The sequence below is a fragment of the Dasypus novemcinctus genome, chromosome 2 (genome assembly GCF_030445035.2).
Source record: "Dasypus novemcinctus isolate mDasNov1 chromosome 2, mDasNov1.1.hap2, whole genome shotgun sequence".
NCBI classification, from domain to species: Eukaryota; Metazoa; Chordata; class Mammalia; order Cingulata; family Dasypodidae; genus Dasypus; species Dasypus novemcinctus.
The window spans coordinates 148829350-149117707 of record NC_080674.1 but is presented as its reverse complement, the minus strand read 5'-3'; the positions used below and the strand labels follow the sequence as shown (position 1 = coordinate 149117707).

The 288358-nt window shown below is 41.1% G+C and overlaps 7 protein-coding genes and 1 non-coding gene across 19 annotated transcripts; 1 reads left to right on the top strand and 7 right to left on the bottom strand.

Moving 5' to 3' along the window:
* Positions 1-46118: 46118 nt before the first annotated feature.
* On the bottom strand, positions 46119-266541 carry LOC101426922 (protocadherin alpha-C2). Of its 12 annotated transcripts, XM_071210243.1 has the most exons (6): positions 236977-242182; positions 84605-84663; positions 73216-73304; positions 69908-69967; positions 48752-48853; positions 46119-48313 (listed from the first exon to the last, which is right to left on the bottom strand). In XM_071210243.1, the coding sequence occupies exons 1-6, from the start codon at positions 239551-239553 to the stop codon at positions 48243-48245; spliced, it is 2958 nt and encodes a 985-aa protein (XP_071066344.1). In that variant the 5' UTR covers positions 239554-242182; the 3' UTR covers positions 46119-48242. The 12 variants fall into 12 exon arrangements, with proteins under 12 accessions (XP_071066344.1, XP_058141732.1, XP_058141747.1 ...); XM_058285749.2 differs by lacking the exon at positions 236977-242182 and adding an exon at positions 264055-266541 and having other exon boundaries at positions 46119-48853; XM_058285764.2 differs by lacking the exon at positions 236977-242182 and adding an exon at positions 255291-257805 and having other exon boundaries at positions 46119-48853.
* On the top strand, positions 168929-169040 carry LOC111762115 (U6 spliceosomal RNA). Its single transcript, XR_002795314.1, has one exon. It is a non-coding gene; the product is annotated as a U6 spliceosomal RNA (small nuclear RNA).
* On the bottom strand, positions 207411-218053 carry LOC139439857 (protocadherin alpha-12-like). Its single transcript, XM_071218164.1, has 2 exons — positions 215567-218053; positions 207411-207641 (listed from the first exon to the last, which is right to left on the bottom strand). The coding sequence occupies exons 1-2, from the start codon at positions 217934-217936 to the stop codon at positions 207411-207413; spliced, it is 2601 nt and encodes an 866-aa protein (XP_071074265.1). The 5' UTR covers positions 217937-218053.
* LOC139436107 (protocadherin alpha-10-like) lies at positions 218463-225061 on the bottom strand. The gene is made up of 2 exons (XM_058285848.2): positions 222493-225061; positions 218463-220914 (listed from the first exon to the last, which is right to left on the bottom strand). The coding sequence occupies exons 1-2, from the start codon at positions 224887-224889 to the stop codon at positions 220891-220893; spliced, it is 2421 nt and encodes an 806-aa protein (XP_058141831.1). The 5' UTR covers positions 224890-225061; the 3' UTR covers positions 218463-220890.
* Positions 225670-233878, bottom strand: LOC101442929 (protocadherin alpha-10-like). Its single transcript, XM_058285860.1, has 2 exons — positions 230711-233878; positions 225670-228000 (listed from the first exon to the last, which is right to left on the bottom strand). The coding sequence occupies exons 1-2, from the start codon at positions 233099-233101 to the stop codon at positions 227941-227943; spliced, it is 2451 nt and encodes an 816-aa protein (XP_058141843.1). The 5' UTR covers positions 233102-233878; the 3' UTR covers positions 225670-227940.
* On the bottom strand, positions 242222-244836 carry LOC139439856 (protocadherin alpha-7-like). The gene has a single exon (XM_071218161.1). It carries the CDS (start codon positions 244616-244618, stop codon positions 242222-242224), a length of 2397 nt encoding a protein of 798 aa, XP_071074262.1. The 5' UTR covers positions 244619-244836.
* Positions 266542-266584: 43 nt separating the features above from the next.
* On the bottom strand, positions 266585-276382 carry LOC101440739 (protocadherin alpha-3). Its single transcript, XM_058285851.2, has one exon. It carries the CDS (start codon positions 272397-272399, stop codon positions 269925-269927), a length of 2475 nt encoding a protein of 824 aa, XP_058141834.1. The 5' UTR covers positions 272400-276382; the 3' UTR covers positions 266585-269924.
* On the bottom strand, positions 275668-279216 carry LOC101440307 (protocadherin alpha-2). The gene is made up of 2 exons (XM_058285865.1): positions 276704-279216; positions 275668-275709 (listed from the first exon to the last, which is right to left on the bottom strand). The coding sequence occupies exons 1-2, from the start codon at positions 279095-279097 to the stop codon at positions 275698-275700; spliced, it is 2406 nt and encodes an 801-aa protein (XP_058141848.1). The 5' UTR covers positions 279098-279216; the 3' UTR covers positions 275668-275697.
* Positions 279217-288358: the final 9142 nt, after the last annotated feature.

Genomic DNA, 288358 nt, shown 5'->3' with positions numbered 1-288358 from the left:
ATACAGAATTCTGTAAGTTATGGCGACCAATGCCTCATCTTGCACAAAGCTGCCTTTCTGAGGCGCTAAGAAACCAACCTGGGGAGGGACTGCTTTTTCTAAATTGTTTTCGAATCAGTCTCAAAAACACAAAGAGCAGCTGTCTTTTTGTTCGCATGAAATTCGTACCTGAGGTAAAGAGACTGATTTGACTGAAGCTCAAATGTGTTCTAGAAGCGACAGACAAAAAGAAAACAGGTTGGGGTTTTAATTAGCGTCGTAGGACGATTAAAAAACAAAAAAAGGCAAATGAAGATGGCCTCAGAACAGCATAGCATATTAACTGTGACTATAGTTTAGAATCAGAGTCTAATTAAATCTCAGTGCAAGAGAAGTAGATAGGGCTAAAGGAGAACAAGTAGCTACTTAAGATTGGCAAATAGGCTAAATTAGGTCAAGTTTTAGCTGTAATTTATCATTCTGTACGGATTGCTTTCTTTTTCCCACTTTGTTTTGGAGGCGCCAATTCAGATCTTTAACCAGCAGAGGGCGAGTCAACTACAGTTTTCGCCCCTCAGACCCCGCCCCACACACGGAAAATTAATTTACTAGGTTCTTCAAATATTGACCCAGCCCAGGAAGGCGTGGTGGAAAGAGAGCAGCGCGGGCAGGAATTGGCAAAGTGCCCGCCTTGTCAGCCTTGGGTCTGTAGCTGCACTGCACTCCTTACGACTTGTATCTCCTTGAGCTTAGAGTTGCAGAGGGGATTGCAGTGGTTGTTCCATGAACCCGCATTCCTGAACAGCAGCCCCACCCTCAGAAGGCGTCGATACTTGGAGTCACTAGTTTTAAGGAAGTGAGAGGGCCAGAAGTAGCCTTGTGAAAGGAGAATGTATTCTTTGATGGAAGGACTTTACCTCTCAGGGCCAGTAACTCAATGTGCTGAAACAACAACAAAAAACTCTGCTCTGGCTTTGTCACTCCAAGAAGAAAAACTGAGGGTGGGGGTAGGGGATAAAGGAAAGGCGACGATGAAACTGTAAGTGTTCAGGCTAAGGCATCTTTTAAAACGCGACAAACAAAGCAAATCAGTTCGGGGGAGAGGCAATGAGAGAAAGCCTGCCAGAATGCAGGGCAGAGCAGTAAAACATGCTGTAAAAGTTAGTTCATTGTGGAGCAGAGCCCTCGCTTTCTGAACTGGCATACCACTGCTCTGGAGGGTGGATTTACCTTGTACTGTAAGATTTGGCAGAATATTCTTGGGCAGACAACCAACAATCCCATTAATTAGATATACCCTTTCTCTTTCACATATTTTTATCTTAGAATTCTTCTATTTCCCAAGCAGTAAGATGATTTTTTTCATGGGAGCCATTAAACTAAATTCTATGTGGCACTACATTTTCTCTCCCTCAATCATTACATTTCTGTACAGCTTGTGTTTAAAAGACACCATTTCATTAATAAATTCAATTTATAAAAGAGTATTATGCTCTCTTAAAGTTGTATTGGCAGGACAAGAGTAAAGTGTATTACCAGTATATTTCAACACTTTTCAGAAAACATTATTTTAGTCAGTTTTGTGATCCCAATATGCAGATAATTGCACTGTGATGGTGTTATATGACAAACATGTATTTCTGTAGCATTCCCTCTGTAATGAGCACTTGTAAAATAAATTTTCTATGCATATACCAAACTTCGTTCATGTTGGGCCAATATCAAAACAAGTGCTTAAAATTGTCTAATATAATCTCCCCATGGAAACCAGAATTATCTTTTTAAAACCTAAGCAGTAAGTCAGTGAACAGGTGCTTAATGAAAGAGAATATTCAAATAGACAATAAGTACATGAATAGATTTTTAACATCATTAGTCATCAAATAAATGGATATTTAAGCCATAATGAAATACCATTACCCATCCAACAGAATGACTAAATTAATTGGTATAAAAGCTGACATTTCTAACTGTTGTCAAGGATGGTCAACTAGAACTAGCACACACTTTGGTGGAATATAAAATGGTACAATCACTTTGAAAACTGTCTGGAAAGAATTACTAAAGTTCAATATTTGTATATGCTACCACTCAGTGGTTTAACTCTTAGGTTACGCCCAATAGAAGCTTTTATACTTGTGTACAAAAGACAGACACAAGAATATTATCATAGCTCAAACCTGAAAGCAATCCAAATGTATATCAACAGTGGAATGGATAAATATATTGTTACTGGCATAATCAGGAATATATAAAACAATGGCAAGTTTTAAAAAATGACTACAGTATGCAATGATATGCATAGCATCATCAAATCTCTCTCCAACTCTGATACTCTTTTCCCCTTGTTTATCTCTGTTTTATCAGGTTGTAATATCAAACACCAAAGATTTTGTAAACACTTGGTGAATCAATCATTCATTCAGCAAATATTTACTGAGCATCTGTTAAGTTCCAGGTACTCTTCAAATCTCTGGGGACACAAAATGAAAATTTTTTTTAAATGAAAGAAAACTCCCTGCCTTTAGAGAGACTACAAATACACACAAAGTATTATGTGAGGGAGTAACAACATTATATATTTTCTTCTCTCTCTTTATTTTTTTTAAATGTTACATTAAAAAAATATAAGAGGTTCCCATAAACCTCCCACCCCCCTCACCCCACTACTCCCACATCAACAACCTCTTTCATCATCATGGGACATTCATTGCATTTGGTGAATACATTTTGGAGCACATGGATAGTGGTTTACAGTGTAGTTTACACTCTCCCCCAGTCCACCCAGTGGGCCATGGCAGGACATAAAATGTCCAGCATCTGTCCCTGCAGTACCACCCAGGACAACTCCAAGTCCTGAAAATGCCCCCACATCATATCTCTTCTTCCCTCTCCCTACCTGCAGCAGCTACCGTGGCCACTTTCTCCACATCAATGCTACAATTTCTAACCATTACTAATCACAAGAGTTCCATAGTAGAATATCAGTAAGTCCACTCTAATCCATACTCTATTTCTCCATCCTGTGGACCCTGGGATGGTTATGTCCACTCCCCCTCTATACTGAGAGGGGGCTTAGATTCCATATGGATGATGGATGCAATTCTCCTGCTTGCAGTTATAGGCACTCTTGACTCCCTGATGTGGTGGTTGACCTTCTTCACCTCCTTATTAGCTGGCCAGAGTAAGTCCAATAAACCAGAGGGTAGGAGTTGCAAGTCTGCTAAGGCTCAGGGCCTGGCTGTTACATGGACAGTTCAGAGATTCAGGTCTCCTGAGTGTACACCAACCCCAGAGCCAACTACAGGTCCAGTAAAAGTGACAGAAGAGGCATGTATAGAAAGGTCACATTTGAGTCCAACTCCATCACATTCAGGAACACAAACTCTAAAGTAGGGCCAACTGACATGGCACTGAACTCCAGAGCCATCTGCCATGACCATAGAACCTGTGGGTCTCTGTAGCCCTCAGGAGAACCAGGACCCGGGGTTGTATCTACTTTGGCTGTCTCTGGGACCCTACTGAGACATGTGTAAGAGTGACCCCTCTGATGACCTCCCAACTCTTTTTTTGGAGACTCATAGCCATATAAACTCATTTGTCCTTTCCATTTCCCCCTTTTATTCAAGGTCAAAAAGCAGTTTTTAACACCTGATATTACATGTAGGCTGAGATATTCTTCTGGTCTGAGTTGACTCTTTTATTCAAGGTCTTCTTATAGCTACATCTTCATCTGGTGCTTGGTAGTAATCTCTTGGTGCCAGGGAGGCTCATCCCCGGGAGTCATGTCCCACACTGGGGGGGAATATAATGCATTTACATGCTGAGTTTGGCTTAGAGAGTGGTCACATTTGAGTAACATGGAGGCTCTCAGGAGGTAACTCTTAGGCACCCTGCAGCTCTAGGCGTAGTTCACATTTCAGGTGCACAGGCTCATAAGCATCAAGGGCTTATCGTTGGACCATCCTTCTTTATTGGTCTTTGTCATTGCATTTGGGGAATTGTTGCTGTTCCATTGGGGAATGTGATAAAGCTCCCCTGGCTAGGAACTCAGCACTCCCTGGGTTGTCGTTTTTAACTGTAACTACTATGAAAATATCCAAACATTTTTACGTACCCTGTATACATGCCCTGGAGAACTCCCTCCCAACTATGTGCTCCCCATCAATAACACCCCACACCAGTGTTCCTCCCCTGCCATAGTTGAACCTTTCTGTGGTCCAAAACTTCTTAAAAAATGAAGCCTAATATATTGTCAAGTTCCATTAATAGTAAAATAGAATATAGTGATGGGTTTAAAGGTTACATATAGAATACATACTAATTTAGAAAAATTAAATAAAGAATACATAAATTGGGATATCAAAAAAATGAAAAAATGAAAAAGCTTTGTTTTGACATTTTACCTTTCATCACTGCAATAGGTGTTGCCCTGTATGTACAGCGGCAAGGCACTTTTGTTCATTTATTCCTCAGTGTCTATATCCTTTCTTTTTTCTTTTCTAATTATTAAGTTTGTCTTCACAAAAGTTTTAGATCATAGTAATTCACATATACAATATAGGGTACTCCCACATATACAACATCAAACACTTTGTCCCTTCCCCAGGAATGATCTTTTTACATGCTCATATTATATTTGCTGCTGCTAATGTACAGATATTGAAACATAGCTTTCAAACATGGTTCCATTTGGGTTTCTTTATGGTTTATAATTTAGGCTATACAATTTTCTAAATTTTTAGTTATGTTTTACATTATGGTTTACATTTTAGCCTATAGACTTTTATACATTTTTGGTGTAACTTAATGTGTCCTATATTCCTCTTTGCATGATTTTGTGGAACACTTCCATTGCCCCACAGTTACATTGATTCCATCTATTCAATACCTCTCTCCTCTGCCCCTCAGGGACCACAGTGACAATCAATCTTCATTACTTGAAGGACCATATTCACAGATACTTGCAACAACGTTGAGGACTTGACATACTTGACTGCCCTAACCTATTGGGAGCCACGAATTCTCTCGAGAGACACAATTTCCTCTGTTTGAAAACATCAGTCCTCCCCAGGATGTGGGTATACCTTCACTCTCATTGTACCGGTCTCCGCCCAATGATAGAATTATATTATAAACAAAGGAAATTATGAGAATCCAATGGAGGGTTTTGAATGAAGGTTTAACTTATGTTATAAAAAGATGTCTGGGTGAAATGAACTTGGCCCAATGGATAGGGCATCTGCCTACCACATGGGAGGTCCGTGGTTCAAACCCTGGGCCTCCTTGACCAGTGTGGAGCTGGCCGATGTGCAGTGCTGATGCACACAAGGAGCGCCCTGCCACGCAGAGGTGTCCCCCACATAGGGGAGCCCCATGCGCAAGGAGTGCACCCCATAAAGAGAGCCACCCAGCGCGAAAGAAAGTGCAGCCTGCCCAAGAATGGTGCCTCACACATGGAGAGCTGACACAAGAAGATGAAGCAACAAAAAGAAACACAGATTCCCGGTGCTGCTGATAAGAATAGAAGAGGTCACAGAAGAACATACAGGGAATTAAAACAGAAAGCAGACAACTGGGGGTGGGGGGGTGGGGAAGGGGAGAGAAATAAATAAAAATAAATCTTTAAAAAATAAATAAAAAATAAAAAGATGTCTGGCTGTTATTTGGGTGGAAGAAGGGAGACCAATTAGAAGGCTATTGCAGTAATATAGGTAAAAGATAGTGGTAGTCTGAACCAGGGTGGTAGTGCTGGAGGTAATAAAAGTTCTTGGATTTGGAGTATGTTTTAAAAGTAAAATTTGCATGATTTGAGATGGATTTGGATATGGAATGTTAAATTAAAAAAAGAAGGAATGATTCTCAGTTTGTTTTGAACTATCTGAGTGAATGATGGTGGTGCCAATTACTGATATGGGGAAAGTTGAAGTTAGTTTTAGAATGGAAAAAATCAAGAATTTACTTTGGGCATTGTCAAAAGAAACTGAATCACCAATAATAATCAATATAATGGGTTAATTGCAAGAGCAACTGCTTAGGCAGGAAGCAGGGAGAGCTCAAACCGAATCAAATATTGCTAATGGTTACTGAGTTATATTGGCTTATAAAGGCATTTAGGGTTTCCTAAAGGGAAAGTTACAATAATTTATTGACATTTAGGTTCCTTATGATGAAGGAGGGCTTACAAAATGGGAGATTGATCATGGGTAGGTTATTATAGCATTCTTTTCTCTTTATGATAGGTTATATCTACTGGACTGAAGCCAAATTATTTCCAATTGTTGCTTCAACTGCAACTTCTGCAGGATACATTCCTTTTTTATTGGAAAGCCTCCATTTTTATTTTTAACTCTTTAGAAAGTCCCTGACACTTCTTGGAAAAGAGGATCACTCCCAACAACACAAATGTAGGCACCCAATTTATTTTACTTAACAGCTTGTTAACTTTGAAATGCCTGTTAAACATTTAAGTCATGTCAAGTGGGCAACTGAATAGTTGGACCTCTGGGGACTTAGAGGAGAAATCATGTCTAAAAAACTGAATTTTAGAATAAGAATTATGAAAACTATGTTTAAAGCAATGAAACTGGATGTTATCAGCTGTTGGTGCTGATAGAGAAGATGACTGATCCTAGGGCACTTCAGCATGAGGAGAATCAGCAAAGGAAACTGAAAAGGAATAGTCAGCATGGTAGCAGAATATGCAGCTGAGGAAATGTCATGTGGAGGAAGGAGGATATATTCTGAGAGGTTCGGTAAAATGAGACTCGAGATGGGAAGTAGGAGGTTGCTTGTCACCTTCGCAAGAGCAGATTCAGTGAAGGGGTAAAGGCCCCTCTCTGGAAATGGTGTTTATGTGTGATGAATCGGGACTCAGATGGGATCTCCCTTCATAAGACTTTCATACTAATCTGCTGGAGGTGCAGTTAACGTTGGGGTTTAAGATATAGTTAGGGGATTTGAATCTCTGGACTGATAATGTGATAGCCAGGTCCTGAGCCTCAACAGACTCCAGCACCTACAATCTGATTTATTGGACTTACCACACTCAGCTAAGATGGAGTTGAAGAAGGACAATCACCACACCATGGAGCCTAGAGTGATTACAACTGAAAATGGGAGGATGGCAGCCAGCATCCATGTGGAATCTGAGCCTCCTCTTGACATAGAGGTGCAATGGACACAACCAATCCAATGTCCACATAGAAGAGGTGGCATTGGACTGGGAAAAGTGGACATGGTGGACGATGGGTATGGGGAAGGGCAGGAAGAGATGAGAGGTGGGGGCGTATTTGGGACGTGGAGCTGCCCTGGATGGCGCCTCGGGGGTGATCACCGGACATCGTGGATCCTCACAGGGCCCACTGGATGGAATGGAGGAGAGTATGGGCCATGATGTGGACCATTGTCTATGAGGTGCAGAGGTGCCCAAAGATGTACTTACCAAATCCAATGGATGTGTCATGATGATGGGAACGAGTGTTGTTGGGGGGGGAGAGGGGGGGTGGGGGGTGGGGTTGAATGGGACCTCACATATATATTTTTAATGTAATATTATTACAAAGTCAATAAAAATAAAATAAAATAAAACAGAAAAAAAAACTTGAACTTATGTAACAGTTCATTGTGAAAATATTACACAGCTTGGATTCCTTTTAAATAATGCTACTTGGGGTAGAGTTATATGAATTGCCAAGATTGATGGTGTACATACATATAACAAGTAGGTTAACTTCTAAATTCACAATTCCTTGATGTTATAGATCAATGCATATAGATTGTTTGCTATAATGGTGGCTGCCTAAGGGAAATACTGAGTCACAATGTCTTCATCACTCTGAAGATACTATCTTATTCCCTGTCTCTGGTTTACAATAGTGAAAATCATGATTTTTAAAAAAAATCCCACTTCCTATTTTATCTAAATCAACAACTTTCAAAGCATTTTCCGAGAACTCCTTGTGATACCTTGATGTTTGCAACTAATTCTTTGTATTACTTGTGTTTATATTCTGATGAGTCTGTTTTCAATGATTGCCTTTGTGATTAGTAAGCCTCCTAATCTTAGAAATTGTCTACTCTACAGATCTCTCAAATTCTTTCTTTGTACTCAGTAAAGGACCTTTAGAATACTATCACTAAATAAACAATGCCAACTCTTCCACAGAACTGTTAAATCAAGGGGCATTTAAATATCATTTCATTTCACCATCATTCAGTCACCACTATAGTCATTCAGTTCTTAAACATTATTTTAGTACCTTATATTTTTGGCCTATCATAGAATCAGAAAATATAATAATATAATATTAAATGAAATGGGAACCATCCCTGCCTCAGAAAACTCAGATCCTAAAGGGTAAGACAAACAATTAGTTGTTACAATAAAGATGATACAAGCCACCTTAAGAAGAATATAGGGTAATAGAAGAGCTCAAAATTGCAGGTAGGAAATGGAAGTTAAGAAAAGCTGGGCTCTGAAAGATGAGGAGTTATCCAGGCACAGAGGAAGGGCAACAGTGGTCTAGTAATAGGGAAACAGTTGTAAAAAGGTTCAAAGGCAGTGAAAGTATACTGCACTTGAAGAATTTTGTGGGAAAAGGAATAAACTTCATTATTATTTTCTCTCCTTTAGTTACTTCTACATAGTAACATTCTGTTTTAATTTCCTAGACTGCTCCTTCAATATCATGAAATGACTTAAAGTATGGTAATTTATTAACTTACAGTTTTGAGGCTGGGAAAATATCTAAATCAAGGAATCATCAAAGCTATGCTTTCTTCCCAAAGACCAGTCGCCAGTGATCATTGGCTCCTCTGCCACATAGCAAGGCACTTTTTGGCCTCTCCTGGCCTCTCAGTTCTCTTCCAGATTCTTTCAAATTTCAGCTTCTTGTTTCCTGTGGCGTTCTGTCTGTCTGAGTTTCATTCTGCTTATAAAGGACTCCAGTAAGAGGATTAAGGCCCATCCAGGGCCACACTTAACTGCCGTAGCCTCATCAAAAGGTCCTACTTATAATGAGTGCATACCCATAGGAACGGGTTAAGTTTAAGAACATGGCTTTTTTGGGGTACATACAGCTCCAAACCACCACACCTTCAAACCACCTTCAAAATTGATTATTCATTTTTATGGATAAATGTAAATTTTATTTATTAATTTTAAAGGGTATTCATTTTTATGCTGTAATCAATATTCATTAGCTACTAAACATTAGTTAATACAGTTAAGAAAAAGAAAGAAACCACCATTGAGAGATAATAAATTTTATTCACATTTTTAAAGTTCTTTTCAGATAATTTTAGGAGCATTTTTTTAAAAATTTATTTATTTTTAAATTTATTTCTCTCCCCTTCTCCCCGCCCCCCCCCCAGTTGTCTGCTCTTTGTGTGCATTCACTATGTGTTCTTCTGTATCCGCTTGCATTCTTGTCAGCAACACTGGGAATCTGTGTCTCTTTTTGTTGCGTTATTTTGCTGTGTCAGCTCTCCGTGTGTGCAGTGCCACCTTGGGCAGGCTGCACTTTTCTCACGCTGGGTGGCTCTCCTTATGGGGTGCACTCCTTGCGCCTGGGTCTCCCCTACGTGGGAGATACCCCTGCTTGGCTTGGCACTCCTTGCACATGTCAGCACTCCTCCTGGGCCAGCTCATCACATGGGTCAGGAAGCCCTGGGTTTGAACCTTGGACCTCCCATGTGGTAGGCAGATGCCCTATCCATTGAGCCAAATCTGCTTCCCTAGGAGCAAATTTTAAAGTATTATTCCCTATCTCTTCCCAGATTGCCTAATCACCCCAACTGTTGATTAATTCACTTTCATGAGGCTCTTGGGAATCTCTGTACAAATGAAACACTTCCCCTTACCCTAATCCCATGATAAGAATCATAATAAATACATTTATCAAGAAATATGTTACCTCATTCCTGACCTACTCTAAGACTCTGAAAGAAATATAATTTATTTCTGATATTTAATAAAACTCAAAATAGCTGATGACTGATCCTCTTTAATCCTGGAGAGCTGCATGAAGAAATACATGCAAATGCATTATTAGATGTTATGTGGAGAATTAAAATTATAATATTTTAGTCTGTGAGAAACTTAAGAGATACCTAGTATGGCTTTTATTTTACATATAAGGAAAAGCTGAGACCCAGAGAAATGGGATGTCTTATCCATTTATACCATCAATTAGCAAGAAAATTGTCCTGGAAATCAGATTCTACCTTGAAGTTTAGTACTTTTTCTCATTATGACAGACTACCTTTGCCCCTACTCAAAGTGTTTTTGGTCTCTAAAAGTTTGAGGGTCACTGCTTAGAAATCCATTTTTTTATTCAATTAAGAAATATTTAGCTTCTTGACACTGGATCTGAACACCTGAGCAAACCAAGAGTAAAAGATGACAGACTCAGAGGATCTTCCTAAAGGTGCTCCTCTCACCTTGCATTAGGCAGCACACCATATCAGGTATCCGCCAGCCAGTGATGCGAGTGATGTGACTTTTAATCACTCAGTCGAGGTGTTACCTGCCAAATCTTGGCATTGTAAAGGCAAGCACCAGAGGCATTGACAAAGGAAAACAAGTAGAAGATTTGAAGATCTTGTTCAATAAGAATCTGTACACAAACTCTGGTCTTCAGAAAGAAATGGCCTTTAAAATGGGTATATGTCCAACAGTACTGCAGGTGGTTGAAGAACCATACAGAAAACTCAAGAAAGCAGAATACAAGCATATTCAGCAAAAACAAGAAGCTCAACAACAGTAATTACCTGAGGAAGGAGTCAAGATCACTCCTTCCAAGAGAAATACGGACACACCCCACAAACCCCTTAAGGTACTTGTCCTGTCTCCTTAGAGTATACAAATAATTCAGTACCCTCATTCCAACTTAACATCTACACCAACTTTAGAGTCCCCACAGACCACCTATTGGTCATAAAATAGTCCATTTTGGCTGCTGTCAAGATCCTAACATATACTGCCTCTATCCCATTTTGGAATCCCATATTCTCCCCCCAAGCTTAGATTCTAATTCTTTCATCTCTTCATCTCTACCAAGAACTTAGACAGCATTTAAGTTCTCTCCATTGGAACTTTTCTGTAAATCTAAAATTATCCTTGAATAGAAAGTTCACCCTCGGGCTCTTACTTTTAGGATACTTAGGTTAAGACATATCCACTAAAAAATAATTTTTAAAAAGAGATCACATATCACATGGTATAAAGCCTATTGGGAATTGAACTAAGTCCTAACTCCTGGTCCTGTGGGTGTGAACTAATTTGTGAAGAGCATCTTTAAAGATTCTATAAGAGGAGGCCAAATTGAATCAGGGTAAGTCTTAATCCTCTATGTCTGGAGTCCTTATAAACAAAGGAAATTTGGACAGTAGGAGACTAAAGAAGACAGATCACCACGTGACAGAGACACACAAGCCACCATCAGAAAACTATAAGCTTCTGAGAAAGCATGGCCTGCCAATACCTTGATTTCAGACATCTGGCCTCCAGAACGGCGAGACCATAAACTCCTGTTGTTTAAGCCAATATATTTCTTGAGGGCCTGTGATAGGATTGTTCTAGGTGCTGGGGATACAGCAGTGAATAAATAGACAAAAGCACTGCCACTTTACCACTGAAACCAACTTCCCCTAGGGCAGGGGTTCTTAATAAGCGGTCTACAAGCTTGAATTGAAATTCAAAACATTCTTGTGGGAATGTGTTGGTGAAGGTGTGATAGATTTATTAAATAATACAAAGTATAGTGTGGACTTAGGAGTCCGTGGTTTTCATCTGACTGACAAAGTGGTCTGTGGAACCCCTGCCATAGGGACATTTACAGGACTGGATACATTTGAGCTTTGGGAGTGTGTGTGTGTGTGTGTGTGTGTGTGTGCGCGCGCGCGCGCGCAGATGTAATCTGTTTCATTTAAAGTTGGGCTTATTGTGATATAATTTCCATACAATGAAGTTCATTATTTTATGATATACAGTTTGATGAGTTTTGACAAATATACAAAGTCATAAACCTCTGCAATCAAGACATAGAATATTTCCATTACCCTAAAAAGTTCCCTTATGCCCCATTATACTCAATCCCAAAAACCCCCAGTTCCTGCTAACCACTGATTTGATTCTATCCCTGTATAAATCGTACACATCTAGTTTCTTTCATTTAGCAAAATGCTTTTAAGATTCATCCATATTCTTGTATGTATCAGTAGTTAGTTTCCCTCTATTTATTTCCAGTTTTTGGTAAATTGAGTCTTTAGAGCCACACCTAAAGCAAGGAGCAGGTGAAAAAGATTTAAAATAAACAAATGTGAGTAGTCTAACAGAACTTTCTCCCTCATTAAAGGAGAGACCCTGAAAGGGATACACTGACTGTTAAGTAAAGTAACTATAACTTCGACCCCAGGGACTGCAATAAAAATTGACTATCTCAAACATTGTTTCTGATCCTGGCAGTAGGGGCAGGAAGGTGGAGAGTAGGACTAACTACTAGGAATTTGGAACCACATGCTAGCCCTCATGTAATTTGTAGCTTGAATTTAATGGACATGGATATTTGGGGGGAAAAATCCTTGACTTGAGAATATGACTTTATATTGATCTCACATTGATAGTGGCCATGGAAACTGAAAGAAGTAAATACAAATTATATCCATAATAACCCACCTCTATCACAAGTTTCAAATAATTTCAAAATGTAGAATTCCAAGTATAATGAGCAACTCACAGTCAAAAACAAACATTCTTGGGAACAGGTACCGGAAGTAAGAACGAGCAGAAATAAAAACAGTTAAAGCTTCATGCAATAATTTCAGATAATAGAATTATAAGATACGTAATATAAAATTACTATGTTTAATATATTTAAATATATGAAAGTCAAGTTTGAAAATAACTGGAAAGAACAACAAAAATAGCACCAACAAAATTACCAAGCAGATGTGGGTAAAGAACAAATAGAACTACTAGAAAGATAAAATGTAATACCTGAAAGTTTAAAATTCAGTGGGTGGATTTAAGAACGTGTTAGACAGACACAGCCATAAAGAGAATGAATAGACTAGAAGACGGACAGAACGTAGCAAAGAAATAAAAGAGATGGAGACTATGAAAGAGAGATTATAACACATAGAGGATAGAATTAAATGGTATACGTAGGTCTAATTGGAGTCCTAGAAGGAAAAAAGAGAAGAGGTAGAAGCAATATTTAAAGACATAATTAATTAGAATTTTCCATGACACCAAGCCACAGATTCAAAAAGTCAAATGAAACTCATATAGGATAAGTAAAAACAAACACATATCATAGTAAAATTGAAAAACATTGAAGATTAAAATAGTATCTTAAAATAGATATAATTATAGATTACTTTTTAAATAGTGACAGATTGAAAGCTGACTTCTTAGCAGCAAAAATGAAAACCAGATAACAGTGGAATTATATTGCCAATGTTCTAATATAAAATTACAATTAACCTAGAATTCTAAGCCTCACATAAATACCTTCGAAGATTATGAAATAAAGATATTTCAGATCTCAAAAGATGAAAGTTTGCCATCAACAGACCATGTACTAAAGCATTTCTCAAGATTATACTTTAGGCAAAAGTAACCTGATCTTACATGGAAGATATGAGATGTAAGAAAGAAAGAAGGGAACAGAAAAGAGAAAATAAGTGAATAAGTCTAACAAAATAATGCTGATAATGATGATGATGATGGTGATGTTTGAAGGAGGGTTAAAGAAGAAAATAGATATAATTAAGACATTCAAACAATAGCCTAGAAGTAGCTATGGAAGTGAATGAATTTAGAGCATCTAAAACCTTGTTTAATCAGGAGGGAAAATTATTTATTGGTTTTTGACATTGATAATTTAGATATACATGTTGTCATTAGAAAGCACAAATTAGGATAGATATTTCAGCCCAAATAATTAAATCCAAATATGTAATTCCAATAATATAAATGAATTAATTCTTCAGAATAAACTAAAAATTGTAAGACAAAACAAGGACTGAGTTATTTAAAGAGAGTGTTTATATTATTGGATTAGCTTATCTACTAGAGGAGACTTGATTTCATTTTCTTTCCATCTACTCACCAGACTGGGGGACTCATGGAGATCAGATCAATGAGAGGAAATAAAGAACCTACTTTCTTAACACATAAATATAACATGTAAATCACAAACCCTGCTGTAACACTTACATAACTTTTTCTTAATATTATATTGTCATAATTTTCCAGTACATAATCAATGAGGCTGTGTATGACATTCATTCTTTTGCTTTCTTTTTGTTTTTCCAGAGAGTTTTTCTCAGGGGCATCTGTTAGTACTGCCCGGATAAGCCCATACAGCTGGATCCTAGTCTCCAGGGAGGTGCTAAAGCTCGCCTTAGGTCAGCTTCTGCAAGGAAGGCCTCCTGTATGCAGGCCAAAATATCTGCCTGTGCCGCATGGCAGCAGGGAATAATCCCCGGGCGCTTTGAGCTCTGCTAGAGCTCCCTTATAGTGCTCCGACCTGGTGTACTGGAGGCTGAAGGGTAGGCGAACAGCCGGAGGGAAGCTCAAGGCAGAGACCAACTGGTGCTCCCAGCTTGGGCAGCTTGGGCATTGAGAGCCAGGTTGTCTTTGTCTACATCCGAGTCGAGCTCCTGACAACCCAGGCAGTAGATTTTCCGTTCTCTGTCTCGAAGGAGGCTGGTCCCGCAATATGCAGACTTCTCACCCAAAGTGCCGTAACCTAGAAGCTGGTAGTCGCCCAAGAGCCCAAGGATGGGATCCTGCCGTTCCAGTCACGCCTGCAGCACCTGCGTCTCCGCCTTAGTCTGGGGTTCCCAGGAGAAATCCTTGACTTTGTGGAGGAAGAGAGGCACGGCGGACTGGGCTCTTGCTGGAGCAGGCTTCCTCCAGCACCCCCCAGATAGAGCCCCGCAGCCCAAGTCCTCACGTGACATTCAATCTTAATTATCTCATCATTGACCATATTCACTGCACAACTTCAGAAAATAATCATTATTTGCATATAGACGAACCCAATCTTACCTATTTTACCTTGCCTTCTGATCACATCAGAGAGATTCGTTTTGGTCAGAATAGTATTAATGGGATATTTTATTTTATTTTTGAAGAAGCTTTAGTCCATCAAAAATATGAGGGGGTTCCCATATAGCCCACCCCTTCCCCCTCCCACAATTTTCCTCATTAACAACATCTTTGATTAGTGTGGTACATTTGTTACAATTCCTGAACACTTACTGAAGCATTGCTAATAACCATGGCCAATAGTTTACATTATAGTTTACACTTTGCAGTGCACATTTTTATACGTTTTGACAAAAATGTATAATGGCCTGTATCCTTCATTGCAATGTCCCCCCCAAAATGCCCCATGTTACACCAATTATTTCCTCTCCTTCCCCTCAGAACCTCTGGTGACCACTGCCTTTATATGGATGTTACAAGTGAATAATAAGTCTACTTTAATCCATAGTTGCATTCCCACCATATGTTTGTTCATTTCTCGATCTTGAGGATTTGGGGTTAGTTGATGCTCTCACTGTTTCTAACTGAGAGGGGGCTTAGATCCCATGCAGTAAATGGATGGAACTGTTTTGCTTGCAATTGTAAATACTCTGTTTTTGGGGGGATTAGTGTTGTCCATCATCATCATTTGTTGTCCTGGGCAAGTCTGATGATCTGGAAATTGGTGTTGGTTGCAACTCTGCTGAGATTCAGGGCTCAACCAGCATATGAACAGCCAGAAGATTTAACTCTGTGGTACATATATTTAATGGATACAGTGCTAATTACAGGTTCAAATAAAAGGAACAGAAGAGCCATTTGTAGGGAAATTATAAATTATTCTAATTCTTTGATTATTGATAATCAGTGAAAGGTACATAGGTGTGGCTACTTGATCTTAATAATAGCTGATTAACAAAATTTCCATTTCTATGCATGCTGGATTTGATAAAATAGTAGATGAAAAAATCATTTACTTACTCTATTAATCATAAAAGTCTTCAGCAGAAATTTATTACCTTTGAAATTATTTCCATAGAAGTCCTCAAATGAAGATTTGGAAGCAACTTCTCAAAGGCTTGGAAACTAGAAATTTCTTTTTGTTTTGTTTTTTTTTTAAAGATTTATTTATTTATTTCCCCCCTCCCCCGGTTGTCTGTTCTCTGTGTCTATTTGCTGCGTCTTATTTCTTTGTCCGCTTCTGTTGTTGTCACAGGAAGTGTGGGCGGCGCCATTCCTGCGCAGGCTGCACTTTCTTTCACGCTGGGCGGCTCTCCTTACGGGGCGCACTCCTTGAGCGTGGGGCTCCCCTACGCGGGGGACACCCCTGCGTGGCAGGGCACTCCTTGCGCGCATCAGCACTGTGCATGGGCCAACTCCACACCGGTAAAGGAGGCCCAGGGTTTGAACCACGGACCTCCCATGTGGTAGACGGATGCCCTGACCACTGGGCCAAGTCCGTTTTCCCCTAGAAATTTCTTATTTTAGAATGCTCTTATGTGGGAGTGCGAGCCACCGTTGCTAAGCCGACCGGGCAACAGGCGTGTGCACAGCCTGAAGCCGCAGTTCAGGGTGGCTGGAACGGGCGACCATGCCCTCAGCCTGGTACGGGCGAAGCGCCCTCAGCCTACCCGGGCAAGATACATTAATAACAGTCACCTCCCACTATCTCCTGCCTAGCCTAACATCTGGTCGGCTCTCACTTCTCCTTTCCCCTTCCCCATTCCTAACCTCTCCGCCTGCCCTCTGCCTAGCAACTGCTTACAACCACCTATCAGGAAGCAGTACCCGCCTGCACCTATCAAATTTCTCCATGCAGTCCCCAACCAATCCCCATCCCTATAGATAGCAGAGCTAACCTGATATCTGCCCCCATCCCTAGTAACTGCTTATGGCAACCAACCACAAGTTGCCTTTAGCTTAAGCCAATCAGAACCCTCTACGCCACCCTAAGCCCTATAAAAAGTGTGTACCCTTCCGGAATAAACCAGACTTGTGCCATCAGCCTGTCTTTGCGACTTCTTCCTGGGTCGTGCGCCCTCCACGCCTTCAGAGCCCCCGAGGGAAGCCTCAGCGGCCGTATGAGGCTTTCTTCCCCACGCCAGGGACCCCTCTCGTCCCACAACGGGACCCCACTCGTCCCTTAACAGGGACCCTGCTCGTCCCACAACGGGACCCCACTCGTCCCACAACAGGGACCCCGTTTCGTCCCTCACTCTTAGGTAGAGCAGACTTGTGTATTATACTCCAGTAGTGAGGGCTATTGCCAATTACAAAGATAATATCTCTACCTTCTCAGAAAACAGTTCCTCTGGTTTAAAATATAATCAAAACCCAAGTAGCAACAAAAATCTTGCCCTCATAAAGCTTATATTCTTGGGAATGGGAAGGGAAAAAAACAAAGTGAATGATCTGTCAGATGGCTAAAAATTCTATGAAGAAAAATAAAATAGTGAAGTTGATTAAGGTAGTGCAGAAGTGGGGCAAGGCTGCACAGAAAAAGTGACATTTGAGTAAAAACCAGGACAAGGTGAAGGAGCTAAGCTTTTGGATGTCTGAGTAGAGCATTCCAGATAAAAGAGAACAGTAAATGCAATAACTCACTAACAGAAGCATGCCAGGCAGTTCAGAAAACATCAAAGAGATCAGAGTAATTAAATCAAAGTGAGTAAAGGGATAGAAAACCAGAGATAAGTTAGAAAAGAGTCATTTGTATAGGGACTTGTAGGTCATTATTATATATAACCTTGGCTTTTACTTGAGAGAGATGGGAAGACTAGAGGATTTTGATTGAAGAATTACCAAAATTAACTTACGTTTTAACTTCATAACTGGAGCGACTGTGCTGAGAATATACTGAATAGGGCAAGAAGAAAAGCATGGATACTACATAGTAAAACCTTAGGTGGGAGATTGTGGTATCTTGGACCAGGATGGCAACATTGGTGGTGATTAGAATTGGTTTGATTTGGGGTAAATTTTGAATATAAAGACAATGGGATTTGTTGATGGATTAGATGTTGGGGCGGGGAGAGATGTTAAAGACAAGTCTGTGAATTTGGCCTAAGCAACTGGAAGCATGGAGCTGCTATTACCTGTGATAAGGAAGAGTATGCAAAGAGGAGATTTGGGAGAGAAAATGAAGAATTCGCTTTGGGGAATGTTAAATTTGAGATGCCTATTAAACAATCACATGGACATACTGAGTAAGCAACTGAAGTTCAGGAAAGATGTTGAACTGAAGATAAAATGTGGAGGTGGTCAATGAATGAATAGTATATAAATCTATGGGACTGGATGAAATAACCAAGGAAGTGAAAGGATATAAAATAAGTACAAGGTATAAGAACCAATCCTTGTAGCGCTCTAATATTAAGAGGTTGGGATTATGAGGAAGAACTAACCAAGAAAACTGAAAGAACCAGTGATATGGGAGGGAAATCAGTAACATGTAAAAATCTGTGTGGCCACAGACCAGAGAAGCCATAAATTCCTAGATAAGATAAACACCCATTGCCCTCCGTAAGTGCGTCTTGTAGCACTTGGACGCATTCCTAAGCATGATAGCTATCTGTACTAGAACCATTCCTGCTAATATCAGTAACTTCAAAGAAACATGTTTATGATCTTACAAATCCCATTGGCTCTATGCCTTCTTGTTCTTGTCCAAATAACCCCCTGTAACTCCCAGGGCACTATGGAACACTGCTCTGAATATCCTGCAGCTGGCCAGGACCAGCTTCTTGGTCTGTAAATTCCCTAATAAACTGTTACTATTTTGCTGTATGTAGTGGCCTGCTTCATTTTTCAGTACTAAGTGTCTATCGAACTTTGGGGGAACATATTCTATAGGTTTACAGCTAGAAAAAAAACAAGTGAAGAAAGCATTTCAAAGAGGAAGATAGATTATATCAAATGCTAAAAGGCCCAATAAGATAAGAACTGAGATTTAAAGAGAGCAGCTTTGATGCAGGGTGAATGCATGACTGGGGTGGGCTCAAAAGGATGCAATATGGGAGAGTGTGGGCTATGATGTGGACCATTGACTATGGGGTGCAGCGATGCCCAGAGATGTACTTGCCAGGTGCAGTGGATGTGTCATGATGATGGGAGAGGGTGTTGCTGTTAGGGGGGTGGGGGGTGGGGGCGGGGGGGTTGAATGGGACCTCATATTTTTTTAATGTAACTTTAAAAAAATAAATAATTAAAAAATTTTAAAAAAAAAAGGATGCAATATTTCCTAAGTAGGTTTGTATGGTCAGTGGTATTTTTTAAATATATTTTTTATTTATTTTTAAAGATACATAGATCACACAAAATGAAATATAGGAGATTCCCATACGCCCCACTCCCCACACCCTCTACTTTTCCCACATCAACAACTTCTTTCATTAGTGTGGTATATTCATTGCATTTGATGAATACATTTTGGAGCACTGCCACACAGCCTGGATTATAGTTTACATTGTAGTTTACACTCTCACCCAGTCCATTCAGTGGGTTATGGTGGGATATATAATGTCCTGCATCTGTCCCTGCAATACTATTCAGGACAACTCCGAGTCCCAAAAATGCCCCACATTACACCTCTTTTACCCTCTCCCTTCCTTCATCAACTCCAGTGTCCACTGTCACATCAATGATATAATTTCTTCCATTACTAGAGTCACAATAATTCTACAGTAGAATACCAGTAAATCTAGTCCATAATTTATTCCCCAATCCTGCAGACTCTGGGATGGTCATGCCCCCTCCACCTCTTAATTTAGAGGGGGCTTCAGTACCACGTGGCTGATGGATTGGATTCTCCTGATAGCAGCTGTAGACTCTCTTGGTTCCTTGGTATGTTGGTTGACCATCTTCACCTCTTTGTTAGCTGACCTGAGTAAGTCCAACAAACTGGAGAATAGGTGTTGCAACTCCACTGAAGCTTAGGGCCCAGGTGGCACATGGAGGCCAGAGATTCAAGTCTTCTGTACATACAACAACCCCAGCACCAACCACAGGTTCAGTAAAAGGGACAGAATAGGCATGTGTAGAGAAATCACATCTGAGTCCAACTCCGTCACACTCAGGAACACAAATTCCAAAGTAGGGCCCACTGGCAAGGCACCAAACTCCAGAGCCATGTCTTCATAGACCTCAGGAGAACCACTACCTGGGGTAGTATCTACTTTGGCTATGCATGAGATCCTGCTGAAATATGCATAAGTGTGACTCCTATGATGACCCCCTGACTCATTTTGAAGTCTCTTAGCCCATATAAACTCATTTGTCTTTACCATTTCCCCCTTTTATTCAAGGTCTTTTTCCAGTTGCATCATCAGCTGGTGCTTAGTAGTAATCCCTTGGCACCAGGGAGGCTCATCTCTGGGAGTCATGTCCCATGCTGGGGGAAGGTAGTGCATTTATATGCTGAGCTTGGCTTAGAGAGTGGCCACATTTGAGCAACATGGAGGCTCTCAGGAGATAACTCTTAGGCACCCTGAAACACTAGGCCAAGTTGAAATTTCAAGTGCTAAAGGCTTGTAAACAAAGTTGTTAGTATCATGGGCCCATCATTGGACCATCCTTCTTTACTGGTCATTGCCTCCGCACTTGGGGGATTGTTGCTGTTCCATTGAGGAATGCAGCACAACTCCCTAAGATGGGAACCCACCATTCCCTCAGTTGTTATGTAAATCTCTACCCACTGTGTCAACCAATGAACATTTGAACATAGCTATATACCCTATATGCATGCCCAGGAGCACTCCCTCCCATGCATACCCCATCAATGACACCCCACACAATGTTCCTCCATGGCCATAGTTGAACCCCTCTGTGATCTAAAACTTCTTCAAAAACGAAGCCTGCTATATTGCCAAATTCAATTTATAGGAAAGTGAGATAGTAATGATAGGTTTAAACATAAGAAATAAAATACATAATAATTTAGAGAAACTAAAATAAAGTAAAAAAATTGGAATATTAAAAAAATTAAAAATATTATAAAAAAATTTTTTTCTTTATGTTTTGCTCTTCATCACTGTAACAGGTATTGCCCTGTATGTACAGTGGCTATTTCTTCCATTTCTTCCTCAATGTCTTATCTTCTTTTTATTCATTTTGTCTTCAAAGAAGTTTTATGTCACACACAGAATATAGGCAACTCCCATATACCCAACATCCTCCCCCTTTTCCCCCTTCCCTAATAATGATCTTGTTACGTGAGGATGTTACATTTGTTACAATTGAGGTACAAATATTGAAACATAGCTACTAACCATGGTCAGTAGTTTACATTATGGTTTACATTTTAGACCATACACTTTAATAAATTTTTGGTGAAATTTAACATGGCCTGTATCCATCATTGCATGATCATGCAGAACACTTCCATTGCCCCCTAATTACCCACTCTTCCATATATTCTATTCCTCCCTCCCCCTCTTCTTTGGGCCCACAGTAACAACCAGGCTTCACTGCTTGAAGGGCAAGAGTCATAGATACTTGCAACAACACTGAGGGCTTAACACATAGTCTGTCCTCTCCTATTAGGAGCCACCCATGTTCTCTCAAGAGAACATCAGGCCTCCCCAGGATGGGAATACAACACCTTCCTTCTCATTGTATGGGTCTCCACCCACTGACATGACACACTATGACAAGGTGAGCACTCACACACTCCCTAGAAGCCTGCCCCAGGTGTGCCCTGTGTCCAATACCTCCCATCCAATTTCTTCCTTATTGTATTGCCAAAAGAGTTTTCTCAGAATTACAGTTTCAACCACGTATCCACCAATCCCCTCCCCCAACACTCCCTCCAGTTCCATGAATCATCCAACCGATCCTCCCAACTCTAGCCCCTGTCAAGCTTGCACCACCCAACCCAATAATATCCCTATATCCTGTCATATCCCTTCACTGCACAACTACTCACTTCCACCTTATGAGAGATTTCACCCATGTTGGGCGTTTGGCCAGTGGTATTGATGGTATAATTCTGAAACTATTTTATGTGTATCATAAGACTGAAAAAAAAAGAGTAAATATATCAGTGTTGGGAAACAGGATTTTTACTGAGGAGAAGGGAAATACAAATCTTGAATGGGGAAATGTAAGGAAGAACTCTATGGGACTGGATTTTAATTGGAAGTATTAGAAAAAACTCACAAATGCATGTTCACTGAAAGAACTAGAAGAGGCTTAATAGCAATAAACACAAATATTACCCAGATTTTGGTTTCTAAATACCATTTCCCACTACAAAGAACTAAAGCCTTAGAGAAAGACCTAATTCCAGGTCTGGAGTAAGAAAGTACAAAATAAGCATGAAACATCTTGCTATGCCAGAAAGCAAGGAATATTCAAATAATGGTGAGGTTTTGTTAAAAGGACACAAGAGCTGGCCAAACTGAAAAGAAATTGAACACCAAAAATAATAATGATGGCAATGTATTTTAATACCGTGAGTAAAAATAAATCAAAAGAGAGAGAGAGAAGGGAAACTCTTTGTGATGGTTAGGCTATTGTGTCAACTCGGCCAAGTAATTGTGCACAGTTTTTTGGTCAAGCAAGCACAGGACTAAATGTAATATGAGGGCATTTATGGATTTTAGTCACCATTGACTGTATGCAGTAGTAAATCATAGATAGCTGGTTATAATTACACCAATCAGGGAGATTGCCATCAGCAATGAGTGATGCTTTATCCCAACGGTTGAATGCCTTAAAAGGGGAAGTGATTCCAGCATTGAGAGAGAATTTCCCAGCTCATCTTTGGACAGCCAGCATCTCCCAGAACTCATCAAGAACCTTCACTGGACTTTCATTACAGCCCTTGGTTGCACCCTGCCTGCAGAATCTGGACTTGAGCATCCCCACAGCTGCGTGAGAGACTCTTATAGAAATGCATACTGTTGACAGATATCTCTTGTTGATTCTGTTCCCCTAGAGAACCCTGACTAATACACTCTTCTTTCCAAAAACAAATGAACTGAAACCCAGCTAATCAATGAAGAAGGAATGATAGATCATTAATATTTTCTAATCCCTAACATAATGGATGTTATCAACAGACAATATCAATGGATGTTGAAACCATTGAGAAAAATCATTTGAGGGAGCATGATAATCATAAGTTCTCAAAGTATATGATACTACAAAGGATGTGGTGGTTATTGCCTTTAATATATGGTCAAACTTAACATCACCAATAGTGAGACAACCTGACATTAATATCTTATAATGAGATGCAATATATACATGAGATGCATATAATAACATGTATATACACACCCATATGTAATATTCTTGCCAAAAAAAATGTTAACCTCAGTTTAATCATAAAGGGAAAGAATTTTTAAAATCCAGAATGTGGAATATTCTATAAAATAATTAACCAGGGTTTTTCTTAAAAATTCAATGATATGAAAAACTATTTAAAAAGACAGGAAACAACATTACTTTGAAAGAGACTGAAGAGAAATAACAACCAATTGAAATGGGTGAAACATGATTGGATTCTGTAGTAGTTTGGTATTATTTATGATTCCAAAAATAGGTATTGGATTATGTTTATAAACTGGCCTGTTTGCACATTAGATTGTATTGGATTCAGAGGTTTCACTTTTACTTGATTAAATAATGATTAAAGCTTTAATTGCGCTACATCAGTAGGACATTGAGTGGTGGGTGAGGACTCACAGATAAAACTCCATGGCAGAGCCGAGGAGTTAGTTGGAGTTTCGATGCTGGAGTTTTGATGTGGAGCCTGGGAAGTACACACACATGAGAAGTACACAGAGGAATAGAGACAGCTCCACAGACAAGGCAGAGGCCCCAGGAAGAGAGACAGTCTACCACTGACCTTGTGGAGAGAAGCAAGCCTGAGCCAGAGAGAATCGAGCCCCAGAGAGACAAAGCCTAGAGAGCCTGATGGTCTACAGCTGATATTGGAAGAAGCTGGGACCACAGAGTCTTAAGAGGAAGGAAGAAGGCTGAACGCTGGCAGCCATCTTGCTCCAACATGTGACAACGGACTGGTGATGGAAGTAACTTATGATTTACGGCCTAGTAACTGTGGGCTTCTACCCCAAATAAGTATCCTTTATAAAAGCCAAAAGATTTCTGGTATTTTGCATCAGCACCCCTTTGGTTGACTAATACAGATCCTGAGTTGAAAGAAAACTACACATCTGAATATGGCCTATGTATAGGTAGTATCATTGAATTAAAGTAATTTCCTATGATGAGAAAATAACTTTCTGATTATATAGGAAAATGTCCTTATTCTTAGGACATGCATGCTACATTATTTAACAGCAAGTGTCATAATGTCTAAAATTGACTTGCAAATAGTATATCAGAAATTATGCAGCATATGGGGGCAGCATATGGGGGTATATAGAACCTTATAGAGAAGTTCTATAAACCCACAACTTCTCTAATAAAAATAAATAAAATTTAGAAAATTATGCAGAGAGGGAGGAGCATATATGGCCAAACATTAAGAAATGGTCTTGATGGAAGGAATATGGGGGAAGCAGATGTGGCTCAAGCAATTGGGCTTCCATCTACCATATGGTAGGTCCAGGGTTTGATTCCTGGGGTCTCCTAGTGAAGGCAAGTTGGCCCTTGAGGCAAGTGGCCTGAGCAGAGAGCTGGCTCAGGCGGAGAGCTGGCCCAAGCAGAGAGCTGGTGCAGCAAGATAATGCAACAAAAAGAGACATAGGAGAGACAATAAGAGACACAGCAGACCAGGGAGCCGAGGTGGCAAAGAGATTGAGCACCTCTCTCCCACTCCAGAAGGTCCCAGGATCGTTTTCTGGTGCAGCCTAAAGAGAAGACAAGCAGACACAGAAGAATGCACAGTGAATAGACGCAGAAAGCCGACAATGAGTGGGGTGGGGATGGGGGTATAATTAAATTAATAAATCTTTTTTTAAAAAGATTTATTTATTTCTCTACCCTTCCCACCACCCCCACCCCAGTTGTCTGTTCTCTGTGTCTATTTGCTACGTCTTCTTTGTCCTCTTCTGTTGTTGTCAGCAGCATGGGAATCTGTGTTTCTTTTGTTGTTGTTGTTGTTGCATCATTTTATTGTGTCAGCTCTCCGTGTGTGCGGCACCATTCCTGGGCAGGCTGCACTTTCTTTCGCGCTGGGTGGCTCTCCTTACAGGGAGCACTCCTTGCGCGTGGGGCTCTCCTATGCGGGGGACACCCCTGCGTGGCAGGGCACTCCTTGCGTGCATCAGCACTGCGCACGGGCCAGCTCCACACGGGTCAAGGAGGCCTGGGGTTTGAACTGCGGACCTCCCATGTGGTAGACGGACACCCTAACCACTGGGCCAAGTCCGCCACCTCCTAATAAATCTTTTTTTAAAAAGAAAGGAATAAGGAATATGGGTATTCATTTTACTATTCTGTCAATTTTTTATAGATTTGGAAATTTTTCAAATAAATTTGAATCATTGCAACTGTCTGTCAGACCATGTACCAATTTCTTAAATGAGTAACAGGGTTTCAAATGAAGTCATTTGAATTTACAGCCAAGTGGTTATGAGTACCAATTGTTTAAATATAATTATTTCAATACTTTTCAAAAAGAGAGATGAGGAGAAGAATTAGTGATGGTACATATAAGGAAATCTTTCAAGGAATTTATTTTTGTAAAGAGGAGATAAATGAGCAGTGGCTGGAAGGAAAAATGAGGTCAATAGATAGTAAGTTCGGGAAACGGACTTTGGCCCAGCGGTTAGGGCGTCCGTCTACCATATGGGAGGTCCGCGGTTCAAACCCCGGGCCTCCTTGACCCGTGTGGAGCTGGCCATGCGCAGTGCTGATGCGCGCAAGGAGTGCCGTGCCACGCAAGGGTGTCCCCCGCGTGGGGGAGCCCCACGCGCAAGGAGTGCGCCCGTGAGGAAAACCGCCCAGCGTGAAAAGAAAGAGCAGCCTGCCCAGGAATGGCGCCGCCCACATTTCCCGTGCCGCTGACGACAACAGAAGCGGACAAAGAAACAAAAAGCAGACAAAGAAACAAGACGCAACAAATAGACACCAAGAACAGACAACCAGGGGAGGGGGGGAAATTAAATAAATACGTAAATCTTTAAAAAAAAAAAAAAAATAGATAGTAAGTTTAAGGTGTGAGAAATAACATGTCCATGCTGATGGGAATGATCCAGTAGAAATGAGAAAATTGATAATGCAAGGATGGTGAAAAACAATGCCCTTGAGTACATGGCATGGGAGAGGATTTGAGCACAAAAGGAGGGGTGGTTTTGACTAGGAACATAGAGAGTTCATCAACAGTCACAGAACATAAGATAGAGTATAGGAGAACAAAGATAGACCAGTAGGCCAATGCGGTGACAGGATGTGGACATGGCTCCTTTGATTATTTCATTTATCAATCAATGAAAAAGCAAATGCTATGCTGACTGTAGGGATGGGAGTTTATGTACTGAAGACTGAGAAAAAGATCAGAAGTTACAAAGCAGTCATGGGAGAATGGATGAGGACAGAAAAGCATGATGGTTGGGAACGATATGTGCCCCAGAAAATCATGTTCTTAAATTTAATCCATGCCTATGGGTATAAACCTATTGTAAGTAGGATCTTTCGATGAGGCTACTTCCGTTAAGGTGTGGCCCAGGGTGGGTCTTAATCCTCTTTCTAGAGTCCTTTATAAATGGAATGAAATTCAGACAGAGAGAGAAAAGGAAAAAAACACCCATGGAAGCAAGAAGCTGAAGGCAATGGAACTTGGAAGAAAAGGGAGAGACAAGCAGACACTGCCATGTGCCTTGCCATGTAACAGAGGGGTCCAGGATTGCCGGCAGCCAGTCTTTGGGATGAAAGCATCTGTTGATGATGTCTTGATTTGGACATTTTCTCAGTCTCAAAACTGTAAGCTTGCAAACTAATTGTTAAAGCCAATACATTTCATGGTATCTGCTTTGAGCAGCTTAGCAAACTAAAACAGAGACTAAATGAACTCAGAAAATATTATATCTTTGCCAGGTAGCATTAAGGACCATTCGAAATTTGTAATCATTAATATAGAATGAGACCAGCCAGCAATATTGTGTTTTCTTTCACCACATAAAGCTGTATGGGTACAACCTGGTATAGACAAAGTTTTGGATTTATGAAGGAAGCATTTTTATAAGCAAGTATATTAAAGTGAGAGAGGGTCAGAGAGTTAAACGTCTTTGCAATGGAATGATTATAATGATTGACCATGGAATTTTTGATGGTAAAAATAAAAGTAAGAACATGAGAATAGTGGGGAATGATGAAAAGGTGGTAATATTAATGGATTTTATATAATGAAGTGATTGAAGTTATTTTTGAAGGTTGAAATTATTCCTAAAGGGAGTGAGCTATAAAAATTGGAATTGTTGTCAGTAAGGTTGATGCTGGAAATTGATGTTAGGAAAGTGTTGCAGTTTTTGGTAAGATAAAGTCTAGACTTGATCTTGGAAGGGAGTAGGCTGAGGAGGGCTGAGTGTTAGATAATTGGAGGAGAGAAGGTCAAGGAATGAAGACTAGCCTATTAGGAGAAACATATTTCAAGTAGATATTGAAATCAAGAATTTTGACTGGAAAAGCACTGGGAAGTGATAAAGAACCAGCAGTCAAAATCTTCAAGAAATGAGGGTGAGTTACATGGGGTTAGTTGATGACTGCCACAAGGAGAGGTAGTGGGTGGTAAAATCTGTCATGAGATTCTAAGCTGAATGGTCTAGATAGAAGGGAAGAAATGTCAACAAGGAGGAGGAAGAGAATTTCCTTTCTCCAGGCCCAGTGGTATGAAGGCTAAGGAGGAACCACAGTTGTATTCTGGGAAGAACAAATGTAAATAATGTCATCACAGAGAGCCAGATTTCAGTTGAAGCAAGAAGTGAATTTTCAGAAAAGAGAGGAAATTTTGCTAATGACTAACCTGGGGGTACAGTGGAAGGGTTTTAGGCAAAGGGTGGAAATAATATAAGGTAAAAAAATATTTATAGAACAATATGGGTGTTATTTTCTGAGGAAAGAGATAATGAGGGAATTTTTTTGAAACACACATAAACTGTGAAGTTAATTCTGAGGGTCACATGACAGTGGTGATAAGGCTGAGTTGAGGGTGAGGGTCTTGTCAGAAATATTTAGAATTCCAAGGTTCTTATTTGACTAAAACTGATAGCTTATTTTAAGCACAGAGTCATCTAAAGACCCATTTTGACCCCTGCCAATGCATGTATGGTGGCCAGAGACAAGGGAAGTTGCCGTCTGGTGAGAAAGTCTCTTTCTACTGCATTGGATATTAGCTATAGCAGGAGGAGTCAAGATACTGGTTTTCTATCCTATTTGAAGATGTAGCAGTTTGGTATTAATTGTGAATTCCAAAAATAGATATTAGATTATGTTTGTAAACTGGTCTATTCCTCTGGGTATATTAGATGGTATTAACTTCAGAGGTTTCACTTTTTTTTGATTAAATTATGATAAGGGCTTTGATGGGATGTTAGTAGGATATTAAGTCCCTGCTCACCAAGGGTGCAGGGACTCCCAGAGAAAACAACATGGCAGAGAAGAAAGTTGGAGTTTTGGATCCTGGAGCCCCAGGAAGTAGACACAAAGGAGAAGAACACAGAGGAATAGAGACGGATCCATAGACACAGCAGAGGCCCCAAGAAGAGAACGCCTGAGACTCTACAGCTGACCTTATGGAGAGAACAGAGCACCTGAGCCCAGAGAGAAATGAGCCCCAGGAGAGAGACAAGACTTATCCAAGCTTACAGCTGATATTGGAAGAAGCTGGGACCATGGAGCCTTAAGAAGAGGAAGCCTGAACCCTTGCAGATGGTGGCAGGCATCTTTCTCCAACACATGACAACAGACTTTAGTGAAGGAATTAACTTACACCATATGGCCTGGTAACTGTAAGCTTCTACCCCAAATAAATACCCTTCATAAAAGTTAACAGATTTCTCATATTTTGCATCAGCACCCCTTTGGCTGATTAATACAGAAGACGAATCTACTTCCAAAGCCCATGCTTCTCAACAGATTAAACATTGGGATGATAGATATGCTGACAATGCTGCCAGTTCTCACATGGATCAATGGCTGGTACTTCATGACCTAGGAGAACCAAAGCGCAACAAGAATGTCTAAAAATTAGCACTGAGCTGAAGAGTAATCATTTTTCTCTATGGCTAGATGGGTACTCCTGAAACATGGAAAGTTCAGTTACAGCCTTCCAGATTAGTTTTTTCAAGTTTAAAAGTTGGCGACTTTCTATCACTGAGATCAGATCATAATGGCCTAATCAGTAACTGCAGACATTTCGAAACATTGTAATATTTAAGAGGAAATTAAAAATAGGTCTTGCTTGTTATCAATGTTAAAAATCACAAATAGATACACACATACTGAGTCACTGTAATAATTCTCTAGTCTTAGTTCACTGGATCTCTGCAGATTCAATTTGGCATCAAATAACAGCCCATTCTTCTCTGCCATGGTGGTCATTTGGAGCTGATGAGACAGATAGCACTTTAGCAACAGAGAAGAAAGCAGTGCTCTCAGGTGACATTTTGTTTTGGAAAAAGTCAGGAAATTTAAGTTTCTTAATCTGTTTTTCTGAGCAATTGTGGAGACTTTTACTGTATGTCTTTTCTTAAAACAAATTAAGATTTAGGATACACGTATCAAATAACTAGCTTAATCTTACCTAGAGTTTCTCCACACATGCAAATGAAAAACAAAAATGCCCAGAAGTGTCAAAGGGGATTTCTGAAAGACTTGAAACCATGGTGTATCAACTTTAAACTTGAAGTTGGACAGAATTCGCATCTCCAGTTCCAGGTATTCGCTAATCGGCAAGAAATACATACTGCTCCTCTCTGAAGAAACCTCACTTTTGCAAAGAGGAGTGCCAAATGCAGATGCCAAATTCAAAGTGGGATCCTGTAAGTAATGTTTATAAAATGAATCAGGTTCTTCGAAGGGCATAATGTACCAAAAGGGATGGGCAATCTTTGTAAGAAGCATGCTAAGGTGATGATGGAATTTCATTCACCTGATTACCAATTCACCTAAAGTCATTTCTCCTGATGTCATTTACCTAATTAATTCATCTAAAACTAGCATTTTCTAGAGCAGTGGTTCTTTTTTTTCCCCCTCTCGCCCCCCAGTTGTCTGCTCTCAGTGTCCATTCACTGTGTGTTCTTCTGTGTCCACTTGTATTCTTGTCAGCAATACTGGCAATCTGTGTCTCTTTTTGTTGCGTCATTTCGCTGTGTCAGCTCTCTATGTGTGCGGCGCCATTCCTGGGCAGGCTGCACTTTTTTTGTGCTGGGTGGCTCTCCTTACAGGGCACACTTCTTGTGCATGGGGCTCCCCTACGCAGTGGACACACCTGTGTGGCACGGCACTCCTTGCGCGCATCAGCACTGCACGTGGGCCAGCTCATCACACGGGTCAGGAGGTCCTGGGTGTGAACCTTGACCTCCCATGTGGTAGGCGGATGCTTTATCCCTTGGGCCAAATCCACTTCCCAGCAGTGGTTCTTTTTTTTTTTTTTTTTTGGTCTTTATTTTTTTAATGTTACATTCAAAAAATATGAGGTTCCCATATATTCCCCACCCCCCTCACCCCACTCCTCCCCCCATAACAACAATCTCCTCCATCATCATGAGACATTCATTGCACTTATTGCAGTGATGGAAGGCAAAACATCAAAAACAAAGCTTTTGCATTTTTTAATTTTTTGATACCCCAATTTATTTTTACCGTAATTTTTCCAAATTAATATGTATTCTATATCTAACCTTTAAACATCACTATATTTCATTTTACTATTAATGGAACCTGACAATATATTGGGCTTCACTTTTCAGGAAGTTTTGGATCACAGAGAAGTTCAGCAATGGCAGCGGAGGAATACTGGTGTGGGATGCTATTGACAGGGGACACATGGTTGGCAGGGAGTTCTATAGGGCATATATCCAGGGTACATAAAAATGTTTGGGTATTTTCATAGTGGAAACAATTAAAAACAACAACTGAGGGAGTGCTGAGTTCCTATCCAGCAGTGGTTCTTAATCCTAGCCATGCATTAGGTGATTCTAACCTGGGGAATTTCTAAAAATACTAATGCCCAGGCCACAACCCCAGAGTTTCTGATTTATTTTGTCTGTGGTAGAACCCAGAAGAATTGTAAGACACCCAATTAAATTTCAATTTCAAATAAAATAAATAATATTTGTATGGAATATATTGTATGAGACATATTTATACTAAAATATTATTCATTATTAATCTGAAATTCAGATTTAACTGAAATCCTGTATTTTTATTTGCTAAATTTAATACCTCTACCTAGGTATCCAGCACTAAGAAACACTGCTCTAACGCATGTAGCTCATACAGATTGAACTGGGTTTATATGAAGTTTTCTGAATGATTTTGCATCTTTTTAAAAGTAGAATTTTCCCATTTCTAGGCAGTTCAAGAATTCATTTTTAACCTGTTAGTTTCTAAGGGACTGTCCAATATTTGAATTATTTTCATATTTCTAGTAAATTTTCAAATAATTATGTTTCATGTCAGTCATCTAATTTAACCCTTTTGAGTACCCCCAATTTTGCTGTTATTGTTCTGTATTCCTTTGTGCATTTAATAGAATTTTAAAACATATTGTGTTATGCCCAATTAGTGAAGCATTGCCGTCTTAAAAGTAACAGTTGGTTTTCACAGGTGAAATGATGAATATCTGAGATTTGCTTAAAAATACTCCAGGGGGAAAGTGGGGAGATAAGTGAAACTGAACTGGCAAAATGATCATAGCTATTGAAGACTGGATGATGGTCACATGGATATTTATTATCTATTCATTCTGTTTTTGTGTATTTGAAATTTTTGATACGAAGTTTTAAAATTTCAATATTGTTACATCAATAAATAGATGTAATAGACTTTTCAGACAGGTCCAGTGTTCAAAACAGCAACATAATACTGAATCATGGAATATTAACCAAAAAATGATAATTTTGATTGACACAAAAATTGAAAAAGTAATATATTTACATGGCACAATATTAAAAAGACATAAAATGGCATAAAATAAAAACAAGTCTCTTTCTCTCATATTTGCCTATAGCCACCAAGTTATCCCCAGAGACAACCCACTGATGTCAGATCCTTATCTTCCCAGAAATATTCTATACACACACCAGAAATATTCTATACACACAATTATTTACCACTTACATTTTGGGGAATTTAGTGTGTATTTTTTTTAACTTCCTGGCTCTAATACAATGTTGCAATGTTTACTCTTTTACAACCATCATTTCACACATGCTCATATATTAATATATATCTTTAAAATAAACTCTTAAAATGGAATTGCTAGGTCAAAAGTGTATACTTTTAATATTGTAACAGATACTGTCAAATTTCTCTCTGCAAGGATTATACCAATTTATATCCTACTAGCATTTCATCTGAGCCTAGATTACCCTCAAAAGCAATGGTTTATGTGCAGGTAATTAGTTTAGGACATGATCCAAGGGAGGAGGAGTGAGGAACCAGGAAGGGTGAAACGGAAAAACCGATGCAAGGGTGCATTATCTGAGATCACCACTGGACAACTGGGGTTCTGTCCCACCTGGACCTTCAGAGGCCTGTGTAGGATGCCTCTTATAAATTTTCACCCAAGGACCCATAGGGAGGAATCTTTGTCTGTTAGCCCTCATCCCTCATTGGTTGAAGGTTGACCCAGTGTGCTATTAACTCCCCATATTTCTTGAGTAAACATGCACTATCAACCACCAGTGTCCTATGATAGTACATCAGAAAAGCCCTGGGAAAGAAAGCAGAAGACTAGATGCATGCTTGAGGCAAGACACTGTCAGCCAGAAAAGGGCCTAGGCCCACAGATCTTCTTACTGCAGAAACAGCTAGAATCAGAGGAAAAGATTAGAGGATGTAAGGTGAGGCACAAGAAATATCTTGTATATGAGGGTTGCCATTGACTTATATCCTTATCAACACAATATGTTGTTAAACTTCTTCGCCATTTCCAATAAATGGCTGAAAAAAAATTGTATCTCACTGGAGTTTTTATTTTAATTTGTTTGAACCATATGTTCAAAGCATCTGTGTTTCCTTTCCTGTAAAATGTCCTTTGTCCATTTTTCTATTGATTTTAGACCATTTCTCATTAATTTGTAGGAAGTATTTTTATGTGTAGGAGTTAGTCTTTTTCTATAATATGAATAGCAAGATGTTTTATTTGTCTTTTGGTTTTGTTCATCGTGGGTTTTGTAATGCAATTTAAAATATATATATAGGGAAACGGACTTGGCCCAGTGGTTAGGGCGTCAGTCTACCACATGGGAGGTCCGCAGTTCGGCCCCGGCCCTCCTTGACCCGTGTGGAGCTGGCCCATGCGCAGTGCTGATGCGTGCCGGAAGTGCCGTGCCACGCAGGGGTGTCCCCCGCATAGGGGGGCCCCACGCGCAGGAAGTGTGCCCAGTGGGGAGAGCCACCCAGCGGGAAGGGGGATGCAGCCTGCCCAGGAATGGCGCCGCCCACACTTCCCCTGCCGCTGATGACAACAGAAGTGGGCCAAGAAATAAGACGCAGCAAATAGACACAGAGAACCGACAACCGGGGGAGAGGGGGAATTAAATAAAATAAATAAATCTTTAAATAAATAAATAAATAAAATAAAATATATATATACTAAAATGTCTTATGTATTCTTAGTATTCTGTCATACTTATAAAATCTTACTGTACTTTGAGATTATTTTTAATATTTTATCCATTTTGTGGCAGAAGCTATAGCTGCAATATTCTCTTCTCTCTAGAAAGAGAACCCTGATTTTTAATTAGTCACATTTCTCAAGTTTCCTTTTATTCTTAGGATATGGAACCCTTGTTTTTACTTGGGCATGTCTCCCAGATTCCCTTGCAGCTACCTGAGACCAGGTGATCTTACTTATCAAATGAGATGTAAACAGAGATGTTAGTTGAGACTTCTAGGAAGACTTCACAAAAGGTTTCCCTCCCTCCTTCTTGCTCCCGAAATGGCTGGAGATCTAGCAACCATGCTGGGCTATAAGAGACCTTGACGAAAGGAAGTCCATGCAGAAGATGTGACCCTAGGTTCCTGATGACATAGTAAAACTACCCCATCAACCTTGGACTCCCTACCACCAGACCTCTTTTTAATGAGAAGGATATAACATAAGTCATGTTTAAGTCACTTTGTGCTTAAAAATATATATTAACCTAAACAAATGTTAACCAACAGAACATATTTGCTTTTTCTTTTCTTCCCCTCCCTGTCCCCTTCCCAGCTGTTTTTGCTGTGTTCATTCACTGTGTGATCTTCTGTACCTATTTTTTTTTTGTCTTCTCGTCTTTCTCCTTTAGGATTCACCAAGATTTGATCCTGGCGGCCTCTGATGTGGAGAGAGGTTCCCTGTCAGTTGTGCCACCTCAGTTTCTGGTCTCTGCGGTGCTTCACCTTGACTCTCCCCTTCGTCTCTCTTTTGTTACATCATCATCTTGCTGCATGACTCCCTTGCGCAGGCACTGGCTCACCACGTGAACACTTGGCTTGCTGCACGGGCATTTGGGTCTCCATGTGAGCACTCGGCTCACCATGCGGGCACTTGCGTGGGCACTCAGCTTACAGAGTGGGCACTGGCTCATCACACTCGGCTCACCACATGGACACCCACATGGGCACTCGGCTCACCACGCAGGCATGCTTTCTCTTCTTCTTTTTCACCAGGAGACTTCAGGGATTGAACCTGGGTCCTCCCATATGGTAGAGGAAGGCCTTATCACTTGAACCACATCCACTTCCCCACATTTGCTTTAACAACTTCCTTCTTCTTCTCCTCCTCCTCCTCCTCCTCCTCCTCCTCCTCCTCCTCCTCCTCTTCCTCCTCCTCCTCCTCCTCCTTTGCCTTCTCCTTCTCCTCTCTCTCCTTTCTTATGTGTTTTACTTCATCTTTAATTTATTTTGATGAATACACTTTTTAAAAAGTAATATATGCTCACTAGAGAAGACACAAAGAAACATGATCAGAAAGAGAACATAAGGCTCTATCCTACTACTTCAGAATAAAAACTGTTAAAAAGTTCAGTATATTTCCTTCCAGTCTTTTTTTCTTGGTATTTTACTTTATACCCCAAAGTACTCAGCTCATAAAAGTTGCTAAAAAATATTGGCTGAATAATTGAAGGATGTATATCATTTTGCATCTTGAGTTTTGCTTCTTAATGGCAACTTTGCCTAGTGGATATAAAATAGATTTGTTAACCATCATTGCATCATTAATAATAAAAATGTAATGAAAGCCTCAGTGCATACAGTTTCATCTAAATATATTTTCCAAATGAAAACTTTAAATTGTATATAAGTTACCAGGAAATAAAACACATGGAACTGCATAACACAAAGAGTGAACCCTAATGTAAACTATGGGCTATAGTTTATAGTAGAATTATAACATTATTGTTTCATCAATTGTACCAAAGGTACCACACTAATGAATAATATTAACAATTGGTAAAACTGTGTGTCTGTGGGGGATATGTGGGAACTTTGAACTTTCTGCATGATTTTTCAGTAAACCTACAAGTGCTCTAATAAAATAGATGTAAGTAGAAGAAACCATATCATTGACAGGGAGAAAGTGGCCACAGTAGTTGCTGAGGGCAGGGAGTGGGAAGAAGAGATGTGATGAGGGCGCATTTTTGGGACTTTGGAGTTGTCTTAAATTATTGCAGGGTCAGATGCTGGACTTTATATATCCTGCCATAACCCACTGAATATACTGGGGGAGAGTGTGAACTGCAGAGTAAACTATTATCCACGTGGTGTGGCAGTGCTCCAAAATGTGTTTGCTGAGTGTGATGAGTATGCTGCAATGATGGGGGAGGTTGTTGGTGTGGGAGGAGTGGGGTGGGGGGTGGGGGGTATACGGGAACCTCCTATGCTTTTTATAATGTAACCTTTTTTGTGATGTAAGTATCTTAAAAAAATACAATTTACAAAAATGATGGAGGTGAAGGAGTGGGGTATGGGTAAAAAAATAAAATAAAATAGGTGTAAATATAATTTCCAGAAATGAATAAAAGGTTCTGAACATTTTTAAAGCTTTGGATCCACAGTAATAAAGTGTTAGATTTTGATAGTTCCCAGTAAATAGCATCTCTTTTTGCAGCCAATCTCTAAAGCAACAGAGATATAAAACAAAAAAGACGAATAAAGACAAAATATCACCGGTAAATCTGGTATCAGCGAATGTGCTTGCATATTCAGGAAAATGTTTCTTTTACTGATCTCCACAATTAAAAGCAGGGTAGGCCTCTGCCTCCCTGCAGCAGGAGGAAGGAGAGTATGTGCTCCAGGTGCAGAGCTTAAGCCCAGAGGTGAAATGGAGAGGTCTGTACAGTTATCCTTCCAAATGCTCCTATCAGGTAAGTCTTTTCCCCCGAGAAGGAGTGAGTGAAAGATGAGGTAGAGAAGGGTTGGAAGGAAAATTCACCTACAGTAGCTTAACCTAGTTAAATATTAGGTAGCTTCATTTTATGTAAATTCAGATTTTGCTGCTTGTTGATTTTTTAAGTTGCTATTGGGAATTTCAATCATAAGCTGACTCTCACTGGAAGTGGTAAGATGAGAAAAGGGTTTAATAAGGGTAGTATGGGAAGAAAGAGGGAAAAAAGAGGAAAGATAAGGAGGAGAGAAAAAATGGTGAGAAAGGTGTGGATAAGAATCAATGGGAAGAGAAAGACGATGGGAAAGAGAATGAATTGGAAAACTGGGAAGAGGGGAAGAGAAGGAACAGAAAGAAACAGAAATTGACTCCCAGCCACTCAAATGGGTCTGGGTGCTATACTGTCACCTTAAAAAATATCTCACTAGGAGCAGATGTGGCTCAAGCGGTTGAGTGCCTGCTTCCCACATGAGAGATCCAGGTTCAATCCCCAGGCCTGGTATTCCAAAAAAAATCTCACCTTTATCGAGTGTTTCTTCTATGCCTAACCCTGTTAGCTCTTTACATTAATACATTAATATTAATTCTTTTAACTCAGTAGTCTCTCCTGATGCAAAATTAATTTTGTTGGTATTGTATCATACATTACCAATTCTTTTCAATAAATCTGGAACAGTCTCAGGTCCACTATTTGGGGAGTTATATATAATTCTAGTAATGTACCAAGAAAATCAGGAGTAATGACTATAAGGCTCCTTTTCAGTAAAATAGAAGACAAAGTCTTGCACCCTCTGGTTTGTACTTGGGTCATTATGAGGACTGAAGGGTAGAGTCTAGAGCTAAGGCAATTGGCCTACTGCACTTGATGGTTTCTAAGCTCCCATCTCAGCAAGCCCTCAGGGACTCAGGCCTAATGCACTGTGTTTCTTCTACTGAAATGTCGTCTGCATTTATTGCAGTAATTATCCATTGCACAAATATACGGACTGAACATTGATTCTGAGATCACACACTGTAATCTATCTAATATATCCTTGGGCCAAATAACACCATCAATTTTTCACACTGCTTCAGAGCCAAATTATGCTGCTCAGATACTTAGATACATCTTGTATTCTGGTAAATAGTTGACAACCCTAAGTCAGATCAGTAAAATCATAATCTCCTAATGGAAGAGATAGGGGGCGGAATATGCAATTTTATTGTTAATAAAAGAAATGCAAAGTAAACCATAATGTTTTGCTTATCATATTTTCAAAGATGAGAAAGACTAATAATATTCTATGTTGAATAAGGTATAGAAATTCTCATAAGCTGTTGATAGAAGCATACTTCACTTCCAGGGGCCAATTTTTTAATATGAATACAAAGTTTAATGTGAATATCCCCTGACTTAGTAATTACACTTTTTAGAATTTATCCAGAGGGCCCAATATGCCAAATATAGGTAAAAAATGTTCATTGCAGTACTTTTCCTGAAAGTATAAATTCTGAAAACTTTTATATCTACAGAGGACTGAATAAATAAAAATTGTAGCACAATTATATCATGGTGTACTATATGAATAATTAAAAGGGTTTGTATTTATGTGAGAAAAAGCAGGTTACAGAAAATAAATAAGGGTATTATGATCCTTTTAAAATATATATACACATTTACAGAAAAATGCATCTTCTTGCTCCCTTTTATGCAGAGGGAACTCAAGAGTCACACTCTTAGCTTTTCCCTACTTTTTTTTTTCAGGTACCAGGGCCAGGGATTGAACCCGGGACCTCATATCTGGTATGCTGGCACTCAGCCACTTGGGCTCAGCTCTGCCATTTTCTTCTTGGAATTGAACTGCCTATAAAGAACCATTCTTTTCTGCTCCTCCATGCTATCATCTTTCCTGCCTGATACTGGGATGAGAATCTGCCTAATTCTGGGATTCATTTAGCAATCCCATTTAGTACACACACTAATTTATGTCCTCTAATTCATTTTTACTATTAATAAGAACCATATTTTTGCTTTCTTAAGCCATTCTTTTATTTATCAATTTTCTCAGAACCCTTGACAAGGGAGGAGATTGCTCTTTATTGGGTTCTTTCAAGCACCCAAATATTTACATATGCATTGGGAAAGGCAGAGAGTAGATTCCAAACTCTGAATGGTTGCTCTCTGTAGATACAGCCACTGCTACTTTCTAAATTCTGGGCTTCTCCATATTTTCATTTTTTAGAGCATGTGTTATGTTTAAATCAATAAAGACCAATCAATATTGATATTTCCATTTTGAATAGAAAGAGGAATAAAACATATATAACAATGAAATACTTTGTACATAAAATTAACACAGCCTCCCTAAATTATACTACTGTAAAGAAAGGCGTATTCTCGCTCACTCCTGGTGCTTTCTGGTCTTTCAGTAATAGGAGCATCACTGGGCTTTGTCATTGACCAGCCATATGACCTTGAACAAGTCATTTCCTCTCCTCTGGGCCTCAGTTTTGTCATTTGTTAGTTTCCTTTACACCTTGACTTTCTTTAGGTTCTACACTACTGGTATTTAGTATACAACTGGGAACTACCAGCTATCAACAAGCTATTAGTTATCTCTAAGTATCTGACCTCCCTTTCTCTGGGAATTCTCTTTTTGGATTGAGAGAGGAGGAGAGAAGAAAAATTTTAAAAAGAGTTCTGCTCACATTTTAGTCATTGGTTCTGGTTACTTCCAAAGGCCCAGCTGCATTCCTATCCTTGGTTTCCATGAGATAATTTGTATCCTTTAATAAATTGTTCTTTTTAGTTTAAGTTAGATGAAGTTGGTCTCTTTAATTTGTAGCCAAAAAAATCTATTCTACAATGTACATCTCTACCATTAGAAATGGTGCTGTCCACTAGGCCCTTGGCCCTACCATTCAAAATTTTTGCAAAGAAAAGTACCTGAGTGATCCTGAAATTCTACCTGACTCAAGCCCTGTCTATAGAAAACCTCCCAACCCCACAAACACTTCCTAGCTTAGGTCTTACCCCACCTCTCCCAGCTACTGCTCTCAAACACGTGTACACCCACACATGTTCCTGTAGCTGATTTACCAGATATCTGATTTAGACTCTAAGCTAGCTGTGCCATTGTGAAAGGTAGGAAGGAAGGATGGAGCTTTCAGGCTCCAAATTCCGTTAAACATTGGACTTAAGAAGGACAAAGAGGAAGATGACCCGGAAAGTTCCTGCAGTCCACTTCTTCTGGGTAACGAATGTGCACTTCATGCTGTTAGCCACAGAGAATGAAACAACATAAGGATACAGGAATGTAATTCTTGAAAGGCTGGCTTGGAGGATAATGTAGAATCAATAATTAAGTGAGAAAGATCTTCTAAATCTCATAATCCAGATGGTTCCGTACCTGAGATTTTTAAATACATGAATGACTGCTTTAATCCTTGGCTATCTTAGATTCATTATTTGAAAAACAATGGATTTTTCTTAAAATGAAATCAGCTCCACAGGTCCCAAGTTCTGGACAATGTTAAGTTGTGACCCAAATGAATGTGGTTGAATCTTAATCCTATTACTGGTAGCCTGATGGAGAGAAAGCCACGTGGAGAAGAAATTAGCCAGAAGTCAACACAGCCCAGAAGAAAAAGGAGAAGATGCTGCCCTGTGCACCACCATGAGATGGAAAAGCTGAGGACCCAAGGATCACCAGCAGCTAGCCCCACAATGTCACAATCTTCATGGAGAAAGCATTACCTTGCTGGGAGCTTGATTTTGGGATTCTCCTAGCCTCAAAGCCATGAGCCAGTAAGTTCCCACTGTTTAAGTCAACAGATTTCATGGTATTTGCAGGAACAGTTGGGAAACGAGTAGAAAGAGTAACAACTGGGATCTGATTGCCTGGCTTAGGTATAAAACTCCTAACCAATCTCCTTTTATCTAACAAACATACTCCAATCCACTCACCACACATTCAAGCTTAAAATCCTTCACTGACCTCTCATTTTCCAGAACGGAGGAATAGAGTATGGATTAGAGTGGACTTACTGATATTCTGTTCTGGAACTATTGTGATTAGCAATGGAAGTAAATGTAGCATTGATGTGGAGAAAATGGCCACGGAAGCTGCTGAGGGTAGGGAGTGGGAAGAAGAGATGTGATGTGGGGGCATTTTTGGGGGTTGGAGTTGTCCTGGGTGGTGCTGCAGGGACAGTTACTAGACATTGTATGTCCTCCCATGGCCCACTGGGTGGACTAGGGGAGAGTGTAAACTATAATGTGAACCACTGACCATGTGGTGCAGCAGTGCTCAGAGATGTATTCACCAAGTGCAATGATTGTCCCGTGATGATGGAGGAGGTTGTTGTTATGGGAGGAGTGAAGTGAGGAGGGTTGGGGGTATAAGGGGACCTCATATTTTTTTAATGTAACATTAAAAATAAATAAAGACAAAAATACTATCTTCCTGTAAAGAATATGCTCTAATAGTGATTTGAAGTGATGAATGCATAACTCTGTGATTATACCAAATGCCATTGATTGTACACTTTGGATGAATTATGTGGCTTATTAACAAAACATATAATAGGGTTGGTTGGGGGGAAATACACCAAATGTAAGATATGTACTATAGTTAGTAGTAACATTTGACAATGCTCTTATTACAAATATTTCACAACAATGCAATGTATTGGTGGCGGGGTAAGATATGGGAACCCTGTATGATGTTATGCATGTTTGTTTTGTAAGTTCACAACTATCACTATACCACTTATTGTTTATGTATGTTCATTTATGAATGACATACTTTGATAAATTTTTTAAATAAAAAAAAAATCCCTGAAAGATCTAAGTAAGTATTTGACTTGCCCTTGAGGCTTGCTCTTACATACATACATCTCAATTTTATGACTGGATGGAAAGAAATCTTTGGGTAAATTGGAACCTCCAAGAAATGATTTTGGATCAATAAACAGAGATAAACCTTTCTAAACTCTTTCGGTCTTTCTTGTGAATGTCTATCTCATTTTTCATCATTCATCTGTAAATAGAGTCATAATTCACTGCTGAGTACTAAAAATGAGCATGTGTTCAGATGAAGTGAGCTGGTTAATGTAGAGGGAGTCCTATAAAGTTTATAAAGGTCTTCCAAATTTCTTCTGTGGGATAAATCTAGACTAGGTTTTACAAAATTCAGGTACTGAATTTATCATTGCAAACAAGTTCTATTTTTGTTTCTAGTAGCAAAAATGTGGAAATAACCCAAATATCCATTGACAGAGAAGTTGAATACATTATAATCTGGTCATTATATGGAATTTATACAGGAATGAAAAAGAATGATTTAGAGCTGAACTGGAGAAATCCCCTTGTTTTATAAGTTTATAAGCTCTAGCAGCTGCTGGGTATTGATTATGATATTACCTTGCTTTTGTTTAAAATAGAAAGCAATTGCAACTTCATGTGTGTATATGTGGGTGTTGTTATAACTACCAAATTTTTGTGTGCTGCCTGGGCATCCATCTTACTTTGGCTAAGCCACATGCGTCAACACTGACTCTTGGCTTAGCTACTAAGCAGCTTTCTAGCCCTGGGGTATAAACTCACCCAGAGCCCAAAACTTCATCTGCAGCCACCACCCCCACACACCTCATCCGAAACCTACAGCTGGCCACAGAGGATAAGCTAACCATCCCCACTGCCCTAGGAACAGTTAGTCCCTTTCCCTACTTACATACGTTTGCTTTAAACTAACTAATGCTTGACCCCTGTGGGAAACTTGTTAACCTCCACCACTGGACCACAATATATGCACAAGCCCACAGGCCTCTCATACTCTACTGTGTGCTCCCCACCTGCTGGCTGAACCCCTGAGCTTCTAGCACTTCCTGTCAACCCCTCATGGTCCCTCTTTCTGGGAACTGGGAGTTCCGCTATCTTTTCTCATGGGCTTGGTTTCCCACTGTGTCCCACCTGACCTCCACCTGGACCCAAATTTAAAATTCAATTTAACTTAATTAGAAACACGTGTTATGAAAATTATGGAAAAACATACATAAAATTAACACTGGATATCTGTGTGAAGGAGAATTGAAAGAAGGTGGTGGGGAAATGAATAATTTTTTCTATAACTCGGTATTCCTTGATTTATTAAAAATTAAGTTAGGCTAGTGAAAGCAAAGATAAAAAATGGGAGCTACACAATCAATTCTCCCATGTATTCATCCATCGGTGGTCCAATTTTTTTAGGTCTGCTCTAAAATCAAGTACTTCAGGCTTGTCTGAATTGCTTGTTGTTTTTGTGGATTGGTGATCCCAGGTCACATGATAATTGTATATCCTAATAAATTACTGGGTTTTATATTTTCTACTATTTAGACTTCCTAATTTCTTAAGCATACTAAACACCATATTATGGAAATAAATCTACCAGTGTTCCTTTGGTGGGAAGTTAAGCTCAGAGACAAGCTCATAGCTTCTATATACCAGGGATCTCATATGTGGGAAGACGGCGCTCAGTCATTGAGTCATGTTGGCTCCCCTGAGTTGGTTTTTTCGTTTGCTTGTTTGTGTGTGTGTGTGTTTTGTTTGTTTTTTGTTTTTAGGAGGCACTGGGAACTGAATCCAAACTGGGACCTCCCATGTGGGTAGCAGGCGCTCAATCACTTGAGTCACATCTGCTCCTTCACAGCTTTTTTTTTAGAGCAAAAAGAAACTTTTGAAGTTTCTTGTTTCAGCAGGCATTTTCCCATGGATCAACCCAAGAGAAAAAGGAAACCAACGAACATTTAACCTAACTGGTAAAGGCAACATTGTTGCTATATACCATTTAGGCACAAATTCAAAAGGAGAAGACCACCATGCTCACCTACCAAGGTCCCCTTCCTCATCAAAACTCTGTGTGCATGCATGTGTGTGTGCATAATATCAGAAGGGTTTCTTGGTTTGCAAGTTATGTGTCCTGCTAGCCAACAGCCAAGCTAATTCTAGGAGAAATAATCTGGTCACCTTCTACAAGGAGAAGCACATGAAAAGATGAAGAGGGGGAGCAGATAGGGCTCAAGCTGTTGAACCCCTGCTTCCCATGGCCCCAGGTTTGGAATGTAGAGCCCCCTAAAAAAAAAAAAAAAAGCAAAACAAATGAAAAACGAACAAAACAAATCAGGGGAGCCCCTGTGGCTCAGCGGTTGAGTGCCAGTGCCAGTTTCCCACATATGAGGTCCCAGGTTCAATCCCCAGACGCAGTACCTTAAAAAAAAAAGAAGAAACAGGTTCAAGGGTTCAAGGAGTGGCCAACTTACCGTTTCTTATGGAAGCTTCTCGGGCTTTCAAGGCCTGAAGAAGTATATATGTAGTTTTTTTTGTTACTTCTCCCCTTCACCCTTTTTAAAAATGTATCTCAATGTGTTGGCAGTGTTAAAACCTAAATTTAGTCTAGAATTGCTTTAATATTTGGTCAATTATAATTGTACTTTAGGATTGGATTTTAAACTATTAAACATAAAATATACTAAATGAGATCCTGGGACTTCAGGATCTTACCTAGAAGCCTAAAAGCAACAGCTAATATTCTGGACACGCATTGGGGAATCTCAACCTTTATGTTCAGAACAATTGCAATTCTTCTAAAGAGTGAATCCTGCCCTTTGTATATGTGGCAGCCATAACAAGTAGCCTGACCCTTAAGAGAGATGCAACTTGGCTTGACACTGGTTATCTGTAGGACACTAGGCAAATTTGTGGATCTTTTAGTGTTTCTGTCTTTCCCATTTGCCAAAAGATGTCGTGGAGGTGCCTCTTCTCTTTCTTTCAAGCTGCTGGGATTTATTCATCTGAATCCTTTTTTCCCTGGCTTTCAGGTCACTGATTATTGAGATGGAACAGTTGCAAACAGACTGGTCATTTGACTGCTTACTTAGAGACCTAGATATTATTTGTGATAGAAAGAGGTAAGAAGTTATAAAACTGACTTCACTTCTTTTCCTAAGGGGGGAGCAAAAAGGGAAGTTAATAAAATATTTTTTATTGCAAAGTCTGCATTGGTTTATTTCACCACCCCTCATTCACTTTTTTAACAGTAGAAAAAGGGCCCTTGAGTCCAACAGCTACATTTCTGAAAAAACAGTTAGAGATGGAAAAGCATTTTAATAATAATGATAACTACTTATTGAGAACTTGTGGTGTGCTTAGATAATGTACTAAACATTTTTTGAGGTTATCTCACTAAATTCTTCTCACAATGCTACAAGATTTGTATATAATTATTTCCATTTTGTATATGCGGTAATGAGACTGAAAATCTGAGAGAGATGAGTGTCTTTCCCAAGGTTCCCTAGCTAGTAAGTTTATTTCTCTTGAAAACTAGAGTCACCATCATCCCGGGACAGTTTTCCTGGGACAGTCCCAGTTTACATCTTTACCCTGAAGTCATTATTAACAGTACCTCCTTTCCATCTCAAAAGTAGACTGGAGGGAAATGTGGCTCAAGCAGTTGGGCACCTGCCTCCTACATGGGAGGTCCCGGGTTCAGTTCCCAGTGCATCCTAAAGAAGATGAGCAGACAACGAGCTGATGTAACAAGCTGATGCAGCAAGCTGATGCAATGAGCAGACAATGAGCAGAAACAATGAGCAGACAGACGAGAGAGCCAGCTGGAGGAGGGGAATATTAAAAAAAAAAAAAGTAGACTGGACAGGAACAGATATAGCTCAAGTGGTTGAATGCCTGCTTCCCATATACTAGGTCCTGGGATCGATTCTCAGTTCCTCCTACAAACAAAAATCAAGCAAACAAATGAAAAAACCTACTTTCTCTGGGAAGTGAATGTAACTCAGTGGTTGAGTGCCTGATTCCCATGTCTGAGGTCCTGGGTTCAATCCCCAGTGCCTAAAAAAAAAAAAAAAAAAAAAAAAAAAAGTGGACTGGACAGCAAATTAAGTGGTCACCCTAGCTCAAGCTTTTACAATCTTGACATTATTGATATTGGGGGCTGGAAAATTATTTGTTGTGGGGGGCTGTCTTGCATGTTGTAGGATGTTTCACCATTTCTAGATTCTACCCATTAGATGCCAGAAGCACACCCCACCTCTCCAGTAATGACAAACAAAAACATCTCCAGATATTGTCAAGGGTTCCCTGAGGTGCAAAATTGCCCCCAGTTGAGAACCACTGTCTAAAACTCATGAACATTTAACTGTGTGAGGGAAATATAATCAATTTGTTATAGAACTGAACCTACCTAAAGCAGTGGTTAAATAAAAGTTTGTATCTTAGGGCATTATTTGGCTTTCCAATTGTAGAGAGGTACAGGGGCTAAGCAACTAATAGACCAGATGCCTGGAGGGGTTATAGTGATAAAAATTGGTTTGTTGTAATTCTTACAGAGAATATTCTTATCAGAGAAGCAACCTCCCAGCTTCCCATTCCAGTAATATTGTGGAATGTGATTTCAGATTCTATTGGATTTTTTTGCCTTAGTAATGAACATAAATGCCAGGGTGATAGCCAGAGAGTGGTACTTAAGTTTCATATTACAGCAGCCTTTTTCAAAAATAATAACTCATGAAAATCAAAGTTCTATTTTCTCCTACTCTTATACTTAGAAATGACCACCATTTCTTTCATACCACCAATTTCCATTTATTAGCAATAACAGAGGAAATACCAATAGCACCAATTAAAAATGAATCCACATGACGGGTTTTATCCTTACAGCTGTAATAACTAGTAACTAACATGAATTGGAAAGCACTTTGCAAATGTAAAAAGTGCTGTACAGATACATTATCATTATCATCATCAATAAATTAGCCCGATTCTCCTAGTATTCAAAAGGCACGTAAGGTCAGATACATGGGCTTCAGTGGGGCAAAATGATCACAACCTACAATGTAGCAATGGTTCACATGTGTTGGCAACAAGTTTTACCCCATGCAATCCTGCAGAGCTGAAGTTACACACCCTTCAAAATATGGGAGAATGAAGCTGAAAGTAGACAAAACAGGTTTTTTGAGATTTAATGTTTTTAAAAAATAACAGACTCCTACATCTTTTATGCTAACCTATAGATAATATAATCAAATTTCTAAATTGTACATTTTAACAAAATTAAAAATTCTTACTTAAGGTGACAGTAAATCTCATTATTCTCTATGAGCGGATATTCCAGATAGCATTAGAATTTCAAAGCATTCTGTGACTTCAAAGAGGTCAGACTGGTAAATTTTGTGCTTGCACACCCTCAGGGAATATCTTTGATATTCATTCCAGAATTGTTATCAGAAAAAAAAAAAAAAAAAAAAAAGCTTTATCCATTCCTTGCCGACAAGAGTCTTGGCAAGAGATGACTCTTGGCTGACCATAAATAAAATTCCTTGAATCACCAGGAACTTGATTTTAGAAAGAAATTTTACTGTGTCTTTCATACACAAAAGCTGATTAACAATGGTTAAGAAAAACACTATTCCACTTTTTCACAGGTGTACAAAAGGAAATATAATGGTATTACATTCAACAATAAAGCTTAAAGTTCACTCTAGGTAATAGTTGCATTAACATTCACATACACAAGCACAGAATAAGTATATTTCAGAGTCTTATAATAGCATACAGCATACATATGGGAGATTGATTTTAGGTAACATCGCAGGTGTTAGTAAGATTAGCAATTCAGAAGGTTATAGAAAAGGAAAACTAAACCAAAGACAAGGTGTAGGCTAGCACACCAAGACAAGTCACAGAATTAGAGGACTAAAAATTCTGCTCACTGTATGTATGAGAAAACAATATTTTTCTTCAATTTCTGGGTCAAAATAGTTGGTTGGAGAAAGTTGTATATTCAAAGTGCACATAATTATTTCTTAGAAAAGAGAGAGAGAAAGACCTTTCATTTAGTAATTAATACATGCAAGAGGCAGCCCCAGAGTGACCTGAAAGAGTAAAGCTGTGATTGGCAGATGGCCGGTATAATACAGATGTTTTAGGCAATTCTCTTAAAGCACTTCTGTAGCAGCAATGATTATTTAAATGGCTGTAGACTGAATTCTCTTTTGAGGAGAGTTTAGGGGAATTGTATTCATCATATTTCTCTTTAAAGATTTATAGCTATAGATTTTCTCTTTTTTAAATAAACCTATCAAACAACAAATAGCATAAAGTGAGGTTTTGGGGTTTTCTTTTTTCTTTTGCTTTTGCATATGTGTTGTTAGAAAAGGATCTGGCCTTTTCATAAACATTGTGTGCAAAAGAATTTGTAGTAAAGTGAGCACAAGGACATACACAAGAAACACATCAGATCTGCTTCTGTTCCCCTGGCTGGCCCCTGTTAAACACTGAAGTATTGGCTTATAGGTATAATGCAGGTTTTAGGATGATACCACAGCCAACAGACTTTAGGGACTCCTAAAGCTTTATCAGTTGGGGTAGTTTTGTCTGCTAGGGGTTAGCCGCTACCTCTTGAATTTTAAGATTTAGAAAAGTCTGGTCCCTTTTAGTTTCACAATTCCCCTCCAGACTGGTAACTCCCAGTGATATTTTTGCCTTTGTTACCCAGCCCATCGCCCACCAACTAACCTAATCTGGCCCGGCCCAGCTGATTTCTGGCACTCATATACCTCCAGTGGCCACACATACCCAGTGGCCACAAACACTCAAGCTGCTCAATCTCAAAACCTTTCAGCCTGCCCTGCAAGTGTCATCAAGACAGGATCCCCGGAGCACAGGACAGAGAGTCCAACCTCTCACTGGCGGGGCTGGGAAGCCTCTCCTTTGCGGCGGAGGAGAAAGGAAACTTGGGTCTGCTTTTTAGGTTCTGAAAACAAGCCAGAGTGGAGAGAAAGAGTTAACACCAGACTTAGTAAAGCTTTTAAGACAAAACCTGTTAAATGTGATCTAGACAGACATAGGGAACTTTCTGCAGATTTCTGAGGTCTATAAGAGAGGGCTCATGTGATAGGAGAAAGGAGAAGGGAGTTGCTACATGGGAGAGATTTGCCATTATTACAAAAACTGGCTAAGTGGCTTGTTTCCATTAGATGACCTCACTGGTCACTGGTGTCAGTCGTGCTGTTCCCTTTCTCTTTTTTCTCCTGGGTCTTGTTACCCTTCTTCTTTTTCTTCTTTTTCTTGGTCTCCTCCTTTTTGCCGAAGGTTATAAAGTCACTTTTGTCAATTTGGCTGTTAGTAGGCTCCTGCCGGATGGAGATGATTGCAGGAGATCCTGGGATAATGAATTTGTCTGGCAACTCACCAGGGCCAGATTGCTTGGGGTTGCCTGGTCCATATTTAAAGGTCCAGCTGTTGCTGTTGACGCCAGCACCCACTGGAGGGGACACCTCTCCTGCCTCTGGTTCTGAAAGACAAAACATCACAAATCAGTGAGAATGTCAACACACACCCTTCATGCCACCCTACTGGGTGGAATACAGGAGAAGCTACACAGAAGAGGCCTGGCCCCAAAGAAGTCATGGGTTACTTCTGCAAGCCTGAATGCAAGGCCCATGTTTGGAAGGAGGAGATTTTCTCAGAGGGTCACGGAATCTAATTTTCTAGTATTTTTTTGGCTCTTTGTGAAGAATTTCCTAAAGAATACTGCTGTGATTATCTTGCTTGGGGATGGGGCAGGAAATGCCACACTGGATTAAAGCAGAGCATACTTTTAACCTCTGAATTAGCATATGAATTAGAGAAAACTTTGGCCACAAATGTATTTTGACTCTGACCCTTTCCAAAACAGAAGATAAATTAGTTAAATCAGTTATTTGATCCTAATTCTATTGTATTAACCTTGAGGGTTGATGGGATGGAGCAGAGGGGAGCTGGTTTTGTTCCTGATGGGAAGAAGTGAAGGGATAGAGGGACACTGCCTAAACCATAAGAAGATGGACTCCTGCTGTAAGCTGGGCTTGGTTATGACATCTATTTCTCTGAATAAAGTACTGGGAACTGAGCTTACTTTCCAAATCAACTTCCTTCCTCAACGTGTTCGCAGTCTAGCTGGGACGTAGACTTAAACACTTATAAACCAATGTGATAAATGCAGTAACTAATACACATGAAAGTACTGTGAGTCTTCAGAGGAGAAAATTACCAATTATACCTGAAAAGTTAAAAGGGATTCCAGAAAGGAGGTGAAATTTGCACTGAGTCTCGAAAAATGATTATGCATCCACAGAGGTTTTCAATGCAAGTCTAATTGGAAGACACATCATAAAGTACATCAATGACCTCTAGAAGGATAGAAGTCGGAGTTAGAGAGGAAGAGTAATCATCTATCTGGACAGAATAATCCCAGTGGCCATGACACTAAAACCCTTTGACATCACAGCAGGGCTTAAGTATCTGACACTGCTCCTTTGTAGAGACAAAGAGTTCTGTCAAATCACCCATTAAAGTACAATTTCAGCTTGGGATTGTCTACCCCTGATACTTCCATCTCCTCATTTCCCATTCCTTCTCAGTCTCTCTAATTTGGCATCTCTGAGCACTACTTTTCTAACACTGCTCATGTTAAGCTCATGAATTATATTATTTCCAAAGTCAACATCACATTTTAGTCCTCATCTTAGTTAACCTCTCAGTACATTTGTCATTCCCTCAAAACACTTATTTTTGTGAGTTATTTGTCAAAACATTCTCTTGCTGTTTCTCTCTCGTAGTTTTATGTCTGTTTCCTTTACAGGTTCCTCCTCACCTACGTGTTCAAGCTTCTGGGATTTGTCCCTAGACCTTCTTATGCTCTTTCTTTTCACTCTCTCCTTTCAGGATTTCAAACATGTCCATGGGTTTAAATACCATCTAAATACACTGATGAGACAATTATATTTAAAGCCAATCTCATGTATCCAGCTCCTTTCTGGTATCTCCAACTTAAGGAGTCTGAAATCAAACTCTTGATTCCTGTCCTCTATTCCTTTCTCAGTCTTTTCAGTATCAATAAATGATAGTCCTAACCCCACTGTGCAGGCCAGAATTTTCAGAGCCTCAAGTTGTCTCTATTCTTCATGTCATTTCTGCCTCCTAAATATATCTTGACTCTGTTTTCTTCTATTTTCATTGTCACTACATTTTTTCAGGACACCATTAGCTCTCATAAGAATTATAGCAATAGCCTCTTCCTTGCTTCTTCTTTTGTTTTTTTCTTGGCAAGGATTTAATGAAAACATGTTTATTAAGAGATTCACATGGTGAACAGAGCAGATAGCAAGCACAAACAACAAGAGGGGAGAGAAATAAATAAATCTTTAAAAATATATATAAATATATGTATATCTAATTGGGAGCAGATGTTGCTCAAGTGGTTGAGTACCTGCTTCCTACATGGGAGGTCCAGGGTTCAGTTCCCAGTGCCTCCTAAAAACATCAAAAACAAACAGGGAGGCAGATGTGGCTCAAACCATTGGATGCCTCTCTCCCATGTGGGAGGTCCTAGGTTCGGTTCCTGGTGCCTCCTAAAAACAGACACAGAGAGCAGAGAGAGTGCAAAGAAATGTGGGGGAGGGGGTAGAAAATAAATCTTAAAAACAACAACAAAAAACAAACAAACAAAACAATTCAAGGTTGCTGACGTGGCTCAGTGGTTAAGTACCAGCTCCCCACATATGAGGTCCCAGGTTCAATCCCCAGCACCAGTATCTCTACATACATATGTACACACACATATATACATACATACATAAATAGAGATTTACATAAGCGTGGCAGGTTTTAGGGACCCAAAAAGGGATGTTGATGCACCCAGGGACCAGCATCAATGGGAAACCCTTAACACCCCCAGCAGTGTGGTGAGGATTAAGGGAGTCAATACATACAAAGCAAAGCACCCTGTGCCTGGGATATAACAAGTGCTCAATGAGTATTGACTATAATTATTTCTATTATTATAGATATTCCCAATGATACTATTACTACTACTACTACTCGCAAGATACAGAACAGTTACTGACATTTGTTGAATGCTACTGTTTGACAGCATGATCTAAATGAGCTCTCCGGAGTCCGGTTTCCATGCCATCTTTGGTCCCTCTTCTTTCCAAGCCTGGCTCCCTGGCTTTCCCATTAATCATTTATTTTTCTGCTTAAGGTAGCAGTGTCACGTTTCTGTGGCTTAGAACCTAGAATCCTGATGGTAACAGTCCCTTGAGCAGTGCCATCAGTGGACTGTGATTGTGCAGAATCTGAAAACAAATCTTGGTCCACGTGGAGGCAAACAGTAGTAATATTAGCCATGAGTACCCTCAGGACATTAGTTTGGCTTCACTGTTCTTACAGTTGCTGAACCTGCTTCTCTTTGCCCCTATAGAATCCTTATGAAGCCACAACAGACTTTATTCCTTAAGGTTCTTCACTCCTATTTTTAAATTGAAGTATAACATTCATACAGTAAAATCCTTTAAATACTAGAATCAGATTATATCACTCCTCTGCTTAAAATTATTCAAGGGCTTTCCACTGCCTTGAGGGGGGAAAAAACAAACAAGGCCCTTCAATGAACCGGTGTTTTCTCTTCTCCATTCTCACCTACCACTCTCCCCTTGCCACTACCTGAAGCCACACGGGCCTTCTTTTAGTCTCTCACACAACTGTTGAAGACTTTTTTTGCCTCAGGACCTTTACACATGCTGTTTCTTTGCCTAGAATGATCTATCCTCCATTTTTTGCATGATTCCTCATTCTTCAAGTGACCTCAGAAAGACATTCTATGCCCATTCTAGCCATCCTCCCACCCAACAGTCTCTATGACTGTAAGATTTACAGAGGCAAAAAATACATGTTTTATTTACCAAAATATACCCAGTGTCTAGCACAATTCCAGGATGACAAAAGATGTTTAAAAAATATCTGCTAGAGGAATGAATAAAAGAACAGATATGAGGCATGAAAAGTGGTGCCCACTCTTTAGCAGACCAAATGACTCCCTGTTGACAGCACTTTGGGTGCCCCTAAAGACAGTGAGTTAATGCATGTAAAGGGTTTAGCCTGAACCCCAGCAAAATGTCAGCGCTCAAAAATGGGTAGCTATATATGGTACAGCTCTTAGGGGTAGGAGGGCAGGGAAAGGATATTGCAGATTTAGTTCAAGTGCAAGCAGACAGTAGGGAGAGAGAGCAAGAAACACCCTTCTCTCCCCAAAACACACTTCGCCTGGGCAGAGTTGACACCATAGCACTTTGGAGATGGGACAACAGGTAATTTTTTTTCTCTCTTTCAGACTAGACTAGCTTCTCTTCTCTATGTAAGATAATCACATCTGTAATTGAGCTCAGCCAGTTTACCTTTCAAGTGTAGGCCTAATCCCTGAGAGACAGAAACAATCATGAGCAATGTATTTAAATGCCTCTGATTTGGTTCCCAGAACTGGGCTTCAGCATCACTTCGCAGCCCTTTAGTTGCTCTCACAGAGCCCACGATGGAAATGTTTTCCAGCCACAGCCAAGACTCTGGGTGAGGTCTAAGGACTGCCATCCACAGATGCAGGACTCAGAGATATCTTCATCTTGTGGAGCTAAAGGGCATTAATGGCTATGCCTATTGGCCAAGCCTCTCACAGCAGGACTGCCAAGAGTTAACCGGCTTCTTTCGTAAGTCACAGACGCTTCCCCTGCTGTAGCTGGGAGTCCTGGTTCTGTATGACTCAGCCTAAATGCCAAGAAGCATTCAGAGATCCATTCAGGTGCAGCCTCCACATATTCAGCTTCTGCCAAGCAGAGCCAGGTATGCCTTCTCCAGTCCCTCACAAGCCCTTGTGCCCAACCTACTCTGGTTATTGCAAAAACAAACATCTCTCAGGGCTCAAATGCATCTGAACTGTGATCCATTTGGGTGAAACAACAAATTAAGAAGCAGAAAACAACAACATTTAATAACCTCCAGATCTGAGTCCCTTTTGGCCGAAACACTGAGGGCTCTTAGACGGCTTTGCCTATTAAAATGCTATGACTCGCAGGGCAGAATTGTTAGTGGAACACTCTGGGCTCTGGGCTTCTGGGTTCTTGACTATGTTGCATAAAGGAATTTAAGGACACGCCATAGGGTAGGCAAGGGAGTAGAGTTTATTAGGAAACAAGAAGAGACAGTACACACCTGAGACATGGACACGGGCGTGCTAGCGGGTGAGAGGCGTGCGCGGGCCCGGGGTGGGTTTCTCCAAGGCCTCCCCCCCTCCCCGCTCCCCACGGTAAGGAGGGAGCTCAGCTATCTGCGGTCCTGATTGGTTGCCTTTCTACCTTCACCTGTCAGCTTTCAGGGAACCAATAGGGTGGCCTTTCGGTTTGGAGTTACCGGAGCTTCTTTTAAGCTCCAGAGTTCCAGATGGGACCTCGTGACCAGGGTCTCTGGCGGGCTTCTAGGCTGTACGGTCTTGGCTTTGTTCTCAGTTGGCTGCCTCCTCTTAGGGGGGGTCCAGGTAGGATCTCGTGGCTCTGCTCAGACCAGCCGCCATCCTGTGTCCTATGCTAACCTGCCTCACAAATGCCTGTGAAGGTTTTGACGGCTATGAAACCAATGCCAGACTTGTAAACCTATTCCCAACTCCTACTCTGATTTGCACTGGTTTCCTATTACAGAACAATACAAAAACATTTTGAACAAGAATACTAATTTCAGGAAAGCTTCTGGAGGGCCACAAGCCATAGGGTGTTGGTGGGTGTTTCTCTTTACCTCTCTTCATCTTGCTTTGTTCTCCCTCTGGTCTAGAGATGCTGCCCTCTCTCTAGTCCTTAATAGCGTGTTTGGCACTGGGTTAAGCAGATCTGCACACAGTGTAATTTTTGGTCCATAAAAGAACCATTTGAGATACCTGTTGCTAGTATGTCTTTCATAGATGGAGCGACTAAGCACCAGTGGTCGCACAGGTACTAACTGGTGAAGCCGGGGACTCAAACCTAGGCTGTGTGACCACAGCCAGGACACCCGCATCTTGAGCTGTCTATGAAAACCCCACAGCACCGTGAAATTGTGAAATGTACCGATTATTATGGTTATTGGTTTTGTCATCATTTGGGAGATGGCAATGCAGGCGGGAGCCTCTAAGCTAGTCAAGGGGGAGGAGGAGGAAGGGGGTGGGGTGTGGTACAATCACAGCCCAGGCTCCGGGTTCCGCCCCTCCTCCCTCCCCATTCATCCCTTTGTTACCTTCTCCGGGATTTCAGTGCTGAGGTTAATAAAGAGCTTCCAGAAAAGCCATCATTTTGATTAAAGCCGGTACTATCTTGCCAGCCAGCACTCTGGAGCCTGCCTACCGCCCACTCTGCTAGGTCATACAGCCGGCAGAGGCTATTAAGTGATTACAGCCGTTTCCGGCCCGGCGAGACAGCTCCCCTGCGCTGCTGCCTCTGGCTGCCCGGGGAAGTCAGGGCAAGGAAAGCTCTGCAGATTCTGGGTTTGCAAGTCAACATGAGGCTCTCTGGACAGAGACACCCCACTACTCCCCTCCCTTGTGCCTTGTCTCCACCTGAGCCAGCCACTGCAGTCTTTCGAGCAGCTCCGAGTGCGTTTGCGCCTTCTTGGCTTTGAGCAGCCATTTCACCATTTTATCTCTTTCTCTGTCTCTCTCGTTGCCAGAAGTTGGCAGGTTGTAAAATTATGCATGTTTAGTCTGACCAAAAAAAAAAAAAAAAAATCCGGCCTCAAACCCTCTGAAAGACCAAGTTGTAAAATATCTCAAACACCTTCCCCACCCCCCTTCCGGCCATCTGTGGGAACTGTGGACCGGTACGAGCCCCGCCTCCACCCCAAACCCCCAACGCAATCCTTTATGAATTGGGCAACATTAATCTGAATAATTACAGCCCACATAACACAGGAGAACTGTGATCTGAAAGCCAAAACTTGTCCAGTATCAGAGAGAGAAAGAGAGAAAAACACCCAGCTACACTAGCATTTCCCCAGCACTTCTTAGTCCTTCAATTGACAGTGGCAAGAAATTTCCATGGAAACAAGGGAATGTAAAAATACACTCCCTGTTCTCTGTAAAACCTCAGGTTCTGTAACTAGAATGCCTAGGTTTAAATGTGGCTACACCTCGTAATGATTATGTGAGGATAAGCAAATTATTTAGTATTTCTGGGTCTCAGTTTTCATCTGTAAAGTGTATAAAAATAGCACCCACTTCATAGGGTTGTTCTAGAATTAAATGTGACTATCCTTATAGGGCATTTAGCACATTGCCTGACACAAAGTAAAAAGCTCATTAAATTTTACTTAGTAAGATCAGAGCAGCAGAAGATTAATTTAAGAAATACTGACGGCTTATTATGGGTCAGGCAGTTTATAAAACATTTTGCATATATAATATTTTTTTCACTTAAAGGAATCCCATTTTACCACTAAGGCAATTGAAGACTTGAGTTACAGCAAGACGGCTTGCCCTAAATCACACAGGAGTTTGGTAATGAAGCTGAAATATTCTCACACTTGTTCCCTGACTCTAATAAAACTATTATTTTTTAAACTTCTGTTGAAACCCTGGGGATGGAGTTAAATGTGTTTCGGAGGCGGAGCACCCTTATCCCCTGAGGAGTTGGGGAGGAGTGGCGTGTGTGATTGGAAGGCAGGCTTGGTGATGGGGAGCCTGATCTGATACCAGCCCCAGAGGCTGTTGGAGGTGTTACTCTCAGGTGTTTCACCGCTTTGGGTGGGATGAGTCAGATCTGAAAAGTTTTGTGGCTGGCTGGTCCCTCAAGCCACAGCTGGGCTAATTTTCAGTAATCTCAGAGCGGAAGAGAGAAATGCACTTGGCATATATTTAAAGCCACAGCTCGTGCTTTGTGCCCAAAATAACTCTGCCATTTCTAGGTTAAAAGTATAAAGACATCATGTGCTATGAACCCAGATTCAAAAACTGGAATGGCTGGTCTCAAACCCTCCCAAGCTCTCCATAGTCAGCTAAAAAAAAAATGACATTTTTTCTTTCGGTGACTCCCCCACCCCCACCCCAGTAGAGCTGAAACGGCATGACTTTCTCTACCTATTTCCTGGGTGCTGAGGTCCTGCAGGATCTGGGGTGGGCGATATCCCTTAAAGGCCCCTCACAATGCGTCAGTCTTAGTCAGCAGTTATATCCTGGGGCTAGCACAGGGCTTACTCCGCAGGCTCTCAGGTCTCAAAGACCTGAGTTGGAATCTAAGATTTACAGCTTAATTTGTTGTATAACCTTAAGCATGTCACTTAAGCATGCTTAAGATATATGATATATTATGTATAAGAATGTGCACTGCATATTGAATTGTTTAAAATATATACCAATAGAAAACTGGATAAATTGTAATACTTAGCCTCTCAGCCCCATTCTTTCATATGTAAAACAAAGATAATCATATCCATCTAATGAGATTGTAAACATTAAAAAGAGACAATGCTCAAATCACATAGAACAATGTCTGGTATGCAGAACATCTGAAATAAAAAAATAGGTATTATTACTATCTGGTATTCCTCTAAGGAACCTGACTCCCCCTTTAACAATCTATTCCTGGATGTCATACTTCCAGGAACTCTTTCCCAGGGACTCTCCTCCCATTGGGCTCTCCCTCCCAGAAGACTGTAATTGTGAAGTCTTCCAGCTTAGAAACGGTTGCCAGGTAGGGAGCCATTCTCCAGAGCCCTTTGAAGGAGGCAGTGAAAGGAGGCAGTTTAGACCTTGTGGACAACACACTGAAGCCTCGGGTTCAAATCTCAAGTCACCATTCTGCTTTTCTACTATTTGGGTGACACTGTCTTGTACTGTCCTCAACTATAGAATGGACATAATTACCTTCAGGAGATATTGTTTTTCACCCAAATAAACTTATTTATTATAGATTATACATTGCACTAGGAATTAGGTTTATGGATATGAATATAGGTACAGGTACCCTGCCGTCAATAAGTAACACTGGAGTGGGAGAAAAAGAAAAGTAAATGAATAAATACAATAATCATTTTAAGCAATATAGAGTAGAGAAACTCTGGTCTCAAGGTATCTTTATACTTTCTTGAGACAGTTTACTCCAGCCCCACCACTTACTAGGTGTGTAACTTTATCCTCTAGGAACGTCAAATTCCTAAAAGAGTAAAAAGGGTATAATAGACTTATCTCTTGGGGTGGCTATACAGATTAAAGGAGTTAATACATGAAAAGTGCATAGAACAATACCTGGTATGTGGTTTAAGGGCTCTAAACAGGTTAGTATTCCTATTATAATTCACAGGTAAATTTTTTCTCTCTGCTCCCGTATTCTCATTAACTCTGGGGGTAAGTTCTTGAAGATGATGTCACAGAGTTAAGCGGAAATAGTACTAGATGGAGGAGGAGGCAGAGGGAAGTGTATAAAAGTGCAGTTCTTCCCCAGATACAAGAAGACAGACTTGATATTTTCATACCCTATGACCCAGCAATCCCTCCTCTGGAAATTTATCCTATGCAGATACTAGCAGGAATGCTTAAGATATATGATATATTATGTATAAGAATGTGCACTGCATATTGAATTGTTTAAAATATATACCAATAGAAAACTGGATAAATTGTAATATAATGAAATTGGAATGATAAATGATTTTACTAACCATCTTGATTTGCTTGAGCTTCCATTTTATCCAGGGAATTATAAAGAAGAAACTGAGTTAAGTGATGCAAGCTGACACAATGTTAAGATCTGCCGATCTTCACCAGATAACCACAACCCTTATGTCAACATCCTGCTTGCTAAGTAACGAACTGGGCCTCAAGGAGACTCTGCCCAAACAGACCTATAGCAGTTTGATATGGTTATGAATTCCAAAAATAGATATTGGATTATGTTTGTAATCTGGACTATTACTGGGCATGATTGAGTTATGATTAGGGCTTTAATTGGGCCACATCATTAGGATGTTGAGTCTCCACCCCTTGGTGGGTGGGGACTCACAGATAAAAGGCATGGCAAAGGACAGAGTTGGAGCTTTTGATGCAAGGGCTTTTAATGTTGGAGTTTTGATTTTGGAGTTTGATACTGAAGACTTAAACTGGAGCCCTAGGAAGTGAGCACGCAGAGGAAAGAGAAGCCAGCCCCAGGAAGAAAGGAACCTTGAAGCCAGAATAAAGCAAGCCCCTGGAACGTAGGAACCTAGGAAACCTGAAACCTTGCAGACATCAGCAGCCATCTTGCTCCAAATAGACTTTGGTGAGGAAAGTAACTTATGCTTTATGTCCTGGTATCTGTAAGCTCCTACCCCAAATAAATACCCTTTATAAAACCCAACCAATTTCTGGTATTTTGCATCAGCACCCCTTGGGCTGACTAATACAAGCCCCTAGCCCTGTCGTACATGGAATGCATGTACAATCATAAATCATGATTCCTTGTTCCCTCCCCTTTCCCCAGACAACTTCCGTTTGTCTCAAGCAGTCATAAAAGCTGCTCCCCAAACTCAAATTTTTGAGCAGAAACTTTTTTTGGTACTGTTCTTGCATTAACACAACTTTAGCTCAATAAACTTGTTCTGCACCCCTATTTTTTAAGTCTGTTTACTTTTATTTTCAGCACAACAGCATATAATATAGTACTGTCCCCTCATTAAAGAAGAATGAGGTGGGTCTTGGAAAGGTTTTACGACATATTAACTTTAAAAAACAAGCAGTTCACTAAAATGTGTAACATCCCATTTTGCTTTATGAAAACTTATTTTTTTTAATAAACAGAATATATTCATACATCAAGTATGTTACTAAAAATCAATTTGAGAATGATTGGGAGGATATACACAAAACCGATAATGGCAACTTCACTGAAAGGGAATGGGATTGAGGGAAATTTGGTAATTTTTATGCAAATACTGCTGAATTGTATACTATTTACATCAACACAATGTAACGGTATTACTTTATCTACACACTAAATTTATACTTAAAAAATCTGGAAGACAGACACTAAACTATTGGCAGTGGCTCCTTTTGAGGCATGTGACTGGAGGTTAGGAATGAGGCACTACTAATCTTTTAGTCCTGTACAAATTGAATTTGCTGTGATGATTTTTGTTCCTTTTATAATTAAATAAAAAAGAGAGGGCCTCAGTAGCTGCATAGTACAATGTAGCTCAAAAACCGAGACAAAATGTCACCATCCTTGGCAGCCTAGACCCAGGGCCAGCTACGTAACTTGCAGGGCCCAGCGCAAAATGAAAATGCATGGCTCCTTGTTCAAAAATTGTTAATAACTTTAAGGAGGCGACAGCATAACATTAAACCAAGCAGGGCCTTTCTAAACTGGCCTTGCTAGGATGCCAGGATCCCCTGCTGGGCTCCTTCTTCAGCACCACACCTTGGGAATCATCCTGGAGGTTTTGGACTACCTGGCACCTGGAACTGAGTGAGGCATAACCACTTCACCAAACAATAAAACTGCTTTTAGCTTTGGTTGGGTTTTCAAAATTCTCTTCTTTTCCCTCCCCTCACTTTGTCACAATCTGTGCTTCCTAATATTTGGCAGCAATCCCAGGTTCTGTGTTGCTGTGTCACTTCTCAGCCTTAAGCAACCATTTCTAGACAAGCAGTGATATGCCTGCATCCAGGACATAAAATGGAGGCGCTGTCAGAACACTGCAGTAGGAAGACAAGAGAATGAGTGTCTTCCAGGGAGAATCTCCTCCATCACTATTACCTCCACACCTTGTGCACTTCAATGCCATTCCATTTAATCCAACAAAAACTGCTTTGAATCCTATTTACCATATGCCAGGCACTGTGTAAAGTGTCAAGGGTATTAAGTTGAGTAACAACAGCCATGATGTTATTTTGAGTGCTTACTATAAGCTAAGCATTGCTAAGCATTTTGCTTGCATTATCTCATTTAATCTTTGCAACAGCTTACGGTCATTATTTTGCATATTAACACATTTGAGGCACAGTTGTACAATTATTAAGTAGTAGGACAGGAATGTGAGGCATAATGCCATGCTGCCTCTCTTAGGAAGCTCAAACAAGGCAAAATTTAACCAAGCCCTGCTTGGTTTAATGTTAGGCCCTCATTTTCTACATTCTCTGAGACATGATCATAGCAAGTCCACCGAAATCACTTAAGAATATTTCCAAAGTCAGTCCTTTAAACAAGTAATGCTGTATTCACCCTCCTTTTGATTCCACATTAATAGACACTCAAAGCTTCAAATCCCTGGTTTGGGAGAAGAAAAGCAGCATGCTGATTAGCTCATTAGCTCATCTTGACATCTTACAAGTTGATTTTTAAAGATTCAATAGAGTTAGGGGACTCAATACAGTCTTCTTTCTTAAAAACAAAAACAAACCTTCTGGTGTCTCTCCAATGCCAACAAAATAAATTTCAAGTTCTTTAGAAGAATATTTAAGGCCCTGCAAATCTGACTGTAGTCTACTTTTCGGATCTCATTTTCCAACAGCCCTCCATCCCACCCTATCCATCCAATTGACCCAGATTATGTACTTCTGAAAAAAAGATATTTTTTGCACATTGTTTCCTTTGCAAAAATCTCTTCCTCTCCACATCTACTTATTACCCTGCAATACCAGTAAAAATGTCACATAATCTGTGATTTGGTTCCCAAAATCCAATCCCATCTTCTGGGCTTCTATAGCATGAACTATTCAATGTTGCTAAAAGAAAGGTTTTGGGTCCTGAGAAAACAATTTGGGAGTCCCTCTCGGGAAAGGTGGGCCTGCTTAACCTACTTAAATGGGGTGTGTTCTGATTGCAGCACAGGTAGACCCTGGTCCCTCCGTAGACTGCCAGGCCCTAGGGGTTTGTCCCAGCTTCCTTCCCACTTGCTAGCCACCTATGGATGATATTGTAATACTGCCCTCTTATTTCTTTACATTTCTGTCTGCCCCACTAGATTATGAGGGCAGAACTGTGTTATATTTAATATTATATTCCCACCCGCTAGAACAGAACCAGGTCTTAAATGCTTAATAAATGTTTAATAACTATATAGAAGGTACCAACCAATTGGTACCAACCAACCAATTACAAATTGAAGTTAAGCCAAGGAAAACACCCCTGGACAGGATGCTCCAGTACTTCACTTTCTTATCTGTGTGTGTGTGTGTGAGAGAGAATGAATGAACGAAGATTTTAAAAGAGAATGCAGTGGTGGTAGTTAATGGTGAAGTTCCACGGATCAGCCTGGAAGGTGGTTTTTGTGGATATCTTCCTAGTGCCCTTCAAACCACAACCTTTTAGAAGTTTAGTACCCTGGAGGTTAGATTGTGACCCTGAGTGAGAAAAGACAGAGGGAGCTAGTTTGTATCTCTAAACCCCCACATTTACAAAGAGTGTATCAAATAGATCATCCCCCTAAAGAAATTTCCCGAAGGCGATTTATACTTAGCCCAACAGAGGGAAGCTTATGTGACACTGACCGCTGAGTATGCACAGCCCCGTTGCCTGTGGTCTGCAAGGACAGCAGCGGGTTGGCACCTCAGTGACACAAGGAACCCCCGGGTATGCTGGCCTCTGGGGAGGCTCCTTCAGGTGTCTCATGCCCTAATCACTGTCAGAGGCAGGAGGAGTGACTGCATCTCCAATCAGGGCAGCCAAGGGTGCAGGGAGGTCTTGGACGTTGGAGGTACCTAGCCTGTCAGGACCTCAAGGAAGTAAGCCTGTGAGGAATGGCTGTCAAGCAAAAATGCTGCTAAACAAACAAGTAAGCAAATCCTGAGATGCATGTGCATCCAAAGCCTCGGGCCATAGTCACATTGCCTCCTGTACCGCCCCGTCCTCCCTGCCAGAAGCATCATTGAGGAAAAGCGGTGGGATTTGGTAATATCTGCTGAAATATCCCACTTTACCCTCTCCCAACACATACATAAACACTGATCAGGCTTTGAACTTTTTATTTTTCTTCTTCAGGAAAATCCTGGATATACATTTTAATCTGCTTCCACTACCAGGGATTCTTAACAAGGGGTCTGTGAGCTTGAACTGAAATTCAAAATAACATTATTCTTGTGGGGACATGTTGGTGCGGGTGTGATATATTTATTAAATACACAGTATAGTGTGGATTTAGTAAGGGGTCTGTGGTCTTCACCTGACTGGCAAAGGGGTCCATGGAACAAAAAAGCTTAAGAAGCCCTGACCTAGACACAGATGCTAGAGGCAAATCGGGTAGGCAATATGTGCCTGACATCTTCCCATGGACAGTGACTTTTCCAGCACAGCCCAAGCTACCAAACCCCATGACTGTCTCCTTCCAGAACGGCCTTGTGGATGATCCAAAGAAGGCTGTCCAAGTGCTGCTCTCCAGCTGTTGGAACAATACTCTTAAGCCTGGGTAGAACAATAACTCTTAGTCCTAAAATAATAATGCAGTGATATAGTAGGATCCATTTTCCTCCCCTCTCCACATTTCCACCTCTGCCCACAGAGAAGGGAACACCCACCAAACCAGTACTTCCACCTTTCCAGGGATGTGTTAGGGAGGAAGATTTTTTCCTTACTCTTCTTGAGAAAGAAAAGTAGCTTAGCTGATTGGGGAGATTATTAAAAGCCTGGTCATGCTTCTCAATTGGGTAAAATCAGTGTTATGACACACCTCTCCTCTAATTCTTTTTCCGCTCTAGCTCAGCCCGTATTTGGTACGCAAAGGAGAGAGGCCTGCCAGTCTTTATATTCCTCCCTTGCATTTGGGTGACTGAAGGTCCTGCCATATACTCCAGACCATCTTTATCAACAATAAGCCTGATTATGAACTTTGATCCCTCAGCTGACTTCTTGCATGTTCTTAACTTGTTAAGATTTGGAGGGAATATGTGTGTGTGTGTGTTCGATTAATTAGCCTCCACCAAACTTCTGACAGTTAATAGACTTCAAAAGGTATTTAAGGCCCACTACACCCCCTTCATAGTCCTAATACCCACTTTAATTTACCTTCACCTCACACACACACACACACACACAGCCACCTTGGCCTGAGCATGAAAGAACCTGTCGTTGGCAGAATAATGCCTCTCCCCAAATATGCCCACATCCTAATCCCTGCCCCTGTGAATATGCTGTTACCTGGCAAAAGGGACTCTGCCAAAGTGATTAAATTAAGGATTTTGAGATGGGGTGATTATCCTGGACTAGCCAGGTAGGCCCAATGTAATCACCAGGATCTTTATAAGTGAAAGAGGGAGAGAGTCAGAGATTTAAAGATGCACGTTGCTGGCTTTGAAGACAGAGGAAGAGACCACGATCCAAGAAATGCAGGCAGGCTCTAGAAACTGCAAAGGCAGGCAAATGGATTCTCCAGAAGGAACACAGCCCTGCTGACACCTTAATTTTAGCCCAGTGAAACCCACTGTGGATTCTAACCTCCAGGACTCTAAGATAATAACTGCATATTGTTTTAAGCCACTAAGTTTATGGTAATTTGTTACAGCAGCAATAAGCAACTATTATTACTGATTAAGCAACTCCATGTGCTAGACACCTTGTTTGACACTGAGAATATAATGGTGACCAGAAAAACCTATTTACTAGTTGTGTGAATATAAAGAAGTCACTTAACCCTCAGCCTCAATTTCCCTATCTAAAAAAAAAAAAAAATGAGAATAACAATATACTTCTCTTTTAAAGTTGTTTAAGTATTCAATACATATAGAGTACTTATTACAGTTTTCAATAAATGGCAGCTATTAACTACAAATGGCAGCTTTCTCTGATTCTAAGAGGTTTTTTTCCTACCACCCAGGGGGTAACAGCACAAAATATAAAGACTTTAGAACTTGAACAACAAAGACACTCCCCCCCCCCAACACACACACACATACTTTAAAAAAAAAAACTTGCCAGGGCTTTTTTTTGAAAATAGGCTTTAGCTGAGAGAAGGGAACTGCTGCATTCTGTGGTTCATCAGCAAACACAGGGCCAAACTCAGACTCATAGTTATCTATCTTAGGACTGTTTATACCTGGTGATGCTCTTCTCCCTCAAAGGTGGCCCCAAACCTATGACATGCATTCTGCTGTGCATCTAAGGTAAATCCCTCACACAGGCTGAGGCTTCTAGCCTTGCCACTGACCTAGAGGGCGTTCACCTGACTCCAGGTTGTTATGGGAACAGAGACACAACAGGGGTGTTCTTTAGTAAAACAATCTATAACAGCCGTAAAAGTCAAGAGAGAAAACCTGGGAAGGGAGCTTGGCCCATGAGACCTCCTAGACTAACAACGTTGGAACAGGATTGGCCCATTACAGGAAATAAACCCAAAAGGGTAGGCTTTCTTGGATCATCAACAGACTTGTTTGTTCAGACTTTCTGTACAGGGCAGGTTTTACTTACTCACCCCCCCACCCCCAACCCAGTCCTTGTCTCCTCCACAAAAGGAGCTATGCATGAAGCAGGGCCTCGGGTTAACACCGGCAGCCAAGAGGCCTGCAGGACTTTGAATCCTGGGCCACCGGCATTGGAAGGCACGGAAGGAGGCTGGAAGGTCCAGTCAAAATGGGCAAGGTGCTGGTGAGCAGAGGTGGGCCTGTCCTTGCTCAGGGGCATCAACAAACTGAACTCCCAAGAAGCCCAAGTCCCAAAGCCAGGGAGGGCCAAGGACCGGGAGGTCGGAGCAAGTCAAAGGCTTTCTGAGTCAACCAGGGTCTTTTCGGCCCGTCGGCAAGAAAGCCCTCGACTCCACCCCATCTCTGCGACCACACGCACACTCGCACCCCCCCAACCCCTGCCCCGCAGCCACACACATTCACAACACACATAAACACACAGAGGACTGCCGCAGCCCTGGACCCGCACCCTGGACCCCCAGCTCTCTCTGGTTTGGTACCCAGCAGGTGGTGCGCACTGCAAAAGGGGCTGGTAAGTGGGTGGGTGCTCCACGCTGTTTCTGATTGGCTGCCTCGCAGGCGTCTATCCAATCGCTGTTCACGTCCTCTGGTTCTGATAATTTTGCACAGGTGTCTGGAATTCCTCCAGGCACAAGGTACAGGAGTTGACTCCATTGTTGTGCGCACAGTCCTTTTTCATGTCATAAGACTTCTTATGGGTGCCCGTCATCATACATTTGGAGGATGGCGTCCGTTTTGACTTTCCGCGCCTCAGGTCTCCAGAGGGTGAACCTTCCCTCCTCGAGATGGCTCTGTTCAGCCAGAAGGCAGCGACTTCTGGCTCCAGGCCAAAATGGAAATCCTGTCGTTTTACTGTTTTTTAAGTTTGGTTGTTATTTACATGCAACAGTAGCTGTAATCTAGAGGTTCAGGGTATACTGTCTGGGATCTAGTCGACAAGGGACACAACTCTAGTCTTCTCTTTGTTCTCTTGTGGATTCAAATTTGGTTCCTGGGGAAGCAGACTTGGCCCAATGGATAGGGCATCCACCTACCCATGGGAGGTCCGCGGTTCAAACCCCAGGCCTCCTTGACCCGTTTGGAGCTGGCCCATGCGCAGTGCTGATGCGCGCAAGGAGTGCCATGCCACGCAGGGATGTCCCCCGTGTAGGGGAGCCCCACGCGCAAGGAGTGCGCCCCATAAGGAGAACCGCCCAGCATGAAAGAAAGTGTAGCCTGCCCAGGAATGGTGGCGCACACGCAGAGAGCTGACACAGCAAGATGACACAACAAAAAATGAGACACAGATTCCCGGTGCTGCTGATAAGGATAGAAGCGGTCACAGAAGAACATACAGCTAATGGACACAGAGAGCAGACAACTGGGGGGGGGGGGGCGGGGAGAGAAAGGAAAAAAAAATCTTTAAAAAAAAATTTGGTTCCTGAAAGTTACTTTTTAATAAACTAATCTTTTATAGTTATGCCTCTAGAGTTTGACTTTTATTAAGCTCTCGATATCCTGTTAATACTAGTCCATACATGCCTTTTTCCATATTCCCTTTGGTACTGCGATTCTCAGGACTGCCTTCTCCCATCCTCTACCGAGCCCCCACCCCAGGAGACAGACCATTCCAGGTAGAGCTGTTGCCTAGGAAGCTTTTGGTCTTAGTGAGATTGGAAAATCATCTCTCTGTCCTCCCCCTTCCTTTTCTGACTGAAGGGTAATAAGAACCCAAGTGATCAGGCACAGCCAGGGCTCCTCTCCAATCCACACACTCATTTCTGGGCTTCCAGGCAACGAGCTCTCTCATGACCCTTCCCTAGAGACTTCTTGTCTACCCAGTGCTTGACCTGAATTTGTTGCTCCAGATTAGGGATGACCCTTTCAACTGCAAAGTTCATTGCCTCTGAGAAGATGAACTTTTCAGGCTTCTTTGGAATCTGGGTTGAGTTTCTCTGAAAATATTTGTCACTAAAGACCCTGTTGTCACTGGGACAGGCTTTCATTTCTAATGTACTAGTATGTATCAGTGAGGCTAAGGGCAAGGCTTAAAGGAACAAGCTATCACAACTCCCCTGCCCTCCTGGGTCATAAGCAGGACTTTCTTGTCCATGCACTTCCAGGAAGGAGTTACAAGCAATCTAAGTAATCTTCCCTGCAGAATGTGCAGACTCCACCCTCTACTTCACCTTCCCCACAAACCTCTCAAACACACAGGTGGCCTGTCATCTTTGAGCTGAGTCAGGTGGCAGTGTTGTAACCCCTTCCTTCACCCTTTGTGACACTGGGACTGCACAGCAGAAACTTAAATCTCCCTTTTGCTAAAGAGCTTAAGAATTGAGCTACACGAAAGCCTGACTTTATCCAGGCAGTTTGTAAATAGCATCTGCAGGACACTTGGAAGATTCTGCTTTTAGCAGCTCTCATTTCGCTTGTGTTGTTAATATCCCTGGAATTACCAGGATGTAGATTTACCAGGTCACATAAACCCATAATAAAGGTATCTGGATGGAAAAAAAAAAAAAAAAAAAAAAAAAAAAAAAAAAAAAAGAATTGAGCTACAAAGGATGGTGTGCAGAGAAAGCTCAAAGGGAGCATCATTTGCAAACTCTCTTGTTCCACGGAACAATCTCCAACAAAAGAAAGATAAAGTGTATTATTTTTCTAAGTATATTCAAAAATCATTTCTCATGATGTTTTCAGGTCAGGCTGTACTGCTCCACTGGAGGTGGCATGTTAAAGGGATCAATGATAAGAGAAAGAACTATAATGCCTCTCCAGTTCCTGACCCTGCAAGACGTACATCCTCTAAGACATATACCCAGGAGCTGAGCGTACACAGGATTAGCTCGTTTTCAGGAGACATGTGCTCTGTTTTTACATAATAAAAGAAATTCTTTCATTATATATTATGGCCCCACTCCTGACTGTATTCTGCCCTGAGCTATCAAGCCTAGAAGAACTGGTATCAGGGGTGGGGTGCATGGGAGAAGTGCAGGCAATACAGGGTGTGGGGAAAGAACTTTCTCAGAATCTGCTCATTAAACAGAATCAATTTATTAAACAGAAATGTTTAATTTCAGGAAATACAGGAAAGTTTCCATTCCTTTCTTTTATTTACATGACCTTTAAAAACAGAAGGTACAAAGCTTTCCTCCAAGAAGGAGATGAAGCAAGTCATGGAAGGATGGACCAGCAAAGACTTATTCTGCTCCATGGCTTCTTCTAGGTGGAGAATGCTAATTCCCCTTGTTCCTTCCCTCCAGAACCAATCCAAAGACACAAACTCTCTGTTCAACATAAGCTACCTTATGAGCTTTGTTCAATGAGCTCCACACCTCCAGAAAGTGCCTCTTATAAGGATTCATTTTCTTATGGTACAGATCTCTGAGCCAAGCTAGTACTCCTGGGCTGTGAGATGGAAGGTGAGCGTAGAGGATGCTGACAGGAGGGAGCTGACCTACTCACAGAGATCCCTGACCCCATTCTTTTTCCTAATAAGGATAAGCACGCACCTCCCAGGCCACCTCTCATTGCCATAACAGCAGAAGCTGAGGGTGAGCAGGTTAGTAGAACAGCGTGCTTTCTAAATTCTCCAACAGACCGAGGCTGCACTCACTCTAAGTGGAAAAATTCACTTTGGCATTGCTCCTAAATGGATTCCAAAAAACTTAAGGATTGTGGTTTCTTTATGGGGAAACATTAGAGATGAAGTGTTCCATGGAGAGCTGGTTTTGTCAGAGGGACAGGAATCCCTAAGATAAATAAAAGCATGAATCCCCCTGTAAAACTATGGTACATTTTCCATGGAATAGAGAGATGTGGCAAACTGGCAAAAGCAATTCCCCTGGGAAATAAAAATACAGACACTTTAAAAAGTTTCTTCTCTGTAACACAGTCTTTCCAAAGAGAACACTTGGAACAATTCAGGCCTATGTTCTGGAGTTGAAGAATAGAGCCATACCTTGAAATGTCATAAACATGGCTACAGTTACTAAACACTGTTCTCTAAGCACTGTGATGTGTGCATTAGCTCATTTAATTCTTGGAAGAGCATTATAAAGTAGATGGTACTATCATCTCCATTTTACAGAGAAAGAAACTAGGAATCAGAAATGTTAAGTAATGGTCCCAAGGACCTACAACTACTAAGTAGCAGAGCTAGAATTCGTAGGAGGATAACTGATATGAGGGAAAGATCCCTTACTTCTTGCAAGAATCATAAGCAGATGCCTTCTTTGCATGGTTTCTGAGCCTCCAAAGATATCAGACAACCTCAAGAATATTTAATCTAGACCAGTTCTCAAACTTTAGAGTGCATTATGATCACACAGAGCAGCTTGTTAAGACGCAGATTGCTGGGCCCACCCTGAGAATTTCTGATTCAGTAGATCTAGAGTGGAGGCTGAAAATTTGCATTTCTAACAAATTCCCAGGTATTGTTGGTACTGCTGGTCTGGGAATCATACCCTGAGAACTACTATTCTAGTCCCTCTAAGTTAATGTTCTCTAAGTCTCACTGCCATAATTGCCTCACCTACAGAATTCTTAATCTTTTACTGTTTAGCCCCAGATCCCCTGGGGTCTTGCTTGATAAGCCATAATGTGATCTTTGGCAGTAGGTATGTTTTGTGATTCCCTGAGTGCTTCTGAAAATAGTGAACATCTCTCACTCCAAAAATAATTCACTGTTGCCTTAGGTACCTCATGAAATGTAGAAAGAGGAGACTAGAAGAACCAGTAACAGGCAGCAAAGCAGCCTGCCCTCCTTCCCTACCCCAAGACCAGACCAGCTACCCCCCATGCAGCTCTCAGGATGCCCTCTAGGAAGTGAACACAGAGGGCACTCATTAAAACCTCTTAAGAGCATCCACCTTGAGAAATGTGAGAGCTGCAATGTGTGGGACTGGTCCTTTAAAGCCCTTCCCCAAAACACAGTCCTCCATCTGAAAATGAGGCTGTGACTATGTTCCATGAATGCCTTTATTTAGCTCATTTTCATTCTCATTGCTCAGTCTTCACAGGAAGATGCTAAGGAAATAAGAAAGCCCGAGGTGCAGGTCTCCTCACTCACAGGCCAAGCTGCAGAAAGGGGCCAGGAATCAGGATTAACCAAAGTAATGCCTGGTTTGTTTATCTGCAGAAAAACATCACCTGGTGGTGTCCCTATTGATCCCTTCAAGGTGTGGCATCTTTGTCCTAGGTTTCTGTGGACTATAAAAATAAACACTTTAGTGGCAAAGCAAAAGAATTACTCAAAGAGAGAAAACAATCGCAAGAACACATGAGAATGAGGATTAATGCAAAGCAGGCCCCTCTCCATTTACACCCATGACTGCAGCTGTTGCAGGTGTCCCTCTGAGAAAAGTAATCAACAACTGGTTCACAGGAGGGACTCAGCCACAAGTGCAAGGGGACTCCAGCACCAGGAGGAGGCCTTCTGAAGTATCCACACCTTTGTCATGAGTTACTAAGGGAAGCAATCAATGAAAGGCTGGCTCTATTTGGGACTGGAAACAACCAGGTTTTCTGGTACTTTGTCCTTTTCATGAAGCAGCAAATAGTAAAGTCCCATCACCACCATTCCCAGAAAGTCACCTGGAGGTAACTGGACCACACAGATGTCAGGATGATCCAGGCAACCTCAGGGGGCAGGTATCAGGGCCTAGAAATGAAAATTACTGAATTGTGGCCACTAGGTTTTCAACCAAGGCCAAATCATAGATGGTACAAAACAAAAACATCCCAGGATAAAAGAAGTTAGAAGATGAGGCATTTATTAATACTTCTGTTAAGCACTATGTTCAGCTCTTTTTGTCCTCCTTTAGTTCTCATGGCAACTCAATAATTTATGTATTATTATTATGTCCAATTAATGGACGAGGTAATTAAGAACATAAGAATTTAAACAGTTTGCCTATGCTCATCCTGTAAGTTTGAAATGAGAATTCAACACAGATCTGTCTTATTCCAAATTATATTATTAATATTAACCTCTACGCCATATTCCCACCAAAAACCACAGACTATATTTTAAGTTCTAAAACCTAAAAGCACGAGAAGGACAAAGCAGAAGGCAGGCAGAATTCCTTTAATCAATGCAGAGGTAGGTTGGAAACCATGGCTACGTCACCCTTGGAGTAACTGGAAGATGTTATTCCATCTCAGCCATGGCTGAGAGGACTGGGACTCATGAGTAAGAAGCACAGCCCTGGATGGAAGGGGTTATACAAGAAGGGGTTGGGAAGTAGAGCAACAGAGATGCCTTTCCACTCTTCCATTAAGAAATGGGTTGCTAATACTCTTTTGAATCTGAAGGAGAGACCTCCACCAAAGGCAGATGAAATCATCAACAGAGGGTTCCTATTCACATTTTCTCCGGAATATCAACCAATATCATCACTGAGAGGGAGCTAGAACTCAAAGTTAGTTCTTGATTCACCAGATGACTCTATAAGAACCAACAAAAAAACTTGAAATTAAACCCTGCAAAGCCTAGGTAGCAAGGCATGATTTCATGCGACTGCTTGAATTTAGTATTTCTCACCGTTCCAGATGCCCCCCACCCCCACCCTGCAGCAACACTTGGCAGTCTAAAGCCACTTCCTCCTCCAGCCCCCATCTTCATTCCATCATTGGCACTAGGATTGCAGACTTGTCAATGAACTATTTTATGTTCCTCCTCTTGCCATCTGGCAATATTAGTTCTCTAATGAATTGCTCTAACTTGTGCATTTTTTTTTTTTTTACAAATGTGACTTTTAGTTGCATTGTGCAACATTCATAAATAGCAAATGCTGGCTGATTAGAATCAACGACAGCCCTTAGAGTTGCCAGCAAAAATGGGCCTTTAGCTGCACATGTTACTTGGATAGCCTAATCATTTGAAATGCACCTGCTTGAAATAAGTTTTTATACACAAGCGCTTATGTCCTTCCTTCCTTCCTTCTTCCCTTCCCTTCCCTTCCCTTCCTTTCTTCCCTCCCTCCCTCCTTCCTTTCTTTCTTTCTTTCTATCTTCTATTGATCTATCTATCTGTATTTGGGTTGATTCTTACAAGCCAAACAGGTTATGAATATAAGTGCTAGATACACATGGATTTGGAGCTAGACACACTTGGGTTTCAATCCTCCCTCTGCTACTTATAAGTTAGGTGAACTAGGTTAAGTTTCTTAGGCTTTCTGTATCTCCATTTTTGTCATGAGGAATAAATGAGACCATGTATATAATGTACATGTATGTAATGGAACAGTGACTGGGCCTATTATGACTCAAAGATTAGTAACTATCATCATCATCGTAATTAGCATCATCATGTTCTGTTTACAGAGGATTATGGTAGATACCATTTGTGGTCTCTGCCCAACCCAATATCCTCCCTTTCTGGGACCCCCCGGGTATTTTATTATATCACATTTTCTCAGGGATTAGACAAGAATATGGAAACTAAGGAAATGTGAGCTTCAGCAATTTGCCCATGATCATCCAGACAATGAATTCCTGACTCAACACAGCAGATTGTCTTCCCTGAAATTTTGGATTAGGTATTGGTCGCCACTGGTCCTCTGAACTAAGAAACTGTGAACCAGTCATGTTTGACAGTAAAAACCAGTCTGAGATGTGCAGGGATAACCAGATCTGACTCAGCCTTGGCTCCAATGATTTTCCATTTCCATGAGAAACTCCATTCCCCTCTCCTCTTTCCACTCCCTATTTATCGACCTATATAACTATTTTTTAAAAAGATTTATTTATTTTTATTTATTTATCCTCCCTCCCAGATGGTTCTCTAGTCTGTCTGCTCATTGTTTGCTCGCCTTCTCCACGAGGAACCAAACCCAGGAACTCCCACATGAGAGGCAAGTGCTCAACAGCCTAAGCCACATCCATTCCCTGCAGGCTGTGGCATCTGCTGACTTGTGTCATCTGCTGCCGTGTAGCATCTGCTTGCAGCGAGGGTGGCGTCTAGCTTGTTGAGGTGTAGGGTGGTATCTGCTCATCTTCTTTTAGGAGGCACCGGAACCTGAATCCAGGACCTCCCATGTGGTAGGCAGGTGCCCAACTGGCCAAGCCACATCCACTTCTCCATCTATATAACTATTTAACCATCTCTTTCCCTTTCCCTTGCACTATTCCGAGTGAGTTTCTATTGTCTCCAACCAAAAGACCTTTGCTAACAGTGTCATCTCTGCATGAGTCCACCAGACCCTCTCTGTGTGGCTTGGCCAACCTAAGCATTTGAAAGGTACCTGATTATTTTTGGAAAGAATTTTAGACACACACACTTAGCTATGTTATCAACTCTTGAAGGACATCAAGTGGAAAATCAAAATAAGGAGACTGTGTAAGGAAAAAAGAAAGAACAGAGAGTCACCAACATGCCTGGTCTTAACAAAAACTTAACAAGTCATCCGATCAATTTCCAGAACCCAAGCAAGAATAGAAAAACACCATCTCCTTACCCGGTGTAGCACTGGATACTGTTGGCCACTGCTGATCGGGCCCTCCTGGACCAGCCCGTAGAATGCCAGCCTCTTCCAGGTGCACAGAGCTGAGTAAACACATAGACCGAGATAATGGTTAGACCATAAAATGCCTTTCCAGCTCACCTTGAAGCAGTTACTGCTGAGCAGACACCTTGCATAAACTGCAGAAGCAATGCTGACTTGTTGCCTTGTTGGGGATTGAATCACGTCCCCCATAAAAGGCATGTTCAGGCCCAAAGCCATGGTCCTGTGGGTGTGAACCTGTTTTTAAAAAGGGCCTCTGAAGATATTATCAGTTAAGGTGTGTCCAAATTGAATGAGGGTGGGCCTTAATCCAATATGGCTGAAGTCCTTATAAGCAAAGGAAATTAGACATGGAAGGAGAAGCCATGGGAATAGCCAGAAGCTGGAAATCAATGAAATGTGGAAGAGAAAGGAGAAGACACCACCATGTACATTGCCAAGTGACAAAAAAGCCAAGAAACCCCCAAAATTGGTGGCCAGCCAGAAGATACAGAACCAGGGAGGGAGCAAGCCTTCTAGCCTCTGAAACCATAAGCCAATGAATTGCTTTTGTTAAGCCAACATACTGCATGGTGTTTGTTTTAGCAGCTGAGAAACTAAAACATAACTGCTATATCATCAGGCAATAAACATGTTTTATCTTTACGGCAATTTTGGATTCCATTTATGCCATGTGGTTCTCACCAAATCTATCAGGAAGCCCACCAGAAATCTAATGCTATATTTTAAAAATTGTTTTTCCAACGAATGCCACTTTAACATCTTAATACTGAGGCAGACAAGAAAGATGGTTTTCAAAAGAACCTCTCTTGCAGGTTCCCTTGCTTATGGGCTCTACAAAGCAAAGAGGAAATACACCAAAACGATTTGCTGACAATTGTAGTATTATTCCAGCTTATCTACCCAATTAATTGTTAACCTCATTTTCTGCTTTATTCTTTCTAAATCTTTTAGCATAGACGACCCACCCTATAATTCCTGGGACTACAGGAACCCTATTAACACCACTCAGAGATCCCAGCCCAGAAGAGATTCATTCAGTGTGAAACATTGCAGGAGTGAGAAATGGACTGGGAAACCATCAGAGGCCAACAGAGATAGCACATACACTGTTCAAGGATGGGGAGAACACTGTATTCATTTACATATGCCTAATGCTGGCACATATTACACCCTCAAATATGTGTAGCATGTATGAATGAAGGAACAAATGGAATGCTAGAGTAAATATCATCAAAGAAAACCCCCACCAAAATTAGAGGACCCTTTTCCACTAGACATCTGTTTATTCTGAAAGTTAAACTACTAAAATAAAACTTCTCCTACCAAGTGAAGGATTTATGTGGGCAAAAGAGCAGGCAAACTTGAACTTCTTAGATTTATAAGATAAATATTCTCTCACTCCTTGACTTTAAATAACATAACTAGTAGAAATTCATTCATTAAACTCTACCTTTTGCTATTTTTCCTTCATCTCCACCCTAACATCTTTTTCTTTTTCCAAATACTAATATCTTTCAGGTGTTCCTGGATGCCACCAGCAAATTGTATACGTTCAGACAGACTCATTTGGAAGCTGTAACCACTCTGGAACCAGCTCGACTCAAAGCAGAATTTTAAAAAACAACAACAAAAAACAAACATCTGCATGAGGTCTGAGGCTGGAAAGACCAAGAAGCCAAGCACATGTGTTGAAAAAAAAAGTATCATTTAAGTTCATAACTCTAATATAATGTTCAATACACTATGTTGTAAGGAAAAACTGGCATTTTAATATTCAAAATTATATTCAATTTCTTATCCTATTTAAATCTCATAATATCTATCTTAATTGGAACCTGAATAGGATCACATTTGGCTTTCTTTTTTTTTTTTTAGAGTACATCTCATACCCTTGTTACTTTCCAAGCAAAGCACTGACTTTATTTACTTCAATTGGGACAGAAATAATTGGTATGGTTCCCACCAATAGTTTAAATGCATGTGAAAGAATAAGCTGGTCTCCAAAAAATGGAAAGAATTCCTTCTGACACATAGTATTTAGGCATCTACATGAGGGTTTCAGCCTAAAATGATGACCTAGGTTATAGTATGACATCTCACCAAGTCAACTACATGTCTTTGGCCCTTTACTGATTGCTTCTGGTTCAGAAATAGTACCCAATATGATTTCTGCTCAATTTGTAATGCATGAGAGTGTTCATTTATTTTATGCTAATGTATTTTTAATGGGTAATTTTTCATTAACTCAGCACATACTTTGAAAGCTCTCTCTTTAGAAACTGATGTAGGTTTGGTGAAGATCTGTTAAACAGTTGCCCATATATTTTGAGGAGATTATGTTTGGAGTTTATTACCTCTCTAAAATTAAATCCTTTTGGTGGAGTGGGCAATAGTTTCTTGGACATCCCTATTTGGTTTCCAAAGACACCTAAAAGCTTCACTCTTTTATTTGGCCACATGGCATGGATACTGGATAAACTCTAAGAATAATGGTAATCAATTACTGTCAAAGAGACAAAGTAGGGAAAGCACAGTTGTATTTAATCTGAGTCTTTGAGTAACACTATTACTCTAGGTTAATTTAAAGTAAGCTAGATTCAGGCTCCAGATAGTCAATAACAGTCTTTCACATGGCTCAGGCTCTGAAGAGCCCATGCCATTGATGGTAAAAAAAGAGCAATGAGATGGCAAAGATAAGGAGGCTGTAACTGTGATGAACATGAACAAGAATAAGTTACTGTAGTTAATAGGATGTGGTAGAACATGTGTGATAGAAAACCAAGGTAGACAACATCACACATACAATATACAATGCACCGAAATCCAAAAGCATCAATAATAATTACACTTTTTAAGGGAGGAACAGAAAGCAGAGATAGGATAAAAGAAGTCAGAGTTACTTTTCTTAAGTTAAATTGGCTGCCTCCAAAGGTATTGCTGGGAGAGACCCCCTTTTCTGTGAAATAATACTTTCTAAAGAGTTAAAAATTAAAGCAAGGGCTTTCCCCCAAAAAATTGACTGTCCCCTACAAAAGCTGCAGTTTAAGCAATGTTTGGGAAGAAGCATGTTTCAGCCCAATAGAGATAACCTATCAGACCTATAATAACCAATCTATGATCACTCCCCACTTTGTAAGACCCTCCTTTGACTCTGAATGTCAACCAATTACAGTAACCTTCCTTTTGGAAATACCCTAGGTGACTGCATTAGTCAATGTAACTTGCTAACTATTTTGAGACTCATACTTTGGTTTAAGATCTCCCTAACTGAGCAATTTCTCTTTCAATAAACCCATTGTATTGATCATCGGGTATTTTTGGTGACTCAGTTTTCTTTCGACAGTTTCTGGAGAAGATCCCCTCACTATCCCTGCAGCTAGTGAGCGATCATGTTTCGGTACCCCCAGCACCCTCTGCGTCCACTGTTCTCTTGCAGCCCGTAGAACATGAGAGGTTTCTCCCAGATCTGAGTTCCACTTTCTTCATGTTGACTTATTGTTAGACTTGGTTTTGGTTTGTTTCTGATCTGGTCCAAACAGTGAGTACCTTGTTCTGTTTGGGAATGGGGTGTGGGGGGATGGAGTGTGAAGGTTCTTAAGACAGCTGATTTTGTATTGTGGGGCCTCCATATAATTTTCGTTTTTGGAACCTTTGATTGAACACGGACTCCTGTCAATTTAAACTTAAATCTCTCTCTCCTCCTTCCACAAAGATGCCTATTACTTACATGTTTTCTCATTATGGGTCTATTTCATGTTTGTTTTTGAATGAATGGGTAAATCTCACCAGTGATGACTTGAGTTTGCAGTGGCCACTTTGGGAGAACAGTTGAGCTAGTCAAAATTGTACACTTGAGAGGTGCACTTGAAAAGAGAGGTTCCTGGACTCCACAAAATGATTGGGGAGCATTTTTCTACTGGTATTCAAAAACTTCTGAGACAAAACAATTCCAAAATAGTGCACAGAAGAAAAACTGAAAAGCTTTGATAATAAACCTATTGCTCCACCTTATGCTCCCACAGACTCTTTTCACCTACTCTTTTTTTTTTTTTTTTTTTTAAAGATTTATTTATTTATTTAATTTCCCCCTCTCCCCTGGTTGTCTGTTCTTGGTGTCTATTCGCTGTGTCTTGTTTCTTTGTCCGCTTCTGTTGTCGTCAGCGGCACGGGAAGTGTGGGCGGCACCATTCCTGGGCAGGCTGCTCTTTCTTTTCACGCTGGGCGGCTTTCCTCACAGGCGCACTCCTTGCGCGTGGGGCTCCCCCACGCGGGGGACACCCTTGCGTGGCAAGGCACTCCTTGCGCGCATCGGCACTGCGCATGGCCAGCTCCACATGGGTCAAGGAGGCCCGGGGTTTGAACCGCGGACCTCCCATATGGTAGACGGACGCCCTAACCACTGGGCCAAAGTCTGTTTCCCCTCACCTACTCTTCTTACTACCTGATCCTCCAAAACCTGCAAGTTAGATGCTCCTAAAAATTAGACCATCAGCTGTGCCCAGCATACACCAGCCACTGCTGAATTTAAATCTTGGACAAAGGCTGAACTTCATCCCATTATAAAGAATTTCCTGGATCCCAAGAAAAATCAGACTGAATTGTAAAGAAATTAGATCAACTAAATCAGAGGTCCTTTTTAATTGTCCATTGTTCAAACCACTTATCACAACAAGGCCACTAAATGATGAGCATACCTTTACTTTGTAGGATATCTCCAGTAAAACATAGAGATCTTCTCACAAACTAGAATTATAAATTAGATTTTGCACCTGAAAGAATTAAGTTAGACATTCCAGCTCACCCAGTACTTTCCCTTGTGATGGCTAATTTAGACTTCCCTGCCACTGATATGGGACACAACAATACTGACCCTATGAAAACACAAATTGACCCTTCCAAACCTTTACTAAAATTATCCCAAAGACTTTTTGAGACATGCTGCTACAGTCCCCAATGAGTCCCAACTTCTCTCAATCGGATATTGCTCTTTAAAAATAACTAAAACTTCAACTCCCAAAACACTAAAATGAGAGTAACATGAATTGACCTTTTACCCATCAAAAGAAGTTTTCAGGAGAAGAGAATGTGGCTCAAGTGATAGAGCTTCACCTACCATATGGGAGGACCTGGGTTCGATCCCTGGGGCCTCCTGGTGAAAAAGAACAAGAGAAAGCATGCCCACGCAGCAAGCCAGTGCCCCCGTGAGCCCGCGTGGTGAGTCATTGCCCCTGCAAGTGAGTCACGCAGCAAGATCATGATGCATGAAAAAGAGAGACAAGGGGAGAGTCAAGGTGAAGCATAGCAGAAACCAGGAACTGAGGTGGTGCAATTGACAGGGAACCTCTCTCCCCATCAGAGGTCTCCAGGATCGAATCCCAGTGAATGCTGCACAAACAGCAGGGTGGGAGGAGGGGAAGGGGGGGAAATAAATAAATAAATAAATCTTTTAGAAAAAATATAAAGACGTTTTCATACAGCCCCCATCCTGAGGCTTACCTACCTACAATTTACCCCTGAGAATTCTCACTCAAAACAAAGAAGTCCATAGAGATCCACTATCTGCCAAGACAAAGACAAGAAGCTAGTACTTTTATATAATTTAGTGAGTTTTATTATTCTGTTTTTGGTGTTTTTTTCCTCATATTTCTAAGTCATTTGTTTGACTCTTAGCTAAAAATTCTGAATTGTAAGGTTTTTAAATTGTATTTGTCTAAATGTTTATATATATATATGTTATTAATATGTTTGTTTTTTACCTCCAGATAGTATTGCCAAAATAACTTGTAAAATTCCTTAAAGGAACTTTGTTCAAATTGGCTTAAGGATTAATAAGTGCTTATATAAATTAAATACTCCTAAAACACAGAAATTAAAGAAACTGAACTTCTAATCCTTCAGATATTCTCAAAGTTAACCCAAATGCTTTAAGAAATCCATGTTCATATAATCTAGGTAAATTTTTAGCAAATGAGACTACTTTGTTGGTTAAAAGTGAGTTATTAGTGTTAGATACAAGCATGTTTTTATTTTACTTGGGTGTTTCTTCCTAGTTTTCTTTTTTTTTTTTTAAGATTTATTTATTTATTTATTTCTCTCTCCTTCCCCCCGACCCCGGTTGTCTGTTCTCTGTGTCTATTTGCTGCGTCTTCTTTGTCCGCTTCTGTTGTTGTCAGCGGCAGGGGAATCTGTGTTTTTTGTTGCGTCATCTTGTTGTGTCAGCTCTCCGTGTGTGTGGCGCCATTCCTGGGCCGGCTGCACTTTCTTTCGCACTGGGTGGCTCTCCTTGCGCGTGGGGCTCCCCTATGCAGGGGACACCCCTGCGTGGCAGGGCACTCCTTACATGCATCAGCACTGCACATGGGCCAGCTCCACATGGGTCAAGGAGGCCCGGGGTTTGAACCGCGGACCTCCCATGTGGTAGACGAACGCCCTAACCACTGGGTCAAGTTCGCCACCTGTTCTTCCTAGTTTTAAAGGTTAAAGTTTTACTGATCAAATAAGCTAATATTGTGCATACTAAATGCTTAAGATGACAAGATTGTAAAGTTTGCATTAATTAATCTGAGTCATTTTGACAGTTTATTTTAAAAATAATTGTTTTATAAGATATTAGCTTAAAGACAAGTTTTAGAATTTTTTGCTAACTTAAGTATGTAATCTATACAGAATGTGTTTCATTAAGGAAAAAAAAAGAGAGTAGTTTTGTCCTAAAGTAAATGCACTGGCTATTGTAAAATGAAGAAGAAAAAGTAGGGCAAAACCCAAATGGGTATGGAAAGTTTTAAGTTTGCAGAAAATGAATTTTATTTCATGTAGACAAAGTTAGGTAGGATTGATGGGTTTATTTATAAGGTTTTTAAGAGCCTTCATATTAAATAATATACTGATTTGGGTTTCTCTCTGTTATAATGATAAAATGCCCTTGGATTATTGGTTTGCTCTTACTAAGAGGTTATAAAAGTTTTTTTCTCTCTCTGCTTTTGAGTAATTGGTGTCAATGGTCAAAATGTAAAGAGTTTCCTGAACTTTAAACAGTCATACTACTGCCCATAATTACTTCTCTAATTTCTATTAACACTTTGGTTAAGTAGGGAACTGTCCTGATTTGATTCTTTTGTGGACCCCAAAAAATTATGTTCTTAGCTAACCCATTCCTGTGTATGGAAGCCTATTGTGTGTGTGGCCTTCGGTTAGATTCAGTTAAGGGGCACTTTGATTGCACTAAATTCAATTAAGGGACCCTTTGATTCGATCACTTTCAATTAGATCACTTTAGGGCTTTTAACTGGACCATCAGTGAGTCATGACCCAGTTTGGGTCTCTGCTCTCTTGCTGAAATCTCATATAAACTGAGAACCAAAAGCAGAAACACACATAGAAAAAAAAGAGACACAGAGAAAAGGAGCCCTGCCACATGAGAGAGAGGACTCAAAGTTCACCTACAGCTGCAGACAGAGAAGCCCCAAGAGGCTCAAGGAGAGGAGGCCCAGGGAGAGATGCCTGATGGCCCACAGCTGCGAGGAGCTCTACTTAACGACTGGGAGATCTGCCTTCTTGCCTTGCCACTTGGCAAGACTCCAGGATCTGCTAGCAGTCTACCTTTGGTGAAAAAGCACTTCTGATGATACCTTGACTTGGGCATTTTCATAGCCTCAGAACTGCAAGCTCTTACTCTAATAAAATTCTCTTTATAAAAGCCAACCCATTTCTGATATATTATGTTGTTAGCCCTTTGGCAAACTAAAACAGGAACCAAATGTTTCACCATGAGCCATCGTCTTGTTTTACTATGTGTTCAAATCTTTGCCAACTCTTACCATTTGCTTCCTTCAAATCAAATCCTAGATAATGTCTGTTTTGTTTTGTTTTGTTTTGTTTAGGAGGTCCTTGGGATTGAACCCAAGACCTCATACATGGGAAGCAGGTGCTCAACCACTTGAGCTACATCTGCTCCCTGATAACATCTTTTTAATTTCTCTATGACACTTCATATTTATAAGATGTGTTTTAAACTTTGCTAAAAATTTGCTATTAAATTTTTTATTACTGTCAAATTGCAGAAAATTAACCCTTGGATTCATATCCCCCAGTTCAAGCAAGCTTCTACAAGAGACTAAAATTTAACATTCATCCCTATATGTGACTATAAATTAAAACTGACTAACAATTAGAACCAACTGGTCCCAGAAGCAGATGGCTTTAGAGGTGGATAGCTTTACCCAAGATCACAGAACAAGAAATCACAGACTCAAACTTTCCCTACTTAGTCCCTGTACCTTGTAATATTGTTACTACCTTTGATTTTCTGTTATTGATCAATTTTCCAACTATTCCTAGTGCCAAATGAAATCTTTAGTTATAATGTTACTTGTATTCATCTCAAATATTGAAATTCAGACCACCAACAATACTGAAAAACCTCTGATATAGCCTACCTAACTGACTGCTGGTGTGTACACAATTGCTATCTGAAAAAAGACAGAAATTTATATATATCCAGCTCCTGCAACTGCATTTAGAACTGCCCTGGTACCAAAAAGGGACATAAAGTACAAACAACTACTAATGCCAACGCATTCACAGACTACATTCTCTCATATGCTAATGAAAATTTCTTATGTTGTTGCCAATTTTCCTGTTTGTTTAGATTACCCCAACAGAAAACACCACTTAGAAGAAATTCCCTCTGACTTATGATTAAATCTTATTAGCCATCATAAATATCTTAAATGGCTTCTTGCTTATAATGATACTGGCCTTAAAATAAATGATACTATATTAGCAATCATTAATTCAATCTTAGCACACACAGTTTCAAAATATTCAAAAATTTTTTTACAATTTATTCAACTTCTGGAATTCCCTTATAGAATACCAACAAATTTGGTGTTCTCTGGAGTGGTCCATACTCCAAGACAAACTTATAGAAGAAATTCTCCCCATACAATAACTGGATTTTTAAAAAACTTTTTATTTATTTATTTTAATTATTTCTCTCCCCCTCCCCCCGCCCCCGCCAGTTGTCTGCTCTCTGTGTCCATTCACTGCGTGTTCTTATGTGACCACTTCTATACTTATCAGCAGCACCAGGAATCTGTGTTTCTTTTAATGTTGCATCATCTTGTTGTGTCACCTCTCGTGTGTGCACCACCATTCTTGGGCAGGTTGCACTTTCTTTTGCACTGGGCGGCTCTCCTTACAGGGTGCACTCCTTGTGCGTGGGTCTTCCCTATGCGGGGGACACCCCTGCATGGCACAGCATTCCTTGCATGCATCAGCACAGCTCATAGGCCAGTTCCACGTGGGTCAAGGAGGCCTGGGGTTTGAACCGTGGACCTCCCATTTGGTAGGCCGACGCCCTAACCATTGGGCCAAGTCTGCTTCCCCAATAACTGGATTTGCCTCTTCTTTTGTGGCTTCTTGCCAAAGTTTCTGGCAAGTTTTACTAAATCCCCAATATATTGGTGTTGTAAGACACTATCTTTTGAGGCAGTTCTATGTTACACATAAAGTTACCCAATGCAATGTTTATTTCTTGTGGGAAAAGGGTATATAAAGCATTCCCCATGATAGGATGGGAAGATACAGAATAGGATACCTTGCTCCAACTGCGTCTAAATTGTGTACCATAAGTGCTAGCCAAATAGTTAATTTAGGCCCCTTTGTACATCCGGTCTCAACCTGACAAAGAAGGGATAATACTCCCAAACTTTTAACATACCAAAATACGGGGCTTCATTCCTTCATGTGCATCATCATACCTTCCTTGGGTACATATGATCTGGAGTGAGCAATTACAACTGTATCTAAGGTTACTGAACAGAACTTTAAGACTACCCTAAAAACTCTTCAGGCCCTCAAAGATGAAAGAAACAGTCTAGCATTCATAATTTTGCAAGATACACAGACCCTAGTTTTTCGATTGTCCAGTTGGGGGGACCCTGCACCCTAATATGTGAACAATGTTGCTTTTATGTTAACAAATCTGGTACTGTCATAAACAATTAAAAATTCTAAAAGATCATATTAGAGTATTTCACGATATTGGTCAGGCACAAACATTTCAAAGGACAGATTTACTTCCTGACCTTGATTTCTTGTTCAATGGAATTTGGGGACAAATAGCATGTTTTGGATTCATGCTTTTAATAATAATTATTGGAATATACATTTTCATTTCCTGTTGTACCAATTGTGTTTCAAGAATTTGTTCAAATTCCTTGTCACCTGTGAAACAAATGATTGCTCTTAAAATAATCAGTCAAAAAGAAAATGAGTTGGAAATGGGACTGTCTCTGGTGGACCAAAACTAAAATCAAACATGAGATCAATAATATGTTCCCTGGCTCAAAAAGAGGGTCAGTAATTCAATCAAACTAGTAACCCCACTCTAAGAGTGTTCAATGTGATTAAACAGCCACCAACACACCCCACTACCATCAAGAAGGAAAAACCAGCATGGAAAGTAAAAGGGAAAAAGCGAAAAACTGAGTCGGCTGTGACTGTCTGATATTGAGACACTGTGACTGACAACTGAGAGAGAGACTGATGGTGGTGGCCAGGCTGTTGGTTGAATCCCCAATAACATCATGGGAAAATGACCAAAAGTGGGGAGAGGCTGTTAAGGAAAATTAATTAGCTGCCTATATTGGCATTGCCGGGAGTGACCGCCTTTTCTGAGAAGTAACATTAAAAATAAAGCATTAAAAATAAAAGTGGGGCTTTCCAAAAAAACTGAACATCCCCTGAAAAATTTGCTAAAAGGTTAAGAAACATTTGGGAACTAGTTGGTTTTGGTCCAATAGATAAAACTATCAGAAATAGACAAATACACTATAATAACCAATCTATGATCATTCCCAACTTCGTAAGACCCCAAACATCAACCAATTCCTGTAACTTCCCCTTTGGAAATTCTATAATTGGCGTTATAAACCAATGTAACTTGCTAACAGTTTTGAGACTCTTACTTTGGTTTGCGATCTCCCTGATTGAGCAGTTTCTTTTCAAGAAATCCATCATATTGATTATTGATTACTTTTGGTGACTCATTCTCTTTTGACACTTCCTTATAGAAATTTTGATGATAGTATACAGCAGCCTGACTCTTATTTTACAGGGGACTCTTATTTGCCAGCATTTGATAAACATTTGGCACTGATGACTTCCAATGTTTCAAGGAATAAGAAAGACATGAAGACAAAAATAACTGCATTCCCCTGGCAAAGTCTAAAGCTTCTCAGTTTTGAGGGCTGCTTCTGGCCTATGAAGACATAATTTATCCGAGCCATACAAAGCTAAATTTACTTCTGACTGAAGGAAAGAGGGAAATACATACCTGTGCATTCCTGCTCTCAGGGAGGCAGAGTAACGCCAGTCAGGGTTGGGCTGTCGTGGCTGCAAAAACACAAATGGAGTTTTCTGTTAATATAGGGAAACGTAATGTTACTCCAGTGATACCATTAATCAATTACTTGTTACCTTAAAGTACTTCTATGCATCTAAAATAAATACTGAATGAACCATTTCATGTGCAACTCTAAGATGATATCCATATATATAAATACTTCAGGAGCAAACTAAATTAGTTGTCAGGCTCCTCGCACTGACTAAATGTCACGCAAACCAGGTTTAAGGATGTTAGGGGGCCAGCTTTGGCTCTGTCTTGCCCTACACAGGAACTAAGTTCTTAAAACAGTAGAACAAGAGCAGTCTGTTTTGAGCCAGGAAAAGCTTTCGTTGCTCTTGCCTTAAATGCCCCATTAAGGGACAACCCCAATTCAGTATTCTAGCTTTAACAGGGCACACAACTCTCCAAGTCCTGCTGGTCTGGCTGGACTGCAGAGTACTGCAATCTGCTGATCGTTTTGCAGACTGCAGCATGTTTGACCCAGGATGGATGTGCCCAGTCCTAACACCAGCAACTGATAACAGCCTCTATGCTGACTGAAGAGGAATACTAGGAAGAGGAAAACAAGCCGCTGCAGAGTTCGACCTTGTTTAGCTACATAATTCTTCTCATGCAGTTGTACTTGTTCCCTACTCCCCTCTGAGTGCTTTGCCTCCTCACTCAATTACTGCTCAGTAAGCTCTTACTGCTTAGCAGGGAGCAGCTGAAACGCAAGAAGAACCTGACGCATACTGCACCACCTCTGTCCTCTGTCTACAAACTGTCAATCCAAAGCGGAGGGGACAAGAGAAAATATGGGCACCTACAGACTCAGGAATTGCGGGCTGGGGAGAAGCTACTCAGGAATCACTGGGGACAAAATCTATTAATCCACCACTGTTTTGCATCAATTAGCAATAAGTTTATTATGAAAAGTATGTGATAGATGTCCTCTAGATGTGTTTTCATGGGCAGAGATGAAAGTGGTCCTGTATCAGAATACTGAGGTCTGTTTGAGTGGAAAGATGGGAGCATAGAGGTTGTTTTTATATTTTTTTTCAAATTATAATTATCATATTTGTAGACACAAAGCCACAGTAATACCAAAAAAACTATTTAAAAATATCAATATTTCCTATTCCTACCATTCTTATAGTTCATACAAGGGATATAAAGTATTTCATAAACATACTTCTTCTTAACAACTGGGGAAAAAGTGATCAGCATCACAACTTCCAAAAAGATTGTGGGAAGACTAAATGGTATTCAGGGATTTAGCCAAAGTCAAGGCCCAGAAAAAGCTACAACTGGGAGATTTGACCTCAAATGTTTCCCACCCTATCTGCCGTCTCTGGTCCCATTCAACTTCACTGGCAAGATAAGTATATGCAAGCTGCTTCATCTTTGGTTTTCAAGTTCCGATAAACTACTATGGATGTCCCATATAAGGTAGCATTATATTATCTGGAGACCAAATAAAGAATCTCCCATTTTCTACCAGTGGCATTAGTAAGGACAAAAGAGAAAATATTTGCAAATCATTTTGTGAAAACCTGAAAATATTACTGAAGTACTTTTTATGACTCATAGTCATCACCATCTCGCTCCTTTCCATCAGTAGCACTAATGTCAGCTTGTCGGCTATAGGAAACTTCCTTCCACAAAGACTCTGACATCTGTTGAGTAAATGCTGCCAATTCTTCTAAGACTGAGTAATGTTCATGATGAAAATTGCTGTAACTTGGTCTTTGGAATGAAATCACCAACCTCAATTTGCTGAAAGGCACAGGCTGACCAGGAAACTCAGTTCACTGCATAATCTCACTTCGTAAGTGATACTTTTTATTTGTCATGCGGGTATTTTCTATAATAGTCCATGAACAACAAGATGTTTCTCAGGCTCATTTGCCAGAATCATAGTTATGAGATATCTTAAGGCAATAAGGGAAAAGGTGAAGAAATAAATCAATGTTTTTAAGTATCCACTCAATACTAGGCAATGGGATAATCACTTTACACATATCAGTGCATTTGCCCTGACACTTTCTCCTTTGTCTGACTGTAAAATCCATGAAAGTAGGGGTTGTATCTGTCTTGTTCATACCTATATCCTCAGAGTGTAGCAGCGTTCTGGCATTTGGTAGGTATTTAAAATGTTTTTAAATAAATGAACTATCATGCAGGAACAACATTATTATATTTGAATTACAAAAAAATTAAAAATCTGAGTTTTAGAAGGATTAAATGGCTTGTCTGATTGGTGGATTTGGCTGAAATTCATGTTTAAGTGCCCCTAATGCAAAAGTCTGTGCTTTCAAAAAAATTTAGATATGACGTGCATTTTTTTGTTTTTCTTTTTTACTTCTGAGTTTCCAAGATATTGATTTATTTTAAAATAAAACGAGTTTACAAGTAATAAAATATACATGGGTTTCATTGGGAACTTGACTAAATTTGGAAAAATCCAAGTTGAAAGATAATTTGACTACTGATATTCCTGACAATGAGGCATATATTAAGACCTTGAACTAACTGTGAGGCTATTTAGTTCTCTGGTTCTTCAATGGTACTCCCCAGGACAATGCTTAATTTCTACTGGTGAAAAACCCCAATATGTTCTGTTGCTTCAAAGCTTAGTCTATTAATAGAATAATCATGATAAAACCCCAGATGTGGAAAAACTAACTTAGGTAGCCCATATGGGCAATACAGTATTATTGAAGAACACCATTAAGTTTCTATCAAACTAATAGCAAAGATTTGATTTCTCCTGTAATGGTGTTACGATTTATACCATAGACCATTTGAAATACAGAAAGGAGAATCACCTCTTCTATGACAGATTTAAAATAAAACTGGTAAAAATACCCTATGGCATTCATAAATTTACATGACTACTCAGTGAAATAATATATTATATGCATATCATGGGAAATCCATGTTGAAGCCATTTGTAATTAGCCCTCTGAACACAAGACTACATGGAGCATTTCCTGTTCCTTCCTAAGAGGACTCTATTAAGGATATATCCACTGTAGATTTTTCACAGCAATATTTTGTGAAGCTTGATATAAACTGCAGAGGGCAGAATTCTGAGACAGTTCCCAGGATCCCCTACCTTTGTGAACACACTCTGCCTAACCTCTGGGACTGCTATAATGGATTTTACTCCTGGGATGAGGTTATGTTACATGGCTCAGAAAGGAGATCATGGGGTGGGCTTGGCCTAATCACATGCTTTAAATCTGGGGCTAGGGTCAGAGACAGAAGTCAGAGCATTCCAAGTGTGAGAGGGTGGCTACGTGAGAGATCTTCAGCTACTGGCTCTGAGGGTAGAGGAGACAATAGGGCAATGACCAGAGGGCAACCTTTAGTTGCCAACAGCCACCCCCAGCTGATGGCCAGGAAAAAAACAGAGACCTCAGCCCCATGTCTTCAAGGAACTGAATGCTGTCAACTATCTTAATTAATGAGTTTGATAGTGAATTCCTTCCCAGAGCCTCTAGATGAGACCCAGCCAGGCCGACATGTCGTGTTCAGCCTTCTGAAAAGCTGAGCGGAGAACCCAACCACACCAGGCAGGACTGAGAGATAATAAGTGTGTGTTGTTTTCAGCCGCTGATTTGTAGTCATTTGCTACACAGCAAGAGAAAGTGAATATATAAACTACTGGTGATTAAGACAAAAAGGAATATAACATTGAAAATAATCATCGTTATATTCATATTAGTCTTCTTGTGAATCAAAATGAGAAGATGATAAATATGAGAATTCTAGGTGCAATATTTCCCTCTGAAAACAGTGACTTACAACCCTAACCCACAAAGCAGGGAAGTAAAATAAACATAACCTTAAAACATACCTAATGGACTCCAGTACAATAGAAAATGCTAAGTTTGCTTAATGCTGCTTGCACAGCCTGCCAGCACAGCAATTGCTCTCTCACTCACAGTTTCACTTCCCTGGAGCCCAGAGCCCTGACCCTGCAACACCAGAAAGGAACTGATGTTGTTTATGTGCCAAGGAACTAACATTTCTTGCCGCCTCTGCAAAGTCAGATATATATATTTCTATTTTTTAAGTTCAAATTTTTGAAAGGAAAACTTGTATGATTTTTAGGCTAGCAGATCTGAAACACTGCTAAGGATTCCTCTTGACCTTTGATTTTTGAAATCATGATTAGAGATTATACCCCTCCCAAAATACTATTGTACAAATAAGCTAAATTGATATTCTTATTATAATAATATGCACAGAAGCATCAATCCAGGAGAAGTCCTGCAAATGTCACATTCAAAGACACCTGTACATCTTCATCAAACTCAGCTATACTTTGGGTTTGGTGATTGTAATTTTTTCAAACATTTGTAAATGGACAATATTCTAACCTCTCATTGAGAGCAAAAATTGGTGGCCAAGGGAGGCAAGTATCCAGAATCGACTCTGCTATTCTGTCAAGCAGCATGCCAAGAGACAATTTATAATATGCCAGGCTGTATCCCTGAAGAGTGTTCTGAGTTAGACCAGATGACCATGTGATGGCTCACTCCTGGGTCGGAGGAAAGGGTAGGCCAAGGACATTTAAGCTACAATAAATAGATTTCTTCATCAGTCAGAATGTACGCAAGATAAAGAGATATAGAAGAACTCAGCCATAATTCCATCTGGCTCAGCAGGTCTGTAGAAAAAGGGAGGATGAAGGTAATCTGAAGAAATTATTACATTACCAGACCAAAGAAGATAACCCTTTTCTCAGAAGAACAGTCCACCATCTGCAAAACAAAACACGTCCACCCACTCAGAAGTAACCATCAGAGAATGAAACACTGGAATGGGAAGTTCACAGATAGAATTTCTTTACCTTATTTTCACCATTGTACAATTTTTATCAGTTCATCACCATGTCACTTTACACTGAGTGTGAACTCTGATCCCATAGCAGACTCACCAGATAGAAAAGTCAGTCCTGGGGGAAATAAATTAGGTGACACTGAAAAAAGGGTTAACTCTTGCACACTAGGGTGAAAAGGCACACACAGTGGCAGAAATAACTTGACTGAAAATTTTTTAATACAAACTGCTTTAGAATATGTGAAAGTGACTACAAACTTATCTCTGTTACTGTTCTGTAATTTCCACGTGCTAAGCCAACTGGTCTTACTGAGGTGCAGCTGGACAAATCTGCCAAGAGTATGTAAAACGATGTATCAATAATCACAACATCAGGACCATAACTGCATAGAATCCACCTTAAGACCTGGTTCCTTTTCATGGAGACTCTGAAGGAGGTGCTAGCCACACTTAATATCAGGTTTTTCTAAGTCTCCAAAGAGAAATTCTGCCCCACTGCCAAACAGCGACTTCAGAAACTTTACTGCACAAGTAGCTCATGAAATGACCTTGCTGGGGGTAAAATCTAACAAAAGAGTAGAGCCTGGTGTTACATGCTGATTTGTAATAAGCAAATGAGAGAAATCATGAAAGAACAGAGATAAAAGATTAACAGGTTTTGCCAATAGTAAAACAAATGCAGAAAATATATTAGGCTGGTAATAGCATTTTAGTCACTGGTCCTCCCAGTTGTTAGCTTCTTCTATGCAAGAATTTACTTTTTTTCCCAAACCAGTTCATTAACATTACTAGGTAAATTAGTGGTAGCCTAAATGCCTGAGTATTCCACAGCCAAAAGAATATGAACATTTGGATTTGTTTATTCAGACTATTGAAAACAGTACCGTTTTTTGGCATCTAACAGACATAATTTAAAGTACAACTAGCAGTGTGACTGTGTATGTTAATTACTTAACCCCTCTGATTTGTTTCTTCATATGCCAGATGTTGATAAGTGTTTTCTTAATGACTTACAGGTAATCAAATCATACATATATGATACAGCAGAAGGGCCTGTGAGTGCAAATCCTCTTCTTCCTTTGCAATCCCCACCTGATCTTAATGTAGGCACATGGCATTAATTGCCCACAGAAACGCTCCGACCACCTGCAATGACTAGGTGGGGAAATGAGAAAGCCCAGCATGAGAATTTCACAGGTTGCTCTAGCAGTGATGACTTTCAGAGTTGAGTGATTTGTGATCCCGTTTTGCCATGATACAACAATGTGACTCACTCTTTCCCTATAACTGGAATAATTTCAGGGGCAGTAGATTGTGGGGCTCTTCACTGAATTTCCAAAAGTCTCTGGCAGAAATCTGTTTTCATTAAAATCATGTATTCTCCTGGCAAAATCCCACATGAACAAGCACTTGCTGACATTATTTTCTTCCTAGATTAAAGGTTTGCACACTGAGGTACATGTTAACACACAGGTCAGTGTGAGACAAACACAGTTCATGCATCAAATTGCCCCGAGCTTTGAGACAAGAGAGGGAGGATAAGAGTGTCCTTCCCCTGAGCTTACGCTCACAACTGGTGGCAAAGCTGAACCTTGCCTGGCCTGGCCTGCTCTGCCTTTTCACCACCTGCAGCCCATCCCAGTCCAAAAGGCATTCATAGGAACTGGTTAAGCAATGTCTACAGCACCCATATTTAAAGCTAAGCCTTTTTATATATAGCAAAGGCTATGATCTAAAGAATTCTTTGATTTTTTTTTTCTGTTTTGCTTAATCTGAAAACTGCCTCCAGTGGCTGCTCAGCATTGGCTAATATCAGGATCTTCTGATAAATCTACTTGCAGTGTACATGGGGACAAAATTCTCCTCTCAATCCATCTGTTTTTTTTTTCATCCTGTGCTTATGCATTTTATTTCCACAAAATTGTCACTAACTTGGAATGCAAAATTATGGCACTTTTTTTTTTAAAAGACAGTTAGTATTAATGAAAATATATCCGAAAAAATGAGGAGGGACAAATACCATTAAGTCATTTTGTAGTAGCTCTAAAACTCTCATTTACAAATTAGTTGTTTGGGTAGATAATAATTCATCACAATTTAAGGCACAAAATTTTGGCTTCTGAAATCCAGATTTAAACTATCACAAAGCAGATCTCCAATATTTCAGGCATGCATTTGTAGACAAACACATCACATAAACACAATCAAACATTCATGCACCGTCCAATAATTTATATACATTTTTCATTATAATGAACAACTTAACCTCATGCTTATTTAAAATTCAAACCAGTGCATATATTAACAGCTGTCTTCAAGTACAGTAAGTCACATACATTCTAAGCCTTTTGTAGAGAATGCAAATCAAATTTCAGATCCATAAAATGGATGTGTGCTTTGGAAGTATTACCATTTACCTTAAAGACATGAGAGACCTGAAGAGGCTACAACATTTCATCAAAATCATGGGAACTGTCGAGAGGAACTCAGAAGATTACAGACCGCTTTAAGTTAAAGGCAGGGGATCCTCTTACAGTGTATTCAGTCTCCCAAGAAAGGAGGCTAGGGCTAGTGGGAGAGCTCTTTCCTTCCCCATTTCCCCCATCCTAGCTTATCCTGGCCTTCACCATCCCCCCACATCCTTAATCCATTCATTCTAATATGTTCCTGTCCCAACCAGACAAATTGCTACTTGGTCTCTCTGCCTTACCATCTTACCATCATTCATTTCCTCTGACAGCCCCCTACAAAAGAGCCACCACATTGCACAGTCAAAGCAAATTTTGGCTTCAAGGTAAAGTCCACATTCTATGGCTTTATCACCTGAATTTCCAGAAGATCCTAACACTTCAGCCCAATAATTGGAAATATTAACTGGATAATTTTCACAGTCCTTGGTTCACAGTAAAAACATAGACACTATATAGAGGTGACCACCACAGCCCCTAGAGCTCTCAGAGCTTTTTAAAAACACAACACTCCTAAAGAATTTCAAAGGAAATTTTCCTGTGGATGATACAGCAGAGGCCATTTCTCTTTGAATCTCATATAATCACATAATGTTGATTCAGGCCTATTCTATTTCTCTACACCAAATATTTAAGTCTCACCCTCATTTCTCAAACAATTTTATGGAGAGATCTTCATGCATCTGAAAAGAAAATGGGAAGTGAAAACAGTTCTCTAGTGCTATTATCCTAGAGAGGAAACACAGAAAGTTACCATCAAATTACAGGTACAATACATACTCGGTTTACCAGATAACTCCTATCACTGTTAAAAACTCAATAAGCCAACCACACGATACTTGGGAGTATGTGAAAAATACATGACTTTGCGGAGGACCCCTTCTCCACTGTCCTTGCAGCCTACCTCGTTCTGAGAAACAGCCTCATTTTTGAGAATAATCAGGTTCCCGGCACTCTGCCCACTTTGGCCCGTGAGGTGCCTGCTGTCAGTCACTGCTGCTTGGGCTCCCCCAGGCCCCGGTCCTGTTTGGGCCCCTGTGTTGTAAAACATGAAAGTGTCACTCCCTGAGCCTGCTGTCAGACAGGCCTTGTAGCAGTACGTCTTGGTGAGGGAGCCATTCCCTCGCACTTCGATGAAGTGCGGCTGCACTTTGAGGCCGTGCGGTATCCTGGCATCGATATTGTTGTTGGCCTGCTTGTACAGTTCTGCAGGGCACCGCTCCCTCACGCCACAGAAGCCTCCACAGCACGCAGTGCCGTAAGCAGTGTAATGGTAGCACTTGATGATGCTCAGAACAACGATTGTCAAAAGAAATATAAAAGACACTGTGCTTAATGCAATGATAAGATAAAGTGTAATTTCAGAGTATGTCCGCGGGCTCTTCACATATCTCTGGGTGTCAGGGAGGATTCTGGAAACCCTATCCACCACAGCTACTGTAATGGCCACAGAGGCTGAGAGTGAGGGCTCTCCATTGTCTCGGACCACCACGGTCAGGTTGAAAGTGGTGCCACTCTCGTCTCCCATCTTCCTGGTAGTCCTAATTTCTCCTGTGTGCAGTTCTACTTTAAAGAGGTCCAGGTCAGAGGTCTGGGCCAGATGGTAAAAGAGCCAAGCATTTTGCCCAGAGTCTGAGTCCATGGCTATGACTTTGGTGACCAGGTAGCCAGCAGGGGCAGTTCGAGGCACCATCTCAATGGCTGCTGATGAATTGGTTGAGGTAGGGTACAGGATGTGAGGGGCATGGTCATTCACGTCCACCACATACACGTTGGCGGTCACAGTGCTGCTCAGTGGTGGGCTGCCCTTGTCCTGGGCCTCCACAGTCACAGAGAACTCCCGGAATTTCTCATAGTCAAAGGAGTTGACTGCATAAAGGCTGCCACTGGCACTGTTCATGGAGACATAGGAGGTGACTGGCAGCCCTTGGACCTCCCTCTCCAGTAGGGAGTAGGTCACCTCTGCATTCTCCTTTTCATCTGGGTCTGTGGCCTGCATAGTGCAGAGCAATACCCCAGGCAAATTGTTCTCCTGGATGTAGATGGAGTAGGAGTCCTTCAGGAAGCTTGGGGGATTGTCATTGATGTCAGAGATCTCCACCTGCAGTGTCCGCTGGGATGTGAGCTGTGGTACGCCCCCATCAGTGGCTGTCACTGTGATGTTATAAGCAGCCACTCGCTCCCGGTCCAGAGGGCCACTCACCACCAGTGTGTAGGAGTTTCCAAAGCCATTGAGTCGGAAAGGCAGTGTGGCCTCCAGGCCCAGGCTTACTTTACGGTTGGGGCCTGAGTCTTGGTCATTGACGCTGAGAAGGGCTACAACGGTGTTGGGTGCTGCATCCTCCGGCACTGGGCTATACAGGTCCGTGAGTACTACCTCTGGTGCATTGTCGTTCACGTCCACGATGTCCACCAGCACCTTGCAGTGGCCCGCCATGGGCACTGGACCCCGGTCAGTGGCCTGCACATAGATCTGGTAGGAGGAGGCCTCCTCATAATCCAGCACTCCACTGACTCGCACTTCCCCCGTGCTAGCATCGATGCTAAAGAGCTGCCTCTCCCGGTCCGAAGTGTAGCCACTCAAGGAATATCTGAGTTCGCCGTTGGAGCCCTCATCAGGGTCTGAAGCATTCAGCTTCACCACCAACGTGCCTGGCGGTGCATCCTCCCTCAGCTGGACCCGGTAAGTGGACTGATCAAAGGCGGGGGAGTTGTCGTTGGTGTCCAGGACATGCACAGAGATCTGCGCTGTGCCTGAACGGGCTGGGCTGCCCCCGTCCACGGCTGTGAGAACCAGGTGGTGCAAGGCAGCCTGCTCACGGTCTAGGCCCTTACGCAGCACCAGCTCCAGGACCTTACTGTTCTCCTGCAGCGGTTTAAGGTCCAACTCGAAGTGCTCGCTGGGGCTGAGCTCATAGGTCTGCACCGAGTTGGCGCCCACGTCCGGGTCCTGCGCGCTCTCTATGTGAAAGCGCGCTCCAGGCGCTACGGATTCGCTTACCTGCAGCTGGTAGTCCGGCCGCGGGAAGCGCGGCGAGTTGTCATTGATGTCCAGTACCTCCACCTCCACGGCGCTCACCGCCACGGGGCTGTGCGCCAGCACTTCCAAGCTGAGCAGGCAGCGAGGCCGCTGCTCGCACAGCGCCTCCCGGTCAATGCGCTCGTTGACGAAAAGCGCTCCAGTTGTCAGGTCCAGTTCCAGGTATCGCGCGCTGGGCGCACCCAGATGGTGGATGCGCAGGCAGCCCGGCCCCAAGCGCCGCAGCTCCAGCCCCAGCGCACTGGCCACGTTGCCCACAAGTGCGCCGGGTGTCTGCTCCTCCGGCACCGAGTAGCGCAGCTGGGAGGCCGCTGGGCCCGGCGGCAGCAGCAGCAGGAGAGGCAGCAACAGCCAGGGCATGGGCCGCTGGAGTCGTGGATGCGCTCTCGCCCCAGGTCTGGTGGCCACCAGCTCCATAGCCACCGGCCGCGGCGGAGGCAGCCAGGCAGGGCCGGAGGCAGCCGCTTCCCCAGCCCTGCTCCACGCCCGGGCCCCGCCTCCGCCTCCGCTCGTGCCGCCCTGCGCCCGCTCCCCCTCGGCTCACGCGCTAGCAAACGCCCGGGGCCGCTCCCCTCGCAGGCCCTCCCATGGGCTCCTGGCCCCGTCGCCCCCGCTGACTCCCCATATCCCAGCTACTCCTCCAGCCTGGGAGTCGCTCAAGCCCGGCTTCGCTTCCTGCCGCTGCTGCTGCCGCGGCTGCTCCAGGGGGAGGGCAAAGGAAGCAGAAGGGGAGGGGGAGGAGTGCTCAGCGTCTGTCTCCGATTCCGCACCGAGGTGGCGGTCAGTGACCTGGGACTGCTCTGCTGCTTCCACCGCTCCGGCTCCAGCTCCTTCGCTCTGGACCTGCCGGATCCCCGCAGACCGCGGGAACAAGGCCACTCCCTTTCTCCCAGCCCCCACAGTCCGGTTCATCCAGTCTCCATGTCTCTTGGCAGCTTAACGGGTCTTGTAAGGAGACTACTCTGGGAAAAGCAGTTAAATCACCAGGACTCGTGCTGTCAGCTCCCCAGGAAAAAATTTCCAAGAACGATTTAGGAAAATAAACGGAAGAGACTTAGCTCTAAGTACCGGCAACCTGGGCGGCGGCTCCACGTTCAAAAGAAACAAACTCAGGCACGGCGTCTGTACCCGTCACGGCGAGAGCAGGTTGATGATTTGCCTGACCCCCACATCTTCCCTGGAACGCTCCTAAGCACTGCAAAGTGTTCAACTCCTAGGGCAAAGGGAAGGAGGGAGGCAACTGCTGTCCTCTTTCGGGGAACAAGCCGAAAACTCAATTCTGTTCCCAGCCAAGCCAAGCGGCCCTTACTGTGGCTGTGTGCCTTGGCAAATAACCAACGTTTCAGGGTTTAAGATCATCTCTTTTAAAAATTGACTCCAGGGGAGCGGCTGAAGCTCAGCAGTTGAGTGCCTGCTTGCATCTGTGAGGTCCTGGGTTCAATCACCAGTACCTCCTAAAAAATGAAGAAATAAAATTGGCTCCATGAAGCCACAGGCTAACCTCTTATTTGACCTGTTTTGATCATAGGTGTAAGAGATCAAGCTTGTCATAATCTCACTTCAAATCTTTTTTATTTATCACTCAAGACATTTTCTTTGTTCTTTCAATAGTGATTTTTTTAAAAAAATTTAATGTATGACAATGTCTTCAAGAGTCTGGAAAACCCTTAAATCGAGAGAGTAACTCTTGATCCCCAACCCAGGCTGGAATTCAGACTCCATTCATGATTTGCAGTCAAAACCTGTTATTAAGCAAAATAAAGAAGGCTGGGATATATCTTACAATAGCCAACAATTTCAATGGCTGTAACTCATCTTCCATAAATTTAAGGCTCCTTTAGACCTCTCTGCCTCTATGCCTCCATCCCTTGTATTGCTGCAGAGGCAACACACAACCAGTTCTCTTCAGTGAACAAGAAGATGAAGGATTAGATTCCTGTGCTGTGTCACTGTCTCTGCATCTCTACTCTGCACATTTACAATCCTTCCCAGGTCCTCTCATCTCTTCCACAAGATTTTAAAATCAATTGCCCCACATGCAAAAGCACTTGCTAAAATGCCCATTCTCTTCCTCATCTCCCAGCACCCTCTCACTCCTAGCTCTTCCACTGTGGGTTATTTTATAGCTATGGACTGGAACAAAGCCAGAATGAGACCTGACATTTGGCAGGCTTCCCTTCTTAAGGAGGCAGTTGCGGGGCCACAGTAATGACCCTGACACCCAGATTTCAAGGGCCTGGACTAGCACACCCCTTCCACCCACCAAGTGCACCAGCCCACAACACTCCAAGATTGTATTCCAGAGATGCTCCCGGCTTCCTCCTATCACTGCTGCCTCTTATTTGTCCTCTTTGTTCCCTCAAGGGTGCAGAGTGGGACACAATTTCCATCACATTCTATTCCTGTCTCCTTTTGTAGGTCTCCAGCTTCTCCCTCTTCTGTCTGCATCCTCCCAAAATGTCCCTACTGTAACTCTGTCTGTTTATTGTGGTAATTTGATCTCAGAGAGCCTTAATGTCTCAAGTGCAGGAATTGTAGGCCTGGCCTATGTCCTCACCCATTACTTATTTTTCAAAAATAAATGGCTTTTAAGTGGAATCAGGTTGTAAGTTGTCGGGAAAAGTGACCCATTCCCCACTTATCGCCTCCCAGGCCTTCACCTTATGCCACCCTCTGCCCACAGTTCAGAAACCTGGCCACTGGGTATTGACTGTGACTAGACCTGTGCCCCCAAAAAGAGCACAGGCTCTTAGGGAAGAGATTAAAGTGACAGAGCCTTGGTGATTTTTTTTTCCTGTAACTCAATGTTCAACTTGGTATGTTTTTACTGGAAGCCCCCAAGTGTCACATCTAGGCCTCATCTTTCAGCCATCTCACCAGCCAGCAAGGACACCTGCCAGGTTGTTCATTCTGAGGCATCACGATCATAAGTTTCACTTAGTATCTACTCCCTCGATGATTGAGGAGGCAAACATAAGGCCAACACAGCCACTTCTCCAGAGAGACTGTATTAAAGAGACAGTCTCTTCTACATTTGGCATCTCACTGATTTAGTGCCTCACGCTGTTGTCCTGAGGCCCCTGCCAGCCATACCAGTCATGGAAAGTGATTTTGTAGACTGCTGGCAAGATCCCTGCCTACAAATTTTAATGCAAAGTCCTCAACCACAACATTCTGCATTCCTTCTTTTGGACCTTCAAGATCCCCCCATTAAAAAACAGAATAGCACGGTGATTAGGAACATAGACACTGGAGTTAATGACATGTCACTTAACCTAACCATCAGTGTCCTCATTTTAATTGGGGAAAACAATATCAAGTAAAACTTAAAGGGTTATTGGTAAGATTATATGAGATAGTATATGTAAACCAATTTTACATGCACTAAAATTTTACATATCAATGACTGACAATTATGTTGTTATTAAATGCAATAATGTATTATCATCAGATATAATTGACAGTCCATATACAACTCAGCCCTTCATGTATCAAACACAGGTAAGCATCTACAATGATGCCCGATAGGAAATCAGTAGTGAAGGGGAAGATGAGTGTGCACCAAATTTAAATTTTCCCAGTTATTTCTAGGACTTGCCCTATATTTTGAAAATAGAAACAAAAGTCCACCCTTTTCTATATGGCCAAGAAAAAGGGATGTTTGTCATGAGCATTCCTTCAAGGGATTTGTTCCCTCACAAGAGACTCATCTTTTTAGGATATGTGAAAAGAATGGGAGGAGTTTCCAAACATGCTGTAATCCTTAGCACCCAGTACAGAGCTTGGCATAGAGGTGCTCAATTAATGTGTCATTGTCTTTTTAATACAGAACTAAATTTACAACTTGTAAGTCTCTCAAACAGAAATAGATGCTTCTTCTCTGTCCACTTTCTAAATCTTATAAGGTCAAGCTCAAAACCCAACTAATCCATGAAACATTGTCTGTTCTAAACATGATTATCTTTTTCTCTGCACAATCTATAGCATATTTCTGAATGCAGAATTATATACCGATGTGTCATTCTTTAATTCATCCAGATACTTTAATATTATCTCTTTACCTTCATTATAAGCAACCTGAAAGCAGGAGCCATGTCTTATATTTCAGTGTACAGTACACAGTGTAGGACCCTTATAGATTCTCAATAAATGAATCAGTAAGTGTTGATTTCTTCATTTCCTTCAGGGTTTCTTTGTTTTCTTTTTAGGTATCAGGGTCAGGGATTGAACTCAGGACCTCATATGTGGGAAGCCAACACTCAACCACTGGGCCACATCAGCACCCCTGCGTTGTTTTTTTTGGTTTATTTCCTTGTTTTTTGGTGTTTTGTTTTGTTTTGTTTTTAGGAGACATCTGGACTTCCCATGTGGGAAGCAGGCACTCAACTGCTTCAGCCACATCCACTCCCCAGGTTCGTTTTTGTAAATTCAAGAAGAGCTGTTACAATCAGGCATTTTCCTTTCATTGTATATGAACAAATCATGTCTAATGGAAGGAGGGCTCAAGAGTTGCAGTGATTTTACTATGGATTTCTTTCTTTAAAATTGCCAAATGAAGTTATGAAACAAGGTATTTCAAACCTGGAAATCTGAATTCCACTAATAAAGTTTGCTGGACCCTAAGAAAGATTCTGCCAAAAAGTAATATGTTATCATTCTTTCTATATTATATTTTAAATTATAAAATAAAGGTATTCCTTTCTCAATAAGGAAAATGACATGATAAGGGAGGGCATTTTGTTTGTTTACCTCCAAACTAGACAAGAACTTTGAGATAGTACTCCTCAATTGTTTCCCCTAATTGTATCTGTAAAATGCAGTTATCACAAGGTCAATGAGCACAGGTACTAAGCCAATCAGGACACAACAGAATTAAGCATACAAACAAGAAAAATACTGGCAATTAGTGATCTCTCCTGATGCACAAAATTTTTCTTTCTCTATTATTAGCATCATTACAAATTGTTTTAATTCAGGGAACCAAACAACTGCAGCCTTTCAGCCACAGGGCAAAGGGACATGCTCATTAGTTTGATCAGACATTGGCCTGACCATTATAAGAGTATCTGCCAAATAGGGAAGGATATATTTTTCATTTTTCATTTGTGTATTTACATTGTTTCCCAAACTAAGCGCATGTTATATAATTTAGAAAGAAGACAAATGGGTGTTCCCTATGTTCAGTGCAGTCTAAGGTAGTTTAAAAATTCCGTTTTATTATAAAGCAACAGGACTCCTGATCTTTACATATCTCCAGGAGGAAAACACCGATATGATAACAGCACTCTTTACAGGTGTGGTATGCAATGGATAATGAGAGGAAAAACATTTTTCATGAATATGATAGGACAGCTGAATTTTTCCACATCCCCCTCTAGAGGGAATACATTAGTCAGATATTTGGCACTAATAATTGGCTTTTAGGGAGGGAACCCCTCAATTTTTAGTTCTGAAAAACTAATATACAGCTGTTACTTGGCTGCGACTTCTGAATATTGGCTTAAAATAAATAAATGAACTCAATCTATCTTTGGATGATAACAATAAAAAGGGAGAGATAGGCTAAAAGCAGATTGTATAATATTAACAGACAACATAAAACCAAACTAGTTGATTCTTTTGGGGCTCTGTGTTCTCTATCAGTTTCCCCCACCCACCCCAAGATGGTTCCCTCATCTGTTTGCTTGTTTGCACTCATTGTCTGTTTCTTTCTTTCTTTAGGAGGCAGCAGGAACGGAACCAGTATCCTCCCATGTGGGAGGCGAGCACTCAACCACCTGAGCCACATCCACTCCCTGCTCATTTGCTTTTCTTGTTGTCTTGCTCATTGTTTGCTCATTGTCTTTGCTTGTTTTTGCTTGTTGTCTGCTCACTGATTTTTGCTCAATGTCTGCTCACTGTTTCTCTTCTTTAAGAGGCACTGGGAACTGAACCCGAGACCCTCCCCACCCCGTGTGGGAGACAGGCACTCAACTGCTTGAGCCACATCTGTTCCATCAGTACTTTTAATGGAAATGATCTAACAAGGATCATAGAATGTTTTTTAAAAATGTATTTTATGTATTTATTTCTCCCCACCCCCTCATTGTTTGCACTTGTTGTGTGCTGGTCTTATCTTTTCAGGAGATTTCGGGAACTGAACCCAGGACCTCCCATGCTGGAGGGAGACTCCTAATCACCTGAGCCACCTGTTTTGTTGCGTCTCTCATTCTATTTCCTGGCTGTGTTTCTTGGTTACATCATCTCACTTTATCATCTCACTGCATCAGCTCACCATGCCAGCCCATCACGTCAGCTCACTGTCTTGTGTGTCTTCTCCAGAAGACACTGGGAACTGAACACAGATTTCCCATGTGGTTGGTGGGAGCTCAGTCACCTGAACCACATCTGCTTCCCATAGACTATTAAAGGTTGAGGCATATTTAGAAAAATACCTCATCCAAGTCCTTTCTTTTTCATGAAAGACAATGGCTAAGTGGAACTAGAACTCCAAAATCAGTGAGGAGATAGAAAGCATAAAAGTGCTATAAGCCAGGTGTCTATAATCTGGTAAATGACATTCCAGTGTACTAAAAAAGCCTTACAGATGTGATCTGAAAACTAAATTTTCATTTTTTTTAAAGTGCCATTGAGCTTGATATAAATTCCTTCAATACTCTAATATTATTAAACTGGTGGTTTATGAGCACTTAGAAAGGAAGGCATTCATAGTGGGGATAACCTTGGCATAACTAAAAACTGGTAATGTCAAACCAACTACAAAGCCTTTTTAAAAAATCCACACGGACATTTTAGATTTTCTGTTACTAGAATCATTGACAAGGGAAATGCTACAGGCAAAGTTTATCTGAATTCACTGAGACAGTGAACAAAATCCCCCAATATGTCTTTGCAGACAAGACGAAGGAAGAAAGGCTGCAAGACAGTATAACTAAGTGATTTCATAATAGTTTGGACAACCTTGCTAAAGAGTGCTTATGAATGAGAAACGTCAACCTGTAAAGAGAATTCTAGTGAGGGACTACAGAGAGCCACTCTTGGTCTTATCCCATTTAACATTTTATCAGCGACTCAATATAAGGAGGCATCTAGTGTCCAGGCCAATCCAGCAGCAAGTTGAGCTCTTCTGAAACAATAACAGCAACTGCCTAGGTTGCACCCATGTTTCTAATTCACTAAAATGAGTACCAATATCCTTGTTAAGATTCAGCACATACCTAGAGTGAAGAGAAATGGCTTTCCCAAAATTCTTGTTTGTATTTAAGCTAATTTCTGGCTTCTAACATTGCCATTAAAACCTGTTCCAAGTTTCTATTCATCACTCAGGGCCTCTTGTTTGGCCGTTTCTCCTCTGTAATTCTTGGGATTTTAGCCACAGAATAAAATAAGATGTTAATTTGGCTAAAGAGCATCCTTGTTCCCAAGTTCAGCCAAAGTATTCATTCATTGATTTGGATCCTTTTTTATAATTAAAAAAATGGAGTGATTGTTGAGGTTCCTCAAATTTGAACTATTTCCCAATATACGATCCAAGCTCCGTCTAAATGAAGGCCACAGTTTCCCCTTTGTATACTCATCATGTATCCATTCATGTATTCACAGTACACCATATCAAGTAATTGACTTTTTGGCCCCACCCCTATCTCACTGCATCCTGATGCCTTAGCAATGAACAATTTACATATTACTTCTGTACATGTTATCTCATTTAATCCTTACAGGAATATAATGATTTGGGTATAGATAAAGAAAGTGGATCCCAGAAGGGTGAAAGAACTTATCAGAAACTCCAGGAAGCTTTTTAACATGCCCCTGGATTTTGAGAGGCTAATATGACATCTGAATACTATATATGCACACCTAGTTGAGAGTCATATTGGTCTCAAGCTATTAATTTCCAAGTATTTTATACAGGATTGTCCTATTCAATTGCTTTCTCTTTTAGAGACTTCAATTGGATCTTCTGTATTCACTTTTTTTTATTTCTATCCCCCCCTCCCCCGCCCCAGTTGTCTGTTCTCTGTGTCTATTTGCTGCGTCTTCTTTGTCCACTTCTGTTGTTGTTGGCAGCACAGGAATCTGTGTTTCTTTTTGTTGCGTCATCTTGTTGTGTCAGCTCTCCATGTGTGCAGCACCATTCTTGGGCAGGCTGCACTTTCTTGCACGTTGGGCAGCTCTCCTTATTGGGTGCACTCCTTGAGCATGGGGCTCCCCTATGCAGGGTCACCCCTGCGTGGCACAGCACTCCTTGCGCACATCAGCGCTGTGCGTGGGCCAGCTCCACACAGGTCAAGAAGGCCGGGGGTTTGAACCACGGACCTCCCATGTGGTAGACGGACACCCTAACCACTGGGCCAAGTCCACTTCCCTCTGTATTCATTTTTTAAATGTCTGGCTTCAGCAAAATGATGTAAAATAGATTGGTATTTCACATATCCAATCTCTTCTTTCAATACAATCTTTCTACCTACCATATTCTGCCTAAATAATAGGGTTTTACAAATTACTTGGATTTTTCTGATATAAATCCCACTTATATCTTCCTTGTGATATATTTTGTTACATAATTCCTTTAGCAGTTATGTATACCACATATTATAAGGTAGGGAAAATATAAATTCTCTAAATTGACCAAATTAAGATGTACTGTATTTTCTGTGAAAAATAAAAGATCCTTTAAGGTATTTTGATGAGTTAATATTATCTAAAACATTTCCTCATCAAAGCTCATTTTATTAAAGTTATTTAGAAAAGACTTATACACTCTCCAATTTTGTGGTAACCTCAGAATTTTTTCCAAAGCACCTTTTAGGGCATAAGATCTAGAATTCAATTTCATTAGCAATTACAGATCCAAATCTAACTTCAAGGTTTTTATTGCATTATCTGCTTAGATTATGCACCTGGTTAGAGTCTTCTTAGAGTAATCCTCCTTGACATAAAATCAGACTCTAAGATTCAATATCAGGATCTGCCATTTATTAATTGTGTTTTTAGGGAAACATTTAATTTTGCTAAACCTCAGCTTAGTAAAATAACAAAAACAGTAATTCTTACAAAGAGTTATTACTAGGAAATGCATTGAGATAAAATATCTAAAACTCTGTTCTCAATTATTAGCCATAAAAAAGAGGAGAGAAGCATGGGGATAGAAATCTCATGAAATGGGGAAGTAGATGTGGTTCAAGCAATTAGGCTCCTATCTACCATATAGGAGGTCCAGGTTTTGATTCCCAGGGCCTCCTGATGAAGGCAAGCTGGCCCGCACAGTGAGCTGGTCCAAGTGGAGAGCTGGCCCACGTGGAGTCCTGGCTCATATGGAGAGCTGGTACAGCAAGAGGACACAACAAAAAGAGACATAGAGGAGAACAATAAGAGATGCAGCAGAACAGGGAGCTGAGATGATGCAAGAGATTGAGCACCTCTCTCCCACTCTGGAGGGTCCCAGGATCAGTTCCCAGAGCCACCTAAAGGGAATAACAAGCAGCCATAGAAGAACACTCAGAGAATAGACAGAGAAAGCAGACAGCAAGCACAAAAAACAACAGGGGATAAATAAATAAATCTTTTTTAAAAATCTCATGAAACTATCCAAATAACCCAGGGAAAAAGGAGGTATGAATCAAAAGAGATGGAAAAACCACACCTCTGCATTTTCTTCCCCCCCTCCCCCATCAGAGGCAAAGCACACTGTAACTTGGTTGGCAGAATTGAGAAGAAAATCTGATACTGAGTTCTATTGATATAGCATCTATAAATGAACAGTCTCAAAAATCTTAAAATCATATAGTTTGATTCATCTACAACAACCTACCTTGATGTCAAGTTCAGCTTTCCAGGATTGAATATGACAAAAATTTATACAAGGCCTCTAAATAAGTCAACACTTTATTTTAATCTGCAACTTTTCTTTATCTAAATCTATTGGGCAATTTTCTAATAAATCCTGTAAACCAAAAACAAGGGGGGTGGTACGGGTTGAACTGTGTCTCTGAAAAAGGTATGTTGAAGTCCTAATTCCAGTATCTGTGAATGTGATTTCATTTGTAAATACGGTCTTTACGGATGTAATCAGGCCAAGATGAGGTCATACTGGATATGGGTGGACCCTAAATTCAATGACTGGTGTCCCTATAAGAAGGTCATGTGGGATAGGGGGACACAGAGACACACAGGGAGAAAGCTGTGTGATAATGGAGGCACAGCCAAGGAACTTCAAGGATTGTAAGCAAACACAAGAAGCTGGATGCAAGGAAGGTTTCTTCCTTGGAGCCTTTAGGGAGAGCATAGGACTGTTGACACCTTGATTTCAGATTTCTAGCCTCAAGAAATGTAAGAGAATAAATTTCTGTTGTTTTAAGTACCAAGTTTGTGGTAATTTGTTACAGAAGTTAATATAGGTGATAACTTTAACTAAGACAAAAATTGAAGCATGGAATGGTTCAATAATTTACTAGGGACACATAGTTGGTTTCAAGCAGAAGTGAGTAAAAATTGCACTTTCCCTCTTTCCAGATTCAGTGTTACATCTATTATAACACAGAGTTGTCATCTGAGGATATTCAATATTCATTATAATTAAAATTTCATCATAGTCTCCTTTGATTGGTTTTCTGCAGTACTCTTATGTTAGACTAGTAATCCTTTGATCCAATTATCATAAATTCATTTAAAATCTCAACTATGTATGAAACATTTATTAGGTCATAAATCAGTGTACATAAAGGATGTATTGGACTGCTATGCCTCCTAAGAAATGTGGATTTAGTGACCCTTAAGCTAGCAGAAATTGAGGAATGAAGAGATTTTCAAACTACAAAAAGTCATTATTTTCAAGAGTCAATTATTATGTTTGGTAATATGTATTAAGAAAATTGCAACAGGAGGAGACTTCTAGGGAAGATGGCAGAGCAGGGAGCTCCAGGACTCAGTCCTTCCCCCAAAATAATGATGAAATAAGGAACTGTCTGAAACAACTATTAATACTTTGAAACTCCAGAGTCAGAAGAATACTGTACAGCATCCATGGAAGAGCAGGAGGAAGAGGCTGATAAATTACAGTAAAGAATTGAAAATTATTCTCTCTGTGTATGACTACCAGTGCCCATACTACACTTTCATGGTAGGCTGCCATGGAGTCCAGACCCTGGCTATCTGCTGCTGACAGAAGGGACATAAAAATCCTATTCCCCAGAAGAGTCAATAGCAAAGATGGTGGCAGAGTGAGGAGCTGCAAGAGTAAGCTCGTCTTACAGGGCACTTAGTTATCTCCCAGAGCTATCTGAAACACCTGTTTGGGGGGAGCCCAGGAAACCAGAAGGGCATCCTGCAACGTCCTTGAAAGAATGGATGAAGGAGACTTCTTATCTGCAGGGAAGATTCATAAGTAGAGCACTCCACACAGTGGAGGCCAGTGTCCATCCTCCACTGGCAGCACAAGCTGCTTCAGGAGCTACTATGTGGCTGGAGGTGGAAACTCCATTTCCCAAAAATGGAGGAGGAAGAGATGGTTGGGCCCTGACTTCAGCTACTGATTATTACATGTAGCTGGCTAAAGTATAATACTAAGAACAGTTAAAGTTTGAATCTGTCCAAGTCAGTAGCTGCTATTTTAACTCTGCCCCGAGCTTGAGAGGAAGCAGGACTGAATGAAAATCACAGTGACTGCAGGAAGTAGCTTTTCCCACCCAGGTGGGATTATAGCCCTAGCCTAGGCTGCAGCCCCACCTCCATCAGGGAGGAAGCTGGAGGAATCTGCACCAGCCTCTCTGGGCACTCCAGGTGCTTTTGCCTGACACAGACAGGATAGCTGGACATCTGGGGCTCCATCCCCACACCCCAACAGGATAGGAGGGGATCTGTGTTTCCTTGGCCTCTCTGGGCAACTGCAGGCACTTTCAGCCCACACAGACTGCTTTATTGAGTGCCTGGGACTCCACCCCTTCTCCCTCACTGAAGGGGGCTGGTCTTTCCTCCTTCTCTGGGCAACTGCAGTCTCTTTTGGCCTGCATAAACAGGACTTCAGGTGCCCATGGCACTACCCCCACCCCCTGATAGGACAAGATGGGGGTGGTATTTCCCCAGACTCTCTGTGCAGCAGCAGATGCTTTTGCCTGACGTGGACTGGACTGGTATGTTGAACAAATTCAATTCCTTCCCTGCCCCACTCCCATGGGATAGGAGGGGGACTAGTGTTTCTTCAGCCTCTCTAGGCAACTGCAGGTGCTTTTAGTTGCACAGACTGAATACTCAGACACCTGTAGCTCCATCCCTGCCCCCCAGTATGATAGGAGGGGAGTTGTGTTTCCTCAGCTTCCCAGGGCAACTGCAGGTGCTTTCAGCCCACATGGACTAGTTTTTTGGTTCCGTCCTTACCCCTTAAAGGGCAGAAGGGACAGTACTCCTTCACCCTCTCAGGGCAACTGCAGGCACTTTTGGGTCATACAGATTAGATTGTTGGGCATTCCAGGGGTCCATTCCACCCCTGGTAAGGGAGGAAGAGGGGCAGAGCCATGTTAGTCTACCTGATCAACTGTGGTCAGTCTTAGTTTGCTGCTCACACTTGCAGGTCCCTCTCCAGCTAGGCAAGGGAGAAAGGGTCATGAAATTTCATCAGTCTTTCCAGGAAACTATACATGGTCTTGACCTGCACAGCTTGGATTATTATACACAGCAGCAGCCCTGTCCCTACCCCTAGCAGAGAAGAAAGGTGGGAGAAGTTTCATCAGTCTTGGGGAAACATGAGAAGCTTTAACCTCCACAGATTACAACTACATCCTTGGCTTCTACTACAAAACCAGCAAGGGAGAAAGGACAAGAAAGCCCTAAACTAAAGAGAGAAACTTTGCCCAGAATAAATACATCTAGTAAGCTAGATGCCAAGACACCAACAAAAAATTACAATCCATACCAAGAAACAGGAAGATATAGCCCAGTCAAAGGAACAAGATAAGCCTCCAGATAACATAAAGGGATTGAGACAACTAATCATAGATGTTCAAGCAAATCTCCTCAATAAATTCAATGAGATGGCTAAAGAGATTAAGGATATTAAGAAGACACTGGGTGAACACAAAGAGGAATTTGAACGCATACATAGAAAAAAAGCAGATCTTATGGGAATGAAAGGCATAATAAATGAAATTAAAAATACCCTGGAAGCATATAACAGCAGATTTGAGGAAGAAGAAGAAAGGATCTGTGAGGTTGAGGACATGACCTCCAAAAGCAAACATACAAAAGAATAGATAAAGAAAAGAATAGGAAATATTGAACAGAGTCTCAGGGAAGTAAATGATGGCAAGAGATGTGCAAACATACATGTCATGGGTGTCTAAGGAGAAGAGAAGGGAAAAGGGTTATAAGAAATACTTGAAGAAATAATGGTAGGGAAGAGGACTTGGCCCAGTGGTTAGGGCATACATCTACCACATGGGAGGGCTGTGGTTCAAACCCCGGGTCTCCTTGACCCGTGTGGAGCTGGCCCATGCACAGTGCTGATAAGCGCAAGGAGTGCCATGCCACCCAGAGGTGTCCCCTGCATAGGGGAGCCCCACACACAAGGAGTGTGTCCCATAAGGAGAGCCACCCAGCGTGAAAGAAAGTGCAACCTGACTAAGAATGGCATTACCCACACAGAGAGCTGACACAACAAGATGATGCAACAAAAAGAAACACAGATTCCCATGCCACTGACAACAACAGAAGCAGATGAAGAAGATGCAGCAAATAGACACAGAGAACAGACAACTGGCATGGGGGGGGGGGGAGAAATAAATAAATAAGTAAATCTTTAAAAAGAAAAAGAAATAATGGTAGAAAATGTCTCAGTCCTATTGAAGGACATAGACATCTATATCCAAGAAGCACAATGTACTCCCATCCAAAGAGACCAACTCTGAGACACAAGACACATATTAATCAGAATGTCAAATGCCAAAGACAAAGAGAGAATTCTGAGAGCAGCAAAAGAAAAATGATGCATAACATATAAGGGATACCCAACAAGATTAAGTGTGTATTTCTCATTAGAACCCATGGAAGCAAGAAGGCAGTGGTATGGTATATTTAAGATACAGCAAGAGAAAAACTGCCAGCCAAGAAACATATCTGGCAAGATTGCTTTTTAAAAACAAGGGCAAGTTTTTAAAAGTCACAGATAAACAGAAAATGAGAGCCTTTATAACTAAGAAACCAGCTTTGCAAAAAATACTAAAGGGAGTGCTACAGCCTGAAAAGAAAAAATAGGAGAGAGAGGCTTGGAAGAGAGTCCAAAAATGAAGATTCTAACAGTAAAAGAACTAGAAGTATAAAAAGGGTGGTGAAAATAAAATATAACAGATAAAACCTAAAGGTCAAAAAGATGAAGTAAGAACCGTCTTTACAGTAATAACATTGAACGTTAATGAATTAAACTCCCCAATCAAAAAACACAGACAGGCAAAATGGATAAGAAAATATGAGCCATCTATACACTGTCTATAAGAGACTCATTTTGGACCCAAGAATACCAATAGACTGAAAGTGAAAGGCTGGAAAAAGACATTCCACACATGCAGTAACCAAAAATAAAAAGCTGGAGTAGCTATACATATATTGGGTGAAATGGACTTTAAAAGCAAAACAGTTATTAGACACAAGGAAGGACATTATATATTAATAAAAAGGGGCAGGTCACCAGGAAGAAATAACAATCATAAATGTATATGCAATTAAACAGGATGCCCCAAATTACATGTGGCAAGCACTGGCAAAAATGAAGGGAGAAATCAGAAGTCTTTATGATAATAGTTGGAGATTTCAATACACCACTCTCAGCATTGGATAGAACATCTGGGCAGAGGATCAATAATGAAGCAGAGAGCTTGAATAATATGATAAATAGATTAACCTAATAGACATATACAGAACATTTCATCCCAAAAGAGCAGGATATATGGGGACCTCATATTTTTTGAATGTAATATTTTTAAAAATGAATTTTAAAAAAAGAAGTGCTATTTTTATAAGAAATGCAATAAACATTTTTAAAGAGGAAAAAAAAAAGAGCAGGATATACATTCTTCTCAAGTGCTCATGGATCTTTCTACAGAATAGACCATATATTGGGTCATAAAGCAGATCTCAAAAAATTCAACAAGATCCAAATTATACAAAGCACTATCTCTGATCATAAGGGAATAAAACTGAAAATCAGCAATGGGGGAAAAGGGAAAGTTCACAAATATATGGAGATTAAACAACACACTCTTAAATAATCAGTGGGTCACAGGAAAATTTTCTAGAGAAAACAATAAATATCTCAAAATGAATGAAAATGAGTTCACAACATATCAGAAACTATGGAATGCAGCAAAGGCAGTGTTGAGAGGGAAATACATAGCCCTCAATGCTTACATTAAAAAAGAAGAAAGAGCTAAAATCAATGACTGCACTGCTGGAGGAACTAAAAAAAGAACAGGAAACTATTCCCAAAGCAAGCAAAAGGAATGAAATAAAGATTGGAGCAGGAAAAAATGAAATTGAGAACAAGAAAAGAGCAGAGAGAGTTAGCAAAACCAAAAGCTGGTTCTTCAAGAAGATTAACAAAATTGACCATTAACTAGACTGACAAAAAAAAAAAAGAGATAAGATGCAAATAAGCAAATAAATAATGAAAATGGGGACATTACTACTAACCCCACAGAAATAAAAGAGATCATAAGAGGATACTATGTACTGTACACGAACAAACTAGACAATGTAGATGAAATAGAAAAACTTGTAGGAATATACAACCTACACTGACCCTGAAAGAAATAGAAGACCTCAACAAACCAATCACAAGTAAAGACTGAAACAGCCATCAACTCCCCAAAATGAAAAGCCCACGACCAGATGGTTTCACAAGTGAGTTCTACCAAGCATTTAAATTCTTCCCAAAAATTGAACAGGAAGGAAAACTACCAAACTCACTTTATGAAGCCTGTATTACCCTAATTCCTAAGCCAGATGAAGATATTATGAAAAAAATAAAATGAAGACCCATTTCCCTAATGAATACAGATGCTATGGGAAATTAAACATCTAGGTGAGACTTTAGGAAAGGGGAAACATAGACATTATCCTTCTATTAGCTTCCCTTGGGTCTCTTATTTTTTCCTTAAAAAAGGTTTCTTTTGTTATATAATTTAATTTAGTTTACTCACTAAAACCCACTTCAAAATCTGTAGTGAGAAAGCTGCAGGGTAATTGATTGATAAACACTGGCAGCCTGAGAAGCTCCACAGGGGTTTAAGAGGGAAGTTTGGTTTTTTAAAAAATGTTTGGTGGAGTCTCTGCTTGTGGGTTTGTCTGTTTTTTGTTTTCTTGACTTTCCATCCTTTTTATCCCCCCCCCCTTTTTTTTTTAAATTAGGTGCTGCCAGCTTGTTTCTTGTTTGCTGAATTTCCTCTTCCTTGATTTCCTCTTTTCTGTGTGTACTGATTTTGGCTACCAATGCTATCTCTTTTCCTTCCTACATCTTTCTATCTTCCACCTTCTGTTGTTGCTCTTACATTCCACCTCTCTTTCCTTAGCCCCCAATTTTTCCGGCTTTTTTCCCTAATACTTCTATTCTGTTTTCGTCCTTTCTATTCTCTTTCCCTATCTCCTCATCATACTGGCCTTTTAATCATACTATATTCTCCACATTCTGTTTCCTATTTCATTGTAGGTACTCCACCTTTTTATTCTTATAACTCTACACTGTTTACATGAGTTTAATACTCATTCTCTTATATGGTTCTTCTGCTATTTTTTTACTTTTTTTTTTTAAGATTTATTTATTTATTTAATTCCCCCCCTCCCCCGGTTGTCTGTTCTCTGTGTCTCTTTGCTGCATCTTGGTTTCTTTGTCTGCTTCTGTTGTTGTCAGCGGCACGGGAAGTGTGGGCGGCACCATTCCTGGGCAGGCTGCACTTTCTTTTGCTCTGGGCGGCTCTCCTTATGGGGCGCACTCCTTGCACGTGGGGCTCCCCTATGCGGGGGACACCCCTGCGTGGCAGGGCACTCCTTGTGCGCATCAGCAGTGCGCATGGGCCAGCTCCACACGGGTCAAGGAGGTCCGGGGTATGAACCGCAGACCTCCCATGTGGTAGACAGACGCCCTAACCACTGGGCCAAGTCCGTTTCCCAACTTTTACTATTAATATTACTATTATACTTTTTCTTTTCTTACCTCTTTTGCTTTCCCTGGCCCTAATCTTTTTCCTTCAAGGGAACTTAGACAACAACAAGGAAATAGAATAAGAAGAACAAAGTGTCAAAGAAAAAACTTAACACACACACAAACAAAAAGCAACTAAATAAAACCCAAGACTAGACGGAGAAGCTAATCAACTGAACAAACCCATCAAGATAAAATGATGACCAGACAGCATCAAAAAATTACAAACCATACCAACAATCGGGAAGACATGGTCCAGTCCAATGAACATACTGAAAACCAGGAAGAGGAGCAGAACATCAAACAACTAATCAAAGCTGTCCAAACAATCTAAGCCCCCTCTTGACATAGATGTGAAATGGACACAACCAAGCCAAGGTCCACAGGAAGGAGGAATACAGTAAGGATTAGAGTGGACTTAATGATATTCTATTCATGAACTATTGTGGTTAATAATTGAGAAAATGTGGCATTGGTGTGGAAAAAGTGGCCATGGTGGCTGCTGGGGGCGGGGAATGGGAGGAAGAGATGAGATGTGGAGGCATTTTCGGGACTTGGAGTTGTCCTGAGTGGTGCTATAGGGACAATTGCCAGACATTCTATGTCCTCCCATGGCCCACTGGATGGAACATGGGAGAGTGTGGGCTATGGTGTGGACCATAGGCCATGGGGTGCAGCGATGCCTAGAGATGTACTCACCAGATGCAATGGATGTGTCATGATGATGGGGGAGAGTGTTACTGTGGGGGGAGTGGTGGGGTGGGGGCGGTGGGGGTGAATGGGGACCTCATATTTTTGGAATGTAATATATTTTTTTAAATGAATAAATTGAGTAGAATTTGAAGAAAAAAAAAGCTGTCCAAACAAATATCATGGACCAACTTAATGAAGTGAAGGAAAAGATTAAGGATATTAAGAAAACACTTGTAGAGTATACTGAAGAAATTGTAAAAAAAAAAAAAAAAGATACATACACAGATATGATGGCAATGAATGGCACAATCCAAGAAATCAAAAATACACTCTCAGCATAACAGCAAATTTGAACAGGCAGAGGAAAGAATTAGTGATGTGGAAGACAGTACATTTGAAGTAAATCAGATAGTAGAATTGATAAATAAAAAGATGGAAAAAATCAAGCAGGGACTTAGGGATTTGAATGACAACACAAAATACACAAACATATGCATTATAGGCATTCCAGAAGGAGAAGAGAAGATAAAGGGGACAGAAGGGGTGTTGGAGGAAATAATGGCTGAAAACTTCCCAAACCTATTGAGAGAGGTGGATGTACATGTCCAGGAAGTGCAGCATGCCCCAAACAGTATACATACTCACAGGCCTACTCCAAGGCATATATACTTGCCAAATTATCCTATGCTAAAGACAAAAAGAAAATACTGAAGGCAGCAAGAGAAAAGAGAACCATCACATACAAGGGAAGCTCAATAAGATTAAGTGCTGATTTCTCATCTGAAACCATGGAGGCAAGAAGGCAGTGGTATGACATAGTCAGGGTACTAAAAGAAAAAAAATTTCCAACCAAGAATATTCTATCCAGCAAAGCTGGCATTCAAAAAGGATGGAGAGTTCAAAATATTCACAGATAAACAGAAAAAAAGAGAGTATGCCAATAAGAAGCCTGCCCTCTGAGAAATACTAAAGGGAGCTCTGCAGGTTGAAAGAAAAAAAACAGGAGAGACAGAGTTGGAAGAAAGTGTAAGAACAACTAAAAAGACAAAAAGAGAAATAAAAACAACATATGACATATGCAAATCCAAAGAAAATATGGTTAGTGTAAGTAATTCCTTGAGAGTAATAACACTGAATGTTAATCGATTAAACTCACCAGTTGAGAGACACAGATTGGCAGAATGGTTAAGGAAATATAACCAATCTAAGTACTGCTGTCTACAAGAAACCCACCTTAGACCCAGGGATTCAAGGAAGTTGAAAGTGAATGGCTGGAAAACAATCTTACAAGCAAACAATAACCAAAAAAGGGCATGAGTATCTATACTAATATCAGACAAAATAGACTTTAAATGTAAAACTATTGTGAGAGATGAAGATGAACGTGACATATTAGTAAAAAGGGTAATCTTTCAAGAAGAAAGAATAATCATAAACATTTATGCACCCAACCAGGGCACCCCAAAATACATGAGGCAAACACTGGAAAAACTAAGTGGAGGAATAGATCCCTCAACAATTATGGGGGGAGTACTTTAATACATCATTATTACCATTAGACAGAACATATCAACAGATAATCAATAAAGAAACAAAGACTTTGAATAATATATTAGGGGATCTGGACCTACTAGACATATACAGAACACTACACCCAAATACAGCAGGATATACATTCTTCTCAAGCGGGCATGGATCATTCTCCAAGAAAGACCACATGCTAGACCACACAGAAAGTCTCAATGAATTCAGAAAGACTGAAATCATACAAAATAATTTCTCTGACCACAATGGAATGAAACTGGAAATCTGCAAGGGCCAGAGAACCAGATTAGGCACAAAGATATGGAAGTTAAGCAACACATTCTTAGACAAACAATGGGTCAAGGAGGAAATCTCAAAAGAAATCAGTATCTACCTTGAAACTAATGAAAATGACAACACAATATATCAAAACTTATGGGATGCAGCAAAAGCTGTAATGAGAGGGAAATTCATAGCCATAAATTCATATATCAAAAAAGAAGAAAGAGCTAAAATTGAAGATCTAACTGCACACTTGGAAGAATTAGTGAAAAAACAACAAACTAACCCCAAAGGAAGAAGAAAGAAAGAGCAAAGATCAGAGCAGAACTAAGTGAAATAGAAAATAAGAAAGCACTAGAAAAAACAAACAAAACAAAGATCTGGTTCTTTGAGAAGATCAATAAAATTGACAAACCCTTAGCTAGACTAACAAAGAAAAAAAGAAAGAACATGCAAATACACAAAATATGAAATGAGAAAGGGGATATCACCACTGACCCCACAGAAATAAAGAGTATCATAAGAGGTTACTATGAAAAACTATATGCCAACAAGAATGACAATATAGAGGAAATGGACAAATTCCTAGAAACACATAGGCAGCCTACATTGATGAAAGGAGAAATTCATCTCAATAAACCAATCCCAAGTAAAGAGACAGAATCAGTCATTAAAAACCTCCCAACTAAGAGCAGCCCTGAGCCAGACAGCTTCAGAGGTTAATTCTACCAAACATTCCAGAAAGAACTAATACCAATATTGCTTAAACTCTTCCAAAAAATTGAAATAGAAGGAACATTAATTAACTCATTCTATGATGTCAACATTACCCTAATACCAAAGCCAAACAAAGACACCACAAGAAAGGAAAATTACAGACCAATCTCTCTAATGAAACTAGATGGTAAAATCCTCGACAAAATATTTGCTAAACATATTCAGCAACACATAAAACGAATTATACACCATGACCAAATGGGTTTCATCCCTGGTGTGCAAGGATGGTTCAACATAAGAAAACCAATCAGTGTAATACACCACATAAACAGATCAAAAGAAAAATATATCACATGATCCTATCTACAGATGCAGAAAAAGCATTCGACAAAATACAGCACCCTTTCTTGATAAAAAAAAACTGCAAAAGATAAGAATAGAAGAAAACTTTCTGAGCATGATCAAGAGTATATATGAAAAACCTACAGGAACATCATATACAATGGTGAAATCCTAAAATATTTCCTTCTAAGATCAGGAACAAGACAAGAGTGCCCACTATCAACCCTCCTATTCAACATTGTGTTAGAAGAACTTGCTCGAGCACTGACAAGAAACAGATATAAAAGGCATCCAAACTGGAAAGGAAGAAGTCAAAATTTCACTATTTGCAGACAACATAATCCTATACGTAGAAGGCCCTGAGAAATCAAAGCTTCTAGAACTTATAAATGAGTTCAGTAAAGTCACAGGTTATAAGATCAATGCACAAAAGTCAGTAGCATTTCTGTATACCAATAATGAGCAATGTGAGGAGAGAAATCAAGAAATAAAATACCATTTACAATAGTAAATTAAAAAATCAAATACCTAGGAATAAATTTAACTAAAGATGTAGAAGAATTATGCACAGAAAACTACAAAACACTGTTAAAGGAAATCAAAGATGACTTAAATAAATGGAAGAATACTCCCTGTTCATGGATAGGAGGACTAAATATCATTAAGATGTCTATCCTATCTAAACTGATATATAGATTTAATGCAATCCCAATAAAAATCAACACAGCATTTTTTAATGAACTGGAAAAACTAAAAACTAACTATGAAATTTATTAAGGAAAGAGGCCCTGAATAGCCAAAAATATATTGAAAAAGAAAAATGAAATTGGAAGAATCATACTACCTGACTTTAAAACACTAAAAAGCTATAGTGTTCAAAATGGCATGGTATTGGCACAAGGATAGACATATTGATCAATGGAACTGAATTGAGAATTCAGATATAGATCCTAGCATATACAGTTATCTGATATTCGAAAAGGCCACCAAGCCCACTCAAGAGAATGGCCTCTTCAGCAAATGGTGCTTGGAGAACTGGATATCCATACGCAAAAGAATGAGAAAGGAATATCATCTCACACTTTACACAAAAATCAACTCAAGATGGATCAAAGATCTAAATACAAGAGCCAAGACCATAAAGACCTTGGAAGACAATGTAGGGAAGCATCTACAGGACCTTGTAATAGGAAATGGCTTCATGAACTTCACACCCAAAGCACAAGCAGCAAAAGAAAAAACAAATAAATGGGAACTCCTCAAAATTAAAGCCTTTTGCACCTCAAAGGAGTTTATCAAGAAAGTGAAAAGACAGTCTACTCAAAGGGAGAATTGGTAACCATATACCTGATAGGAACCTAATATACAGCATATATAAAGAAATCCTGTATCTCAAAAATAAAAAGAAAACCCATTTTAAAATGGGCAAGTGATTTGAACAGATGCTTCTCCAAAGAAGAAATACAAATGGCTAAAAAGCACATGAAAAGATGCTCAACATCACTAGCTATTAGGGAAATGCAAATCAAAACTACAATGAAATACCATCTTACACCCATTAGACTGGTGGCTATAAAAAAATAACAACAGAGGATTACAAGTGTTCGAGAGGATGTGGAGGAATGGGAACCCTCATCCACTGCTGGTGGGAATGTAGAAGGATCCAGCCATTGTGGAGGACAATTTGGCGGTTCCTCAAAAAACTAACTATAGATTTGGCATATGACCCAGCAATTCCACTGCTGGGTATATGCCCAGAAGAACTGAAAACAAGGACACGAACTGATATATGCACACCAATGTTCACAGCAGCATTATTCACTATTGCCAAAAGTTGGAATCAACCCAAATGCCGATCAACAGATGAATGGATAAACAAAATGTGGTATATACATACAATGGAATACTACTCAGCTGTAAGAAGGAATACAGTACTAACACATGGGATGACATGGATGAATCTTGAGGACCTTATGTTGAATGAAGCAAGCCAGGCATTGAAGGACAAATACTACATGGCCTCTCTGATATGAATTAAGCAAATCAAGCTGTCTCAAAGAGCTAGAGACTGGAAGACAGGCTTACAGGAAATAGGCGGGGAGAGGAAGGTTGTGAGCCAATGCCCTCCCAGGCAAAATCTATGATAAAGTGGAGGTAAGTAGTTGTGCAGTGAAGGGATAAGATGGGATATAGGGATACTATTGGGTTGGACTTTGCAGGCCTGAGGAGGGCTAGGGTTGGGAGGATAGGTCAGATGGCACAGGGAATGGGTTGGGGGGGAGCAGGTGATCACGGGAGATTGTCAGGTACATGGTTGAAAGTATAATGTTGAGAAAACTCTTTAGAAAATATAATAAGGAAGGGTTACTGGTTTAAGGTGTTTGAAGGGGGGCATCTGGCACAGGGTATACCTGGGGCAGTCTTCTGTGGTGAGTGCTCATCTTGTTATAGTGTGTTATATCAGTGGGTGGAGACCCATACAATGAACAGGACAGTGTTATACCCCTATCCTGGGGAGGCCTGATGTTCTCAAACAGAGGGAAGGGTATCTCTCAAGAGCATGGGTGGTTCCCATTGGGGGGGAACAAACTAGTGTGTCAAGCCCTCAGCATTGTTGCAAGTATCTATGAACCTTGCCCTTCAAGCAGTGAAGGTTGATTGTCACTGTAGGCTCTGAGGGAGGGGGAGAGAGGAATAGAATAAATGGAAGAGAGGGTAACTGGGGGGCAATAGAAATGTTCTGTATGAGTGTGCAATGATGGTTACAGGCCACGTTAAATCTCACCAAAAATTTATAAAAGTGCACAGTCTAAAATGTAAACCATAATGTAAACCATAATGGAACCATAGTTAGTAGCTATATTTCAATATCTGTACATAAGTTGAAGCAAATGTAACATCCACGTGTAAAAAGATCACTGCTGGGGAAGGGGGGAAAGAGTTTGCTACATGTGACTTTACTGTGACTGAAAACTTTTTTGAAGACATAAAAAAAAAAAGGATGTAGACACCAAGGAAGAAATGGAAGAGATTGATTTGCCACTGTACATACAGGGCAACACCTATTACAGTGATGAAAGGCAAAATGTAAAAAAAGTTTTTATGACATTTTTCATTTTTTAATGCCCCAAATTATTTTTTACTTTTAGTTTGTCTAAATATTATATATTTTATTTCTAATCTTTAAACCTATCATTACTATTTTATTTTCCTATTAATTGAATTTTCAATATATTAGGCTTCATTTTGGAAGAAGTTTTAGATCATAGAGGGGTTCAACTATGGCAGGGGAGGAACATGCTGTGGGGTGTCATTGATGGGGGACACATGGAAAGGAGTTTGCCTGGTCATGCATATAGGGTATATAGATACATTCGGATGTTCACTGGGTACTGACATAATGGGTAGAGTTTCACACAACAACTGAGGGAGTGCTGAGTTCCCATCCTGGGGAGCTCTGTCACATTCCCCAGTGGAACAGCAACAATCACCCAAGTGCAAGGGCAAAGACCAGTGAAGAAGGATAGTCCAATGATGGGTCCTTGATACTGATGACTATGCTTATGAGGCTGAGTGCTTGATATTTCAACTAGGCCTAGAGCTGCAGGGTGCCTAAGTGTTACCACCTGAGACCCTCCATGTTGCTCAAATGTGGCCACTCTCTAAGTCAAACTCAGCATATAAATGCATTATCTTCCCCCCAGCATGGGACATGACTCCAGGGGATGAGCCTCCCTGGTGCCAAGGGATTGCTACCAAGCACCAGCTGGTGATACAACTAGAAAAAGACCTTGAATAAAAGGGGGAATGGTAAAGACAAATGAGTTTATAAGGCTAAGAGACTTCAAAATGAGTCAGGAGGTCATCATAGGGGTCACGCTTATGCACATCTCAGCAGGATCTCAGAGACAGGCAAAGTAGATACAACCCCAGGTAGTGATGCTCCTGAGTGCTATAGAGACACCCAAGTCCAATGGTCATGACAGATGGCTCTGGAGTTCAGTGCCAGTGGATTTTTGCTCTGAGTGTGATGGAGTTGGACTCAGATGTGACTTCTCTACACATGCCTTATGGGATCGAAGTCTCCTCTCAATTTAGAGGTGAACTGAGCATCGCCATCCCATGGTCCTCAAAAGGGAGGAATAAAATAGGGATTAGAGTGGACTTAATAGTACACTACTATAGAATAATTGTGACTCTAGCAATGGAAGGAATTATATCATTGATGTGGAGACAGTGACCACTGCTGAACTCAGGGATTGGGAAAAAGAGATGGATATTGGGGCATTTTCAGGACTTGGAGTTTCCTCAATGATATTGCAGGGACAGATGCAGGACATTATATATCCTGCCATAACCCACTGTATAGACTGGGAGAAAGTGTAAACTACAACATAAACTACAATCTCTGCTGTGTAGCAGTGTTCCAAAAAATACTCATCAAATGCAATAAATGTACCACACTAATGAAAGAAGATGTCGATGTGGGAGGAGTGGGGGGTGTGGGGAGTGGGGTATATGGGAACCCCTTATATTTTTTAATGTGTCATTTTGTGTGATCTATGTATCTTTTTAAAAAAGATTATTTAAAAAAGGAAAAAACAAACAGTTATCCCAACTGGTGAAAAAAAAATACTTCACTTGGTTCAAGTGTGGAACTGAAATAGAGTGGAAATGAGCTATCACAATCCAGCCTAGTCAACAACAGATCCATTAGCAAAATAAATGTTGTTTTAATCTAAAAGAATTATTTATCATGATCAAATGGGTTTTATACCAGGTATGCAAGGGTGGTTCAACACAAAAAAATCAATCAGCATAATACACCACATTAATAAATCAAAGAAGAAAAACCACATGATCCTATTGATTGATGCAGAAAAGGCATGTGACAAAATACAGCATTGTTTCTTGATAAAAATACTACAAAGGAAACTTTGTCAACATGATAAAGTCCATGTATGAAAAACCCACAGCTAACATTGTACTCAATGGTGAAAGATTGAAAGCATTCCTGTTGAGATCAGGAACAAGGCAAGATGCCCACTGTCACCACTACTGTTCACTATAGTGCTAGAAGTTCTAGCTAGAGAAATCAGGCAAGAAAAAGAAATAAAAGGCATCCAAATAGGAAAGGAAAAAGTAAAACTTTCACTATTTGCAGATGATATGATCCTACTCCTAGAAGGTCCTGAAATATCTACAACAAAGCTGCTGGAGCTAATAAATGATTTCAGCAAAGTGGCAAGATATAAGATTAATACCAAAAAATCAGTAGTTCTTTCTATACGCTAGTAATGTGTAATCTGAGGAGGAAATCAGGAGTACTGCTGACATGGCAAATCTATATTTAAAGTCTTTGGAACTGTCACACAGTCCTCCATAGTGGCTGAACAATTCTACATTCCCACCAACAGTGAAAAAGTGTTCCAATCTCTCCACATCCTTTGCAACACATGTAGTTCTCTGTCTTTTTAATAGTGGCCATTCTAATAGTTGTGAAATGATATCTCATTGTAGTTTTGATCTGCATTTCCCTAATAACTAATGAAGTAGAACATTTTTTCATGTGTTTTTTTTTAATCATTTGTATTTCTTCTTTGGACAAATGTCTATTCAAGTCTTTTGCACATTTTTTAATTGGGTCATTTGTCTTTTTATTGTTGAGTTGTAGCATCTCTTTATATATAATGTATATCAAATCCTTATCAGATATGTGATTTCCAAATATTTTCCCCTATTGAGTTGGCTGCCCTTTCATCCCTTTGACAAAGTCCTGTGAGGTGCAAATGTGTTTCATTTTGAGGAAGTCCCATTTATCTATTTTTTCTTTTGGTGAGCATGCTCTTTGGGAGTAAGGTTCAAGAAACCATCACCTACCACAAGGTCTTTAAGATGTTTCCCTACACTTTCTTCTAGTAGTTTTATGGTCCTGGCTTTTATGTTTAGGTCTTTGATCCATTTTGAGTTGATTCTTGTATAGGGAATGAGATAGGGGTCCTCTTTCATTCTTTTAGTTATGGATATCCATGTCTCCTACCACCATTTATTGAACAGATTGTTTTTCCCATTAACATGGCTATTGTAAAGCTTGAGTAAAACAGAAAAAGCTAGTAAAATTAATACAACTACATAGCTACACCCTACTTTGTATTAACAATAGACATCATGGGAGGGAAAAGTGAAATGATACTTAACGGAATAGGAGCTTTTCACAGGTATCACATTGCCTTCTTTCCAAACTTGGTAGTGATTCTATCAGTAGTATGATCATAACTTGAGTATATTTAGGATTCTATTCAATATTAAAAATAAATTTAGGGAAGCAGATGTAGCTCAAGTGGTTGAGCACCTGCTTCCCCTGTACAAGATCCCAGGTTTGATCCCAGTACCTCCTAAAAATAAAAAAAACAAATATGGGGCAGTACACCTGTCAAATGGTAATGTATGTGTCCTAAGGTGAGCTCAGGGAGGACAGAAGCCTCCCATGAAGCAGAAGGTCAAAAGCTCGTTTGATCTTGATTTTCAGCATGAATACAGACTGTGAAAGTGAGGCCTCTCTTACAAAAATGAAAAAAATTAATTTAGTTTTGCCCTTTTTCCTAAAGTATCTGTGAAATTATGGAATATTACTTAAAGCATGAATACATGATAACTGTAGAACTTATAAGATAAAATAATGTATTGATAGCCCTAACATATGGAATGAATGTTTATAGCTTCTACTCAAATTTGCATTGAACAGGAACAGTCTATATGATTGAAAAAGAGAAGTCAACAATTAACACTTGAAGTTTTTTTTTTAAGATTATTGTTTTAAAAGCCTTACATCTGTTTACAGTTTGGGGACAAAAAGGCAGGCTTCATTTTTTATGATTGAAAAAACCTGGCTTAAAATATTTGTAAAATGTACAAAGAGCAAATATGCACAAACTTGCACACTGAAAATGCAACAAGGTACTTTGATTGCAGTAAAAATATTTACTATGCAATAAAGTGAACCCTGAAGACACTCAGCCAGTCAGTCAATTTTTTAAATGAACTAGTTGTGGAAATAACCGAGCCAAAGTAATTATGCACTCTTTATGTATTTACTTGGCACTTTGTATCACTGTATACAGTTTACAATACATGTATAACTTGTACCCATAAATATTTTGTGCCAATAAAATTCTCACAAAGCTTAAAAAAACTGTAAGACTAGAAAAAGATGAGCAAACTAAACCCAATGCAAGGAGAAGGAAGGAAATATTAATAACAAAGATGAGCACAGAAGTAAATGAAATAGAAAAAAAATAGAACAAAAAAAAGTTGGTTCTTAAAGAAGATCAACAAAATCGACAAACCTTTAGCTAGATTGACAAAGAAAAAAAGAGAGGGTACTTCCAGGAAGATGGAGGATTACAGAGGCAGAGGGATTACTTGTCTTGCAGGAAAAAAAAAAAGCGAGAGGACAGGCAGAGACTATCTGAAGGATTGCTTTGCAGTTAGGCCACCAGAGGAAGGTGAGGCACCACCCAGAAGACTGACGGGGAGAAAAGAAATCTCAACTGGCTGAAAAATCCCTAGAGAAGAGCTGCAAAAGCAGCAGCAGGCGCCCTTCCCCCCACTTGCAGAGCAAATAGAGGTCTGTGGGTTGCAGCGGCTGTGAACTGTGGTGGCTGAGGACTGAGGGGGTTGCAGGGGTCTTCTTCCCCAAGGAAAAGGGAGAGGGAGAGACAGAGTCTACAGCAAACTTGGATTTTGGCCAAGGAACTTAGTTAGCTTCGTTGAAGGTGTCCTCACATTTCCAAGCCAGGAGAGGTTGCCACAGTTTGCCCAGAGAGAGCCTGCAGGGAGCTAAAAATAATTTGCTTTCTCAACCACCCTCCTACTGCCCTGGGCTGTTACTAAAGAGGCAGAGGGTGGGAGGGTGTGGCCGGCCAAGGGTGGAGAACAGCCTCTGAGAAAGTTTGTTTTTGAGGCTTGGCCAGACCTGAGGACATTGCTTCTGCATGACCCACCTGCCTGAGGAGGTACACCAAGTGCATTCACCCCTAGCCTGGGGTCTGAGCTGAGAGGGCTGCCAAAGAGAGCCATCTGCTGGCCAGACCCAAAAAGTGCACAAAAAAAGAAAAAGTAAATAAATAAATAAATGAGGCAAGCAGGTGCTCTTCCTGCCACCCTCTCTAAGGCCCTTGGAACCTGGCCTTCACCCCATTACTGAGTCCTTAGCCCTGGTTTTAGCAGTTAAACAATCCTAAATATCTAGAATAAGTTGAATGAAGAATCAAAGAACAATGGTAGCACACAGCTACTTAGTAAATCCCTAGACAAGAGAGAGAAACTGAACATAAGAGTAAACTCAGCATCAGAATCAGATGCCTAGACATCAGCAAAAAATTACAAGGCTTACAAAGAAAAAGGAAGATATGACTCAGGCAAAGGAACAAGTTAAAGCTCTAGATGAGACATAGGACTTGAAACAGCTGCAATGAGGTTCATACAAATCTCCTAAATCAAATCATGGAGTTGAATGACACAGTGAGCACAAAGAAAAATTTGAAATCCTGGATAGAAAAATAACAGAGCTTATGGAAATGAAAGACACAATAAGTGAGATTAAAAATACAATACAGGATTGGTGTGACCTATGAACTGTGGGTAACAGCAATGCTGTAGTATTCCTCCATCAATGCCAAAGATGCTCTGTGCATATAATGGGGTTATGGAAAAAAGTGTGCCAAATAAATGCCATGGGCCATAGTTGATAGTAAGAGTCTGATATTATCTCATAATCTGTAACAAATAATCCACCACAGTGTGGTATGTTGGTGAAGGGGTTTTGTATGGGAGTTCTACACATGTGCATGATTGTTTTGTAAGTTCACAACCTCTAAAATAAAAATATATATTTTTAAAATGTAGGGTGGGTTGGTTGGAAAATACACCAAAGGTAAGATATGGACTATAGTTAGTAGTAATATTTTGACGATGGTCTTGCATAGTTTGTAACAAATGTTTCACAACAATGTAAGGTATTGGTGGAGGGGTGATGTATGGGAGCCCTGTATGATGTTATGCATGTTTATTTTTTAAGTTCACAACTTTTACTATACACTTATAGATATATTTTAATGTATGTTCATGTATAAATTATAAACTTTAATAAAAATATATTAAAAATACAATAGAGGCATATAACAGTAGATATGAAATCATGGAAGAAAGAATCAACAATGTAGAGGAAAGGAAAACTGAAATTGAAGAGAAAGAACAGAAAGAGGAAAGAATGGGGAAAAAATTGAGCAGGGCCTCAGGTAGTTGAATGATAACATGAAGCACACCAATATATGTGTTATGGGAGTTCCAAGGAGACAAGAAGGGAAAAGGGATAGAAAGAGTTTTTGAGGAAATAATGATGTATATTTCCCAATTCTCATGAAAGACATGAATATACATGTCCAGGAAACACAGCACACTCCAATTAGAATAAATCCAAATAGACCTACCCCAAGACACATAATATTCAGAATGCCAAATGCCAAAGATAAAGAGAAAATTCTGAAAGCAGCAAGAGAACAGTGAAACATCACACACAAAGAACATCTGATAAGATTTAGTGTGAATTCTCTTCAGAAACCATGGAGGCAAGAAGGCAGTGGTATGATATAATTAGAGTACTGAAAGAGATAAAATGCCAGCCAAGAATTCTTTATCCAGCAAAACTCTCCTTCAAATATGATGGTGAGTTTAAAATACTCACGGATAAACAGAAACTAAGAGAGTTTGTAAACAAAAATCCAACTCTGCAGGAAACACTAAAGGAAGTTCTTCAACCAGAAAAGAAAAGACTAGAGAGAGAGCCTTAGAGAAGAGTACAGAAGTGAAGACTATCAGAAAGAGTAACTGAAAGGTAAAAAGATGGACAAAAAATAAGATATGACATAGGAAAGCCAAAGGATAAAATTGCTGAAGTAATTAATCCTTTACAGTAAATAATATTGAATGTTAAAGGATTAAATTCCCCAATCAAAAGACAAGGCCAGCAAAATGGATAAGAAAACATGAGCCATCCTTATGCTGTGTGCAAGAGACTCACCTTAGGCTCAAGGATGTAAATAGACTGAAAGTGAAAGGTTGGAAAAAGATATTTCATGCAGATAGTAACCAAAGAAAGCAGAGGTTGCTGTACAGACTAAAACAGACTTTAAATGCAAAATATATATATATATGAGATGCAGAAGGCCATTATATATTAATAAAAGGCACAATCCACCATGAAGGAGTAACTGTCAGAAATATCTATGTAGCTAAGCAGGGTGCCCCAAAATACATGACGTAAACTCTGGCAAAACTGAAAGAAGAAATAGACCTCTCTACAATAAGAGTTGGAGATTTCAATATGCCACTCACATTGATAGAACAACTAGACAGAGAAGATCAAGGGAAACAGAAAATGTGAACAATAGGATAAATGAGCTGGACCTGACAGACATATATGATAAATGAACTGGACCTGACAGACATATTTAGAACATTGCAACCCAAATCAGTAGACTATACATTCTTCTTAATTGCTCATGGACCTATCTCCAGGATGTACCATATTTTGGGCCACAAAACAGCATTCAATAAATTTAAGAAGACCGAAATTATAAAAAGCACCTCCTCTGATCATAATGGAATGAAGCAGGATATCAATAATAGGCAGGAAAGGGGAAATTTTGCAAACATATAGAAGTTAAAGAACATACTCCCAAAAACTCGGTGGGTCAAAGAAGAAATTGTAAGAGAAATTAGTAGATATTTCAAGATGAATAAGAACACAACAAATCAAACATTGTGGGATACAGTGAAGGCAGTGCTGAGGGAAATTTATAGCCCCAAATGCCTATCTTTAAAAAAGGAGAAAGAGCTAAAATCAAAGAACTAACTGAGCTACTGGAGAAACTAGAAAAATAATAGCAAACCAATCCCAAAGCAAGCAGAAAGAAAGAAATAACAAAGATTACAGAAGAAATAAATGAAATTGAGAACAAAAAAAAAATAGAAAAAATCAACAAAAGCAAAAGCTGATTCTTTGAGAAGAGCAATAAAATCAATAAACTCTTAGCAAGGCTAACAAAGAAAAAAAGAGAAAAGATGCAAATAAATAAAATCAGAAATAAAAGGGGGGAAGTTATAACTGACCTGACAGAAATAAAAAGGGTCATAAGAGGATATTATGAGAAATGGTATGTCAACAAACTAGACAACATGGATGAAATGGACAAATTCCTAGAAATGCACAAACAACCTACACTGATGCTATAAGAAATAAAAGAACTTAACAAACCAATCAAGTTTAAAGAGATTTAATCCATCATCAAAAAAGCTCTGAAAAAAGAAAAGTCCAGGGCCAGATGGCTTCACAGGTGAATTCTACCAAACATTTCAAGAAGAATTTATACCAATCCTGTTTAAACTCTTTTTAAAAATTGAAAAGGAGGGAAATGTACCCAACACCTTTTGTGAAACTAACATCATCTTAATACTAAAGACAGATAAAGGTACTACAAGAAAATTACAGACCCGTCTCTCTAATGAAAATGGATGTAAAAATTCTAAAAACAAACAAACTTGTAAATAGACTCCAGAGGCATATAAAACAATTATTCATCATGATCAAGAGGGTTTATTCCTGGTATGTAGAAGTGGTTTAAAATAAGGAAGTCAGTTAATGTAATACACCATATTAACAAATCAGGATAAAAAAAATACACGATCATCTCCACTGATACAGAAAAGGCATTTGATGAAATCCAGCATTCTACCCTCCCCCCCCCTTTTTTTTATGGTCAAAAAACTTATATTTAGAATTAGCCAGCTGGACTCAGTTTAGATGATCCCAATTTTGTTGGCCACATCCAAAGCATCATAGTCAGGAGTCAGTCAAAGATATGTCTTCTTTTTCCTTCAAGCCTGATCAGGGTATTGACCTTGGCCACATCAATGTCATAGAGCTTCTTCACAGCTTTCTTGATCTGGTGCTTGTTGGTCTTGACATCCACAATGAACACAAGGGTGTTGTTGTCTTCAGTCTTCTTCATGGCTGACTCAGTGAACAGGAGAAACTTGATGATGGCATAGTGGCCAAGCTTGTTTCTCCTGGGGGCACTTTTCCCAGGATATTTGGGCTGTCTCCTGAGATGCAGCATCTTAGGCCACAAGAAGGTGGGTGGTATGCAGATCTTCTTTATTAGTGTGGCTGTGGATACCTTTCAGTACTACCTTCTTGGCTTTCAAAGCTTTTGCTTTGGCTTCAGTTTTGGGAGGGACAGGCACTTCCTTCTTCACTTTCAGCACCATCTTCATGAAAAGGCCCAGCATCCCTTCTTTATGATAACACTTCAAAAGATAGGTATAAAAGGAAAGTTCCTAAACATAATAAATGGCATATTTGAAAATCCCACAGCCATGATCACACTCAATGGAGAGAGGTTCAGGCTTTCCCACTAAAACTGAGAACAAGACAAAGATGTCCACTCTCCACAAAGTCAGCTGTAGACTATAAGGTGAATGGCTCGTCTCTCTTCCTGGAGCCTCTGCTTTGTCTGTGGAGCTGTCTTTATTCCTCTGTGTTCTTCTCCTGTGTGTTTACTTCCCCGGCTTCAGCTCAGAACTCCAACCTCCTTTCTCTGAGGTGTGCTTTCTCTGTGAGTCCCGCCCACTGGGGGCAGGGACTCAATGTCCTACCCAGGCAAGCCTGAACCCCAAGAGAATTAAGCCCCAGGGAGAGAGACAAAGCCTAGAGAGCCTGATGGCCTACAACTAGTATTGGAAGAAGCCGGGACCATGGAGCCTTAAGAGGAAGAGGAAAGCTGAATGTCAGCAGCCATCTTGTTCCAACACATGGAACAGACTTTGGTGAGAAAGTAACTTATGCTTTATGGCCTGGTAACTATAAACTTCTATCCCAAATAAATACCCTTTATAAAAACCAATAGATTTCTGGTATTTTGCATCAGCACCCCTTTGGCTGGCTAATATATGATGTGATGTTATACTTAAAAAATCCTAAAATATCTACAACAAAGCTACTTGACCTAATAAATAAGTTCAGCAAAGTGGCAGGATACAAGATTAACATGCAAAAAATTAGTAGTATTTCTATACATTAGTAATGAGCAAGCTGAGAAGGAAATCAAGAAAAACATTCCATTTGCAGTAGCAATAAAAAGACTCAAATATCTAGGAATTAATTTAACCAGGAATGTAAAGGATCTGTTTTCAGAAAATTACAAAACACTGCTAAACAAAGAAGATCTAAACAAATGGAAGGACATTCCACATTCATGAATTGGAAGACTAAATACTGTGAAGATGTCAATTCTACCCAAAGTAATTTATAGATTCCCTGCAATAACAATCAAAATTCCAGCAGCCTACTTCACAGAAATAGAAAAGTCAATTACCAAATTTATTTGGAATGGAAAGGAGTTCCAAATAGCCAAAAACATCCTGAAAAGGAGCACAAAGTCAGATGACTGATGCTCCCTGATATTAAAGTGTATTATAAAGCTACAGTGGTCAAAACAGCATAGTATTGGCATAAAGATAGACACATTGATCAATATAATCAAGTTGAGAATTCAGAAATAGACCCTCACCTCTATGGTCACTGATTTTTGTTAACTCAACCAAGTCCACTTTTCTGGAAGAGAACAGTCCCTTCAATAAATGGTGCTGGGAGAACTGGATATCCATAAACAAGAGAATGAAAGAGGACCCCTATCTCACTCCCTATATAAGAATTAACTCAAAATGGATCAAAGACCTAAACAAAAAAGCCAGGATCATAAAACTCCAAGAAGATAAAGTAGGGAAACATTGACAAGACCATGTGTTTGTTTTTGGAGTAATGAAAATGCTCTAATATTGATTGAAGTGTGACAGCACAACTCAGTGATTATAACAAATGCCAATGATTATACACTTTAGATAAACTGTATGGTTTATTAACCAAAAAAAAAAAATAGTAGGGTGGGTTGGGGGGAAATAGGCCAAATGTAAGATACAGACTATAGTTAGTAGTAATACTTTGATGATGCTCTTTTATAATTTGTTATAAATGTGTCATAACAATTCAAAGTATTGGTGGTGGGGTGATGAATGGGAACCTTGCATGATGTTATGCATGTTTGATTCTTAAGTTTACAACTTTTGCTATATGCTTTTTAGGTAAGTTTATATATGAATGACATATTTCAATAAATTGTTTTTAAACTGAAAAAAAAGAGGGAGGATACAAGTAATGAAAATCAGAAATGAAAAGGGGGACATCATTACTACCAACCCCAATAATAAGGACTATAAGTAGATAATGTGAACAATTCTATGCCAATAAATTAGATAACGTAGATGAAATGGAAAAATTCTTAGAAACACACAAACTACCTACATTGACTCAAGAAGAAATAGAACATCTCAACAAACCAATTACTGGTGAAGAGATTGAAACAGTAATCAAAAACCTCCCAACAAAGAAAAGCACAGTGCCAAATGGTTTCGCAGGGGAATTCTCTCTCTAGAGAGAGAGCGAGCGAGAGAGAGAGAACAAGTGGAAGTAGAAATTAAGAAAAAAATTCCATTCACAATAGCAACTAAAAGAATTAAATATCTGGAAATAAATCTAACCAACAATGTAAAGGACTTGCATGCAGAAAACGACAAAACATTGCTAAAAGAAATTAAAGAAGGGGCAGGGGCAAGATGGCAAGTGAGTAAGGAACTCCAAGAGTAAGCTTGTCCTACAGGGCAGTTAGTAATCACCCAGAGCTATCTAAAGCTCCTGTTTGCGGGACCCAGGAGACCAGAAGAGCATTCTGCAACATCCTTGAAAGAATGGAAGGAGTTTGACAGTCTGCAATAAAGATGCATAAGTAGAGCACTCCATGCTGTAGAGGCCAGTGTCCATCCTCTATCAGCAGTGCAGGCAACCTCCAGAGCTATGCTATGGCTGGAATTGGAAATTCCATTTCCCAAAAGAGGGAGAGGAAGAGACAGTTGGCCACCTACTTCAGCTACTGATTAGTAAATTCAGTTGGCTAAAATTCAGTCCTAAAAACAGCTAAAGTTTGAACATGTCCAGATTGGAAAGAAGCTGCTAGCCACTATTTTAACTCCACAGACAGCATGAGGAGAAGCAGGGCTAATTGGGAAAATCACAGTGATGGTTGGGACTGGCCTCTTTCCACCAAGATCAGATTGTAGCCCTAGCCTAGTCCCTGAGGTGAGGAGCCCCCGCTTCTCTAGACAGGGGGCTCGGGGTGGGGAGGCACAGGCGTGAGAGGACGCACAGTGACTCGAAGGACAACTGCGGAGACGAGGTGGATGGCGCAGGTCTACTTTATTGAGGAAGTATAAGCAGTTTTATAGAGTATGAAGAGAGGGGATTGGTGGAAGGTGATTGGGTTCTGATAGGCTAGATTAGCTGTTGTTACCTTATAAGGGCATAGAAGCAGAACTCGTCTACTAGGCTGGTCAGTAGTTACTAGGGAGAGCTTAAATTTGAGAGGGCTGAGCTGAATAGCTCGCTGATAGGTGGAAGAGAGCAGGCGTGTCTTTACGAGGTAGGAGGCCCTGAGGTTGGCCCAGACGGAGGTGGTGTGAGGGGGCTTGCGTGAGTTTCCCCTGCGGGGAGGCGTAGGTGCATACCTCGTCCTGAGGGGCCAACCAAGGGAGGCGTATTTCGTGCCTCAGACCTCGGAGGCAGCCAGTTCTGAAAGCCAAACTTTTGCATGCTTGCCCTCAGTCCCCAGCCCCACCTCCAGCAGGGAGGAAGCTGGGAGCAGGGAGGCTGGTGTTTCTTCAGCCTCTCTGGGCAACTGCAGGTGGTAGCCTGCACAGACCGCACACTTGGACACCTATAGCTCCATCCCTGCCCCCAATAGGATAAGAGGCGAGCTGTGTTTCCTCAGCCTTTCTGGGCAAATGCAGGTTCTTTCAGCTAGCACAGACTGATTTGTTCAGCACCTTTGATTCCATCTACACACCTGCCCTTCCACCATAGGGTAGGAGGGGGCTTCTCTTTTCTCTGCCTCTCAGGGTAACTGCAGGCAGATTCTTTCCCCACAGATTAGACTGTTCGACACTTCAGAGGGTCCATCCCCTCCCCTGGCAGGGTAGGAGGTGGCCAGTGCTATGTCAATCTACTTAGGCAACTGCAGTCATTTTGGACCCACGCAGCATAGATTACTGCCCATACCTGCAGGTCCATTACTGCCTCAAGCACAGGAGAAAGGGGAGGGAAACTTGATCAGTCTCTGGGCAACTACAGATGGTCTTGGCCCGCACACCTTGGATTATTACACACAGCTGCAGTTCTGTCCCTATCCCTAGCAGAGGAGAAATGTAGGAGAAGTTTCATTGGTTCCTGGGGAAACATGGAAAGCTTCAACCTCCACAGCTTAGAGCACCAACTACATCCCCAGCTCCTACTACACAACCAGCAGGAGAGAAAGTACAAGAAAGCCCTAGACTAAAGAGAGAAATTGAACCCAGAATAAACACATCTAGTAAGCCAGATGCCAAGACACCAACAAAAAATTACAATCCATACCAAGAAACAGGAAAATATAGCCCAGTCAAAGGAACAAGATAAGCCTCCAGATAACATAAAGGGATTGAGACAGCTAATCATAGATGTTCAAGCAAATCTCCTTAAAAATTCAATGAGATAGCTAAAGAGATTAAGGACATTAAGAAGACACTGGGTGAACACAAAGAAGAATTTGAAAGCATACATAGAAAAATAGCAGATCTTATGGGAATGAAAGGCACAATAAATGAAATTTAAAATACCCTGGAAGCATATAACAGCAGATTTGAGGAAGCAGAAGAAAGGATCTGTGAGACTGAGGACATGACCTCCAAAAGCAAACATACGAAAGAATAGATAAAGAAAAGAATAGGAAAAATTGAACAGGGCTCAGGGAAGTAAATGATGGCAAGAGATGTGCAAACTTACCTGTCATGGGTGTCGAAGATAAAAGAGAAGGGAAAAGGGACAGAAGAAATATTAGAAGAAATAATGGCAGAAAATTTCTCAACCATATTAAAGGACGTAGATATCTGTGTCCAAGAAGCACAATATACTCCCATCCAAATACCCAAATAGACCAACTCTGAGACACAAAACACATATTAATCAGAATGTCAAATGCCAAAGAAAAAGAGAGAATTCTGATAGCAGCAAAAGAAAAGTGATGCATAACATACAAGGGGTACCCAATAAGATTAAGTGCCAATTTCACATAAGAAACTACAGAGGCAAGAAGGCAGTGGTATGATATATTTTAGATACAGCAAGAGAAAAACTGCCAGCCAAGAAACTTTTATCTGGCAAGACTGCCTTTCAAAAATGAGGGTAAGTTTAGAAAAGTCACAGATAAACAGAAACTGAGAGACTTTATAATTTAAAAATCAGATCTGCAGGAAATATTATAGGGAGTGCTACAGCCTGAAAAGAAAAGACAGGAGAGAGGCTTAGAAGAGAGTCTAGAAATGAAGAAAAAGTAACTAAAAGTATAAAAAGAGTGGTGAAAATAAAATATGACAGATAAAACCTAAAGGTCAAAATGGGGAAATAAGAACTGCCTTTACAGTAATAATATTGAATATTAATGGATTAAACTCCCCAATCAAAAGACACAGACTGGCAGTATGGATAAGAAAATATGCGCCAAATATAAGCTGTCTCAAATAGACTCACCTTAGGCCCAAGAATACTGTAGCAGTTTGATATTATTTATGAATTCCGAAAAAGATATTGATTATTTTTGTAAACTGGTCTGTTCCTCTGGGCATGATATGTTTTGGTTGTATTAGGGTCAGGAGAGATGTCTTTGATTAAATTACATTAAGATCAGGACTTTGATTCAAACACATCAGTAGGGTGGCTCAAGTTTGAGTCCCCACCCCCTTAGTGGGCTATACAAATGAACATACACACAGGAGAACACAGAAAAAGGTACACAGAGGGATAAAGAAAACTCCATAGACATGGAACAGGAGAGAACTTGATGCTGGGGCCCTGGAGAGGTGAAACATTCATCTGACAGTTTGCAGGTGAAGAGAACAGAGCAGGTGAGCCCTATGCCAGCCTATAGCTAAGATCAGAAGAAGCTGGGCCCATGGAGTCTTGAGGAAAAAGGAAGACTGAACCTTCATAGATGTTGCCTGCCATCTTGCTTCAACACATGGCAACAAAGTTTGGTAAGGAAGTAACCTTGAGTTGGACTCTTTAGGGCCTTGTACCTGTAAGCCTTTACTCCAAATAAATACCGTTTATAAAAGCTAACAGCTATCTGGTACTTTGCATCAGCACCCCTCTGGCTTACTAATATAGATACCAATAGATTGAAAGTGAATGGCTAGAAAAAGATATTCCATGCATGCAGAAACAAACAAACCAAAAAAAGCTGGAGTAGTTATACTTATATCAGATGAAATAGAATTTAAAAGCAAAACTATTATAAGAGATAAGAAAGGACATTATATATTTATAAAAGGGGCAATTTACCAGGAAGAAATAACAATCATAAATGTATACGCGCCTAACCAGGATGCCCCAAATTATATGTGGCAAACACTGGCAAAACCGAATGGGAAAGTGGATGTCTCTATAATAATAGTTGGAGACTTCAACACACCCTTCTCAGCACTGACCATCTGGGCAGAGGATCAATAATGAAACAAAGAGCTTGAATAATATGATAAATGGACTAAACCTAGTAGACATATACAGAGCATTGTACCCCAAAAAAGCAGGTTATACATTCTTCTCAAGTGCTCATGGATCTTTCTCCAAGAGAGGCCATAAAATGGGTCACAAATCAGATCTCAATTAATTCAATGAGATTGAAATTATACAAAGCACTGTCTCTGATCATAATGAAGTAAAGTTGGAAATCAACAAGTAGCGGAAAAAAGGGAAATTCACAAATATATGGAGATTAAACAATACACTCAAATAATCAGTGAATCAAAGAAGAAATTGTGAGAGAAATCAATAAATACCTGGAGACAAATGAAAACAAGAACACAACATATCAGAACCTGTGGGATGCAGTGCAGGCAGTACTGAGAGGGAAATTTATAACCCTCAATGCTTACATTAAAAAAGAATAAAGAGCTAAAATTAATAAGCTAACTATACAGCTGGAGGAACTAGAAAAAGAGCAGCAAACCAATCCCAAAGCAAATAGAAGGAATGAAATAACAAAGATCAGAGCAGAAATAAATGAAATTGAGAGCACCACCAAAAAACAAAAACAAAGAGAATTAACAAAACCAAAGGTTGGTTCTGCAAGAAGATTAACAAAATCAAAAAACCCTTAGCTTTTTGCCAGAAACAAAAAGACAAATATTGCATGGTCTCACTAATATGAACTAAATATGAAGAATGAACTTGATGGAGTGAAAACCTAGACTATCGGTTAATAGAAGATAAGAAGAGGGCTGTGTAGGAGTACTGATGCTTAATGTATGTAGAAGTTTTAATTAATTTGACTGTAAAAGTGTGGAAATGGATAGAGTTGATGGTAACAAATTATAGTGAGCAGTAGCTGATTTATAAATAAGATTGTGGCTGAAGAGAGTAGTTTAGTGATGTAAATATCAATTGAAAGAAAGCTAGAGAATAATCTTGGGAATAATCAGTTAGGTAATAACCTGATGATATAATCTCATAATCTGTAAAAAATGTTTCACAATGGTGTGGTGTTTTGTAAAGAGTTGTACGGGAATTCTACACATGTGCATGATTGTTTTTTAAGTTCACAACGTCTATAATAAAAATATATTTTAAAAAAGAAAGAAGGCCTAAATAAATGGAAGGACTCATGTTCATCAATTGGAAAACTATATATAATTAAGATGCCAATATTACCCAAAGCAATTTATACATTCAATGCAATCCCAATACAAATTCCAACAACCTTCTTTGCAAAAACAGAAAACAAATCATCAAATTTATATAGAAGATAGGAGAGGCTGTGGCTCAGGTGGTTGAACTCCCACCTCCCACATGAGAGGTTGTGGATTCAGTCCCAGGTAACTCCTGAAAAAACAAAAATGAACAACAAGCAAAGCAAACAAAAAAAAACCAATTCAGGGACGGCAATATGGCTCAGTGGTTGAATACTGGCTTCCTACATTTAAGGTCCCAGGTTTAATCCCCAGCCCCTGGTACCTCAAAAAAAAAAAAAACTAGGAGACTGAGGTGGTGCAAGAGAATGGTCGCCTCTTTCCCACTCCAGAAAGTTCCAGGATTGGTTCCCAGAGCCGTCTAATGAGAATACAAGCAGACACAGAAGAACACGCAGCAAATGGACACAGAGAACAGACAACGGGGGGGAGGGGGGGAGGGAATAAATAAATCTTTTTTTAAAAATTTTTTGGAAGGGTAAGGGGCTCTGAATAGCTAAAGCCATCTTGAAAAAAAAGAAATTGGAGTACACACATTCACTGATCTTAAAAATTATTACAAAATCACAGTAATCAAAACAGCTGGTATTGGCACAAGGACAGACATATAGACCAGTGGAAAAGAACTGAGCGCTCAGAAGCAAACCCTCATATTTACAGCCAACTGATTTCTGACAAGGTTGAAAAGACTACTCCATTGGGAAACAATCATTTCTTCAACAAATAGTGCTAGGAAAGCTGCATCTCCATTTAAAAAAAAAAAAGACCCACTACCTCACACCATATACAAAAATCAATTCAAAATGAATCAAAGACCTAAATAAAAGAACCAGAACTATCAAACTCCTAGAAGAAAGCATAGGGAAGCATCTGTAGGACTTTGTGTTAGGCAATGGTTTTTTAACTTTATACCCAAAGCACAAGCAGCAAAAGAAAAAACAGATAAATGGGACCTCATAAAAATCAAGGAACTTTTGTTCCTCAAAGGACTTTATCATGAAAATAAAATGACAGCCTACACAATGGGAGAAAATATTTGGAAACTACATATCAGATAAAGGATTAATATCCAGCATATCTAAAGAAATCCTTCAACTTAATAACAAAAAGACAACCCAATTTAAAAATGTGCAGAAGATTTGAACAGACATCTCTCCAAAGAAGATATACAAATGGTCAGAAATCACAAGAAAAGATGCTCCACATCATTAGCTATCAGGGAAATGCAAATCAAAACCATGAGATACCATTTCACACCCATTAGAATGGCTGCTATTAAAAAATAGAAAACAACAAGTGTTGGAGAAGATGTGGAGAAACAGGAACACGCATTCATTGCTGGTGGCAATGTAAAATTGTGCAGCCACTGTGGAAAACAGTTTGGTGATTCCTCAGAAAGCTAAGTATAGGGAGCAGATGTGGTTCATGTGGTTGAGTACCCACCTCCCACACAGGAGGTCTAAGTTTCGGTTCCCAATGCCTCCTGTTTAAAAAAAAAACCCACAAGCAAAACAAATGAAAAACCAATTCAGGGAAGTCAGTGTGGCTCAGTGGTTGAGTGCCAGCTTCCCACATACAAGGTCCCAGGTTCAATCCCTGGTCCCCATTACCTAAAAATAAATAAATAAATAAAAGAAAGTGAATGAAATAAGAAAGAGAGGAGAGGAGAGGAGAGGAGAGGAGAGGAGAGGAGAGGAGAGGAGAGGAGAGGAGAGGAGAGGAGAGGAGAGGAGAGGAGAAAAGAAAAAGTCATAGAACTACCATATGACCCAGCAATCTCACTACTAGGTATATACCCAAAAGAACTGGAAACAAATTCAAACAGATATTTGTACACCAATGTCCACAGCAGCATTATTCAAAATTACCAGAAGATGAAAGCAACTCAAGTGTCCATCAATGGATGAATGGACTAATTAGATGTGGTACATGCATACAATGGAGTATTATTCAGCCATAAAAAGGACTGAAGTCCAGATACATGCGACAACATGGATTAACCACGAAGACATCATGTAGTGTGAAGTAGGCCAGGCATAAAAGGACAAATAATGTATTATCTCACTGATCTCAAACAATTCGTATAGCAAGCTCAAAGAGTCAGAATCTAGAATATAGGTTACCAGGGGGCAAGGTGGGGATAGGGAATGGAAAGTTAAGGCTTAAAATGTACAGGGTTTCTTTTTGTAATCATGGAAATGTTTTGGTAACGGATGGGGGTTTTGGTAGCACAACATTGTGAACACAGCTAACAGTACTGAAATATATATCTGAATATGATTAAAAGGGAACTGTATATGTGCATTGTATATATGAATAAAATAAAATAAAAATTAGGAAAAAACTCCATGGAGCTACATTATACAGTGAACTGAATCTGAAGTTAAATCATGGGCTTTAATTAATAGTACAATTATAAAAATGTGCTGTAATCAATTTTAACAAATGTTCCACACCAATGCAAGGTATTGGTGGTAGGGTGATATATGGGAATCCTGTATTTTATGCATGATTGCTCTGTAAATCTGTAACTTCTCTAAAGTGGAAACAAGAAAAAGGAAATCATAACAACCCTGATAACGTTGAGCTGTGAGTACATGGGGTACAAGGATGAGTATTGTATTACTGAAAGAAAAAGCCAGCTATTGCTCTGAGAACTAAGCAACTATAGGTTGGAGTAGGCACAGAAAATTATGATTATGATAATCTATAGAAGGAATAAGCCAATAACTGGAGCTGAAAGCACAACGATATGTTTCTGGAATGACAGGAACCATACAGAAGAGCGAATGGTTAAGAGAAATAGTTCTAATGTCTTATTTCACAACCATGAGAAAATACACAAAAATCACTGCAGAGTTTTGACAGACATGTAAAATAAAAAAATAATTAGGGGAAGCAGATTTGGTTCACCTGATAGAGCATCCACATACCAAATGGGAGGTCCAGGGTTCAAACCCAGGGCCTCCTGACCCGTGTGGAGCTGGCCCATGCGCAGCGCTGACGTGCGCAAGGAGTGCTGTCCCACGCAGGGGTGTCGCCCACGTAGGGGAGCCCCATGCGCAAGGAGTGTGCCCTACAAGGAGAGCCGCCCCGCGCTAAAAACGTGCAGCCTGCCCAGGAGTGGCGCCATACACAACACACACAGAGCTGATGCAGCAAGATGATGCAACAAAAAAGAGACACAGTTTCCCAGTGCTGCTGACAAGAATAGAAGTGGACGCAGAAGAACACAAAGCGATAGACACAGAAAGCAGACAACTGGTGTGTGTGGGGGGGTGAGGGCAGGGGGGCAGGGGAAGGGAGAGAAATAAATCTTTAAAAAAATAAAAATAATAATTAGGAGGAAAATTAGCATTTTTCTTTGTCAATTCTCACCTTATTTGGTGTTCTAAGGCAAGATAGTTATTTAATTACTGTTAGAATGCATAAGTAAGTGTGGGATGGACCCCACATCCACACTTGATTAGAACACAGAACTTTTGCTGCACCCTAGTACAACTAGGAAAATTCGTAAGTGATCTCTGAAGTAGCCAGGAAAATTGTGATTTCAAAATATCAAGTTACTGATTAAATCCTCAAACTGGAAATATGTTCCTTTCTACCACCTAAGGGCCTTGCCCTTTATCAACCCCTCTAATCTTCAACCTTTTCTCCTCTTCCAACCCTTTCCCACTCAATATAAACTCACTCAGTTCTCCCTTATTTTTGACAAGATATCCTTCCATATCTCAATCTGATATTCCCTCTTTTGAAGATAATGTCATCTCCATTTTCTTAACTCATTCCACAATTTTTTAAACATTTTTTAAAATTGTGGTTAAATATACATAAGATAAATTTTACCATTTTAACCATTTTTAAGTGTACAAGTCAGTGGCATTAAGTGCATTCACAATGTTGTGAAATCATCACCACTATCATGAATATTTTCATCAGTCCAAAAGAAACTCTGTACTCATTAAGCAGTAACTAACTTTTTTTTCCCTCCCCCCAAAACCCTGTTAATTATTTTTTCCGTCACTATGAATTTACCTATTCTGACTCCTATTCTGGAATCACACAATATTTATCCTTTTATGTCTGGCTTATTGCACTTAGCATAATGTTCCCTTTATGCTTTGATTCTTAGCTTTCATACAACTACATCTTTTTTTTAAAGATTTTTTAAAAAGATTTATTTATTTATTTCTCTCCCCTCCCCCCCCCCACTCCCCCACCCCCGTTGTCTGTTCTCTGTGTCTATTTGCTGCGTAGTCTTCTTTGTCGGCTTCTGTTGTTAGCCACTCGGGAATCTCTGTCTCTTTTTGTTGCGTCATCATGTTGTGTCAGGTCTCCGTGTGGGCAGCGCCATTACTGGGCAGGCTGCACTTTTTTTCATGCTGGGTGGCTCTCCTTACGGGGCGCACTCCTTGCGTGTGGGGCTCCCCTACGCGGGGGACACCCCTGCGTGGCACAGCACTCTGTGCGCATCAGCACTGCACATGGGCCAGCTCCACACCGTCCAGGAGGCCCGGGGTTTGAACCGCGGACCTCCCATGTGGTAGACGGATGCCCTAACCACTGCACAGCTACATCTCGAAACTGCTTTTGCTAGAGTGCTCAATGACACCATAATGACCAGCCCAATGGTTATTTAGAGACCTGTCTAAACATCTCACAACTACAACCAATTCCATTTTCTTGAAACTGCTTTACTGTGATTTGCACCTTTCTATATTTCTTCCTACACCTCCTATTGCTTCTTCTCCATTAGATTATGGAGTTTCATTCTCTCATACCTTTAAATGTGTTCCACAGATTCAGACTTTGACTCTCTTTTTTTTTTTCACTTTGTACATTGTCCATAGCAAGTTTCAATTATTACCCTAATGCAGTTGACTCAAATTAATATTTAGAATTCAGACCTCTCTCAGACCAACATATTCAACTGACTACTGTCTAGCTCTACTTAGATGTTCCAAAACTGAACTCATCATTTCCAAGAACTTTGATATTATCTGTTATTTTACTATATCCCCCACATTTAGTAACATAGTCCCATCAATTCTACCCTTTATATAATATTAAATTCCTTTCCTCTATTCTCAACTTAAATCTTCATAATTACTAACCTGGATATTTTACAGTAGTCTGATCTCCTTTTCTCTATTCTAGTCCTGTCCAATGAGTCCTGTACAAAATTGCTAATAATGTCTTTCCAAATTTTAATTCTGATAATGGAAATTCTACACCTTAAAATCCTTCAATATTTTTTTCTGTATGCTTATTCTTAGAGGTAAATTTTAGAAAAAACTTTTTAATGTTAAACTAAAATAAAAATACCACTGGATTTTTTATTGACATTGGGCCAAATCTAATTAATTTGGGGGAAAATACCCATTCATAATATTCTATCTAAGGATACATTTTGCCTTTCAATTTATACAAAATTGAAAAATACTTTTCAACAAAATTTCATATTTTTCCTTCATCTTTCTCATTAAAGTCATTCCTAGATGGTTTGTTTGTTGTTGTTCTGAATGAGATATCTTTTTGCTATTTTATTTTTTATTATTGGCAAGTATAAAAACTATAATTATTAGCATGCACATCATCTATCTAGGCACTTTTAAACTTTGGTGTAAGGTAATTCAATATTTTTCTCAATCAATTCCTTTTGTTTTCTAAATATACACTTCTCCATTCCCAAACATAATTTAGATAATCATATTTTTTAAATTGAGAAACCATCCAAATTATATTATATTAGTGCAACTCAGTACAGTCATTAAAATTATGCTAATAGTTTATAATAATATAAGAATTTATGTAACAGTAATTAAGTGGGAAAGGAACATGAATTAAAATATGTATGTACTTTCCTAAATTTCTATATTCTATAATAAATATAAGTTGATTTTATAATAAAGACACCATATATTCATATATAATTACAACTTTAAAAAATATGCACAGAAAAATGTTTGAGAAAAGAAGATATAGAAACATATAATTGTGACAGTAATTGGGTGTTAGGATTACAGATTTCTTCTTTTTCATAATGTCTACGATGATTATGTGGTACTATTTAATAGAACAGTTCATTTATTTTTAGAACTTTTCCCACCCTTTCTGGCTCCCCATCTCCTTAGGGTAAAACCTAAAGTTCTAAACATTGCATTGCAGGATCTTTTAAATCACATTCTTTTTTTTTTTTAATATTACATTAAAAAAAATGAGATTCCCATACACCCTCCACCCCCCTCGGCCCACTCCACCCCCCATAACAACAATCTCCTCCATCATCATGAGACATTCATTGCATTTAGTGAATACATCTCTGAGAACCGCTGTACCTCATGTCAATGGTCCACATCATAGCCCACACTCTCCCACAGTCCACCCAATGGGCCATGGGAGGACATACAATGTCCGGTAACTGTCCCTGCAGCACCACCCAGGACAACTCCAAGTCCCAAAAACGCCCCCATATCTCATCTCTTCCTCCCACTCCCTACCCCCAGCAGCCACCATGGCCACTTTCTCCACACCACTGCCACATTTTCTTTGATTACTAATGACAATAGTTCATGAATAGAATATCAGTAAGTCCACTCTAATCCTTACTCTATTCCTCCATCCTGTGAACCTTAGAACGGTTGTGTCCACTCCACATCTATATCAAGAGGGGGCTTAGATTCCAGATGGATGCTGGATGCAATTCTGCTTTCAGTTGCAGGCAGTCTTGGCTCCCTGGTGTGGTGGTTGACCTTCTTCACCTCCATGTTAGATGAGTGGGGTAAGTCCCATAAATCAGAGTGTAGGTGTTGCAGGTCTGTTGAGACTCAGGGCATGGCCATCACATGGTCAGTCCAGAGACTCAGGTCCCCTGGGTATATAAATCACATTCTTATTTACCTTTCCAGCTTCAAGTTCTACTTTGCTTACACGTGTACAGTATGCTCTGGCCATATCAAACTATTTTTAGCTCCTGCTATGCTTTCATATTTCTCCAGGCCTTTGTTCAAGTTTTTTCCCCTGCCTGAACTACTCATTCTCCATTCTACCTCCTCGCTTCCCAATCATCCATTAATATTTTGCTGAAGAGACATCCTACGTAGGAAGATTTCTCTGTTTTCCCTACCCTCTATTAAAACCACACTGAGTGAGCTGCTGTCCCTCTGAGCTTCAAAGGCAGCATGTATATATTTCAATTATAGCATGTATCTGACTGTACTGTAACTAATGGTTTACTTATTTATTGTTAAGATATCTTTTAGGTGGTGGACTTAGCCCAGTGGTTAGGGTGTCCATCTACCACATGGGAAGTCTGCGGTTCAAACCCCGGGCCTCCTTGACCTGTGTGGAGCTGGCCCACGTGCAGTGCTTATGTGCGCAAGGAGTGCCGTGCCCCCACGCAGGGGTGTCCCCCATGTAGGGGAGCCCCATGCACAAGGAGTGCACCCCATAAGGAGAGTCGCCCAGCGCAAAAGAAAGTGCAGCCTGCCCAGGAATGGTGCTGCACACACAGACAGCTGACACAACAAGATGATGCAACAAAAAGAAACACAGATTCCCATGTGGCTGACAACAACAGAAGCAGACAAAGAAGACACAGCAAATAGACACAGAGAACAGACAACCGGGGTGGGGGGGAAAGGGAGAAAAATAAATAAATAAATAAATAAAAATTTTTTTAAAAAGTTATCTTTTTATGTTATGGTTTATATCTTATTTGTGTCCACATTTTGAGTATCCCATGCTCAAAACCTGTTAAATTGAGTGACTAGAATAGAGAAACATGAAAATTGTTTTATGTCATATGTCATGCATACCTTTAATAAAACTTGACTATCAGAATATTTTAGGTGAAAGCATGTGCTCTCTTAAAGATTTATTTCTCTCCCCGCCCCGCACCCCCGAGTCTGTTCTCTCTGTCCATTTGCTGTTCTTCTGGTCTGCTTGTATTCTCATTAGGTGGCTCCGCAAACCTATCATAGGAACTTCCGGAGTGGGAGAGAGGCAACCAATCTCTTGAACCACCTTAGCTCCCCTGTTCCTGTACCTCTTATTTTCTCTCCTCTGTGTCTCTCGTTGCATCATCTTGCTGTGCCAGCTCTCTGAATCAGCCAGCACTCCTGCACAGGCAGCTTTCCCCCCGCCAGGGGGCATTCCCATGCAGGGCGGCTCTCCTACGCAGGGCCGCATTCCCACGTGGGCTGGCACTCTGCGTGGGCCAGTTCACCCTCACCAGGAGGCCCTGGGCATTGAACCCTGGACCTCCTATATGGTAGATGGGAGCCCCATTGGTTGAGCCATATCCGTTTCCCCATGTGCTCTCTTAGATTGAATTACTAAGTATTTCACAGTAAATCTGATACTTGCATTATTTATTTCCATAAATAATAATTGGAGATTTAAATCCCCTGTCAGGATTTGGGGAAAATAAAGATACTGTTGCATTCCAAAGAAATTTTAAGACATGTGTAAAAGCATTTCAATGTTACTTAGAAAAGTCTGCTGATAATTATCCTGTAAGATAGGGTGTTTCACGTAATGGCAGCCACCCTACTGAAAGTAACTAAATATTCTGGATAAAATATGTTTTTAATTATCTTAAAAGTACTGAAAATCTGACAAGATAGTGGGGACCTGCTAAGACAAATTCTGGAGAAAACCTAAACCCAGTGCAGTGAGTGTTATATCCAGATTGATTTTGTTCTGAAACTAGTTGTCAACACCAACCTGGACTTAAGTCCAGATAACTTTGGAGGTGAGGATGACAGAAATGTATTCTTCACAGGAAAAACAATGCCAGTTTCATTTAAGGATGTTCTAGATGAAGCACTGAATTTTCATTTTATCACATCTCAACCATTGAGTACACATCTTTTTACTATTTTGTATGAGAAAATGGAATGTATGCTTAAAGCACTTCTATTGCATGTGATGGTTGCCTCAAGGAAAAACACTTGGGTAATTGATTTGCAGGTTGAAATGGGAACTTTTTAAAGGAATACAATTTTTACTTGACAAGATAGACAGGCAAACTACAGTTATTTAGACTTGCACATTTAGGAGAGATTTTCTCAAAAATTAATGAAGTGAACCTGTCACTTCAAGAAAAACAACTGAAAGTATTTTCTGCTAATGACAAAATTCAAGATTTTGCAAGAGAATTAGACTTTGGGAAAACGTGTCTATCACCATGACCTTCCAGGTCCCTAATACTAAAATACTTTCTGATGAGGTTGGCAGTCTTTGTTATTGTATAATAAAATGTGTCAATATTTGGAAGATATGCATAATTCAGTGATTCAATATTTCCAAATGACTGATAAATTTCACCTTAAAAAGTATATAATGGAAGGGGAGTGATGAATGGTATTAGTATTTTTTATATTAGTATTTTAAAAGTCACTTAAATAAACTATTCTGTATTCAGTTATTACACAACATGGAAAAATAAAACAAATCTAGAACTAAAATAAAAACAAGATACTAGTACACACCACTACAATGATGAAAATTTACAAGGCTTATGAGACTAAGTATTACAAGAATGTGGAGTAACTGGAATTCTCATGCATTCCTGGTGGGAGAGTAAATTGGTACAACTAACTTGGAAAATTATTGGTTGAATCTATTAAAGCTGAACACACCCACACCTTATAACCAGCAATTCCCACTATAAGAAATATATCCAACAGAAATGCAAATATATGTGCACTGAAATACATGGAAAAAAATTCATAGCAGATGGGTTTTGTTTGTTTGTTTTTTAGGAGGTACCAGGAATTGAACCTGGGACCTCATACATGGGAAGCAGGTGCTCAAACCCTGAGCTACACCCCCTCCACTACAATTGTTCATAATAGCAAAAAAAAAAAAAAGGAAAAATGCCCATTAACAGAAAAATGGATAAATTGTGGTATAGTCATATATTATTTAATAAATTTAATAAATGAATTACTGCTACACACAACAGACTGGTTGAATGTCATATAATATCAAATGAAAGAAGCCAGACACAAAAACTTAATCGACATATAATTCTATTTTTATAGCATTGGACCTCATGATAATGGTTACATTTCAGGAGGGAGCAATGTTGGAGGGAAGTATGAGGGGGTGTCTGGAGTGCTGGTGGTAACACTCTCTTTCTTGATCTCTTGTGGTAAGTGCATGATTGTGTTGGCTTTGGACAGGTCATCAATTATATATATTGTATAATATACAATATAAAATATAAGAAGTACATATATGTACTTGTAACATGTGTTATACTTCAATTAAAATTTTAAAACAAGATGTGCATAAGGCAGCTAATACTATGTTTAGTGGAAAATTTAGTTTTAAATCCACACATTAGAAATGCCGAAAGACTGAAAATCAGCGAGCTAAACAAGAAGCTAGAAAACACAGAGCAATTGAATACAAAGAATATATGAGGAAGGAAATAGTAGTTAACAGAAATTAATAAAATAGATAGTGAATACACAAGAAAGAGAATCCAAAGAGCCAGAAGTTAGACCTCAAAAAGGCTAATATAATTAATAAACCACTTTCTGAGAGTTTGATCAATCTGATTTTTAAAAATGAGAAAAGAGTGAAAATAACTATGATCAGGATTGAAAAGGGGGAATCACTATAGATTTTAAAAGATCTCAAGAGGACATTATAAACAATTTCATACAAAAATACTTAAAAGTTTAGATGTACTGAACACATTTCTGGAAAAATACAATTTACAAAAACAAAACAAGAAAAATTAAAATATGAAAAATTTCTCTTACTAATGAATATATTTTATTTCATTATTTAAAACTTTCCCACACTGAGAGAAATAAATTTTTTAAAAAAACAAAACAAAACTTTCCCACACAGAAAACTTTAGGCATGGAGAGTGTCATTAATGAATTATATCACTTATTTAAGAAAGAGATATCACATCACCTGTCTTAACAAACACTTCCCAAAAATAGAAAACAGGAGAGAAAAAAAAAACATTCTAACTTGTTTAATGGTGTCAGCATAACCTTGATACCAAACTCTGATAAGAAGGTCCATATTAACAGATGAACATATTTGCAAAAACTCAAAACTACTTTAATTGGCTGTTTTTAGTTTGTATGAACTTCATTTTTAAGTCTAAGCAAAACAGCTGTAGACATTGCATAAAGATTCTAATAACTATAATGTGCCTAAATTCAGAAAGTACATTTTTTAATCTGCTAAGAAAATAATGTATGTAGATGGTAACCAGATGGTTGTAGGAGCAGCCAAGAATTTGGGATAGGATAGAAAGAAGGTTTTTCTCTTTCTCTGCAGCACAGGAGAATATGTGATTGCATATTCATTCATATTTCCAAAATAAGTTTCAGATGAATATATAATGATCTTCTCTGTTTATAAATATAGTTTGAGAAGGAACTTATCATCCCAATTATTTTTCAGAAATGCAGTATAAAAGATACACGTAATTTATTCATGTCTTGTACCATCCTCTTATCCTTTCAGTTAAAATTGAGAACAAAAGGAGTAACCATCTTTATCATTTAACTTTGTTTTTAAGAGTAACTCGTTCCAACAAATTCCTTACTTCCTATAATACTTTAGTCAGAATTCTAGACTGTGATCCATATTCATCTGATGCACTGCCAAATATTAATATTTATGATATTCATATTATATGTATTTGAGTAATATAAAAAACCTTTTAGCAATTTACTCCACCTTCATCCCACCTCAGCTAAGTGTATTTAGTCTCTAAAATACTTTGTCCACTCTTAACTGCAGATGTTGAAGGCAGCAAAAATCAATAGGTCATTAACATTATCAGACATGTTGTCAATACCTTCCCACAAATATGTTTCTCAGGCATTGCTTTTCCCTTCTGTCAACTCAAATTATAATGCTATTTTTCTTTCCTTTTACTGGTGTAAGGTTCTCTATTATACAAAAAATACTTTGATTTGTTTCATCTGATATATGTCATATACCATGCAAGCTTCCTTAGTCACAACACTGTAACTGTTTTTTATCACTATATATTTCATATACCATCCAAATTTCCTTAGTTACAATTCTCTAAGGTTTTTAAAAATGTGTTTCTCAGATTCAAAATCAAAATAGATATAAGGAAATACCTAACCTATGGAAAATCTACTTATGCAATGTATGTAAACAAAATTTTTTTTAAAAACCTAGAATGTAAAAAGCACTTTGCCACTCTGTTAATAAATAACACCGCAAATGGGAAATAACTTATATCCTGGCAAAACAGAAACTGCTTGAATTCCACAAGAACGAAACATTAATACAACACTGGTATTTTCAAACAATAATTTTTATGTGGAAGATTAATAAAGACCAGTTGTAAGCTGAGTGTTCATGTATTTTTTGTAAATTAATATGCATTATCTTTAAAATTGCCAATGCAATCAATTTTAAATGGCAAGTAGAAATTTACCTCTTAGAAGTACCATTTTAGATACATATCTAAAAATCTTAAATTGTCTATTAAGACCCTTAACAGAAAAAAAATTGACAAGAGACATATGTTGTCTACTTGTTGCATAGCAATGGATCAATTTTTTTATATATGTTAAATATTATCAATATGAGTAACATGGATAAAAATCATGTTTTCCTGAATCTGTTAAACTGACCAATTTTAGTGCCATAAACTATGTTAATATATACTTCAAACTAAAATAAGAGTGAAGAGCTTCAAAACTGAACAAAACATAAACACAAAGGTATCAACACAATTTTATATGATTCAGCCACACAGTTATAATCATTGTAAAATTTCACACTTTTTAAAGGACTGTTTTATAAGATTCAAGCAATACATATTTTATTTCTGGGATTCTGTAGTTGTCATAAAGGAATTCAGTGAACACTCTGACAAGCATTCTTTCCTGAAGAACCAAGACTGGATCAATATGCAATTGGATAAGAAGAAGTAAATAATAAATGCCTTCCTGAATTAAAAATATCCCAGGTTTATAAAGGCTATTTACCATACTTTCTTTAAGTATAAGGAAATATCCAGCCCACAGAGATCAGTAGAAGACATTGGATTACCTAAAAGTGAAATGTCAACGATGCTGGAGAAAAAACTGCTCAACTAGACGAACAGGATAATACAATATTCCTACATATATGAACAGCCCATCTGTTTCCCTGTTTGTCACTTATATAAAACATTTGGCAGGGAGGGGGATTTTTCTCTTGTTTTATCAATACATTTTTTCATCTAAATTGCTAATTTTCCTTCCAACTTCCAGATCTGTTGGCCTTTCTATCACTTATAATTCCTTTCTTGTCTAATTAAAATGTATTTCTCAAACAAATCCTGACCCCAAACTGCACAGCCTCAACTCTCTTTGCTGCAGAAAATAATGAAATAAAAGAAATAAATAGTAAATATTCTTCGTAGAAATAACGGTTTCGATACCAGAAACATTAGTATTATAGTGCACTAATTTTTCTCCCTTATAAAATAACTAAGAATCGAGAGAGTCCACAACTGCAAGCAAGAGAGTCCCATCCATCAGCCACGTGGGATTGAAGCCCCCTCTCGATTAGAGGTGGAGTGGGCATCACCATCCCAGAATCCTCAGGATTGGGGAATAAAATATCGACTAGAGTAGACTTACTGGTACTCTTCTATAGACTTACTGTGATTCTAGCAATGGAAGAAATTATATCATTGATGAGACAGTAGCCTCTAGAGTTGCTGAAGGCAGGGAGAGAGAAAAAGAGGTGTAAGATGGGGGCATTTTTGGGACTTGGAATTGTCCTGGATGACACTCCAAAGACAGATACAGGACATTATATATCCTACCATAACCTACAGAGTGGGAGCGAGTGTAAACTACAACATAAACTATAATCCATGCTGCATGGCAATGTTCCAAAACGTGTTCATCAATTGCAATGAATGTACCACACTAATGGAAGAAGTTGTTAATGTGGGAAAAGTGGGAGGTGTAGGGAGTGGGACATATGGGAATCCCCTATATTTTTAAATGTAACATTTTATGTAATCTATGTATCTTTTAAAAATAAATTAAAATATATTTTTTAAAATTAACTAATATACTACTAAATAGCATTCATTACAAAATTCACCATGTAATGATGTGCATCCCTATTAACTCTTTTGTCATCTACAGGAACCGGACTTACACTTAGCCCCCCGAGTACAGCACTGAGGTTTTTTATGCTAACTCTAGAAGCAGATAATCCTTCTGTTATGTTGTGTTTCATACGCATACATCATAAGGAAGAAAATAATCACTGAAATAATATATTTGAAAGTGACCTTTAAACTGTTCACATGCAAAGTAGAAAATAAAGTTTTCCACTCGATTTCGAACAGTGTTACCATCCAAGCCACACATGCACATATTCATTCCTTCATTCAGCAAGCATTTAGTAAGCATATTTGATATGCTGAATTTTATTATACCATGTGAGGATATTATATCTACAAAATTATAATGGAGGTATATCCATTTTGTTTGCAAGTAACATTACTTGAGGGCAAACAACCTACAATCCACTTCTCCCCCTATTACTTGGAATAGTAAAAAAATGTTTCAATTCCCTTCCCTAATTTCTGCATATTGCCTTCCCTTGTGTTCATGATGTCTATGATAAGACACAAAGCAATATTATACAATTGTTAGAAAATGTTGTCCTGACTCTATTCTAAATTCTGTAATGCCAAGGGTCAGTATAGGTAAATTGAAGTACCTGAATCATTTAACTTTTATGAGATGCATAACTCACAAATGTTTTATTTACATAGTTTCTCAATATATATGGCTTCTAAAATTCTAAGGAAATTAAATCCAAATTGAATTGACTTTGGATTGTAAATGCACCATCAACACACAAATGTTCTGACATAGTGATTATTCCTTTTTTTTTATGAAATGTATCAATAAAAATGAAAGGTTGTCGAATCCTAAACCCAGAAGATGGTGTTTCTGTCTATCAATACAAACAGATGTTCTAAGACATGCCTATAGATTCTATGTACTTATAAAACACTGCTGTGAAGTTTTTAGCTGTGTATTTTGGAGTATCGTTCTCAAAGAAGAGTACTTTGCCAAAATGGCATTCGTGAAAAATATAAATTAGAGAATCTGCCACATTTTAGTAAATAACAAGACCCAATTCAAATGCCATCTCTACCACAAAGCCTTCTCTGAGATTCCCCCTCTCAACCAGATGTTCTCTCCCTTCTTGGAATACCCATTGCAATTTATTTGTACATCTTTTACAGTTATCATCAATTTAAAATCATGTATTGGAATAGTCTGAGTAAATGTCCCACATTCCAAAATAGATTTTAAACTCAAATTATGCAAAGACATATTTTTTCATTCTCTACTGTAGGTACAGTTGCCTTACACATACATGTTGCCCAAGAAATATTTGAGAACGCAGGCAAATTTGCTTCACCATAAAAGAATCACTAAAAGGAATTATTTTTAAAGTCCACAGCCATTTATTATCTGTACCAGAAACTTTAGTAGTTTATTTTTAATTTTAGGCCTTTATGCTCTGGTACTTTTACTGTTCTTTATAAGTTTGAGTTTTTTAGCCTTCTTACTCCAAAAAGAATTACAAGCCCCTCAAGGTCAATAACAGTCTTCTAATACTTTTATGCTCCACAACTCTGGACACAGGGAGAAAAAACTAGGAGTGTTCAATTCAATTGATTAAATGTTGCCAAATGCTCATCTGAGAAACATTTAAGAACAAAGCTAGGAGCCATTTCCTGGCCAAGAGTATCAAGTCTCATAAAATTTGCTTACCATGGCATTGACATTTTCAGTATCCCCTTTCCTACTCCAAATCTGAATACAGGATATTGGCAAATTCAGTCCTATGCCAGTGGCCAGATTTCTCAGGTCAGCAGCACTGTATTCCCCACGCACCAACAGACTGTTATTATCAGAACCAAGTCCTAGAGAGGCCCTATAGAGATAGGTCTGAGATAGTCTCTCAACTGTAGTGACATCTATTGTGGCTGATGTTATGCAAGGATTCAAAGCCATCCTCCTTCCATACCCCATCTCTTCTGGAGAGCAACAGCAAACTGTACAGCAATTCTGAGAACAACAACTTGAGTGCTGGCTCAATTTAATGCACGTGAAGGAAAGTAAGCAGCTCAGAAATAAAAAGGAAACACAGGCTAAGGCAATTACTAAATACAAGTTCTGGGTGGAAAGCTGTCCTGCTTCCCAAGCATCTTCAAAGTCTGGAAGGACCTGAGGGGCAGAGTTGCTCAACAGCACACCCAGGGTAATGGAAGAGGAAAGCGGTGGGTCTCCTTGGTCCCGAACCACTATCACCATCCTCTGCTTAACTGCATCAGTGGGAAGCACTGGACGAGCAGTACGGAGCTCTCCCATATTGGCCGAAAGTCTGAAAAGGCTATAATCAGAGGCCTGAGAGATATGGTAGGAAAGCAAGGCATTGGCCCCACTGTCTGCATCCTCTGCTACCACTTTCGTGACCAAGTGTCCAGTTCTGGCAGAGCAGGGCAAAATTTCCACTGGGACAGAGCCATTCCTGGGCAAGGGAAACAAGATGACTGGGGCATTGTCATTCCTATCTACCACAAACAAGTCCACAGTCACTGTTGCACTTCTGGGAGGGAGGCCACCATCCCGGGCTTCTACTTGGAAGCTAAACCCCTTGAACCGCTCAAAGTCAAAGGAGGTTTTGGCAGTTATCGCACCACTGGATGATTCTACCATCACCAAGCTAGAGGGTGGTGGCTCTTCAGAGCTAATATCCAACAGCTTATAGAAGACAAGGCCATTCTCCCCCAGGTCTGAATCCTGGGCAAACACACGGCCCAGAGAGGTCCCAGGGCCATTGTTTTCAGCCACAAAGAGTTCCTGTTGCTCTTGAGGAAAGCTTGGTGTATTGTCGTTCACATCAGCAACTGACACAGTCAGTGTCTTCCGGGTGCTAAGTGGGGGCAAGCCACCATCTGAGGCGATGATCAGGACCTCATATTCGCTTATCTGCTCCCGGTCCAGAGGCCCATCGGTCAGCAGGCTGTAGTAGTTGTCAAAAGAAGGCTTTAGCTGAAAAGGGCCTCCGCCGGACAAGCTACAAATGATCCTGCCATTGGGACCGAAGTCCTCATCCCTTACACTGAGGAGAGCAATCACTGTGCCAGGGGCAGTATCCTCGGGTACTGGACTAGATAGAGTCACGAAGTTCACCTCGGGGAAATGGTCGTTCACATCGGTCACCTCTACCAACAGTTTAGCGGTGCTAGCTAGACTGAAGGCGCCTTCGTCCCTCGCCTCGACGTATGCTTCCAACAGCGTTTCAGGCGGACCCAGTGAAGCAGCTACCCGCACCTCTCCATTTCGAGGGTGCACGTGAAAGCGGTGTCGCAACTCTGCTCGCGTGCTATTGCTTAAGGAGTACTGGATTTTCCCATTAGCATCTTCGTCGGGGTCCGAGGCCTGGACTCGGAACAACACCGTCCCGTTGGGTGTGGTCTCTGCGGCCTTCGTGCGGTAGACGGAATGCTCAAATACAGGCGCGTTGTCGTTTGTATCCACCACGATGACGGTGACTTGTGCGTCTCCGGAGCGCGCGGGCCGTCCGCGGTCCCGGGCGGTGAGCACCAGCCGGTGGGTAGCGAACTGCTCGCGATCCAGCGCTTTCTCCAACACCAACTCTGGGTATTCGCTGCCGTCTACCCGCGATCCCATGTCCAGGCGAAAGTGCTGGCTGGGGCTCAAGCTGTAGCTTAGCACCCCGTTGCTTCCTTCATCTGCATCTTGGGCACTGGGGAGAGTAAATCGGGCTCCGGACGTCAGGAACTCCGGGATGTGCAGTTGCACGTTGCCGGCGGGAAAGAGAGGTGAGTTGTCATTGGTGTCCAGGACGTGAACGCGCATCTTGTGCAACTCCAGCGGGCCCTCGAGCACCAACTCATAGGTCAAGACGCAGGTAGCTTTGGCTCCGCACAGCCGCTCGCGATCCGCCGGCTCTCGCACCACTAAGCTACCGTTGGCCGGGTCCACCCCGAAGTAGGGCTCGCCATGGCTGGAAAGGAAGCGAAAGTTCCTCAGAGCCAAGGCGGCCGCCGGAAGCCTCAAGTCCGCGGCGACATTGCCTATGGCTACTCCCTGCTCCGTCTCCTCCAACACCGAGTATTCGAGCTGTCCCGCGGCGGCACCCCAGGAGAGCCACAAACACAGAGCCGCCACGCGACCGCCCACCATCCTCACGCTCGGCGTTCCCGCTCCACCAGCGGTGACCCAGGAACATACTCCAGACTGCCGGAGAGCCCAAGTCGCGGCGAACAGCCTGCGTCCGGCCGCCACCGCCCGCAGATGTGCGGAGACCGCCGACGGTCCGGGGCTGGCCGGGTGGGAGCCAGGCTGGCTCCGCGGGACGCGGGCAGCCGTCTGGGAAAGCGGAGCCGGCCCGGGCGGAGGAGCGCGGCGCCGCCTAGGGGTGCAGGAGCGAGGTAAACTGCCCGGGATCCCGCAGCGCCGTCTCCTCGCGCCGCGCCCTGGGATCGCGCGCCAAGCCCAGGCAGACGCGCCCGGCGAGAAGACGCTCCGAGAAAATAACACCTCTCTCCTCAAACAGCATGTCTTGGGAAATGACGAGCCCTGCAACCGCCCGTTCTCCACGTTCACACCCTCCGCCCGAAGCCTGCCTGTAACCTGGGCTGAGCCCCGCTGGACGCCTCCAGCCAACTCAGGCGAGAGCGCCGGACCCCTCGCTCCGCCCCATCAATCCCCTACCTTGCAGAGAGAGGAACGCGGCGAAGAACCGCCAGGGCGGAGAGTGCAGGGGGGCGGAACCGAGCCCGCGAACGACCACGCCTTTGAGGCTTAAGGAAACAGGAGCCCCCAAACCTAGTGCAGTGGGGCGTTCAGCGCTGGATTCCCAACCTCTCTTTGCTGCGGGTGGACGTTTCCCCTTTATCCTGGGATAAAAGGGCAGCCTTTTATCCCAGGAGCCCCCAGGAATTAAATAGAAGCGACCAGAAAAGAGCAAGTTGGGAAATAGTATCCGCCTCGAGCTTCCTCCGGAGTCTCGCCTTTCGAAGCACCTGACCAGAGAGCTTAAAGTTTCGGTTATATATCCCTCTTTCCTTAGGAAGCCCTGATGGGAGAGCTTTGCAAGTGGCCCTTGACGCTCTGGGTGAGAGGAGGTCATGAACCAGGCAGTATTAAGAACTAGAAACTCAGAAATAGTTGACAAGCCATCCCAGAAAACACAGGCGATGAAGTGGAGAGAAAGTACTGAGACACTCTCCAGAGTGTGACCAGGAACCTAGAGCTATATTCACTCTCCATAAATATTTAGACAACAGCAATGAGGCAGGGAAAGAACAGGCTAGGGCCAAATTTTCTCATCTTGGTTTTATTCCAGTCTTCTGCATTGAAATGGGGACAGGGTCTATGAGAAATATCTCTACGACTAGCTCCAGATTCCGCCTAGCACCTACAAGCAGTGACTTTCCCTTACAGAGATGAGAGCTAGAGAAGGAGAAGATTGAATTACTGTTGTACACTAAATTTCACTCAAAACCTTCTTTTAATACAGTTTCAGTGTCCAAAGCCCCAAGGCCCAAAATTTGAAAGGCAAGAGCTGAATACAAATCAAGAATTGAAGCTTCCGTTATATTTATGGTCAGAAAACTGCCTAAATATGTTGATCATTCTTGAAGCTGGGTGATGGTTATACGGAATGTGGAAGCTAATTACACGATTTTCTCCACTTTCGTGTATGTTTAAATGTTTTGGTTTTGGTTTTGGTTTTTTGTTTGTTTGTTTTTAGGGGGTATTGGGGAATGAAGCCAGGAACTGATACATGGGAAGCAGGTGGTAACTTCTTGAGCTATATTAGTTCCCCTGTTTCTTTCATGAAACAGAAAAGAAAAAAAATAAAGAAAAACTATGTTTCTTTAATTAATTTTTAAAATTGCTGAACTCCAGCATCTCCTTCTAGACAAAAAGTGAGATTGGTAACATCATTGTGCCACTCAGACCAAACCACCCTCTGAACATTACAAAGCCATCCCCTATATTTTCCCAGAGAAATAAAAAGAGTAGGCTGCAACATAATAAGTCAATGTACATAGTAAGTGTCCCTGAATAGTTTGCCTTTCGGGTTTAAGGAACTGAAAGATCTCTGACATCAAATCTCCGATAAAATTAAATAAGGAATATATCAGCTCATTAAAAGTGTTATGTAGAATCAAAAAGAAGTATAGCCATCACTGGGAATCCTTATTAGGATGTGAAACAGCCCATAAAAAATCAAACTGCTTCTTCACCAAATTTCAGAACCAAAAATAAAGCAATCAGCTACTTCAGTGCCAGAGATTAGGATTTGCATTTCCTCATTGTAATTTAATGTTGCTTCCCAAACTAACTGTTTTGGGTGAAAGGTTATTCTTTCCATGTTTCCATTATCAGCAGATGACATTCTCCCTGAGAAATGTAAACTTTTGGAAAGCATCTACCCCTTACTTGTAGAACTGCTGTCAAACCTCCAATTATACAGGGTTTAGGGATTCTGAGGATAGCATGTGGATTAGGGGATGGAGAGAAAGCAAAAATCTTACAGAGCATCAGCATGGAAAATTTTGATAAAAATGCCTCTTCCTTTACACATTTCTCTGACTTTTGCTTCTCTTTTTCCCCATTTCTCTATCCAAACTGCCTCTTCATTCTAGACATTACATATCTAATAATAGTCTAAAATAGTATTTGGTTCTTTATCAGCCACATCAGACACTTTTTTCATGATGGATTGATAACAAAAATTTATGTCTTTTTTGCTAGATGCTATTAATATACATATTGAAAAGTCTTAAACTTTTATAATTACTTTTTTAAACTCAATTTTGTCATGTATCACTGTGTTAAGAAATACTCTATATGGTTCAATTACTTACTATATTTGTCTACATTTCAAGTTTCATATGCCTACATATTGATAAGCAAACACACTAGATCTTCCTGTGAGCTGCAGATGAAAATTTTCATTAAAATAGCTGAAAAAAGTAAAATAGCTGAAAAGGAAGTCCTATAACTACTACCAACCACCCTACTGGACATCAATTAATTAGACAGTGTCTAACCTCATATCAAATCTGACAAAGATACTACCAATGTTCCCCCCAAAAAATTATACACCAATCTAACACTATGATATCGTTGCAAAAATACTAAACAAAATATCACCAGATATTATAATAGATGCCTAAATAAAATTTAATGAAAACTTGACAGCTATCACAAAACTATAGTCACCTGAATTAAAGCAGTGAAATTCCATTAAAAGTAGGCATATAACAGGGCATTTCCTATTATAGCTATTATTCAATACTGGCCTGGTTGTTCTATATAACACAAGAGGAGGAAATATGTGTGTGTACATATATGCACATATACACACATATATATGCTAGAAAGGAGGATAAAATATATTGTTAGATGATAAAATTCATAGGTAATGTGATTTTCTACTTGTAAAACCCCAGATAATATAAGAAAGAAAGAAAAAACAATGAAAACAATGAAGTTCAGAGAGATGATTAGTTAAAAAATAAATATTAAAAAATCAAAACTAGACAAAAAGTAGGTTTCCTACCAATGATGGATAAATGAAAATGGGACATTTTTTTATGTGTCTTCTCCCTGAAAGCCACCAAAACAATAGTAAGAACAGCAGACAAAAAATAGTCACATTTTTTATAAAATTGTATAAAACATTTGACCTTGAACGATAATATAGATAAAAAGAAGTTAACAAGCGCCATTAAAAATGGACTAAATTGCAAGACAGGTAACTATCATGGGAGATCTTGGGAAGAATTGGTAGACTAAAGTTTTCTATAGTAGTGGTACACAATGAGCTGCAAAACCAGACTCTGTTTGGATAAAAAAGATCTAGGAATGCAGGCTAAAAGTAGGATTCTCCAATAATCCTGTTTCTTAGCACAAAATAGAAGAGAAGGTGGTAATGAGTGTGATAAAAAGCAGATTCACTGTTACAGTATCTCATGAATGAACCTAAGAATGTGGCAAGGTGAAGAGACAACTCTGGATGACAAGCTGCCCTGCAGCTGCCAGTTCTCATCAGCTAAAGATATGTAAATGCTACAGTACAAACCACTCTATATCAAACACTAAAGAAGGAAATGTTTATGCTAGCCTGAGCACTACTGGCTCATCCATTCACAGTTTTCTCCGGCAAATGGCTGGTCTTGGAGGAACTCCTTTCAAAAAAGAGCCAATTTAGGGTTCACACAAAATATTTTGCAAGAAAGGAGGAAAAAATTAATGTGACAAATTACAGCTGAGAATACATACTGTAGTACTAGAAAAACCCAGTATAACTTAAATATTAAAGCACTGAACAGTACCTTATTTCAGAAAAATTCAATGTAGCTCTTCTCCACATGTCAGGAGACATGAAGAGCTACAGATTTAACATTGACTAGATTTAGCTCCACCAAAAATATATAACGATCCACTCCCTCGCTCATTATCTTCACTCACATCAGTCATCTGTACCTTCACATACTTACTACCCTCATCCTTATCACCCTAAGATTGCTTGGCCCAGGTATCATGCATGCCTTAAGATTAATCAATGAAGAAAAAAACTACTTTTCTGGACTTTTCTTAGAAATGTCACCCTGATGATTAACTTTCTTTGTTTCAACCGGTATAAAAGCTGTGAGAAAATCCCTTAATGAGTAGGCTGATGTGAGATTGTACATCTCCAGTCCCCCACTGCCGAATAAAGCCACTTTTCCTTCTTACGTTAGTTCAGTGTGCCTGTCTATTCTGCCATGCTAAGCGAATGAACCCAGTCGAGAACCCCCCAGCACCTCTTCAATACTTAAATATTTTTACACTGAGCTGATAAATGTTTGACTAGAGATCTCTAGTCAAAAAACTGACAAAACAATTTTAAATGGTCATCAGAGAATCAAGAACTCTAAACAAATAACAAAGTTTCAAGGAGAAAATGAAAAGGCCACAGAAGACCATGAAAAATTAGGTGCCATTGTTCATTTTTTAAATTTATTGAAGTACATCACTCACACAAACAATAAGTGTACAGTAACAATTGTGAACTTACAAAACAAACATATATAGCATCATACAGGACTCTCATCACTCACCCTACCACCAATACCTTGCATTGTTGTTAAACACTTTTAACTAATGATTAAAGAACATCCTCAAAATATTACTACTAACCAAAGTATTTTCCCCAACCCACCCTATTATTATTATTATTATTATCTTTGCATCATTTACATATGAACATACATAAATAATAAGCATACAGTAAAAGTTGTGGACTTAGCAAACATGCATAACATTACCCAAGGGTCCCATACATAAATCCTCCACCAACACCTTGCATTGTCATGAGACATTTGTACAGATTATAAGAGAATATTGTCAAAATCTTACTACCAATTATAGTCCTTATCTTACATTTGGGATATTTTTCCCCCAACCAAGCCTATTATTATTTTTTAAATATATTTTTATGACAGAAGTTGTAAACTTATAAAACAATCATGCAAAAGGGCAGAATTCCCAAACAACATCCATCTATCAACACACCACACTGTGGTGGAATAGTTGTTACGGAGAAAATTATATCATCTGATTGATACCACATCCATAGTGTACATTTGGCACATATTCTCCATACCATCCCATTATCAACAGAGTACATCTTTGACATAGATGCAAGCATATTACATTGTTACTGCTAACCAGAGTCCATAGGTCACTCCAGTTGTATTTTTCCCAAGCTTCTCCACATTCCCACCACCTGCAGTAGTGATGCACATTTACTCTGGCTCACAAAGGGCACTCTTGCATCTGTGACATCAACCGCAATTCTTATCTACCTCTTGGTTTACTGTGCTATTCAGTTCCTAGATTATTCTCTAACATTCTGTCAATTGGCATTTGCATCCCTAGACTGCCATTTTCAGCCACATCCCCATTTATAAACTAGCTGTTACTCACAATTTGTTACCATCCACTCTATACATTTCCACAATTTTACAGTAAAACTAATTAAAACTTCTACATACATTAAATATCAGTAGTCCATCTCAGTCCTCCTCTTACCTTCTTTAAGAATCCACCACCTATCACCAGGGCTTGAAGATATTTTCCTACAATTTCTTCAAGAAGCATTATGGTTCCTACTTTTATTTTTAGGTTTTTTGGGTTTTTTAAAAATTTATTGAAGTATATCATTCATACATAAACATACATAAACAATAAGTGTATAATAATAGCTGTGAACTTACATAACAAACATATATAACATCATTCAGGACTCTCAAAACTCACCCTACCACCAATAACTTGCACTGTTGTTAAACCTTTTTAACTAATGATTAAAGAGCATTGTCAAAATATGACTACTAAACAAAGTATTTTCCCCCAACCAATCCTATTATTATTATCTTTATATCATTTATATATGAACATACATAAACAATTAGGTGTATAGTAAAAGTTGTGAACTTACAAAGCAAACATGCATAACAGGAGTCCCATACATCAACCCTCCACCAACACCTTGCATTATCATGAGAAGTTTGTTATAAATTATCAAAGAATATTGTCAAAATCTTACTACTAATCATAGTCCTTATCTTACATTTGATGTGTTTTCCCCCCAATCCACACTATTAGTATTTTTTAAATATATTTTTTATGACAAAAGTTGCAAACTTATAAAACAATCATGCACATGTACAGAATTTGCAAACAACACCCCTCCATCGACACACCAGAATGTGGTATGTCATTTGCTACAGATTAAATAATATCATCTGATTGTTACCATGTCCATAATGTACATTTGGCTCACATTTTCCATACTGCCTCAGTACTAACACAGTACATTTTTCACATAGATGCAAAAATATTATATTATTACTACTAACCACAGTCCATAGGTCACTCCAGCTATATTTTTCCCATGCTTCTACACATTTCCAACATCCTGCAATAACGATATACATTTGCTCTAGCTAACAAAGGACACTCTTGCATCTGTACCATCAACCACAATTCTCATCCACCTCTTGGTTTACTGTGCTATCCAGTTTCTAGATTATTCTCTAGCATTCTGTCAACTGGCATTTTCATAATTAGACTAACATTTTCAGTCACATCCCCATTTATAAACTAGCTGTTACTCACTGTGTGTTACCATCCACTCTATCCATTTCCACATTTTTACAGTAAAGCTAATTAAAACTTCTACATACATTAAACATCAGTAGTCCACCTCAGTTCTCTCTTATCTCCTTTAAGAATCCACCACCTATCACCAGGTCTTGCAGATATTTTCCAAAAATTTCTTGTAGAAGTTTTATGGTTCTTGCTTTTTAGTTTTTTGATCCATTTTGAGTTAATTTTTGGATAAGGTGTGAGATAGGGGTCCTCTTTCCTTCTGTCAGCTATGGATATCCAATTCTTTCAGCACTATTTGTTGAATGGATTGTTCTGCCCGAGCTGTGTGAGTTTGACAGGCTAGTCAAAAATCACGTGACCATACTTGTGAGGATCTGTTTCTGAACCATAAGTTTGGTTCCATTGGTCTATAGTGTCTGTCTTTAGGCCAGTGCCATGCTGTTTTTACCATTATAGGTACGTATTATGATTTAACGTCTGGAGATGAGGGTTCACTTTTCCTTTTTATGATGTTTCTGGCTATTCAGGACTCCTTACCCTTCCAAATAAATTTAATAATTGTGTTTTCAATTTTTTCTTTAATGCTTGTGGAATTTTTATTGGGATTGCATTAAATCTGTATATCAATTTGAGTACAATTGACATCTTAATGATATTTAGTTTTCCAATCCATGAGCACGAACATTCTTCCGGTTATTTAGGGCTTTTTTTTCTATTTGTTTTAACATTGAGTTGCAGTTTTCTGAATACAAGTGCTTTACATCTTTGGTTAAGTTTATTCCTGACTATTTGAGTTTAATCTGTCATATTTTATTTTCACCACTCTTTTGGTTACTTTTATTGGTATAATCTTCATTTCTAGACTCTCTTCCAGGCCCCTCTCTCCTGTCTTTTCTTTTCAGGCTCTAGCATACCCTTTAGTATTTCCTGAAAATCTTGTCTCTTGCTTAGAAATTCTCTCAGTTTCCGTTTATCTATGAATATTCTAATCTTGCCCTCATTTTTGAAACACAGTCTTGCTGGATATAAGAGTCTCAGTTGGAAGCTTTTCTCTTGTAGTATCTTAAATATATCAGAACACTGTCTTCTTCCCTCCATGGTTTCTGGTGAGAAATCAGCACTTAATCTTATTGGATACCCCTTATACATTATACATTATGCATTGCTTTTCTCTTGCCATCCTCAGAATTCTTTGTCTTTGGCATTTGACATTCTGATTCATATGTGTCTCAGAGTTATTCTATTCAGATTTTTTTTGATGGGAGTACATTGTGCTTCTTGGACAGGGATATCTATGTCCTTTAATAGGGTTGAGAAATTTTCTACCATTATTTCTTAAAATATTCCTTCTGCCCCTTTTCCCTTCTATTTTCCTCTGGGACACCCATGATACATACGTTTGCATGTCTTTTGCTGTCATCATCAATAAATTTTTTAAAAATCATTGAAAGGGTATATATTCAGACTTCTGGTTTCAGCCCCAACAAGTAAAGAGCTTAGAACACATCACTCCTCTCCTTACAACAAGAAAAACCTGGAAAAACTGAAAATCAATAACTTCCTGGACCTATCAGGGAACTGAGTTTTCAGGGAAAACTGCCACCCTCAAATCTGGAGAGACAGGCAAATAAGAGTCACAGCCAAGATCTATTTACCTGAAAAAGAAGCTGCTGGAACCAGAAACTTCTGGATACCTTTGATGAACTGCTGGAGGCTGAGTGTGGACTAGCTTGAGAGTGAGAAACTCCTGAGGGTTAATCTTAGAGATGTCCTCACACTTTCGTGGGCTTTACCTTCAGGAACTCCACCCAGGTGCTTAAGGTGAATATCTAAGAAAGATTCCCTTGTAGTTTTGGTGAGGGGAAGAGTAATTCTTGCAAAATATGCTCCGAGTGTTCTCCAAAACAAAGGTCTTCTTTCAAGGGAGAAAGACTTTACCAGAGCCTTGACCCAGACGCATGGGGGAAGGGCATTTCTCTCACTCCAGACTTTCTATCTCATGAAAGAAGGGGAGAGATACATAAGAAGAAACACTTGTGAAGGTTACAGGCCAGAGACACAGACCCACTGTAAGACTGAGATTACCCATACCTTACCCCCACACCAACAAGTCTCCAATTTAATAATAGTGGATTGCAGCTGAAAGATCTGCAAGACACAGCCTCTCTCTAAAGTATAGTTAAGGAAGCCCTGAAGAAACAGGTAAGACATAAACAAGGACACTATAAGAATTTGAAGCTTCTGGCACCTATAGCTAAAGCAAACATTAAACAAAGCCCAACTTCTAGCCAGATTAATGTAAATCTTCATACTACATACCTATTACCTTAGTTCCTATTAGCCCTTACAACAATTCTGGTTTTTAACAAAAAATTAGAAGCTATGCACAAAGTCAAGAAAAAAACCGTCTGAAAAGACTAATAAGCATCAAACCAGACTCAAATATGAATTCCAATGATGTGGAATTATCAGACAAGGAATATATAATAACTGTGATTAATATGTTAAGACCTATAACGGAAAAAAATAGACAACATTCAAAAACATATGGGTAATGTAAGCAGAGACAGGAAATAATTAGGATCAAAAGGAAATGCTAGAGGGAAGCGAATTTGGCCCAATGGATAGGGCATCTGCCTACCACATGGGAGGTCCAAGGTTCAAACCCAGGGCCTCCTGACCCGTGTGATGAGCTGTATGATGAAATGGCCCACGCGCAGTGCTGATGCGCGCAATGAGTGCCAGAGGTGTCCCCCACATAGGGGAGCCCCAGGCACAAGGATTGTGCCCTGCAAGGACAGCCGCCCAGTACGAAAAAAGCACAGCCTGCCCAGGAATGGTCACACACACACAGAGCTGACACAGCAAGATGATGCAACAAAAAGAGACACAGATTCCAGGTGCCACTGACAAGAATACAAGCAGACACAGAGGAACATGCAGCTAATGGGCACAGAGAGCAGACAACTGTGGGGGGATGGGAGGGACGGGGAAGGGGAGAGAAATTTTTTAAAAAAAGGAAATGCTAGAAATAAAAAACTCTGTAATAGAAATGAAAAATGCCTTTAATGAATTCATCAATAGATTGGATATGTTCAAAGAAAGAATCAGTGAATTTGAATATATAGCAGTAGAAACTATCCATAACTGAAATGCAAATAATAAAAAAAAGAAATAAGTAAAAGAAAGGCCTTTTTTTTAAACTTCCTAACAGAACATCCAAGAACTGTGGGACAATTTCAAAAAACGTAACCAGATGGAAGCAGATATAACTCAACCACTTGGGCACCCACCTACCATATGGGAGGTCCCGGGTTTGGGTCCGATACCTCCTAAAAGAAGAGGAGCAGATGCTGCCTCCCACCACAACAGAGCTAGACTCCACTCCAGCCACAATGAGCAGAGGCCACAAGCCAGCAGACACCACAACCCACGGGAGTGGATATAGTTCAGTCCATTGGGCACTCACCCCTCATGTGGGAGGTCCTGGGTTTGGTTCCCAGTGCCTCCCAGAGAAGGCAAGCAAACAGAAAAGGGAACCATCTGGGGGAATAGGGTAGATAAATAAATAAATCTTAAAAAAAAAAAAAGACAGGTTCATTCTGCTAAAATTTTTTGAATATAACTAGAATACCAGAAGGAGAAGAAAAAAATAACCCAATTTTTAATGGGCAAACCATTTGAATAGACATTTCTCCAAAGAAAATATATGAATGGCCAATAAGCATATAAAAAGATATTCAACACAGCCATTAGGGAAATGCAAATCAAAACAACATGAGCTGCCATTTCTCACCCAGTAGAATGGCTACTGTTCAAAAAATAGAAAATAATAAGTGTTGGAGAGGATGTGGAGAATTAGAAATCTTCATTCTTCATTGGTGGGAAAGTAAAATGGTGCAGCTGCTGTGGAAAACAGTTTAGCCGTTCCTCCAAAAGTTATATATAGAATTATCATATGACCTGGCAATCCTGCTTCTAGCTATACACCCCCAAAGTATTGAAAGCAGGGACTCAAACGGATGTTTACACACAGATGTTCAAAACAGCATTATTCACCATTGCCAAAAGATGAGAGCAATTTCATTGTCCATCAAGTGATGAAGAGATAAACAAAATGTAGTATATACATACAATGGAATATTATTCAGCCACAAAAAGGAAGGAAGTTCTGAAACATGCTGACACCATGGATGAACCTTGAAGACATCATATTAAGTAAAATAAGCCAAACACAAAAGGACAAATATTGTATAATCTCACTGGTATCACATAATTAGAATAAGCAAATTCATAAAGTCAGAAACTAGAACAGAGGTACAGAGGCCAGGGTGGGAATAGGGAATAGGGAGTTAATGCTGAATTGGTACAGAGTTTCTGTTTGGAGTGATGGGAAAGTTTTGGTAATGAATGGTGGTGATGGTAGAGTAATATTGTGAATGTAATTAACAGCACCAAATTACATATTGAATGTGGCTAAAAAAGGAAACTTTAGGTTGTAAATTTGTTACTAGAATAAATTTAAAAGGAAAAAAACATAGGTTTGAATAACACAAAGAGTGAAACCTAATGTAAACAATGGACTACAGTTAGTAAAATTATAATAACATTGTTTCATCAATTGTAACAAAGCTATCATCCTAATGCAAAGCATTAATGAAAAGGAAACATGAGTGTGTGAGGGAGATATATGGAAACCTGTATTTTCTACATGATTTTTCTGTAAACCTACTTCTCTAATACAAAATAATTTCAAAAAGAGAGAGAAAATGGCAGAAGAAATATCTAAAGTAATAATGGCCAAGAACTTTCCAAAATTAATGACAGACACGAACCACAAATCCAGGCTAAGAGACATCAACACATGCATACAACACACACAGACACACCCTACATCTGGATACATCCTATTCATATGACAGAAAACTAAAGACAAAGAGAAATTCTTGAAAGAGGCCAGAGCCAAAAAAAAAAAAAAAGAAGCTTACCTATCAAGGAAAAAGCATAAGAAACACTGTGGACTTCTTGTCAGAAACTATGCAAGCAAAGAAGAGAGTGAAGTTTAATATTTAAAATGTTAAAAGAAAAAAAAACACCAAGAATTCTATATCAAGTAAAATTGTCATTTGAACGTGAAAGAGAGGAGGGGGAGTGGATGTAGCTCAGTGGGTGAAAGCCTGCCTCCCATGTTCCAGGTCCCAGGTTTAATTCCCTGTACCTCCTAAAAAGATGGTGAAAAAAAGGAGTTCTGCTTCCAGAATGACAGCTAGAGGAGCTCTGCCCCACCCACAGCAAAACAAGAATAACTAGTGAAAATTTTATTTTAAAAACAAGGATTAAAAGTCTTTGGAAGTTCTCCTAATGGGATACAGCAAAGAAAAAAACATTTATTAAAGAAAATCTACTAAAACTTGGTAAATACAGTGAAAGCCTGGCATTTGAATCAAAACCAGCTCCTTTAACATAACAGAGACTCCACTCCAAATAAGTGCAACAAAAAACATGGGATTCCCTCTCCCCCCATCTCCTTATCAAGGGCTACATTATCTTCCTGGGAGAGGTAGGTGCCAGCACTTTTCATCCTCCCCAGCTCCACGTTGCAGAGGGTAAATTCCAGGCAAGTGAAGACAGGAGGTCAGGAGCTCCCTGCTACCCAGCCCCCACTCACAGGGTGAAGGTTCTTCACCAAGCATAGCATGCTGACAATATTGGGCCCTGATCACCATTCTTAGGGTGGAGAGTCCACCCTAGGGGAAGCAAGCCAAAAAGACCAGAGGTTACCACCCCAACATAGTGCCCTGCTCCTAAAATAGGGGTGCCACTCGGAGGGAAGCCCACCACTGTCCTTGCCACAAGCTCCAGAGCCATGGCTCAGAGAGGTAGACCATAAAAGAGTTCCAAAGCTCTCTTCAAAAAACTGACTTTATTTGAAATAGAGTTTGAGAAATTTCAAGCCTAAGGGTGCTTTGATAAACAATGGAGGTTTTGGTAGCAAGAGGTTAAGAGGAGGCTAGTACCTTCAAAAGAAATACAAATTAACCATAGGCCAGCTAGTTTACCAGAGAAAACCTGGAGAATAGACAACCAAGAAGAGCTTTTCTGTGGGTCACAACGAAACTTAACATTGACCTAAAACACTACACCTGCCAAAAAGAACCAAATTTACTTGGATCTGTGGAGCACTTTCTGCTCTAGGGAATTGTCAAAAACAATGGAGCAGTCAGTCAGCAACTATGGAAGCCTAACCGTTCGGTGTGATAAGAGAAAGAGACAGTCAAAGAGAACATGGCAAAAACCAACAGAATCCCAGCATGATTGTGTGCATACCTAAGGCTCTGCCCTCAGAAGTTCAACATGACAGGTTTTACACAGCAGAGGAAAGAGACTTCCCTAAAAGGGTCCAGTCAGTCACTAAACACATAAACAAGCAAACAATAACAGGACCTGAGGTGGGTGGGCAGTATCCAGAGTTGCTACAATATACTATTTAAAATTTCTAGTTTTCAACAAAAATTTACAAGGCATGCAAAAAAACAAGCATGACCCATACACAGTGGGGAAAAGCAGGCAATAGAAATTACGTGTAAGAGGTACTAGATGTTGGATTTAGCAAAGACTTCAAAAATGCTATTACAAATATATTCAAAGAGCAAACAGAAACTAAAGAAGTAAATGTATGATGTTTCATCAAATAGACAATAATCAATTAAGATAAATGATTGAAAAGAACTGTGAAATTGGAATGATAAATGATTATATCGGCCATCTTGATTTGCTTGAGCTTCCATTTTATGCAGGGAATTCTAAAGAAGAAACAGGTTAACTGACACAAGCTGACATACAAATAATCCTTTGCAGAGCGGATAAAAAAAAAAACCTGTCCCACCCTGGGAGGAAGAACTCTAACAAAGAGTTCGATCAGATGCCAGCAAATTCTGATCTTCACCATGTGGTCACAATCTTACATCAACATTCTGCTTGCTAATTAACAAACTGGGCCTCAAGGACACCCTGCCCAAACAGCCCCGTAGCCCTATAGTCCCTGCAGGTCACAAAGCACATGTACTAACCATAAATCACATCCCCTTTATCCCTCCCCATTCTCCCAGCTGCTCCCCCAGCTCACCCCTTCCAGCAGAAAATTCTTTCAGTGCTGCTCCTGCAATAATGCAACTTTAGCTCAGTAAACTTACTCTGCACCCCATTTTTAAATCTGTTTTATTTTCAGCACAACAGAACCAAACAGAAATTCCAGAGATGAAAAGTACTTAACTAAAATAAAAAGTTTACTAGAAGGGCTCCATAGTAGTAGATTTTAACTAGAAGAAGAAAAATTAGCAAACTTTATTATGCAGTAGATTATGTAGTAAAGATAATGCAATCTGAATAACAGAGAGAAAAAGGAATGATGAAAAATGAACAGAGCCTCAGAGAAGTATGGGATATCTTTAAGTGCAATCAACATACACATAATGGGAGTACTGGAAGGAGAGGAAAGAAAGGAGGAAAAAAAATACTCAAAGAAAAAATGGCTGAAAACATCCAAAATTGAAAAAAAAAATCAATCTACACAGTCAAGAAGCTCAACAAAGATATCCACACGCAGACTCCTGATAGTAAAAGGGTTGAAAGCCAAAGAAGAAAAAGAGAAATACTGAAAGCAGCAAGAGAAAACAATCACTTAAAAAGGAACCCCAATAAGATTAGCACATGACTTCTCATCAGAAATAAGGGCAGCCAGGCAGTGAAATGAGTGCTGAAAGGAAAAAGCCTATCAATGACGAATCCCTGATCAGCAAAAATAAAGGCATTCCCAGATAAAGAACAAAAAAAAAAAGAGAATCTGTTCCTAGCAGATTCACTTTATAAGAAATACATAAAGGAAGTTCTTCAAGCTGAAAGCAAGTAGGACTTTTTCTACCTGTTCAAGTCTTAATTCAAAGCAGTAATTGAGACCATACGGTAGTGCTCACTTTGGCAGCACATATATTAAAACTGCAATCATACAGAGAAGATTAGCATGGCCCCTGCTATGCTAAACGATGACACACAAATTCGAGAAGCATTCCATATTTTTATGGGAATTCCCTATGTTTTTTATGTAACATTTATGTAATCTAAGTATGTTTTTAAAAAAATTAAAAATATGTTTTAAAAAGAATTAAGGGGGGTGGACTTGGCCCAATGGATAGGGTGTCTGCCTACCATATGGGAGGTCCGTGGCTCAAACCCGGGGCCTCCTTGACACGTGTGGAGCTGGCCCATGCGCAGTGCTGATGCGCGCAAGGAGTGCCCTGCCACCAGGGGTGTCCCCTGCGTAGGGGAGCCCCACGCGCAAGGAGTGCACCCTGTAAGGAGAGCCACTCAGCGGGAAAGAAAGTGCAGCCTTCCCAAGAATGGCGCTGCATACACGGAGAGCTGACACAGCAAGATGATGCAACAAGAGGAAACACAGATTCCCGGTGCCACCGATAAGGATAGAAGCGGACACAGAAGAACACACAGCGAATGGACACAGAGAGCAGACAACTGGGGGGGGGCGGGGAGAAGAGAAAAAAATAAATAAATCTTTTTTAAAAAAGAATTAAATACCAAATGATTTAAAAAAAAAAAAAAGACCATATGGTACTGGTGATATCAGCACTGCTACAAGACAAACAAGACAAAATGACTAGTAAAATCGAAAAGACCACCCAGAAATAGACCCAAAAGATACGGACACTAGAAATGTGACAGAAATTGCAAAATAAAACATTAAAGAAAAGAAAGATTTCCAAAAATGGTGCTGGGATAAAGTCTATCTATGTACTTGGAAAAAGCAAAATTGGACATCTACCTCATAGAAGGATTATTAAAAAATATATAAAAGTCAAAATCTTTTAGAATACAATATAGGAGAATATGCTCATGAGCTCAGGGTAGGCATGTACTTCTTAAACCAGAAACAAAAAAGCACCAACAATTTAAAAATAAAGGTATATAAATTAAAATACATTAAAATTATTAATTTCTGTTTATCAAAATAAACCATAAAGAGAAGGAAAATAAATATATATTATAGGAGAATACACTTGCAATGTATATAATGGACAAAGAATTTGATCCAGCAAATATAAAATGAACACCTAATAATCAATAAGAAAAATAGAAATTTTAATATACAAATGACCCCAAAAAATTTTTAAACACATTTTAAAAGCTGAATCTGACCAATATTTTTATTTTATTTTATTTTATTTAGAAGCACAGAGGATTGACTCTGGAACCTTGTACATGGGAAGCAGATGCTCAACCAACTGAAATACACCCACCCCCCTTGATCAAAAAATTTTAAACAAGTATTTCATAAAGCACGATTTCAAGTGGCCACTAAACATATGAAAAGATGTTCAAACTCGTTTCTAACCAGGGAAATGCATATTAAAACCACAACTTTTGGGGAATAGGAAGCTATAGCTTTAACGATGTATAGGGTTCCTATTTGGAATGATGGAAATGTTTTGGTAATGTATAGTGGTGATGGTAGCACAGCATTGTGAACACAATTAACAGCACTGAAACATATATTTGAATGTGATTAAAAGAAAAAATGTTAGATTGTATATATAGTAACAGAATAAAAAAATTTTTAACCCATGTAATTACACTTCACAGTGAACCCTAAGTTAAACCATGGACTTCAATTAATAGTACAAATATATGGGAAGTGGACTTGGCCCAGTGGTTAGGGCCTCCGTCTACCACATGGGAAGTCCACACTTCTAACCCCAGGCCTCCTTGACCCGTGTGCAGCTGGCCCATGCACAGTGCTGATGCACGCAAGGAGTGCCCTGCAACGCAGGGGTGTCCCCCACATAGGGGAGCCCCACGCTCAAGGAGTGCACCCCACAAGGAGAGCCGCCCAGCGCGAAAGAAAGTGCAGCCTGCCCAGGAACGGCGTTGTACACACAGAGAACTGACGCAGCAAGATGGCGCAACTAAAAGAGACACAGATTCCCATGCTGCTGAAAACAACAGAAGTGGACAAAAGAAAAAAGTAGTACAAATATAAAAATGTGCTATCATCAATTTTAACAAATGTTACACACCAATGGAAGGTGCTGATGGTGGGATGGTATATGGGAATCCTGTACTTTATACATGATTGTTATGTAAACCAACAATTTCTATAATAAATTTTAAAAAAAAACACAACTAAATATCACTAGGCATCTCCCAAACTTAAAACAAGTACTGGAGAAAAGGAAAATATTGGAGAAAAAGTAAAGCAACAGGAATTTTAACACACTGTAGGTGAAAATGAAAAAAATTAAACCACTTTAGAAGAGACTTTAATATTATCTAATAGAGTTGAAGGTATGTGTAACCTATAACCCAGCAATTCCAAAACTAGTTATATAATTTGAGAAATGCGTGCCATATGTATCAGGAGAAATATATAAGAAAGTTTATTTATAAAAGTACTAAATTAAGAAAAAACAAGATATCAAACAATAATTCTACATAAATTATTGCATATTAATTCAATGAGCTATTTTAAAGGAATGAAAAATAAATAAATTACAGATATATACCTCAGCATGGAAAAAAATCTTAAGAACATAGGTGAAATAACAAGACATAAGAGAGTACATATTGTAAAATTCCATTTATATAAGTTCAATAATAGGCAAAAAATAAGCTATCTGATGAAAGGAGATAATTATCACTACAGTCAGGAGAGTGATGACCTCTAGAAAGTTGAAAGGATTACGATAAGGTAGAAACCAACAGAGAGCATCTGGCATGCCAGAAATGTTCTACTTCTTTGAGGTTACAGGATGTTTGACTTATAAATATTTGTTAAACTATACATATGCATTTAAGAACTTTTCATTAAGCATGTATTTCACAGTCAAATATTAAAACAGAGATAACTGGGAAAATAAGTTACACATTATTTGGAAAACAATTACATTGAAACTTCCAAATTCATAAGAGGAAAGGCAATAAATATTAATTTACTCAAACTATCACAACCAAAGAAGAAGTAAGAATGAACAAAGTAAAATAACTAATAAACATGGAATTAAATGGAAGAAATATAATCAAGTATATCATATATTGTACTAAACTTGAATGATATAAATTCTCCTATTTAAAGATAGACATTACCATATTAACTCAAAAGAAAACAACGAACCAAAGTCCATATCTTACATTTGGTGTATTTGTGGTGGGATGATGTATGCGAGCCCTGTATGATGTTATGCATGTTTGTTTTGTAAGTTCACAACTTTTTCTATACACTTATTATGTATGTTCATGTATGAATGATATACTTCAATAAATTGTTTTTAAAATGAAAAAAGAGAAAAATCCAGTTACATGTTTCTATAAGAAATATACTTAACATAATGAATAAATGTTGCAAACATAATGACGGACACAGATAGCAAGGAAATTCAAATTTAAAATAGGCAGGTTTATCAATATTAATAACATGCTATATGGAATTTAAAGTTAAAGAAACAATCAGATAAGGCAATATTATAGAATGTTTGAAGATAATATATACAGTTCTGTTTTTTCCTTCCATCATAAACAATGAGAAAACTGAACAGGTTATATAAAGCACTGTTTTCAGACACTGGACAATAGGTAGAGAAGAACTGTAATTCCTGAGAGAAGGGAAACAAATGAGGTGAGCCCTAAAATTGCTCCAACAAAGAAGAATATAGGAGAAGAAGACACTGCACAGAGAGGGCAAGCTCTGAAGATCTACAGAAGAGTCCTTTCAATCTTTGGCTGAATACTAATATGCACAAGCAATGAATGAAATTCCACAAAGCCAGGGAAAGAACCACTGAAAAGAAGTAGACATAAAAATTCCCAGAGCACACACAGAGGTGAGAATATTTCCCATCCCCAGCAGTCAGAGAGGAGAGACCTCATAATACACAGGACATTGGGCAATGTTTGCAGAAGAGCATTACTTTAGTAGTGGGTCAAATTAATCCAAAAGTAAAAGTTGCTCTGGACTTAAACTAACGAAGTTTAAAATCAAGCCTTGAAAGGAACAGGTTGATGCCTAGTAACTTAACAGCATACTAGAATTCATTCCAAGACTCTTTAAAACAAGGTTTCTGAACAGTGGCACTATGGACATTTTGGCCTGGCTAATTTTTCCTCGTGTGGGCTGTCCTGTGCATTGGAGGGAGTTTGGCAGCTTCCCTGGCATCTATCCACTAGATGCCAGTAGCACTCCCTGAATTGTGACCATCAAAACCGTACTCAGACATTGCCAAATATCCTCCCTAGGGCCAAGTTTTCCCTGTTTAAGAACCACTGCTTTAAAGAAATACAGAAAAAAAAAAAAAAGTCAGCACCATACAGTATAAACTCACAATGTCTGACATCTGGTAAAAAATTATCAGTCATGGAAAGAAGCCAGAAAATATGACCCAGAGTAGAAAAATCAATAAATAGAAACAAATCCAGTAATGAAAAAGATGATTAAATTAGCAGACAAGGATGTTAAGATATCTATTATAAATATGCTTATAGGTTCAAGAGTGTATACAATTAATATTATCAGAAGATAAATAGAACAAAAATTTAAAAGACCCAAATGGAATCTTCTAGAGGTTAAAAAAAAGTACAATATATGAAATAAAAAATATACTGGTTGAGGTAAACAGCAAAATTGACACTATGTAAGTAAAACTCAGTAAACTTGAAAGCTTTGAAAAATATAGAAATGGAAACTATGCATAATGAAGTGCTGAGAGAAAAAAAAGATAGATAAAATGAACAGAGCATCAGTGAATGTGAGAAAATACCAACCAGTCTTATGTGTATAATTGGAACCTCAGAAAGTTGAGGAGAGAAGGAAAAATATTTGAGGAAATTATGGCTAAAATTTTTTGAAATTTGATGAAAATGATAACTCCACAGAGCCAACATTAACAAATCACAAACAGAATAAACACAAAGAAAACAAGGCGAAAGCACATCATTACCAAATTGTTAAAAACAGTGTAGCAGTTTGATATGGTTATAAATTACAAAAAAAAAAATAGATATTGGATTATGTTTGTAATCTAATCTGTACCTGGGCATGATTGAGTTATGAGTAGGGAGTTGAGTTCCCACCCCTTGGTGGGTGGGGACTCACAGATAAAAGGCATGGCAAAGGACAGAGTTGAGGGTTTCTAATGTTGGAGTTTTGATGTTGGAGTTTAAGACTTAAGCTGGAGCCCAGGGAAGTAAGCTCACAGAGGAAAGAGAAGCCAGCCCCAGGAAGAAAGGAACCTTGAACCCAGAGAGAAGCAAGACCCTGGAAGGGAAAACTCCAGAAAGCCTGAACCCTAGCAGCTGTCAGCAGCCATCTTGCTCCAACAAGTGAAAATAGACTTTGGTGAGGGAAGTAACTTATGCTTTATGGCCTAGTATCTGTAGGCTCCTACCCCAAATAAATACCCTTTATAAAAACCAACCAATTTCTGGTATTTTGTATCAACACCCCTTTGGCTGATTAATACAAACTGCTAAAAAGTACAATGTAATAGAAGCCACAGGGAGTAAAAAAAAGACACATGTATAGAGGAACAAAGATAAGAATGACAGCAATCTTTTCATCAAGAACTATGTAACCAGAAGACAATGGAGTGACTCCTTTAAAGTACTGAAAGAAAAAAGCTGTCAATCTATTCCCAGCAAAGTTTTTTTCTCAACAATGAAAGTGAAATAAAGATTTAGGGAAACGGACTATGGCCCAGTGGTTAGGGCGTCCGTCTACCATATGGGAGGTCCGCGGTTCAAACCCCGGGCCTCCTTGACCCGTGTGGAGCTGGCCATGCACAGCACTGATGCGCGCAAGGAGTGCCGTGCCACGCAAGGGTGTCCCCCACGTGGGGGAGCCCCACGCGCAAGGAGTGCGCCCGTGAGGAAAGCCGCCCAGCGTGAAAAAGAAAGAGCAGCCTGCCCAGGAATGGCGCCGCCCACACTTCCCGTGCCGCTGACGACAACAGAAGTGGACAAAGAAACAAGACGCAGCAAATAGACACCAAGAACAGACAACCAGGGGAGGGGGGGGGGGAATTAAATAAATAAATAAATCTTTAAAAAAAAAAAAGATTTAAAAATACAAACAAGGGAAGCAGTTGTGGCTCAACTGATAGAGCATCTGCCTACCATATGGAGGGTCCAGGTTCGATACCCAGGGCCTTCTGACCTGTGTGGTGAACTGGCCCACACTCAGTGCTGCTGTGCACAAGGAGTGCCATGCCACACAGGGGTGTCCCCCGCATAGGGATGCCCCATGTGCAAGGAGTGCACCCTGCAAGGATAGCCACCGCACGTGAAAAAAGCGCAGCCCACCCAGGAGTGGCACTGCATGCACGGAGAGCTGACGCAACAAAAAAGGCAACCATTTCCCAGTGCCACATGACAAGAATGCAAGCAGACACAGAAGAACACATAGTGAATGAACACAGAGAGCAGACAATGGTGGGGGGGATGGGGGAGAGAAATAAATAAAATAAATCTTTAAAAAATAATAATAAAATAAAACACAAACAAAAGCTGGATAAATTTATTGCCAGAAGATGTCCTCTATAAGAAATATTAAATAAAGTTCTTCAGGCAGAAAGAAAATTATACCATGTGTGGGTAAATATAAAAGATATTTTTTCTTCTTATAAATCCCTTAAAAATAATTTACAGACAAAATGGCAGCATAGAAAGTTTTACAGATCATTTCTTCCACCAGAAAAATGAATCAACTGGAAAAAAAGAAAAGAATGGAATTAACTAGGTGGTAACCCTGAAACCATGTTGGACATATGGAATAACTATAGGAGTTCCAGACAAAGGGAGAAGCTGCAGGAGCTCATCTTTTGTAAGTGAAAGCATGAACCAGCAACCAGACACTATCCCTTGGTCCCACAGGGGTAACTGGAAATGCAGACTGGGTTCAGGAAGCAGTTGGCTGGGACCTGGCCAGGCAGAGGAAAACCTCACTCTACAAAAGTTGGGGCCAAAGGCTGAGGTTGGTCTGTTGGATCCTTGAAGGACCAGTGCAGATGCTAGCCTTGGGTCTGGCCCTTTGGACAACAGCAGATGCTGACCTCCCATTAGCATCCAATGGGATGGAAAGCATCAATGCATCTTTTTTGTTAGTTTTATTTCATTTGTGTTTGAATGTTTCTTAATGTACCAGATCCCTGAGGACCAATATGTAGACTAGCCTGAATATGGGCCCTCTCAGTAGCAGCAGCTTCTAGTCTCACACCAGCATCTACTGGGAAGTAAAGAGCCAGTGCACTTTTTATTAGGTTGGGTTTTTCTTACTCTTTGTTGTATATTTGGTCTGGAAGATTCCTGAGGGACCAGCATGGCTGCTCAACTTGGTTTTGGCTGCCTTGTCAGCAGCATCTTCTGGCCTCTCATCAGCATCTGCCAGGATATAAAGAGCCAATGCACCCTCCCTCCCTCCCTCCCTTCCTTCATTCCTTCCTTCTCTTCTTTCTCTCTCTCTCTCCCTCACTCCCTCCATCTCTCTCTCTCTGTTTCTTTCTTTCTTGTCAGTTTGTCTTCTTTCTGCTCTTTATTGTTTTCTTTTCTTTTTTAAGATTTATTTATTTATTTATTTCTCTCCCCTTTCCCCACCCCAGTTGTCTGTTCTCTGTGTCTATTTGCTGCGTCATCTTCTTTGTCCACTTCTGTTGTTGTCAGCGGCACCGGAAATCTGTGTTTCTTTTTGTTGCGTCATCTTGTTGTGTCAGCTCTCCGTGTGGGTGCCACCATTCTTAGGCAGGCTGCACTTTCTTTCGCACTAGGCAGCTTTCCTTATGGGGCGCACTCCTTGTGCGTGGGGCTCCCCTACGCGGGGGACACCCCTGCATGGCATGGCACTCCTTGCGCACATCAGCACTGTGCATGGGCCAGCTCCACACGGGTCAAGGAGGCCCAGGATTTGAGCCACAGACCTCCCATGTGGTAGACAGATGCCCTAACCACTGGGCCAAGTCCGCTTCCCTCTTTATTGTTTTCTTGATACCTGATGGATCATTGCACATGGTGACCTCAGTTTCATCCTTGACAGCAGCAACCTCCAGCTTCCCAATGGCATACAACAAGAGTTTTGGAAAGGCAGTGCACCTTGTTTACATGTGTATTTTGTTTGCTGTTGGTAGTGTTTTCTTTTTTTTTTTTCCGTTTTTCTTTCTTTCTCTTGACCTGGAAGACTGAAGAAGAGGAGAACTATATTTCTACAGCAACCACAACATAATACTCAGAATGTCCAGTTCACAACAAAAAAAAATTACAAAACATACAAAAGAACAGAAAAGTATGGCCCAGTCACAGGGAAAAAGGAATTGACAGAAATTAGCCCTGTCTCTGGAATTACAGTTTTAGATCAACTCTCTTAAACAGGATCAATGAACTAAAGGAAATAAGAAACAATACATGAACAAAAAAGAATTTCAATATTGATATAGAAATTATAAAGAGGAATCAAATGAAAATCCTGGAACCAAAACATATAATAACAAAGGGAAAATTCAATAGAGAGGTTTAGCATATGGGAGCAGGCAGAAAATAATCAGCAAACTTGAAGATAAAACAATTGAAATTGTCCAATCTGAAAAGAAAAAAGAAAAAAGAATGGAAAAATTATAAGAGTCTAAGGAACTTGTGGCACCCCATCAAGCAAACCAATATATGCATTATAGGAGTCACAGAACTAGAATAGAGAAAGAACGGGTAAGGGAAAATATCTGAAGAAATAATAGCTGAAAAATTCCCAAATCTGATAAAAGATATGAATACACAATTTTGAGACACTCAATGAACTCCAAGCCAGATCAACCCAAAGAGATCCACATCAAGACACATTATAGGTATGCAAAGATGGTTCAATATAAGAAAATCAATGTAATATACCACATAAACAGATCAAAAGAAAAAAATCACATGATCATCTCTATAGATGTAGAAAAGGCATTCAACAAAATACAGCACCCTTTCCTGATTAAAAAAAAAAAACACTTCAAAAGATAGGACTAGAAGAAAACTTCCTCAACATGATAAAGGGTAAATATGAAAAACCCACAGCTAATATCATATTCAATGGTGAAATCCTAAAAGCTTTCCCTCTAAGATCTGGAACAAGACAAGGATGCCCACTATCACCACTCTTATTTAACATTGTGTTAGAAGTACTTACTTGAGCACTTAGGCAAGAAAAAGTTATAAAAGGCATTCAAATTGGAAAGGAAGAAGTAAAAATTTGACTATTTGCAGATAACATGATCCTATACATAGAAAGCCCTGAGAGATCTACAACAGAGCTTCTAGAGCTTATGAATGAGTTCAGTAGAGTGTCAGGTTACAAGATCAACATGCAAAAATTAGTAGCACTTCTGTGCACCAACTATAAGCAATCTGAGGAGGAAATCAAGAAAAAAATTCCATTTACAATAGCAGCTAAAAGAATCAAATACCTAGGAATATATTTAACTAAATACGTAAATGATTCAAATGCAGAAAAGTACACAACACTCAAAATAAATCAGAGAAGAACTATTAATAAATAAATGGAAGAATATTCCCTGTACATGGATAGGAAGACTAAATATCATTAAGATGTCTATCCTATCCAAACTGATTTACAGATTTAACACAATCCCAATAAAACTTACCACAGCATTTTTTACTGAATTGGAAAAGCTAACTATGAAATTTATTTGGAAGGGCAAGGGGCCATCCTTGCATATACAGTCAACTGATATTCAACAAGGCCACCAGGCCTATTTAACTGGGAGAGAATGCCCTCTTCAATAAATGGTGCATGGAGAACTGGATATCCATATCCAAAAGAATGAGAGAGGAACACTATATCACAGCTTACATAAAAATTAACTCAAAGGAAGTGGACTTGGCCCAGTGGTTAGGGCATCTGTCTACCACATGGGAGGTCCACGGTTCAAACCCTGGGCCTCCTTGACCCGTGTGGAGCTGGCCCATGTGCAGTGCTGATGCACTCAAGGAGTGCCGTGCTACGCCGGGGTGTCCCCTGCGTAGGGGAGCCCCATGCGCAAGGAGTGCGCCCGGTAAGAAGAGCCGCCCAGCGCCAAAGAAAGTGCAGCCTGCCTAAGAATGGCACTGCCCACATGGAGAGATGACACAACAAGATGACGCAGCAAAAAGAAACACAGATTCCCGGGACACTGACAACAACAGAAGCAAACAAAGAAGACGCAGCAAATAGACAGAGAACAGACAACTGGGATGGAGGGGAAGGGGAGAGAAATAAATAAATAAATAAATAAATCTTTTTTAAAAATTAACTCAAGATGGATCAAAGAGCTAAATATAAGAGCCAAGACCATAAAGATCTTGGAAGATAATGTAGGGAAGCATCTACAAGATCTTGTATTAGGAAATGGTTTCATGAACTTTATACCCAAAGCACAAGCAATGAAAGAAAAAATAGATAAATGGGACCTCCTCAAAATTAAAAACTTTTGCACCTCAAAGGAGTTTGTCAAGAAAACGTAAAGGCAGCCTACCCAATGGGAGAAAATGTTTGGTAACCATGTATATGATAGGGGTCTAATATTCAGCATATATAAAGAAATCTTATACCTCAAAAATAAAAAGACAACCCATTTAAAAATGGGCAAGTGATTTGAATAAACACTTCTCCAAAGAAGAAATACAAATGGCTAAAAGGCACCTGAAAAGATGCTCAACATCACTAGCTATTAGGTAAATGCAAATCAAAACTATGAGATGTCATCTTAACACCCATTAGACTGGTGGCTATTAAAAAAACAGAGGATTACAAGGAATGGAGGAATGGGAACACTTATCCACTGCTGGTGGGAATGTAAAATGATGCAGCCATTGTGGAGGACAGTTCCTTAGGAAGCCAACTATAGAACTGCCAAATGATCCAGCAATCCCACTGCTGGTTATATGCCCAGAAGAATTGAAAGTAGGGACACGAACAGATATATGCCAAAAGTTGGAAACAATCCAAATGTCTATCAACAGATGGATAAGAATATTGTGGTATATACACACAATGGAATATTACTCAGCTGTGAGAAGGAATGCAGTATTAACACACAGGATAACATGGATGGATCTTGAAGACCTTGTGTTAAATAAAGCAAATCAGGAACTGAAGGACAAATATTACATGACCTCACTGATACGAATTAAGCATATTGAGCAGACTCACAGAGCTAGGGACTGGAAGATAAGTTTACAGGAGACAGAAAGGGAGAAGAGGGTTGTGAGTCAATGCCCATATTGGCAAAATCCATGATAAGGTAGAAGGGTGTAGTTGTGCAGTAGATGGGCATGACAGTGGTGCACTGATGCTATTGGGTTCAGTGGTGCTGGTCTGTGAGGGGGTTAGGGTGAGAAGAATAGGTTAGACTGTCCGTGAAACGGGGGGAAGGTTGGGGGAAGGAGCAGGTAATTTGTGGGTATGTGACTGAAATTACAATGTTGGAAATGTTCTTTTGGCAAATATGGCATGAGAGGGTTACTGGTTTAGGGTATTGGAAGTCACAGGCATGCAAGACAGGGCTCACCTAGGGCAGACTACTAGGGAGTGTGTCAGTGTACATCTTGTTAGAGTGTGTTGCATCAGTGGGTGGAGACCCATATAATGAGTGAGAAGGTGTTGGACTCCCATCCTGGGGAGTCCTGCTATATTCTCCAATAAAGGGGCAGGAGTCTCTCAAGAGCATCAGCAGTATCTATTAGGGGAGAACAGGCCAGTATGTCAAGCCCTCAATGATGTTTCAAGTAACTATGAATCTTGTTCTTCAAGGAGTAAAGCTTGGTGGTTGCCATGTGTCCTGAGGGGAGGGGAAGTGAGGAATAGAATAGATGGAACATGGGCATTTTGGGGACATTGGAATTGTTCTACACGATCTTGCAATGATAGATACAGGCCTTGTTAAATTTTGTCAAAATTTATAAAAGTGTATGGTCCGAAATGTAAACAATAATGTAAATCATTGACCATGATTAATAGCAATACTTCAATATTTGTATATCGATTGTAACAAATGTACCATCCACTCATAAAATGTTATTAATAGGGGAAAGGGGAAAAGAGGGAGGATGTTGGGAATATGGGAATCCCCTAAATTCTATACGTAACTTTTCTATAACCTAAAGCTTCGTTGAAGATAAAAATGGAAAAAAAATAAGACATTGGGGGAATAAATGGAAGAAAATGTCACTGTACATATAAGACAACAGATCGTACCATGATGAAAGACATTTCAAATTTTTTAAATTTTATGTTTTTATTTTTTTATTATTTCAAATTATTTTTAATTTTTTCTATTTTATTTGTCATTTTTTTAAACTGTCATTATTTAATTTTCTTATTAATTTCATTTGGTTATTTTGTTGGCTTCAGTTCTGAAGAAGTTTTGGGTCACAGAATGGTTACAGCTGTGACAGGGGAGGATCATTGATGCTGGGTGTCAGTGATGGGGGATGCATGGGAAGAGGTTCACCTGGGGTGTTGCTGCCTCCCTTCACCCCTCCTCCTTGCCTTTGTTATCTCCCTTTTCCAGCCGTTGCTATCCTTCCCGCCAGTCCCGTCCACTTAGCCAACTCATAATCTGCCCCCTTTCTTAATCACCGCCTACTTCATAGCTGCCTGCACAGTTCTGCCTATCTACTACCGCCCCGTAGTTTACCCGCCCTAATTCTTACCCCTCCCTTGACCCGACCTTATATAATCAAGTGTATTTCCGCAATAAATTAGACTAGCTCATTCTCACAGGCTGTCTCCGTGGTTTTTACCGCGCGTCCCCCACGCCTAGAGAACCTAGGCCTACGCGTTGGCCTAGGGGCTCACCGCCGAGCCGTGGAAGCCCGCCCGGTCCTCGTAGGTTGCTAACTTAGAATAGCAGCCCACAGCAGGTGTTGCTAACTTGGAATAGCAGCTCACAGCTGGGGGCCCGCCCGGGATCCTTTCCTTCCACCGCCCTCCGGCCCCTCTCTGCTGCTGCTGCTGCTGTCTACTGGCGACCATTTCAGCTCTCCAGGTAGGGACCCCATCGCCGTCTTTTCTTCTCCCACTATGGGCACCTCTCTCTCCTCACACCATACCCCTCAGGTTCGGCTTTTAGCCGCCCTGCTTGATACCAATGGAGTCCGCGTTTCCCTGAAACAGCTCCAAAAATACTGGGACCTGCTACTCCCTTTTAATCCGTGGCTTGCCACCTGCCAGCTCTGGAGCCCAGACACATACTCTCGACTCATAGATCGAGTCACCTCCGCCATAGAGCATGAAAAGCGGTCTTTTCCGCACGGCCTGCTGCCTGCTCTAGTAGCCATACGCGCCTGTCTCCTTGGTGCGCCGTCAGAAGCTATCCGAGACAAATCGGTTAAGCAACCCAATGACTATGAACCCGATGATCCTGGCGACACAAATTCTCTGTCTGACCAGCTCGCCGCCACTCTCGAGCGCGAACCTCCCCGCCCGCGCTCCCCACGGCCCGCAGAAGCCGCTTCAGTAGCTCCTCAAAATAGCGGACTTTCTCCTTCTTCTTCCACCTCTGCCCAAAATGGCGCACTTCCGGCTTCTTCTTCACCTATGTCCGAGCCCGCCGGCGGGAACAAAGACGCTTCCTCTCACCTTTACCCGCCCCTCCCTGTCTCGTCATCTTCCAGCCCTGCCCCGGACATAATGTCGCCACCATCTTGGCCGGCCCCCGGAAATGACGTGACTTCGCCGCCATCTTGGCCGGCCCCTGGAAATGACGTGACTTCGCCGCCATCTTGGCCGGCGCCCAAAAATGACGTAACTACATCGCCATCTTGGCAGGCGCCTAGAAGTGACGTCGCCGCTCCGCCATCTTGTCCAGCGCCCAAAAATATCCCGCCACCAGTTTGTTGCCGCCTTGACGCTGCTAAGCCATCATTCTCTCATCTGTTTCCCGCTACCGTTCATCCCTCACCACCACCGTATGGCAGCAGCTCCCCACGTACCGAAGCACATTCTCCCGCCCCCCAGCTATACCCGCTCAACCCGCTGCCCACGCAGCAACGCCCTCAGACTTGGCTTCCCTTCACAGCTGAAGAAGTTAAAACTCTTCGCAAAGCTGTTAAAGAAGACGGCATAGGTAGCCCATATGTCCAACAATTAATAGAAGAGTTAGGGGTTCAACTTGCTCTTCCTTATGACTGGATTTCTCTAGCCCGTTCCATCCTTCCGCCAGGCCAGTTCCTTGAATGGCATGCTTACTATCAAGTAGCTGTTGATAAGCAAGTGGTAGAAAATGTCCAGGCGGGTATCCAAGATCCAGCTGACGCCTACACAGGAATTAACAACTATGCTGACCCTCATTCTTATATAAACATAGATCCAGGGTTTTGGCACCGAGTAAAAGCTCTTGTCCAGCGATCGTTCTCTTTAGTTTCTACCAAGCAGTCCACCAAATTTACGCAAATGCTTCAAGACTCGCAAGAAACCTTTCCAGCATTTGTCGCACGCATTTTAGAAGCATGCCAGTGGAAAATTACTAACGAAGATGCTCAGTTTGTGTTAGCAAAAGAACTCATTCTCGATGGGTGCCTTGCACCCTTCCGGGCCGTTATTCTTCCTATCCGTGATAAGCCAATACATGAATGGGTATTGGCTTGTCGAGATATTGACCCACAGACTAAAGCACTTACTGCTGCCTTCACTTCCGCCATGGCTGTGTCATCTGCCTCCACTTCTGCCTGCTTTCGATGCGGTCAGCCCGGTCATTTTGTCCGCGAGTGCCCTCAACAGGCAGCTCCCCGCCCTGCCGTAGCACTGCACAGACCAAGAGGCCCCCCCACACCATGCCCGCGCTGTGGCAAGGGGTATCACTGGGCCCGCGATTGCCGCTCATCGCAACGTATCTCCCAGCCTTTAAACTTCCAGCGGGGCAGGCCTCAGCCCCTCCCCCAAGAGGCCCTCCAGAGAGCTCCAAAACCTTAATGTGGACAATGCCTATCAAACATCACCAAAAACCTTCCTTAGAGCTTAAAATAAACGGACAATGGCTTGAAGGGCTCTTAGACTCTGGTGCTGAAATCTCTTGTATTCCCTTTGAAATCGCCGCCTTCAATCATTGGCCCCTCGAAACTGGCCCTCAAGTCATCGGCGCCACGGGAGCTGCTACCTCCTGGAAAACCTCCCAGCCTCTGCATTGGAGCGACCAAGAAGGTCACGAAGGCCAGATTCGTCCACTCGTCCTTTCTTCAGTCCAAACCATCCTGTGGGGAAGAGATGTACTCAGCCAGCTAAAAGCTCGAATCACCACAGAAGCCTTCATAGCTGCGCCGCCCCCCCCCCCCTTATAGGGGCCACTGCTCCCATCTCAAGACCTGACCCTATCCCTCTGGAATGGGACACAGAGGAGCCCATCTGGGTCGAGCAGTGGCCCTTGCCAACTCATAAACTGCAAGCTCTCTCTGCCCTCGTCGAAGAACAGCTACAAGCAGGGCATATTGAGCCGTCTACCAGTCCCTACAATTCGCCAGTCTTCGTCATCAATAAAAAGAACACGAGCAAGTTCCGCCTCCTTCATGACCTTCGAGAAATTAACAAACATATTAAGCCAATGGGATCACCTCAGCCTGGTTGCCCGCATCCCACTGCAGTCCCTCAGCATTTTTATGCAGCCACCATTGACATCAAAGATTGCTTTTTCTCCATTCCTCTTCACCCGCGAGACTGTCCACGATTTGCGTTTACAGTCCCGCGTACCAACAATCAAGGAGCAGCACTCTGATTCCAATGGCGAGTACTACCACAAGGCATGCGGAACAGTCCAACTATATGTCAGCTCTATGTCAATCATGCCATTGAGCCGCTACGCTCTAAGTTCCATCCAGAGCACACATACATCATCCACTATATGGATGACCTCCTTTTAGCAGCAAGTTCTAACACACTTCTCAATGATTTACTCTCTGCAGTTACGACAAACCTTTCAAGTCTTGGATTAATAGTGCAACCTGACAAAGTCAACCCCCAGCCACCTTTCCAGTTCTTAGGCTTTCATTTTCATCAATATATTCGGCCCACCAGCCCGCAAATCCATGTTTCTGATCACATGACGCTGACTGAGCTCCAACGGCTTTGCGGACAAATCAATTGGCTTCGATCAGCACTCCCCATCACAACAGCGCAAATGCAACCCCTTTTCGAGCTCCTGCAGACTAAGTGCAGTCCATCCGCTGCAGTCGTTCGCCCCATCACCATCACCCCAGCTGCCAAAGAAGCCATCCAACAAGTAAATGCTGCACTCCAGCAATGCCGCCTAGAGCGATTCTCTCCCGATCTCCCAATCCTTGCCTTAGTTTTGCCAACACCAGTCACCCCAACGGGTCTCCTATGGCAAGATGGTCCTCTTCTTTTTCTACACACGTCAAAAAGTAAACTCCCAAAAATCTGCCCATTTACAAGGGCTTGGATCACATTAGCCACTGACTTAGTACTTCTCTCCATACAAACGTACGGCGTCCCGCCACACACCATCGTTTGGCCCTTTGATGCAAAAGAAGTTACCTCTCTCATCATGAATAATGCCCAAATGCAAAGCCTAATAGAATTCTTTCGTGGCTCCTTTGACAATCACTATCCGCATCATCCACTACTACAAGGGGTATCTCAATTAGCATTTTCCAACCCGTTCCATCCGCTGCCCGCAAGAAAGCCAATTCCTTTTGCCATCACTGCTTTCACCGATGCTTCAAAAAAGGCATTCGCTGCTGTCATATATACGCCAAGAGAACCTAAGCCACGACAATTGGTGTTTGCTAATGACTTTTCTGTCCAAACAGGTGAACTTTTAGCTGTCGCCGCAGTCCTCAATCTCTACCCGGACCAGCCTCTTAACATCTTCACAGACAGCTTATACACTTTACAAGTGTGTCGCAGCCTCCCGCTTGCTACTTTCCTACCCAGTGACTTAACTATTGACCAAGCACTCGCTTTTGTACAGCGACTGCTTGAAGAAAGGCAACAACCCTGGTTCATTGCTCATATCAGAAGTCACTCTGGCCTGCCAGGACCGCTAGCTCAAGGAAATGCCCTCGCCGACGCTTTAGCATCCGGCCGCCATGTATCCCCAGTTGCCATTCAAGAAAACCTCACTGACAAAACAAGACTGGGAGACTTTGTCAACCAAGCTAAGCTCCTACACTCTCAATTCCACTTCTCAGCGCAATCCATTCAAAAGCTCTTCCCAGACCTCCCCATTGAAACATGTAAACATCTTGTGCGCTCCTGCCAAACATGTGCACCTTTGCTGCCTCTTGGACCCTTGCAGCCTCGCGGAGCTAATCCCCGCGGCCTACGGCCTAACTCCCGCTGGCAACTTGATATCACACACGTTAGCGCCTTTGGACGCCTTAAGTATCTTCATGTTGCAGTTGATACTTTCTCGCACCTGTGCTACGCCGTGCCCCTCACAGGAGAGAGCGCTAAACATTGCATCAAAGCACTCCGACAAGCCATTCTATTCATGGGAATTCCCTGGGATCTCAAAACCGACAATGGACCAGCCTATCGCAGTGCCACCTTTGCCAGCTTCGTACAAATGTACCACATCACACACCATTTTGGCATCCCCTACAATCCACAAGGGCAAGGAATTGTTGAGCGCACTCACCAACAGCTCAAGCTACTCATTCAAAAAGAAAGAGCTTCCTCCCCCCATAAAGCCCCTGCTGACGTCATCACTGCCTGCCTTATTCATCACAATCTCCTGACCTTCGATGACAAGGGACTTTCCCCAACCCACAAACATTGGGGACCCATGTAGCAACCCTCGCAAGTCCCTCTTGTTCACTGGAAAGACCCTGCCACAAATCTTTGGCAGGACCCGGCTCCCTTGCTAGCACAGGGGAGAGGTTTTGCTTGTATCTTCCCAGACTCTGAGCCACAACCACTCTGGGTTCCTGGGCGCTATATCAGGCCTGCCACCGACCCCAAGGTTCCCCTTAATGATAAGTACCCTATGCCCTCCGTGAGAGACAACATTGACAGCGGAGGCCCAGATGTCGCCCCATTCGCTCAAATTCAGCACCAACCAGCCCCTCCCTGAAATGCTTATATTTAAATAAGTGCTCTCTCCGAGTTTCTTTCTGCTGATTGCCCCTCCTCTATGAGGGCTCTCTTCTCCTTCTTTTGTCATTACAGATCTCTCAAAGGACCCAACTCTGCATACTCCACAAGAAAAGCCTTTGCTACCTCCGCAACCCGCCGTTGACAAGTGCCTGACCTTCATCAAAACGTGCTTTATAGTTCATCAGAAAAGAACTCTCAGTGCAGATGCTCCTCAAGCTCCCCTCGCACCCACTCTTACTCTGCTTCTTTCTTGTAATTTTCATTTTCTTAACAATCTTCTCAGCTGTTTGCCTCGCAGCTACAGCCCCAACAGATTGGAACCTCCGTCAACGCCTCCTCCTCGCTGTCGCCTTTCTACTTTTAATTGGCATTTTCACCTCTCTCGTCGTCCTTCTCCCATGACCACTATACGCCCCCAGGTAAATTCACCCGAGTCTACCTCTCCGACACCGTCGTCCATGGGAACCACACCAGCTCTTTCTCGCCGCGAACGACGTCGACAACGTTTCTTTGCCCGCCGCCTAAGCCGTCTTTCCCTTGAAGATGATGACCCCATCGAACGCCAAGTTCTCCAACTCCTCCGACGAGCCCGCTCTGTTCATACCCCCGCCTCCTGTTCCCCTACCCTCCCTTACCTCATCCATCTCCTCATTCTCATGTTGTCTCTAGCCTCCTCTGCCCAAAGCTCCTCCTCCCATCAGCCATTCAACTGGACCCTGCAGACATTTCCAGAAAAACGTGTTCTCGCTTATAATGTTACTAGTGTCGCTCCCTCCTTTTTCACGCACGTCTGCCCTCTTGCTGGAATTTCCTTCCGTCCCGAATGCCAAGTGAGTAACATCAAAAAAGCAAAAGTAGGCTTCCACCATTCCTCATCCTGTCGAGGCGGGAATACAGCATGCCTGCTTTCTCGAAACAATCGTCTCCTTGGCCCTCAATTTAACCCTGTGTCTGGTTTTTACATCTGTCCTGCTAGTGCTCGAGGTTGTCATGACCCATCACACTTCTACTGTCCCTCTTGGGGATGTGTGACCATGGCCCATGGATGGTCCGGCGCCCCCAACAGAGACCCGTATCTCTCTCTCCAAGTAGCCAACAATTCCCGTTGGGACTTCATTTCGCTGACAGTAAAAAACCCAAACGACGATACATGGCTGGCCGCTCGCCCCTATGGACTCCGGTTGTATATGAGCAACTATGATCGTGGCGCTTTGTTTGAAATCCAAAAGCGTGTTGTCTCCGCCCCACCCTCTGCTATTGGTCCCAACCACATCCTTAACCCTCCTCCCTCACCCACTGTTCACCTTCTTCCGTCCTCATCTACTCCCCTCAAAATCTCTTCCACCTCGGCCGCCGTCGTCCCTTCTACAAGCCCCACTTCCCCCCCCCGCTTCAGGTATACAACCACATCCTCTCATCCCCTCTAGTCCCTACTTCAAACTCCTAAACGCCTCCTATTCCTCTCTCAATGCCTCCCACCCCAACCTCACTCGCTCTTGCTGGTTGTGTCTTTCCCCCAGCCTCCCCCTCTACGATCCACTTGCTATCCCTTCACCACTCTTTACTTCCTCCACCGACGATTCCCCCTCTTCCTGCAATTGGAATCAATCTACTCATGTCCCACTCACTTTTACGCACATCTCTTCCAAAGGTTTATGCATTCACCCCCGTTCTTCCCACACTCCTAGCCTTACTGCCTGTGCCAACTATGCCTCCCCAAACATCTCCGCCAAATACTTAGTTCCTCTAAACACCACCCAATGGCTTTGCTCTTCCACCGGACTTACCCCATGCTTATCTGTTGCCACACTTAACAAGACCAAAGAAACGTGTGCTCTCATCCTCCTCACGCCTCGAGTCGTCTATCACACTCCTCTACATTTCTTTGAAGCCTTTGATCACACTCAAGAAGCTATTTACCTCCACAAACGCGAACCTATTACTGCTGTACTCACTGTCACTTGCCTCCTAGCTACAGCTGGAGCTGCCACTGGTGTTGCAGCCCTAGCCACACAAGCCTCCGCCCTCCAAAACCTCAGACAAGCAGTAGACTCTGATATCATCTACCTCCGAGATGCAGTCAAATATCTTAGAGACTCCCTCAATTCCCTTTCAGAAGTTGTCCTGCAAAACCGCCGAGGCCTTGACCTCCTCCTCCTCAAAGAAGGTGGCCTATGTGCAGCTCTGGGAGAAGAATGCAGCGTCTATGCCAACTATACCGGTTTAGTAGACTCCAGCTTAAAAGAACTTGAAAAAGGTCTCAACCAACGCCGACTTGAACGAGCCCAAACTGCTGGTTCCTGGGGCTTTCTGCAGCCCCTCCTCCCCTATCTCCTCCCGTTACTAACCCCAGTTCTGCTCATCATCCTAGGTCTCACCGTTGGTCCTTGGGCCATTCGACGAATCATCCGCCTTGCCAAAGATCATGCTGACAGTGTATTTTCCTCATTTGTTCAAATCCATTACCAACGTCTTGCTACCTCTGATTCCATTCCTCAATCTCGACCACGTCCTCATCCCCCTTCCCACCGTACTTCCCGCCTGTGAAGCTGCTTGCTGTGAAACTCCCTGACTTTAGCCGCCGGCACGGGTTTGTTTCCCTCGGCGTAAAGGGCTTGGGTGCACCCTCCGCCCCCCTTTATTGCTATACGTCTGAGAATTCTTCGCAGTTAAGCTAGCCACAGCGCTATCCACCCCAAAAAAGCGTGCGCAACATCATGTTAGATATTTCGTCTAGCACCGGCACGCACCAACCCTAAGGGCTATGCATACATTCTGGCCAAATGATATGTCATTTGCCCATCGCCAGTCAATCCTGCCCCCTTTTTCTCTCACCCTCCACAGCCCATCCCTCTACTCTCTCACGCCTTTTTTTATAAAACAAAAGGAGCAATTGTTGCTGCCTCCCTTCACCCCTCCTCCTTGCCTTTGTTATCTCCCTTTTCCAGCCGTTGCTATCCTTCCCGCCAGTCCCGTCCACTTAGCCAACTCATAATCTGCCCCCTTTCTTAATCACCGCCTACTTCATAGCTGCCTGCACAGTTCCGCCTATCCATTACCGCCCCGTAGTTTACCCGCCCCAATTCCTACCCCTCCCTTGACCCGACCTTATATAATCAAGTGTATTTCCGCAATAAATTAGACTAGCTCATTCTCACAGGCTGTCTCCGTGGTTTTTACCGCGCGTCCCCCACGCCTAGAGAACCTAGGCCTACGCGTTGGCCTAGGGGCTCACCGCCGAGCCGTGGAAGCCCGCCCGGTCCTCGTAGGTTGCTAACTTAGAATAGCAGCCCACAGCAGGGGTTGCTAACTTGGAATAGCAGCTCACATGGGGCACACTTAAAAGCATATGCATGAGTTCAAGTGTTCCCGGGGCATTATCACATTGAGTGAAGATTCACACAATAACCAAAAGAATATTGAATTCCGATCCTGGGAGTTCTGCCACATTCTCTAATGGGACAGCAAGAATCCCCGGAGTACAGAGGCAGTAACTAGTGAAGGAGGATGGACCATTGATGGGCCCTTGATAGTGATGACTGTACTTATGGACCTTTACTTTTGACATTGAAACTTAGCCTAATATTATAGGGTGCCTAAGAGGTACTTCCTGAGAGTCTCCTTGTTGCTCAAATGTGGCCTCTCTCTAAGTCGAACTCAGCATATTAATTCATTACCTTCCCTCCAACATGGGACATGATTCCCAGGGATGAGCCTCCCTAACACCAATGGATTGCTACCAAGCACTAACTAGCAATGCAACTGGAAAAAGACGTTGGCCAAAAGTGGAAATGAGACTTCAAAGTGAGTCAGCAGGATATTCCAGACATGCATACGCTTATGCATGTCTCAGCAAGATCTCATTGACTCAAATAGCAGGATTCCCAAGGGCTCTGGAGACACCCAGACACTATAAGCAGGGTAGATGGCTCAGGAGTTTGGTGCTCTGCCAGTGGGCACCACTTTGGAATTTATGCTGTGTGTGTGACGGAGTTGGATTCAGTTGTGGTTTCCCTACACATGACTCTATTTGAACCCATAGATAGTTCTAGAGTTGATAGGTTTATGTCCAAGTGACTTAAATCTTTGGCCTTTCCATGTGCCGGCTGGGCCCTGAATCTCAACACAGTTGCCACATCTACTCTCCAGTTCATTGGGCTCACACAGGACAAGGAGATAATGATGGACAACAACCATCCCAAGGATTAGGGAGAGTCTACAACTGCAGCAAGATAGTCCCATCAATCTGCCCCATGAGATCTAAGCTCCCTCTCAATTAGAGGTAGAGTGGGCATCACCATCCCAGAATCCTCAGGATTGGGGAATGAATGATGGACTAGAGTAGACTTACTGTTATTCTACTACAGACTTATTGCAATTCTAGCAATGGAAGAATTGTGATCATTAATGTGGAGGCACTGGTCACTGGAGGTTATGAGGGAAGAGAGAGGGAAAAATAATTGTAACATGGGGACATTTTTGAGACACTGGAATTTTTCTGAATGATGTTGCATTTTTGGGACATTGGAATTGTCCTGAATGATGTTGCAATGATAGATACAGGCCATCATACACCTTGTCATAACAAAAATGTGTGGGAGAGGTTAAGCTATAATGTAAACTATAATCCACACTTAGTGGCAATGTTCCAATATGTGTTAATCAATTGTAATAAATGTATCACAATAATGAGAGATGTTGTTAATATGGGAAAGTGTGGGAGGAGGAGGGAGGGGGCATATGGGAATCCCCTATATTTTTTTATGTAGCATTTATGTAATCTAAAGTTTCTTTAGAACAAGAAAAAGAATAACAAACTAATCCCAAAGCAAGCATAAGGGAGGCTATAACAAAGATTAGAGCATAATTAAATGAAAATGAGAATTTAAAAAAAAACATTAGAAAGAATTAACAAAATCAAAAGCTGGTTCTTTAAGAAGATTGATAAAATTGACAAACTTTTAGCTAGACTAAGAAAGGAGAAAAGAGAAAAGATGTAAATAAATAAAATCAGAAATGAGAGGGGGAATATCACCACTGACCCCACAGAAATAGAGAGTGTCATAAGAGGATACTTTTAAAAATTGTATGCCAACAAAGATGGACAATTTAGATGAAATGGACATTTCTGGAAACACACAAGCAAAAGAAGAACAGAAGAACTCAACAGACCAATCATAAGTAGTGAGATTGAATTAGTCATCAAAAACCTCCCAAGCAAGCAAGGCCCAGGACCAGATGGCTTCACAGGTTGAATTCTTTTTCTTTTTTTTTTTTAAGATTTTTTAAAAATTTCTCTCTCCTCCCCCCCCTCCCCACCGCCAGTTGTCTGCTTTATGTGTCCATTTGCTGTGTGTTCTTCTGTGACCGCTTCCATCCTTATCAGCAGCACCAGGAATCTGTGTTCTTTTTGTTGCGTCATCTTGTTGTGTCACCTCTCTGTGTGTGCAGCACCACTCCTGGGCAGGCTGCACTTTCTTTCGCGCTGGGCAGCTCTCCTTGTGGGGCACACTCCTTGCGCATGGGACTCCCCTACACGGGGACACCCTTGCATGGCACAGCACTCCTTGCGCGCATCAGCAATGCGCATGGGCCAGCTCCACATGGGTCAAGGAGGCCCAGGGTTTGAACTGCAGACCTCCCGTGAGGTAGGCGGACACCCTATCCATTGGGCCAAGTCCACTTCCCCACAGGTTGAATTCTACCGATCATTTCAGAAAGAACTAATACCAATCCTGCTCAAACTCATCCAAAAAATTGAAGAGGAGAGAACATTACCTAATTCATTCTATGATGCCAACATCACCCTAATACCAAAGCCACATAAAGACACTAAAGAAAAGGAAACTACTGACCAATCTCTCTAATGAACTTAGATATAAAAATCCTCAACAAAATATATTCTAATAGAATTCAATGACACATCAATCAAATTGCACACCACAATCAAGTGGATTTTATCCCAGATATGCAAGGATGGTTCAACATAAGAAAGTCAATTAATGTAATACACCACACTAACAGATCAAAGGGCAAAAAATCACAAGATCATCTCTACAGATGCTGAACAGGCATTCAACAAAATACAGCATCCTTTTTTGATAGAACTAAAGGGAAACTTCCTTGACATGAAAAAGGACTTATATGAAAAACTCACAGTTAAAATCATACTCAATGGTGAAAGGCTAAAGGTTTTCCCTCTAAGATTTGGAACAAGAGAAGAATGCCCACCATCACCACTCTTATTTAACGTTGTATTAGAAGTACTTGCTTGAGCACTTAGGCAAGAAAAAGAAATAAAAGTCATTCAAATTGGAAAGGAAGAAATAAAATTTTCACTATTTTAGATTACATAATCCTATATGTAGAAAGTCCTGAAAAATCTACAGTAATGCTTCTAAAATTGATAAATGAGTTCAGTAAAGTGAAAGAATGTAAGAACAACATGCAAAAATCAGTAGCCTCTCTGTAGCCTAATAATGAGCAGTCTGTGGAGGAAATCAAGAAAAAATTCTATTTACAAGAGCAATTAAAATAACCAAATATCTAGGAATAAACTTAACTAAGGATGTAAAGGACTTGTACACAGAAAAACTACACAACACAGCTAAGGGAATCCAAGAGAACCTAAATAAATGGTAGAATATCCATGTTCATGGATTAGAAGACTAAATATCATTAAGATGTCTATACCACCTAAATTGATTTACAGATTCAACACAATCCCAATAAAAGTTCAAATATCATTTTTTACTGAACTGTAAAAGCCAATAATCAAATTTATTTAGAAGGATAATGGGCCCTGAATAGCCAAAAACATCTTGAAAAAGAAAACAAAATTGGAGGAATTATGCTACCTGACTTTAAAGCATACTATAATACAAAGCAAGAGTGGTCAAACTGCGTGGCACTGACACAAAGATAGCTATTCTAATCTATGGAACTAAATTGAGAGTTCAGATATAGACCTGTGCATAGTCAGCCTACTGATATTTCCCAAGATCACCAAGCCCACTCAACTGAGATAGAATAGTCAATTCAACAAATGGTGCTTGGAGAACTGTATATCCATATCCAAAAGAATTAAAGAGAACCACCATCTCACCGTCTACACAAAAATTAACTCAAGATGGATCAAAAACCTAAATATAAGAGCCAAGGTCATAAAGCTCCTAGAAGATAATGTCAGGAAGCATCTATGAGATCTTTCAGTAGGAAATGGTTTCATAAACTTTACACCCAAAACATGAGCAACAAAAGAAAAAAATAGATAAATGGGACCTCAACACTAAAAACTTTTGTGCTTCAAGGAGTCTGTCAAGAAAGTGAAAAGGCAATCTACTCAATGGGAGAAAATATTTGGGAACCACCTATCTGATAAGGGCCAATATCCAATATATACAATGAAATCTTACATCTCAAAAATAAAAAGACAACACATTTAAAAATGGGAGAGAGATGTGAATAGACACTTTTCCAAAGAGGAAATACAAATGGCTAAAAAACACACGAAAAGATGTTCAGCATCACTAGCTATTAGGGAAATGCAAATCAAAACTACAATGAGATATCATCTTACACCTACTAGACTGGCTGCTTAAAAAAAACAGAAAACTACAGGATTGGGTAGGATGTGGAGGAAGAGGAACACTCAGCCACTGCTGGTGGGAATGCAGAATGGTGCAGCAATTTTGGAGCACAGTTTGTTGGTTCCTCAGGAAGTTAAGTATAGATTTGCCAAATGATCCAGCAATCCCATTTATAGAAATATACTCAGAAAAATTGAGAGTAGGGATGAGGACAGATATATGTTCATCGAAGCATTATTCACAATTTCCAAAAGTTGGAAGCAACCAATGTGTCCATCAGTGGATGAATGGATAAACAAAATGAGGTATATACACAGGATGGAGTATTACTCAGCTGTAAAAAGTAATAAAGTTTTGACACATGCAATAACATGGACGACTCGCGAAGACTTTTATGTTGAGTGAAATAAGCCAGTACTAAAAGACAATTATTGCATGATCACACTGGTATGAGCTAAGGATATTGAGCAGACTCACAGAGGTAGAGTCTGGAACACAGGTTACCAGGAGATAGAAAGGGAGTAGAGAGTGGTGAGTTGATGCTCAATCTGGACAGAATCCATGACAAGGTGGATGAGGGAGGTTTGGCAGTGGATGGGGTAATGGTGGTGCAGTTATGTGAGTGGGGTTGATGAACCTGGAGTGAGAGTGGGGCTGGGGGGTGGGGTGAGCTATACACAAAACTGGAGGGAGGGCTAGAGGAACAAGTGAACTCTGGGGAGATAGAGGACTGTGTTGAGAATACAACAGTGGGAGTGTTCTTTGGACAACCATAGCAAGGGAGGGTCACTGATGCAAGGTCATGGTGGTGGGGGGATGTATGGGGAATGGTGCACCTGGGGCATGCCTTTATGGAATATGAATGTGTTCTTGTGGTCCTAGGGTGTTATCTCAATGGGTGGAGACATACACAATAACCAACAAAATATTAAATTCTCATCCTGGGGTATCCTGCTACATTCTCTAACAGAGTGGCAAGAATTTCTATAGAGTACATAAGGAGTACTTAATAAAAGAAAACAGACCAATATGCCAAACCCTCATTATTAATGCTTGTATTTATGAATCTTATTCTTGTAAAATTGAAGCTTAGCCAAATATTATCTATTGCCTAAGAATTACCACCTGAAAAATTCTTTGTTACTCAAACGTGGCCTCTGTCTATGCCAAACTCAGCAAACATACTCACTACCTTCCCCCAGCCTGGGCCATGACTCCCAGGGATGACCCTCCCTGGCACCAAAGGATTATAACAAGCACCAGCCAGTGATGCATTTGGAAAAAGATGTTGACCAAAAATGGGAAACATTAAATAAAGAGTTTTTACAGCCAAGAGATTTCAAAGTGAGGTGGGAGGTCACTTCGTGCACATCTCAGGCAGATCTCACTGACAGCCACAGCAAAAAAAAAAAAAAAATCCTCAAATGGGTGTTCCCGAGGACTATAGAGACATCTGGACACTACAAGCTAGGCACACAACCCCATGAAATCAGCACCCAAACACCTACCCTCCAGTTAATTGGACTCACCCAGGACAACTAACAAATTGATGATAATGGACAACCCCCATCCCCAAAAGCAAAGGTTATCTACAACTGCAAGCAAAACAGTTCCTTCCTCTGCCCCATAAGACCTAGCCCCCTCTCAATGTGAAGCAGAATATGCATCATCCCAAAATCCTCAAGATGGAGAAATGAACAAACATAAGGGAGAAATGCAACCATGGATCAAAGTAGACATTATTATTGTAGTAAAGGAAAAACTTGTAACACTGATATATAGGCAATGGTTACCAGAGGTTCTGAGAGGAAGAGAGAAGAGTAGGTAGAACGTAGGGCATCTTTAGGGCATTGGAATTGTGCTGCATGAGATTGCAATGAAGGATACAGGACATTATACATTTTGTCAAAGCCTATAAAATTATACAGTGCAAAGTGTACACCATAATGAATACTATATATCATGATTAGCAGCAATGCTTCAATATTTATTCATCAATTTTAATGAATATACACACTAATGTAATATGTTATTAATAGGGAAAATGTGAGGGGGGTGGGTATATGGGAACCCCTAAATTTTCTATGTAACTTTTCTATAATCTAAAATGTCTTTTAAAATAACTTTTTTTAAAATAAGGGAGAATTTTTAGACTTCCAGATAAACAAGAGCTGCCTTACAAGAAATGCTAAAGGGAGTCCTTCAGGTAGATAGGGAAAGGACATTAGACAGTAACTCAAAGATGTATGAAAAAATAAAGACCTTCAGTATACGTAATATATGGGTAAATATAAATGTCATTATAATTGTATTTTTAATTTGTAATGCTCTCTTTTTCTTCTCATATGGCTTAAAACTCAAATACATAAAAATCATAAATCTTTATTATTGGCATAAAGCATAATTTGTGACAAGAACAACATGAATAGGAGGGACAGAGGGATATAGGAACAGAGTTGTGTAGGCTATTGAAGTTAAATTGGCATGGCATCACTATAGACTAAATTGTAATAAATTTAGGAATGTAAATCTATTAAAGGTAACCCCCATGATAATCCAAAGAAAATATTGTAAAAATCTACATAAAAGGAAATGAGAAATGATTCAAAATGACCATTATAAAAGATCATCTAAACCAAAAAAAAAGAAGGCAATAATGAGGGGGAAAGGGACAAAAAAGGTAAAAGACATACAAAAAAACAATTATCAAAATGGCAGAGGTAAGCCTTGCCTTATCTGTAATTACCTTAAATTTAAATGGATTAAACTCTCCAAGCAAGAGGCATAGACTGGCAGAATGGATAAAGAAGCATGATCTAACTACGTGCTGTTTACAAAAGATTTATCTTAGCTCCAAAGATACAAACAGGTTGAAAGTGAAAAGGATGAAAGAAAATATTCCATGTAAATAGTAGCCGAAAGAGACCTGGGGTGCCTATAATAATATGACAAAATATATTTTAAATAGCAAATCATTACAATGGACAAAGAAGGGCATTATATATTAATAAATGGGTCAAGTCAACAAGAAGATATACTAATTATAAACCTATATGCACCTAAAAATAGGATCCCCAAAGATATGAAGCAAACATGGACAGATTTGAAGGAGAAATAGAGGATTTTACAATCTGAAGATTCCAATACTCCACTTCCAATATTGGATAGGGCATCTAGACAGAAGATCAATAAGGAAACAGGATCTGAACAACACTATGAACCAAATAGATATAACAGATCTAGAACACTTCACTCAACAACAGCAGAATACATATTCTTTTCAAGAGCACATGTATCATTCTTCAGGATAGATCATATGCTAGGGCACAAAAGAAGTCTCAATAAATTTTAAAATATTGAAATCATACAAAGTAACTTTTCCAAACACAATGGGATGAAGCTAGAAATCAATAATGAAAGGAAAACTGAAACACTTATAAATTTGTGGAAATTAGGACCAAAGAAGAAATCACAAGAAAAACTAGAAAATACTTGAGATGATTGAAAATGAAACCACAACATACAAAAACAAATGAGATGTACTCAGAGGGACATTTATAGCTATGAATGCCTATATTTAAAAAAAAGAAAGCTATCAAATCATTACCCTACTTCACATTTGGGAGGAACTAGAAAAAGAAGAAAAGTAAACCCAAAGTTAATAAGAGGGAATTAAGATTAGATCAGAGATAAAATAAATAGACAATAAAAAAAAACAATTAAGAGAATAGGCAAAACTAAATGTTGGTTCTTTCTTAAAACCATACAATTTTTATCTAGGCTGATAAAAAAAGGAGAAAAGATGCAAAATCAGAAGGGAAAATGTTGCTATGCCTACTGACCTTACACAATTAAAAAGGATTATAAGAGAATACTATGAACAATTGCACACCAACAAATTAAATAACCTAGGTTAAATGGAAAAATTCCTAGAGAAACACACATTATGCAAACTAATTCTAGGTTTATTAAGAAATTCTCAACAAACCGGCAACAAGTACAGAGATCAAGTCAATAATCAAAATCTTCTCCCAAAGAGTATGGGCCATGATGTGGACCATTGACTATGAGGTGCAGAGGTGCCCAAAGATGTACTTACCAAATCCAATGGATGTGTCATGATGATGGGAACGAGTGTTGCTGGGGGGGGGGGGGGAGAGGTGGGGTGGGGGGGTGGGGTTGAATGGGACCTCACATATATATTTTTAATGTAATATTATTACAAAGTCAATAAAATAAATAAAAAATAAATTTAAAAAAAAAAAAATCTTCTCCCAAAAAAAAGTTTAAAACCAGATGGCTTTTCAGCAGAATTCTACCGAACATTTAAAAAATAGTTAGCACCGATCCTTCTCAAACTCTTCCAAAGAATTCAAGAAGAGTGAACACTTTCTAACTCATTCTATGAGGCCAGCATTACTCTGATACTAAAGCCTGATAAAGACATCACAAGGAAAGAAAATTATAGACCAATTTCCTTTATTATAAATGCAAAAATCCTTAACAAAATACTAGCAAGCAGAATCCAACAGCATATTAACAAGATTATGCACCATGACCAAGTGTAAGGGTGGTTCAACATATGAAAATCAACCAATGCTAATAGACCACATAAACAGAACAAAGGAACAAACATATAATTACCTCAATAGATGCAGAAAAGCACTTGACAAAATCTAGCATCTTTTCTGCATTAAAAAAAACACTCAGACATCTAGGAAGAGAAGAGAACTTTCTCAACAGATAAAGGCCATTTATGAAAATCCCACAGCTAACATTATATTCAGTGGTGAATGATCAGAAACAAGACAAGGATATCCACTTTCACCACTGTTATTCAGTAGAAGTTCTAAGCCAAGCAATTCAGCAAGTAAAAATAATAAAAGGTATCCAAATTGGGAAGGAAGAAGTAAAACCATCTCTATTTGCAGATGATATGATCTTATATATAGGAAATCCAATGGAATGCACAAGTAAAGTCCTAGATCTAATAAACAAATTCAATCAAGTGTCAAAATGCAAAAATCAGTTGTATTTCTATACCTAGCAATGAACAATCTAGAAAGGAAATTAAGAAAACAGTTCTATTTATGATGGCATCTAAAGGAATAATATATCTAGTAACAAAAAGTTTTAGGAGGTACCAGGTATTGAACCCAAGACCTCATACATGGGAAGCAGGTGTCCAACCACTGAGCTACATATGCTCCCCAATGAGAGTTGGTTTTTTTCATTTGTTTGTTTTGTTTTTAGGAGGTACCAGGTATTGAACCTGGGGCCTTGTGCATGAGAAGCAGGAGCTCAACCACTTAAGCTACATCCACTCCCTCTAGGAAAAAATTTAGCCAAGGATATAAAAGACTTGGACCTAAATAAATGGCAAGATATCCCATATCCATGGACTGGAAATCTTAATATCATTAAGATGCCAATATTTCCCAAAGCGATCTATCAACTCAACAGAATCCCATTCAAATTCTACCAACCTTTTTTGCAGAAATGGGAAATTGAACCTTAAATTCATGTGGAAATCCAAGGAGCTATGAACAACCAAAACAATTTTGAAAAAGAAGAGAGTTGTAGGATTTGCATTTCCTGATTTCAAAATTTACTACAAAGTTAGTCATCAAAACGGTGTGTTATTAACACAAGGATAGACAAATAGGTCTTTGGAATTCAACTGAGAGTCCAGAAACAGGCCCACACATCTATTGAAAATTGATTTTCAACAAGGTTGACAAATATATTCAATGATGAAAGAATAGTCTCTTCAACACATCTAAAGACTGAAGTTGGATCCCTACCGCATACCATTTAAAAACATTAAGTCAAAAATGGTATCAAGGAAAAAAATTACAAAGAAAAGGAAAGGTTGGGAGTAAATGAATATCATTTAAAATTCTCAAAGGCTAGGGCTTGGATTTTAACAAATACTCCCTTTTATTATCCACTAGTTCTGTAATATTTCATCTCAGATTCACTTTTTTAATTGACAAAAATCAATTATGCCAATTGCATAACAGTATCAAATACAGGGTTTCATAGAAAGCTTCAACCTGAGCTTTATGTTACAATGCCTGGGAAAAAATCTAAGCTCCTAACATAATTTACTGAAATATAATTAGTTATCTTTTTGTAGTAACAATTTATGTCCTGTATTAGAGATGAGATTCTTTCTGGTACTGCTTTTGAAACCAAGGGTAAAAGGGTAGTTGTGGAGGGCACACCATGGCAGGGGCTAGTTGAGGGACACTGGAACACTGTCAGCTCAGTCATGGCCCAGTCTTTTCCACATACCTACTTTCAAAGTCATTTAGGTATATAGAGCCTTATTTCTCACCTAATGATTGTTTCTGGCTACTTTGTTTCTTTGTTTTGCATGAAATGGGAATCAAACAACCAAAAGAGGAAATACATTTTCTTTTTTTAGGTACCAGGGCCAGGGATTGAACCCAGGACCTCCTCTGTGGGAAGCTGGCACTTAAAGGAATTAAGCAAAATGTTGGCTTCGAATTTCAGAAGTTACTTTGAAATACACATACTTTCGCATCCTTTTTTTTGTCTAAGCATCTTCATACATATACGTATACACACACACACACGCACACACTTTTGTTGAGAAGTTATGTTGTAGCATTGGATTTTTTCTCCCCCTAGAGATGGTTCTTCACTCAGGGATTTTTAAAAGTTGGAAATATTTTTTCAAGATAACAATGGTACTCAAAATAATGAAAGATGGTTCCCATTTTTTCTGTATTTCATTATTTTAAAATTTTAATTTTCTCTAAGACACTGCAAGTAACATCTGAACCATGCAGCTTTTGTACCTTAAACAAAAACTCAGTGATAACCAGAATTTACTCTATTAAAAATGTTATTTTTGAAGGAATATAAGTAGATTACGGGTCTAAGCACAAGCACTAAAACCATAAAACTCTTAGAAGATAACATAGGCACTAATGTTCATGACCTGGGAGTTGGCAATGGATTCTTAGATATGACAAAGTATGAGAAACAAAAGAAACAATAGAAAAATACGAAAAATCAAAATTAAAAACTTTTGTGCTTCAAAGGCTGTTATCAAGAAAGTGAAAAGGGGGAAAACGGACTTTGGCCCAGTGGTTAGGGCGTCCGTCTACCACATGGGAGGTCCGCGGTTCAAGCCCCGGGCCTCCTTGACCCGTGTGGAGCTGGCCCATGCGCAGTGCTGATGCGCGCAAGGAGTGCCCTGCTACACAGGGGTGTCCCCCGCGTAGGGGAGCCCCATGCGCAAGGAGTGCACCCATAAGGAGAGCCGCCCAGCGCGAAGGAGGGAGCAGCCTGCCGAGGAATGGCGCCGCCCACACTTCCCGTGCCGCTGACGACAACAGAGGCGGACAAGGAAACAAGACGCAGCAAAAAAAAAAGAGACAGAAAACAGACAACCGGGGGAGGGGAATTAAATAAATAAATAAATAAATCTTTAAAAAAAAAAAAAAAAAGAAAGTGAAAAGGGGGCGGCAGAGTTTGCTCAGTGGTTAGGGCAACCGTCTACCACATGGGAGGTTCACAGTTCAAACCCCAGGCCTCCTTGACCCATGTGAAGCTGGCCCATGGGCAGTGCTGATGCGCGCAAGGAGTGCCGTGCCTCTCAGGGGTGTCCCCCGTGTAGGGGAGTCCCATGCACAAGGAGTGCGCCCCATAAGGAGAGCCGCCCAGCACGAAAGAAAGTGAAGCCTGCCCAGGAATGGTGTCGCCCACACGGAGAGCTGACACAGCAAGATGACGCAACAAAAAGAAACACAGATTCCCGTGCCGCTGACAACAACAGAAGCGGACAAAGAAGACACAGCAAAATAGACACAGAGAACAGACAACCGGGGTGGGTGGGGGGGGGGAAGGGAGAGAAATAAATAAATAATTCTTTAAAAAAAAAAAGAAAGAAAAGAAAATATGACAGATAAAACTCAAATAGTCAGGAATAAACTTAACCAAAGATGTAAAGCACTTTTATTCAGAAAACTGCAACTCAATGTTAAAAAGAAATCAAAAAAGGCCTAAATAACTGGAAGAATATTCCATGCTCATGGAATGGAAGACTAAATATTATTAAGACATCAATTCTACCTAAATTGATATACAAATTCAATGAAATTCCAATAAAAATTCCACTAGTATTTTTTAATTGAAAACATGATTATGAAATTTATTGGAAAGGTAAGTGGTCCTGAAAAGTCAGAAATATCAAAAAGGAAAAGTGAACTCTCTAGACTTTAAATTATATAACCTAGCTATAGTGGTAAAAACAGCATGGTACTGGCATAAAGACAGGCACATAGAACAATGGAACCAAACTGATGGTTCAGAAACAGACCCTCACATGTATGGTCAAGGGATTTTTAAGGTGTCTGTCAAACCTACAAGCTTGGGCAGAACAGTCCATGCAACAAATAGTGCTGAAAGAACTGGATATCCATAGCCAAAAGAAGGAAAGAGGACCCCTATCTCACAGCTTATCCAAAAATTAACTCAAAATGGATCAAAAACCTAAAAATAAAAGCAATAACCATAAAACTTCTAGAAGAAATTATAGGAATATAGCTTCAAGACCTGGTGGTAGGTGGTAGATTCTTAAAGAGATAAGAGGAAGACTGAGAAGAACTACCGATGTTTAATGTATGTAGCAGTTTTAATTAGCTTTACTGTAAAAGTGTGAAAATGTATAGAGTGGGTGGTAACACATAGTAACAGCTAGTTTATAAATGGGGATATGGTTGAAAATAATAGTCTAGGTAAGTAAATGCCAATTAACAGAATGCTAGAGAATATTCTAGGAACATAATAGCACAGTAAAGCAGGAGGTGGATGAAAATTGTGGTTGATGGTACAGATGCAAGAGAGTCCTTTGTTAGCTAGAGCAAATGTACATCACTATTGCAGGATGGTGGGAATGTGAACAAGCATGGGAAAGGTACAACTGGACTGACTTATGTACTCTGGTTAGCAGTAATAATATAGTATTCTTGGATCTATACCAAAGATGTACTGTGTTAATAATGGGGCAGTAGGGAAAATGTGTGCCAAATGTACACGGTAGACGTGGTAACAATCAGGTGATATTATATTATCTGTAACAAATGTTCCACCACAGTGTGGTGTGTTGACAGAACAGTGTTGTTTGGGAATTCTGCACATCTGCATGATTGTTTTATAAGTTTACAACTGCTGTCATAAAAAAAATATATTTAAAAAAATAATAATAGGGTGGGTTGGGGGGGATATACCAAATATAAGATAAGGACTATAATTAGTAGTAAGATTTTGACAATAATCTTTCATAATTTGTAACAAACATCTCACGACAATGCAAGGTGTTCATGGAGGCTTGATGTAAGGGACCCCTGTATAATGTTATGCATGTTTGCTTTGTAAGTTCATAATTTTTACTATAACTTATTGTTTATGTACGTTCATACATAACTGGTGTAAAGATAATAATAATTGGGAGTTGGGGGAAAATACTTTGGTTAGTAGTAATATTTTGACAATGCTCTTTAATCGTTAGTTAAAAAGGTTTAACAACAATATAAGGTATTAGTGGTAGGGTGAGGTGCGAGAGTCCTGTATGATGTTATGTATGTTTGTTATGTAAGTTCACAACTATTACTATATACTTAATGTTTATGTATATTTATGTATGAGTGATATACTTCAGTAAATTTTTTAAAATATATCAAAGGAAAGTCACAAGTTTTTTCATATCAATACCTGAGAGGGAAACTCTAAATGTGCCTAGAGAAAAAGGCAGAGGGACTGAGCAAAAAATTTTTAAAAAGAAAGAAATGCACTTTTAAAAAGGTAATTGATGAGAAGTTATGAAATCTATGAGAATAATGTATGTATCTGGGCATAAGTATAAACAAAATAAAGAGATTAAAAATTTTTAAATTAAAACTAATCTCATTAAAACAGTTTCTATGTTTTAAAGTCCTCCTGACAATGCAATTTCTTGTAAATGCTTACACACAGAATAAACACAAACTTTTAAGAATACAACAAAGACAAGTAACTAGTGTTATAAAAATTACGTTATGGGATCTGAATTAAGATTTCTCTCTGAAGAGGAATCCAACCCATAATGTCGATGACAGGGTCGTTAAGTGACATGAAAAGGAATAAAATTTAAGTTTAAAAAAAAATAGTTTAAAAACTGGGACATAAAACATCGTAAAAGATCAACTCTGAGGAAGGCCGAATCGTACTGCAACTTTAACTATGAACTCACCTCTTGCAAATATTCTGAATCACCTTCTCTCCGGCAAGTTGCCTCTGCAGAACTCAGGCAAGGAGGGACAGAGGGGCTGAAGGCCATGAGGTCGGCCTTGGGCGGCCCCTCCCCAGAGCACACCCTCTGCCGCCTCTGCTGCGACGACGACCAGCTCCCGCCCGCGCTCGGGCACACCAGCGTGGGCTTCGCCGGCCCGCACGCGCCCCCTGCCGGCGGCGCCGAGCAGCGCAGCGCCGTGTACAGCAGCAGCGTGAGCACCAGCAGGCTGGACACGGCGCAGATGGCGACGATCAGGTACACGTTGACGTCCAGCAGCGCCGCCTCGGCGCCCGCCGCGCCCGCCGACGCCCGCGACGACGCCTTCAGCGCCTGGCCGCTCTCCACCAGCGACAGCAGCACGGTGGCCGTGGCCGCCAGCGCCGGCTCGCCGTGGTCCTTCACCAGCACCAGCAGGCGCTGGCGCGGCGCGTCCGCCTCGTCCAGGGCGCGCGTCGTGCTCACCTCGCCCGTGTACAGCGCCACGCGGAACGCGCCGCGCGCGCCGCCCGCCGCCGCCTGCAGCTCGTACGACAGCCACGCGTTGTAGCCCGCGTCGGCGTCCACCGCGCGCACCTTCGCCACCACGTGGCCCGCGCCCACCGACCGCGGCACCAGCTCGCTCAGCGCGCCGCCCGCGCCGCCGGCCCCGGGCGGCAGCAGCAGCCGCGGCGCGTTGTCGTTCTCGTCCAGCACGAACACCTGCAGCGTCACGTTGCTGCCCAGCGGCGGGAAGCCCGCGTCGCGCGCGCTCACCTGGAACTGCAGCAGCTCCAGCTCCTCGCGGTCCAGCGGCTGCAGCGCGTACACCTTGCCGCTCTCCGCGTGCACCGACACGTAGCTCGACACGGCGCGCTCGCCCACCCTCCGCTCCACCAGCGAGTACGACACGCGCGCGTTCTCCTGCGCGTCCGCGTCGCGCGCCGACAGCGTGAAGATGTGGCAGCCCGGAGGGTTGTTCTCCTTCACGAACACCGTGTACTCGGGCTGCGCGAAGGCCGGCGCGTTGTCGTTCACGTCGGCCACCTCCACCGACACGCTGGCCGAGGCCCACAGCGGGGGCGAGCCCCCGTCGCGCGCTGTCACCACCAGCTCGTAGGCAGACGCGCTCTCGCGGTCCAGGGCGCTGTCCAGCACCAGCGAATAGTAGTTCTTGAAGGTGGACACCAGCTTGAAGGGGACGTGGGGCGTCAGGGTGCAGGTCACCTTTCCGTTGGCCCCGGAGTCGCGGTCGGACACGCTGATCAGGGCGATGACAGTGCCCAGCTGAGCGTCCTCCTTGATGGGGAGTGACAGAGAAGTGATGGTAACCTCAGGGACATTGTCATTTACATCTAGCACTTCCACCAAAACGGTACAATGACCCACCATAGGAATATGACCCTTGTCAATTGCCTCCACCGGTATTTCATACGATTTATTTTCTTCGAAATCCAGGTTACGCTTTGTCCTAATTTCTCCAGTGTTGGGATTTATGACAAATGCATACGCCACAGCAGGCGATACAGGCCTTCTGAAAGCGTAGACTATGTCTCCATTTGTACCATCGTCAGGATCTGTGGCATTTAACTGAATCACTAATGTTCCATTGAATGCGTTCTCTAACACTCTCACTTTATAAGTGAATTTGTCAAATTCTGGAGCGTTATCATTCACATCCAGCACCGTGATCAGCAGCTGAACTGTGCCGGTCAGCTCCGGTTTCCCTCCATCGCTAGCTGTCAATAATAAATCATGTTCCTGAATTTCCTCTCTGTCCAATGATTTCCTCAACACCAGTGATAATGAAGACTTTTGTTCACGATTGTTTTGTGTGTCCAGAGCGAAATAGTCGTTTGGACTGAGTCGGTAAGTCAAGGCTGAATTTACTCCAATATCTGCATCCGTTGCGCCATCTAGTGGGAACCGCGTGTCCGGGGGTCTTGATTCTGCAATGCCTATTCTTTTCTTACTTTCAGGGAACACCGGCGGGTTGTCGTTAACGTCCTTCACCTCCACCTCCACGTGGAAAACCTGCAGCGGCCTGTCCACGATCACCTCCAGGTGGATGCCGCACTCCGCGCTCCGCCCGCACAGCTCCTCGCGGTCGATCCGGGAATTCACAAACAGAATGCCGTTCTGCAGATTCACCTCCAGAAGGTCCCCGCGGCTCTTGGACGCCACCCGGAACAGGCGCGGCACCAGCTCCGCCAGCTCCAGCCCCAGGTCCTGCGCGATGCGGCCCACGAAGGTGCCGTGTTTGGCCTCCTCGGGGACGGAGTAGTGGAGCTGGCCGCTCGCCGCCGCCCAGGCTGCGAGGAGCAGGAGCGCGAGCGGCAGAGGTGGGGCTCCTGCACCTTCTCGCCTCCAAAACAGCATGGTACACTCAAAACGCTCGAGAGACATGTGTAGCATATAGAACACCTTACAATAAACTCTCTCTTAAGGCCCAATTTTACCGCCTTCTACTGCGGGAGAGTTCGCGAGGGGCTTTCCGCTCTCTGCCCAATTCTCTGAGGAAAGTGAGAAGCTGGTAGCTCTCGTCGCGGAGACATTCTCAGTAAAGAGCGACACCGTGCGTAAAAATGTGTAAGTGTAAGAGTCGCTCAGTCTCCATATTTCCCATTCATGTTGGTTTTTCCTTGCATTTCCTGACTCTTCACTGAAAATACCCTATTTATGATTAAATGTTTTCCTTTCCAGAAAGTATAAATCACTATTCTGTTCAGTGTCATGTTAGTTGATAATTGGTTGCTGAGTTTCATTTCCCCACAAATTTATTTTTGTATGTGTAAAAATTCCATGCAGAATTTTAGAAGAAAGAATATTCCACATTCACATTGAGATCATCGGTCTCTGGTCTGCATAGCCAATGTTCTTTTCCTGTAATTTTTTTTTCGTAATCTCTTTACACAATACCATTGACTCCAAATCCATTCACTTAGAATTAAAACAGATGAAAACGGAAAATATTGGTAGGTGATACATTAGATTTTTAAAAATACATCATATTTGTAAATGTGTAAATTGCCCCCAATATGACTATGAAATGTGGATAAATATTTGTACTGTATTTTAAAGCAAGTGTCCACTCAAAATATATGCATGGTTTTGTACATGAGTGTGTGTGTGTGTGTACATAACCATACAATACTTTAAACTATTTAAATGGAACAATGTTTTTAAGTTCTGAATTCCTTTGTATAAAATATTTACCATGCCAAGAATTAGCATCCTATGTGTTAATAGAATTTAAATTACTAGCAATAGGTTAGACTTCCCTGATTTCCTCCCCATCTTACATCATCATTGCTTGGGAAAACCTTACTATCATTTAAATTGACTCTGGTTTTCCAAGGAACAACAGTAAGAAGAGATATTAAAACATCTTTGGCAAAGAAGACAGAATGGAATCCTACTTTCATGTACTGCTATAATCAGACTTTCCATGCCACAAAGTTCCAGGCCAATTCACACTCTGGTAGCATAGCCCCAATAGTTATCTTGCCTGTCTCTTCAGAAAATCATAACTGAGCTCAATTCTGTGCCTTTGCTCCCCTCTGAGATTGGATCTGGTATTTAGTATTCTCTTATCCACATCATCAAGATTTATCTTTCAGTCATCTAAAACTGTTCCATATTCAGAACCTCCAAAACTAAATAGTCATCTGGTTAAAAATTCTTCCACCTCTCCTGCTCCCTTATTATAAGGAATAATAGGAATAATCCCTTGATTCTTCCTAATTCTTCTTGTCCATCACCTGACTTTACTTGCCTCTCCACCTAACCTAGACTACATAGTCAACTATTTAAAATATGTCCTTCCAGATACCCTAGAATGCCGCACCTACTTACATTACTCGTCTAATCTTTAATCCCCAATACAGGTAACCTAACTACACATTTTTCTCCATTCCTCCTATTGGACTTCTCATAGTAAGGAAGTCACTTAATCATAATAACTGCATTCTCTACAAGTTTATTCTCACCTTTACCTCAATTGGGCACTAAAGTGAATTAATAATTAACTCATTTCTCAGTTCTTTACAGAATTTCGCCATACTCTTCCCTCTTCTTCTCAAATTCCCAACCTCATTCCAAGCACCTCATTCTCAGATTACTTACCCATACAGAGATAAGTTATCCGATATGAACTGAATGGCTCTCTTCTCATATCAACAATTCTCTTTATAGTCTCTCTTCTTCTGCACTACTAATTCAAAGGAAAAAACTATCCCTACTTTAAAGGCAAACCCTATGCTTTTAAACATTAATTATTCTCTATTTTTCTCTTTTTTATATATTTTCATCTTCATCCTCTCTGCCTTTCTCATCTTCAGTATCTTCTTTTTCACTTGTTTCTTTGCCTCAAACTAAAAACACTGAAGTATCCCTAACTAAAATATGTACACTACGTGTATGTACATATGTACACTATATATACTATATGTACACTATTTATGTATATATACATACCTATTTAATCTTTCTACATCTGAAAAAAATTCACCTGTTCTGTTATTCTCTTTCCCGTCACCTGTAACTTCTGTTTATTTTATATATTGCACTTTGAGTTCCATGTCAGCTGCCTGCTGTCTACTCTCCCTATCATGTTAAGCCTTACTCTAAAGGGTTGAATGGTGGCTACCCAAAAGACATGTCGATGTCCTAATCCCCAGAACTTGTGAATACTGTCTGATATGGGGAAAGATGTGATTAAGTTTAGGATCTTAAGCGGAGGAGTTTATCCTGGATTATCCTGGTGAGCCCTAAATGCAATTACATGTAAGACAGATACACTGAGGAGAAGACACCTAGAAAAGCCGGAGACAATGTGACCACAGAGGCAAAGACTAGAGTGGTGTGACTACAAGCCAAGAAACCCCAACAGTCACCAGAAGCTGGAAGAGACAAAGGATGGATTCACCCCTAGAGGAAGCATGGCCCTCTGACAACTTGATTTTGGACTTTTGGCCTCCAGAACAATGCAAGAATAAATTTCTATTATTTTAAGCCACTCAGTTCATGGTAATTTGTTACAGCAAACCCAAGAAACTATATAACCTACTTACCCAAATTCTTTACTTGGACACATTGTTTTTCATTTTTCAATATCTCTCTTGGCAATTTTATCCTTTTATGGATTTATATATTTTCTCTGATTTATATATCATTCCCAAATCTACATCTGTCATCTCTTCTGAGTTTAAGACCCTTATTTCCAATCATAATGCTATCTTCCTAGAACCTTAAGAGCAACATTTTCTTAAGTAGATTCTCCATCCCCTACTCTCCATTCCCTAAATGCACAGACACAGAGTAACTCTTTCTCCAGTTCTGTTCCACATGTTGGTTAATGAAAATTTCATCCTCTAAGTTGACCAAGATAAAAAGTTTGGTGAATCTTCTACTTATGACTCTTTCTTGTCATTTGTATTGTCAGTCATTATCTAGTAGACTCTACTTAAGCAATGCCTTTTGTACTTGTTTCTATTGATTTCTACTATCATAATTTAAGTCTCCATTACTTGATACCTAAATTATTATAAAAGATTCTACACTAGTGTCTGTGCCTTCAGAATCCACCCAGCTCCAATCTTTCAAGCATATATTCACCACAGAAACTTCTGCTTATTTTTTCACATTTATCTCTCCATCTGTAATACTTTCCTGTTGAAATGTTATCTATCCTTCCAGGCACTACTCAATAAAATATTGCCAAATCTCTGTAATCTACCCCCACTTCTAAGATGGATGGAATTACCTAGGCTGTACAGTTCAATATCATCTATTATTTTTAAAATTGATTGAGCATATACTATTTCAACCAAAGAGAGAATAGTAGGCAAAATGCTGGAAAACCTTGTCTACCAGGATGGAGAATTTAAGGTTTTATTGTCTGGTTAAACAGAAGACTCCATATATTTTTGTGGATTACATTTCAAGATGTAAAATGCACTTTAGAAAATTCACCTGGTAATAGGCACAGAGCAGTAGAATATCCTAACGGGTTTGCCAGACTCCAAAAATGGCTTTGAACCACTTGTCACTATCTATATGGCTTAAGTTTCAGGTTTCTTCAGGTAAAATGGGGATGATATTTATTGCTCCTGCAACATAAAGCTGACTTTATAATTAAATGATGTAATGCAATCTTAGAACAGGGCCTGGAAAATTATAGATCAATAAGCATTCTTATATTTTATTGAATCCAAATTGCCATTAATTGTAAAATGCACCATTATATATATTCCATCAAGAAAATAAAACAGCCAATTAAATTGTCACAAGCCAGCCATTATAAGAGGCTAAAATATTTTAAAAATTGATTAGTGTTTACCATATTTTGTGTAAATAAGGTAGCTAATCCCATTTTAAAGAAAGGAAGAACTCAGTGTGAACAATAACAGAAAGTTATTCATCTTTGAATCAAAGACATAGACTTAATATAATATCTGAAAGGAAGTTGTACTGAAATTAGAATGTGATGAAGGAGGCTATTTAATAACCTAAGCACATGAAGAATAGTTAATAGCTAATGCTATATGGAAACTCTTTGCACTATTCTGCAACTTTTCTGTAAGCCTGAATATATGTCTAAAATAATGAGATATACAAACACCTGGCCAGTTTTTACTCTAACATAGTAGAAATTTTCAAGGCCAACCATTTGTAGGTAGTATAATAAATTATAGAATGGGAAAATAAAATTAAAATCTCAAACAATAGTACATCAAGTTGAAATGATGTTTTCTCTTATTGTCATATCAAGTTCCCTCTCTCCAACAAACAGAATTGGCTACTGAAAATTTACTACTTTATAGGAAGAGAAAAACATGATTAAAAGATCCCCAGAAGAATTGAATTGAAACCATTTTTATCATTATATTAATAGAGCAAAAGCTTTTTGACCCTCGAATGAGTAATTTTATGATCCTCCTTTATTCCAACGTTAACTTTAATTTTCAAATATATTTGTTCCTTAAGACTGAGCTTCCTCACTTAAAAAAATTGGAATAACACTATTTAGTTTGGAGGGTTGGTATGACAAGTGGTTGACAAATTGAGAGTAATGATGTCTCACCCACTCCCTGGTAAATAATAAATACAAAATAAAAGTTAGTTTCCCTTTTTACTCTGTTGCTGAATTCAGATAGGAACTTTTTATCCAATTTTATATTCTTGGAAAAAATTCAATAGTAGTTTCATATTTTCAGAGTAAGGGAATAAGTTGGCTAGTGAACAAAGTGCTTAGGAAAAAGCAGTAAAATTACTTGTGACTAAAGACTACTCATTATTCTTGCATGCTAAATTGTAAAGGAAAGAGGATAAAAGGAAATATTATCAACCAAACACACTAATTAGAAATTACTTAAAATAGGTCTAGCAGTATACTTGCACCTAAAATGACAACAACTTGTCTTTTTTTTTTTTTACAGTTTTTTTTTATTGACTTTGTAATAATATTACATTAAAAATATATATATATGTGAGGTCCCATTCAACCCCACCCCCCCACCCCCCCTCTCCCCCACCAACAACACTCGTTCCCATCATCATGACACATCCATTGGATTTGGTAAGTACATCTTTGGGCACCTCTGCACCTCATAGACAATGGTTCACATCATGGCCCATACTCTCCTCCATTCCATCCAGTGGGCCCTGTGAGGATTTACAATGTCCGGTGATTACCTCTGAGGCACCATCCAGGGCAGCTCCATGTCCCAAAGACGCCTCCACCTCTCATCTCTTCCTACCTTTCCCCATACCCATCGTCCACCATGTCCACTTTTCCCAATCCAATGCCACCTCTTCTATGTGGACATTGGATTGGTTGTGTCCATTGCACCTCTATGTCAAGAGGAGGCTCAGATTCCACATGGATGCTGGATGCAATCCTCCCATTTTCAGTTGTAATCACTCTAGGCTCCATGGTGTGGTGATTGTCCTTCTTCAACTCCATCTTAGCTGAGTGTGGTAAGTCCAATAAATCAGATTGTAGGTGCTGGAGTCTGTTGAGGCTCAGGACCTGGCTATCACATTGTCAGTCCAGAGATTCAAATCCCCTAAATATATCTTAAACCCCAACATTAACTGCACCTCCAGCACATTAGCATGAAAGTCTTATGAAGGGAGATCCCATCTGAGTCCAGATTCATCACACATAAACACCATTTCCAAAGAGGGGCCATCTGCCCTGGTAGTTAACCCCATCGGCCATGACCATAACTCTCATGGGTCTCTTTAGCCTTCAAAGGAACCAATATCTGGGGGTTGTATCTGCTTTATCTGTCTCTCTGACTCTGCTCAGTTGTGCATGAGGGCAATCCTTCTGCCAGCCTCCAGACTCTTTTTTAGAAACTCGTAGCCATATAAACTCATTTCTCCTTTCCATTTCCCCCTTACTTTAGGTCAAACAGCATTTTAAAGTCATGTTATTTTATGTAGACATGGATATTCTGCTGATCCGCATTGAACCTTCCGTATAAGGTCCTTTTCCAGTTGCATCATCAGTTGGTAGTTGATAGTGGTCCCTCGTTGCCAGGGAGGCTCATCCCCGGGTGTCATGTCCCACGCTGGAGGGAAGGCATTGCATTTACATGCTGAGTTTGGCTTCGAGACTGGCCACATTTGAGTAACATGAAGGCTGACAGGAGGAAATTCCCAGGCACAATGTTGCTCTAGGCCTTGTTCTTATTTTAGGTTTATCAGCTCACAAGCATAGTCATTAGCATCAGGGGCTCACTGTTGAACCCTCACTCCCTCCCGGTCCCCGCCGCTGTACCTGGGAGACTGTCGCTGCTCCCCTAGGGACCACGACAGAGCACCACTGGCCAGGAACCCAGTACCCCCCCTGCTGTGGTTTTTAATTGTTGCCACTATGAGTATATCCAATCATTACCATGCACCCTGGACATATGTTCTGTACAGCTCCCTGTCAGCCATATATCACCTGTCATTGGTATCCCATACCAGTATCCCTCCATTGCCATTGTTGAAACACTCTGTGATCCAGAACTCCCCGAAATTTGAAGCCCAATATAATGTCATGGTCCCTTACTAGGGAATGGCATATAGCAATGGGTTTAAAGGATAGATAAAGAACTTGGATAAAGTTAGATAAAGAACTTAGATAAAGAATGTTGATTTGAAAAAATTCCACATCCTATCCTTTTTTTTTTTTTCCCCCCCTAATTATTCAGCATTTCTTCACAGGAGTCCTAGACCACAGCAATGCATATATATAATATACAGCACTCCCACACATCCACCAGAAAACCTTTTCCCTTCCACAGTGATACTCTTACGCCCTATTCATATCATATTTACTTAAGGTGATGTACAGAGTCTGAGATATTAGCTTTCTAACAAGGTAACATCTGTGCTTACATTATGGTGCATACTTTAGGATACACAGTTCTTTACATTTTTAGTTATCCTATAACAACTTGTCTTTTGTATGCAATTCACATTGTGTTATCTAGTTGATTGATAAACCATAAAATAATATTAGGTTAACATAACTAAATTTAAAACGTGGTATCTCCTACATAAGTATAAATTTTTGGAATAAGTATTTAAACCATCTACTCTTTTCAGGGACTAAATACTTTGGTTTTTAGATAAAATGTGGTTTTAAAGAAAAATATTTATTATTATGGAATATATACAAGAAAAAGGAGAAATGTATATAGGTAATATGAGGGAAATAACACCAGCAAGATTTATTAAATACTCATTATATGCCAGCACTGTGCTTAGCTTTATCCCCTCATTCAAACCTCCTTATTACAAGAACTGCGGTATGTCTGCAACAATATTGAATGATACCTTTTTTAAAAGCATGGTTGTATGTGTAGATATAAATATATGTATATACATAGCTATAAAAATATAGATAGAGGTTAGAGAGAAAAAAAACACAAAATTTGGGGCAGTAGATGTGGCTCAAACAGTTGAGTCCTGCTTCCCACATACGAGATCCCGAGTTCAATCCCGGTACCTCAAAAAAAAAAAATGTAAACTTTAATTGGGGAATCCCGCTATTGGTATCTGGGAACCTTTTACGCTCTTCTTGCAATTTTTCTGTAATCTTTAAATCGTGTCCCAATTTTTTAAAATTAAGAAGTATCAAACATCTGACGAGCTTTAACCCTAACGTACTAATATTTTTCAAAGTTACTGATTCTTACATAATAGGGCAAATGATAAGATGGAAAAATGAAGAAGTGTGGCCAACCATATCCCCCATTTTAAGTATTTCATTCATTAAAAGCAATGCTGGGGGAGTGGATATAGCTGGAGTGGTTGAGCGCCTGTTCCCACATGTAAGAGGTCCCGGGTTCATTCCCAGGTACCTCTTAAATACACACACACACACACACACACACACACACACACAATCTGGGCAAATACAGCAGGGTTAAGAATAACTATGAATGATTATACGACACAATTATACCACAGAAGAGGAATTCGTGGTTTACGGGAGAACATTAGGAAGAGAGAAAAAACAAACAGGACAAATGACGTGGTTTTAACCTACAAACAAGTACTGAAAGGAAAAATACATTTGAACAATAACTACGACTTACTTTACTAGAAGCACTTAAACATTCTTCTCGTGTCTGCGGAAAGCTGGGGCTGAAGGCCATGAGGTCGGCCTTGGGCGGCCCCTCCCCAGAGCACACCCTCTGCCGCCTCTGCTGCGACGACGACCAGCTCCCCGCCGCGCTCGGGCACACCAGCGTGGGCTTCGCCGGCCCGCACGCGCCCCCTGCCGGCGGCGCCGAGCAGCGCAGCGCCGTGTACAGCAGCAGCGTGAGCACCAGCAGGCTGGACACGGCGCAGATGGCGACGATCAGGTACACGTTGACGTCCAGCAGCGCCGCCTCGGCGCCCGCCGCGCCCGCCGACGCCCGCGACGACGCCTTCAGCGCCTGGCCGCTCTCCACCAGCGACAGCAGCACGGTGGCCGTGGCCGCCAGCGCCGGCTCGCCGTGGTCCTTCACCAGCACCAGCAGGCGCTGGCGCGGCGCGTCCGCCTCGTCCAGGGCGCGCGTCGTGCTCACCTCGCCCGTGTACAGCGCCACGCGGAACGCGCCGCGCGCGCCGCCCGCCGCCGCCTGCAGCTCGTACGACAGCCACGCGTTGTAGCCCGCGTCGGCGTCCACCGCGCGCACCTTCGCCACCACGTGGCCCGCGCCCACCGACCGCGGCACCAGCTCGCTCAGCGCGCCGCCCGCGCCGCCGGCCCCGGGCGGCAGCAGCAGCCGCGGCGCGTTGTCGTTCTCGTCCAGCACGAACACCTGCAGCGTCACGTTGCTGCCCAGCGGCGGGAAGCCCGCGTCGCGCGCGCTCACCTGGAACTGCAGCAGCTCCAGCTCCTCGCGGTCCAGCGGCTGCAGCGCGTACACCTTGCCGCTCTCCGCGTGCACCGACACGTAGCTCGACACGGCGCGCTCGCCCACCCTCCGCTCCACCAGCGAGTACGACACGCGCGCGTTCTCCTGCGCGTCCGCGTCGCGCGCCGACAGCGTGAAGATGTGGCAGCCCGGAGGGTTGTTCTCCTTCACGAACACCGTGTACTCGGGCTGCGCGAAGGCCGGCGCGTTGTCGTTCACGTCGGCCACCTCCACCGACACGCTGGCCGAGGCCCACAGCGGGGGCGAGCCCCCGTCGCGCGCCGTCACCACCAGCTCGTAGGCAGACACGCTCTCGCGGTCCAGGGCGCTGTCCAGCACCAGCGAATAGTAGTTCTTGAAGGTGGACACCAGCTTGAAGGGGACGTGGGGCGTCAGGGTGCAGGTCACCTGCCCGTTGGCCCCGGAGTCGCGGTCGGACACGCTGATCAGGGCGATGACGGTGCTAGGCTGAGCGTCCTCCTTGATGGGGAGTGACAGAGAAGTGATGGTAACCTCAGGGACATTGTCATTTACATCTAGCACTTCCACCAGGACTGTGCTATGCCCTGCCATGGATGGAATCCCTTTGTCAATGGCGTTGACCTGAATTTCATATGAATTATTCTCTTCAAAATCCAGCATCCCGTAAATTCTGATTTCACCTGTTTCTGGGTTTATTGAAAACGTACATTTCTCGCTCTCAGGCAAAATCATTCTGATTCCGTAGGAAATTTCTCTATTTGGTCCTTCGTCTAAATCCGAGGCGTTCAGCTGAATCACCCTGGTGAAGTTTCGGGCATTTTCTAACAAAGTTACTTTATAGACAGGCTTATCAAACTCTGGAGCGTTATCGTTCACATCTAAGATGTTTATCTGAATCTGAACCAATCCTGTTAACTCCGGCTTACCCCCATCGGTGGCTGTCAGAAATAATTTAAGCTCTGAAGTTTCCTCTCTATCCAATGACTTCCGAAGAACTAATTCAGGTGATACGCTTTTATCGTTTTTTGTTATTATTTTAAGCGCAAAATGCTCGTTTAGATGTAACCTATAGGTCAAAAGAGAGTTTACACCAATATCCGCATCAGAAGCGCCCTCTAGAGGAAAATGAGAGTCCAGAGGGGCAGATTCAGAAATAAATACCTTTTGTTCTCTTTGTCTGAAGACCGGCGGGTTGTCGTTAACGTCCCTCACCTCCACCTCCACGTGGAAAACCTGCAGCGGCCTGTCCACGATCACCTCCAGGTGGATGCCGCACTCCGCGCTCCGCCCGCACAGCTCCTCGCGGTCGATCCGGGAATTCACAAACAGAATGCCGTTCTGCAGGTTCACCTCCAGAAGGTCCCCGCGGCTCCTGGACGCCACCCGGAACAGGCGCGGCACCAGCTCCGCCAGCTCCAGCCCCAGGTCCTGCGCGACGCGGCCCACGAAGGTGCCGTGTTTGGCCTCCTCGGGGACGGAGTAGTGGAGCTGGCCGCTCGCCGCCGCCCAGGCTGCGAGGAGCAGGAGCGCGAGCGGCAGAGGTGGGGCTCCCGGGCCTCCTCGCCAGGAACACGGCATTGCAGATAATGAGGGCTTCTCGGTCCAATTTAAGGGACTCTCACACAGAGTCTTTTATGAGTATTCGCCCTTTTAGGTACATAGATATTTAGTAAATTCTACCAGCACTCGGTCAATGCGGAGTTGATCATGTTCTGTGAAAGGTTGGAATCTTTGGGTGCGGAGACAAATTTTCCTTTTTCACCTTTTGAGTATACAGCGACACCATGTGACTGACTGAGAACAACAAAGATCTGAGGTTCCTTTTGGTATGGCCACTATCCCGTTCACCCCAAATTGTTTCTAAAATTCTACGTTTTTTCACCCCAAGTTGTTTCTAAAATTCTATGTTTGGATGTTTTCATGGATCATTTGTAAATGTTCACTTAGTTAATAGATTGATATTAGCAACAAACCACAAGTACTTCTGTTAAACTGTAGTTTAATAATAGTGTCAACTTCAAAATCTATCATATTCTCTCAAAAGCTCCATGTCTTTTAAATAAGTTCACACAACAACAGAAGATGTCTGGAGAAAACATGACACTTTATTATTTATTTATTTAATGTTCACAGTACTTTTATTCAAAATAGCTGGAGACCCTTATCAATTTTCACAGATTCATACACAGATGTTAGTTACATCTCAATAAAGCTGACAAGAAAATAGCTAGAAATAAAAAATCTATCATAAGAAAGTCATTGAAATACAGTATGTTACAAGCTACTTGTTAGCTATCATAGAAAATAAAAAATAATATATGTCATCCCTACCTTTAAATAGTTTAAAACTCCAACTATTTAGATGGCTTTCATTTTATTTTCACAAGCACTCCATTGTAGGTCTTCAGGAGACAGTCAAGAGTTCCCTCATTTAGTAAAGGAAAAGATATTGAAATAGTTTCTATTATTAATAAAAATATTTAATTTATATAAATTATTTCAGTAACAAATGTTGTGAATACTTGAATTCATCAGAAATATGGAAGGTGTCTCTGTTTTGGTTCCTTGATGCTTAAATGTAATGACGTCCTCAGACATCTGCTCTCATTTCCATAACATGCTAAAAAAGGCTTGGGTACACATTCCAGAAAGTTTTATTCTAGCAGGAGTAAAGCGTTTCCATGTAAACTTTTGACACCTCTAAATTACATGATATTCTAAGACGGCAATAGAACACTAATATGAAAAGATTTCAAAGTGTACTGTAGCCTAATCTCATTGGCTAAACTCAAAAGAATATGAACTCTATACTGACCTTTTGGTTTTCCTCTAAATCTTTCCCTGTAGGCCAGTTAGTAGTTACTCAGAATATGCTTCTCTTCAGAAAATCAGAATGGTGACAAGGATGGAAAGGGGAATCAAAAGAGTTTTCATGATTTTTTAAAAATTCAAGACCAGCCTTAAGGTAAAGCAAGACACATATAAGACCCTTCAGGTAGTTGTGAACAAGTATATACAGATTTTATAAGTTCATTATAGTTCAGGTGAAATTTTCACCTCTCCTTTTACATGTAATAATAAAGAGAACTGAGGTGTGAAAACTTCACTTGACTAGAAATGAATAACCTCTTGGTAAGATGGCCAAGAATGGTGCCACAAGTATAATTTAAATCAATATAAAACTAACTCTTAATTAATCAAAAACACATTTGAATTTTGAGGCTATAGGGCTGATGATTTAAATTGTCTAATATTGCTACCAAGTTTCCGAATTTTGAGTTTTCCATTTTCAAAAATAATTCATTGTACCATAATTGCAAGGAGTTTTTAGGAAAAAATATAGTACTTTATGTAGCCCTCACATATTGTTAGACATAATTAAATTATTGAACAGATAAAAACATGCAAAGTTAGCTTAACACTTAATGGGGAGCCAGTGTAGCTCAGTGGTTGAGCACCAGCTTCCTACATACAAGGTCCCTGGTTCAATCCCCAGTCCAATACATCCCAATAATAATTATAATAATAATTAATAAAAATAAAGTTATCTTAAGTCTTAAACAACTGAACTAGAAAATAGATTGAAATTATAATTTTACAACATAGAGTTTAATCCTGAAATTAAGAATAAATAGGAAAAATGCTACATTTGTAAACATTAGTCCAGGAAACTTGAAATTATCTAAAATGTGCTTTGATTAATTATATAATATAATGATTTTCAAAAGTTTAAACTATATTAAAACATTCCAATACCTTTAATAAATTGAATTGACCATGAGTCATTCCAAGTATTTCATTTGGAGATGAACAACAATGTGAGACCTGCTTAATATTCACATTTATATATTTACAAAGTTTCATAATAATAGTATGGTTTAATCACTTTTGAGTCTGAAATGTTTTTTTATTTTATCTTCTCTACTTTGAATACTTAAATGTTTTTAGCCAGTTAATATTGAGGTATAAAAGTTCTTGGCCTGAGGTCCAAGATTAGGGCTCAAAGAGGGTGTTTGTTCATGGATTCCTCCAACGTCAAGACAAGCAGTCTGCTGTGTAGTTTTAAGGGGAGAATGCCTAGCTATGGTTTTCATCAGATTCTCAACGCATTCTGGGATTGTCTCACCCTACATATAGCTAAGAAATACTGAACGACTTAGAGGTAAATGATCTTTTCTAGAATCTTCAGATGTCACTATAACACATGGAATAAAAATTTAACAAATGTTGGAGACAAAGCACTTAAAGATAAAGCATAATATGAGATGCATGAAATTAATAGTAGTCAATAGGCATTCACATTAACAGATTCTTAACTAGATGAATTCACAAAACTTATGAAAGGATGCGTAAGAGCATATATTACAGATAATTATAAGCTTATATGCATGCTTTGACTGAATTATTTTATTTGCTCCAGCTTATTTTGAAAGTATAAATCAGGGAGCTCTGTTGATTTGTGGTGTTTGATAAATCTCTTCCCATCTTATAAAACAAAAATTTTTAATAGACAGAACTCGAAGTTATATTGCTTAGAGTGCAAGGCTGATTTTGTTCTGCAAATAAAATGAAAATAGGTTTTATCACAGTCATAGAGACAAAACTAAAAACTATTAAATGAGTCATTAGTTAATGAAAAAATTAATGAAGGAACTAAGAATGTTCAACACCATAGAAAAAGAAGAGCAAATCATTTGATCCAAGCATGAAAAAAATTATTTAATAGTGTGAAAATATCTTGGGAAAAGGCTGCTAGAATACAAAGATGAGCAAACTTAATCTATGTTATCTACATTACTGAAGATTAGAGGTGAAATGAAGTGACATGGGCGATAATTGAGAAACGGAAATTATTTTGAAATAAGTGAAGAAGGAAAACCATTTTTCCATCTTACTTCTTTTCACATTTTCTAATGAAACATTAGGAGAAAGATTTATTGGCCAAAGTAATCTGTTGCTCTATATAACTAAAAGACTGAATAAGTGTATCATTCGGCATTTCACTAACAGAACATTGTCCTTCTTAAAAATGGTTAAAATAGAGTGTTTGTGAAAAATTGTCCATGTGATGATGGTAGCACAACATTGCTAACATAATTACCAGAACTGAAATATATATCTGACTGTGATTAAAAGAGGAAATATTAGATTGCATATATAGTAATATAATAACTTTCTTTTAAAAATCCTTGGAACCACACTGCAGAGTGAACTCTAACTTAAACCATGGACTATAGTTAACAGTACAGTTATAAAAACATGGTATCATCATTTGTAACAAATGTTGCACGCCAATGCAAGTTGTTAATAATAGGGTGGTATAATCATCCATATGGAATCTAAGCCCCCTCTTGATCTAGAGGTGAAGAGGACATCACCACCCCAGGGTCCACAGAATGGAGGAATAAAATATGGACTAGAGTGGACTTACTGATATTCTACTATAAAACTTTTGTGATAAGTAATAGAAATTTTAGCATCGAGGTGAAGAAAGTGGCCATAGTAGTTGCTGAGGGCAGAGAGAGGGTAGAAGAGATATGATGTGGGGGCATTTTGGGGATTTTGAATTGTCCTTAATGATATTGCAGGGTCAGATTCTGAACTTTATATATCCTGCCATAACCCATTGAATGTACTGGGGGAGAGTGCGAACCACAGGGTAAACTATTATCTGTGCAGTACAGCAGTGCCCAAAAATGTGTTCATCAAGTGCGATGAGTGTGTCACAACGATGGGGGAAGTTGTTGGTGTGGGAGGAATGGGTAGGGGGAGTATACAGGAACCTCTTACATTCTTTTTGTGATATATATATCTTCAAAAAAGTCAATTTACAAAAAGGATGTGGTGGGGGTGGGGAGTGGGATATATGGGAACCTCTTGTGTTTTGGGGTTTTTTTATGTTTTTAAAGTAACATTATTGTGATCTATTAACTTAAGTTTAAAAAATTAAATATAAAAATAATAATAATAGGGTGGTATATGGGCATCCTGTATTTTAAGTACAATTTTTCTATAAAGCCATATTTTTCTAATAAAATATATAACCCTTCAAAATATTGTTCATGAAATAAATTGGATTTTTAAAAATATTTAATATACATTTCATAAATAGATAAAATCTAGAGAAAACTCACCTGACCAAGGTGATTCAGTTCCGGCTCTTGCCTTTCCTTTTCCTCTTTATCCAGACCAGGGGGAAGGCTGGGGCTGAAGGCCATGAGGTCGGCCTTGGGCGGCCCCTCCCCAGAGCACACCCTCTGCCGCCTCTGCTGCGACGACGACCAGCTCCCCGCCGCGCTCGGGCACACCAGCGTGGGCTTCGCCGGCCCGCACGCGCCCCCTGCCGGCGGCGCCGAGCAGCGCAGCGCCGTGTACAGCAGCAGCGTGAGCACCAGCAGGCTGGACACGGCGCAGATGGCGACGATCAGGTACACGTTGACGTCCAGCAGCGCCGCCTCGGCGCCCGCCGCGCCCGCCGACGCCCGCGACGACGCCTTCAGCGCCTGGCCGCTCTCCACCAGCGACAGCAGCACGGTGGCCGTGGCCGCCAGCGCCGGCTCGCCGTGGTCCTTCACCAGCACCAGCAGGCGCTGGCGCGGCGCGTCCGCCTCGTCCAGGGCGCGCGTCGTGCTCACCTCGCCCGTGTACAGCGCCACGCGGAACGCGCCGCGCGCGCCGCCCGCCGCCGCCTGCAGCTCGTACGACAGCCACGCGTTGTAGCCCGCGTCGGCGTCCACCGCGCGCACCTTCGCCACCACGTGGCCCGCGCCCACCGACCGCGGCACCAGCTCGCTCAGCGCGCCGCCCGCGCCGCCGGCCCCGGGCGGCAGCAGCAGCCGCGGCGCGTTGTCGTTCTCGTCCAGCACGAACACCTGCAGCGTCACGTTGCTGCCCAGCGGCGGGAAGCCCGCGTCGCGCGCGCTCACCTGGAACTGCAGCAGCTCCAGCTCCTCGCGGTCCAGCGGCTGCAGCGCGTACACCTTGCCGCTCTCCGCGTGCACCGACACGTAGCTCGACACGGCGCGCTCGCCCACCCTCCGCTCCACCAGCGAGTACGACACGCGCGCGTTCTCCTGCGCGTCCGCGTCGCGCGCCGACAGCGTGAAGATGTGGCAGCCCGGAGGGTTGTTCTCCTTCACGAACACCGTGTACTCGGGCTGCGCGAAGGCCGGCGCGTTGTCGTTCACGTCGGCCACCTCCACCGACACGCTGGCCGAGGCCCACAGCGGGGGCGAGCCCCCGTCGCGCGCCGTCACCACCAGCTCGTAGGCCGACACGCTCTCGCGGTCCAGGGCGCTGTCCAGCACCAGCGAATAGTAGTTCTTGAAGGTGGACACCAGCTTGAAGGGGACGTGGGGCGTCAGGGTGCAGGTCACCTGCCCGTTGGCCCCGGAGTCGCGGTCGGACACGCTGATCAGGGCGATGATGGCGCTGAGTGGAGCGTCTTCTCGGACAGGTAGTGAGAGTGAGGTTATCACCAACTCGGGAGCATTATCATTGATGTCCAAAATTTCTATCACAACTGTACAGTGACCAAACATTGGCGGGTTTCCTTTGTCAAGTGCCTCGATCTGAATCTTATATAACTTAGTTTCTTCAAAATCTATTTTTCCACTTACTTTTAATTCTCCAGAGGTTGGATCTATGCAAAAAGAAGCTTCTGTATTAGGGGAGATACCAGTTCCAAAGGAATAAAGAATATGGCTATTTGAGCCCTCATCCAAATCCGAAGCGTTAAATCTAATAACCAGTGTACCATTTCTTGCATTTTCCAGTAATTTTACACGATAGATTGCTTTGTCAAACACTGGAGCATTGTCATTTGCATCCAGAACTGTGATATGTATTTCCACGGAGCCTGTCAACTCAGGTTTGCCCCCATCAGTTGCTTTGAGCACCAAGAGAAGCTCGGAAGAGACTTCCCTGTCTAAATGCTTTTTTAATACCAGTCCGAGCGGTTTTACTTGCTCTTCATTGGTTGGTACATCCAGCGAGAAATAGTCATTGGGGCTCAGTCTGTAAGTCACCAGAGCATTGACTCCGACGTCTGCATCTGAGGCGCCCTCTAGTGAAAAATGAGAATCAAGAGCCCTAGTTTCGGAAATAAACAGATTCTTTTGTGTGGCTGGGAACACCGGCGGGTTGTCGTTAACGTCCCTCACCTCCACCTCCACGTGGAAAACCTGCAGCGGCCTGTCCACGATCACCTCCAGGTGGATGCCGCACTCCGCGCTCCGCCCGCACAGCTCCTCGCGGTCGATCCGGGAATTCACAAACAGAATGCCGTTCTGCAGGTTCACCTCCAGAAGGTCCCCGCGGCTCCTGGACGCCACCCGGAACAGGCGCGGCACCAGCTCCGCCAGCTCCAGCCCCAGGTCCTGCGCGACGCGGCCCACGAAGGTGCCGTGTTTGGCCTCCTCGGGGACGGAGTAGTGGAGCTGGCCGCTCGCCGCCGCCCAGGCTGCGAGGAGCAGGAGCGCGAGCGGCAGGCAACCCGATATTCCGCTCCCTGGTCTGGAAGCTAACATCATGCCTCTCTTTCTGGTTCATAGATCAATATTTCATGACTGGAAAGCGGTAGTCCTTTTGCGACCTTTGTTTTGAATCTTTGCTCCTTAGATCCCAGCCGATATTTGCAATATAGTTGTGTTTCTTGTCTTTAAAGCACCGAACAGGGAAGCTTCTCGTCCGGGGTGGTGATTTTCCTCTGTTAGAAAATCCTCTTTCTGGAGAACAACGACATCCTGTGGCTCAATATGTAAGTGCGATTGAGTTTTTTACTACTTTTGCTTTCATCTGCATTACTTTTTCTTAATTCCTTCCTATTTGTCCATGATTTCTTTTTGGACTTTTAAAAGTCTTACATTCTATTTCCTTTGTGTGTGACCACTAGTTCTGCAAGGGTGGTTCTGTATTACAAATTAGAATTCCAAGAAGAGTTTATCTTGAACATAGACATCCAAGAGACGATGGTAGTATTGAATAACTATATTATCATATTATGATACTAACTATATTGTCCTGTATATGAACATGAAAAATCCATATTGGTGAGATACTAGTGATACTGGCTTTTTTTAAAAAGAACTTTTATCAACTAACCATTCTTGGAATGGCCTTTAAAAGTCTACTTCATTTCTAACACTCTATAATTTCATGCTACTTAGTCTTCATACTATATTAAATTATTCTAAACATTTGGTCCAACTGTGTAAAGCATAACTGAATATACAAAATCTCTAAGTTACTACCTCAACATACCAGGATTTCAAATCAACGCTAATATGTAAGCTACTTATCAATTTATCCAATTTTTTTTTTGCTTTGATGTTAATAAATTTATCCAGCACTGACTCCTGGGGGGAAAAGATCATGTTTATAAGAATTCATCACATATTAAAGCTTTTTTTTCAATCACTGAATTAACTCAGACTGAATGTTGTAGTTAACACCCTGAAGGACAATTTAAATCTGCATTATATCCATTACTTATTTGACAAATACAATCTCTTTCTTTACCCCCCCCCCCCAAAACAAACACTGAACCAGGAAATCAATTTATATTTGTCTGTTACTAATATCCATTTTATTCCAGGATTGGTTTAAGGAGAGTAGTGTAAAGACCATTATAAATCCCATTCTTTTACTCAATTTTATTTTCCCATTTTTACCTCAAATACCCCCAAAAAAAAGAAATTTGTGTAACAATATTATCATTTGTAATAAAGCTTGTAGAAGAAACTAGAGTAGAAAGAACTTGAAGAAGAAAAATCTTTCAATCATTCTCAAGACTTTAAATAACCAACAACCAAATATCTGAACTCATTCCAGTAAGATGGCAGCCACTGAGAAAATTCCCAAATTCTTCACTAAAGAAAAACCTGTAACTGGGTTCCTAGGGAATGGTACTTAGGTTTTAAGTAAAAGTGAGCTTTGAGTCTTCATTTCGAACACATTAAAATAGCCAATTCAATGACTATAAATCTATGCCAAAGTTTCTAGTTTTAATTCCCTTTAATTTTTTTAAATGGTGGAAGTCATAAATTATAGACTCATAAACTTACATAAAGAAAAAAGCAAGATAAAATTTTAGCATAGGAAAGGTACTAAATTCAGAAAGAGCGATGACTAAATAATTTAAAACTTCCTCATATTTGCTAATTGAAATAACCCACTTCCTTTGGGAATGACTCCATGCTGAAAGTCCATTCCATTTTTTACTTATAGGATAGCTTTATTAATTATAAATAAAAGATAATTTTAAAGCCCTCAAATTCCAAGACTTTCATTTACAAAATAATTGTAGTGTATCAGTAAAACAATGGATTGGTTACTCAACGTGAAATAGGCTATCACAAATACTATGCCAACAAGAACTAAAGACCACTCATGATTGGCCTCATTTTAATGCCATCTAAGAATTAGCATGTTATAGATTATTATTAGAATAAGATATTTTAATATGGTTTTAAAAGAAATGGACCAATTCCCTTACTGGCAAAAAAGGTGAAAAGCAATCCTTGATTTGCGAAAATTTCTGGTTTTATACCTCTGAACTGGATGGAAGAAACTATCTACAAAGTTGGTTTTTTGTTTTGCTTTTGCTTTTAGGAACTGGGTGCCAGGGACTGAACCCAGGACCTTGTATGTAGGAAGCTGTCACCACATTGACTTCCCTGAGTTGGTTTATTCATTTGCTTTGCTTGTGTTTGTTTTTTGTTTGTTTAGGTTTTTTTTCAGGAGGCACCAGGAACCAAATCCAGGACCTCCCATGTGGAAGGTGTGTGCTCAACTGCTTGAGCCACATCTGCTCCCCATGAAGTTTTTAAAAATATATATCTTAATAACAGACCCAGTGGTAGACACTGTCAGACCAAAATCAGAAAATCTCTTTGCTATCTCTGAATTTCTCATTCTGAACTTTCATTTCCACCCTCCCCCTTTCTGTACTTCCTCCTCCATAAAATTTAGGATTATTATGCTGCTGGTTAAATGTTAATTTTGTTATGATAACCTTTTTTGTGAATATTTGCATTTTACAAGAAATCTATCTTAAAGAGGGCAAAGTAAAATAAACAGGACTAAATTGGTAAATGTATAATTCTATGTTTCATAATGGTTCAGATGAAGAGATGTTTTTGGATAAGACTTTCTACATTATAAAAGGCCAAGAGAGGTAGATGTAAGAAGAAGTAAGTTGATATACAAATTGATATAAAGTTAAGTATCACAGACGTTGATGGGTCTGGGGATTTATAACTATAAAAGCTCAGAGAAAACCAAGTCCAAAAGTGTATAAAAGACAATTTTAGGTTGGGAATCACAATATATACTTCAGGGAAAGACAGAGGTATGTACAAATTTTAAGTACATTTTAACTGTATCTTCTTTGGGTGTACTCTAAGGCATTATTACTCTGAGCTCAATCAGAGATGACCTTGTAAAAAAATTTAATAACACAAGAAACTACTGAATGAAAAAACAAAGTAATAGAACTGAAAAATACACAACTCAGTATATTTATACTTATATTAGAAATAAAAAGGAATTACAAAAAAGAAAGATGGGGGAGCAGATGTGGTTCATGCAGTTGGGTGCCTCCCTCCCACATGGGATGTCCTGGGTTCAGCTCTTAGTGCCTCCTGGAAGAAAGAAGAAGAAGAGGGGGAAGGAGAAGAGGGGGAAGGGAAAGAGGGGTAAGAGGAAGAGGAGGAAGAGGAGACAGAGAGCAGTGAGTGCAAACAATGAGGATTAGTGGGGGAGGGAAAAATAAATCTTTAAAAATGCAAAGACCAAAGATAACCACAGTTATATAATACAATGATGATCATTATCTCTTTGGAAGTTTGGGGCCCAACCAGCAAAATCTTCACCTCGGAGATTAAATGGTAACCCAAAAATTAACAGATGTGTTTTAGTCCACTAAATGGTATTTTAGGCAATTGCCAGCCTTCTAATACATTGCAATGTAGCCAAAATAAAATACCAATAACTGTGATAATTCACTGAATACTTAGGTATGTTAGCCTTTTGAAATAGCCAGAAGCAGATATCTGTCAATGTTGTAAATCACTGAACTGTAATCCAGATGCCTTGTTTCTTTAATTCTAATGCTATATGTTGACACTGCATAATCTCTACCCAGTAGCTGAACAGTAACAAGACAACTCATTACTGACCCCACTTGTGTCCCCTTATCTTGTTTTGCAACTCTAAAGTGGGGTGCCCTTACATGTAGCCCTCTTGTTGATTAATGTGAGTGTGCGCAGAAGTGACCACCCCAATTCCTAATTTATCTTGCTAAACCAAGGCAATTCTAATTGGACTTGGCTTGCCTGGCATGCTCAATAGCCTAAGCTTTAAACTTCATGTAAACTAACCATGTAATCTACCTGCAAATGTTCAGTAACTAGACTATCTCTAACTGCAATATCATCCTAAGATTGCCTGTCTTTGAATGGTATAAAACACTGAGCGTTTCTCCAGTTCAGTGAGTTAGACTTATGACCAACACACCTTCTGATCTCCATGCACTTGGCAATAAACTTTTTTCTCTCTTTGAAACCCTGGTGCCATATAATGGACCTTTCCAAATGCATTGGGCATAGAAATCCCGCATTGATAGGTATCAAAATCACCTCCTAACATTTAGACTACAAGACTTAAAATTATATGAAGTAAATTAACAGTTACCAATCTCTAGAATCTAAAGATATGAGACTTATGTGATTTTGGTGAACTCTTAAAAAGGAAAAAGAACGGGGGAAGCGGGTGTAGCTTATTGGGTTGAGTGTCTGCTTCCATGTAAGAGGTCCCGGGTGCAATTACTGGGATGGCTGTTTAAAAAGAAAAAAAGAAAACAGGAAATAGAAAACCTGGCATACTGCAAGATATCCAGGGGAATTTTTTTTCAAATATTGAGGAGAAAGTATATATTTCACAAATGTATTTGATATAATAACAAATATATTTACTCTGTGTTAATTTATCTTTAATCTCTAAGAGTTGGAGACCTACCATGTTACCATGTTAACCTGGAAGTCAATACCATGCTTATAATTCTGCCTCAGTAGTCTTTTTCTTTGATGCAAAACCTGACTAATCATTTCAGATTTTATTGGAAGCTATTTATGAAGTACATACTAAGCTGAGTAAGAAATTCAGTCTGAATACTGAAAATGAAAGGAAAAAGAAAAAGTAACTACTAAGAATCAGAGCCAAGTTGATAAATAAGTTGTATTATGAGTTATTTGGTAACACTGGATGTAATGAAAGAAAAAATTAGATCATGGGAATCAAGTAATAACATTTTCCAAAAAGGCATAATAGATAGGGTGGTGCGGACACCGTGAATTGAATTGTTTCCATTTCTGAGTCTATCTCATCCTACCAACCCCACTTCAAGATGACCAGAGAAACTGTTAACTAATGCATATACCAGATTAGTAGGAAAATTCTAGGAGGATAATTCAACTTTCTTTTCAGACTTCTAACATTAATTCAGACAAGAGGAAGCATTTTGCAGTCTCCTTAACACTGTAAATGAATTCCAAATGATCCCCATTATTAAACGTAATACGGCTAATATTTGAATGTCAGAAGCAATGTCCAAAACTCATAAAGTAACGGATAATGAAGAGCTGTTAGATTAACTTTGGTAAATAATTATGAAATTCATCTTTTATTCTGCTAAGAAAAGTGACTTACACACACTGAGCACAAGTAAAACCACTACTGAAATAAAGATGAAAACGCATATTGATAAAGACATTTGCGGTAACATTGAAAAAATAAAGACAAAAAAAAGACATTTGAGGAAAACGTGTAATCACAAAATATTGAAGGTCTAATGTGACATGTAAGTTATGTTCACTACTCAAAATTTACAGTGTGAGGACAAAAAACACATTTTGCCATGGAAGAGATATTGATTAGTGCAGTATATTTGTTCATTAATATAATTAGAGATCATTTTAAATACTTTGAAATTTTAATAATTAATGAATTAAAGTACTAAACTTAAAAATATTTACAACATAAAAAGATGGGTAATAAAATTAAATGCTTGTAACACGCATCATAAATCAAATATTTGTAATGAAAATATACACGTATTCAGAATACAAGTAAAATTTTAAAAACCGATCAAGCAGAGGATGATGTACTGGATATAAGAAGAATTTTTAAATGACCTAAAATTAACTATATTACAATAGATAATACTATAAATATTCGAAATAAGGAATATGTACAACTAAAGAATAAAGATATTTGTGGAAATAAAGAAAAATGCTGCGAGAGAAAATATTATTCACAAAGTGCAATATGAAATTTTGAAAAATAATAACCCACCTTCCCAGAGTGCTCCCCTCCAATAGTCTGTTCTTCCACATCAGGCACAGGACAAGGCGGAAGGCTGGGGCTGAAGGCCATGAGGTCGGCCTTGGGCGGCCCCTCCCCAGAGCACACCCTCTGCCGCCTCTGCTGCGACGACGACCAGCTCCCCGCCGCGCTCGGGCACACCAGCGTGGGCTTCGCCGGCCCGCACGCGCCCCCTGCCGGCGGCGCCGAGCAGCGCAGCGCCGTGTACAGCAGCAGCGTGAGCACCAGCAGGCTGGACACGGCGCAGATGGCGACGATCAGGTACACGTTGACGTCCAGCAGCGCCGCCTCGGCGCCCGCCGCGCCCGCCGACGCCCGCGACGACGCCTTCAGCGCCTGGCCGCTCTCCACCAGCGACAGCAGCACGGTGGCCGTGGCCGCCAGCGCCGGCTCGCCGTGGTCCTTCACCAGCACCAGCAGGCGCTGGCGCGGCGCGTCCGCCTCGTCCAGGGCGCGCGTCGTGCTCACCTCGCCCGTGTACAGCGCCACGCGGAACGCGCCGCGCGCGCCGCCCGCCGCCGCCTGCAGCTCGTACGACAGCCACGCGTTGTAGCCCGCGTCGGCGTCCACCGCGCGCACCTTCGCCACCACGTGGCCCGCGCCCACCGACCGCGGCACCAGCTCGCTCAGCGCGCCGCCCGCGCCGCCGGCCCCGGGCGGCAGCAGCAGCCGCGGCGCGTTGTCGTTCTCGTCCAGCACGAACACCTGCAGCGTCACGTTGCTGCCCAGCGGCGGGAAGCCCGCGTCGCGCGCGCTCACCTGGAACTGCAGCAGCTCCAGCTCCTCGCGGTCCAGCGGCTGCAGCGCGTACACCTTGCCGCTCTCCGCGTGCACCGACACGTAGCTCGACACGGCGCGCTCGCCCACCCTCCGCTCCACCAGCGAGTACGACACGCGCGCGTTCTCCTGCGCGTCCGCGTCGCGCGCCGACAGCGTGAAGATGTGGCAGCCCGGAGGGTTGTTCTCCTTCACGAACACCGTGTACTCGGGCTGCGCGAAGGCCGGCGCGTTGTCGTTCACGTCGGCCACCTCCACCGACACGCTGGCCGAGGCCCACAGCGGGGGCGAGCCCCCGTCGCGCGCTGTCACCACCAGCTCGTAGGCCGACACGCTCTCGCGGTCCAGGGCGCTGTCCAGCACCAGCGAATAGTAGTTCTTGAAGGTGGACACCAGCTTGAAGGGGACGTGGGGCGTCAGGGTGCAGGTCACCTGCCCGTTGGCCCCGGAGTCGCGGTCGGACACGCTGATCAGGGCGATGACGGTGCCCACCTGAGCGTCCTCTCTGACTGGGAGAGACAAAGAAGTGACAAAAACCTCAGGTGAATTATCATTTTCATCCAGGATTTCCACTAAGACGGTGCAGTGACCAACCATAGATGGGTTGCCTTTATCTGTAACATCCACATGAATTTCGTAAGTATCACTAACTTCAAAGTCAATACCATCATTTACTCTTATTTCTCCTGTCCGTTCATTCATTAGAAATTTGCTTCTTATGCTAGATGGGATCAAAGGGCTAAATGAATATGTCATTTCCTTATTTATTCCTTCGTCCGCATCAGAAGCGTTTAGCCATATTACTAACGTTTGGTTCGGTGGATTTTCATACATTTTAACTTCATAAACGGATCGGTCAAATACAGGAGCGTTATCATTGACATCCAACACCAAGATCCACAGAGATACAGATCCAGTAAGTTCGGGTTTCCCTCCATCGGTTGCAGTCAGTAACAGCCTAAATTGATGATTTTCTTCGCGATCCAGCAGTTTTCTCAAAACAAGCGCTGGGAATTTGCCTTTGTCTTTTTTGTTTATAATGTCAAGAATGAAAAACTCATTTGGACTGAGTTTGTAAGTAAGCATTGCGTTATCTCCAACATCAGCGTCAGACGCGCCTTCTAGCGGAAATCGAGAGTCAATCACTCGAGATTCGGGTATTGAGAGCTTTTGTTCTGTTACTGAAAATACCGGCGGGTTGTCGTTTACGTCCCTCACCTCCACCTCCACGTGGAAAACCTGCAGCGGCCTGTCCACCATCACCTCCAGGTGGATGCCGCACTCCGCGCTCCGCCCGCACAGCTCCTCGCGGTCGATCCGGGAATTCACAAACAGAATGCCGTTCTGCAGGTTCACCTCCAGAAGGTCCCCGCGGCTCCTGGACGCCACCCGGAACAGGCGCGGCACCAGCTCCGCCAGCTCCAGCCCCAGGTCCTGCGCGACGCGGCCCACGAAGGTGCCGTGTTTGGCCTCCTCGGGGACGGAGTAGTGGAGCTGGCCGCTCGCCGCCGCCCAGGCTGCGAGGAGCAGGAGCGCGAGCGGCAGAGGTGGGGCTGCTGCGCCCCTCGGTCGGGAAACCAACATCTTACCTTTCTTCTGTGTTACAAATCGATGAATCAGCGTCCGACAACACACACACTGTCTCTAAATTTTCCTGTTCGATTTCCTACATCCAAGTTTATCGAAATGACTAAGATCTCTCAGAACGTAGCTACTTCCTAGTCCTTGAAAAACAGTGGTTCATGCCTTTGTTCTGAAAAGCCATTTTGCGGAAGACAGCGACATCCGGTGGTTTAATGAGTAGGTACAATTTTATGTGTTTAACAACATGAGTTTAACAAATTCTCTTTCATTCGTATCTTTTAACTTTGTATTTGCCTATTTTTACCTCTATGGACTTTTAAAGCTTCACATTACATCCCCTTTTCATATAATAATTATCAGTGTTGATCCCAATTGCAACAGTTTCTTGAATGTACAATCCCAGAGAAGTAATACCTTCCCTAACCATATTATTAGCTGAATTTCAAAATGCCCCTCATATCTGCATAATACTGAGTGCACTGGTTTTTTGTTGTTGTGGTTGGTTGACACATTGAGGTCTCTTCAAGTTCTCATACTTTATTTCACTTCTCTTTTCCATTGTTTTTATATTCAGTAAACCTTATTTAAACATTAATTTCAAGACACCAGTTCTCTGTGCGGTGTTTGTAATTCCTATGTTCCAGATCACTGGGATGTAGAGAGAAGATCACCAGCTTCACCATCAGACATTTCTCCATTTTGACTCTATTATCCGACTTCAACTTACTAGCCTGGTCACTGGGAAAATCACTTAACCTCTCCCTATCTTGGTTTCCACTTTCACAACATTGGTATAACAATAATATGGTGGCTGTGAGAATTAGGACAATTTGTTATTATTTGTTTTAAATACCCAGAAGACAAAGTTTTAGAATTTATTTAATAGTTTCATCAATATCAGTAGTTTTTCATTATTCAGTAAAAATATTTTTTCTCAAAATTCACAGAATCAAATATACAGTAACTTAAATTCTCCATTAATATCTATGTTACTGGAAAAAAACTTGAGATTTCTCCTTTTCAAAGAAAAATGAAAACTTAAGAATAGGAATTTAGATCTTATTGAAAGGTTAATATATTTGTTTAATGATTTTTATGATTTGTAAAAGAGATTTTAAGAGATAAATAATTTTGAACTCTTCCAGTTGTTATTGAGAGCTGAGCAGTACAGCAACTATATTTAGGCATAAGAAAATTGACAGGAATGAGGGTCACTCAATTTCCAACTTATGTATGCTACTAAATACTGTTTTTATTCTTCCCTATTTCTATGGATTGAGTTCAGTGTCGACATCCATAAAAATTCTGATTTTAAGGATTATTTTTCTTAAAGCATGAATTAAGATGTAATAAGAGTTATCCATCAACATTATCAATGTTCACTTTCAGCTACTATCTGGAGGTTAAAAATAAGTCTATTGTTGATTAGTCATCTCAACACAAAATCATGATAAAAACGAAACTTCATTCCAACCAATGTGTATCTTACACCACCAGGTAATAAGATAAATATCCCAATAAGAGTTTCAATATTGAATAAAAAGTAGAACAAGTCAAATTATATCCCTTTAACTAACAGGAACGTGCTTTCTCAGGCATCTGAATAGGGCCATGCACCTAAAATATTAGTTGTTTAAAATGCAAATTTGCTGGTACTACCCAATTCAGATATCCCAAGGTGTAGTCTGGGAATGAGAATGATCCATGAGGACTCCAGGTGTTGCTAAAAGCCTTTAGCAGTAGCAGGTCTAATGCTAACCATAGACCCCAATTTGCCTGGAACAGGCCTGGTTTATGTCTGCAGCCCTTATGCTTACATATAATGCTCCTTACACTTTCAAAAATGACCAAGATTGGATGATAACTTAGGTAGTTCCCCCTATCTAGCAAATACAATTTGAGAAAGACTGATATAGGGAAGTTTTATTATTAGTTTCATGATTCTTGCTTAAATCGAGGAATGTTACCTATAGAAGCATCCAGGGACAGTTGTTAGGCAAAATACTTAAATCTTCCATGCTTTCACATCCTGTTTTGCACTTTCCAGTCTTTTAGAATCCCAACCTCCCTGGATCCTAGTGTGCTGTTGCTTCTAGAGATCCAAATAAATAAATTTCTTACTAAGGTGTTCAGGGCATATGATAAGAGTCTATACTCTGAGAGAATACAAAGATTAATATAAAGGACTAAATTACCAATTATGTCAATCCAGTCACCAATAATAAGGACTAAATTTTGTAATTATGGAGGGCATAGGAAGTACTCAATAAATGCAACTAGTTCTAAGAGACTAGAGGAGTTACTTTTGGGCAAATTTCCATCATTCCTCAATCCATATAACAGAATCAAATGCATGGGCCAACCTCAAGAGGCATAAGAAACATGAAAAACTGCAAGAACAGAGATATTTCAACGTATGACTCTGGCTTCAAGGTGAGTTGTGGTGACAGATGAACATGAGAGTTAGCACAATTCCCCTTGAAGCCACAGCTCACCTTGAAGCTTTGACTGCAGCAGTTCAGAGAATATTCAAGTCTCGGAAGAATAAAATGAACAAAAATAGTGTTTTGTAATATGTTCCAAACGTGTTCTATAGGGAAAGAAAATTTTCCAAAAATATTTTATTTCAAATGAATTTTACTTGCATTTTCATGATTATACTGTGGCTTTATTCTCAAAGACACACTGATTTTGCTTCAAGGAGTTTTTAAAATAAAGAATACCTAGTAAAATATCTGACATAATATAAAATGGCTGAAAAATATAAATATAAATCACATTTTAAAAAATCACCATAAGTACAGAGTAAGTTTTTGAAAATAAAGTAGGAAATAAAATAGAGCTTGAACTAATGTAGTGTGTAAAAACCACCAATTTGAAAGTTGCAACTACAATTCACTGTAACATTTAATGACTTCGGAGGTGCACAAACTCACTGCCAGGAGTGTTTTTTGGACTGAGAAGAAAGAAAAATCTGACCTAAACTATTAGGGGTAATTTTTAAACCCCAGAATATAAATTTCAAGAGAATTGAAAACCTATAATATTTTTAACTGCTGAAGCATTTTATCACTAAACTGAGAAATTTTCAAAAAAAAAGGAAAAACTCTTCTGGAGGAAAGAAAGTGCATGGTTTGATACCGATATCAGATTAAAATGAATTTCAAGCAAGTTTCTAAGTGTAGAAAATGGTCTATCACTATTTTCTTATAATCTACATTGTCACATATTTAGTAACATATTTTATACAAGTGGAAGTTAGGGTAAAATTTGTAAAACTTATTGTGAGAATTAGCTTCTTAAAGGAGAACAATCATTTTCTAGAGTTCACTGGAAGTTGTTTATTGAAATATTATAGATACTGAGTAATGCTGAACAATCATATCCCTAGACAGATATCACCCAAAGAAAGTTAGAAAACTACGAAGTTAAGAAACTAATGGTTACTATTTATTTCTGCTATGAGTTTATTATAAACAATAGAATTAGACTAAAGCACCACCCAGAATTTAGAAATGAATAAATGATGGAGTGGCACTGATGTTTATTCATGTGCAACAATTCAATTTATTTCCACACCTAATAATTCTGGGTGCTATCAGAGATTTGCTTCAGAAATTCAATGTGATTCCCAGAAAACGGACTAAATAAAATTGAGTCATCATCCAATAAATATCTGTTGGGTACATGGTTTAGATTGGTTTCCAAACACAAAAATCTGCTTGAAAGGTAACTAGTCACTATCTGCAGACAGAGCATAAGATCAGGTACATACCAAGGAAAACCACTAAAACTGTATTTACAGTGTATAGTGATGTTTTTAAAACTTTCAACGTATTTTTAAAACCGAATGAATAAATAATGAAGCAACCCACCTTCCCAGAAGATTCAAAAGAAGTATGTGTTTCACCGATTGCGTCTGCAGACTCAGGACATGGTGTAAAGCTGGGGCTGAAGGCCATGAGGTCGGCCTTGGGCGGCCCCTCCCCAGAGCACACCCTCTGCCGCCTCTGCTGCGACGACGACCAGCTCCCGCCCGCGCTCGGGCACACCAGCGTGGGCTTCGCCGGCCCGCACGCGCCCCCTGCCGGCGGCGCCGAGCAGCGCAGCGCCGTGTACAGCAGCAGCGTGAGCACCAGCAGGCTGGACACGGCGCAGATGGCGACGATCAGGTACACGTTGACGTCCAGCAGCGCCGCCTCGGCGCCCGCCGCGCCCGCCGACGCCCGCGACGACGCCTTCAGCGCCTGGCCGCTCTCCACCAGCGACAGCAGCACGGTGGCCGTGGCCGCCAGCGCCGGCTCGCCGTGGTCCTTCACCAGCACCAGCAGGCGCTGGCGCGGCGCGTCCGCCTCGTCCAGGGCGCGCGTCGTGCTCACCTCGCCCGTGTACAGCGCCACGCGGAACGCGCCGCGCGCGCCGCCCGCCGCCGCCTGCAGCTCGTACGACAGCCACGCGTTGTAGCCCGCGTCGGCGTCCACCGCGCGCACCTTCGCCACCACGTGGCCCGCGCCCACCGACCGCGGCACCAGCTCGCTCAGCGCGCCGCCCGCGCCGCCGGCCCCGGGCGGCAGCAGCAGCCGCGGCGCGTTGTCGTTCTCGTCCAGCACGAACACCTGCAGCGTCACGTTGCTGCCCAGCGGCGGGAAGCCCGCGTCGCGCGCGCTCACCTGGAACTGCAGCAGCTCCAGCTCCTCGCGGTCCAGCGGCTGCAGCGCGTACACCTTGCCGCTCTCCGCGTGCACCGACACGTAGCTCGACACGGCGCGCTCGCCCACCCTCCGCTCCACCAGCGAGTACGACACGCGCGCGTTCTCCTGCGCGTCCGCGTCGCGCGCCGACAGCGTGAAGATGTGGCAGCCCGGAGGGTTGTTCTCCTTCACGAACACCGTGTACTCGGGCTGCGCGAAGGCCGGCGCGTTGTCGTTCACGTCGGCCACCTCCACCGACACGCTGGCCGAGGCCCACAGCGGGGGCGAGCCCCCGTCGCGCGCCGTTACCACCAGCTCGTAGGCCGACACGCTCTCGCGGTCCAGGGCGCTGTCCAGCACCAGCGAATAGTAATTCTTGAAGGTGGACACCAGCTTGAAGGGGACGTGGGGCGTCAGGGTGCAGGTCACCTGCCCGTTGGCCCCGGAGTCGCGGTCGGACACGCTCATTAGGGCAATGACAGTGCCCAGCTGAGCGTCCTCTCGCACAGGCAAGGATAAAGACGTCAGTGCAATCTGAGGAACGTTATCGTTTTTGTCCAAAACTTTCACCAAAACCGTGCAATGACCCACCATCGGAGGATGGCCTTTGTCTGTAGCGTCAACGCGGATTTTATATAAATTTACTTCTTCAAAGTCCAAATTCCCCTGAATCACTAATTCTCCGGTATTCGGATCTATGATAAATTGGTCAAAAATCATGGGTGGAACAAGGCTATTGAAGGAGTATGAAAGCTCTGCGTTCACCCCTTCATCCCTATCAGAAGCGTTCAGTCTGATAAGTGTTGTTCCGAGGTCTGAGTTTTCAAATATTCTTACTTTGTATTCGGACTGTTCAAACCTGGGAGCATTATCGTTCACATCCAGCACGATGACCAAGAGCTGAACAGAGCCCGTGAGCTCAGGTTTGCCCCCGTCAGAGGCCGTCAGGAATAAATTATGTTCGGGAGCTTCCTCTCTGTCCAAGGGTTTCCTTAGCACAAGCTCAATCTGTTTATTTTCTTCGTTCTTTGAATTCACATCTAGCATGAAGTAGTCACTAGAGCTAAGTCTGTAGGTTAAAATAGAGTTAACGCCAATATCTGCATCTAATGCGCCCTCTAGCGGAAACCGCGAATCTGACATTCTGGATTCTGAAACAAATAGTTTCTGTTCCTTTACCGGGAAGATTGGGGGGTTGTCGTTAACGTCCCTCACCTCCACCTCCACGTGGAAAACCTGCAGCGGCCTGTCCACGATCACCTCCAGGTGGATGCCGCACTCCGCGCTCCGCCCGCACAGCTCCTCGCGGTCGATCCGGGAATTCACAAACAGAATGCCGTTCTGCAGGTTCACCTCCAGAAGGTCCCCGCGGCTCCTGGACGCCACCCGGAACAGGCGCGGCACCAGCTCCGCCAGCTCCAGCCCCAGGTCCTGCGCGACGCGGCCCACGAAGGTGCCGTGTTTGGCCTCCTCGGGGACGGAGTAGTGGAGCTGGCCGCTCGCCGCCGCCCAGGCTGCGAGGAGCAGGAGCGCGAGCGGCAGAGGTGGGGCTCCCCGGCCTCCTCGCCAGGAAAACACCATATCAGGTACTTGCTTTGTTCCCATTAGAAGATCCTGTCTTGATATACCAATGAGCTCTTGTTTGTCTGGAATCCTTTTAACCCAATTCCTCTGCATCCGCCATTGTTCGGAATAAAGACAGCTGTGGTTAGAGGAATCTTCCTTGGACTTGGCGAGAGAAAACTTGGTAGACAGCGACATTATGCGGCTCCAAAGGTAATGACCACATGAATTCACTTTTCCTCCACAAAATAATTGGGCTCTTTAAAGCCAATAAATATTTTATTTTACTTTATCCCACTTTAATAACAGGCCTTTATGCCATCTGGCACCATGCATTAATTTAGTTTCAGTTAGAGATCTCTTCCTTCAAAGGGAAAAGTTTCTTCTCAATGTTATTGATATTGATATCAGTTAGCAATACATTTAAGTATGGTCTGGGCATGTCATGGGTATTAGAGATATTAAATTATCCTACAGATTTTGTGTGGAAGAAATTTGTTCACATTTATCTGAGCACAGGAAACGCTGGTATATATTACTGTGTGATGAGAATATAACTGTACCTTTTCTATATTTCATCCTACTTTTTCAAGTCCTGTGAATTTTTGGTACTTTCTGCTTTAGTTAGTTCAATGAATGCTGGATATTTCTAAAGATTTATTTGCTCATACAAGGGAAATATAAGTGCCTATTCTTTACAATATTCCTTAATATCTCTGCAGCTTGTTAAACAGGGATTTCAGTAAAACATTTTCCTTCATATATTTATCTGCCATCGCATACTCCCTAGTAGTATTTTGACTACTGGTCTTCTCTTTTGTTTCTTAATCTTTCCACTGCTCAAAATATGGATGTTTTCCACAGTTATGCCTTTAATATTCTTACTTTTTAATTCTTTTGCTTTAAGTGTGAATTTCAAATAAGCCTATTTTTAAAGTGTTCCCAAATTGTTATCTCCAAACTCCTATTTTTATTTTTCTACTTGGCAGTTTCACCCATATAGTCTAACAAACTGATTGAAGTTAAAAACATATCTTACCAATAATTATTCCCCAATCCTAATCTTAAAAATCACATGTTTTTGTTGTATCAATAGTCTCCAAATACATCTATATGGATTTTTATGACTGCTTTTCCCTTGCCTGCCTTTCTCCCTTCACGTCATAATTTTTGTCTTTATGAGTACAGCTTTTATTGAATTACACTAAAACTTCTAGTAAATCTTTCTACTGAACAGAGTGTCAAGACATTAGATGCACAGTATAGAAGGCACAATCTGTGATCATAAAGCAATCTTTCCAGTGTTATCTTCAGCCACTTTCCAATATGAATCCTATTTTACTTTAAAGGCATTTTTCTCTTGACAACACACTCATAATTCTATGTTTCCTCTTTAACCTCATCTTTATCTCTTGAAATCCTATTCACCCTTCCAGTTCATCTCAAATGTTAATTCTTCAAATATTCATCATAGATGTCTCAATTGCAGGTATTTAGGCTCCCCTTTGAATTCCTATAGAAGTGATTATCAAGAAGAGACTTTTGAAATAATATGATCCACCCCTCACTTTGAAAATTCTGGCATACTTAAGTAGTCTCACAAGAGGTTATGATACACAAAGAAGCTATTTGATGGAAAGACCTATTTTAATATGTTTAATTGGAATCTCTCCAGTGGCCCTTATCACTGACATTGATTAGAGTGATTTTGGCAGAAATAAAGGTTCCTTTGCCTATCCTGAGAAAAGCCTCCATAAAAGATAATTAACCAGCAGCCTTTATGTTGAAAGTTTTCTTGAGTTATTAAGGCTTTTCAAAAATTTGAAAAGTCTCTTCAGTTTTAATTTTGAAAACTTAAGTATCACATGTGAAGTTATTCAAGTTCCTAGAAACCCAGATGTGTGAGAAAATGAATAATATGTGGACACTGTAACGTTTTCATTAACTACAAATAATAAACAGAAAACGTATTGAAAACTCTTTCATAAAAGCAAGTAAATTTTGAAGGGGGATTAAGGGCATTTTCTAAAAAGCTGCTTATATTTGTTCCTCACTTTCATTACTCAGTGACTACTACTATAGTTCATTCTAAATAATGAAGAAGATAATATAAAGAGCATTATATTCAATGTTCTTGTGAATAGTTATGCCAAAGAGGAAGAATTCCATTGTCATGATATAAGCCAAAAAGTTGAATTTCTGAAAAATGATTTGCCTTCTATTTGAAAAGTAGTATTTGATTAACACAGATGGGCTACTAAGGAGTATGCCTTATCAACTTTTAGCACATACCAAAATAAATGGAATTTTAGACATTTCTTAATTTTCTAGAAAAGTATTTTAGGTATATTCAAGTGAGAATTAAAGGAAAATAAGTAAAGCAATAAAAACAGAATTACAATTACCATCTTGAAAAGTCCAGAATATTTATGGGGGGAAAAAAGTAAAATGACCACATGGTGTTGAAGCATAAGTTGCCATAGATGAGAATAGACAGATTCATATTACGTCAAAATATGTATGTTAAATTGTTTTACTATGGTGTTTACTAACTATTAAGTAGCAAAGTGTATACAGGCAAATGTTAAATTTGGGAAATCCACAATAATTTGCTAGACAGTGAATGCATTATTCTAGTTAGTAAAAACTTAATCAAAAGTAAAATCCCAGTACAGACACCTGATATAGGCCTAAGGCATCACACCCCAGCAGAATTAAAGGGGACATGAAATATAAATACAATTTTAAATAATAAATTAGTGCAACTAGAGCATTAGAGCTAAAAATATGTAATAACAGAGAGAGTTCTCAACATAAAAGGAAAACAAAAAAAGGGAGGAAGAAAGGTTATAGTAAAATAATTTTGTTAGTAAAAATTGTTGCAAATAAGACTTTTTGGACTCACATTGTCTTCGGAGTTGGGACCCTGAGGTAGGCTGGGGCTGAAGGCCATGAGGTCGGCCTTGGGCGGCCCCTCCCCAGAGCACACCCTCTGCCGCCTCTGCTGCGACGACGACCAGCTCCCCGCCGCGCTCGGGCACACCAGCGTGGGCTTCGCCGGCCCGCACGCGCCCCCTGCCGGCGGCGCCGAGCAGCGCAGCGCCGTGTACAGCAGCAGCGTGAGCACCAGCAGGCTGGACACGGCGCAGATGGCGACGATCAGGTACACGTTGACGTCCAGCAGCGCCGCCTCGGCGCCCGCCGCGCCCGCCGACGCCCGCGACGACGCCTTCAGCGCCTGGCCGCTCTCCACCAGCGACAGCAGCACGGTGGCCGTGGCCGCCAGCGCCGGCTCGCCGTGGTCCTTCACCAGCACCAGCAGGCGCTGGCGCGGCGCGTCCGCCTCGTCCAGGGCGCGCGTCGTGCTCACCTCGCCCGTGTACAGCGCCACGCGGAACGCGCCGCGCGCGCCGCCCGCCGCCGCCTGCAGCTCGTACGACAGCCACGCGTTGTAGCCCGCGTCGGCGTCCACCGCGCGCACCTTCGCCACCACGTGGCCCGCGCCCACCGACCGCGGCACCAGCTCGCTCAGCGCGCCGCCCGCGCCGCCGGCCCCGGGCGGCAGCAGCAGCCGCGGCGCGTTGTCGTTCTCGTCCAGCACGAACACCTGCAGCGTCACGTTGCTGCCCAGCGGCGGGAAGCCCGCGTCGCGCGCGCTCACCTGGAACTGCAGCAGCTCCAGCTCCTCGCGGTCCAGCGGCTGCAGCGCGTACACCTTGCCGCTCTCCGCGTGCACCGACACGTAGCTCGACACGGCGCGCTCGCCCACCCTCCGCTCCACCAGCGAGTACGACACGCGCGCGTTCTCCTGCGCGTCCGCGTCGCGCGCCGACAGCGTGAAGATGTGGCAGCCCGGAGGGTTGTTCTCCTTCACGAACACCGTGTACTCGGGCTGCGCGAAGGCCGGCGCGTTGTCGTTCACGTCGGCCACCTCCACCGACACGCTGGCCGAGGCCCGCAGCGGGGGCGAGCCCCCGTCGCGCGCCGTCACCACCAGCTCGTAGGCAGACACGCTCTCGCGGTCCAGGGCGCTGTCCAGCACCAGCGAATAGTAGTTCTTGAAGGTGGACACCAGCTTGAAGGGGACGTGGGGAGTCAGGGTGCAGGTCACCTGCCCATTCCTTCCAGAATCTCTGTCGAACACGCTGATCAAAGTTATGACTGTGCCTGGCTGTGCATCCTCTGGGATTGGGAGAGACAGGGAAGTGACGGTCAACTCTGGGGCATTATCATTAGTGTCCACAACATTCACCAGAACTGTGCAGTGACCTGCCAGGGGTAGGAAGCCTTTATCAAAAGCCTCTACTCGGATTTTGTAAGTTTTACTTTCTTCAAAATCAATATGCCCTATTACTGTAATTTTCCCAGATGTTGGGTCTATGTGGAATTTTGATTTTATATCCGGATAAACATCGCTAGAAAATGAATAAATTATATCCCCATTCAAACCTTCATCTAAATCGGAGGCATTAAGTTTAATTACTGTCGTTCCCTTAAGAACATTTTCTGGTAATTTCACCGTGTAGAGTGTTCTGTCGAAAGCCGGGGCGTTGTCATTGGCGTCCAGAACTGTGATGAGTAACTGGACGCTGCCAGTGAGCTCGGGTTTGCCCCCATCAGTAGCCGTGAGCACTAAATGAAGCTCTGGAGTTTCTTCCCTGTCTAACGGTTTCCGTAATACGAGTCCAAGAGGTTTCACCTTCTCTTCATTGACTGGTACGTCCAAGGAGAAATACTCACTGGCGCTCAGTTTGTAAGTCAGCATAGCATTGGGCCCGACATCTGCATCCCACGCGCCCTCTAGCGGAAAGCGAGAGTCAGGCGGCCTGGATTCGGCGATGAACAGATTCTTTTGTGTGGCTGGGAACACCGGCGGGTTGTCGTTAACGTCCCTCACCTCCACCTCCACGTGGAAAACCTGCAGCGGCCTGTCCACGATCACCTCCAGGTGGATGCCGCACTCCGCGCTCCGCCCGCACAGCTCCTCGCGGTCGATCCGGGAATTCACAAACAGAATGCCGTTCTGCAGGTTCACCTCCAGAAGGTCCCCGCGGCTCCTGGACGCCACCCGGAACAGGCGCGGCACCAGCTCCGCCAGCTCCAGCCCCAGGTCCTGCGCGACGCGGCCCACGAAGGTGCCGTGTTTGGCCTCCTCGGGGACGGAGTAGTGGAGCTGGCCGCTCGCCGCCGCCCAGGCTGCGAGGAGCAGGAGCGCGAGCGGCAGGTGCTGGGTCCCTGGGTCCCCTCCTTCTGGTTTCACCATTTCAAATTCTTTGTGCCTCTTCTAATCAGCGAAAATTGTCCGAAATTTAGACGAATGCTCGTATCCCTTCATTCCAATCCTGACGCGCGCGCCGTTGTTCAGCATCCAGGAAGCGAAAGAGAGTGGAGTGTCTTTCCAATAAGAAAATGGATGACTTGATTTTGCCTTGATTGTCAGAGAATTTGTGGTAAAGAGCGACATCATGTGGCCCGACTTGTAAGTACGAATTACAGATATTACCTTTTATTATTAAAATGAAAAGTTTTATTTCAATTTCCGAACTTTTTCTTTTAAAATTTTTCAAGAGTAGGATGTTTCTTAGGCTTGCTGAAGGCATTCTTAGGGAACTGTCAGCTTCTGAAAATTAAGTGTGTCCATAAGTGTGGCCTCCTCAAGCCTCGAAAAACTCCCCCCACACACACACACACACAGGGTTTTAAAATAAAGAAAGAAACTGGAGCTGACAATAAAGCAAATCTTTTAAACAACCCAAAGTTTTAAATTACTTTGTTCTAGAGTTCAGGAAGTGCCATATCCCTAGGTTCAGTGTCCTGAGTTAAGCTAGCTCCTTGATTTCTTATCCAGTATCTCAATAACCTACCAATGGAAGAGAAACTGAGAAAGGTTATTTTTGTAAGTATAGGAGAATATAAGCAACTAATTCAGATAATTTTCCTGAGAAAATAGAAATTAAGTGTTTGTGGTATCTTTGATTAGAAACATTTTGTATTAAGCAAATTTTGTGAGGAGGAAATACTGTGATTTTTTTTTCACTTATAAGAATTCGTATAAGCTGTTTCATGAGCTAATAATGTTCCTACCTCTTTTTATTCTTTCCATTTTTTCTAAGCCTCATGCTTTATGAATACCCTCCTCTTTTTACTGTATCTAATATGATTTTGATCATTTCTCCTGTAATATTAGTTTATTTCATTAGATAAATATTGGTGTTCATCCTTCATACTTAGAGCAGTCCTTTAAAAAGTTTGAGGCATTTTTGTCTTTTTTAGTTCTAATTAACAGAGCAAGTTTTCTAAAGCATTGCACTCCCCTATTCCCAATTGCTTGTAAAATAATTGCATCTGTATTCTAATGCTATCCAAAGTTGGTATCTGCCTAATGGAGTTTTCAATAAGTGCTTCTATCCTTGATTATTACAATAGCATCTAATTGTGTCTTCTGATACATCCCAACCTCACTCATCCTTCAGTTAACCCTTTTAGTTACCTTCCTTAAAAAAAAAAAAAAAAAAGCTTTTATTCTCATTGCCTCCTGCCTTTTGATAACTTTCAAGTGACTTATGAAGATGGTAAAAAAATTTTAGTCTAGCATTCAAATTTATCTCAGAGAGGTTTTAACCAAAGTGATCTATTTCCTGTTCCAGGCATTTTTGGGATTTTCTGTGTACTTATATTTTCTTGAGTTGCTATCATTATACCTACTATTACCTATATTCTCCTAGAGGAAATTTCTCTATTTTCCAACCAATAAAAGTACCATGGCTCTTAAAGGGCTCCTTCACCAAATGAAATATGCAGGGATTTCCTTTCAACTCAAATAGCAGTATGTTTTAGCATTCATGCACCTATAATAACCTTCTGTCTTCCATTATGCTAATATTTAAGTATAGCATATATCCTTTATTTTTATATAAAACGTCTTGAAGACAGGGATTGGGCATTATTAATTAAGTCTTTCCTGGCACATCATGCTCTTGGACACTCTTCTAAAATCTTTTTTCAAAGATTTCCTCATGAGTGATATCTATGTTTGTCTCCACTTCCATAGAAAGCATGCTGTTTTAAGGTGGTCAGATATTGCTCTCTAGGGTAACAGTGATTTTCATTGATTAGTAGAACTATAGGCTAAATTCTTAATGTTAAGTAGATTTTAAAATTACTGCAAATTGATCTCTTAAAAAAAAACAGAAAATCTATTAATAGCTCCTGTCATTTCAAGAATGGAAAATGAGCACATGAGGTAAAACATCCCCAACTGCGACCTCTGATGGATCTTGGGCAATTTTAAAATATGGAAAAACATATCATTCTAGCTTCAGATGTGTACTATTCCCCACAAAAAGATGAATGCCAAAAATGTTGAAATCACTTTTAAAAAACTGAGTGCTTAACATCTTAAATGTCTTTTTTTAATCCAAAAATCTTATCCACTGCCAAACTCTACATTTGAATTTCAACTTTGAAAAACTGATATTAATTTTTTTTCAGTCTAGAACATGCCATTCAAATCTTTCAGACATCTTGGATTAATTTGGTAAAATGACCTCCTATGAATAACAAAACAATTTTTACATTAAATATAATATGGAAGTCATAATGACATTTAGATTTTCCTTTTTCTCTTCAGAATAAGTTGTTAAATATTATTAAGCACTTATATTTGGAAACAAACACCTTACAAGTATCATCATACTTAATACAATAAGTATCTCTGTTTATCACCCCAACTTTAAAGGTGGGAAACAAGGAACTGAGAGGCTAAATAATATACCCACTTCTACACAGATTCAAATTGGTAGGAATGGAATTTTATCAAGGGAGGATCCCTTCAGAACACAAAACACATCATTGCTACTCTGCTATATTTCATGTAAAGAAAGAGTGACAAAGAATATTAAGATAGAAGAAATACCTTTAGACTTGCTGTCTATGGAAAGAACACCCCCAAATAAAATTCAAACATAAGAGTTTTTATATGAATTTACTTTTTCAAAGTCAAAATTACCTTAAATGACTATTTGTTATTTAGACCTAAATTAAACTGGGTGATAACCATGAGTGGAACAAGATGATTGAAAGACTGAAATTTCACTCCTTCATCCAAATCAGAAGTTATTTCCTTTGATAACTATGACTCTGTCCTTTATCCCTAAATGTCTTAAAAGAGCAACAATAAATGAACACTACCCAGGAATCATCAGACACAAAGCATAGTCTAGAAAGCAAATGTTGGGAAACGGACTTTGGCCCAGTGGTTGGGGCGTCCGTCTACCATATGGGAGGTCCGTGGTTCGAACCCCGGGCCTCCTCGACCCGTGTGGAGCTGGCCATGCGCGGTGCTGATGCGCGCAAGGAGTGCCGTGCCACGCGGGGGTGTCCCCCGCGTGGGGGAGCCCCCACGCGCAAGGAGTGCGCCCGTGAGGAAAGCCGCCCAGCGTGAAAGGAGGGTGCGGCCTGCCCAGGAATGGCGCCGCCCACACTTCCCGTGCCGCTGATGACAACAGAAGCGGACAAAGAAACAAAAGCAGACAAAGAAACAAGACGCAACAAATGGACACCAGGAACAGACAACCAGGGGAGGGGGGGAAATTAAATAAATAAATAAATCTTTAAAAAAAAAAAAAAAGAAAGAAAGCAAATGTGAGGGGAAGATTCCAACAAAAAATTGATCATTTGAAAGTGTTGGCTAATTACGTGGTAAGCAGGTAAAATTGGAATAGGAGGGTGTAAAAGCATACATGATAGGTTGGTGTTGAATGTTAATATATTAAAAATATATAAATGCAAAATAAGCCTTAAGAAGTAGAAATGCAAAGAAATGAAAATCTTAAGTATTAATCAGAAAACACAGTGCTTATTCCAGTAAAAGAGACTTATCCAAGAAATTTGCAATTTGAGGATAAAACCTCAGAAGTAGAATATAATTCACAAGGTAACGTTGCACTTGAAATTAAGAGCAATAACAAATCAAAGACGTTTTAATAATTAGAAATAAAACAGACAAATCCTGCATATATATATTTAATGGGAAAATACAAAAACAAACAAACTGATGAATATTTTTAAAAATTGAAAGTTAATTAAGTATTTTAAAAATGACTTACCTTTGAACAATGATCGTCGTTTAAAATCTGATGTTCACACATATCCGCTGAAACTGGACATGGCGGAAGGCTGGGGCTGAAGGCCATGAGGTCGGCCTTGGGCGGCCCCTCCCCAGAGCACACCCTCTGCCGCCTCTGCTGCGACGACGACCAGCTCCCCGCCGCGCTCGGGCACACCAGCGTGGGCTTCGCCGGCCCGCACGCGCCCCCTGCCGGCGGCGCCGAGCAGCGCAGCGCCGTGTACAGCAGCAGCGTGAGCACCAGCAGGCTGGACACGGCGCAGATGGCGACGATCAGGTACACGTTGACGTCCAGCAGCGCCGCCTCGGCGCCCGCCGCGCCCGCCGACGCCCGCGACGACGCCTTCAGCGCCTGGCCGCTCTCCACCAGCGACAGCAGCACGGTGGCCGTGGCCGCCAGCGCCGGCTCGCCGTGGTCCTTCACCAGCACCAGCAGGCGCTGGCGCGGCGCGTCCGCCTCGTCCAGGGCGCGCGTCGTGCTCACCTCGCCCGTGTACAGCGCCACGCGGAACGCGCCGCGCGCGCCGCCCGCCGCCGCCTGCAGCTCGTACGACAGCCACGCGTTGTAGCCCGCGTCGGCGTCCACCGCGCGCACCTTCGCCACCACGTGGCCCGCGCCCACCGACCGCGGCACCAGCTCGCTCAGCGCGCCGCCCGCGCCGCCGGCCCCGGGCGGCAGCAGCAGCCGCGGCGCGTTGTCGTTCTCGTCCAGCACGAACACCTGCAGCGTCACGTTGCTGCCCAGCGGCGGGAAGCCCGCGTCGCGCGCGCTCACCTGGAACTGCAGCAGCTCCAGCTCCTCGCGGTCCAGCGGCTGCAGCGCGTACACCTTGCCGCTCTCCGCGTGCACCGACACGTAGCTCGACACGGCGCGCTCGCCCACCCTCCGCTCCACCAGCGAGTACGACACGCGCGCGTTCTCCTGCGCGTCCGCGTCGCGCGCCGACAGCGTGAAGATGTGGCAGCCCGGAGGGTTGTTCTCCTTCACGAACACCGTGTACTCGGGCTGCGCGAAGGCCGGCGCGTTGTCGTTCACGTCGGCCACCTCCACCGACACGCTGGCCGAGGCCCACAGCGGGGGCGAGCCCCCGTCGCGCGCTGTCACCACCAGCTCGTAGGCCGACACGCTCTCGCGGTCCAGGGCGCTGTCCAGCACCAGCGAATAGTAATTCTTGAAGGTGGACACCAGCTTGAAGGGGACGTGGGGCGTCAGGGTGCAGGTCACCTGCCCGTTGGCCCCGGAGTCGCGGTCGGACACGCTCATTAGGGCAATGACAGTGCCCAGCTGAGCGTCCTCTCGCACAGGCAAGGATAAAGACGTCAGTGCAATCTGAGGAACGTTATCGTTTTTGTCCAAAACTTTCACCAAAACCGTGCAATGACCCACCATCGGAGGATGGCCTTTGTCTGTAGCGTCAACGCGGATTTTATATAAATTTACTTCTTCAAAGTCCAAATTCCCCTGAATCACTAATTCTCCGGTATTCGGATCTATGATAAATTGGTCAAAAATCATGGGTGGAACAAGGCTATTGAAGGAGTATGAAAGCTCTGCGTTCACCCCTTCATCCCTATCAGAAGCGTTCAGTCTGATAAGTGTTGTTCCGAGGTCTGAGTTTTCAAATATTCTTACTTTGTATTCGGACTGTTCAAACCTGGGAGCATTATCGTTCACATCCAGCACGATGACCAAGAGCTGAACAGAGCCCGTGAGCTCAGGTTTGCCCCCGTCAGAGGCCGTCAGGAATAAATTATGTTCGGGAGCTTCCTCTCTGTCCAAGGGTTTCCTTAGCACAAGCTCAATCTGTTTATTATCATCACTGTTTGTTTTCACATCTAGCGTGAAGTATTCGCTGGAACTTAGTTTATAGGTTAAGAGAGAATTTGAGCCGACATCTGCATCAAACGCGCCCTCTATGGGAAACAGGGAGTCTGGCAGCCTAGATTCATAAATCAACACTTTCTGTTCCTTTACCGGGAAGACCGGCGGGTTGTCGTTAACGTCCTTCACCTCCACCTCCACGTGGAAAACCTGCAGCGGCCTGTCCACCATCACCTCCAGGTGGATGCCGCACTCCGCGCTCCGCCCGCACAGCTCCTCGCGGTCGATCCGGGAATTCACAAACAGAATGCCGTTCTGCAGGTTCACCTCCAGAAGGTCCCCGCGGCTCCTGGACGCCACCCGGAACAGGCGCGGCACCAGCTCCGCCAGCTCCAGCCCCAGGTCCTGCGCGACGCGGCCCACGAAGGTGCCGTGTTTGGCCTCCTCGGGGACGGAGTAGTGGAGCTGGCCGCTCGCCGCCGCCCAGGCTGCGAGGAGCAGGAGCGCGAGCGGCAGGCGCCGGGCTAACAGTCTGCCTTCCAGGATAAAGTCCATGGTAAATGCTCGTTTTATTTCGGCCCAAAGATGAAATACCTTATGATCCTTGATCTATTAATCCAAACCTCCTTCATCCGCCATTATTAAACGCCGTAGAAAGATGCGGTAATATGAATGGTATTTAAATAGTGTCTACAAGTAATTTTTTGGTGGACAGCGACATCAAGTGGCGCCACAGGGTAAGACATAAATTCGCGTAACTCCAAAAGAATAGTTCTTCTTTTTAATTTTTCTCTTAATAGTAAATCTTCCTTATGTTTGTTATTTGTAGTGTGAGTTTCATATGCTCGACTTCTTTTATTAATTTAGACTAAGGGATTTAATTACAGAAAAAGCCTTCCTCTCTATTTAAATATTAAAATGAACTTATTAATAAATTTAGGAGTTATACATGTCATGGGAATTAGAAGTGCAAACTATTCTATGCACTTAGTGTAGAGAAGAACCATATCCATATATGTATGTCACAGGAAACACTTGTATATATTGCTTTGGGAAATACTGTAATTTTAAATTAACAAACTTTGACATTTTAAAACCTTATAAAATATTGAAGTTCATTTTTTCTTTCTTCAAAGAATACCAAATATTCCTAAGGCTTTACATTATTTAATAGTGCAAGATGAAAAATTTAATTCAATTTCTTACATTTGTTAATATCTCTGCAGTTTGCATTAGCTCTCCTCTTTAAGACATCTTTCTTCATATGCTTCCCAGCCACTGCAAATTGTAGTGGAATTTCTAGCCTGTTGTTTGCTGGCTCTTGATTCTTTGACATTCCAAAATATAGACATTTTCTGAAGTTATACTTTATATCCTTTTCCTATGGGTGTACTTATCCACTATTACAGTTTCAAGTAAGCCTTTTATTGAAGGTATTTCTAAAACCACGTTTCCATTCTCCTTTCTATCTTTCGAATTATCATTTTCATCTATATTATGCTGGTGACTCCTAAAAAGCAATTTGACTAAAATCAAAAGCATTACTAATCAATAACCCCCAAGTTAAAACCCTCGAAATGCACGTTTGTTTTAATGGCATAAATATTCTCCATGTCACCTATGTGTTCTGTTTTCTTTTTGTTTTTGAGGTACCAGGGCCTGGGATTTACCCTGGAACCTCATATGTGGGATGCCACTGCTCAACCACTGAGCCTCTTCAGCTCCCCTGAGTTGTTTTTTTTCATTTGTTTGCTTCTTTATTTTTGTTTTGTTTTTTTAGGAGTCCCTGGGAACCAAACCTGGGACCTCCAATTGGGAAGCTGTTGCTCAACCAGTTGAGCCACATCCACTCCCCATCTATGTATTTTTTATTACTCCTTCTCCCTTACCTGCCTACAGCCCATCTGTCTTTTCACACACAATCATATATTACCTTCAGAAGTACAGCTTTCATTGAATTGCACTAAACCTAGAAACTTCAAGATATTAGAATCACTTTTAGGTGACCTAGGCTGTGGTCACAAGCCAACTTTTCCACTGTTACGTTCAAGTGCACTCCAATATGAAAATTAATTTGCAGTTTAGGCCATTTGGTCTTCCTCTCCCCACAACACACCCTTTATTTGAGCTGTTTTTCAGATTATCTCCATCTTTACCTGTAAAAATGTTTCCCACATATCACAGTCAACTCTAAATGTCAAATTAACCATGAATTCATTTTTAATATAAATTGTAGGTAATTAAACTCTACCTTGAAAGGATAAAATTACAAAGTAAGGCTTTTTTTTAAGATTTTTTTTTGTTTTTTTATTTCTCTCCCCTTCCCTCCACCCTCAGTTGTCTGCTCTCTGTGTCCATTTGCTATGTGTTCTTCTGTGACTGCTTCTATCCTTATCAGCGGCACCAGGAATCTGTTTCTTTTTGTTGCATCATCTTGCTCTGTCAGGTCTCCCTGTGTGCGGCACCATTCCTGGGCAGGCTGCACATTCTTTCGCCCTGGGTGGCTCTCCTTACGGGGCACACTCCTTGCTCGTGGGGCTCCCCTACGCGGGGGACACCCCTGCGTGGCAGGGCACTCCTTGCGCACATCAGCACTGCGCATGGGCCAGCTCCACACGGGTCAAGGAGGCCCCGGGTTTGAACCGCTGACCTCCCATGTGGTAGGCCGACGCCCTTACCACTGGGCAAAGTCTGCTTCCCCCAAGTAAGACTTTTAAAGTCACACCTGCCTATCCCCCACTCTTCTCCAAAATTCTGACATATATTAAAAGATCTCTCAGACAATTACAATATGAGGCCCTTCCTCTCATGAGGTCTGTCTTAAAATAATTAACCTAAATCTATTTAGCAGCCTTTTACCGTTGACCTTCTATTTCACTATTTTTTGGTAGACAAAAGTTCCTTTGCTAATAAATAACAATGTTCAAAACAAAAAAGTTCATTTGCTTACAGGAAGACAAGCTTCATAAAAGATAGGTTGACATGCAGGGGTTTTTTGTTGAAGGTTTTTCATAAGCTTTGCCCTAGGTGAAGAGTCTTCAAACTTCAACATTTAAAAAATTGGTTGCAGGAGCAGATGTAGCTCAAGGGGTTGAGAGCATGCTTCCTCTGTAAGAGGTCCTGGGTTCAATCCCCACCTCAGTTCCTCAAAAAAAAAAAATTAGTTAGGTAAGATGTATCACATCTGCCTTTCCATGTCAATTCCTAGCAATTTCCAGAAGGTTGAAAATATAATCTGATTAATTGGAACAGGTGGAATGATTCTTATTGTCTCCAGGTAGAATATTACAAAAACGTTATTGAGATCCTTTATTTAAAATAAATTAACATGGAAAAAGAAAATATTTGACTGCTCCTGCGAAAGGTTGCATGACTTAATTTTATTTACTCAAATAGTTCATTCTAGTCAAGGGAGAAAAGTGTATTCAGAAAGAAAGATTAGTAAATCTCTCTATGAATAGTTCCTCTCCCAGTAAAGAAAAATTATATCTCAAAACTATATCAACTTGGTTTTTAAAAAGTTGGTAGTTATTAACCACAGATTTTTGCAGTGGAGAGAAAATTCCCTTTCAATTTATAGGACTTCCACATAGCAATGGGATATAAGAAATAGTTGAATTAGTGTTGTAGAATGATATTTTAAAAATAAAATTCATGTGAGAATAAAGAAATGAAAAAGAGAATTGATATTTTATCATATAAAGTGTGGAATATATATTACCTAGTAAACCCACACTATTTTTTCCAAAAAGAACAGAAAAGAGTTATTATTTGAGATACAGAGCACTTTAATCTATGGTGAGTTCAAATGTACAGATTAGGAGTTAATTTTATTAATAAATTTAGTTGAGCTTGATCTTGGTACATTTATTTTTAAAATATCTGATCATGAACAGCAACAATAAATGCTAAAATTTTGTAACATATATATGCTAGGATTTTCCTATCTGTTAGTTCACAATTCCTTCTTGCCAATAAAATCATTTGTAAATTGAAAAAACTTAAAATTTAAGAAAACACTAAACATTGTTCCATGAAATGATGATGTTACATTGTGAGAAAATTTAATTATGATGTATCCATACATTCAAACACTATAAATCTGAATAAAAGAATGAGAAATCTCTTATAAAAGCCAATATGGAAAGCAATATCAATATTATGTTTTAAAGGGGAGAAAGGAGTTTATTTGTATGATAAAATATAGAACATTTGAAAGACTCAAGAAGAGATATTAAGTTGCTTGGAGGCAAGAGGAAAACTTAACTGTACTCCAGCTTAATTTTAAAAATTTAAAGAATGTAATTTTAATTCCTATTTTCTAATTCATAAAAATGAAACCATTAAAACTAAAAATTTTAAATGATACATATGATTCATCATGAGTATGCCAAGACCAATATTTTAGATGCAGTTAAAACAAATCATTAACTTCATAAATATGACCAGAGAAGGGATTCTAATTTGGGGTCATATATAACCACAATAATTGAAATTAAACAGAAACCAAAAGGTAAAATTGACAAAGTGGTGTTAAAGATTTCTATGTAGCCATAACACAAGAAAATATGAGAATAAATGACTACAAAATATATGTCTTAAAATTATTTTCTTACAGCATTTCTTGAAGATTGAAAATTAAAGAGTGCATAAAATTTAATTTTGTAAATACTTTATATCAAGGAGAGAAAGTGAATCTATTACGCAATTTTTTAAAAAACCTTCTGAAAAGGAAAAGTCATCATGGAAATAAACTCTGACAATGCAAAAGAATTATCTCCAAACTAAACTGAATTTTAAATGTAACTAATTTAATGTAAATTAATTCTACAAAGAGGGTTAAACCAAAAAGATGCCACAATAATGAGTATTAAGTCATAACGTGAAAACAATGAAAGAAATGATTGATGGAAACTATTGAATATTTAAGATAAAAGCATAATATTATGACGAAAAATTTCAGAGAATAAGACTTTTTAAACTCACGGTATCTGCAGAGCTGGAACACTGAGGTAGGCTGGGGCTGAAGGCCATGAGGTCGGCCTTGGGCGGCCCCTCCCCAGAGCACACCCTCTGCCGCCTCTGCTGCGACGACGACCAGCTCCCCGCCGCGCTCGGGCACACCAGCGTGGGCTTCGCCGGCCCGCACGCGCCCCCTGCCGGCGGCGCCGAGCAGCGCAGCGCCGTGTACAGCAGCAGCGTGAGCACCAGCAGGCTGGACACGGCGCAGATGGCGACGATCAGGTACACGTTGACGTCCAGCAGCGCCGCCTCGGCGCCCGCCGCGCCCGCCGACGCCCGCGACGACGCCTTCAGCGCCTGGCCGCTCTCCACCAGCGACAGCAGCACGGTGGCCGTGGCCGCCAGCGCCGGCTCGCCGTGGTCCTTCACCAGCACCAGCAGGCGCTGGCGCGGCGCGTCCGCCTCGTCCAGGGCGCGCGTCGTGCTCACCTCGCCCGTGTACAGCGCCACGCGGAACGCGCCGCGCGCGCCGCCCGCCGCCGCCTGCAGCTCGTACGACAGCCACGCGTTGTAGCCCGCGTCGGCGTCCACCGCGCGCACCTTCGCCACCACGTGGCCCGCGCCCACCGACCGCGGCACCAGCTCGCTCAGCGCGCCGCCCGCGCCGCCGGCCCCGGGCGGCAGCAGCAGCCGCGGCGCGTTGTCGTTCTCGTCCAGCACGAACACCTGCAGCGTCACGTTGCTGCCCAGCGGCGGGAAGCCCGCGTCGCGCGCGCTCACCTGGAACTGCAGCAGCTCCAGCTCCTCGCGGTCCAGCGGCTGCAGCGCGTACACCTTGCCGCTCTCCGCGTGCACCGACACGTAGCTCGACACGGCGCGCTCGCCCACCCTCCGCTCCACCAGCGAGTACGACACGCGCGCGTTCTCCTGCGCGTCCGCGTCGCGCGCCGACAGCGTGAAGATGTGGCAGCCCGGAGGGTTGTTCTCCTTCACGAACACCGTGTACTCGGGCTGCGCGAAGGCCGGCGCGTTGTCGTTCACGTCGGCCACCTCCACCGACACGCTGGCCGAGGCCCACAGCGGGGGCGAGCCCCCGTCGCGCGCTGTCACCACCAGCTCGTAGGCAGACACGCTCTCGCGGTCCAGGGCGCTGTCCAGCACCAGCGAATAGTAGTTCTTGAAGGTGGACACCAGCTTGAAGGGGACGTGGGGCGTCAGGGCGCAGGTCACCTGCCCGTTGGCCCCGGAGTCGCGGTCGGACACGCTGATCAGGGCGATGACAGTTCCGATTGGCGCGTCTTCTTGAACAGGTAGAGATAGGGAGGTTAAGTCTATCTCTGGATTATTATCATTCACATCCACGAGTTTGACTATTACTTTACAGTGTCCTGTTAAAGGGAATGCACTTCTATCCACGGCATCAATACTAATTTCATATAAATTACAGTCTTCATAATCCAGTTCTCCCTTAACTGTTATTTCCCCATTTTCGGAATTGATTGTAAATTTACATTTTACACTGTCGAGAACAAGATTACTAAAGAAGTACACTATTTCCTTATTAATGCCTTCATCTGCATCTGAGGCGTTCAGTTGGATAACTAATGTCCCATTCGGTGTATTTTCCAGTATCTTGACATTATAAATGGATTTATCAAATTTTGGCGCGTTATCATTCGCATCTAACACATTGATCCATAATGGAACGGTTCCTGTAAGCTCAGGTTTCCCACCATCAATTGCCATCAATAATAAACGGTGTTCCTGACTTTCTTCTCTATCTAAGGGTTTCTTCAAAACCAGTTCTAAAAAGTTTGTTTCTTCTTCATTTGTTTTAACGTCCAAGTCAAAATATTCATTAGGATTTAGTTTGTATTTCAATTCCGCGTTTGCTCCGATATCCTTATCAGATGCGCCCTCCAGCGGAAAACGGGAATCTGCTATTCTTGACTCCAGAATAAATAATCTTTGTTCTTGTCGGGAGAACTTGGGCGGGTTGTCGTTAACGTCCCTCACCTCCACCTCCACGTGGAAAACCTGCAGCGGCCTGTCCACGATCACCTCCAGGTGGATGCCGCACTCCGCGCTCCGCCCGCACAGCTCCTCGCGGTCGATCCGGGAATTCACAAACAGAATGCCGTTCTGCAGGTTCACCTCCAGAAGGTCCCCGCGGCTCCTGGACGCCACCCGGAACAGGCGCGGCACCAGCTCCGCCAGCTCCAGCCCCAGGTCCTGCGCGACGCGGCCCACGAAGGTGCCGTGTTTGGCCTCCTCGGGGACGGAGTAGTGGAGCTGGCCGCTCGCCGCCGCCCAGGCTGCGAGGAGCAGGAGCGCGAGCGGCAGGCGCCGGGTTCCCGGGCCTCCCCTCTGGGAATACACCATCTCAAACTCTTTTCAATTTTCAAATCTCTATTGCAGTCCTACACCAAAGGCTTTGGAAACTTATTTCCGAAGGTACCATATATATATATTTTTTTGCTCACCTTTCTTCGGCTTCTGCAGCAGTCAAGTATGGAGTGTCTTTTTTCCTTTCTGTAAAGAAAATGGTCTCACAGTATTCCTTTGTTGTTTAAAAAAAAAAAAGCAACTTGCGGTGTCCAGCGACATCATGTGGATGAATGGGTAAGTATTTTTCTTTGATTTGCTTTCTTTATCTTATAGTCGTGAAATATTTCCCAATTTCAGTAACATGACTCTTATGTACATCTTATTTCCTTTACGTCTATTAAAAATATATCTTAAAATTTAAATATAAATTTTATCAGGGTAAATATATCATTAAAGTATTACAAAATCAGTAATACTGATTTTGTAATAAGGATTGAGGACACCTCAATCCTTACTATAATAATTTGTAATGGTCTATTTTTTTTAGGGAGGGGGCTTATATATCCCCAAAATCACTTTAATAGTTTTAGCTTCATTTCTTTCACAACATTAGTATATCTTTTAAAAATCCTTGAATTTTCCTGTGTCATTTATTGGAATATTTGTATACAACCCCCCCCCCCCCGTTACTCATAAAGCAAATTTACATTCCAATTGCAATTTTTATTACTGACTTTTTGTTGATTTTATTTTCATAATAACCAAAACTATTTGAATAGCATTCTTGTTTGAATTTCATTTTGGGAGTCTCATTTCCATATAGCTGAAAATCTATTTATTTCATTTCTCTATATAATCTAATAACTTTTGACATTGACTCAAAAACTATAATGTGGAATTTAGTTTTGTAGAAGTCAGAAGCATAGTTTAAAACAATTTTGGTAAGCAGCTTGACACTATTTTCAAATTAAAAGTATCAAGATAGCATTTCTTCCAGTTGCTACTACAGAAAATCAACAGTTCTTGTAAATTTCAAAACTACATGTCTTTGCTTTTACAGTACAAGTCAAAATTAATATTTTGTCTGCAAGATATACTATTCCATTAATTGTTTGCATTCCAGTAATATCAGTTGAAAAGTATGCCACATTTTTAACCAGCCTAATTTTATGTTAGTTTCTTTCTTTTCAATGCCCTAATTGTTTTGTTGCATGGTGTCAACTGTACTTAATAAATGTAGTCAAAATAAAATGTCATCAACATTTCTATTTTTAAATATTTCACATTCTGCTTGTGTTTATATTCCTTAGAATTACTTAATTTTATAAAACCTCCCTTACCTATGAAGACAAAAGTGTCCAATAATTCTATTATATGTTCACTTTTACATTTAAAACATAATGCAATATATTTTCTTACGTTTGCTATAACAATATGTGAGACATGGAGTCTTACTTGGTGCCAGGGCAGAAAAGAAATGTGGGGAAGTGGTTATATAAAGAATAGCTTGGGAAGTGGATGTGGCTCAACCAGCTGGGCACCCGTCTACCATATGGGAGGTCCCAGGTTCGGGTTCTGATGACTCCTGGAGAAGACGAGCAAACAATGAGCAGACAGACAAGAGAAACATTGGAGGGGGGGAGGTAAATAAAGAAAAAAGTAAATAAATAAACCTTAAAACAAAAAAAAGGATAGCTTGAGGGAGAGGATGTGACTGAAGCAGTTGTGTGCCTGCTTCTCACCTGTGAGGTCTGGGGTCCAATACCTGGCCCCAGTACCTAAAAGAAAAAAAAAGATTGAAAATAAATAATTACCAGAAAACAGAATGTTAACTTAAATTCACTTGTTTTTCATTATTCAATGTAGGATTGTAAAGACATAAAATATGTTTCAGAATTTGTTTCTTGTGTATGTGTGTTTGTATGTTGTTCTTTTTGTGTGTGGAGGGTTTTTTTGTGTGCAGAATTTGTTTCTGATATAATATTTGAAATATATTTTATCATTGCTTTCAGTTTTTGTAAGTCAATAATCTCTACTATCATGATGCCCCCTATTATTCAGATAATTTAAAAACAAAAGTTTAAACACTCATCAGTTTTGTAGAATACTACTTATCTAATAGCTATGAATACTGATAATTTAAAAATATTTTAATACATATGGAAAAAAGTAAACAAGAAATGATAATAGCATCAGTTAATGTTTAGCCTCTTTCTATAGAACACTGGTCAACATAAAACTACAAGACTGTTGTATAAAAGTTGCAGAAAGTCATTATAAAAGGTATGAAGACATCATATTTTTAAAAAGGAAAATTAGGTATTTAAAAGTCAAATACATTGTGGTATTAACAATATACACATGGTAATTTTCAGTAAATATTAACTATGTAAAAGATTAACTCGATAAAGAAAATGTCATCAATAATGCCAGCTCACATGCTTTTCTCAATTTGGGGGAAAAATTCACATAATTTTAGAGGTATTTCAGGAGAAAATGATATTCCTGACATTTTGATTTTTATTCACATATGTTAAATTATATTTAATTTGTGAATTAGCACCTGCATTTGTTTTTCAATGATCAACAGTTTTTACAAGTTTTTTTTTTCCACAAAAATTATAGATTTTTTAGTTGAATTCTATGGAAGACACTATAGGTAGAGAAATATTATTTTTCCAAACCATCCTTTCAATAAGATATTATAGATTACTCTGTTGACCTGTCTTGTCAGTTGTTAGTTTCTCCAGATATTTCAGTTTTATTTAAGCCCAATTGTATAAAGTCTTTCCTTGAGAATTTAGATTGAAAGATGTAATATTTTCATGTATTTCCACTTAATTTTCTGGGAGGCATTAACTGAGAAGACACCAACAATAAAGTATACTGGGAAGACTAACACTAGAAAATATAATTTTGAATAAGAGTCTAGATATTCTTCATTTCCTATTAAATTCAGAATAAAATTTTAATAAGCTATATTTCTACCTGCTTATCTGTGGTAAACTATATAGGTCTACCATACTTCAGAGAGGTAACATGTAAAACTGAAGCATTTTTGTCAATAGTTATAAACAATTTATGCATCTGCATCATTTGACAAAAAAGCTAATTATTTATGAAAAAATTTTTCTACTGTGAAATCACTCTGTTTGTAGCTGGTACACATTTTAACCTTATTTATATAATGGTTCAAAAGGAGAAAGTAGAACTGCCCTATAAAAGGTTGTGCTAAAATATTCAAATTATATATTCATTTTGAGGGAAGATATGTTAGTAATTTTAAAAATACCCTAAGAGAGTACAAAAATTAAATTAAGTATAGCTTTAATGCACAATTAGATTGCTTCCACTAGAGCTGAATGAGTTCATTTAGTAGTAGAAAGGGACAAGAGCTAAATCCAAGAACTCCTGGTTCTATTCTGTGTCTTGACATTAATATATATGTGACCTCAGGCAAGTTTTAATGTGAAATGATGGCCTCATGGTTCATATTTAGCTTTAAAATCTTAAGTCATGTGAGTTGAAACTTCATAGGGGTGAGTTTCTTATACTATTAACTAGTATCCAAGGGAGGAAAAACTAAATACATAAAGGTAATTAAAGAGCCATAAACTTCAAAATACTTCGCTTTTATTATTCAGGGGAGAGAAAAAAGGAAACAAGTTTAAATAAAGTACAAAATCCTTATTCAACTAATTTATTTTATGTGAGATTGTGGTGTGAAAGACAGAGACAAAATAAAATGTTCAGAAGATCTGTAAAGACAGACAGCATGGTAATAGATTAAGAAGAGATGAAATACTTATTTCAGTATAAGCTTTTTCACAAGCGCCTTAAATCATAACAATGAATTGTTTAAATTTTCCTATCCTTCTCCGGAGGAAGATGACATCATTCAGAACAACGATATTTTTTAATGCCCAATATCCAGAATTCAATCCAATATTATCAAGTACAGCAAGCAAGAAGATCAGGATTAACAAACCTTAGAAAGAGATACACAGATAATCCAATTAAACCAATTATTACAGTGATGTGACAGATCACAAATAACTGTGATCAAGGTGTTGAATGAAATACATAATAGAGAATTTCATCAGAAAACTGTAATATATTGTTTAAAAGATTCTAAAATTGAAAAATGTCATAATTGAAATTAATAATTCAATAGAGGGTTTTAATAACAGAATTGATTAAGAAGAGAAAATTACTGATGTAGATGTGTCAGAATAAAATACACAGTGTTTAACAAAGAGCAATAAGATTAAAGAAACAAAAAGGGACATAAAATACATAGTAGATATGGTGAAAAGGTTTAACATACATGTTCTTTGAGTCACAGAAAAGAAGGAGAGAAGAAAGAAAGCAGAAGAAGACAGACTTCTGGAATGTTTCCAAAACTGATTAAAGACATCGACCCACTGATTCAAGAAGCTTTAAAAACTGCAAGCACATAAAAACAAAGAAAACCAAAAATATGGCACATAATAGTAAAGCTATTGAAAATTTTAAGAAAAGCAATGGAAAATTATAAAATGCAGTCTTAAGAAGAAAAGACACACTACCTGAGCAATAAACTTGATAGCTATAGTTTCAAAAGAAGACTATAGAATGTCATCTTGAAAGGGGGGAGGGGGTGGATTTCCAATCTACAATTCAATACCCAGCAAAACTATTTCTCAAGCATGATGGTGAAATAAAGACATTTCCATACATACAAAAAAGTAGAGAATTCTCCAGCACACCCATACAACTAAATATTAAAGAATTTATTAAGAAAGAAATAATCCCATAAAGAAATACAAAATAAATGAGTGTTAACTACATAAAATAATGTATTGTGACTTTAGAATATGCAGATAATTGAAAGGCATACCATGAACAAAAGTAGGCAGGGGCAGGTAAATAGAATTACTGTTAAGGTCCTAGCATTGCATTGAAGTGGCAAAAGTATTAATTTAATTTATACTTTAAATTAAGGATGCTTGTTATAATCACTAGGAAATATATAGAATAGTATAAGAACGTATATTTAAAATTCATGGAAAGAAAATATGAAATAATTGGTACATATTCATTTGAAAGAAGACAAAAAGGAAAATGGACTTTTGAATGTCTAAGAAACATTCATAAAAATCTACACTAAAATTTCTAATTAATGACAAAATATTGAAAATTTGAATGTAGACCTAATGTGAACAATGAAACAAAAGATACTGCAGGGTATAATCTTCATGACATGAGTCAAGGAGGAAAGATAGATAAAGAGAACTTAAGTAAAATTAAGAATTTATGTTCATCAAAAGATACAATTTAATTCATGGGAAGAAAAGCCATGAAGTAGAAGAATATAAAACCAAGAATGGGGCGATGTGCAGAATATAAGTTTTTAAAAAGCAATAAGAAAAACACAAAGGAATAGAACAATAGACAGGAGATCTGAAGAGCTATTACAAAACTAGAATATTCAAGTGGACAATAATCATATAGAAAGTTGCTCAATATCATTTTAATTCAGGAAACATGAAGCCAAAATAAAATAAAAAACACAATCAAAATAAACAATCAATCAATAACACACTGCGCAAAGGAACTACCATGAAAAGAATCTGACAATGCCAAGTTTTGGAGATGATGTCGAGCAATACATCTCATGGACTGATGGCAGGAGTGCAAACAGGTGGAAACACATTGGAAAAATTGTTTGGCATTATCTACTAAGAATGAAGATAAACACATATTCTGTAATGCACTAACCCCACTCCTATATGGGCAACGAAAAAAATGTATACAAATATTTTGGTAGCATTATTCAAAATAGATATAAAAAGATGCAATTCAAACTCGCCTACAGTAGAATAACTATTAATAGCTCATAAAATATTGATAAAATAAGATACTAAAAAGGAAAGAGATTAAACACACTACAGCTATATATAACACTATGGATGATTTCCTGAAGAATGATGCGTGATAAAAATAGGGGGAATACACAAACAAATGAACTCAGAAACCATTTGTGCAATTCATTTCGATAAAGTTCAGGAAGCAGATTAAAATTAAGCGCAGTTATAAAGTCAAAGTGTGACTACATTGGAGGAAAAGGGGGAAAATAGATATAAAAGGTGCCAGGAGGGAGCTTCTGGAATGCAAGTAACAGAGGTTACTTATTTGTGTACGTTTTTGTATGTATTATCCTGCGTTTTCCAAAATGTTTTTACCATTGAAGTTAACCATAAACTAAGGTGTATAAATATGCAATGAATAATGAAGAATATAGAACAGTACATAATACCTATGTGTCCCTTAATTCCAAAAGATTTACGTTAAAATGTATTTATAACAGAAGGAAATAAATTTAACCCAGAGAATTTTGATGGGGGAGGGGGGATGAGTACTGGTAAAATATAAGAAATGAAAATACAGATTATTTTTAAAAACATATTTTAAAACTAACCTTAGGAAAGGAGTCCCCTGTAGTGTGCTGCTGGTCATCTTTGTCGCGAGAGTCAGGTAGGCTGGGGCTGAAGGCCATGAGGTCGGCCTTGGGCGGCCCCTCCCCAGAGCACACCCTCTGCCGCCTCTGCTGCGACGACGACCAGCTCCCCGCCGCGCTCGGGCACACCAGCGTGGGCTTCGCCGGCCCGCACGCGCCCCCTGCCGGCGGCGCCGAGCAGCGCAGCGCCGTGTACAGCAGCAGCGTGAGCACCAGCAGGCTGGACACGGCGCAGATGGCGACGATCAGGTACACGTTGACGTCCAGCAGCGCCGCCTCGGCGCCCGCCGCGCCCGCCGACGCCCGCGACGACGCCTTCAGCGCCTGGCCGCTCTCCACCAGCGACAGCAGCACGGTGGCCGTGGCCGCCAGCGCCGGCTCGCCATGGTCCTTCACCAGCACCAGCAGGCGCTGGCGCGGCGCGTCCGCCTCGTCCAGGGCGCGCGTCGTGCTCACCTCGCCCGTGTACAGCGCCACGCGGAACGCGCCGCGCGCGCCGCCCGCCGCCGCCTGCAGCTCGTACGACAGCCACGCGTTGTAGCCCGCGTCGGCGTCCACCGCGCGCACCTTCGCCACCACGTGGCCCGCGCCCACCGACCGCGGCACCAGCTCGCTCAGCGCGCCGCCCGCGCCGCCGGCCCCGGGCGGCAGCAGCAGCCGCGGCGCGTTGTCGTTCTCGTCCAGCACGAACACCTGCAGCGTCACGTTGCTGCCCAGCGGCGGGAAGCCCGCGTCGCGCGCGCTCACCTGGAACTGCAGCAGCTCCAGCTCCTCGCGGTCCAGCGGCTGCAGCGCGTACACCTTGCCGCTCTCCGCGTGCACCGACACGTAGCTCGACACGGCGCGCTCGCCCACCCTCCGCTCCACCAGCGAGTACGACACGCGCGCGTTCTCCTGCGCGTCCGCGTCGCGCGCCGACAGCGTGAAGATGTGGCAGCCCGGAGGGTTGTTCTCCTTCACGAACACCGTGTACTCGGGCTGCGCGAAGGCCGGCGCGTTGTCGTTCACGTCGGCCACCTCCACCGACACGCTGGCCGAGGCCCGCAGCGGGGGCGAGCCCCCGTCGCGCGCCGTCACCACCAGCTCGTAGGCCGACACGCTCTCGCGGTCCAGGGCGCTGTCCAGCACCAGCGAATAGTAGTTCTTGAAGGTGGACACCAGCTTGAAGGGGACGTGGGGCGTCAGGGTGCAGGTCACCTGCCCGTTGGCCCCGGAGTCGCGGTCAGACACGCTGATCAGGGCGATGACGGTGCCGAGTGGAGCGTCCTCTCTGACTGGAAGTGACAGAGACTTGAATTCCAGATGCGGGACATTATCATTGGTGTCTTCAACTTCCACCATAACAGTACAGTGGCCGGAGAGTGGGAGATGCCCCTTATCAACGCCCTCTACAAGAATTTCATAGGATTTGCTTTCTTCAAAATCGATATATCCTTTTACCATAATTTCACCAGTAATAGGATCTATGTGGAACTTGGATTTCACATTTGGTGAAATATCAGATGAGAATGAATAAGTAATGTCTGCATTCAAGCCTTCGTCTAAATCGGAGGCATTAAGCTTAATTACTGCCGTTCCGTTAGGAACATTTTCTGGTAACTTCACCGTGTAGAGTGTTCTGTCGAAAGCCGGGGCGTTGTCATTGGCGTCCAGAACTGTGATGAGTAACTGGACGCTGCCAGTGAGCTCGGGTTTGCCCCCATCAGTGGCCGTGAGCAGTAAAAAAATCTCCGGAGTTTCTTCCCTGTCTAAGGGCTTCCTTAGTACAAGCCCAAGACGTTTTACCCGCTCGTCATCGAATGATTTTTCCAGCGAAAAGTATTCACTGGGGCTTAGTCTGTAAGTCAGCATAGCATTGGGCCCGACATCTGCATCCCACGCGCCCTCTAGCGGAAAGCGAGAGTCAGGCGGCCTGGATTCCGCTATGAACAGTTTCTTTTGTGTGGCTGGGAACACCGGCGGGTTGTCGTTAACGTCCCTCACCTCCACCTCCACGTGGAAAACCTGCAGCGGCCTGTCCACCATCACCTCCAGGTGGATGCCGCACTCCGCGCTCCGCCCGCACAGCTCCTCGCGGTCGATCCGGGAATTCACAAACAGAATGCCGTTCTGCAGGTTCACCTCCAGAAGGTCCCCGCGGCTCCTGGACGCCACCCGGAACAGGCGCGGCACCAGCTCCGCCAGCTCCAGCCCCAGGTCCTGCGCGACGCGGCCCACGAAGGTGCCGTGTTTGGCCTCCTCGGGGACGGAGTAGTGGAGCTGGCCGCTCGCCGCCGCCCAGGCTGCGAGGAGCAGGAGCGCGAGCGGCAGGCGCCGGGATCCTGGGCAGCTTCCCTTGAAAAACTCCATCTCAAGCAATCAGAGCTTTGTTCTGATTAAGGAATATCGCGTGAAAGTCTAGAGAACTCTTCCGACCGACCGTCCTCCATTTTCCAGCGTTCAGATGCTATGTGCTGCTCTTCCAGTAAGAATAAATAGAAGAGGTATTTTTTTTCTTTCTTTCCTGTGTCAGATCTATTTTACAGTACAGAGCGACATCATGTGGCTCCAAACCGTAAGTATCAGCTCCAGAAATCCATTCTCTACTATACAAAGTCTTATATTACTTTTTCAGCTTTTCCACGTATATTTATAGTCTTTGGGGTCTTTTGTGCTACTAAGGTACATTTGAAGCCACTAATTGTTTTATCCAGGATCAGCTTTACTACAGTGGAAATCTTTCTTTCACCCCAGTTGTATGAATTTGCAGAAATCCAGCTGTGGTTAGTATACATTTTATAAACATAAAATTACTTGTAAACTAATGTTTGGGAAAATTCATGACAAACATATTCCTTCTGTTACTAAGAATGCCAGAAGTTGCTACTAAGGATGACACCTTCTTCATTTCGGAGTTTGTATTCCAGTGTGGACAAATTGAGGGAACCAATCATTAGGGAACTTCTGATCCCAGTAATAAGCCATTAAAAAGAAATTTGCAAATGTTTTTAGAAGGAAATTTTAAAAACCCATCAGCCTTTAATTGAATATCTTCTTTACTGTCATCTGTGTTGGAAATGTAAGGAGGTTTTGACAAGGAAGTAGGAAGTTGTAGTAAATAGCTTGTGTGGAAAAGTATAGTGAATCATTTTCTTTGCCAGAACCAATTCAACACCCATGAGCAAGGCTGCTATTCTATTTTGTCTCTTAAATGCCTTCTGGTTTATTTGTACCTGCCTGTTCTCTGTTTCTAATATGCTTAAACTTCCATTTTGTCCTGAAATGTTCACATATTTTATCAAACTGAATAAATTCCTGCTTCGAAGACGTTTTTGCGCTAAACATACTCATTACACCTTCATTTCCAAACTTCATAAAGCAATGCCCCCCATTTTATATCCTTTTAAAACTTTCCTGACCATAAAGACTTTTGTGATCAAGCCAACAGAGCAGACATCTTTTATCTTTCTTATATGCTATGCTCCCTGATTCAATCACCAGGAGTATTTGTTACATTCATTTCTCTTTTGTAGACATTTGGGGGTATGTGTATATATATGTACGTATGCATAATCCTCCTGGTTTGAAATATGAATTTTAAGAAAATAATTGTGTCTTACTACTTTGATAGCCAGGGGTACTTCCCTAATATTTGATGACTTCATCCAATAGACATTATGCCGATTAACTTCAACTGCCTAACAAAATGCATTTAAGTTTGCCATAGGGACGAATTATGCCACTGCTAGTCCTGACCCCACTCAAGATTAATGACACATTTGAGCAACTTTTCCAAAAGCTCAAGAGAAGAGATGTTCCCAAGACACCTAAAATCTCAGGAAAACATGATGCCTCAGTAGCCTCTATAATTTTTTTAGAGAAAAAAATGATTTTCCTTAGTCATTGCTCTGATTAAGATATATTTCAATTTCCACATTGCAATACTGGGCTTAGCTTAATTTTCATTCTAGTTCAAGAAGGTCAATGGGAAATGAAGAATTCCCTATAAATAGAGAAAAATACATTCTCCTGATATAAAAAAAATTAATATAAAGGGACATAATATTGTCCATTTTCAAACTTTCTTTGCTTTTATGGTGATAAGCCTCTTTCCCCCTTGTCTACTAAGATGAATAAAAAATCTAGTGAAAATAGCTTTAGGTTCTCTCGCCCAAAAAGTGCCACACTATTTAAAAATACAAATTTCTGACAGAACATAAATTAGACTATATTTACTGTTTGGGGACCCAAACTGTAAATTTGTACAAAATGATGAAAGATGTCAAACACATTTGAAGAAAGTGGCAAGGACTTCCTATCCATTCATTTTATTTCATAAAAATAATTTAATGCTAGAGAAGGGTTTGCAATAGAATGGAAAAGAATATTTATTTGATGCTTATTCAATATTCACTTGGCAGAGCAGCAATACATCTCCAAGGAGAAAAAACTCAAAATTCTTCAAGATGTATTATTAGTCTCATTAGTCAAGAATTTCAAGAGGAGAAATGGACTTGGAGACCACAATATTCATACTCTAGGAGACGAGGACTTTGGATGACATTATTTACAAGAAGATGATAATGAAACCTGATAAAATAGTTAACTGAGGATGGACATGCTGTAGCTAAAACTTGATGGCAAGGGGGTTGCACAGGATAGTGCCAGAAACTAAAGTGGGGAAAGGGAAAATGAGGAGAAGTATCTTCTATTTCATATGTCTGACTCGTGACCAGGTCCTTGAGTGTTAACCAGGCTTCAGCTGGTTACTAATTCTCTTCAGTGGCAAAGAAACAGGGATGGAAATCCAACTGATTGCTAACTACATGGAGGGATAACTAAAAATGAATAACTAAATGGAGTAATGACTGGAAAGTAGTCTCAGGTCAATTTTATTTGGTACCAGTTATTTAGAGCTTTGGACTTACTGCACAGCACACATTAACAGAAAGGGTGGTATTTAAAGGAAGGCCACCACTAATGATATTGATTTATCAAAATCATTTGACATAAGGATCATTAATATTATATGCAAAATAGGTTAATGATTAATAAGTTTTGCTAGCAGGCTGTGTTTTAAAATTAGTATTTACAATATTATTCTCAACAAAATATTCAGATTGAAAATAATTCTTTACAAGTGTAATAATATTCTTAATAGGAAGAATATCCTCTAAATGATGATATTCTAAAGGGAGTATTAAATTTTTACTTCTTACGGATTTTGAAGGCTTACTAATAAATATAATGAGTAACTGAAGATGGAAAAGACAAAATTGTTTAAAAAATTATTGTTTATTTTGTTACCCAATTGGGAAATGAAGTGACAGTAAGTAGTATCACCGGATAGGAGCACAAGATCTAAAACAAATCACATTAAAGCAGAAAGGAGGGACTGAGCCTCAAAAATGAATGAGAGAGTGAAAGGGCTTCATAAAAGAAAATTGGTTTAGTAATATTTGATACTGAAAATGTGAAAGCATAATAAAAAAGAGTGTTGCACATTTAGTGTGAACTCATCAAATAAGCCAATGATATCTGGACTAACGTCTAGTAGGAAGTCCAAATGAAAAGTGGCAAAAAACAATTGCATCACTGACACCACAAACTGGAGACAAATTCACTAAATGATGAATTCACTGAGGAAAAAATAATTAGTTTTGACCTCAAACCTTTGACAATAAAATAATATTACCACAACTGCTACTAATAACAACAAAACCACAAGTGTGCAACTCACTACTTATTGTTGCCTCGGTTCAAGGCAAGAGTCACAAGAAATGCAAAGATATTTTAACCACAGTCTCCAAGTAGAAAATCTAATTACTGAAAACAAAAGAGTAACGTAACTATTAAGATGCTGACAAAGGAGTGGAAATATTAGGGAATAAAAAATGGAAATAATTATTATAGCATACGAAGTTACTCACTTTGGCGGAAAGATCAACGTCCACATTCAGCTGCTCATCTGGATCCCGGCCAACTGGACATGGCGGAAGGCTGGGGCTGAAGGCCATGAGGTCGGCCTTGGGCGGCCCCTCCCCAGAGCACACCCTCGGCCGCCTCTGCTGCGACGACGACCAGCTCCCGCCCGCGCTCGGGCACACCAGCGTGGGCTTCGCCGGCCCGCACGCGCCCCCTGCCGGCGGCGCCGAGCAGCGCAGCGCCGTGTACAGCAGCAGCGTGAGCACCAGCAGGCTGGACACGGCGCAGATGGCGACGATCAGGTACACGTTGACGTCCAGCAGCGCCGCCTCGGCGCCCGCCGCGCCCGCCGACGCCCGCGACGACGCCTTCAGCGCCTGGCCGCTCTCCACCAGCGACAGCAGCACGGTGGCCGTGGCCGCCAGCGCCGGCTCGCCGTGGTCCTTCACCAGCACCAGCAGGCGCTGGCGCGGCGCGTCCGCCTCGTCCAGGGCGCGCGTCGTGCTCACCTCGCCCGTGTACAGCGCCACGCGGAACGCGCCGCGCGCGCCGCCCGCCGCCGCCTGCAGCTCGTACGACAGCCACGCGTTGTAGCCCGCGTCGGCGTCCACCGCGCGCACCTTCGCCACCACGTGGCCCGCGCCCACCGACCGCGGCACCAGCTCGCTCAGCGCGCCGCCCGCGCCGCCGGCCCCGGGCGGCAGCAGCAGCCGCGGCGCGTTGTCGTTCTCGTCCAGCACGAACACCTGCAGCGTCACGTTGCTGCCCAGCGGCGGGAAGCCCGCGTCGCGCGCGCTCACCTGGAACTGCAGCAGCTCCAGCTCCTCGCGGTCCAGCGGCTGCAGCGCGTACACCTTGCCGCTCTCCGCGTGCACCGACACGTAGCTCGACACGGCGCGCTCGCCCACCCTCCGCTCCACCAGCGAGTACGACACGCGCGCGTTCTCCTGCGCGTCCGCGTCGCGCGCCGACAGCGTGAAGATGTGGCAGCCCGGAGGGTTGTTCTCCTTCACGAACACCGTGTACTCGGGCTGCGCGAAGGCCGGCGCGTTGTCGTTCACGTCGGCCACCTCCACCGACACGCTGGCCGAGGCCCACAGCGGGGGCGAGCCCCCGTCGCGCGCTGTCACCACCAGCTCGTAGGCCGACACGCTCTCGCGGTCCAGGGCGCTGTCCAGCACCAGCGAATAGTAGTTCTTGAAGGTGGACACCAGCTTGAAGGGGACGTGGGGCGTCAGGGTGCAGGTCACCTGCCCGTTGGCCCCGGAGTCGCGATCGGACACGCTGATCAGGGCGATTACCGTGCCATATGGAGCGTCTTCTGAAACAGGTAGTGATAATGATTTGATAACTAACTCGGGTACATTGTCATTGATGTCCACAATTTCCACTAGAACTGTGCAGTGACCTTCCATTGGGGGAGTTCCTTTATCTGTTGCTTCTACCTGGATTTCATACGATTTGGTTTCCTCGAAATCTATGTTTCCCTTTACACTGATGTATCCATTGACGGGGTCTAGATGGAATTTGGAGAGTATATCTGCTGATATGTCTGTGTTGAAAGAATAGACAATGTCCTTATTTGCTCCTTCATCCAAATCAGAGGCGTTCACAATTACTGCTAGGGTACCGTTTGGTGCATTTTCCAGTAATCTGACTTTGTAGATCGTCTGCTCAAACGTTGGGGCGTTGTCGTTTACATCCAGCACAGTGATCTTCAGTTGAGTCGTGCCAGTGAGCTCTGGTTTCCCACCGTCAACCGCCGTTATTAGTAAATGATGCTCGGGCATTTCCTCTCGATTCAAGAGTGTTTTCAACACAAGTCCAAGGGATTTTATTTCCTCATCATTTCTTTTAACATCCAAGGTAAAATACTCATTGGAGTTAAGACCGTAGGTCAACAGAGAATTCGTTCCAATATCTGCGTCAGACGCGCCCTCTAGCGGAAAGCGGGAGCCAGGGGACCTGGATTCGGAAATAAACAGATTTTTGATTGCTGTTGGAAAAACCGGCGGGTTGTCGTTAACGTCCTTCACCTCCACCTCCACGTGGAAAACCTGCAGCGGCCTGTCCACGATCACCTCCAGGTGGATGCCGCACTCCGCGCTCCGCCCGCACAGCTCCTCGCGGTCGATCCGGGAATTCACAAACAGAATGCCGTTCTGCAGGTTCACCTCCAGAAGGTCCCCGCGGCTCTTGGACGCCACCCGGAACAGACGTGGCACCAGCTCCGCCAGCTCCAGCCCCAGGTCCTGCGCGATGCGGCCCACGAAGGTGCCGTGTTTGGCCTCCTCAGGGACGGAGTAGTGGAGCTGGCCGCTCGCCGCCGCCCAGGCTGCGAGGAGCAGGAGCGCGAGCGGCAGAGGTGGGGCTCCCGGGTCTTCTCGCCAAGAAAGCACCATTGCAAGTTTTTCCGAAATATTGGATCGCTCTTACATTGATTCAAAATCAAAGAAGTAATTTGATCTCCTTATTCTTCATTTCTTAAATCTCCTTACCGTACCCGTATTTCAGAGATGGTGACGAAAAGCAGCATCTGAGTGCGCAGTGCACCCTGTATTTCTTTTGTGGATAAAGACCTTGTGGTGGACAGCGACATCAAGTGGCTAAATGTGTAAGTATTAAATAATGTCTATCTTCATTTCCTTATATTCCCTTTTAACTTTCCCAAAATTTCAATTTTCAGGAGTTAATTCCTCTGCACATTCCTCGAAGTCTTTATATTTTATAAAAATATCCACAGAACTTTTATATTAATTCAGTACTTTCCATTATGCCATTTCATAAGACAGTACAATATTGACCTTGATTACTGTTATAACAGCAGTGGACAACTTTTGGATATGTTTCCTATATGAATGGCACTGTTCTCTTTCTTATAATGTGATTTTCCTGTGGAATTCTCAAAACAATCCCCTGATGTGGGTAATAACTTTATTCACTTTTTAGAAAGAAGGAAATGAAAACATATAGAATCAAAAGATATTAACTGGAGGTGCTGGTGAGATCTCAGTCTAACTTGAGGTGCCTTATTTTAACCACTTTATCTCCCAGGCCACATTTTATAGAAAAATAAGATCTTTGAGATATATGACCATGGAAACATCTAGACAATGAAATATTCATAAAGTGTGCATATTTATACTTTTATATTATTATGGCAATTGTCAATTTACAAAATGTGTTCAATAACTCCTCTGTCCTTTATTCAAGGACTGTATCTTGATTAGCTGTCATACCTGCTATTTATATCAAGATATCAGAAGTTAGTTTTTCACAGTACAGTTCTATTGTAGAATTGTTTTATGCTGCATAACAATACTGTGTACTTTGAATATTTGTTATATTCATGTTGCACCAAACAAAAATATATTAATGTTTCCACACCATTTATACTTTTCAATGTACTTTTGTGTTCTGACATGTTCACATATGAAATAATTGTGTGTTTTAATTATCTCCATTTTGGATGAATTTCTGGATTCTGGTTTCTTTAGAAGTTGTTACTTGAAAGAATTGGTGATTTAACCAATTAATGAAGAGAGAAAAGTAACTTTGAAAACATAGGTACCCAATATATATAAGACTAAGCAGTGAAATATTCTAAAGAACTCTGTGAATTCAGTGAGAGGAATGAGCTTTCTGAGCTTCTGGATGTTGGACAGAGAAAATTCATGGAAAGAGTTTGTAATTAAGGAGCTAAGAGAACGGTCAAAACAAATGATCCAATTTCGCCTATAGCCAAACATCTTTTTAAAATGAAATAAAATATGTGACCTAAGCATTGGAAGAAAAGTTTTTATACCATTTTTTCTCTGTATTCACTGAGTGCAGGCCAGGATTGCATCTTACTCATATTTTATTTTCCATATTTAAAGTAGAGTAAAATATAATTTTGTTTTAATGAATGTTTTAATAAATATTTTAAATAGACTTTCTCAAGTAAGCATAGAGGGAGAATTTACATTAATGATGTTTGTTAATATCAAACTTTAATAATTCCTTATTGATTCTAATTTAATAGTTAATGAAGAAGTAAGTAAACATAAGAATTATTTCTGAAAAATAAATGACTCTGGGAAATAATTACAGTCATCAATATGCCAGTTACTACTTTGATGAATTTTGAAAGGTGGCAGCTATTTTGAAAATAAGAGATAAAATTAAAACTTTAAAACATCATAGACTTCATAGTCATGATATGCCTTTGACAACTTGTTTTAATACTGTGCATTTTATGACATTTAAGTTATACTAATGACAAAATGAAATGTCACAACAGAGCAGATTCTATAATCATCAGAAGATAAAATTTTTAAAGGAACTATGAATTTAGAAGATTGAACCAATGTGTGGATAAGGTATCAGTGAGTAGTTTCCTCTCTTACCAAGATATCCACTTAGGCAACTTAATAAAAGTGTAAATAATTAATAAGAAGGGAGCTGATATGGCTCAGTGGTTGAACATTGGCTTCCCACATATGAGGTCTCAGGTTCAATCACCAGTCCCGGTACCTCAAAATAAAGGAAAAATTTTTTTAATTAATAAGAAACCAGTAAGAATTTATAGAGCAATAGATTGTGACTCCTGGGGATCTGGGCACTCCTGGACATAGTATTTACCTGTAGTAGAAATGTAATGGCCAGGCTTCCAGTAGTATAAATTCTACCTGAGCATTCATACATTCTGCACAGAAAACCTAGGGAGATATTGAGTAGCTATGACACTTTAGACGGGGTGGCTCCTCCCAAGAAAGAGCTTTTTCTTCACTTATCTAAGCCATTTTTTTTTTCTGTGTGCAGTCTCAGTTGAAATTTTCTGATTGACCAGAAAATATGTACACTGTGTTCTAAGATGTATTCATTTGGAGGAGCCAAGAGGTTTCCTGTAGAAACAGACTATTCTTAATGGAGTTCAAAATTGTTCTGACCTACCTGTGAAAAGGCTGAGGCTAACATCACACTGAGTGGAACTCATTTCTATTATTCATTAATATTCACATATATTTTGGGGCAAAAAGCAAATAAATAAGAACCAATTCAGGAGAAGACTTTTATTCTGTTATTTCATCCTGACACATATTCCTTTGATTGAAAAAGTAAATTCCTTTCCAAGTGTAACTTTTACCTGGCAACTTTAGTGTTTTAATTACCCAAAAAACAAGTTTCAAATAAAAATGTTGTCTTCAAATACCAGTCTTCATCTTTTCGAAAAACTCCAGCCTCACCTGGAATATAGATAATGCCAGGTGAAAATTAGTGAACCTACATGATCATGGAAAATGTTACCCTAGCTCTAGAGAAAGATGCCAGAAGAAAGAGATCAATCTCCACACAGTGTGAGACCAACAAAGTGTGAAGCCCAATGATGATAATGGAAGGATGACTAATCCACTCACTCACACAATGTCTCTAGGTTATTGTGCTCTACCTTGGAAGAAGAAAAGTCCAAACACCTGGCTAAACCACAAAGTGATTTTAAAATGTTAAGATTTTTTAAAAAATTAAACAAAATTGACAGGGCCTCTTTCATCAGTAAACTCTCTAATGTACCATAAAACTCCAAAGATTTTCAAGTGTAAAATCTTAATTCCAAATAACAGATTATTTTAATAATAAAAAACAAACCCAGGATTAGCTATTATTAAGTGCTGTCACGTGTTGTACTGACCTATGAGAGAATTATGGGAGTCCTGGCATTCATTCAAGCTCCTATTAAAAACAAGGAAAATAAATACTTTACTAACTTTTGCATAAATAGTAAAGACAAATGAATTCAAGATTCAAAGAATAATCAAGGAAATATCCAGAATCTATAACACATATTCCAAACATATCCTGCCAGAATGGATGGATGATGTAAACCGGAAATACGTATGTAGCAGTTTGATATAATTGATGAATTCCAAAAAGAAATATTGGATTATGCTTGTAATCTGATCTGTACCTGGGCATGATTGAGTTTTGATTACGGTGTTGCATCCCCACCCCTTGGTGAGTGGGGACTCACAGATAAAAGGCATGGGGAAGAACAGAGTTGGGGATTTCTGATGTTAGAGTTTGACGCTGAAGACCTGGGAAGTCAGCACGCAGAGGAAAGAGAAGCCAGGCCCAGGAAGAAAGGAGCCTTGAACCAGAGAAAAGCAAGACCCTGGTACATAGGAACCCAGGAAGCCTGAACCCTCGTGCGAGTCGGCAGCCATCTTGCTCCAAATAGACTCTGGTGAGGGAAGTAACTTATGCTTTATGGCCTGGTATCTGTAAGCCCCTACCCCAAATAAATACCCTTATTAACGCCCAGCAGATTTCTGGTAATTTACATCAGCCCCCACTTTGACTAATAGAATGTATTATGTAATCGTATTATTAAATTTTTCCCCTAAGTAATAAATTAAGAGATATGTATGCGTTATATTAAATTTTCAAATGTTGCTTACATATTATAAACCCTTCAAATTTCTATTTCAAAAATTTAATTATGAAAAAGGTAATTGGAGCAGAATATGACATAAACGTAAAAATAAGGAAAGGATTTCAGTAAACTCTTCTCAATGGAAGAAATTGACCTCTAATTCATTCTCCATATAACACGGGAGTATAATGATATAAAATAAAGCAGAGCTATAAATCTAAATAATAAATCGATATCATAAAAAATAAAGGAAATAAAAGTTCTAGAATTGGCAGGAAAAAATTAAAGGACTACCTTTCCAAAGTGCTCTGATTCTGGGCGCTGTTGTCTTTCTTCCACGGTGTCTGGACCCTGAGGTAGGCTGGGGCTGAAGGCCATGAGGTCGGCCTTGGGCGGCCCCTCCCCAGAGCACACCCTCGGCCGCCTCTGCTGCGACGACGACCAGCTCCCCGCCGCGCTCGGGCACACCAGCGTGGGCTTCGCCGGCCCGCACGCGCCCCCTGCCGGCGGCGCCGAGCAGCGCAGCGCCGTGTACAGCAGCAGCGTGAGCACCAGCAGGCTGGACACGGCGCAGATGGCGACGATCAGGTACACGTTGACGTCCAGCAGCGCCGCCTCGGCGCCCGCCGCGCCCGCCGACGCCCGCGACGACGCCTTCAGCGCCTGGCCGCTCTCCACCAGCGACAGCAGCACGGTGGCCGTGGCCGCCAGCGCCGGCTCGCCGTGGTCCTTCACCAGCACCAGCAGGCGCTGGCGCGGCGCGTCCGCCTCGTCCAGGGCGCGCGTCGTGCTCACCTCGCCCGTGTACAGCGCCACGCGGAACGCGCCGCGCGCGCCGCCCGCCGCCGCCTGCAGCTCGTACGACAGCCACGCGTTGTAGCCCGCGTCGGCGTCCACCGCGCGCACCTTCGCCACCACGTGGCCCGCGCCCACCGACCGCGGCACCAGCTCGCTCAGCGCGCCGCCCGCGCCGCCGGCCCCGGGCGGCAGCAGCAGCCGCGGCGCGTTGTCGTTCTCGTCCAGCACGAACACCTGCAGCGTCACGTTGCTGCCCAGCGGCGGGAAGCCCGCGTCGCGCGCGCTCACCTGGAACTGCAGCAGCTCCAGCTCCTCGCGGTCCAGCGGCTGCAGCGCGTACACCTTGCCGCTCTCCGCGTGCACCGACACGTAGCTCGACACGGCGCGCTCGCCCACCCTCCGCTCCACCAGCGAGTACGACACGCGCGCGTTCTCCTGCGCGTCCGCGTCGCGCGCCGACAGCGTGAAGATGTGGCAGCCCGGAGGGTTGTTCTCCTTCACGAACACCGTGTACTCGGGCTGCGCGAAGGCCGGCGCGTTGTCGTTCACGTCGGCCACCTCCACCGACACGCTGGCCGAGGCCCACAGCGGGGGCGAGCCCCCGTCGCGCGCTGTCACCACCAGCTCGTAGGCCGACACGCTCTCGCGGTCCAGGGCGCTGTCCAGCACCAGCGAATAGTAGTTCTTGAAGGTGGACACCAGCTTGAAGGGGACGTGGGGCGTCAGGGTGCAGGTCACCTGCCCGTTGGCCCCGGAGTCGCGGTCGGACACGCTGATCAGGGCGATAGCTGTGCCCAGGGGCGCATCTTCCCGGATGGGGAGTGCGAGAGACTTTATCAACACTTCTGGTGTGTTATCATTGACGTCCACGAGTTTTACTGAAATCTTACAGTGACCGGACATTGATGGACTTCCTTTGTCAGATGCAATGACTTGAATCTCATAGGATTTTTTTTCTTCATAATCTAATTGCCCTATGATTCTCATTTCCCCTGAGCTAGAATCTATTTTGAATTTGGCCTGTATAGAGGAGGGCACATCATTACTGAGTGCATACACAATCTCACTGTTTGATCCTTCATCTGCATCAGAAGCATTTAGTTTAACCACTAAGGTTCCATTTGCGATGTTCTCTAACAATTGTACTTTGTAAACTGATTGGTCAAAATTAGGTTCGTTGTCATTCACATCTAATATCCTAATAAGAATTTGAACCGTGCCTGTGAGTTCAGGTTTGCCCCCATCCGTAGCCACCAGTAACAAATTAACCTCTGCAGTTTCCTCTCTGTCCAGAGATTTCCTCAGCACAAGAGACAATGATTGGCTTAGTTCATCATTTGACTGTATGTCTAAAAAGAAAAACTCACTGGAGCTGAGCTTGTAGGACAGGAGAGCATTTACTCCTATGTCTGCATCAGATGCTCCCTCTAGAGGAAACCGAGAGTCAAGAGGCCGAGATTCGGAAAACCGGAGAGTCTTCACTGTCATTGGAAATACCGGCGGGTTGTCGTTAACGTCCCTCACCTCCACCTCCACGTGGAAAACCTGCAGCGGCCTGTCCACCATCACCTCCAGGTGGATGCCGCACTCCGCGCTCCGCCCGCACAGCTCCTCGCGGTCGATCCGGGAATTCACAAACAGAATGCCGTTCTGCAGGTTCACCTCCAGAAGGTCCCCGCGGCTCCTGGACGCCACCCGGAACAGGCGCGGCACCAGCTCCGCCAGCTCCAGCCCCAGGTCCTGCGCGACGCGGCCCACGAAGGTGCCGTGTTTGGCCTCCTCGGGGACGGAGTAGTGGAGCTGGCCGCTCGCCGCCGCCCAGGCTGCGAGGAGCAGGAGCGCGAGCGGCAGGCGCCGGACTTCCCGGCTCCCTCTCAGAGAAAACACCATTACCAGTACTCAGTGAGTTGATCAAATTAGAAAAACATATTTTTCAAAAGTATAAACACCGTCTTCTATTCTTCGCTCTAGTCCTGCTGCTTCTCTTTGTTCTATTTCTCTCGTGTCACGGTGGGCATCGGGTATTTTTCGTTTCTTAGAGAACACTCTGCGGTAGACAGCGACATCATGTGGCTAAAAAGTAGGCTCTACGGTTTATCTTGTAGATGTAAAACCAGACAATTTTCTGGTCTATGGTTACTCATTCCTTCCATCATGGAAACAGTATCTATTTTTAATCTCTGAAATATTTTTTCTCATCATTTCTTCAAACGAAGTACATATGAATCAAAGGGTATTGTCAAGCTAATTGAAGATATATTAATGTATACCTTTGTTGGTTTTTTTGGTGATTTAATTGTTCGCAGATGTTTGGAAATTAATAATTAATTTGTTCCTCATTTGGATAGCATACAGTTAATTTAAGTTTTTTTCTAATATATTTAGATTTTGATGCAAGAACAATACAATTGCTCTCCTTTTATAATGCTTAAGAATGGCCTGTTTCATTAATTCTTAGCTGCCCCTTTACACAAAATATGTACCCTTACCCTTTACAAAAAAATATGAAAATAGAGTAAGGATAATATGAGGATGAAATAGGATCATATCTAGGGGTGGGGTCGTGAACAAAATGCATATAAAAAGTCATTTTCAATTACACAAGTAGGTCACAAGTTTTGTTTTTAGCTTTCTAGAGAAAGAGGAAAACAAAATTAACGCAAGATTCGGTGTCCATAAAAGAAAAGCAAAATCCTTGCTCAAGAGAACCAGCTTTTCTTGGTACTGGAACAAATAATTTCTCCTTTAAATCCAATACCTTATTTGCAGTACCTATTCACATCACCTATGGAAGTGTATGTCTATATCAGTAGTACATTAATAATGAGTACACTGACAGACAAAAAAAACAGAGGATCATTTATTGACTTATATATGGAAATGGGTAATGATTTACTGGTTTCAGGCAAAGCTGCATCTAGACACCTTAATTATGCCATAAGGAAAAATACCTCCTTGTCTACAATTTCTTTTTTCTATGTTAACCTTATTCTTAGATAGACTTTTTCCATATGTTGGCAAAATAGCCAAAGCAGTTTTTAGGCCTACATATTGTGGTTTAGCAACTTTCAACAGAAAGAAATTGTCTTTTTCCTAATAGCCCAGTAAAAATCCTATGTATCACTTCATTCGACCAAATGAAACCAAGTTTCCACATCACATTGGATAGATATGGTTCACTTGTTCACACCAGGAAGTAGAATCAGACCTGTCAAAGCTACGTGGACTGAGAATGGGGAGGTTGGTTCTTGTGGAGGTCAGTGCAAGGCCTCCCTGGATTCCCTACATTCACCCGGTGCTTACACTGACTGCACATAGTTCCAGGCTGTCCATTACCTCATTATGTAGTTGCAGAGCAGCTACACATGTGTGATATCTGGTAATTTATATACATATATACGTAACCAGTGGCCAATACAACAAAATGTCACTGTTGACACATTACGGAATTATACACAAAATCCAGATGTTAGATCCAGGAAAAACAGCTTGCTTGAGGCAGTTTTCGCAATGACATAAGGTAATTATGCTGAGTTTTCAGGATGACATGTTCAGGAGTATAAGCAACATTTTGTGCTGCTTTCAGAGTTTCTGAGGACCTAGAATATCTCCCTCTGCCTTCAGAGGAAACACGAACATATATCCTCCAAAGGCGAAAGGAGACTGAGAAGCCAAGCTCAACAAATTAGTCCCCCAGCTTGACATCTCTTAGTATCCATTGCTAAACTTGTACACTTTGCATCTATGAAAACAAACTGTCAGTTCCAAGGCCCATGTGTCTGACCAACCATTATTGCAAAACCTTCAACAGAACTACTACAAAGCTCCAAATAAAAATAAAAATTTTCTGGTTATAAGAAAGGGGAGAAGGAGATGCCAGGCAAGAAAAAAGAAGAGGTACTTATTCATTTTAATTTGTTTAGTACTTTTCTTCTTCTGCCTTTTATATATAAGAAGAAATCACAATATGGTCATTTTCTTCCATTGACTCTGTTATCTACTCTACTAAATGGCAAGATGCCTTCATAAAAATGTCAGTGATAATGTTCTCTTGTCAGTTGTATTACCTGTCCTGCAAGTAAATGTTTAAATTTATTCTATTTATATTCAGCTTACCAGCAGTGGAACCCCAATAAATACATTGCTGTGCATTGAATATTTCAGTTTTCCCTCAAAAATAAACACAAATTTATTTCTTGCACCTGCAAAGTCCTCTGTGGTTATGAGAGCCTCCCTAGCACAACATTTCTCCACATTTTGGCTCAGCATCCCAGATTTCCTTGATCTCATGGCATCTCAAAATGTGCTTACATAATTGTTAAAACAGGAAAAGACAGCAGAAGAGAGCTTGCATTGGCAATTACATAGTCTGCCTGGAAGTGACACTCATGATTCACACTTCACTGGTTAAAGAAAATAGATAGCCATGCTACCTCAAGGCAATGTGGAACTTTTCAAAGAACAGAATATTAGTAAGCAGCAGGAATGGCTACTAAAATAAACCAATATTTCTCATCCTCATCTATTTGTATTCTTGAATGACCAAAAATCTCAAAGCGGCCTCATATGATACCTTACTTTTCTAGTTATTTATTGTTTTACCAGAAAGCAGAATTACAATTCTAATCTTAAAAAGAAAGTTTTCTGGGAAAAAAGGAAGACATAAAACCAATAAACTCAACAAATAAAATCTTCTCAAGTGATCTCCCTTTTATTTTAGGCAATGAAGAAAATATTTTCCTACTGACAAAACTGTATTACCATCATCATACCATGGTCATTTGAAAATAAAATTACAATTCCTGAAACCATACACATGAAAACAAAACTAATATTTTAAAACTGCACAATCCAAATATAATAATTTGTGTTTTTATCAAGATTTTCATTGAAACCAATGATAACTTTTGTTTCCACTGAGGAGTTCAAAAACCAGAATCTGCATAAAAGATGAAAATAATTCTGTTATTCTCAAAATACCTAACATAGTCATAAAAGCCATGTTTTTTGGTCTAGTTTTTTCAGATAGACAACACTAATATGAAGCTGCTTACCTTAATGGATAATTAATATTAATCAAAATTAATCAAATTATGTAATAATGGTTATAATCTCTTCAGATCACTGCATATATAAATTCATCTTTTGAGTATATGGCCATTTTAAGTCAATAAATTTAAGTCTATATATTTCCTAAATAACTGTAAACATATCATGTCACAAATAAGTACAAAAGAATAGAATTTGCCATATTCTATTTACTCTAATATTAAAGTATTCAATGAATAAAGAATGAATCAGAGGAAGGAAGGTGGAAAAGTAGAAAAATAAAGCAATGGGTTTATCTTTAGAAAAAGGAAAGCAACAGCAATGCAATACATTTCCAGGAAAAAAATATTATGAAGAGAGGCAAAATTCTTGAAGTTGTGTTTACTACATTAAAGATTCTGAATGGGACAAGAACCTTAACTACCAAAGGGAAATCCATTTAAAAAATAACAAGGGAAGCGGGCTTGGCTCAAGGGATAGAGTGTCCGCCTACCACATGGGAGGTCCAGGGTTCAAACCCAGGACCTCCTTGACCCGTGTGGAGCTGGCCCATGCCTAGTGCGGATGTGCAAGGAGTGCCACACCATGCAGAGGTGTCCCAGCATAGGGGGCTCCCGGGCGCAAGGAGTGCGCCCCATAAGCAGAGCCACCCAGGACGAAAGAAAGTGCAGCCTGCCCAGGAGTAGCGCTGCACACACGGAGAGTTGACCCAACAAGATGACGCAGCAAAAAGAGACACAGATTCCCAGGCCGCTGACAAGAATGGAAGCGGACATGGAGGGAACACGCAGGGAATAGACACAGAGAGCAGACAACTGGGGGGGGAGGGGGGATAGGGGAGAAGGGGAGCAAAGCAAAATAAATAAATAGATAGCTAGATAAATAAATAAATCTTTTAAAAAAACAATACCACTCTTCAGTTATCTTCCTTCTCATTCTAAAAATATCTTTTCATTTAAAAATACTTTTCGGAGGTTGTAGTAATAAACTCACTTATTTTGGTTTCAATAGGGATTAATATTTTAGAGTCACTTCCAAGTTTCCTTCAACAATTATCAAAATACAGATAGAGGGGAAACGGACTTGGCCCAGTGGTTAGGGCGTCCACCTACCACATGGGAGGTCCGCGGTTCAAACCCGGGGCCTCCTTGACCCATGTGGAGCTGGCCGACGCATAGTACTGATGCGCTCAAGGAGTGCCTTGCCACTCAGGGGTGTCTCCAGTGTAGAGGAGCCCCACATGCAAAGAGTGCGCCCTGTAAGGACAGCCGCCCAGCGCAAAAGAAAGTGCAGCCTGCCATACACACGCAGAGCTGATACAACAAGATGATGCAACAAAAAGAAACACAGATTCCCAGTGCCACTGATAAGGATAGAAGCGGTCACAGAAGAACACACAGAGAATGGACACAGAGAGCAGACAATGGGGGGGGGAGAGAAGGGAAGAGAAATAAATAAAAATAAATCTTAAAAAAATATATATAGATAGAATTGTTTGATTGTTCTCAAATCCAATCTAAAATTTCATTTTGACAGTAATTCCAATGCAGTTGTGTAAGGGCATGCCTGAATGCATTCTGGCCAAATTTAAGAGAATTTTAGTATTCATCAAACAATGCTCAATTCCATTAATAATCGTATTATTAACTTTGTATTGAAGTACTGTTATATAATTGGTTTTTCGACCTATATAAAGTATTTTAAAAAAACAAGTTGTGCCATTCTAGCTTCAAATACCTCTAGCTCAACTTTTTCTGGCCTGAGAAGAAAATATATCTTTACCCTTTTCATACTATTCATGATTTTCAGCTTGGCCTTAAAACATAGCTTCCTCTGCCACTGCCAATGGTTTGACCATTTTAATTGCACTTTTCAGGACATTCTCCAGCTACTTGATTATATTTCATTTGTGCCAAGGCAATGAGAATCACACCTGGTTTTCTATGTACTATTTGCATAAAGAAAGACTGACTTAATCTGCTTTATTTTCAGAAAACTTGCTAGTAACATTCATCATTCTATTGTATAGTTTTTAATAGTCACAAATAGAATGAGATCTTTCTTTGTGGATGCTTCAGTTAGACTAAGAATATTACACCAAACCCAAGTCTTTTCATAATCAAAATATTCTTTTAAATAGTTCAAGTTGAGTTTCTTGAAGCCAGAATATTTGCCTATCTTGTTTCATTCTTGCTGTGTTTCCTGGGTCTACTGCAGGGACTAGCATACAGTAAGCTCTCAATATGTGCTTGCTGAATAGATCAACAGGTATTGAGTGTCTCTAGAGGAAATTTTAAACTTGGGCACTAATATCATTAGTGAATGTAGCTATAGGAATACAATAATATGAATTTGGGGGACAGAAATTATTTTGAGACTCTCTAATCTATGTTTTCCAATTTTATAATCCCGCAAAGCTTACCTCATTTTTAAAGGAACTGGTAAGTTTTCTTGGCAATCTGACTTTAAAATTATTTTTTTGTTGATTCTTGCCAAAAAGCTGGATATGATAATATTTGAAAAGTTTTAGAAACATGCTGACAAACTATAACTTACAATGCTCTAAGCAATGGCTCTATATTAACTCATATCTCTGGCAATTATGTTAATTTCTCATTGAATTCTTTCACACAGGAATTGTTTTAGTTTGCCAAATGTTGCCAGTGCAAAATACCAGAAACGGGTTGGCTTTTATAATGGGAATTTATAAGGTAAGAGTTTATAGTTCCAAAGCTGTGAAAAGGTACAAATTAAGGCATCATCACAGATGCTGTCAAATAATAACCAAGGGCCAGCTGCTGACAATCTTGGACTCCTGCACCACGGCAAAGCAGAATGGCAGCTGGTCTCTCTGCCTTCCTTTCTTGACTTACTTTATCTCCAAGCTCAGATGTGGATGACCAGCCATATGGCTCATCTCTCCCCTCTCCTCCTGGCTTCTTTGCTTCACCTTCAGCTGCTCCCCTGATTCTAGCCTCTGGCCTGTCTCTCAGCTTTTCAGGGTTTCTCTTTCTGTAGATGCAGGTGGTCCTGGAGTTCTCTCTCACATGGCAGGGTAAAATGGCAGCTCCCCTCTCCTCCGTTTATATAGGTCTCCAGTAAAAGGTTTAAGACCCACCCTGGGTCCTGCAATCTAATCAAAAGATCCCGTCTACAAAAGGTTTACAGCACAGGATTTGCTTGAAGAACAGGATTTTCTGGGGTCCACAAAAGACTCAAACCAGCCCAGGAATTTTTCATGGGACTTTTTCTGTATATTTATTTGTCACAATGTTTTGCAAATAAAAATATGTTGATTAAATACTTGTGTAATTTCAGAATTAAAAATAAGAAATAAAATTTAACATTATAGCTCCTGACTGAATGACTAGTAAATAAAAAAATCTGTATCAAATATGTTTCAGCTGGTTTTACAAAAGTGCTATCAAACATAATGTCTAGCCCTTACATAATGATCAGTAATCAAACTTCCTGGAATTTATATCAGGAAGAGAGTTTTTATCTCCTGAAGAATTAATATAGAATGCTTTAATTTATTACTTTTCATACTTCTGTATTCACTTCCAGGAAGGTGAAACTTAGGGTTTGCACTCAGCTTAGGACTGATTTTGGAAAAACTACCCCCACCTTCCTCTTGATCTTTTACTTTGGTTTTTAAAAAGATTTTTAAAATTTGCTTGTAGGCTGATTTAAATATTTTATGAAAGGCAATGAAGTATAATAGAACAAGCAAATTTTGGCTATCCCTGGGAAATTTGGAGAAAACTAAGAAAAAATACTAACTTAGATTTTCTGACCCAGGACCATCATTCAAAAAATGAACAAGGTAAAAATAAAAGGATTTTGGAACATTTGTGAGTAAAGGAGAAGTGTCCAATATATGTTTCCTAAATGGATCCTCTAAATGACAAAACCATTTTTAATACTTCTAGGAAACATCATACTTGAAGTTCAAAATTAAGATGGCAGCCACGAGTTCCATAAATGATACCCTACAAAGAGAAGCCCAGTGAAGGAGGATTGTTTTGAACCAGAGACAAAAGGATATCCTCAAATTATGGTTTAAGGGGAACCCTTATGCTGATATATCTACTAGGGAAGAGCAAGCCAAAGACATTGGTATTCTGGAGTCTAGAATTCAGGTGTGGTTTCAAAATCACAGAGCGAGACAATTAAAGGCCTGATGCTCTTTAGAAGATCAAACCCAGGTTCTGGATCAGCCTTTGCTTAGGACGCAAGAATACTTAGGAACAGGACACAGAAGAAACCGGACACACATGTCGAGATTTCAGATCAGTATCCTTGTTCTCAAGCCTTCAAGAAGATCCAATTCCCTGGTGTTGCTACTAGGGAAGAACCAGCTAGGGAAATGGGCATTGGGGAATCAAGAATTCATTGGTGGGATGAGTAGTGCCAAGCTCTGAGTGCAGAATGGAACCTCCTGAAGGGATGCTTGGATACCCAAGACCCATTGAGATAGACCTGCAGCGGCGTCTCGCTCAGTCAGCTGAAGAGCCATCTCTTCTCTTTGACCAAGTGCACCAGCAATATCTGGAAACATCAAGCCTTTAAATCAACATCTGCCAACCACAGATTTACAGTAAAAGGCACAACCTCTTCTGAATCCAGATTCACAGGAGCAGAGCTCTCCACCACCCCAAACACCCCTCAGCAAGGAAGATTTTCAGTGTCTGCTACACATGCTGCAAAGCTCATCAGAGCCTTAGCTCCAACGGGAGGAAGATGTCATTCTCACCGCCCTATTCCAGGCCTCCTTTCCTTTGACGTAAAATCAGTGGAATTTAAAGGATGATGAACATGGAAGACACCATGTTCTGAGGCAAGACTAACACACAAAAAAGGATAAACCGTTTGGAAACCTAAATGCAGACATTTACCCTGACTGTAGGCAGTGCGTACCTTCCCTGTTCACTTCACCGAGTACATGATTGTTTTGAAGCTGCACACTACCTCTGGAGGCACCATGGGCATGAGGCAGTGGATGATTTGCTGAGTCCTTCATTAAAAAAGCATTTTCATGACAATCATGACCTCCTACCTACAATCATCATTTCCTCAGCAATCTGGGCAATCCACAAACAGTAAACTGACTCATGGTAGGAGAAAAGGACTATTTGTAGTTCTTTTCCTTCTGGGCAGGAAAAAGTCAAACTTGAAATCAGGTTATGTGTGGAAAATGAGGCCATGCTATACTTCCTGATGATGTGCATTCATAAAAATGAGTTTTCCGCTAGTGTGAGGGTTGGAATTCAGAACTGGAAAGTACCTCAGTATCCAGCAACAAAAGAAAGATTAAACATATTATGATGTATTCTTGACATTAATATTATTTTTCCTTTGATCAATTTAAGACATATGGAAAATTATAATAGTAACATCATACAATCACATGTAAAATCTATTGATGTTAATGTTTCCACCTTTTTTTTTCATGAATTTTACATGTATATGTATTTATAAAGTTCCCAAACATATAATAAATTATATATATACCTAAAAATTCTAGTTTGTCACCCACTGTTAACTCCTAAAATTACAATGTGGTGTAACAGGTTGTATGGCATTTATAGGTGTAATAAAAATACCTTTGAAAAAATGGGGAAAAAAAGACTTCTAGACCCAGGAGAATTCGAGGTCAATGCATCATGGAATTGTCTATAAGGACAATGGAGTCATGATTGTATGTTTTAATATGGAAATAAAAATATCACCCAATAAATGTGTTTTCAATTACATTGGCTAATTTTTTAAACTATTTTTTTGTTCAAGTATTTTTTTTCATTGCCCACTTTGGGACATAGCAACCTTAGGGGAAAGGACATGGTTTCTATAACTTTGCCTATTATTATTTGTCCACGATTGGACATTTGACTAGGAAATATAGGTAACAAGTAACCTGAAAATGTCACTGTATTTGTCCTTGTTGAGATCTTGTTTAAACATTGTCAAATAAAGTAAAATGGCTGCCTGCATTGAGTGTTGCCAGGAGCAACCCGTTTTTGATAAATGACAGGGGCTTTCAAAAGACAAAACATTTGATCACAAGGACACGACTTTCCAAGACCCAATAACATTACTATT

What these genes read in the sequence shown, in the direction of transcription:
- LOC101440739 (XM_058285851.2), bottom strand. Translation starts at nt 272,399, where the DNA reads ATGGTGCTTTCTTGGCGAGAAGACCCGGGAGCCCCACCTCTGCCGCTC.
- LOC139439856 (XM_071218161.1), bottom strand. Translation starts at nt 244,618, where the DNA reads ATGGTGAAACCAGAAGGAGGGGACCCAGGGACCCAGCACCTGCCGCTC.
- LOC101426922 (XM_058285734.2), bottom strand. Translation starts at nt 239,553, where the DNA reads ATGTCGCTGTCTACCAAGTTTTCTCTCGCCAAGTCCAAGGAAGATTCC. An exon ending in CTTTTGAATCTTCTGGGAAG is followed by an intron (nt 84,664 to 236,976) that starts GTGGGTTGCTTC and finishes GTGTTTTTGCAG; the next exon opens with CCACGACAGCCCAACCCTGA. An exon ending in AGTATCCAGTGCTACACCGG is followed by an intron (nt 69,968 to 73,215) that starts GTAAGGAGATGG and finishes TTATTTTTATAG; the next exon opens with TCCACAGAAACCTAGGACAA.
- LOC101440307 (XM_058285865.1), bottom strand. Translation starts at nt 279,097, where the DNA reads ATGGTGTTTTCTCTGAGAGGGAGCCGGGAAGTCCGGCGCCTGCCGCTC.
- LOC139436107 (XM_058285848.2), bottom strand. Translation starts at nt 224,889, where the DNA reads ATGATGTTAGCTTCCAGACCAGGGAGCGGAATATCGGGTTGCCTGCCG. An exon ending in AACTGAATCACCTTGGTCAG is followed by an intron (nt 220,915 to 222,492) that starts GTGAGTTTTCTC and finishes TTTTATTTGCAG; the next exon opens with AACAAAATCAGCCTTGCACT.
- LOC139439857 (XM_071218164.1), bottom strand. Translation starts at nt 217,936, where the DNA reads ATGCCGTGTTCCTGGCGAGGAGGCCCGGGAGCCCCACCTCTGCCGCTC. An exon ending in GTTTAAGTGCTTCTAGTAAA is followed by an intron (nt 207,642 to 215,566) that starts GTAAGTCGTAGT and finishes AATCATAAATAG; the next exon opens with GGTATTTTCAGTGAAGAGTC.
- LOC101442929 (XM_058285860.1), bottom strand. Translation starts at nt 233,101, where the DNA reads ATGTTGGTTTCCCGACCGAGGGGCGCAGCAGCCCCACCTCTGCCGCTC. An exon ending in GAGGGGAGCACTCTGGGAAG is followed by an intron (nt 228,001 to 230,710) that starts GTGGGTTATTAT and finishes TCTTTCTTCCAG; the next exon opens with GAGGCACTAAGAGCTGAACC.